The following is a 241284-nucleotide window of genomic DNA, read 5'->3' as shown; positions in this document are numbered from 1 at the left end:
CATGAGCTGTGTATGCTTGTATGGCACTTCCGTCCCTGGCAGCACACACAGAGGAAATCAGCCAGGACTGAGTCCCCAGACACTGATTCCCTGGGTTTATTATCCCCAAATGTTCATTAACCAAAACGAAACGCAGCCGCTCAGTTTCACAGGTAATTTTAGGATACCGTCAATCACAGATTCTGGTAAGGCAATGTCCAAATGTAGATTTGAAAATCACACTTACCAGCTCTGAAGATCTGTTGGCATCCTGCCGACAACGCCAAATTGTAAGGGAAACTTCTGTGTAGCTATGCAGTGGGAGTCACCGACTCAGGAAGGAGACACGGTAGGAGCAGTAGCTTTGATGTCAAAACACTGATGATTTATTGGAGTTTCGGCCGGAGCATTCACATCACAAATCACAGCAGTCCCGGTGAGACTGCACGGGTGGGTTGTCACGTCAATTCTAAAGAACTCTACCTCAGACCCATGTATTTAACTAGTTCCGAGAACATCATCAAACTGCTGCATAACAAGATAACATCATAACACCTCTATCAGCTGACGTCAACAGGCAGGAACATAGAATCATAACACCTCTATCAGCTGACGCCAACAGGCAGGAACAGGGAGACAGAACACTGAGAGCACAGCAGCCAAGGTTACGAGGTGCGTGTGCTCAGTCAGGACAGTTTGAACTGATAAACTGGGTCAAAGTTATGGGCCTTGGAAAATATTTCCACAACAGGGGAAGCAGGGAACTATTGAAAGCTGTGTACAGTAAGGATGTGACACTGTTGACCTCAACTAATGGAGTGTTAGGGCATTGGAAGGAACACTTTGAGGAACTCCTGAACCCGACAACTCCGCCCTCTATGGTAGAGGCAGAGCTGGAGTATGACGGGGGATCAACACCAATCTCCCGGGGGAGGTCACTGAGGTAGTCAAGCAACTCCACAGTGGCAAAGCCCCGGGGGTGGATGAGATCCGCCCAGAAATGCTGAAGGCTCTGGGTGTTGAGGGACTGTCATGGTTGACACGTCTCATCAACGTTGCGTGGAAGTCGGAAACAGTACCGAAGGAGTGGCAGACCGGGGGTGTGGTTCCCCTTTTCAAAAAGGGAGATCAGATGGTGTGTGCCAATTATAGAGGTATCACACTACTCAGCCTCCCCGTGAAAGTTTACTCTAAGGTACTTGAAAGGAGGGTCATGCCGATTGTCGAACCTCAGATTGAGGAGGAACAATGCGGATTCCGTCCTGGTCGTGGAACAACGGATCAGCTTTCTACTCTCGCAAGGACCCTGGAGGGGGCCTGGGAGCACGCTTATCCGGTCTACATGTGTTTTGTAGATTTGGAGAAGGCGTATGACCGGGTTCCCAGGGAGTTACTGTGGGAGGTGCTGCAGGAGTATGGGGGGAGGGGGTCTCTACTCAGGAACATCCAATGTCTGTACTCCCAAAGCGAGAGCTGTGTCCGGGTCCTCGGCAGTAAGTCGGACCCATTTCCGGTGAGGGTTGGCCTCCGCCAGGGTTGCGCTTTGTCACCAATCCGGTTTGTAATATACATGGATAGGATTTTGAGGCGCAGTCGTGTGGGAGGGGGTCTGCAGTTCGGTGGACTAAGGATTGCACCACTGCTTTTTGCAGATGATGTGGTTCTAATGGCTTCATCGGTCTGCGACCTTCAGCACTCACTGGATCGGTTCGCAACCGAGTGTAAAGCGGCTGGGATGAGGATCAGCACCTCCAAATCTGAGGCCATGGTTCTCAGCAGGAAACCGATGGACTGTCCACTCCATGTAGGGAATGAGTCCTTACCCCAAGTGAAAGAGTTCAAGTATATCGGGGTCTTGTTCTCGAGTGAGGGAACAATGGAGCGTGAGATTGGCCGGAGAATCGGAGCAGCGGGAGCGGTACTGCAGTCGCTTTACCGCACCGTTGTAACGAAAAGGGAGCTGAGCCAGGAGGCAAAGCTCTCTGTCTACCGGGCCATTTTTGTTCCTACCCTTACCTATGGTCATGAAGGATGGGTCATGACTGAAAGAACGAGATCGCGGATACCAGCGGCCGAGATGGGTTTTCTCCGCAGGGTGGCTGGCATTTAGGGATAAGGTGAGATGTTCAGCCATCCGGGAGAGACTCAGAGTTGAACAAATCCTCCTTCACGTCGAAAGGAGCCAGTTGAGGTGGTTCGGGCACCTAGTAAGGGTGCCACCTGGGCGCCTCCCTATGGAAGTGTTCCAGGCACGTCCAGCTGGGAAGAGACCAAGGGGTAGACCTAGGACCAGGTGGAGGGATTATATCTCTTCGCTGGCCTGGGAGCGCCTTGGAATCCCCCAGTCAGAGCTGGTTGATGTGGACAGGGAAAATAAGGTTTGGGGCTCTCTGCTGGAACTGCTACCTCCGCGACCCTACCACGGATAAGCGGGAGAAGATGGATGGATGGATGGATGGATGGATGGACAACATGCCTTCAATAAAACCAACATATAGTTCTACTTTAATCAAGGTACTGTATCATTAAATACATTATTTCTATATGGTGGAAGAAGTTAGATCATCTACTTCAATAGAAATAACAATACCAAAATGTAAAAATACTATAATACATGTACATGTACTTATATACTTCACTTTAATTTCAGCTATTTGAAGTAGGGTTCATTTTAATTGCTTTATAAACTGCTGGGCAGCTTGTGAATTCCCCCTGGGGATCAACAGTCTTGTCTTTCCATGTTTTGTTATTGACATTTATGAAAATACTCAAGTAAAGTAGGCCTATAGGACTGCAGCATAGCATAGGCCTTCTTACATCTAGGAATACTTAGTATAATTTACTTAGTTACTTTTCTTCTATGTTGACTCTAGTTTGTGAAGGAAATAATTGTTTTTTAAAAAAAAGAGAGAGATGAGATTAGATGAAAGGAATTTCATCAACAATTGATTTAAACTCTAAACTCACGTGCCAGTGCCAGCAGATCTTGCATCAAAGGCATGCGTGGGTTTGAGTGTGCCCAAGACATTTACCGGGTCTTTGTTTTGAAACATTTTGAAGTACAATATGTATTTATCTTGTTTTATTTGATTCGAAAGTTCACTGTGATTATTGAGTAATGTTTTAAAGTCTGACTAGCGCCATTGGAGTAAAAAAGCCATTGGGATACATAAGGAAATAATGACAGAAAAATGATTAATAAATAAACAACATTTAAATCATATCCCTCGGAAATATTTAGAGAACTATAAGAATAACATTAACAAACTAGAGAATGCAATTCCTGAAGAAATTGCTAGTGGGAATGCTTTATGCTGAAAAGCTGACGCTAAACTGCTATGCTGAAATGTAACGTGTAAGAAGAAAGTGAAGAATTTAGATTGAAATGATATATGAATCAATCAATCAATCAATGTTTATTTATATAGCCCAATATCACAAATGTTACATTTGTCTCAGTGGACTTTACAGTTTGTACAAAATATCAGTATGACAATACGACACCCTCTGTCCTTAGACCCTCACATCGTACAAGGAAAAACTTCCGGAGAAAACCCACAGTTTAAAGGGAAAAATGGGAGAAACCTCAGGGAGAGCAACAGAGGAGGGATCCCTCTCCCAGGACGGACAGACGTGCAATAGATGCCGTGTGTAAATTGAAAAGATAATACATTTGCAACATAGGGAGTCCAAATGTTTGGAAATGCATGTGTGTATAATAGGAAGATGAATCCACGAGGATATCCATCCAGGACCTATGATCCAGGACCACAGCCACGACTCAAGATCCAGGGCTCACGATCCAGGACAGAGGAGCGCAGGATCATCCATGACTCCGGATCCCGGCGTATATAGACACCAAAAAGAAAGACATTTGGGGAAGCTGGGTTAATCGGAACATGAGAGTACACAGGTATAGACAGAGAGAAGGAAGAAGTAAGATGTCCCCCGACAAACTAAGCCTATATCAGCAAAACTAGGGGCTGGATCTAATCAGCCCTAACTATAAGCTTTATCAAAAAGGAAGGTCTTAAGCGCACTCTTAAAAACGGATAGGGTGTCTGCCGCCCGAACACAAACTGGAAGCTGATTCCACAAATGTGGAGCTTGATAAGAAAAGGCTCTGGCTCCCATTGTACTTTTAGAGACTCTAGGAACAACCAACAACCCTGCATTCTTGGAACGCAATGCCCTAGTAGGACAGTAGGGTATAATGAGTTCTTTAAGGTAAGATGGCGCCTGCCCATTAAGGGCTTTGTAGGCGAGAAGAAGAATTTTAAATTCTATCCTGTGTTCTATAGGGAGCCAGTGTAAGGCAGCCAGAACAGGAGTAATGTGGTCCCTTTTCCTAACTCTGGTTAGTACACGAGCCGCAGCATTTTGAATCAGCTGAAGCGACTTGACTGACTTCTTGGTACACCCTGATAATAAAGAGTTACAATAATCCAGCCTTGAAGTAACAAATGCATGGACTAGTTTCTCTGCATCGTTTTGAGGCAAGATATGCCTGATTTTTGCAATATTACGTAGATGGAAGTAGGCGGTCCTTGAAATTGATTTTATGTGGGCGTTAAAGGATAAATCCTGATCAAATATAACACCAAGATTCCTTACAGTCTCACTGGAGGCCAAATTAATGCCATCCATAGTTAGTATATCCTTAGATAATTTGTTTCGTAGATTCTTCGGGCCAAGTACAATAACTTCAGTTTTGGTCGTGTTTAACATCAAAAAGTTTAAGGTCATCCACGTTTTTAAGTCCTTAAGGCAGTCTTGAATTGTATTTAGATGATTAATTTCATCAGGCTTGATTGATAAATATAGTTGAGTATCATCCGCATAACAATGAAAGTTTACAGAATGATTCCTTATAATATTGCCTAACGGAAGCATATATAATGTGAACAAAATAGGTCCGAGCACTGAGCCCTGTGGCACTCCATGGCTAACTTTGGTTTGCGTGGAAGATTCATCATTGACACGTACAAACTGAGAGCGTTCAGATAGATAGGACCTAAACCAGTCTAAAGCAGTTCCCTGTATGCCAACTAAGTGCTCTAGTCTTTGCAATAAGATATCATGGTCGATAGTATCAAATGCAGCACTGAGATCGAGCAAAACAAGAATAGAGACACGTCCCTTGTCAGAGGCTATTAGAATGTCATTTGTGACTTTAACCAGAGCTGTCTCTGTGCTATGATGTGTTCTAAAGCCAGACTGAAAAGCTTCAAATAAATCATTGTTTTTTAAGTAATCACACAACTGTTTTGCGACCGCTTTCTCAAGAATTTTTGAGAGGAACGGAAGATTAGAAATAGGTCTATAGTTGGCTAAAACCTCTGGATCGAGGTTGTGCTTTTTAAGAAGCGGTTTTATCACTGCTACTTTGAATGATTGTGGAACATAGCCTGATAATAAAGACATATTCATAATATTTAATAAATAAGTGCTAATTAATGGAAAAACTTCCTTCAACAGCTTAGTTGGAATTGGGTCTAACATGCACGTTGATGGTTTAGAAGAGAGAATCATTGAATTTAATTGTTCAAGGTTTATGGCTGAAAAGCATTCTAGTTTACTATCTAGTGTAATATTAGAACTTACGTTTCCGGGAGCTGTTGATAACACTATACTGGTCAAAGGCAAGAGGTCATTAATTTTGTTTCTAAGAGTAACAATTTTATCGTTAAAAAAGCACATAAAATCATTACTACTGAGTGCTATGGGAATAGAAGGCTCAATAGAGCTGTGGCTCTCTGTCAGCCTGGCTACAGTGCTGAAAAGAAATCTTGCATTATTCTTATTCTCATCTATTAATGAAGAGTAGTAAGCTGCTCTCGCTTTACGCAATGCTTTCTTATATTCATTGAGAGTAATATGCCAAATTAAACGAGATTCTTCAAGTTTAGTAGAACGCCATATCCTTTCAAGTTGTCTCGACTTTTGCTTTATTTTGCGGGTTTCGGCATTATGCCATGGAGCTAGTCTATGTTGTTTTATTTTCTTCTTTTTCAAAGGAGCAACAGAGTCTAATTTTATTCGCAGCGCATCTGTAGCACTATCAACAACATGATCAATTTGGGGTGGTGTACATTTTGTATAAGTTTCCTCCCTTACATGCAGACATGCTATCGAGTTAAGTATTGGTGGAATCTCTTCCTTAAATTTGGCTATAGCACTAACAGATAGGTTTCTGCTGCAGGAGCTTTTGAATAATGCTTTGTAGTCTCGTAACAGTACTTCAAAAGTTACTAAGAAATGGTCGGATAAAGCAGGATTATGCGGTTCGACTAATAGTTGCTCAATTTCAATACCATAAGTCAGAACAAGGTCGAGAGTGTGATTATAGCAGTGGGTTGGTTTATTTACACTCTGACAAAAACCAACAGAATCTAATATAGAGTTAAATGCAACAGTAAGGCTATTTTTATCATCGTCAACATGAATATTAAAGTCACCTACGATAATTACTTTATCTGTTTTAAGAACCAAAGTTGATAAAAACTCAGAGAATTCAGATAAGAATTCTGAATAAGGACCTGGTGCACGGTACACTGTAACAAATAAGATTGGCTGCAAAGTTTTCCAGGTCGGATGCGTAAGACTAAAAACGAGACTTTCAAAGGAGGTATAATTTAATTTTGGTTTAGTATTGATAAGTAAACTTGAGTCAAAGATGGCTGCAACTCCACCTCCTCGGCCCGTGCCTCGGGCAATATGAGTATTGATATGGCTGGGTGGAGTGGCCTCATTTATGCTGACATATTCTTCATGTCTCAACCAAGTTTCAGTGAGACAGCATATATCAATATTATAATCTGATATTAAATCACTTACCAATATTGCTTTAGATGCTAGAGATCTTATGTTTAAGAGACCACATTTAATATTCCTGTTTTGTTGCACTGTAGTAGTTGTTACATTTACTTTTATTAGGTTATTATGTATGACACCTCTATTAGGTTTTACATTAACTTGTCCTTGGGCAGACACACACACCGCTAATATTGGGTATTTTATTGGGTTCGGGATTCCTATGGATGACTGCCTAGGAGAGAGCGCAGAGAAGCGTGTAAGACTGCGACTCCGCCTCCTGGTCTCAACTCCAGTTTGTCATGGATTAAGTCCACAAAGCCCTGAAATGTTTGCCGAAATGAGATCGGCACCTTCCAAAGTAGGATGAATGCCGTCTCTCTTAATCAGACCAGGTTTTCCCCAGAAGGCTGTCCAATTATTTACGAAGCCCACATTGTTTGCTGGGCACCACCAAGACAACCAGCGCTGAAATGATGACATGCGGCTATACATGTCATCATTGATCAGATTGGGGAGGGGACCAGAGAAGATTACGGTGTCCGACATTGTTTTAGCATAACTACACACCGACTCCACATTAAGTTTGGTGCATTCTGATCGGCGTATACGAACATCATTACCACCGACGTGAATAACAATCCTACTGTATTTACGTTTATTTTTAGCCAGCAGTTTAAGATGCGCCTCAACGTCGCCCGCTCTGGCCCCCGGAATGCATGTGACTGTGGAGGCTTCGGTCTCTAATTTCACGTGTCTCATAATAGAGCTACCAATAACCAGAGTTGGCTTCTCAGCGGGTGTCTCGCTGAGTGGGGAATATCTGTTAGATACGTGAACGGGTTGGTGGGGACCTGCGGGTTTCGCGTTATGCCCCTTCTGAACAGTCACCCAGTCTCCCTGCTGCTCGGGAGTTGCCGGGGGACGGCTAATAGGAGCTACCTTTTGCCGGTCCGCACCGGCTAACATGGGCTTTACTGTAACTGAGTTTCTTTCTAAGATGCGGAGCCGGGCTTCTATGGCTATGATTCCCGCCTCCAACCTAACAACTATACTACATTTAACACATGTACCGGTACCAGTAAAGGAGGTAGGGAAGTAACCAAACATGAGACAGTTAGAGCAGGAAATAGCACCCGAGGGTGGGGAAAGAGCCATGGCTAGCTATCAAGCTAAAGTAGCTACCGTTAGCAAACCCGAAAAGAGTGTAGGCAACTGTGGAGTTACAGTCGCTAAGAGAAGGAGAGTTGTGAGAGCTTAAGTTATAGTAACGTGTGATTACAACGTCAGGCAGTTGCCGTGATCAAGAGTTTTAAAACGATCGATTAAGTTAAGATAATAAGCTATCAGCAACAGAACGGGCACACGGGATACCCGGAGATGACAACAACCGGAAGTTACAACATGCTTACCGCAATAGTGGTCCGTGTAGAAAACAGTCCAGCGACCCAGCATGCCTGAGAAGTACCCGTGAACACTGGGGGCTTGAATGTGTGATGAGAGAGGAAAAGAAAGTAAAAAGGCTTGGAAAAGCAGCAGAATATTTGAACCGCAAACTTCTGAACTAAGTTGATGGCGAATGATCTGTCGCCATGGCAACAGCATTTGATGACACCCCATAATACGCTTAGATGCGTTGATGGCTGCATCATTACCAAACCTGTGAAGTCTTGGGCTGTTTGGAGTATTTTCACTGAAGTTATGAGAAAACCGTGTTTCCAGGCGAGCATTTTGTTGCCATGGTAACGGCAATTGAAGAAATCTCAAAACTGTCCCGTAGATGTCTTCAAGGATTGACTGTTAGCACACTTGAGCACTTTTTGAACATTTTCATAGGAGTTATAGCGACATCATGTTTTATGGCGAGGGATGTGTTTCCATGGAAACGGCATATGGTGAGATCTCAGATTTGGCGTAGAGCTCTTGAGGCATGGACCGGTGATATACAAGTGAAGATTGGGGGACGATTGGACCGTGTCCATTGGACTTACAGCGACATCCTGTTTCATGGCAAGTGATCTGTCGCCATGGCAACGGCATTTGATGACACCCCATAATACGATTAGATGCGTTGATGGCTGCATCGTTACCAGACCTGGGAAGTTTTGGGCTGTTTGGAGTATTTTCACTGAAGTTATGAGAAAACCGTGTTTCATGGCGAGCATTGTGTTGCCATGCCAACGGCATTTGAAGAATTCTCAAAACTGTCACGTAGATGTCTTCACGGCTGGACTGTTAGCACACATGTGAAGTTTGAGCACTCTTTGAACATTTGCATAGGAGTTATAGTGACATCATATTTTATGGCGAGGGATGGAAACGGCATATGGTGAGATCTCAGATTTGGCGTAGAGCTGTTGAGGCATGGACCGGTGATATACAAGTGAAGATTGGGGGACGATTGGACCGTGTCCATTGGACTTATAGCGACATCATGTTTTATGGTGAGGGATGCGTTTCCATGGAAACGGCATATGGTGAGATCTCAGATTTGGCGTAGAGCTGTTGAGGCAAGGACCGGTGATATACAAGTGAAGATTGGGGGAAGATTGGACCGTGTCCATTGGACTTATAGCGACATCATGTTTTATGGCAAGGGATGCGTTTCCATGGAAACGGCATATGGTGAGATCTCAGATTTGGCGTAGAGCTGTTGAAGCATGGACCAGTGATATACAAGTGAAGATTGGGGGACGATTGGACCGTGTCGATTGGACTTACAGCCACATCGTGTTTCATGGCGAGTGGTCTGTCGCCATGGCAACGACATTTGATGACACCCCATAATACCCTTAGATGTGTTGATGGCTGCATCGTTACCAAACCTGTGAAGTTCTGGGCTGTTTCAGTATTTTCACTGAAGCTATGAGAAAACCGTGTTTCAAGGCGAGCATTGTGTTGCCATGACAACGGCATTTGAAGAAATCTCAAAACTGTCCCGTAGATGTCTTCACGGCTGGACTGTTGGCACACTGCTATCTGAAGTCTGCTGCTCTGAGCATGTCAGTTGGAGTGATGACATCATCGTGTTCCATTACACAGGTGTTTATAGTTGAGCTAACGAGCTCTGTAGAGATCACAGGTTTCCATTGTTCTGAATGAGAGATAAACCTCTTACATGTGAACGTTTTGTGGAAGAACCGTAACAGATATCTGTGAAATTTCAAAAGGTGAAGCATGTCAAGGAAGTTGAGTATCTGAAGTGTAATTTGTGTGTAGTTTCGGGTTAATAATGTGGCCTTTTTGGCAGTTTAACTAAAGGTGTGCGGCTGCACAAAAGGAAAAGGAAATATCTGCCTGCAATTACAATGGGCTTCAATGGAGGAATGTTGAACGTTTTTGACACTTCATGCCCTCAAGAGGCATTTTGTTGAATTATTTTTGCTTAATTATTTGGCCTTTTTCAAGCTACGAGATGTTTTCCTACGTTTATCATGAAAAAGTATGTCTCAGGAATGTAGAGTTTGGGAATTTTTAAAAAAAAATATGAAGGCACATTTCAAGATTTCTTACCCTCTAGCTGTGACATCACGCACTCTAGTTAATGTTCAAATGTGAAGAAAACCTCTAAACCAAGGTCTGAACAAATGTTAATATCTCTAAAAGCAAGAATCAGATTTAAAAGTTGTTTTACACGAATAATGTCAGAAAGATTTGTAACATTTTAAAGTTGGAATGAGGTTTCTGAGTGAAAGTATGAATGAACAGTTAGCAGTTGAAGTCGCATGAAGATTTGTTGAAGTCTGAAGATTTCCTCCATTGACTTCAATGTTAAAAATGTGATGTATTATTGGATGTATCTCTGGAATTATGAAAGTTATGAATGAGAAAAGTAATAGCCATCGATTCCCGACCGAGCTGAACGTTTTGATGTTTGAACAGAGTTTCTGCGATGTTCAATGCGGGAGGAGAAGAGGGCCAAAATACCGGTGGAATAATAATAATAAAAATTCGTCCGTAGAAGAACAGTTAGTTGGAATGCTGTTAACAGCATTGAATATATCATGTGGGGCTTTTCAATACAAGGCTAATTGGACAAAAGCAATATTTGGTGTCGTAAAATAAATTTCAGTCATTTTTAAGGGCTTTAATTGTTAATGAGGATCCTGTGGAGCAGAAGTATTCACAGAGAGTGTAGAGAGATACAGGTTTAGTAAGTTTACATTAAAGCCTATACCTAGTGGAACTGTTTAGATCCTCCCTCTCCGTTAAGGCTACACCCCTTTGTCCTCACACCCATTCATGTGGTACCATTCACATTCACTCTGCGACTCACAAAGTGGAAAGGATGCAGGAGAAGTAGAGTGGAAGCAGTCAGAGTGGTTTTCCCACGGAGAGAGTGAGTATGAAGGAATTTAACAAAGCAGTGCAATTTATGGTGAGTCTCTTTTGATTTGGTAGATTCTGCAGATGCTTTAATAACACCGGTATGATTAAATTCCTGAATTCTTTTCATTCTTTGGGATTTTGTGCCCTTGATGCAAAAGATTAAAAAGATTAAACTTTTTTTATTGTAAACATTTTAGCCATTTGTTATTTAATTGTTCAAGATCACAACTTGGTATTGACACCATTCACTCTTTGCTAGTTAAACATCATAAACACAGCAAACTGAATGCAAAGAAAAAAGCAATAAATATAGGAAAACAAATCAAAAGGCAGCCTGAATACCCAACTGCTGCACCTTTGTACCTTTTAGAAGCTTACAGGAAAATAATGGGGTAAACGGGACTATATCAAATGATAAACTCCAAGTCAGTTGAAAAAGAAATACATTTTTACAACACTGAATACAATTAAAAGAAAGGTATAAAAACAAAGCACTAGATGTGGGTTTTTGGATGCAGATGGTTGAAATGATTTTAGTTCACGTTGTATTGAGAACTGTTAAGGGGTTTCTGATGTGTGAAATAGATACTAAAGAGGGAAGTTGATTAGTAAAAATGAAAATAAAAACATTGGCAAAACATTTTCTGTTCATAAGGAAAGTCACCACAAAGCAGTACATTTCTTCTTTCAAGAGGAAGTTCAGCTGCATGATGGTATGCATAAGGAAGAGTGACAGTGACTATTGATGGGTTTTATCTTATACTTTGTTTTATAAACATAAATCATGTAAACAAATCTGTTTGGACATGTAATCTCTCATCAGTCTTTATTGCTTTGATTAACGCCCTAGATTTTTGTGACTAATTACAGTTAACATTGCCAACCAGAGTAAAGTGGCAGAGTAGATTAAGAAGGTGTGTCTCCTTGTTATAGTTTAATCTGCTTCACAATGCAGGTACCACAATGTGCTGTTTCTGTAGATTTATCCATTGTATTAACATATAGACTCATCATTTGAAGCATGTATTAAGTGTGCTTATGTATGAGTTGGTTAATAAGAGTGATAATTAATATAGTGAAATATTAAACAGTGATGGCTTCCAGCTAGTGTCTTTAGCAGGGTCATGAAAACATGTTGTAAGGAACTCAACTGTAAAGAAGAATTTCATGGTGCTTTGATTCTAAGTGGGACATTTGTATTTCAGTTTCTTTCGTCACAGTGGGCTTGATCTCAAATACTACAGTTTTACTCAACATTGAGCTCAGGTTTAATAACTTCCTTGTACTGTAAATTAAGTCTGCTTTAGAAAAGGTGTTTTATGTTTCATGCCAGCAGCATTTACACCTGTGGATCTGTCCAAACATGCACAAATTAGATTTGAATCTCCTATTTATTTAGCAGAAGCTCATTCCTCAATAGATAGACCTCGTTTACCTGCTTTTTCTATATATGCCCTAGCTTTCACTTGCTCAATACCCTGAAGGCTTTGACTGTGGGAAAAACCCACTCCTAAAATCAAGTCCAACAAGAAACAGTTGGTCGTGTGAAACCTTATCTCAACAGAAACTTTTATTGCTCAATATGCCTGTATTGTTGTGACAAATAACATCACCCACGTAAGGTCTAAAAGGGGGAACGAAACCGGGCACAACTGTGAAATGATCTGCCCCAACAAGTTGAAGTATCTTGGCTATTGCATCTTAGCATGGCATCATCCAAATCTACCCCTTCTAAAATCATTATCCAGTTCCAAATAGGTTTCTCTTCACTTTGTCCGTTAAAAACCAGTTTGTTCTTTACTTGCACTGTTTGTTTCCTCCGCCCACTCTCTGTGTGCATGGATGTGCCTGTCACTGTGGTTGTTTGTGCTGCACAGCCTCCAATAGTGTGACTTCACTCACTGGCCAGTCTTTGCACTACTCAATACCCCATGGTGTTGGCTATTGTAAGTGCTGCCAGTGGTGATACCCCATTTTGCACACTGGTTCTATTGTGAGGGTTATTGAGCAGGGATCGCCTTATTACCCCCTCCCCTCATTTGCTTTCTGTCACAGTCGTCTTTTTCTCCCTCCTTTACACTTCATAGGTTCGGAGAAGTGAATGAGTTCGGGCCTCTTCTCGGTATCCACAGAAAGCGCTATCTGGGCCCCTCCATCCTTCTTCAGGCTGCATGTAGCAGGTGTCCAGAGTGAACAGGATCTGTACCTCCTACACTGTGAATGAGGAGGAGACGTGATGACTCAAAACGATAGCTGTAGCAAAGTGTGCTGCAGGGTCGTATATAGCTGCCACTGGAAAAGTAACTTAAGTAAGGTCAAAAAAGTGAGTATTTCTAGCCATATTTATGTTTATATTTAAGTTATTAAATTACCTGGAAGTTTGAATCATAGATGTTCATCATTCCTTTGCCACTGCCTTATACTGTCTGTATGTGATGGTTATAAAATAATTGACCAAAATCACTTTACCTTTTTCCTTCTTCAGGTTTTTTTGTTCTTTCATTGGGCGTAACTCCAAACAAATCCCTGTAATCAGGGATTAACATTCCACCAGACTGAATTCAGAAATATTGCTGTTTGTTTACAGAAAGCTTACAAAAGATGGACTTTGTAAAATAATAATAATAATAGTAATAATAATAATATTTTGTATTTGTAAAGCACCTCTCTAAATTCTCCAAGACACTTTATGATAGCATACAAACAAGCATACAAACTACATGAACAAACCAAATGAAATGAAATGATAAGAAATATCTGACGGTTAACCAGTGGAGACTTGAGATAGAAGGAACTTGGTGCAGCCTACAGGAGATAGGAATGTCATGAGGGTAAGGAAACATATGTGCCAACAAAAAGAAGAAAACTAGCAGGCCCAAACATGTTTTGTTTTAAAAAAAATCTGGAACAGGATTAAAAGGGGGAGGAGGATGTTGGGGACTTTAATTTACAAGAATGAGAGGGTAGAGGTGTGTTGTTGATGGCGAAGGAGCATAAAGGACCTGTTTGTGTGAAGTTGTCACGTGATTGAAGGGCGAGAGAGCAATCATTAAAAAATGTTGACATTGTTCCATTGTCTTCTCAGATCAAATTCCCTTTGGTATCCATTCCCACATACTTTATTCTGATCACAAACAGAATACAAAAGATGTTATTATATTAACGACCAAATAGCTTAGAAGTGTGAAAATGAATAATATTTCACCTGTTCTTTTCATGTTAGCATGCATGCTGTTGGCTATCATATGTGGCTCTGGTGTCCCTGCTCTGCCTGTGCTGGATGTACATCTGTCTGGTTACTTATAATGACCGAGAAGATGTGAACTGGTGAGTGATCACCAACATACAAACAAATAGCCCACATGGAATCTAGCTCAAAAGCCCAGAGTCCTCTCTTTTCTTTTCTTTTCTTTTCTTTATTGGTGACCTTTATCCTGTTAACCCTGCGCTGCTCTCTTTTGTTCTCAGGCAGGGCTTCAAAAAGCTGAAACTATGGGTGAACTGGTTCATGGTGCTCATCATCATTTCCGCAGTGATGACCAGCTACTGTGTTCTGCTGCTGGTGAGAATATAGAATAAAGCTGTGATGTTGCAGAATAATACAGAGTGCTGGTAAATACTGGTATGAGATGATATGATTATAAAAGCTAAATAGGAAACATTAAATAGCTATTGCCTTGTATCAGATGTAATAAAAGCATACAAAAGGGATTTGGTGGGTTGAGTAAGAAGCTTTGTAGAGTGTCTCTACTGATGATTGGAGAGGAAAGGTACCATAAACTGTTTTCATAAACAATTTTATAATCTAATATATTTTATTACAGCTATTTGCGCTCTTCCAAGTTGCCATAAGAGAACCACTCAACTTACACTGGCTGCACAAGGTATCAACAACATGTAAATCTCCATTTTTTTAAAAACAATTATGCTTTGGTTGGTGAGATTGTTTATTATGCTTTTTTTTTTTTTCTGTTCTCAGATATTGTTATTTCTTGGTGTGATTTTCGTGGCGTTGGGATTGACAGGAATTTCTTTGCAGTGGCCACAAGAATGGCCAACTGTTCCTCTTTCACTACAGGTACAGAAAGTGTGTAAGGGAATAATATAATGTCAAAGTGTAAATGTCTGTTGTTGTTTTTAACGTAATTGTCATTGTACAGCAAGTTTTTGATGTGCATGTCGGCCTCTCTGCAGGCCACAGCTCCTTTCTTGCAGTTTGGTGCTGTTGGGGCGCTGACGCTGCTGTCCTCGTTCGTCTTCAAGGGCATTCACGCAGCCACAGAAAAATGTATGTCTCAGACGTTACATAAAATAACAAGAATCACAGCAATGTGTTCCTTCATCAACACAAAAATGGCCAAACACACATATTATAAAAGAGTCCATTTTGAGATACATTATAGGTTGATAGAAAGAGTGAATCAAAATGTATTATATAAAGGACAGAGGACACAGATATACATATCTGTATCACAACTGGCAACACCCTTAATTATGGAATTGTGACCCCAAATCTTACCCATTCATTTTCATGAAACTCAGCGAGTGAAATTGTGAGATTTCAACAAAGCTGTCACTACTAATTTCTCTTCTTAAGGTGTTTTTGTAAAATATGTACCGAAACATTCATGTGTCAATACATGCAAGGACAAATAGGAAACACAGACTGGAACAGCACGATATTCATTACACTCCCAGAGAACAAACATTGCTTGTTATTTACTCACACTTTCAAAGGGATTTTGTAAACAACTCAAAATGAAAGCCTTATTGTTTTACTTTTGTTCTCACCAGGGTCCAAGTTCCTGATTGGAGCAGTATTTATGGTGCTGTCAGCAGCCATCTTCCTGTGTCCCCTGATCATCCAGTCTCCTTGTCTGATAGAGTTGGCTAAATTACCTGAAAAACCAAAGCTAATTGGTCACCGCGGAGCACCGATGGTGAGCATCCTGTTTTACTTGACAACACCCAAAACGTACACATGATCACATTGTGTCCAATTCTTTTCAACTTGTTTTTCAACTCTAAATGTATTGTCCTTCAGGGGAAATGTGTCTCGCAGCCAGGTAAAACAAATAACACAAACATGAATACTTCAAGTAACCTATAGAATCATCCATCAACAGTTATTTTGGAAACTATTCATCAGCTAAATCCTCATGAGTATTTACCCGTTTGGTGGACGAGGGAAAAAACAATTGATTACCCCGTTTTATCTGACCTTTGATCTTCTAAATCCCTGAAGAGGATATGGAGGACTGTCAAAATATCTTGAGCCTTTGAAATTGCTCTCTTACAATAAATGTGGACGGATCAGGCAGTTTAGCAACAATAATCTTGTTGGAACGAGCTGCCATCCCAGTTATACATATTGTGTGTGTAGTCAGAGGAGAGCAGTTTAGTGATAATTTAAAGGAATAATTTGACATTCAGAGAAATATGCTTCTCACTTTCTTGCTTAGAGAGAAAGTCAAGGCTCCAAGCCAAAACATATCTGCTACATAACACCCATAGAACATCAATTTGTCATTTATTATCCAACTATAACTATATTATATTGAGTTTACATTACAATATTGTCAGGGAATAATTTGCCCTGCATGTCCTCCCTCGCCCTCTGACGCAGATGCCCAGCCTTAAGGAGGGGCTGCCCTAGCATTTTGTTGTTGTTACCAGTTTACGACCGGGCAACTCTCGGTCAGAGATAGTAATTGTTGTGGGACACCTGGAACACATCCTTCTCGGGGTGTAGATGACCCCTAGCCATACGCGACAACAAATGTGATTCAGTGTCCTCAGCTGTTTAGTCTATTGAAGAATGTTGATTATTACACTCTGAACTAGTTAAAACCTTGAGCTACAGAAGAGTTCTTCAGAATTGATTTGGCATCTCTACCGTGTGGTCAGATCGTGGCCCGTGACATGTCTTGTCAATTCTCTGGCCGAAGCTCCAAATAAATCCTCAGTGTTTGACATCAAAGCTCCAGCTCTCCTCGTGTCTCTCTGAGTCCTGACTCCAATTGCTTCAGAAGTTTCCCCCACAAATATATGTCATTTAGCTGACGCTTTTATTCAAAGTGACTTACAAAAAGTGCAATAAACCATAAAGATATAACAAGAAAAATGCACACACATTCCCCACGAAAAAGACAATCCATTGAAGTGGTAGTGCATTAGTTTCAAATGGGCTAAATTATTTTACTGACATTTTTGTGTTTGTTAAATGTAATGGCAAAGGTACAAGCAAAACAGGGATTTCAGTTTGTGACGGAAGATATATAGATGTTCTTCTCTCCTGTGGCAATTGGGAGTTCTAGTGTGAGAACTGATATGTTGTGACTTACAAAAAAATGATATGACTGGCTCAGCTGTGAGTACATGTCCAATCATGTGAGAGCCCCATATGCTGTGCAATTCTGTCCCTGTTAGTTTTTGTGCTCTTGTGTCACTGTCAATAAGCTGAATTTAATACTGTGAAAGTGAGGTTAGCTTTAGGGTATTTTTTTAGCTTATGCCCATGAATGTCTCTCACCCATCTGTCCTCCCTGTGTTCAGATGGCCCCAGAGAACACCATCATGTCGTTCAACGAGAGCATCTCGTGCGGCGTCATAGCCTTCGAGACAGACGTACAGCTCAGGTACGATGAATTTCAGTGATTACAGTGATTTCTACAGATCCAAAGCACCACTGAGTGTTCGCTACTGTTAGTTTACCTTTTTTTTCACTGCACAAATACAGTTTTCAATTATAAAGCTGACATATTATGATGGAAAATATTTTTATTTATTTTGAAAATAATGATCGGACAAAAGTATAGCAGGCTTCTCTTTGCTGAAATAAATACTGGCTTTACAGTATTTTATCATAGCTATGTTGTCCAGTTTGGATGTCCCTCGTTAACTTTTATGAAATGTAATTCTAACATTTCAGTTGCCTGAAAAAGTCTTGTTCAGTGTATAATTGTACTTAGCTGAACCCTATTGTGTTGTATTTGGTTAAAAATAAAAAGATGGAGATGGCCAAAATTCAAATATAGAGGCTTAAAAACCATAGAGCATAAACCAATTGGGGATGTTACTTGACTAGTGGTGTCCACCTCCCCACAATAGATGCTAATGTTACATATTATAGTAGCATGACATGTATCATTTGATCAGCTTCTATCTGGTTGTTGATCAATTCAAATGACTGATCTATGTTGCTTTGTGTTGCTCAATCAATGTTTTTCCTTTCAAGAGTGTCTTAGTTGCCCACAGAGGTCAAAGAGGGTCATGAATTACTCAATGTACCTTTAAAATTGGGATCGTTCCGGCCTCACAGATGCTTTTTTAAATTTGTTTTTATACAATAGTAAAGATAGAATTCCATTCTTGATGCATGACAATAATCAGTCTGGGTTCCTGCGGAGAACAACAAATGTAAAAGACAAGTTCCCCAACAAGGACTTCAACCAGAGCGCAGACTTGACCTGGGAGGAACTGCAGAGTCTGAATGCAGGCGAATGGTTCATAAAGGTAAGGGCTGGCCGTGCTGTGACACATGCTTGTCCTCACACTCACTTTTAAAGGTTGATGTGGTATCATGCAACAGTTACAGGAAGTGCGCTCTAACTTTCCAGACAGATCCTTTCGAGTCAGTGTCCAAGCTGTCAGAAGAGGAGAGGGAAACGGCGAGGAATCAGACCATACCCTCCTTACGTCAGCTCCTCAACCTCGCCAAGCAGCACAACATCTCAGTGATATTTGACCTTTACAGTCCAAACCAGGAAAATGACACAGTAGCCACAGTCGACACCATCTTGAGATCTGGCATTGACCCAAGCCTGGTAGGTCTAATTCTGATGCATCTGATGGAATTTGAAATATTTAATGATAATGCATATTTTGTTAAGTTGTTGTGTATTTCTTTTTATAGATCCTCTGGCTTCCTCCAGTTGGAAGAGAATATGTAAATAAGATTGCTCCAGGCTTCATTCAGTTCTATAACAACGAAAGTGAGATGGTTAACGAAGAGGGGAACCACCTTAATTTGAAATACAGCAAGTTCAGTACAAATAAAATCAGGTAAAGAAATACATATGGAACTACATACACGCATATCGTCTATGTGCTAATGCCAGGACTACACAGTGTGTTATTAACAGTATGTGTAGCAGGCCGCGACACGGTGCTGGCACTCAATAAAAAGACACAGGAATGGCTTCCAGGGAAAATGATAACAAAAATATGTCTATGGATGAGAAAACAATCCTTGAAAAAATTGCTAAGGAATGCAATGCCTTTCAAGTGCTGAAATAACTTACTGTACATGTAACGTAATGTGACAGGCTTCATGTCTTCTACATAAAACGAATCCATGTGAATTAAGTTTGAAAGTGTACAGAACTTTTTGTAGTTGTCTCGCCTTTTATGCAAGAATAAAAACTATTTAATGTTGATTTCTATTTGCTATTGATATTTGTATTTATAGAAATGCAAACATGATGTTATAAGAACACTTTGACAGCGAATACATTGACCAAAAAGGAAGTAAAGACAAGGGCCACAGGAGCGTAATAAATAGCCTACATTTGCATGCACATACATGCACCCATACATTATACTGCACAGAGACAAACATACATATACAGACCTGCAAACACATGCTGTCCTGCTTTTCCTGTCTTCCAATATATTTATCTTTTCATTTACTTACACTGTAATCGGAGCGAAGTTCTACATTTCAAGCGCTGTGTTTATATCTGACAGGGAGACTCGGGGCAGGAACATTACGGTGAACCTGTGGGTGGTTAATGAGCGTTGGCTGTTCTCTCTGCTGTGGTGTGCGGGGGCCAGTTCTGTTACCACCAACTCCTGCCACCTCCTAAAAGACATGAAGAAGCCAAACTGGGTCATGGTGAGTAGGCCTAATACATAATAATACACGTACAGTAGCACAGGATTCACTTAACTACCTTTCGGTTTATTTCACTATTTTGTTTTAGATCCAACAAGTTTATTCAAATGTTTTCCAAAACATGTAATGGGCCTTGATGTTATGGGCTTGTTTGTGTGTTTCAGGCACCTCTTAAGTACACAATAATATGGATTACAGTGGACATTGTATCTATTTTTATAATGATTGGACTCTACATCTTACAATGGTAAGTGGAACAGATGTTTGTGGGTCTGCTATATGAAAGATGTCAATAATAGATTAACTTATCCACCTCACTGTTTCTACCAGGAAAACAAACTGTTTCAGTCACAGACAAGGTAAAGTATGATTAGATTTTAAAAGAATATTAACATTAGGGCTGTAATCAATGATTGTTTTCATTATTCATCAATCACCAGATTTTTTTCAAAATTAAGTTCTTAATGTTTATCAACCTTTTTAGAAAACCCTGAGCAACATCTTCAATGTTGTAGTCCAAAACTCAAATATTTTCACTTCATTATTATGTCAAATTAAAAAAATCTGGTGATGGACGAACTTATTAACCAACTAACTGTTTCAGCTCTATTCTATCTATCTATCTAGTTGAGAGAACATTGAAACATGTGGGCCTTCCCCAAATACCATTGCTATCCATGAATCAATATTGCTATTACTCTTTTTTTTTTAAAAGGTACAACATATTACAACTTTTTTCTTAAAGCTTTTGATTTGGTTTTGACGTCAAATTTTTTAAGTAAGGTATAGAGGACAGGTGTGACATTGACTCAATTAAATGTATAAATTATATACTGAAGCTTAATAGATCTGTAAGGCGATCATTACACATTTTGGATTGCCAGGTTGTTAAAAAAAAAATGTTTTACCTAATTGCACATTCTTAACATTAACAGTATCATTTACAAACATTTACAATTGCAGAGTTAATGGATAAAAAATCGAAATTGAAAAAAATTGATGGACTTAGTTTTGTAAGTGTAACGACTGAATGAACACAAGTGGAGGACTCAATAGCACGACTCAGAGACAGGCTTAGGATGCAAAAAAGGTCTTTATAGCCAAGGTTCGGTACACGGGAGATCAGTCAATAAGGCTACCAAAACAGACGAGGAGTAGACAGGGACCGGGTCAGGACACGAAGCTGGGTCAGGTACACGTGGAATCAGATACTAGGAAAAAAACACTGCTGGAACGCTAGGAATAACTAAGACGAACTGGCACTGAAGGGAATGTGGATGCAGACTAAGTAGACAGAGGGAGAGATGATAATGGGGCACAGGTGAGGCTAATTAAGGATAGGAAGCAGGTGGAGTTCAATCAAGGGCAGGAAAGCTGAGACTGAAATGAGAGAAACAAAAATGGGAACAATAACAAAAACATCAACATGCTGGCTAGGCCCTTACAGTAAGAACTGCAACAAATTAAAATGGATAATGGAAACTACGTAACATTACATTATCACTACCAAATATAAATGTGGTACTTAAAATATTAGAAAATGGGGCCAGCTACTTCACTGAAATGGATGTGTTTAAAACTGTATTTTTGTGACCCCTCACAGGAGCAGAGAAGCAGGGTCCCAATACTTTGGCCTGGAACGAGAAAGAACTGTCGCCCTTCTTGCCCGCCAGGTAGATCCCTGACGCCAGCAGGAGATTCAGCCCCAAAACTGACCTACATCCTGGCCTGCACCACCAGCATAGTTTAGTCCTATATCAGAAAGAAAGGATGGCGGTTTTAGTTTTTAGTTTCTAACTCTAGCGGGTCAACTGGGTTTTGAAGATTATTCTGTTCTACTCAAAATATAACGTTTCTTTCAGATTGTATGACTGTAATTGCACTGAAGATCTGCACTTGATTTCCTATTGGCACTTTATGTCAAGACGTTTTTTTCTGTTGTTGCTGTTCCATTTTCTTACAAAATGTATTTCATGTTGTCACAACTGAATGAATTGTATGTACTGTACATCGCTTTTTAAAATGTTGTTTCCATTTCATGCAGTGTAACTAAAAGCACCACAAAAATCCTCAACAACATGAATATATTATTTTTAAACACCAAGTACATTTTTATTTTGTTACTGTAAGGTTATGGTATACATTAAAAGTGTTGCATCATGACAAACATATGGCTGCTTGTTTCTTTCAGAAATAATTCAGTAATTTAGTTTCTCTAATTTCATTTGTTGTTTTTGTTTGTGAAAGGATGGGCGTGACATCTTCTGCACTTTTCCTTATACACTTAAGTATTACAATCTATATTTGCTTAAATGTATCATGTTAAGGTGTCAGTTAAATCATTCCAAAACTATATAAAAATGTAAGACTGCTTGCACCTTGCTTGCACAATGAATATTATTCATTTTATACATGATAGTTTTAACTGGCTACATATTGTAAGCACAGCTTTTACCTGTAACGGAGTATTTTTACATAGCGTCATTTCTACTTTACATTTTTCTAAAACTGAGATGATAAATAGCAAAGCAAAAATGCAACATTATACACCTCAGCTTTTCATGATCCATCTGAAACATTGTCAACATATTACAATGTGCACAGGTAAAAAAAAAGACTCTCTGTTGCCTCAGGGAGTGAAATTATGACTATTAAAAATCATAGATATCATCTTATAGATTCCACTCATTTTCTTCCATGTCAAAACTTGGTGCCTACATTACCCATGATGCAACTCGACCGTTAAGAGTCGGTTCTGTTATGCTAGCTAGTAGGTAGCAGCTAAACTATAATCAAACTGACAGCCTCCAGCAGGGATGAGAAACGGGCTACAAAGGTCTGTTTAACTCATTTAATTATCACTCCACACCCCCAGAGTTTGTTTTGTTTCATTTTTTAAACTTGTAGTCGTGAATCCCAATCAGGCTTCCTCTGCTTTGTATGCGAATATAACTTTGTTCAAGAGGATTAGGGCCACATATAAGAAACATTTAAAAAAAGGAATGATACATTTTGAGTTCTGACTTTAATGTCAGAATCCTGAAAGAAAAATAATTTGTTTTATTATCTCTTAATATTTATTACTTAATATCTTTTTTCAGAAAATCTGAGAATAGTCAAACATTTTTTTTAATACACATCCCAGTTGTTTTTTTTAGGATTAGTCATTAGTAAATAAGTTATCATTTACCTGTGATTTCGTAGCAACACTTTCACACACCGCTAGATGGCACACAATGCTAACGTTTAAACAAGAGTAATGGAGAAGAGGCGATTTTGGGCTGAAGAGAGAAAAATATAACCCGAAGATATTTTTTTTTTATATTTCATTAACTAATTAATCACCCATAATGTAATGGGAAGTCCATCAAAGCTAATTATATGCAGCTAGTTTAAATACTCACACTACACTGTCCATATGAAGCGAAACCACAGGGCCGTGATCCATGAAGGCGAGGCATGTGTGTGAGGGGAGGAGAAACATGTCACGCACTGGGACCGTTTTCTGCCCAAAAACTTTGGAAAGTTGACATGAAGTAAACAGTCTCCTCTTGTCACATTTCAACCCCTGCCTGTGGGTGTGGACCTCTGCTGCAGAAACACTTCAGACAGACGGGGAGTGTCCAGGCTGGATTTTAAACTCAACCTCTCACTTGTTGTGAAGGAGGCGACCGTTATGGTTGTATAATTATCCGGGACTAATACTGTAATTATTTTTCTTCCTAAAAAAAAACCCCGAAACTGTAATTTACATGACTTTTTGCGGAGTTGACCACACCATGGTGCATAAATATGGTGAGTACCGTTAACATCACGTTACATCTACATCACGTGTCTACGTTTTGTAGTAAGTCTCGGTTAAGTTTTAGTGTAATGCCAGCTCAGGAGTTTATGAAAGTTTGTGTACGGGTTTTCATTGTTCCTCTTACCTCAGTTATAGTCCATAGAGGAAAACGGGAATGTTCTTTTCCTTAGGGAATGATACAAGTGAAATACTGTAACTGGGAATTGAGCAACTTCCGGCCAGGAGTGAACTGTTCTGCCAGTTCTTTCGCTCAGATGTTCAGAAACTGTGAAGTTGTTGATTTACCTCCGTGCATGAGCATCATCTCTGCTGAGTTCCTCACCAACCACCGGGTTCAACAACCAGCTGTACAGTCGTGTTGCAAGAGAAAAATACCTTTTTAATGTGCTCTGCAGGGGAATGTAACACACAACAGTCAAGTCAAATATAAAACATTATAATAGATTTTCTAAAAAGGACAATCTCACATTTAGAGTTAACCATCTGTCTGAGAGAGTATAACATGAAGTTGTTGCTTCCTGTGTATAGCTACTTCATCATGTTACAACATCACTTTTTACAGCTCCTTTTCTATCTTACACTTAAAATGTTTTTGTAACTATAAGGATCATATATTAAAGAATGTCTGAAATGGCTTCTCTTTCTCCCCATGTTCTTCCTTTTTTAACAATCATAAAACATTTCTGTATCGTATGTGATTATAGAAAATAATCACAAGTTGCAGACCTAACCGATTTAAAGGGGTATCCTGTTGCTTTTCATATTCTATTGCTTTAAAAAAACAATACCATACATATTTAATGTAACCAAATTCACCCTCAACCCTGTCACGAATGACTGCCAGCATAGGCTCTTTTCAGCTGTTGTCCTAAGAAATGCATTTATTTTGTTTGGCAGACACACAGCGAGCAGTGGGGCTGCTCAGACACTACCAGGCCAACCTGACCAACCCAGAGGAGCAGGCCCTGAAGACCAGCGTGGGCAAAGTCTCCTCAATACTGGGCAGCCAGCTGTTCCATGCCCTTCTTGGTAAGAGAAAAACTTGTTTTGTAGAAGGGACACTTTTCCCTTTAGCTTAAATGACATCAGAGTTTTTGCCGTGTGAACTTTCTAAATAACTTTTCCTGTTCATCCCCCTTCCTTCTAACCCCCAAAACACACCAGGAGCGTCTGCGTCGCGTTACGGCCGCGCCGCGGCGGTCGTAAGGATCGCGGCCACTCTAGTCAATGGGTGCTATTACACCACACGCGCCGCGTTACGGCTCGCGTCCCAGAAGCGGCTCGGCGCAGCGCTTCTCTAAAATTAGGATGAATCCTATTTTTGCCGCGGCGCAGCCGTAAGATAAACTCCTCCCCCCACCCCCCCCCCGTAGTCTTTCAAGTAGGAGAATACATGCCAGCGTTCTCTTTACAGGCACTGTAAATGATATATATATAGAATAATTATGATGATGAATGCATATTTTTTTACCACTAAAATACAGCAACACATCTTTGATTCATGTCGTTTATAACTGGAATATTACAATTATTATTAACTGTGTCTGTAGTCTACAACACAACAAAATAGGAAATAACAACAATAAACACGATTTAAACAGACACAAACATAAACCATTTAACTACGTATAGCCTACTTACTTGTAGAAGTACAAATGTCCAGGAAATATTCCAAAATCAACAACAACTGCGAGGCTGCACACACGACGCTCCGCTTCCGCAACGTTTTGAAACGCGTCTGGTGTGTGTTGACGCAGGAGGAGGTCGCAGCGTGGCGCAGCCGCAACGTAACGCGGCGCAGACGCTCCTGGTGTGTTTTGGGGGTTAATGAGCTATTTTTTATGGTTTACTACACTCGGTTGTTGAAAGTGATTTAGTGTAGCTTCCATACTCTGATATTTGTTGTCATGTTGGCTGCAGGCAGGAAAGGATACCGACATGGTCAGGTTGTATTAATTTGTATGAGAAGTTAACTTGGTCTAAATGTTTCCCAATTAAGTCTTATGAAAGAGGCCTTTCAGTTTGCCTCACAAAGGTTTCCTCTGTAACATACTAGCATTGTAATGAAAAACCCAATAAAGCCAACCACAACACAGTCTATCTATAGACCGAGTTGTTGTACATTCATAGTTACACTGTAAGAGCACATTTATTTCCTTGACTTGATTTTTTTATGTACCATAACCATAACTTACATCAACAAATTGTAGGTCATTGAAAAACTCACCATTTCCAGAAGGCTATAAACTGCTTCTTAATGAAAACACCCTTAAGTGTGCATAGCTTCTGCTACAGCCACTATATTTACCAGCTTCACTTCTTCACAACGTTGGTGTTTTCGAAAGAGGCTCAGGGAAGCCAATGTGAATCTGAGTTCTTTTTAGAGCAGATGAGGCACATTACTTCAGCTTAACCGATGGTTGAGTGGTCTTTCTAATTACCACAGCCATTTTATAACAACGCCTGCCCTCGGCTCTGCTGTTGCTACTGCTGACCCACTGCTAGGGAGCTGAGGGGGAGGGGAGGCCCAGGCAGCAGTAAAAGAAATATAACATGACATTTACTAGTGATTTATCTAAAGCAATAGTGAACCAACATTATTCCATGTTGTTTGGCAGATAGGCCGATCCCCATTTTAACAAAGAATACTCAATGATACAAATGATAGTACCTAGTTCGTACTGCAATGAAAACGGGATGGGTTACTGGTTTTGCATGTGGGGTCGGACGGGTGTCTTTTTTTGTATCCCATAATTCAAAGTCAATATTTGAAAAGCAAATGTGGCTAAACAGGTTAGGAAGTCTCATCTCAAAGCCTTTTGATATGCATCCTTTTTTTGACGGATCAGAAGACACAACTGGTGCTTCTTTTATTGCTTAACAATCCCATAATGCATTTATCCGACCTTCCTTATCAACATGTACAGTTAAGAAATATCAAGAGACCATAAAGTATTTGGCTCAAGGTAGTAAGTAGCTACTAGTAAATTCATCGCATGGAATTGTAAAAAAAAGCCTCTACAGGGCGTAAATGATGGAAGCTTGAAGAGTTCTTGTTAGCAGGCTTGCAACAGTAACCCATTATTGTTACAGATGTAATCTACCTTGCTATTTATTTTGGACATTTTATGCTCATGTTCAGGTTCATATTTGTATTATGTGCCTCTACTGCGACATGTCTCCATGCTTTAATGTTCAAAAAAGTATTTATCTTTCTCATACTGCCTGTGCTGCAGCACCTCTTTTCACCCTCTGTCTGAAACCAGAGCCCAGTCTGATCTGATTGGTTAGCTGGCTGGCTCTGTAGTGATTGGTCCCGTTCGTTGGCCTATCATCATGTACAATGTATTGGAGCACTAGCCAATAGAAGCGCAAGTGTTACATAGTGATGTCATTCTGTTACAAAGTAAACAAAGGAGTCCGATTAGGCGCGTTCACACCGGAGTACTGTTCCCCGTACTTTTCCCGTTTAGTTCCGTTAGTACCCCTTATGTCACGTTCACACCAAAAAGAGTACTTAGTGCCGGGAACTTTTACCCCCATTTTTAATGCCTGGTAAAGAGGTAATACCAAAAAAGTACCAATTTCTATTGGCTGGGCGAATTGCAAACCACGCCCCGTAAAACAAAAAAGTTTTTTGAAGCCGCCATTGTATTTGCTGGCATTAGCATTATTAGCATTAGCATTAGCCCCACGCACCAACGGAGAGAGAATAAATTATGGCAACACAAAAAAAAACATGAGAGTGGTGGAGTGATGAGGAGGTGTCGGCGTTCTGGCGATTTACTCGGAAGGCAACTCCGGGGACTTCCGTCCGGGGACTTCGGGTGGCAGTATACGCCGTGAAGTTGTTTGCAGCCTGCCAGTAAACCCAAAGCAGAAGAAGACGAAGTGACGTCAGCGGCTCATTTACGTAATCTTCCCTCAGGGAAAAGTACTCCGGTGTGAACGTGATTGGTACTTAGTGCCCTGGGGTACTAAGTGCCGGGGCACTAAGTACGGCAAAGTGCTTGGTGTGAAAGCGGCTATTGATGCGTTTCCGGCAGGGGGGAGTGTGTGGGAGAGAAACTGCAAATGGAGCAAACTTTGGAAAGCCTTTGCAAACTATTTACATGCACAAAAACCTATATAACACACCCAAAAAGCACAATGAGACTTAAGATTTAAGTTAATGAGACTTGGAGAGGATTTCACTTCCCAAATCAGGATGCCAAACATTCCTTACACAGTATATTCAATCAGGGCAGAGCCAGAGGCAGGCGGCAAAATAAACTGCTCCTGGCCATCATGCCAAGCCTCTTCAACAACTCTCCTGGCTCTCTGGTGATAATCTGTGCAGAGTGTGAAGGTAGAGGAAGAGGAGGCCTCTGGCCGCGGTGTCTCAGGTGCAGGCCTTCGTTCAACATGTGGTTCTCATCAGGGAAGGCAGAGCGGAGGAGCAGCCGGTTCACTGCACTAATAAGAATACAGTGCTGTATAAACATTACTCATCCTCTCTTGTTGTGTTTGCCTTCACATGCTCAGGGCCATGTGAACCCGTTCAGTTCGGCACATTTTGTGTTTCTTTTTACGGAACAACAGCAGACAGATAATTAACAAGAGAATAATGTTTCAGATTGAGAAGATCAGAAGACAGCTCTCTGCTGATATTAAAGTACAGTTAGTTTATGCCTTATATGTTTCTCTGTCTCTGCACTGTGGGAAGTAGAAAGGTGTTTGATGCAGTGTGGGAAGGTTCAGTACAGGCCGCTTGATTGGATGTCTGCATGGTTGCACATTCACGAACAAAGGTTGCCTTAACTGTGCGTCCACCCTTTTGTTCCTACGTACAAACATGCAGTGGGAGGCTAGGGGGGCTGCAGGGAGTTAGGGCACACATACTGACAGACATGTTAAATTGCGGAAGACCCTAAATGCCTGGGGAGTGGTTATCGAGGCAGTGACAAGGGGGTGAATTGTTTCCTATGCCTTGAAATCGTGACCTAGTTTTCTGTGAATGTGTTATTCTAGTGAGCTATGTCTTGCTCACCATCATGTAAGAATCCAGTTGCATTCTCTTTCTGTATGATTCACCCAGGCAGACAATACAGAGATGACTCCGTCTAATTGAATAGGTACATGACAAAAAGGAGAGGCCTAACTCACACAAATACTTTTCTTGCATGGAAACCCCCTATCACTGTGACAAAAAGGCTTAGAGCTCAGATCAGGCTATCCTAAAATACACCCAACATCAAAAAGTCCTCTGAAAGAGACTTCTGGCTTGCATTATGTATTTCTTTCCATAGTCAGGAATTTATGTGGTCCGTGAGGGTTGGAACGGTTTGGTTTTCTTTTGGAAAGTCATAGTTAAACAAAAACTCTCTGTACTTTGTGTGACTGTGAATCTCGAGCTCAAAACACTTCAAGACCTGATTGAGCACCTTTCTCTGTTTTGTTACCTCTGCCAGGAATAGCTGAACAATATTTAATTAGAAGTGTTAGTAATGTGAAAGCAAGCCAGGTGTGCGCAATGCAGCTGCAGAGCAAAACCCTGTAAGACTTAGCAGATGCAACATTTTCAAAGCCTATTTAAAAGATGAGTTAACTACTGTAGATTATCTCATATGAACAATGGGTCAAATGACTCAATATATGTGTAGATCGTTCCAACAACATGTCTCCTTTTATAGCCAATACATAACTATATTGATACGTTTAGGCAAGAAATGTATCTAACTCCATTTTAATATCTAGATGTTTGTCTTGGAGTTAAGTCGCATACTCATTATACTCCCGTTGCTCAAAAGAATGTAGTAATTTCTAACTTTATGCTGCATCTAAATTATGTTCTAGCGTCATTGTAGGTATTTGTGTTGGTGCCTGTATGCAGGTAGGCCCTACAGCTTGTGTGTGTGTTTGTGTGTGTGCATATATTGCCAATAAGAGTTTGTGTTAGTGAGATTGCTCTTTAGTCAGCTGGGCAACCAACTCCTCTTCCCACACATGACTTCACTCCTCCACATTCAGACACAGGGATGAGTCACATGCTCCATTCTTACACTTTTGTTCTTGCAGTGTTTTGTGGGACATACTGACTCTTATCTCTCTCTCTCTCTCTCTCTCTATCTCTCTCTCTCTCTCTCTCTCACACACACACACATACCGTGTATACATCACTTCAAGGTACATTACATTGACTTACATGCATTTCCTGGAGACTTATCCTAACCTTAACATAACCAACACATGCCTAACCCTAACCCTTACCCTTACCCTTACCCTAACCCTAAACCTAACTAAGTCTTCACCCTAAAATTAATGATTCCCCTCATGGGGACCTCCAATTTGTCCCCATAAGGGAGGCGAGTCCCCACACGTGACTGTGTAAACAGATTTAAGTCCCCACAAGTATAGTAATGCTAGGCCACACACACACACACACACACACACACACACACACACACACACACACACACACACACACACACACACACACACACACACACACACACACACACACACACACACGCATGCATACAGAGAGAACTTTATTAGACTGTTTCAACAAAGAGGTCACATTGTTTATTGAAAAAGACATGTTTTAATATGTGTATTTTAAATGTCAGATCCTGTACATGTGTCCTTGAGCAGGGAGTGATGTCCTGACTTTGGGAAGTTTATGAACTCTCCAGCAACCTCTTGATGTCAACAGTGCGGTAACAAAGGTATGCGTGTGACATCAGCAAAATTGTCCCAGCTCATTCTCATCAAACGGCTGCCACTCAATAGGTGACCACAGGACATGGGCGTGTCATGAGCCGCAGGGTCATGAGTGGAGACCAGAAGAGAAGGGAGGACAACAGTAGAGTCATCTGAAAAAGAAAAAACTTCAAAAGAGATGCTGAAATGTGTCGCGAAGATGCTAATAATGCTAATCTCATATAGTATTTTGTGGTGTTTGAGAAAGTGTTCGTATGTTAATCACTAGGATAGTGAACATGGTAAACATTATACTGAAAAGACGCCAGCACATTAGCATTGTATTTGTGAGTGTGATAGCATTTAGCTCAAAGCCTTACAGCACAGCCTCTCACATTTACTGGCATGTTCTTTTTTGCTTTCACAAGCTTATATTCACAATATGGCTTGTTAACAAATATGTGAAGTCAATTCCTCACATAAAGTATGAAACATACCTTGTGAAAATGTGAAATATAATACCAACTTCCCTTTCTACAGCACTCAAATCAAGGCATGTTACATGGTATGGATTGCCCACTACTCAACTAGGGGGCAGTGTCTTCATGTATTCATCATGCGTAAGCGCTCATGTACCCTTACTCTAAAATGGAGCTTCAAAGCAACAACAATGGATAGACCTACAGTGTAACTGATCCATGGTGATGTTGAACTGAAAAGAATAAAAAGTAGAGAAATGACTGAGGCATGTTGTTCAGGTAATAGGAAATATATGTACGTGGGCCTCTTAGACTGGCTGAGCTGATGATTTACTCAGTCAGTACCTGAGTCATGTAGTTCTGCAGCAAGATAAGAAGAGCATTTGCAAATGTGGAGACATAACTTCCATGTCAACAGACGACTCCCACCCCCATGTTTTCACCCTGTGCACCACTGAGGAAAAACAATTCCCAACGTATCCATGATTGATCGCTGGACTCTTTTACTTAAACAAAGTTGCTCACTTTCGTTGGCTGAGAAGTTGTGAGCAGGAAATAAAATGAAGTTTAAAAAAAACACAAACATCTGTTTATGATGATCCAAGTTACGCAAAAAAACACGCTCAATTTTTTTCTTTTTTCTCACAGATATTCAAGAGTGTTACGAGGTGACCTTGCAACTGAACACAGAACAAACTGTTGTGAAAGAAGACAGCAGGCAAGATGCGTGGGAGGTAATTTTCCTTCTTCACATTATAGATTGGAGAAAATATGCTTAATGTTTACATTGTATCTGGTGTCACACATGCTGCCGTGTGCCGTGCTCTCGCCTGCGCAGAAAGGTTACTCCAGCCAACACAAGGTGTCACTCCCTGGGTCCCTCGCACTTCTACATGCAGAAAATGTGGCTTTGACTCCAACCTGGAGATTGAGTGTCAGCCGGGGGGGAAAACAGGAGGGAGGGATCACATGGGTTGACAGGAGAAGAGGAAATTAGGCAGAGTCAAAAGAACGCTGATTACCATTTGCTCATCATCAGTGGGCCGCTCTCATGAAGTCAGCCAAGTGTTTGCAGTCACGTGGTTATTTTGAATATTTTTACTGTAGGACACAAAATACAGCAACTGCTTTGAGAGGAGAAAAGCTCCCTCTGATTTAAACCATATTCAGCAGTTAACTGAGGAGCATCACAGAGTCCACACAAGGGTTAAAAATAAGGGTAATTTGGTTTGAAGTTCCACTGAATCCTTTACAGCCGCTGACTTCATGTCACTCGCATGATTTAATATTGCATCTTCTTCAGTTATGCCAAAATGTTAATGTAATTGATCTTTGCCTGACTTCTAAAGCCTGTTTACTATTGATCCCTGGCCTGTTTTTGAAATTAGAAAGAAACAAAAAAAAAGATAACTGCTGCTTATTGTGTGTATCTCTGTTTATTTGTCATGCAACATTTGTCTACATGCAGTGCACGGGGGTTTAGTTCATTGTGATGCCACAAACAAAAAACTGATTTCATTTTCAGTTTTCAAATTTCATTTTTTAACTGAATTTAAGGCACAATTGGCAGCTTTGATCCCTTTTAACGACAAAAAGGGTTCCTCCACTGAAACCTCAGACTAATTAAATTAAATTATTAAAGTCTTAAAGAAGCCGTATTTCATTAAAGGAAAAGCAGCAGGCCATTTCCTACGTGTACTGTTACTGTTGCACAATTATTATCCATGAGATGCCAAGTGTCACTTGTTCATTTATTTAATAAAACTAAATACATTTTTCTGTGTTGAATTCATTTAGAGGCATGCTAGTATGCAACAGTGTATTGATTCATAGAAATATGATATTAGTAGTTCTTTTTCAAATAACTAACACAACAGAAATGGGAACAGAGTCTACTCAAAAATACTTTAGAAGTGAAAAGAGCCCACTAGAAATATTTTGAAACCCTTTTCTGAGTTTAAATGTGTAACAAAAGCACTTCAGTTACATGCAGCAGGCTTATCAAGTCTCAAAATTACCAGCACAAAAAACGGACATATCTCTCACACTATTAGGAACCACTTTAAATGACTGTAACCATAGTGAAACAGACGGGACACATATGCAGTAAGAAAGCAAATTAGATATAACCCTGACCCCAATAGTCCATTGAGTGTTGTGAATGTATTATTCTACTTAGATGTGAGTTAGGGTTAGGGTTGGGTTAGGGTTGCGGTATACACAATGCCCTATTTATTATTGTTAAGGACACAACTTTAATCAGAAATGAAAGTCCACATTTTCAAGTGAATTTCATTACAATACTGTCATGCCCGTATCTGACTTAAACTCATTTAGTGGGTATGTTCAAAATGTTCGGTCTCTTCATTAGGAAATTCCCTGGTGCTTGACAGTTGCCTCTGACCGTCCCACTGAACCTCCTTGTCCATTTCCTGTTTGGACATTTGGGACTTTCTGATTGGTCACTTATTGACCCAGTGAATGTGATGTCAAACATTAGTCAAAAGGGCCTTACCTCTCTGATCCAGTTTTTTAAACAGGACAGGTGGCTCTGGGTTTGAATTAGCCACCGTGCGTTTGGTAGATGGGATCTTTACAAGATGTCACAATTATTGAATGCATGTTTCTAAATATGTATGTGCAAACCCTCGTTCAGGTTTTTTTTTTGTTATAAAGGGGATAGTGAAATTATGTAATTCAGTCCTGACATGAGATAAGAGCTTTAATCTAACATTGTTCCTTTGTGCTTAACAGCCCCTCCCTCCACTCAATCACTTAATGGCAATGTGTTTTTGAAATTCATGTGCTAAGTCTGAACTGGATTATGTAAGGTCCTTTGCACAGGGGAACGATCAAAAAGTTGTCATTTAGTCGACTTTATTAAATGGAGGTTTAAAAGCAGAAGATTGTTGTCCAGTGTATGACTTCGCAAAAAGCTCTGCTAAGGGACAGCATTTTCAACAGAAAGGAATCTCATGCATTTTTGACATTGAGTAAAGGATATAGTAGGCACCATATTGACATTATAAGTTCTGATATTTAAGAATTTGAAAGCATTATGACCTAACATGTAGGATTAGTCCAGTGGCTCTCTTTTTTGTGTCTGTAGAACAACAGCCATATTGGCTTAAGTACACGTTTATCATGAGCACCCATGATGTTCTAAAAAGTGATTTTTAGTTTGGATGTTATTTAAAACTGTTTCTAATATAAAATCCAATATTTGAAGATTATTTAGTACTGTTATATATATCATGTAGAACACTGGCTCCAATACTTTTACAGAAAGGAATCATCAATATTAAGGGAATTTTGCATTTATGCTAATACTATGAATTGTAGAAGCAGATTCTTTCAAACATTTACCTATTACCTTAAGCATTTTAAAAGGTTCATCAATTACTTTTAGGATAGCTATAACTATTTACCATGTAATTAGAACAACAAAATAACTTTAAGCCATCTGTTTCAGTCAGTTTTCCATTTATTTGGTTAATTATTTTAAGTTAACCATTTATCAGTTTGTATTACTATATATATGTACAGTACACTACTATTACTTAATGAAACTTGCCATTCAATTAATAAAGTACAGATAAAGCAGCAAATGTCAATCTACACAATGTGACATACTTCTTCTCCCTGTTTAGACAGAAAGTCAAAAATACAAAATATTGGACTTTCTTATAGGTGAAACACATTAGATCAGTTGCAGTGTCACATCTGTGACACCTATCGAAAGACCCCACAAACTCTGACTGTAGTCTGAACTTTCCTCTGCCATCCTGAGCTGCTCTCGGTGTGTTCTGTGATCCGCCCTGTCAAGCTTCTAATTCAGTGCAGCTTGGCTCCAGATCCTTCCCCACATCGCTCCCTCTCTGGATCCCAGCTGCTTGTGGGGCCAGGCACCGTCCTGTAGAGAGAGAGAGAGAGAGAGGGGGAAGTTTGAGAGGGAGAGAGCTGCTTAATGGACACCCAGTGAGGGGCTCATCAGTATTCCAGCCATGTTGTCACCTGAGTGGAGGATGGGAGGGAAACTAAATGAGTCTGCAAATTCCCTGATTTGGTGCAGAGTAGCAGGTGAGAGTGGAGAAATGAAAGAAAGAAGAAGGGTGTAGAGGAAAACCGTTTTTAGTGATGTTGTTGATGTTATACCTACAAAGATGTTGGTGTTTGATTGCAAATACCTTTATTATTGTGTGATAGTCCGGGAATAACTCAGAAAGTAATACCAATGAAGAAACTGAAACATTTCATACATTTAAATATTGTATGACTTGAATTATTAATTGATGGACTCATTTCAAATGTGACTGTCTACACATTTCTTTTTAAGTGCATGTTTGTATGTGAGTGTGTATGTGTGTGTGCATAGTGCACACTGGGTTGCATGTATTAGACAGAGCGGGCAGCTCGGGCTGTGACAGTTGACCTCCCTGTCAGCTCAGCCACTTGGGAATGAAGTGGTCATGAAAAACTCACTTAGCATCTCAGGACGCAGAGTACAGGATTCATACCAGTGCAACGACTGAGGAAAATATGTTGTGTCTTTGCAAGTCGGTGCCAGTTAGTTGCAGAAATGCCAGGCACTGCCACCTGACCTGTATGCTTAGAGATGTGTATTTATACAAACAATCGTCTTTTTAACTTGAGCAGCTTTCATTTTAATTTGTAATATTGCCTACGGCATCACTCCTTGTTTGGATAATCGTTGGGGCTGTTTTGATATAACTTTTTTTCCAACTTTGAACATGTAATGCCTTCTCGGAAAGCTGCCCTCTGCTGTCAGTTAAGGTTCTGTGTGGTCTAAACTTTGGGAGTGGTGTGACTGGTATCAATGAATTGCAAAAAAAATTGCAATTGTGGACTTATTGTATCCCCATCTTCATTCAGTACAATGTGTTATTTCGTTAAGTTTGATAAGGGACAAGTTTGCAATTATTTTGTATTGAACTTGATTTGTGATAAATATGAGAGGGAGTGAACCGTCCACTTCTGTGCTGCTCAGCAGGTGACTGTTTCCACAACAAATAGCCCTGTGTTGATGTGTTATTCTGCCCTATAATTTCCACATTTTAGATTTTGCAAAGGCTCTCTCCTTTTACTACACTAATGTCTGTGTGCTGAATATGAAGCTAAAGCCAGCAGCCTTTTGGCTTAGCTTAGCATACAGACTGGAAGCAGCTAGCATGGCGCTGTTTACTGACTTACTAAAGTCTTGGCAAGGCTGTGTTTTTAAACTATTATCTAAACATTTTTACAATGTTTACTGGGGAGTTTTGGGGCTGCAGATTTTAGACGTTCAGACAGTCATGCGTGCTGTTTTTAACTGCGTCCAGTCTTTTTGCTAAGCTGAGCTAACCAGCTGCTAGCTGTAGGTTCATATGTAGCGCTCAGAAATGAGTGGTATCAATCTTCTCACTGAAAATATACTCACAATCCTACAGATGTGCAAGTAGTATCAATGTTCTTATTTGACTCTCAGCTGAAGAGCAAATGAGAAATTACATTTTGTTGAACTATACCGTTAATCTTATTTGCGATGATTGTCATTTTTGGTATCCACAAGTTTTTTCTTTTATAAATTCCCTTTGTATTCACTCTTGTCCCACAGGAGGATGATGATGGAGAAGAGGAAGAGCAGGAGGAGGGTGTGTCTCGGGTGCGAGTGACCAGCAGGAGGAGCCCTCACAAAGTGGAGCGAGTTTCTGGCTTGGTGACTTTATCTCATGTCGACATACCAAAAGTGAGTAAAGCAAAGCAAAAAGGAGTTTCCTAGGGCGATCTGAAAAGACACAAGAAAAGGCAGCTGCTGCTAATAGAAGCAGATACTAATGAACCTCATGATGTGACGATTACGCATTCACCATGACAGTTTAGTGAGGCATCCCAGAAGTGCCCCAGCAAAATCATCATGAAACATTTTTGTTCACGAAGGTTGATGATCTTTTAAACATTTTATGATGTTGAGGCATGACTGGTAAACAACACACAAAGCAGTCTAAGGCCCCGGCCACACGAGGACGAAAACGGTCGTTTGCGTTACTGTTTAGTGTCATATAGACCGTTCGGCCACACGAGGACGACAGAATACGGCACTAAACGACTGCGGAAACGATAACGGGTCCCAAGGTGGATAGAACGGCATACGCCACGTTCTGGGGGGTCCAACGGCTCCGTGTGTGCGCCCTATACGATCATTTTCTGATAATGATGAGGCAATAGCCCCGCCTCTCCCCACTTCTGCTGCTCACCCCCGCGTCAAAGTAAACTGCACACTGAATTTGGATTATTTATCTTTCTCTCGATATGGACATAAACGCGAGTGAAGTATAATCTGACAGGACGGAGACACCTCTAAAACTATCTAAACTAGTTATAAATATGTTTATTTTTACTGTCGGCGGGTCACTCAGAGTCATTACTGGATCAGCTGCTGCATGAGACAGACACTCACGCTGCCGAAGAGAGGGAGGAAAAAGAGAGGCTCCATGTATTTTATTATTATATTATATAGATTCGTTATTCATTTGTTTTAAAGCTCAATAAATAACAAAGAAGACCTTTGACCGGCACTTTTGTAATTTTGTCCGGAAGATTTAAACTTTAATACACGTTGACTGGCGAAAAACTCTGCCCGGTTCCCTCGGCCCCCACCGCGGAGAATAAACAGAAGGGCAACCATGACAACCATGCTTCTTCGCTGCTTTTGTGGAGGAAGTTACAGCGCCACGTACAGGCTCCTGCATAATGTACTGCAGCTTCTCCAGCGGTTGGAGCTAAACGGAGCTGTCCCGTGTGGACAGACACTATCCGGTGAATATTGCGTGTGGACGGAAGCTTTTTTGCGATTGCGTTAATCCTATGCGTTTAGCCGTTTTCGTCCTCGTGTGGCCGGGGCCTAAGTAGTCCACAAATAGATGTTGTGTTAATTGTTTTGATGTTAATGTTTCATTCTTTAAAACGATTTAATTAACTTTCTCTTCAGCATTCAACACCTACAATGATAATTTGCATCTATTATGCTTGTACAGATCATAGTAATTAATAGTTTTTAAGCTTTAATCATATAGCAATTATGTGAAAGCCATTTTGTAAATATTTTGTCATCACTATTCACCTGCAGCTGCAAAACACTTACATTCTTAAGTATTAGTTTATGTTTTAGGCTCTCCTTGTTGCTCTGCGCTAATAACACAGATTAAAAGGAATATATAGTTTTAGGGAAACACATGTATTTGCTTGCTGACATTTTGATCGATACCTCTCCTATGTGTCTGTTAAATATATACCTAGAGCTAGCAGGCAGTTAGCTTAGCATACAGACTAGAAACAGGGGAAAACAGCTCTGCATTAGAAACAAAATCTGACTACATTCACCTTTTAAGCTCAATAATACCTGCTTTACATCTCATTACTTCATCTGCATATACAAAAGATCGGAAATCTTTAAGGTTAATGTGGTTAATGTGCCATTTCTTATTTTTACACTTGAGACATGAGATCTGTATTGATCATTTAATATAAATCTTGGCAGGAAGGTGAATAAGTGTATCTCCCAAAATAATTTCTCTACGATTTGTGGTCAACCTGCTGCTTACACGAGCAACGGTCCTCGTATGTCCTGATAGAGATTTATCTGATACAATATAGCTGTGTTCCTCAGTATTGTTAAAAGCCCTTGTGTTCACATGCCTTCCCCATTACAACACGGCCAGTGGCACATGGCAGCACAGTGGCCGCAGGCGTTGGCTTTTCAGCTGAGCCCAGAACTAGTGCAGTGGGTGGAGGCGTGAGGGGGTGAGGGGGTGAGGGGGTGAGAGAGGGGGAGAAGCAGGCTGTGAGCACATGGATTCAATGTGCTCGCATGATAATGTCTGCATAAAGATACGGTGACAGTACAGGTTGACTGTGAATTATACGGTGTGTGTTAGTGTGTGTGTGTGACTCCCTCCATCACATGAAGGAGGGAGGTGAGGGAGCTGAGGAGGCGCAGGGAACAGGAAGGAGGGAAAGAAAGGGAGAGAAATGGGGGGGGGGGTGTAGAGAGGAAGATATAGTGGGGGAGGCTGAGAGAGAGAGAGCAAGGCGGCTGAGAGGCGAGGGCCGGTGCAGTGCAGAGCTGGAACGGACACCCAGAGCTCAGCCTTTCCTCGGGTTGCCATGGAAACCACATTCCTCCCCCGCCTGCATCCCTACAGACTGCTCCGACTCTCTCTATCTATCTCTCCTCGCTTCTCTGTTTTTCATCCCGTCTTTTTCATTCCTCTTTTAATTTGTGTCTTTGTTTTGTTTTTTTCTCTCGCTTTCTGTTTCTGCTCTGCTTTTTACACCGTGCACGCATATGAGCACAATCGTGATGATGCACACTCAGCAAGCACACTGATTTCACAATGCTCTCTGTGACAAGGTGAATGGGTAATTGCACAGGGTTTATTTTGCATTCCTATGCACTCATGGACACATAAGCACTTTGTTTTTTTCTCGGCATCTCTCTCTATTTTATTTTCTCTATTTTTACTCCCCCTTCTGTTCAGCACCATGCTTCAGTAATGCCCCCTCTAGTCATTGCATTTCTGCCCACACATAGGGCACCTAGTTTGGTTTCTCCTCGGTTATTGCGTCTGTCGTGGACCTACAACACCTTTATCATATTTTATCAGCTACCTTCACCTTTCTGTCAGCTCATCTCTTAACCTCCTACTAGTACTCCATTTCATAGCTCTCGTTCTTTGTGGGCCTGCAAAAAAATAACGCTTTCCGTTAGCCATGCGGCTCTGAAACAATCTTCCACTCTTGTCATCTTGTATATCCCTCCACTTCTCATTTTGCTTCATGTGTATGTTTTACTCTCATTATTCCATCAGTTTGAGGTGCTGTGTTTTGTGTGTGTTTGTGTGTGTGGAGCAGCTGTTCTCTGCCACTGAGGCCTATTAATAGGAGTCTTATCCATCTAGCTTTTGTTTTCAGCGTCTGCATTGCTAGGAGAGCATCGTGGATGCTCTTTGGCAGGTTACATTAGCTTTTAGTACATAACTGATGAGTATCTTTTCTTCTCTGGGTCTGACTGGCTTCCTGTCTTGGGGTCTCTCTTGCTTTACCATGTACCCCCCTCCCTCCACATTCACAACGCTATGATTCATTGAGCAGTGGAAGCATTCACTGTAAAGATTCTGCTAAAGATTTACAGATTCTGCAAAGATGCAATGATGCCTGAGAGAGAATTTTGCTCCCCTCTCTTGCAGTTAGTTAAGGCTACAGTAGAGCGGCTCAGTACGTGTTGATATGGAGCTGCCTCTTTAAGACTGCCTCAGTACCGACTGTCCTTTTATGGTGCTGCATCCGGTCAGGTGACACAGGAGTAGTCTTCTCTGAGAAATGCCTAGAAATTACTGAAAAGCTCAGTACATGGTGTGTGCTGTGGTTGGGGGTTGTAATGCTCATTATGATAGTACGTGTGTGTGTATTTGTGTGTGTGTGTTTGTTACAGGGTGTCCAGGTGGGTTTATGTAATAAGGGCCGTGCAGGCTGAGGCTGAGCTCATAGTGTTGGGGGAGCTGCAAGCTGGGATGCGGGAAGCATCTCCGTTCAAAAGCACTGGATAATTTCCCCGTTTATGCCATAAATCAAAGGTCCCTCTTTTTCATTTGTCAACAGAAGGTCAGAGGTTAGCGCTTTCATTTCACAAGATAAATCACCTAATGCTGTTGCTCCACTCCTTTCCAGTCAAAGCTGTTTAATTGGTCACAATATTTATCAAGGACTGCACACTAATACTCACACCACTCACTCATGTATGTATACACATATGTGCATACGTGATGTTTATTATATATTATAGAGCCATGAGTCCAAGGAGTACAATATTGCTATTCTTTGGGGTCTTCTAAAGTCAAGTGGTTCTTATTGTATTTTCTACAGGATAGTTATTACATTTGAGTCAGAGTGTAATTACGAGCTAACAGTTCAATCATACCCAAGTGCGCGGTGTTCTTCCCGTGTTTGTAACAATATGTTGTTTCAGAAATTATGATAAAAGTTGTGTCACTATTATTTGAAAGGGAAACATTTTGTCCACATGTTATCTAAAAAAACATAAAGATAAACATTACATTTTTTACATTTCTAATATTTATGTATTCCCATTAAGGATATGCCAGTAACTGATTATTCCTTGGCAATGTCCTACAAACGGAAAAATAATCTTGTATAGGTGACAGTTTTATAACGTTATAAACTGCAGATTACATTTGAAAATGTCATGTAATCTAATACAAGGACACTGAAAACGACAACATGAAAAAATGAGTTTAATTGAGTCGAATCAAAACTGAGGCTACACAACCGCAACAAAAATGTAACATGTGCAAGGATTGTATTTATTGCATTGCTATGGGATATGATTACACAATATTGTACTGATGTGGAATTGATTCCACGTGAATAGGGCTGCAGTTTGCATTTCACACTATCACCTCTCTACTGAAATGTTTACTCTTAAAGAAGCTGAAAAAGCTATGAAGAAATACATTTTCTTAGAAATTACAGCGTGAAGGAAATATAAAAAATTACAAAAGGTTATAAATATCTAAAGCAACATGTACAACAACATTACCCTTTAAGACCTTTACTGTAATAACTCTAAGGGGATTAGTGCGTCCTGTATTCCTCTTACTGGAATCCTTCTGATACACAGAACCAGCAATTTATTGACGCTAAAAATACCTACCAAATTCTTTAAATATATTATATTATGTAATATTTAAAGGTAGCAGTTGTGTTTCTCCTAGTCACTTAATATGTCTCAATACACATTGTGTGTGTGTGTGTGTGTGTGTGGCATCCATAAAGATGTCATGTGTGTATTCATCACAGGGGATGTTTTTCCTCTCCTCTCCATATGATGTGTATCCTCCTGCCTGCCATTTCCTCACTGTGTGCGTCGTACAGTATGTTGTTATTTTACTGCAAACCCTCTGTAAGTCAAATACTATGTGGATAGTTTTTAGGAGAGACAGCGCGAGGACAGGGAAGGATGGTTGCAACATGTGCTCGGTCATCATGTGTGCTGTGATCGATATGCTTACATCGTCCTTTCAAGCCGCTGCTTCTAAGCCCCGCCCCTCTGCTCTGATTGGCTTCTGCAGGGTTTGTGGCTGCATCCGACATGCAACTTGAAGCATTCACTGGTTAAGTGGTCTATTTAAAAATGTTGCTCCTGCTTTTTGCTCTCTGATGGCAATTCTCTGTAGGTTGCATTGAAATAATATCATTACAATGAAGTGAGTTAGTGTTGCATGTCATTTAGTGTCAGTGCGTCTGCTGTGTGTGCCTCCTGGTACGACTGCAACACAATGCAGTGTCGCCTGAAAATCCAGCTCAATTCAGCAGGAAGGATGCATAGATGCACGTTATTATAATTATAATTTACAGGCACTGTGTCTTATGTGCTGACACAAAAAGCTTTCATGTATGAGCAGTGTAACATGCAGACTATGTACAAATACTCTCTCCCCCATGCAGACACACCCAGCTCTGTTCCCCGTCACATTCCATTAATAATGCATATATGCAGTGCTTTAATGGCGACACTGTAACATTCCCTCTTAGGTCTCTAAAAAAATAAACCTTCAGTGTCAGGATGTTTTATATCTAGCTGTGATCAACCCACAAATTCATAACCATGCAAAATGGTTCACAGGCAGTCCAATCGCATTACTGAAAATATAACTGCCACAGATACATAAAAGCCATATAGTCTCTCCTTCTCTCTTTTTACCCCTCACACATTCTCACTCTCAATCTCTTCCTCCACCCACTCGAAGCCCAAGCGTGTAATCTTGTTGGTTTCGTACACATGTGTTGATGTCATCATTGTGAACATAAAATATTTCCCCTATGGTTGTTAAGCGAGGCTTCAGAAGTGCAGTTTTCTCTCGCTGTGCTTATTTTGACCCAATCCTGCTGCACATGGGCAGGACTTAACAGTAACATGAATTAAACAGTAGTGCTGCTTTGCCAGTAGTAATGCTAAAAAAGGAAGAGGGGTAAAGAGTGATGGAAAGTAATGCAGCGCCTTTCAAAGGCATCTCTGCTGAGAGGCAGGTCTAGTTATATTCAGGAGAAAAAGGGATTTCATCTGCTGCACATGCTTATATTGTGAGATAATTTGCAGCTGTGTGCTGTGACACAGAGCCCCAGGTTGCCATCACTTTCAAGAAAGCTGTTGAGTCTGCAGCTGAACTAGGGATGACCGTGGAGGTGAACAGTGACCAGTCAGAGCGACAGGGTGCTCACTGTAAGTTGGATTTTGGCTGCATTGGTCTGATGAAAAAGATGGATTAGACTCACAATTAGTGGATTGGGGTCGAGCTTTAGCAATGACATGCAGCACACTACGACTTTCTGACCTTTTTAATTGAGGAAATGAATAAATACAATGTTTTCATTGTGCCTTTTATATCTGTGAAGCAGTACCTTTTCACCCAAGGCAGGCAGCAGTGTGCTTTAGCGGTTGTGGCCCCTTTAAGAGCAGCTAGTGAAGCGCTCAGTCCTGTTGGTGCTGCTGCTGCTGATGGCAGCGCTGCCAGTTGATTGGCTGTGGCTGTCAGGGCTGAGGTGCTGGAGGGATGCTGCTACGTATCTCTCTCCCCCTCCCTCCCTGCCGCTCTCTCTCTCTCTCTTTCTCTCTGTGTCTCTCGCTCTCCATCTCCCTCTTGCTTGCTCGCACCCATCTGAATAATCCACATCTAGGGCAAGCTGGCTGAGAGGCGATCCAGTGCTCAGCTCCTCTCTGCAGGCTGAGAAAAGAAACAGAGAGAGAAAGACAACGTTTTTCAACGCAGGAGGAAAACCGTGAGATTTTGACAGAACGGGAAGATACCAAGAATTACCAGAGGAAGATTTCATCTGCGGATATCATTTATTTATACATATTGTTTATATATCTATATATATATTTGTACACACACATATAGATATTTATATATATATACATTTATCCCTGTACATAACTGTATTTGTGCTTGTCTGTTTATATTAATATTTTTATATGTAATTGTGTGTGTAAATATATATGATATATAAACAAAAGAATATATATATATATATCTATGAATTTATATGCGTATCACTGTGAACCAAGAGAAGCAAGAGGAAATTTCTACCATCGGGGCTGGTCTCTGATTGTGTGGTCGTATACAATATTTTGAATATTTCCTTTGATCTTCTACGTCAAGAGGACAAAGACTACGTGCCCATTTTGTATTTTTGTTTTCCTGTTGCTGCTTACCGTCCCTCTTGATCTTTTTTTTTCTACATCCGAGAGGAATAAAGAGGAGAGTGACAGGATTTGACGAAAAGGGAAAATCTGTAGAAATTCCTGTGATTAGTATTATTTCTGTCGGCATTAGCGCTCTGTGAGCCGATCACAGCGTGCTGTGTGAGATCTGAGGAGGCAGCAGAGACAGAGTGCCACGCCGCTCAGCGTCAGCCCAGCCAGCGCAGCCAGCATGCACAAACACCACCACTGCTGCAAGTGCCCCGAATGTTATGAGGTGACCCGTATGTCTGCCCTGCGTAGGATGGACGCCCCGTCGTATGGAGGAGAGTGGCAGGCCGAGCCCTATGGATACCCACCTGGGTACGGAGGAGGCCAGACCTTACCCCCTCCGGCCTCAGGGGGAGGTGGAAGCATGGGAGGAGGATCGGGCACTTTGGGGAGAAGTAAGGGCAAGATTATGTCTGGTGGGGGCCCTGGAGGCCCCAACCCAAAGGGCCAATCCAAGTGTGGCGCCAAAGTAAACGGCAACCACCCCAGTGGACAAGCAGGATGGTGGCCCGAGTGCACCTGTACCAACCGGGAGTGGTATGACCAGGTAACTCATCTTCTTCTTGTTCCTCACTCTGTTAGATAGTGGGGCCTGGCAGGAAGGACTGGGATCCGATGAGCTGCTGCTGTAGTAAAACAGAGACCATCATGTATCAGCTGTCGCTTTATGGGAGAGAATTCATATTTAGTATTCATCTCAAGCCCTCAGTTTCCCATTTGTTGACTGTGCTTCCTCTGATGGTGGCAGAGTGAGGAGAACAGAACAGGACTGATCCAGTTCCCCTGCACACATGGAGATGATCTTCATGTTTGGATTTGAGGCAGATGACTAATGCTTATACATTTAACACACCAAGTGTATGTCGTCAAAGGCTTACGCTGATGCAGCTACCGTAGGCCAAAAAATGGTGCATTTTCATTCATTGAAACAGCACTGAGAGGCAGTTTGGAATCATTTTGAATTGATCTCTATAGTCGGTTACTTTGACATTACTGTCTTCGAACATTAGATGAATTAAATAGATTTCTCAGAGATAAATTAATTCTAGGATTGTGGCTCATATGGCTCAGAGTAGAGGAAGAGATGATGAAATCGATCTCTGATACCAGTTCCATTTCCTGTTTAGCCTTCGTTTTTTTCCTATTTAGTCATTCTGCTGAGGAGAATCGCAATATAATAAATGTGTTGTCAGGGAAAAAAGGAGTATCAGCAGTAATCTGTGTTTCATACATGCCGCACAGTGTGAATGAAACTGCCTCTTCACATGCACTCCATTTTGTTTATATTATCTCCATTTATTTACATGTATTTATAAATCACAGTTGATAAAAGGTCACAACGGCTTCAGAAGCACAGTCTTTAATTAAGGAAGGTATGCGAGCATTAGAGTGAGCATGGGTGGGGGAAGGGTAGCTTGGTGAGCAAGAGATTCAAGGAATGGTTCTTGCTGTGCATGAGTATGTGTCTATGTAGACTCGTATTTGCGGCTAGCCGCTGCATCGTTTGTAGTCCCTCCGTTTGTGTCTGATCTCGTTTTTAGCTAGAAATGGGAGGCATTGGGAGGAAGATAGGTGAGAAGAAGTACAGGGGTAAAATGGAGGCTGAAATTTGGAAGTGGAGGAGATCCCCCTGAGCTGAGCCCATATATCAGCCGTAACCTGGCTGATATTAGCAGATTACTACAACCAAGGAGAGGTTTGAGGAGGCAGGAGGAGATTGGCACGTTCTATCGGTTCCTGTTAAATTTATTGCCAACCTTTTCCTTCTAGACCAATCAGGCTTATTTCATGTTTCACACATTTGAAAGCTCACAGCAGATGTGATTATGTAAGCATTTATTGCTTACAGGGAGATCTTACTCTCCATCAGTATTACCACCTAATCTATATTCTGCTCGTTTCCAGTATCTCTATTCCATACTTACATTGAAGCAAATGAATATCTAAATATGCATTGTGATTTATGTAAAGATCATATGAAGTTCAATCGTATGTTGTCACCGTTAATGGATTAACCGCTCTGTACAATACTATATGGTCCTCTCCTTTCCAAGGATCCTTGCTCACTTGCTGTATCATGCGAATGTGCACCAAACAAAAACTCTGTAGAGATAATATCCAACATGGCATTCATGTATCCAGTCCAGGAGTATGTACATTGTGACAAAGAGAGCTGGACATACAGAGAAGCATTCAGTGAGGAAGGATGTTGGGGGGAAAAGCAGCAGTCAGTGGGGTGAAAATGAAAAGGTTGAAAACGAGATAAATAAGCCAATAAAGGCCAGCAGTGGGCCTGGAGAGGGGGAGGGGGTTATGTAAGAGGAGGGAGTTGGTGGTGCTGTCAGAGAGGGAGAGCAAGCGAAGCCCTGACACTGGACAAGCATCTGTCCCTCCATCTCTGAAACCAGGCATGCTAACGGCCAGTATGTGCGCCTCCTTCCTATGAATGGGCCATAGCACACGGTATGGATAAAGATGCTAAAAACCCACCATCACCCCCACCCTGCCCAGTCACCAACTCTCATCCTTGGGTGGGAAATGTGAATGCGACCCCTCCCCCACTACCTATACACAGAGAGCAGGGCAGCAATCACACACGCCCCAACCACGCACGGCTATTATCTTAAAGCTTTCATAACAACGCGTGTTTTTGGATGCTAGCACGATGAAAAGTAATAACCTTGCACAGTCATTCAAAATGATCCGAGCTGGCTTTTTATAGATGGACCATTGACATTTCCAAATGGCTCCCGTAGCCATGAACATTTCATGTATGTGTGAGGAAATAATTTGACGACCCACGACATAATGATGCCATATTAATTTCTCCCCCTCTGTCGTCTATGTAGTAAACGATTGTGCTTGCCAGGTTAATTATGGATGATTCCAGTTGGGATTATGAGAGCATTCTTTAAAACAAGAGCTTTGAATTTAAATCTGAGGAAAGTAGAGACCTCAGTCTTCGGGGAGTTTCAGTCAGAAAGCTCACTCTTCCCCCTGCGGGCTCCAATATGTCTTTGTGTGTTCTCCAGCTCTGTGGCTATGATTAGCTTGAATTATTAATTAGATTTTACTTTATTTATTAGCATCAAGATTCAGGCCAAAATACTTTGCCAGACCCAATGTTTATGACTGGTCTCTGTAGTGTTTTAAATTAATGCACAGGCACGGTGGGTGTTCCATGTCTAACACTCCCATAGGTGATTGCATCTCAAAAACCTTCAAGCCTTGATCAGAACTGTTTGTGCAGATTGTGTGTGTGTGTGTTTGTGTGTGTGTCTTACAGTCAAATTGATGTATAGGTGTCGTTGGTCTATACATCTGTCTGATGTGATTTTGTTCGGGCCGAATTTGATTTGCCATTCTTGTAACTGCAACCCAGAGTGTATTAACGGATAAGATTTACATGTGCTCCATGTCCAAATGTCTTGAGCTGGATCCCCTACTGTGATCTTGAAAGGCTCTGTCTAAAACCTGGAATATTCTCATCAGATCAAGAGAGATGTATCTATGAGCTTGTCTTGGGGGATAAAAAAGTCAAGAAATATGTGATCTGAATAAAAGTGCACTCTGCATATCCGAACGAATGATAAGGCCAAGATGGACATTTTCATTATACCCGCAGCTGTTGTTTCTGTCAATACATTCATTTCAATGTGACACATAATTGCTGCGTTGTTCTTTAATCTCAAATAAGAGAAGTACATTTGCATACATCGGGTGCAACATTACATGTCAGTATTTCTGTTCTCTAACAGATAAGTCAGGAAGACAGCAGATTTCCTTTTTGGGGTAAGCCTTATGCCCATTACTAAAGTAGGAATAAAGGGGAAAACGTTAGACTGAAAACACATTTCAGAATCTGAACCTGTACAACCTTTTAATGATATTGAGGATGCTAAACTAGAGGTGGCTTATAGCCGTGAGAATGGCCCGACCCAGAATATGATCCATTTTGATTTCTCTCAAGCGTGACTTCGTCTTCGCTGACTCTTAGTACTCATGAAAGGAGGACTCCTCATAAGGCCAGGCAACCCTGACCTCGAAAAATATTGTAAGGACGTCGTGAAAGCAGTGCTTTGTTGTGAGGTTTATATTAGTATTACACTAACAATAAGTGTTATCCTTTGCAATTTTGGCTTTGGATCTCCTTTACGTCATACGCAGTGGTGTGACGTTGGCCACTATATGATCATCTTTTTGGAGTCAAGACAAGTTGTCCCCTTGCAGATAAGGACAACATACCTAGTATAGTAAAGTTGGTAGTCATTTTTAACCTCACATTTCCATCCACTTGGGGCTTTTTTTGCATTTTCAATAATTCTGAAAGAATATCACACCAAAAACACAGCCTCACCAGCTGTGTAATAATACTAGTGATTAAATATTGATAGATATCATTTTTGTTATAGTTCCTGGTGTGGCTGGCCCTCTTCACTGGCAGCAGATTACATTTATCCGAGGACCCTATTTCCCTGTGCTTTCCCTCCCGCTCGCTTTTTTTTTAAATTCAAAAGAAGACAACATTTGGCTGAAACAGTGTAATTACTCTTCAAATCTGTCTATGTTGTAGCTTAAACTTGTTATTCAATCAGAAAATATGACATGTTTTCAAACCTGTTAAAGACAAGAGCTCCAAATGTTGTATAATTGTGTTTTGCTGCCACAAACTTAATTTCTACTATCATCAAGGTGAAAAATGAGTTTGATTTCAGCACAAAGAAAACATGTGATGTGATATCAGTAAACTGTGCACAGCATGATGAGCAATGTATTGCTTCAGACCAACGGATACCAAATATCTAGGGTTGTTACCTCCACATTTCTAAAGATAATTTCAAAGACAGTTTGTTGTGAGTTCTCGCATAAAATGTACTCAACCAACCACACCATTTCATTTTGGGCAAACAGGGCAGATCTTACTTAGGTGGTAGGAGGTGTCTGTCTTCTAAAGTGTTGGTGTATTTCATATAAAACATTCAACTTTATGCAGCTTTAAACCTCTGTGCTCAAACCTAAAGCAAGATATGATGACAGCTTTTTACCATTTCTTGTAAATGTCGATTCAAACGGTGAAACTACTGTACATTATTATATATAACCACATTGATCTGTGAAGGTAACTAAATGAGTTGCTCCACAGTAGTTTTATGAACCTAAGTCGGTTCTCCATGATTTGTTATGAGCGTTAACATTTTCAGGCAAGTTGAAGAGCCTCAAGGATTTGTACTAGGAACCCCATGATATCAGCAAATGCTGTTTAACTGAATAGTTTCAAATGTACTGCTGAATGTTATGAAAATAAGTCAACTTGGCATTCCAAATTCAAATTGGTTGCACAAAGATTTTTAGTTTTTGCCACATTTAGTTACAAGGACTGCATGGAGCAGCAACTACTGTAATTTGTTCAAGGTTTTGTCTATTAAGATGTCACCCAACCTTGCTACATGAATATATGAGAAGGCCAAAAGATACACTTGTTGTTGGCCATTTAATATGTTTTGATAAACATGTGGAAGAAAAGGTAATCTGTTGCAGCGTAGATGTTTTGTTAATCCAAGTCTCTTTGCATTCAATGCTTTGGTCTTTGTAAAATTGTGCTGCATATCAACTACATTTATGTACTTCTGTATTATACAGAAACAGATATTTGCTACAGGAATTGAACTATGATTGAAATGCCAAAATTCCCTTTTACTGATCTCATACAAATTCATAGCACATAATTTAATTGTAGTTGTCTGCTAGCAAACCTCCTACAACATATCTTTCCTTCTGCACCTGCCTGTCTCTCTCCCACACACATACACACTCAAGCTAAAGCACACAAACCAATGCCCAACACAGAAGCTTTACCCAAAACCAAAGTGTTTTTTACCCATAAAAAAAATTGGGGGGTTAAGGGACTGTGGTGAATCATGGGAAATGCACTACGAAACAAGCGAGACAAGGTGTGCTGCAATATTTATGTGCACTTTGACAAAAGTTTGCTTTTTACACGCTGTAAGATGGGGTAGGGAGGGAGCGCCTGAGAACATGCAAGCCTGTCGTTGACATGAGTGTGCGAGGAAGCCAAACGAGCCACCTTTACGAGAGCTGAAGCTGTTGGTCTGAATCTGTGACCGCTGACCTCAGCTGTGTTGAATCACACCTCCTACACTTCTCTTAAAAGCCTCCAACAATGTTGTTTCTTCCACTTTACATGGAGGTCCTATGTGAAATACGGGACTCACAGGAATGCATTGTGTCCTCTGTCGAAGCAGATTTAAGACTCATCAAGTGGTTTACTCATTACTGCGGTTTGGCTACAGCTATGTGACGCATATACATATAAGGTTTTGTTTACAGGTGCAGTGGCCTGAAGCTGCAGATTGTGTGTGTGGAGGTGTGTGTCCTCCTGGAAGCTAAGGCTACCAAGCCCCAGTGATCCATATGGTCGTTGTCAGAGGCCCTGCCAGGGCTCAGCCCCATATCAGCTCGTCTGTTCGCCTCTCTGCCTCTCGCTGCCAGCCAGGGGAGGAGAGGAGAGAGGAGAGGAGAGGAGAGGAGAGGAGAGGAGAGGAGAGGAGAGGAGAGGAGAGGAGAGGAGAGGAGAGGAGAGGAGAGGAGAGGAGAGGAGAGGAGAGGAGAGGAGAGGAGAGGAGAGGAGAGGAGAAGGAGGGAGGGGGGAGGGGAACGCTGTTTGTTTGTTTGCTTGCCTGCTTTGTTTTATTTAGGGGATTTTGCTGATCACAGTAGCGACTGGCCTAGAAATGTGACTGTGCTGCGCAGGGCAGAGTGGACTCCTGATTCAGCGATGGAAGCATCAGATTCTCTGTGAGAGAGAGCAGCGAGGGACACGGGGCTTTGATGGAATGAGATGGAAGTGTTTAACACTATACCACCGGTGCTGTTAATTAAAATAATCAGACATCAGTCTGTGATAAATTGTATGCGCAGATATGAAAGCTTTTTTTCCCCTGCCATGCTAGACTTGTGTTAGCGTTCTCAGCGAAGTACAGCAGCTCCATCACCCACTTGCTGCCGTGGAATATGTGTATATCCAATCAATACCAGAGGAGAGCTCGTCCCTCAGCCTTCTGACTCCTCTTCATATTTGTGGGGGTGTGTGGGTGCTTTCAACAGCGCTTGTGCTTTCATTGCTTTTACCATCATATCAGGCTGTTATTTTGGTAACACTTAACAATAAGGTACACAAACTCGAGTAGTTACAGTACTATAGAAACAGGAGCCATCTGCTGAATTATTAATACAAATAACTTCATTATTAATTCATATTATAAATATTACAACAAACTCATTTAATATCAGTGATTATATAGTAGATGATTATAAAGTACCTGATGATTGAGAAGTATGTAATTGATTTGTTTATACATACCTTCGTGTTTTACGATCTGTTCCTGTTTAAACTTAAAATAATTACATTTTGAAGAGATTTAAAGCTTCCTGCATCTCTTCCTGTTCAGCATTACGTAGATTTCCACAGCACTAATTCCATCTGTACAACAAAATAAACATGTCGCACTCACCCTTCATATCTTACAGAAATAGTTATATTTCACTAATTACCTCCAATCACTTCCACTTTGCAGTTTTGAGATGCCTTTTAAAGATTCTGTGAATGAAACACTTCCTGTTCAGATGTTTCACATTAAGAGCGTTCTGTAGGCTTTTACATCTGCAGGAAGTTTAATTCTATAACCATGGCTTGATAAGAGATGACATAGATTTGAATGCATAATTCAAAAAAAGCATTTATTTGGTTAAGTTATTGTCATAACTACTTGTTCACTACACTAAGCTGAAACCATTATTTTAATTACACACACAATTGTACTCTGTGCTCTCTTAGCCTGCATGTATACATGACATAAATTAATTGATTGATGGATTTATTTGATGGTTGCAAAGCCCTTCAGATCTTCAATGTTCACAGTAAACTGTCTCATTTTTCATTAATTATAGCACTGACAGTTAAAGCACAGGTGGAAACAAATCTTGCCATACACTAAGATGTACAAGGAATTAGTGTTAGCTGAAATTAGAAAAACAGCATTGAATTTTTTTAATCTGTACACAAAAAACTGAATGGTTGTTCTTTCTTCCATTTTATGGGAGTGTGTGTGTGTGTGTGTGTGTGTGTGTGTGTGTGTGTGTATGTGTGTGTGTGTGTGTGTGTGTGTGTGTGTGTGTATGTGTGTGTGTGTGTGTGTGTGTGTGTGTGTGTGTGTGTGTGTGTGTGTGTGTGTGTGTATGTGTGTGTGTGTGTGTGTGTGTGTGTGTGTGTGTGTGTGTGTGTGTGTGTGTGTGTGTGTGTGTGTGTGTGTGTGTGACATTTGGCGAAGCAGTGCATTTCTTACCATGTGTAGCTGCTCTGAGTGCCATCTCTGTCTAATGCATTATCCAAGCAGCCATTTGGTCTGGCCTCTCATTTTGTGTGTGTGTGTTGTTTTTCAGCGTTCTTCATTTCTATCATCCCCCTCCTGTCTTCCACTGCCCTTCTACTCCTCCGCTCTTTCTTTTTTCATACATAGTACATATCTAAAGCTTCATTTCCGGGTGCAGAACAGTATTCAGAGAGGATGCTGCAGCAGACCTGTGCTTCAGGATGAATACACATTGTTTAAAGCTAACAGAGTTTTGTCATAAAACAGCAGAATGTTCCCTGGTGCATATTTGATTTAAAGATCATTTCAATTAATATGTAATGGAAAATACATGCCAAGATCTTGTCTAATTCTTAACCATCAACCTTTGGAAAGCTCATATCACATGTTCAATGTATAGCCAACTCTATCTTCAATTCAAAGCTTTTTTTGAAACTACTGAGCATTATTTGATTACAGATTCATTTAGATATGCTGGGGGTTGTTGGGAGTCTTTCTTTTTTTAAATTCTCTTAGGGTTACTCAGATTATCAAATCATTTTTTTTAATATTTAGTGAAAACAAAGATGCACACATCAACAGCTTGTTCAGTCTTGTTTTGATTGATGATCCAGTTTGCTCAGTATAAGTTCATTTCAACAATCCTTTCGAATTCTGTCAAATCTTGACTGATTTGTACATACTGTACATGAACTGGATAGATGACATTCATTGTGTCTTGTTTTAAGATATTCTCAGGAAAAACAATAAGAAATATATCTGTAGATAAGCTTGACGTTATTATATTAAACCTCTCCTCTAAAACCACTGCTAGTTTGTGGTTACCGTCATAACATGTAATTCTATATATATTTGGAATAAAGTATCAACTATTTTGAGCAGTTATCTGTTAATACAAATATTTTAAAAGTTTTATTTTATGTTAAAATCAATCTTTTTCTTCTGCCACTCGAACCTATAAAAGGCATTTTATTTGTAGCTTCTTGTAACTTGAACAGTATAGATTCACAGTATATTGAGACAGCATATATTTGGCTCACTTGGACTTCCTGTTTTCCTGAGTTGACAAGGAGAGAGGACAGCAAACATTTTCCAGACATACGTCTGTTGTGAGTCCACAGAACAACAGATGATCCTTTAACATGTCCCTCTGCTCATTATGACATTATCAGTCATTATTTGCTATTAGTGAGAATCCACGTCATCTACGCGCTGTGTTTGGAAAGCAGAAACAAACATCTAAAGCTCAGAGAGAGAGAGATAAAGAGAGAGCATGCCCTCACCCTGTCACAGATATAAACAATACAAGCAATCCCAGCTTAATATCATACATCTTATTACACTGTTGATAGGTCATCTCTGCCTTGAAATTGCTTTTATGGATTTATTACTTTTTGTTGTGATCTGTGTGTCTGTGCATTTTTTGTTATATTTTAACACAACATTTCAAGCCAAATTCTTCTTCAGATCATCGCCTTTACTTGTGTTTGTAGATTACAATTTTAAATGGTTTTATGTCCCTTAAACCACGGAGCAATATTTCTATGTTGTGTGTAATGTCACCTATCGCGTTTGAATGGATATTTCAGGGCAGAAATGTGTGTTTATGGTTTTCTGCAATCTGGCCAGTGGTTTTGAAAGCAGTGACCATCTCGGCTGAGTGTGATTGGCAATCTTAGCTGACAATCAAACAAACACAGAGGGTTTTAGTACATTGTTGCTGTACAAGTTCAGTTCAATACAAGCATTATCCATTAGAGGAAATTAAACATGTGTAGAGTTTATTTCTGGTGACTTATTTAGTCTGCAATTTTCCTGCTTAGCTTCATCGTTTATCCGAAGAGCTCCAAATCAACTCAAAACACTAGTTTCCATGTTAATTTGATCCTACCAAGCCTGATTCCTACCTACAATGACAACAATTTGAACAATACATATCCATGTCTGCAGCATTGAGGGTCAAAGTAAATGCAGTTTGCTGTATAAACATGTTATGAGAAAAGTTTCAGTGCGACACAGCATTTGTTTAGCAGGCAGTGGTCCAACCTCTCCGCTGGCAGCCATATTCTTACTCTGTACAGTAACAACAGCTTCATTCATGGCTGATTATCTTTATGTTTTAGTGTATTAGCGTTATGTGTTGGCTTTTGTGATTGTCTCGGCTCGCAGTGTAAAATGTTTTGCATAATTGAGTTTGTTTTATCACTAAATGAAGGCTGATACTATAAAGTAGTAATCCACAGCCCGTGCATTAATGGTGGATATTTTGTTGAATGTATAATTATGTGGATCTGCATTATAATGATCTCTTCTGAGAATCTTTTAATGTATGAAGTGGTTAGCCTTTAATATAGATACACCCTTATATATCACTGTCAGTTTTGATATTAATACTCTCAAATAGGAATTTTGCGTTGGGCCCTTTACAATTAAAATGTGCCTAAATGTTTATTGAGTATATGTACGTATGTTCTGATGTGCTTTCCATTGAAGCCAGTAATAAATCAGCACACGTTATTGTGAAATGCCAATGGCACGTCTGCCTCAGCATATACAATGATTTTAAAGCTGCAAGATGTCAGATGCCATTGTGCTATTCAGAGATCTGACCATCCATAGGACCGAATTGTATCGATATATTGAAGACAGATAATATAGTCAGTTGTATTGTACAGTTTATGAGCTTGAGAACTTTTCCAATCTGATACTCAGGATAAGTCTTTAGTGAAGGAATAGATGCAGCATCCTCACAGAAGTAAAGGTTAATGCACTTACTACAGTATTTATTTGTGCAAATTGCTAAATGCTTTGGAGCTTATTTTTTTAAACTTTTGGTTGTTATTTCCAATCCGGGAAATGTAATCTCCTACACAAAGGTCTAAGAGAGAATTTAGGATAAACATTGAGCATACTTTGACTTTTCCCAGAATGCGTGTTCTGCAGCCCACCTATTGTAATGTTTAGGCAACTGGAAACAGCTGTTTTGGGTTAAGCCCGCGTCGCACTGTCCCGAAATTGACACCCGATGGACACGCGATAAAGAAAATGTTCAAATTCGACTCTGATCGTAACAACATCGGGCCATTCGTGAGGGCATCTTAAGCCATCGTATGACCGCCGGTGGAGTTTCTCAGGCTCCGGCAGCAACTTCGTGAGCGGCAACTTCGTAAGGCACTCGTGAGGACATCTTGTCAAATCGTGTCATCTTCGTGTTATCATCGGGGCCATCGGGCATTCGCCCTCACTCTGATCGGGGCGAATGCCCGATGGCACCGATGATAACAAGATGCCCTCACAATGGCCTTACGAAGGGCAAAATTGACACACAAATTCAACACAAAAATGAACCTTCGCAAGGTCCTTCGGCAATTTTTTGGCATGCCAAAGATTTTGCCACCGCTCACGAAGTTGCTGCCGGAGCCTGAGAAACTCCACCGGCAATTTCGGGACAGTGTGACGCGGGCTTAAAGAAAACATTGCCATTTTAGTTCAAAATATTTTCCTACCCTTAACCAAGTGCTAACCTAAACATAACTCAAATAATAGAACAATATATCATATATGTATATAATAAGCTTGTTTAATCTGTGATGGATTGCTGATGGTTTTTAGTTTTTTTTTTTTTTCTAGGCTAGGCAAGCTGTTTCAAGTCAAGTGTTTTAAGCTTAGTGGATATTTTAGTGCCTTTAGCTTCATATTTAGCTATTTAAGAGTGGGCATTATCTGGGCAAACAGTAAGGAATACAGTTTGCAGATTGTCCGTTCTTTCCATTTTGCATAGGCTGTGGAGAGGTAACAGATGCGTTATATAAAATACCCGTCTGTTTTTATGTTAAAAAAAAAGATGTTATCCAACTACCAATCGGTTTCTTAAATTCATATTGATATCGATTGCCATATGTCATATCAATGCTCAGTCCTGTGTTGAGATAAGTAGCAACGTGGAGCGCTCCTCAAAATGTGAAGCAGTGAGTGTCTTTACTGTTGTCAGTTTGGGCTGTGATGATGCAACAGAGGAGGGGTTTGCAGGGGGGTTAGGGTGGCAGAAAGGGAGAGATGGCAAGGGGGAGAAAGAGGTGAAGATATGACAGGCGTGGCATAAAGAAAGGGATGAGAGGGCTAGATGCCAGTAAGGAAGGGGGGGGGCAGCAGCATGTGCTCAAACACAGCCCTGTGTGTTGCCATGGTGCAGCTCAGTCAGAGCTGCACAGTAGCTTTGCTGCTCAGCTAGCTAATTACCCACAGACTGCACCGCTGATACGCAGCCGACCGGAGCCTTACGGATTTCCAAGAGCTTTTCTTTTGATTGCCGCATTGACACACGAGAAAAGTAAAGGAACCATCTATTTATATGAAGTTTAATGAATTCCTATATGACGACACCATCTAAAATGTGCTGTGGGTATGTGGTGCGCAGCGTTATTGAACAGTGTAGTGGTGCTCTGCTCTGTCAGCCATGCCACTTGTGTAATATAAAGAGCTCTTCCAGCGCTTCATTGTCTGTAGACGGCCGCTGCTTACTGAGAGCCTGCAGATCCTGATCAGCCTGCTTATAAAACCCAATATGGGCCATTGTGGATTAATATTCACCATTACAATTTCCAATTATGTAATCAGCCAAATCCAAGCCCTGCATATGCTCACTAGAATATCTCAACAGGCAGGACTGAGGGAGGGGAGGAGGAGGTCTGAAAGAGAGGAATGATGCAACATCAGCCCATGCATCTAGAATTTAAGGGAAATTGTGGTTTAGTTTGAACAGACATCTTACGAGGTTAAAGAAAATAGGCCTTTTGTTTTGACCACAGTATCGTTTAGTGTAAACAGGTTCAAGGTAGATTTATTTGATTAATCAGAAGTAAGGTATTTCTTTAGGTTGATGCAAATACCATAATGCAGTATTTTTAATGTAAATATTTGACATGCCTTGTCTGAGCATCTGTTGTGTTTGAGATTTTTTTTTTTTTTTTCTCTCTTTATCCTGTAGAATATTTGTCTGAATAATCAGTAAGTTGTTAAGGGTTTATCAAAGTTGTTGCTCATCATTTTCATTATAATCAACAAATTGAGTAATTCACTTATTGTTTAAGCACTTCAACTCTATCAGGACCAACATTTATGTTTCAGTTTCTGCGAGGAATTCCAGGTTAACAAAATGTGCATTTTAAATTGAAACCTGAAACTGGAAATAGTATTACTTACGGTTTGTTTTTATGGCTGCAGTCCATACATTTTGACTGCGTATTCTGTCCAACACAGCAGGTTTGTCTTGTTTTGACAGCCAGCTGGTGTCAAGTTCCTCATCACATAAACTCCTGTTAAAAGTGCTTAGCCTCGACGATTAGTGTGTTTTCAGATCAGTGCTTGTGTCCTTTTTTATGTCCAGTAACGCAGCCACTATAATGTTGGCCGAGACTCGTTCTTTAGGGGACAGTGTGTCATGCCCGTCGTGCCTGAACACAACCCGAGGTGGGTGGAGAAGAAGGGAAAATCTGGACCCTCGACAGGAGGCAGATTGATTTGGCAATCGCCAAAGTGCTACAAACGTTTAAAACAATGCCCCGTTTATTTTCCCTCTGCTGTTTGGCGCTAAATACTTCAGCATATGGATAAATGTGCTCATATATTCATAACTATAACAGGGAAACTAGAGGCACGGCTCTTGTTTCTGTTGCCTCGCCCGTTGTCCTACTTACTGGAATTCTTCATCACTTTTAACACCTACACTTATTGTCAGCCAAAACTCAGGCAAGGGTAGTGAATGGAGATATGGGAATGTGTGGGCGTTCACGAGTGGAGCTTATAGAACAGTGTGAAATCTCAACCATGACAGGATGGTCTCTTCTGTTATATGTGGAGACCGACTGAGCCCCCTGGGAGGAGGGGACGAATGGTTTTCATTGGGCTATATGTCATGTGTACGTTAGCCTTATTTTCACAATATAATTTTTACAGTGATGCTTTAAGTGCTCTGTTTTTACTGTCAGATAGTTTTATTACTGTCTCATGATTTTCATTTGTGAACCAATATCAGCTGAGGAACCTTAGTTTCCATTTATTCTATATTACACACATTTAAAGAAAAGAAAATTCAACATGTGAGTGAACCGTTGTTGTGTAAAAGGCCGTAAAAGCAAATGAGGGGAAAATCTCCTCATGTTTTTGCACTGAAATGCATCAGATGCATGTAAGGACCATTGTGGCCTCAGGGCAGTGTTTGTTACATCGTAGGGTTCATTAAGCAGAATCACAGTCCAATGTTCCCAATTAAAAGAATCGCAAAAAGGCTCAAATTGGAAGGGACTAATTGCAGCTCAGAAGATTGTGTTCTGGGGTGCTCAGGAAAGAAATGAGAGAATTGAAGGTGACACAAGTGAATCAGAGCAGAGAGCTCTCTTTGTACAGAGTATCATGTACCATCAGGTGCGTTTTCTGGTAGTAAATTGTTTCAGCTTGTTAATTTGTATGTGCATCCCTTTTAGCTGCATTGAGATGCTTTTCTGAGTGCTTCTGTAGTTGGCAAGGCAAAATGAGGATGCAAAGATAGAGTTAAGATGGATGGAGGCAGCTTAACGGCTTTTTAAAGGAATAGTTCGTTATTTTGTGAAATCTGCTTTCTGGCACATGCAGTAGCTAGAAAAGAAGATTGATACCAATAAATATGAAGCCACGGTAACAGAAGTATGTTAGCTTAGTTTAGCTTAGCTTAGCACAAACACTGGAAATAATCGGCCATCCTCTGTTCACCAATCAAATCTGCATATACCAGCATTTCTAAAACAAATTGATCATAACATTATGTATTTTTTGTTAAATTTTTACAAAAACAAAGTGTACATTTTACAATTACAGGTTACAAGGCACTATGAATGAATGGTCTATTTTGTACAAAGCCAGTCTAGCTGTTTCCACTTGTTTGCAGTCTTTATGCTAAGCTAAGGTAGATGTCTGCTGGCCATGATTCCTCCAAAATAACTCCCTAAAACATTGTGATCCATAATGTCCAAATATTATTTTAATACAGCAATGTTTGCTTTGTTGTAGTGTTGTTGATGCAGTGCAGTGTGTTGATAGATACATTGGATGCTGGATGCGTTTGTAACCTGTTAGTTGCTGGTTGGACAGTGACATGTCTCACCTAGTCATGTCTAAGACTAATTAAGACTGCTACATCAGCATCTTCACCCCGTCTCACAGACAACACACACACTGAAACATTTAGATGAATTTAAATGATACATTTTAACCACTCACTTTCTCCATATTAACACCACAGCAGCCGAATGATTCTGTACACCCTTTGCTGAGGCGACGTGACAGTGGTGAAAGCATCAAAATGGCAGCACTCACAGTTGTGTGTGGTTGTGCGCTGTCACCGGTACTCAGCGCAGGATCCAAAACACCAGAGAGGAACAAGCTTAGCAGCTCTCTCAGCTTAGCAACAAGGGGTAGCAACTAGTCAAGAGCTGTGAGGTAACATGCTGCAGTGACCTCTGATGTAGAGGAAGCAGTGGGGGCGGGATTATGTGAAGCATACTGATGACACTCACACATGTCAGGCTTTCTTCACTACGGAGCATCGTCACAGAACAATGGGTACCTTTTCACTACGGCTTTTACTTTGTGATTGAGCCTCCTGGTTAACTGGGCGATGTGAGACCAGCAACGGATTTAAATTATACAGTAGAAAAAGAGTTGTCATGATCGATGACGAGGGAATCATTGTAGTTCTGTCGCCCACTCATTAGCAGCTCCATTGGAAAGGCAGGGATGACTCAATCAGAGAAATAACACTGAGACATCACTCACAGTGTCGCTTTACATACATGAGCACTACTCCGTAACGAAGAATTATACTGGTATTCGATCGTTTTTTGGGGGAATTCATATTTAGATTCATCTGCAACAAATGTTATTTAGTACACCATCCCATATACTGTACGTCCATCATGAATCACACACATGTACACACACTGCCATGATCAATTGTCAGCAGACTTGTAGAAGGCCTTCTCCAGCAACACTGTTATGAATATTCATTACACTAAGTACTTTTCCCTCTGTGGCTGCACTTGTGAAGGTCAAACTAGCCAGCTCTCATTTGGAGCTGCTCAGCATGACAGAGAGGTAAGCCAGAGCATGCTTTTGTAATATTACATAAAGATGAGGAGGGAGCGCTGCTGACAGCTGTGACGGGCTATTAATTATGGTTTCACGAATGTGCGTCTGTGGTGCGTGTTGGGAGGGGTGCAACACAGTCACAATGCTCAATCAAAGCCATCAAATCAGAAAACTTTGAGCTTTAATGGGGCCATTTAATGGGTGAACTAATTAATTTCCTTGTGGCTGCCTTATTGAAATAAATGCCTGAATTCAGCTGGCGTTGTAGCAGGAGAGAAGAAGCAGTTGACCTTTACCGCTATGGGATTTTCTTTACTACATCTCGTTATTCCGCCTTTCTCCCTGACAAAGAAGGCAACGTTGAGTTTCGACGGGCGTCCGCGAGTAAGACATCTCTCGCTGTCATGTGTTCATCCTTCTCAGCTCCGTTCATCTGTCACTTTGTCTCTCACCTTGCTTCTCTCCTTCCCTCTTCCCTCCGGCACGGGGGCCACAGCGTGAATGAGATGTTGGGTGCATGGTAATTGAGTAGGTATTGATTGGAATGCAGCGTGGCCTACGAGAGGCCAATGAGAGCCGGGGGATCAGAGCAGCACCACTGACTGCGTCTCTCATCCCACATTCTGCAGGAAAACATAAACGCAGTACTGCTAAAGGCACCACAAAACAAAGGAACATTACATTTTTAGATAACACAGGCACGCCTTGTTCTCCTACATGAATCTGCTGTTAGCTCTGACTCAAGACCCAGGAAGAGCGTCCTTCAGCATTGGCTGTATCATTTGACTAACTGCGTGCATCATCTGAGCGAGGCTGACTGTCATATTTCACTGCGATGTCACCACTGGAGACTGAGCTGCCATGTCGGTGAGCCTGGCCAGAGAGGAACTGATGTGGAAATGTTTGCTACGGTGGAAGGGGGGGGGGGGGGGGTGGGGTGTTATTGCTCTGTCAGCATGCCGTCGCTGTGCACATGCTGAACCCTCTTGTTCTTCCCCTCCGTTCTACCTGCAATGACTTGGAGGCTTTTGAAAAAACAAGTAATGCTGACAACAAGTGAAGAAGAAAGGGTTCCGAGGGCGGGACATTATTGTCATAAACAGCATGTGTGCACATCGTGCTTTTAAAATTAGATCAATCATTTGAAATGATGTTTTATGTATAAGTGTTTAGTTGCTTTTATGAGCAATTGTTGCATAGTTTGCACTGGTGTCTTGCCATTTGTTTAGTGCATGATATCAATAGTAACATACATAAAGACAGGCAAGCTTAGTCAGCCCTCTATCTTGTATTGTCAATTGAATTAAAACAATTACTTATTTGCTTTTTTTGCTGAGACTTAGATAAGGAAATTGATAGCAATCACATGTCTGTACAGTAAATACCAAGCTACTCCCAGCTGTCAGCTAGCTTAGCATAAAGACTGGAACAAGGGGAAACAGCTGACTCTGTCCAATGGAAACTTAATTCTACTGTAGCTTCTTTTTTTATGCTGTTTTAAAAAAAAATATCAATCAAAAAATCTAAATATAGAGTGTTCATTTGTGAGCTATACAGATTCTGGTAGGTGGATTTGCTATATTCAGACTGAGCCAAGCTAGGTTTTACACCCTCAATACAATTATGATTCTTAGCTTATTTAGTCAACTGCTGGAGGCCTTATTTATCAGATATGAGCACTATCCTCCTTCTCGTCTAACTCTCATTTTCTATTTTACCTAGATGATGTACAGTAAATCTGCCTGACAAACCATCAGCTATTAAATACAGTATCAGCTGATTGATTTGTATGTCAAATAGATCAAATAGAGCTGTTTGGTATATATTCAAATCGCTCATCCTGACTCCACTGCAGCCACAACATTATTTTTGAACACAGCTTTTCTACATTTAACTCGTGACGCATGGATTTCAGAGGGAGAGAGTGTGTGTGTGATGTGTACAGGCAGCTCTGAAGGCATCCAGGCACATCCAGCCCATGGCATGTGTGAGCACAGAGCTGCATAAACTGCAGTGAGAGCCCTGAGAGGTGAAGCAGGGGGGAGGTGGCTAAGCGGGCTTCCCGGCCAATACCGAGCAAGCACTGGTTACCATGGGAACACATTGATTATTTAACAATTTGGACGAAGCCTGTGCCCTGCACTTGCCAAGCTTCAGTGGGAGTCTGTGTGGCTTTACTGTCCCGAGGGTCTGCAGCCAAGTGTTGTGTGGTGCAATGCCATCGGGACGTGATCCACCGTGATGCTGAGAGACAAGAGACAGACACACACCATCTCAACTGACAGAAGAGCAAGATGATAGATTGACGAATAAGAAGCTATTATGAACAGATGGGTGGATGAGACGAGGGAGTGAAAGAAAAAAAAAAGCACTTCAGTGAATTTTCTTCACTCCTGGTGGTCAGTTGGGACTTGTTGTAATGGTCTCATGCTGGCAAAGCAGTCTGGACTCATTGTGTGTACATGAGGTCTTTTGTTTCCAGTATGCTCACTTGCCTACATGTACAGGGGTCATCATAGCAAAAGCTCCTGTATAACCCTGAACGCTGCATTGCAGGTGGTTCAGAAGTTAATAACAACAACTGCAAACAGCCATTAGGGATTGGATTAAATGGAAATATAAGGGTTTTATGGTGTTCATATACCTGCCATATCCATCTACGACAAATTAGCATAGCTGCTTTCAAATATTTTAGGGCAAGTCTCTTTATAACCCCATTTAAACCTGGCATTGACATGCGATCTGTATTTGGATAAGGACAGACATTTGTTATAGTAGGGTGTCATTGTTTGCAGAAAGCATTGTGGGATTAGTTCGACTAGCTTGCATTGTGCTCGGATCCCAGCCAGTTTGAAATACATCCATCCAGCGTGACCACAAATACAAAGAAAAATGTTGAAAGGTCACCTCACTACTCCTGTCCCTGCTTTAGGCAAATCAGATGAAAGCTACAAGTATTAACAATATCTAACAAGTCTTCCTTTTTATAAAGTGATGAAACTCGGTGACGCCGGTCTATTGAATTGCTGTCTTTGATCTGGTACACCAAACACAGATCATATGTTATCACTAGGTGTAAATGAGCCTGTATTGACCCAATCGCAGGTCTCAAGGGCTAGTCAAAGTCAATGACACGTCTTTATAGGCAGCTATCAAGTCTTTCAGGTGTCTGATTCCTGTGAAAGCTGATGATGGTGTTTTTACTCAGTAGAGAAAGAGATCTTTAGCCTTTCAATACAGAGGCATAATGATTTCAATTTCCCGCTGTGTGGCTCTTAAATCTTTTTTTTTTTTTTTTTACTTAAAGGGGACCTATCATGCAAAATGCACTTTGTGATGTCTTTTATACATAAATATGTGTCCCCGGTGTGTCGGGGAACTCACGCAGCGTCAGAAAATAAAACCCTCTCTCTTTTCTTCCGTACCCAAATCTTTTTTTAAAAACGGGTGTACAACGAGCGGATACAGATATCCATCCGGTGTGACGTCGGCGGACCCACAGAAAGTTGCTATCAGAAACAATGCCTGGCGTGTTTTGGACATAATCTCGTCTTTGTTTACATTAGCAAGCCTCACTAACACTCAGAGCTAACCTGTACTGAAGAGCACATGTGTTTTAAAAAGCAGGAAATAAAAAAGAACTCACCTTGTGATAAACCTGCAAGAGAAAAAGCATTTGAGCTCCATACTATTTCAGAAATAATCCTTGACGTGGTTTAAACGTTTTATCACGTTTTATCACAACCGAATTTCACTTTATCTCCGGTAGAATTCTGATCAGGCATTAGCTCTGCCTCCTCTTCTTTCTTTTTTTTCAAGCTAAGGACCGAAGATCCGCATTTCTCTAACAGGGCTGCAAAAGAGGGGTTTGAGGCATGGCTACAATGGGTAATCTGTTTGGTATTGTGAAAAAAAAATTCACACATGTTTTATATAGGTATGGCCCTACAATATATTTTTCAAATATAGCATGATAGGTCCACTTTAAGTCTGACTCAATCCTCCAGGCTCAAATCTGCAGTTATGGCACTGAACCACATCTGTAACATTTCTCCTGCTTCACCTATTACATCTCTCAAGTTATCTGACCCACATTCACCTGCAACACACTGACAGACATTCCCATCCCCTTATGGGTTGACAACAATCTATAAGAGTCTTCTTTTGTCTTCACAGCTGTGATCTACAACCAACATACACATGTACGTTAATGCTGGTCGCTTGCACATACTCTAAGGACTTGCCATAGCACAGACAGATCCTAGTGCAGGTTTACATCATAAACATCCATAGTGGTCACATTTTTAATTGGCCGTCTTCCTCCTCTGGGCAGCAGGATAGCGTCGAGGTAAAAGCAGGCTACCACCAATCCCAAGGAGGGAGGGTTAATCCATTTTAATCCGAGTTACCTGAGTAAATTACAAAATGTTAAACAAACTCATGTTGAGATTACTTATGTTGAGATTATCTTCCATTATTCCTTCCTGTTTGCTTGTTATGCGAGATTCAGATAGAGGGATTACGCAGCAATCCCAGGACGGGATAATACTGCTGTTTTCTCCGACTGATGGGTTTATTGTATTTCAGATGGACTCGTAGGTTCAGTGATCCCATTGGGCCGCATTGGTCCACCATGATACTTATGTTAAGCGCTGCTGGCATTATACTGTAACAGGTGTGTTTTGTCATATGTGGTCTCAGAGGCGGATTCAGTAGCTTTGTCTGTCCGTCACCGAGGGACAGTAGTAGCCGATGTATTCCCCTGTGTGGCCCTCAGGCTGTGTTTCATCATATTTAGCTGTATTTACTTTGGTTTTTATCCACAATAGACAGTCACTAAAATGGCTGCTGTGGACCTCACACTCATAATACAGATGTTTCTACTATTAAACCCTCGACAGGATTTAGGGGATATGTAATGCGGAGGGGTCTAAGATGAAGAAGGGCAACAACAACAAAAAGCGCAAAGCATTCATGAGAAATGTGCAACACAAGCACACAGACATGAGCATCTGTTAGTCCTTATGCAGATTACAATGGAGGGCTGATTTTGCTGACTGGGAGGAGGGAGGGAGGGGGGGGGACAGCTGTCCAGAGTCATAGCACATCACCACGAGTGGAGCGGGTCAAATCTGGAGCTCCCATTTATCTGGAGAGTAACCTTCATTACCAGGGAACTCACTCAATGAGAAGTGTGAAGAATAGGAGAAATGAATTGACACCTGCACACAGCTTGTGAGGCGATGAGTGACTTTGATCAAAGGATCAGATCTTTTGTAGAGTGTGTTTCAAGATATGTCTTGTGTTGCAGTCTCGTGCAATATGATTGGAAAGTGCTTTTTAAATACTGCTCAGGTAGTATAATCTTAGATGTGATAAGATATTAATTTAATATCTCAGGATTCAGTAAAATACGCCGTTTACTGAGCAGGATTTTTATATGATCAATGTAAGAAAATAGCTTGATTTTGCCCAAAAAAAGCCATTAAATGTCATCAATTTTATTTGAACCACAAACGGTATTTGAATTAATAAAAACAGGATATCAGTATCACAATATGAAATGATGAATATGATTATAGAGTATTATGTCTATAGTGCTCATTATACAATAATTGTAATTTTTGTGATATTTTAAAACAAATACCATAATGTCCTTATAAAACAATATATTCATTGAGTGGTTCATTGAGCTTAAGAAACACTTTCAAATGATATGCATGTGATCAAGCACCTTAATTCTTTCTTTATTATATTGAGATAGAACACATACCTTCTTACACCAAGTTATAATGAAGCTTTTATGCTCGTAAAATCTAACATAGATTGTGAAATTCCCATAACTGAATCCCACATAATATTGAATCTTACACAGTATATGTGTCAAAATATACATTTTTGGCTAGCTCTACATCTGCGTATATATTATATTGTATACGTGCCACTGTCAACTCTTTACAGATATAATGGCAGAACAGCGCAGTTAATAAGTGGTTTCCAGTGTGTGATGAATCAGGAGGAAGATCACAATCAGCTGCTTGGACACAGTATCTGCATTTATTAAGACAGAGCTGAGAGGGTGAGATTAGGGGAGGTGGGGGAGGGTATGGGTAAGATAGGCAGCTAGTGATTTTCTCTTCAGTGTCTGACCTGAGGAAGTGTAAGATCCCCAAGCAGCTCTGTCAGCATCCCCTCACCCACGCAGCTCAATCAAATCAATAAAAAGTAGACAGCCAGTGTGCTGAACTAGAAGATGGCCATCAAGCTGCTCCTAAACCACCCAGCGTCTCCTCTTCACTCCTCTCTGTTTCCACTTTCCAGCTCCTCCGCTTCTTCTTCTTCTTCTGGCCTCAAACTGAATAAGAGACACCAGGTGGCACAATGGAGCAGAGCTGGAGAGTTAATTGAACTGTGAAACTTAATATGCAGCACTTGTCGTTGGGTTCAACTGGATTTTAAGAAGCTGATAATGTTTCACATCAATATTGCTAATAGGTCCTCAGCATTTTACTCTTTTCAGGGACCCAAAGAATAGACAAAGAGTATTTAGTGTTTTCCATTAAAAAAGTGCCAAAGAGGGGGTCATTAACAAAAGCAAAAAGGACAAGAAAACGTTTATTTAAACTTTTACTGAAACACAATAGAACACGCTTTCCCAAAAATCATTATGATGTTTTTGAACCAACATTCAAAAATCATGTTTAATTTGCAACGATATAACATTGAGAACATAACAAATCTTTACATTTCAGAAGTTAAAACACCACGTTTCGCATTTTTCATTTATTGGATGTATTGATTATTATTGTATCTTTTTTTTTTTTATTGAACAAACAATTTGTATGCATTTAAGGCTTGATGATTATGTGTTAACTGGTTAGGCTACAAATTAGAAAACCGAGAATAGTGAATAATTTCCAACGAAAATTGTCCAGCCAATGTTCCAAACATAAACAGTATTTAATCTACAATATGTTGATCATTAACTTGTACTTTTTTTGCCTGATAAATGGCTTAAATAACTAATGGATTATCACATAATGTCAAAATTGTTGTTGAATAAGCCTCTGTCTAGTATCTAATCAATAAATCAACTAATCATTTCAGCTTCACTTATATGAAATAACCCCCTTAATTATAGAATAGAAAAAGAACATTTGCACATTCCTTTGGTAGTATTCCTACAGTATTACATGTAGCCTGTGATGCTAAATGAATGGTTACCGAGCCATGAATTCATGCATGTTGTATGTGATACTCAGTGTTGTGCTAGTTACTGAAAACCAGTAACTAGTTGCCATTACTAGTTACTTCATTTCAAAAGTAACTCCGTTACTTTACTGATTACACCAAAAAGTAATGCGTTACTGTGAAAAGTAACGTTTTTGTTACTTGAAAAAATGTCTCCCATTAATGCCCTTATAGCCTTCATTTCAGTACTGTTATTGCATTGGAGAATAATACAATCTGTATTATATTATATGCAATCTGGATTGCATCGATATTAGCTGGCTTTCCATTTTTGTATATTCTTTCTCCAGGTAGTTGGAAAAAGTTTTCCGTCAAATATGCCGTGTGCCGCCCGGACATGGTATCATGCTAACTAGCTCCCTGAAAGCGGGTGACTCCACTGTAGCAATAGCCTGCATGTGTTCTACAACATACCGTGCAATGGCTTTATCGACTTTTCCCTGGCTAGCAGTCCCTTGGTTAAAATCCAGCCGCTGTTGCTTAGGTGGAGGTGGAGTGGCGTCGGCTGAGTCTCTGTGGTCTTAGCTACTAGCTTCGTCCCAGCATGTTGTTTTTGCAGATGTTTTAAGAGATTTGAATGACTGGTTTGGGCAGTAGATAGGATCTTTGACCCGCCAAGACACAACTTACATTTAACTAAAACGTTCTTTTCTTTGTGCTCGACAAAAGTGAAATAGTGAGAATATCTCCAGGTGGAGAAACTAGACTTGAGCTCCGCCGCCGCCGCCATGATAGTCTTGTTAGTAAACAACACAAACACGCCCACAGCGCGTCTCCGCATGTGACACAGGAAGTATCTAAGTACATTTACTCAAGTACTGTACTTAAGTACAGTTCTCATCTCTGTTCGCCTGGCTGTTGACTATATAAAAAAACTAACGGAGTAACGCACCATGTAGTAACGGTAACCGAGTTACTGAATGTAAAATGTAATGCGTTAGAGCACTAGTTACCGGCAAAAATAACGGCGTTAGTCTCAACACTGGTGATACTACATGCAGTGGCGTAGCGGAGGCCCCCGCACCCCCCGTGGTGCGGGGGAGCCCCGGAGCTTAGGGGGCCCCGCCCCCACTGTAGGCTATCCTCTTAGATTTCGTAACGCGGGAACAGGGCGCAGAGGGCGGGCCCCCCCCCCTCCCTGCTATGTTGCTACGTCATGTGTACGCTGCCTGTAGTAGTACAACAGTGTATCATTATAATTATTTGCTCACCTGCGATAGGGCTAGCCGGCTGATAACTAATGTTCATTGGCAGGCTGGGCAGCGTTCAAAACAAAGCGGGAAGCATTGCTCATATAAATAACGTTCATTAGTTGCGTTGCCGGTAAACATGAAAAATGAAGCGCCACTACCCAAGCGGTGCTCAGAAAAGCAAAATGAGAGCGAAAGCCGAACAGGAGAGGGCAAAACTACCTAAAATAACGTCATTGTTCCGGCAGGCAGCAAAGGTAGACGTAGACTCTAACGTTACTGCAGATAGACCGCTAGCAACCCCCCCCCGGCCGTCAGCTCCGAGTCCAGGCAGACAGCCCAGCAGCCCCGTTACAGCCGAGCCAGCTAGTCGTGCCTCGCGCTTCGAGACAGGTTAGACATTAGAATAATAGAAAGTTTTATTCGCCATAACCAGTAAGAGTATGCTACAGGTTACATTGGAATTGGAATCTAATCCGTTCATTTTTGCAGGTCAGCAAGAAGTCAGCCCCTCCGAGGCCAGTTCAGACATAGCCAAGGTTGCCCAGCCAGCTAGCCGTGCCCCGACAGTGACAGCAGCTCCCACCCACCCCAGGGACACGTTGGCCAGCGACAACTCTGTGACTGAATACCCTACTGATAGGGGGAAATTCCCTGTAGATTTAGAAGACGATGATGTTAAACGGTACATTCTGAATAACGGGCCATGCAAGCCTGAAGGGCCATTCAAAAGGGATGGGAAGGGAAGGTGCTTTTCAAAAGAGTTCTATAACAAAACATCCAAAATTGGATGTAGAATTCCGCGCAAGTGGCTATGTTACTCGCCATCTATGGACCGGGTGTACTGTGAGCAGTGCTGGCTGTTCGGTGACAGACCATCTGCCCATCACCTCCACCAAGCGTGGAGAATAGGAATAAATGATTGGCAGGGTCTCTCTAAAAAGATTAAGGAACACGAATTCTCTCACTCTCATTTGGCAGCATGTGTCGTGTATGATACGTGGAAAAATAATCTGACCATTGACGCGCAAATATCATCTGAGTTTAAGAGAGAGGTGGGGTTTTGAACCGAGGTCCTAACCAGAATAACTGATGTTACACTAACACTGGCCTCTCGCAACTCTGCTTTCCGGGGTCACAGAGAGAAAATAGGTGATATAGATAATGGTAATTTCTTATCTACCATAGAACTTATGGCGCGTTATGATCCAGTTCTGCAAAGGCTTATTGAAAGCAAAAAGAAGGTGCACTACCTAAGTCCTCAAACTCAAAACGAAATAATTTCATTGCTATCAAAAAAAGTGCAGGACACAATCATTACAGACATACAGAATTCAGAATTATATTCGATTATAATGGATACTACCCAGGACATTTCAAAAGTAGACCAACTGAGTCAAGTGTTCAGATATGTTACTATAGCAAATGATGAAAATGGAAACCCTACAGAGGTGAAAATAAACAAAAGTTTTTTGGGCTTCCATGCAGTCACAGACCAAACTGCTGCAGGTCTAGAGAGAGAAATTCTCGAATCGATGGAGAGAAAGGGGATACTACTTGGGAAGTGCTGCGGACAAGGATATGACGGGGCTAGCAATATGAGTGGCATCTACTCCGGTGTACAAAAACGCATAAGGGATAAAGAGCCCAACGCAGTGTACATTCATTGTGCTGCGCACAATTGAAACCTTGTACTCAATGACGCATGCCAAAATATACCTGAGATAAAAGACTTCTACGACACTGTTGAAAGGCTATATGTATTCTTTAGTGGAAGCATCAAACGATGGGAGCTTTTGGAAACACACCTCTCAGTGCCCAAGGCTGGCCAGCCTACACTGAAGAGACTATGCCCGACACGATGGACATCAAGACAAGACGCCGTCCAATCATTGCGGTTCTGTTATGCTGACATTATGCAAGCGCTAACTAAGATAGACTTGCTCTCCAAAAAAAGCGAGGAACGTGCCGAGGCGACTGGCTTGAAAAAGGCCATGGAGAGCTTTGAGTTTGTTGTAATGACTGTAATACAGGGCAAGGTCCTTGAAACAGTCAACATTGTGTCCCAAGCTCTCCAGCGTAAAGACGTGGACCTCTTACAGGCGACAGCAATGCTTGGTAACGCAACCGATACACTTGCCCAACTCCGAGGAGAGTTTGATGGCTTAAAAGCGCACGCGCTAGTGTTAATTTCGTCAGCTATTTTTTAATTTAGTTTTAGTCTTAGTCCTGTGTTAAATTTTCTTTTTAGTTTTAGTCATATTTAGTCACCTTCATCCTGTTTTTAATTAGTCAAGTTTTAGTCGACTAAAAGTCTGAGCATTTTAGTCTTATTTTAGTCGACTAAAACAGTAAACATTTTAGTCAAGATTTAGTCGACTAAAAGTCTGAGCATTTTAGTCATATTTTAGTCAAAGAAAACTAATTATTTTAGTCTACTTTTTGTCAATGAAAACTGTTGAGTCTTTTTTAGTCATCAGATTATATAGAACATTTCAGTCAAACTAGTCTAGCCAAAACCAATAATTTGTCATTTTAGTATATATAAATAAATAAGATTATATCTTGTCCTTATTTGATGAAAAACACAGGTTGAATGATTAAAAGAATGCAGCTTTGCAGAGAGGATCTGCTCAGGTTTGTGGTGTTTTCACCAGCTGTGTTATGGCCACATTGCTTCCCTTCTGATAAAACAATGCATTCGCTTTTTTTCTCCGCCTCATTGTAGCGAAAATGGGCCCAAATATCACATCGTTTCTTTCGCCCAAGCAGTGGTGGCTTTAGACTTTTTCGTTGTCAGTCATTTTGATGGACAGGATCGTAACATTTCCGTCATAATCCATTATTATCCGTCGAGTGCACAATTTGTCTCTCACTCGCGCTGACGGGGGGGGGGGGGGGTCTTCGGTTAACGCGAGTGCGACCACTGCTCCCAAGCCCTGTTGTTGCCATTTTATTTTCTGTTAAATAAGGTTAGTTAGACCATGAGTTAGATCCGAGTCTTCCTGACAGTTCACAGTGTGCCGCTGCCCGGTGTAATTCAAATATACCGCCGCGCGCAGCACGGACACACAGCTGCTGCCCTGCCGCAGCGCCGGAAATGGAACTGCTGGGAGAAAAACCGACTATCAGAGATGTAACGTTATCTTTGATAATATTTCGTCTCCTCATTTTTCGTCAACGAAAGTAAAGAGAGATTTTGGCATAGTTTTTATTTTGTAAACTACATTTTCGTCTCGTCACTTTTCGTCAACGATATTGCATGATGATTTCGTTACAGTTATTGTTTACTGCCGTCGGTGCCGTCTCGTCATCGTCTCGTTTTCGTCATGGAAAAAAAGGTCGTTGACGAACATATTTCGTCATAGTTTTAGTCAACGAAATTAACACTAGCACGCGCAAGACCTGGCATCCTCATGGGGTGTCCACAGTCTCTTCAAAGACAGACACGCAAGGCGCACAAAGAGGCACTTTTCAGAGCTTTGCGAGGACCAGCGGCTCCAAGACCCAGGGGAGCATTTTAGAGTGGCGGTATTTTACGCAAATATCGATATTGTCGTTGCCCAACTCAAAAATCGATTTGTTGGAATGAGCGAAGTTGCACAGTGATTTTCTTTTCTGCTTCCCCGCAAACTTTTGCGTGCAACAGACAAGGATCTGTCTGAGTCCGCAAGTGCTTTATCAGGCCAGTATAAAGACGACCTGTCAGCCGAGTTTCCTTTCCAGATCCTGTCCCTCCGTAATGCTCTTAGGCCTACTATAAAGAAAATTGAGCGTGTAACAATCAAAGACCTTGCACAAACCCTGCTCATTGAAAATCAGTCCATTTGGCCAAGTATCCCTGATGTTGCCACAGCACTGAAATTGTTTTTAACTATACCCGTGACTGTTGCCAGTGCTGAGAGATCTTTCTCAAAACTTAAATTAATAAAGACATATTTGAGGAGCACAATGTCACAAGAGAGACTGTCTGGGTTAGCAGTCTTTAGTATTGAGAGCCGACGCGCGCGCAGTATAGATTTAAAGACTGTTATACAGGACTTTGCGCAGAAGAATGCCAGGAGATGCGCTCGTATAAAATAATAGGCCTACAAAGCAGCTTCACCTTAGCATGTGTTCTTTGCAGGTGTTTGTTGAGGTTTGACGTGGTGTTTCCAGCAGTGGATAATAGCTTCTGGCCTGGACACAGTTTGCACCTCACCGTCACATTCCTGTCTATTCTTCGGACGAACTCAAAGTAATGGGCATACCTCCACCCCTCGAGAGTTATCGCTGACTCAGCCATGTTTATGCAGCACTGCACGTGGAGATGTGGACGCGCAAGTCGCGCAGATTACGTACATATAAACCTACAAAGTACTTATATAGTAAATTAAAAAATAATTATTTTTGTGTAGTTGTATATTGCAATAATAATGTATGATTGTCACAAAATCCCACGGCACACCCGGACTTGCCTCACGGCACACCAGTGTGCCGCGGCACACCGTTTGGGAACCACTGGCCTATAGGATGTGTTTTATTTGTTTGTTTTTTGTAGGCTACTTTTATTTTATACAGAATGTTATATATATGTGAACCGTTCCGTTGTGTGAACTCCAATGATGATAGGCTATAACGTTCTACAATATACCTTCATGTTACAAAAAATACACAGCCACTTGTTTGTATTTGTCAATGATGTTTAAATCAGATGTATATTATTATACAGTTCCTACTGACCTTACTGTTTAAATCAGATGTATATTATACAGAAAGTTCCTACTGACCCTATACTGTTTAAATCAGATGTATCTTTATACAGAAAGTTCCTACTGACCTATAGGCCTACTGTTTACAAAAGATGCCTGAAAAAATAAACATTTAAAAAAGTGGCCGCGATGTCTATCCCATGTCACTCTATTATTGATTTAGGGCCCCATGGTCCGACCTGCGGGGGAGCCCCGAAATATTGCGCAACGCCACTGACTACATGGTGATATTTGTGTGTGTGAAAAGGGAAGAGGATGTGGGATAAACGTATTGTCCCACCGGCTGAAACCACAAGCTGGTTTCTTTTAGCAGGTGACCGCAGGACGTCCGGCTGTGTCGGTTAATAAGCAGCGGTCTCTCTGCCCCAGTCCTCATTCTCAGTCCTCACACCTTTCCAACATCCACACACACACACACACACACACACACACACACACACACACACACATACACACACACACACACACACACTCTCCTCCCCAAGGAAATTCACCGACTGTTCCCATGGCATCCGTTCACTTTGCTCCCCAGTAATGGTGTGTGTACCGCATTACGTCTGTGTGCTTCCAGCCTCACACACTGAGATAATATGTATCTCTTCATATTCACAGGCCAACCCTCCCCCCATCATCGTCAACGCAGACTCACTAGATGCAGGCCCTTATGTAAGTATATGTTCTCTCTCTCTGTACAGTATATATCTGGCTCATTCACACTCCCTCTGTGTCAGCGCATGAGCGTGTGTATTTGTATATAATAATAATAATATATACATTTTATATAGCGCTTTTCTGGACCCAAAGACGCTTTACATTTGGGAGGGGGGTATACAAACAAAACAAAAAACAGAGACAAAGCCAAAAAGAAACAAAACACAACAGAAAAGCAGTCAGGAGGAAGTTGATTAAGAGGGGGGGGGCTTATAGATAAAGAGTTGAAGAGGTGGGTTTTGAGGTGGGACTGGAACAGGGTGAGGGACTCAGACTCACGGAGGTCTTGGGGGAGTGAGTTCCAGAGCTTCGGGGCTGCCACAGAGAATATAGTATATGTGAAAAGCCATCCTCCTGCTAGCAACATGCTGTTTGCCATGTGGACTGTCATCCATTATCCTATTGACCCCGCCTGTTTGTGGTGAATGTGCACTCTGCAGCTGCACATGTACATGTAGTATCACACTGCAGGTGTATTTTAGGAAATAAAGCCACATTTGAATGCAGCATATCAGGAATTGAAACGTGCTATTTTTAGTAAGTGATATAATCTAGTGAATGTATCTTCAGTATATTTTGATCACAACCCTATTCTCCAGGGATTATAGTGTGAAGGATTTAGCTGAAACATTTGCATGCTTCTCTTTTTTTGTTAATCTATTTTTAAAATATGCCATAATTCAGTCTCACGTAACAAACCATTGTGCTTTTTGTTTTGACAGGTAAATGGCAGTGATGGGATGTACAAATACGAAGAGATAATTTTAGAGCGGGTGAGTTTTACCAGTTGCTTTTTACATTTCGTTCCACAATACACACTCTCCTCTATAATGTATTCCCTGCATGATGGATGGATATCTCCCCACTAGGTGGTAGTAAGAACCTCAGTCTTCAAATATTGGGCTTGAAGAACATGAAAACCATAGAAAACTCTTAATTACTGTACATTTATGAGAATCATATGTGATATTATGTGTTAGTGAACTAATGGCTGTTACATCAGTGCAGTTATAGCGCCTCATGTGAGTATGAGCACAGACTAATGGCAGTGAGGCATAGCTTTTTACATAATCCTGATGCACATGTCATAAACAGACGCCAGAAATGTAAAGTGCTCTCCTGTTCAATTGTTCAGCAGGCACCACTGCACTTGTCAGCGGCGGTTCAGCTTGTAGTGGCAGAGCTATATGTTTCTACTCTCATTACTCAACCCACATATAGATGCACCTCCGATCCCATGATAGATGCACACTGTCTCTCTGCCCCTTCCTCTCTAAGTGGCATTTCTGCATGCGGCGGGCTTAAATAAGCTATGCAAAGTCACACTTTAAAAGGTCTGTGGGTGTGTAACATTGGTTGGTAAGGCCCGGTGTACTCTTCCCGAGCAGCACACTGGGAGGCCTCAGCTTCCCTCTGTCCTAATTTGTTGCGATCGTTGCTCATTAATTATAGAAAAAAAGAAAGTGAAGTCTTTTCTCAGCTGTCTTGTTTGCTGCCTGTCTCTGTGGCCAGGGCTGTCAGAAGCAGCAGTGCGCCCGGACCCACTGGATCCAAATGGGTCCTCTGTCATTTCAGGATCAGGGAAGACATGGAGGCTGTGGTTTCTGCCTCCTGCAGTGAGTGAGACGCTCTGTATCACGCTTCTCAGCTCATCTTTACGTTACATCATAAATCCACTTTTCTGTGGACACAGGGCATTCGTAACACTGATGCCTCTCTGTGGGTTGACAGAGTAAGCGTGACATTTTGAATGAAGAGTCCTCTTCTAATGAAATACATGGCATTATCATTTGTCACGTGCAAGGACAAACACACACACACACACACACACACACACACACACACACACACACACACACACACACACACACACACACACACACGTGTTCAAGAACATGGACATCAGAAATGCCTTGTGAGATCCCTGGAGCAGTTTACATCGATCACGTGTTCCTCGGAGATACTAATACACTTAAGAGCCACATTGCACTGACCCTGAGCCCGCATTGAGTCCATCACTTACATCTAAGTGTATGTGTGTTTGTCGTTTATGGTACCATACTGAAAATGCCAATCATAACCTGTGTGCAGGGGAACTCTGGCCTGGGCTTCAGCATTGCTGGAGGAATAGACAATCCCCACATTCCTGATGATCCGGGGATCTTCATCACTAAGATTATCCCTGGAGGAGCAGCTGCTATGGATGGAAGGCTGGGGTGAGTTCCCTTCCTCTCTTCCTCCCTTCCTCCACCTCACCTCCTTTCCTTGTTTTCAATCTCCTCTGCAGCAGAGCTGTGGGGGGAGGAAGACTTTCTACAGCCCTCTGCCCCCAGGCTCTTTGTGTTTCCTCAAAGTTATGATTCACAAACTGAAGCCTAAAACATGCAAAAATAATGATATGGAGTGCTTTTTTATGTGCGTTGGAGGTTTTTGATTACATTGGCCATACTAGGGTCCCTCCTATCTTCTGTTGACTGACAGGGTAGGTGTGTGGGATTCATATTAAAAGGTTTCCCTCCACAGGGTGAATGACTGCGTGCTGCGTGTGAACGACGTGGACGTGTCCGAGGTGGTTCACAGCCGGGCGGTGGAGGCCTTGAAGGAGGCGGGGCCAGTGGTGAGGCTGCTGGTCCGACGGAGGCAGGCTCCACCCGAAACGATCCTGGAGGTCAACCTGCTGAAAGGGCCCAAAGGTCGGGTTTCACATCGCACTACACACACTACAATAGAAATGGAGATTAAATCTGAAAAAAAAAAAAAAAAAAGGGTTAAATCAGAGGTTTTTCATTGTACATGTATTGACTTTCTGATTGTGTTTATTACTCAACAGGGCTTGGATTCAGCATCGCTGGAGGGATTGGAAACCAACATATCCCGGGAGATAACAGCATCTATATTACCAAGATCATAGAAGGAGGAGCTGCCCAAAAAGATGGACGACTGCAGACTGGAGACCGCCTGCTAGCTGTAAGAGCCTTCCTCTGACACAGACACATACTGAGGGTTCAAATCTAAATCTGCCCATTTTAGATACTCATGTAGTTCTGTGCGACTTAGAAAGGAAAGCAGCTATTGTTGTTAGTAGTGATAACAAACATTTATTGCTTTAGCCGGGCATGTTTGATGACTGAATGTCTATGGGACATAAGAACTTTACATTTACTAGTACAACCCACATGAGCTTTTATGATTTTGTGCATAATCAATAATCTACCATTTGGGCAATAAGGTGGGACAATAAAAGGCAATTAGCTACGACTGTATCACTTTCATATTAAGGTGAAAAAATTAAACATCCAATGCTCAGTTAACACATGCTGCACTGTGAGTAATTTACAAAGAGCACATCACTTTTTTGTCATTGAATATTTAACAAAAAATTGATGTAATATATGAAGTGTTAAAAAAATACTTTTGACTGACAGTATGTTTGCAGAGAATTGGATCTGAAAAGAGAAACTGGTGAAATTCAGCACATCTTAAGAACCCCTACCTACTGCTTTGACCTCTGTTAACGCCGCGCGGCACACCAACCTTCCTCTCTGCCGTTTGAATGCACCGAAATCTCACAATACCTCACAGCTATGATTCATTATTGTGTTGGCTGGTGTGATGGCTGCTGTGATGCATGATGTTGTCACACTAAAGCAAAGACACGAGGTGTTCAAGTGTTGATACAAGGAATTTTGTTCACCCCTCTTCTCTTTTCTTGACAAACTCAGGTGAACAACATCGTGCTACAAGACGTGCGTCATGAGGAGGCCGTGGCTGCGCTGAAGAACACCTCCGACATGGTTTACCTCAAGGTGGCTAAGCCGGGACCTGTGCACCTCAACGACATGTACGCCCCCCCAGACTACTCAAGCAGTACGTATCTACCTCTTCCTGTTGCTCCAGTCAGGATGCAAACAGAGTTAACACAGTCCAAATGCAAAAACTATATTTTATAAGCAGCCAGCTCCAAAACTAGAACAGGTTTATTTATATAAAGTATTTGATTGAAAGTAAAGGGTGATTTCTAAGTCAAGGTACAGTAGGAGCGTTTTGCACTAGGAATCTTTTTTATCTTTATCGGAGATGTTGAATTTTAGAGTTGGATCACTGTTCTCTCCCCAATACTGCTATGCCCAGACACCCACATGGTCACACACACACACACACACACACACACACACACACACACACACACACACACACACACACACACACACACACACACACACACACACACACACACACACACACACACACACACACACACACACACACACACACACACACAATCCTACCCACAGCAACAACGAGCGCAGCTCTCTGCCTCCCACTGAGTGAGGATAGTTTCTCACATCCCACCTGCTCATGAGAGCCCACGATCTTGAGCTGCAGCTTCTCAAATGTTCTCAGAACAGCGATTTAGTATAAGAGCGGGCTATTGAATGCTTTTTGTATGTTCTGAATGTTTGCAGGGTTTAAGCCAACCTCTAATGCAGACTTAACCCCGCTCTGACAGTATAACCCGTGGTCAGCTGATCTGGATTTGAAGCCCTTGTTGTTAACATGCTCAGCTGCCTCCATCTAAAACGTAGATTCAGGGGAAAAGAGTGTTTAAATGCTTGTGATCTGTCTTTGTGTGCATGCCGAAAGACTACACTTTTTTTTTAGAAAAGAGGCTAAGGAGATTTAAAACAACATCAAGTCTAGATTACTGAATAAGCTCTGCTGCGGGAATAAAAGGCCATTTCCTAAACGTCATTTTGGTTCTTTAAAGGGAAATTCTGGCTTTGTACAAGCTGGGTCCTATTTTTGTAGTTTTGGCCACGATTCCTCTTGCTAATAATAATCATTGTTCCAACCAACTCAATTGTGAAGATTTGGAAACAAACAAACCCACAGATTGGGCAAACTTATTTGGAAGAGAAACTCAAGGCAAGTGTTAAAATGATCGCTCGAACTGTTTGATCATGTACAGTAGAGCTTACAGAGAGACTTTGACCTTTAATCTGCTGTAACTGCCATAGTTGTGTGCAAACTATTTTCTTGTGCACTATCAATAAATGCTGATAAAGGCCTCAGGACAGATGTATGTATGTGGCGTTTTATAAAGCTATATCCAACATCAATAATAGGATATTTTGGTTCAATTGTTGTCAATCAATCAGATCAGAAAACATAATCAAGATCCCACAGGCGTCCAAGAATTTAATGAAGCTAAGCAAGGGGAGAGGAGGGGAGTATTTTGATTGAAATCTTGCTTTACAGTTGCTCAGTGTGCAGTGCTCGGTGTTGCGTGTGTTGTACTCACTCTGTCTTTCTCTCTACTGGCATGGCCCTCCCTCCAGCCTTCCCCACCATGGTAGACAACCACGTCGGCCACAACTACATGGGGGCCATGGAGCCCAAGCCAGTGTACCCCGCCGCCCCAGGTCACCCCGTCCAGGTACTCGCCTGTTCCCCGCCACATGCTGGGGGAGGAAGACTTCACAAGGTATGTTACAGACCGGTTCCTCCATGAATGACTCTCCTCTCTTATGTGACCCTCACACAGGCTCCACGAGTGTACATATGAACGATTGTAATGCATAAACTTGCATTGGTGGTGGATATCAACTCAATGCCATTATGCGGTTGTAGTCAGTAGTGTAAATCATTTCTGTGGAACTGAATTGCACATCACTACATTACATATGTATATTATTTGTAGGTTTGCATGGGTTTCTCTTTTCCTCCGTTTTGTTGCTTTTTATAGAGGTGTTGTGTAAGGTGATGTGGTTAATTTTGAACAATACATGAACGTACAGCAATTTAAAACGCTCTTGTGAAGTGTTTCATGGACAAAATAGGTTTTAGCTTATAAGGGTTCTGGCGGTGCATACTGTATTTTAGCTGGGACAGTGTGTGGTGGCTGTGTGCTGACCAAATACTTTGCAGAGAGGCTTCTTGTCACTTCTTGTACTTGTTATGACTGTGTTTTAACCTTTGACCTCCTATCCAAGTACTGGATCAGAAGTAGCATTCATAGAGGCTTGATTGGAGTGCCCCACAAGGCCTTGAGTCATCTTAACCCACAGCTTGGGGCAGGGGGCTGTATTCCCCCCTGTGTGTGCGTGACTGCATGCAGGCGTTTATGCGTGTCTGCGTGTTGTGGAGTGAACGTGTTACCCGATGAGTGTCCGTTACGTGGCCCTGTAATGTCCTTGTACAAGCTGTCTACATGACTTGTATGTGCATTTGTCGCCTGTTTGTTGGTATGTGTGCTTTATATGTGTCCTACACTTGTTCCGTTCACTGTGATTCCTGTACCCCACAGCAGGGCTGAACCTATTTACAGTGTCATCCACAAACCTGGGGACATCAAGGTGCCCCAGGCCCTCTACAGAGGCTTCTGTCCTTCCCCTGCTCCCTTGTGCCAAGGTCCACTCCCCTTCTCTGGCAGGTACTAACCTAGACCATCACGCCTTGCTTAGCTAACCCTCCTCTGTATAGCTTAGCAACTGGATCTGGCAACAGACCGGAGTAGAGCCAGACAGGGACTACTGCCTTACTTTGTGTACAAACTACACAAGAAGAAGAGGAGGAGGAGGAGGAGAAAGATGGCAATGGACTTCTTTTAGCTTTCTGTTTGTGTGTTTGCATGTACATGTTTCCTCACCTTATGTCTACCTTACTGCTTTGTATGTTGTCACTTTTAGTATGTTGCCGCTTTTTATGTTTCCAATGAAAAACTAAATACTACAAAAGCAAATTGTGTAGTATTTAAAAGCAAGCGTTTTATAAAAATTAGCTTATTATTTCTCACCCTTTGTGTGTTTGTTTTTTTGCTCTACTTAATTTCACAGTCATTATTTGTCCATACATTTTGCTACTAACCTGCTCACATGTATGATTCTAAACCATTACGGCCCTGTTTAAAGCAGTTTAAAATGGAGCTGTACCTGCTCCTCACAAACACATCTCCACAGGAGTGCAGCTGAAAGGGCTTCACGCTCCCACAAGCTGCTCGATTCCATCTGTCAGGAGGCTTCGACAAAACCAAGCCTCCATCTCGGGCCAAGCTACTTTCATGAGGACAATAATATACGTGATACTTATGGCAATGTGTTTGGAATAACCAAATGTGCAAAAGGCCTCGCTTTAGTTTCATTTATTTGTTTTCCTTTGTATTCACCGTCTTCCTACCCTGCTTCACCTCATGGATGAATGCTCTGGTGTTTCAGTGTGTGAACCATTGCTTTCTATGTTATGTGTTTGTGTTGAATGTAGCTTATATTGTGTGCCATAAATGCCGTGTGTGTGTGTGAGAGAGAGAGAGAGAGAGAGATGAGGAGAGAACGATTGTGAGAGAGAGAGAGAGGAGAGAGAGAGAGAGAGAGAGAGGATGGGAGAGAGAACGAGAGAGATGAGAGAGGAGAGAGAGAGAGAGAGAGGAGAGAGAGAGAGAGAGAGAGAGAAGGAGAGAGAGAGGGGAGAGGAGAAGGAGAGAGAGAGAGAAGAGAGAGAGAGAGAGGAGAGAGAGGAGAGAGAGAGGGAGGAGAGAGAGAGAGAGAGAGGAGAGAGAGAGAGAGAGAGAGAGATGTTGGTGTGGTTGTAGCTCAAGTCAGGTTGTTGTTCTGTATAAGAAAGGGCAGTACAGGAGGATGGGAGGGCTGACCGGGGCCACCCAACATAAATATTCTTCTTTGCAGCGTTGGAATGTTTTGCCTGCTGCTCTACAGTATGAATGTAAATATAAACACAGAGTCGTGCTGTTACCATAAATGTAATGGGGGAGTAAGAGCCTGATCCGGTGCGAGCCAGCGGACCAGTAGCAGCAGACTGTCCTGCAGCTGTCATGATTCATCTGCACACTGGGAAAACCAGGCCATGCACTCAGGTCTTACCCGTCTCATCACCAGTGCTGCCAGCGCCGATCACACACACATACTGTGTACACCGAGACATTTGCTCACGATGTGCTGAGTGACACATGCGAGCCCACACGCAGATACATACAATCTGAGTAGGGTATTCTGATCCGACTTTTTTAGTCTGGATCAATACCTGTGTGTCTTGTATTGCTCAAGACCTGGCCGATCACAGTGTCTAATTCATAAGCTGCATGCTTCACTGTGTAAATAACTGAAATACTTGATATGTAACACGACATCAGGCTTGGCTTTTTGACATTGCTTTCCTATCTTTGTAAAACAAAATTGACACATAATTACATGGATATAAATGTGCTTCCTATATATATTATTAAAAATGATAAATGGAACACGAGCAACTTGGTAAACAATCTCAAAATAAAAACAAGAATTGTAATTCGAATGTAAACCTTAACAATATAGCAACAAATGAGTCAATTTTAATTCCAGTAAATAAAATATAAACTGAATCAAATCAAGAATCAAATTAACACCTGATCCATCTATTTTAATATCGGTATCGCCGCATCCTTAGCTTTAATTGAACCCACAATTATGACACTGACACATACATGCTGGTATTCTTCCTGCAATGAGAGCGGCTCACATACTGTGGCCATGTATTCACCTATTTGTCTTATGTCCGCTGCATAATCAGAAAAAAGTGTCCCGAAGAACATCATGGCTAGCAATCAGCTGGATCACAATCAAATCAGACAGACAAATAGCAGACCCCTCCCTCCCGCCCCTGCAGCTTCCCCATTGGCTCCAGCCAGTAGGGGTTATTTTCGTTGGAAGCTGTAGTAAGCGCAGGCTTCCGCAGAAGTGGAGCAGGCTGGTTGTGAGGAATGAGTCAGAGCTTGTATCGGCCCTCTGCCCATCTGCACATCCCCCTCAGTGGTGTCATCGCAGACACATCCTCCCCCTTCTCCATCTGATATTGCCCCTTTCTTCTGGAGATAAGTCAGTACTGTACATCCTTGTCTCTGTCCACAGTGGACTTTATACGAGATACAACCTCTGTTTAAATATGCATGCGTAGTGTAAACATACTGTGTGCCGTGGTGACAGTGTGCACCATCACAGCCTTACGTACACACAACAATGCTTCTAAGGCTGCTTTGTTCATGCACAGCTTACGTAAATGCAGAAGCCTGTGGACTGCAGCAGCAGGTGAGCTAATCAGTAACTATGTGTGTCTCATGCAAAAACACAAGACCTTTGACTGATCTGCTCAATAATTCAAGCATCAATAATTAGAAATGCTAAGAGCTTCTTAAAAGCTGCAAAAGCAAAAAAGGGGAGTTTGAAATAAAAATAAATCACAGCGGGATTCAGCCGAGTACTCGTCTTAGGTGTTAATCATTCATCCCTCCAGTTTTATTCTTAGTCACAGTGAGAGGCATGAAAATCTTTGACTGTCTATCACCTTAGCAGTGAATACATTTTTCCCTGTCAAAGGAGAAGAAAATAGCCGGCCATGACGAAGAGGCAGTGACCAAAAATCTATGGGGGAAATTTCAGCAGTGAAAAGGAAGACAGTGACAAAGCAGTATTTAAATGTTAACAGTATACACCTCTATACATAAGCTGATGTAATCCATTTGTGGGGGAAAGGGAGGGATAAAATGCTGCGAGAGGTAGTGTCTGTCTGTGGAAAATGGCGTCCATCTGCAGTGTCCACCATTAATCAGCCAAGCAGAGCCAATTACTGTGCTGAGTCCCGGGCAGCGTGACCCGCTGAACCCCGCAGCCCAGATCTCCATTCACAGCTTTAGGATCGAGCTGCAACCGCCTCGGCCAAAACCCTGAAGCAGACAGGGAAAATATAGCGGTGGGAGGGGGAGTAGGTTTTGAATTAGAGAAAAGAGTCGCAGGAGAAATGGCTGGGCATAGAGAAAGGGCTTTTACCGCTCAGTAACTGTTTACATTCCTGGCAAGGATGAAAAGGCAAAGGGGGAAAGGAGGGGGAGGAAGGTCTTGTGATAGGGAGCGAGGACATTAAAACTGTAGGAATTCACTCCCATTTTGCATGAGATTATCCAGGCGATTCACATCCTATGGACTGACTGTACACGCAGAAACACACTCATGCATGCTGCACCAACTGTACAAATGGAGGTTGCTGGCCTAACGCTTTTAAAATATTCCACAGCAGTCTGCACAATATTTCCCATGAGGGAATCATGCTTCCAGCGTGCAGCCAGGTCACAGATTATGGGGGCGTCAAATTAAAGGCCAGAACATCGTGAAAGTCAGTTCATGTTTGTTTACACTCTGACAAATGAGCTGAGCGCTTCTGGGAATCTTTCTGCCTATTCTCCAGAGGGCCGAGGCTGACACACTGGAATGCTGGTGTACTGTATTGGAGGATTTTGGAGGGGACATTATAGTGTGACAGGAGATGAAACTTGGATAACCTCCAGTTCGACACATCCAATGCTCTTGTTGTTATGCAGTCCTGGTTATTCCAGATGTGAGGGAGGGGGGGGTTGGCCTCTTCTTGAAGAAAATTGAACAAAGATGATTTTTGTGGGAGCGTTAGGGTTAAGCGTTAGGTCTCGCCTTGCTGGTGATGATGGGGGGAGAGCGTTTGTGACAGCCAAAAGAGGAGCTGCTTCCCATCACAGCACACAAGATAGGGAACACGAGGCCCCGAACACAAGAGCTTCTAAAACTGGAGCCCCTCTCTCAGTGGAGGGTCAGACAGGCAGAGGGGGCCAGGAGTAAGAGCGATGTGCCATAGCCACCATGTTCACAGTCAACATCTCATCCTCCATGTCGCTGGTGAGGAGCCTGCCCCAATGCACTGTTAGGAAATGCTCTTTCAGAAGCAAGCACCGTTTCCGGATCATAAGGTAACCATGGAGATCTGTGTGCCTCATCGAGACGGGATGAAAAGCTGTGGATGGGGAGCGTGGTTATTTTCAGACTTTTTTGAAGGAAAGGCAGTTGTTTTAGCACATTTAAAGGCATTTGATACTTGACAGGTTTCTTTTTTCAGCTTTTCATCTCAGGTACAAAAAGATCTAAAAGGCTTTAGAAAAAGCAGGCATGTTTAAGAATTGTGAATACAATCTGATAGAATATTTCCCTGACTCTGCCTTGTGAAACACTACATTTAGAAATCATGCAGACCAAGATAGATCTTATTCATTGGTTGTACAAAATACCATCTGCATCTTCAGGAAATGACAAATAAATACACTTAAACAGTCTGGTTAAACTTCCTGAAGTGGGCACAACTTTCCGATAATCTTAATTACTATTAGCGGGGTAATCAACGCTCTTTCCAGTCATTCAAGGGTCTGATTCAGAGAATCTGGAATGCTGCCATCGAAAAAGGTCTTAACAGCGAGTCAAAGCGCAGCCATTAGGGATCGAGTAGGAATTGTTCCTGCAGACCGCAGGCTGAGTACTGCGAGAGAAGACCACTAATGGGAACCATGCAGTGTTTTCTGTTGAGAGTGGAAACACTGTGCGACTCTGTGTGTGCATATACCTTTGTACGTGCATGTATGTTTATGTGTGTATTTGTACTGTATGTGAGAGGCCAACGATGGGCTTCCTAGAGTGTGTGTGTTTGCTTTGGTGCGGAGTGTGTCCTCAGAGGGCTTTTGCTGCACCATAGCAACGGTTGGGCCTCTCTAGCATCTTTAAACTGAGGCAGTCTCCTGGAGGATCAGTGGCTAAAGCAGAGGGGCCTGTTGAGCAGGAGGGGGCTCATTGTGTTTGGCACGTTATTATGAGTGACTGTTTAAAAGTGTACACCTGTGTACATTTCCATGAGATCTACATGCAAAGCAGAAAGTTCTATACAGCCAGCGGGTAATGTGCATTTGGAGCCTAATGTGTTGCTGCTTGTTTTATTGCATCATTGTATCTATTGCAGAACTGTTATCAGTGTAATCCACATCATCTTATTAGTGATACGATTATTATATGACTGTTTAATGGTTTCATAATTGTGTGAGTGGTACTGCTACTGATTAATCATTTAAATGTTGTATTGGAAGCACTGACTTCCAAATATACAGAGCATCACAGACAATAGAAGATGGCTGTTGTTTGGAACAGCCTCTGTGTATCTGTAATTTTATGCTTTTGCGGTTTCTGTTTTGGTCATACATATATATATATATATATCGTTTTATCTCCCACTGCTCATTTCTTCATTGCTCTGGGTGCTGCCCTTCACCCTGACCCTGTCCCTCTGTCTGGCAGGGAGCCGAGGAAGGTGTTGCTGCACAAAGGCTCCACAGGGCTAGGCTTCAACATCGTTGGCGGGGAGGATGGTGAAGGCATCTTTGTGTCCTTCATCCTGGCTGGAGGGCCGGCTGACCTGAGCGGCGAGCTGAGGAGGGGCGACCGGATTCTCTCGGTCAGTATCTCAACAGCAAGCTTTGTTTGTCCACATCAACAACTGTTACATATTTTAAGCAGTTCAGCCAAATCCTGTTGCCTGAATAATGATATTAAATTAATTTGGCCTTGTGTTTAGAAAGCCAGCAAACACCTGGCCTGCTGAAATGTCCTTGAGCAAAACATAACATTCATAGAAACTCAGAGGGAGCTTACCTGTGCTCTGCATGACAAGAACATTTAGTGAATCATTGAATTGAAGTAACCAATAAATAACATCATGTGATCATAGCTGTTAACCATTTCACACAGTGTTGCTCTAAACGTAGCTGCTTGTAGTCTGAAAATACATCGCCACAAATTATTTTAAAAAACGAATCAATCTATGCTTGAATACATTTCTTTAATGCAGCATTGATTGTGTGTGATAGTGAAGGTTATCCAAACAAATAAAGCAATCTTATCTTTCAGTAAAATGTAAATGTATTTATTTACATACTTTTAATCCTGTCACATTCAACAATATCACTCAAAATGACCACAGGCTGAAATGTCAAACATCTAGCTTGATAAGCTCTGCTCCATCTAGTTAGACCTCTTCTCTTTTCAATCATCCATGAGCTCGACTTCTCTACAGATCTCCACAATAACACAAGCGGCACACCTTTAGGATCTACACTGGATTGTTTTGCTAAAAGATTTCTTGTCTGTTTTTTGTAGGTGAATGGAGTGAACCTAAGGAATGCCACACATGAGCAGGCGGCCGCAGCGCTGAAGAGAGCTGGACAGACTGTCACCATCATAGCTCAGTACAGGCCTGAAGGTGAGGGCCGTCTCATATCACACATGAATATCTATTTCACACAATCCCCTGTAAAACCAGACATGAGGATTTATACACTACAGATGTTGTGTGGATTAAACAAAAACGTTATTATGTGTTAAATGTAGAGGTGCTAATAGGGAAATATTTGTTGTATCTTTGAAAAGAGCTGTGCTTGCTCTTGCTCCTTGTTTCCAGTGTTTGTGTTTGCTAGGCTATCCTACTACAGATGGGTGCTTTGTTTACCAAAGAGTGACATAAATCTGCTCTCATACAGAAAGAAAGAAAAAAACATTACCCAAAATCTGTAACTATTGCTTTAAAGGACAGGCATTTTTTCCAAGTTAGTTGTTAGTCAAATTAAAAGAAAAACAGTATCATATAAAAAATCACATTTAAAAAAACAAAAACTGGGAACAAAGTGTAGGGTAATTCAGTTATGATAAAAAAAATCTGCCTGAGTGAGGACTGCAGATGGAAATTAGCTATTGGCTATAATCTGGCATAATTAATATCTTCTCTTTTCTGAGATTAATGTGTTTGTATGCATGGTCCTTGTTGAAATAAATACATATATACAAATATATATTGAGCATCAGGGATTGTGCAAGAAGCATTTTACATTCAACAAAGAACAAAATAATACATAGAAGCAACATTAGTCAATACTTTTGTAAGTTTTAAATATTGTTTGGGTTTTTGTTGCCTTCTTTTTTTATTTACCTTTACAAAGACTGCCAATAGCGTTTACCTATGGCATTTACCAGGCGGTGAATTTCAGAGGAAAGGCGCTGTCAAGTTGCATTGTGGGAAATGTAAGATATCTTGGCTTCTGCTGCTTTAAGAGAACCCATTTCTTTAATCTGTCACTCAAACGTCCCCCACCTTTAATAAAAAGCAGCATTCAAACCACAGTTATACCCCTTTAACGTTGCAAAGAAACACCTGATTTGGCGGTGGATACAGCGTGATCAAATGAGGGCAGCGCTCCTGAAAGCTGCAGGAAGTATTCAGGTTCAGGGGCGGCTCTAGTGTTAGCAGCAGGCTGAGAGTTGATCCACAGCAAGGCGGGCAAACGAGCCGCTGTTGTCCTTCTGTTCAAACTCCCCGCTGCTGGTGGACACAACCCGGGACAGCGATGGAAAGCGGACACTAAGCGGGAAGTACGAGCTAACGACACCAAAGGACAGTACAATAGGAGTTCAAACTAAAAGCTGGAACACGGAAAAACTTCCCACTTGTATCTGTCTACCAGCCTGTGTGAATGGGGGATGGGCTCGACTACAACAGCAGAGCAGAAGCCGCATGAAGTCCCCAATGACTGGATGAAGAAACCGGCGAAATAATAGTCACAGTTGCATTACATTAAGGTGGAAAGAAGGGGAAACACTACGGTGGATGTTGGATTACTGAAACAGGAACAAACCGAGTGAGGTAACGGGTCTATTTTTGACTGCTACTGTACCGAGGAAGTGTCGCTCTTCCTATCTGTAACCTGTAGTTTTACTCCTGTTGTCAGTTTAACAAGTTACTCCCTTTATGTCTGCGTTGTGTTTTCAAAGTCTTGAAATGAATACCTTAGCTTGAAGGACATGTGATAGCCTCAGCCCTACTGTGCCCAACACAACCACTTCTACAGCTGACATTACCTGGAATCAGCAGTTGTCTGGTTTTATGACTTGCTTTTCGTTATTTCTCTATTTCATTTCGTATTTGAGGCTAGTTGTAGTCGCTTAATGTTGTGATTTACATGCAGCAGGATTTATTTGGGTACATTTAACAGTTGCTCTACAGTTCTTATGCAACCTAAAGCTTTAGGTGGGGACTCAGAGGTGTGTTCAAACAGGTGTTTGTCAGCTTGGTGGTGTTAAACTGTGACCTCACCTCTTCACTTTGACATTACATTTGTATGATTCACAACACTTTGGACTCTCTAACCACAAGTCCATTTTCATGCTGACTAAAGCAGAATGTGTGTGTTTGCTAGCCTCAGGGTTGTTTGTTACTTAAAGAGATGATTTTACACAGTGGCACTATTCATTCTTTGTAATAGTACTAGAGATTTGCTGTACATTACAGATTTTTTTTGCTGCTGAATTCTTCTCAGTGTTTTTGTAATTCATTGCATGTGTGTACTCGAGCATACTGGGTTATGCTATAACAACAATGGAAAGGATATTGTGAGCTTTAGATCTAAGGCTGAGTTCTCAGGTTGGACTATGACAGGAATGTGAAGAGGCATAAGTTGTGGCATGCTCAAACTCCATATAACTTTCTATTTCAATAAAACACAAGCCTTGAATGTCCAATAACTCTCCAAGGTCATAATGATTGAGGTGGAACAGGATCGGTGAAATGGCGCGGGCTAAGTTAAAGAAAGACAAAGACTGAGATCAAAACTGACAGAACGGCCTTGTAGTCTTTTTTTCTGCCTCAAAATACTGAATATAATGCTTCATTCTTGTCCATGTGAGTTCATGTTGTCTCGCATGCCTGACCAATCAGGCAGCATCTTGCGTGGTTAGTTGAAGGGAACCTTTGTTTTCCAAACCAAATCAAGCTTTCAGCTCTGCGCCCCCTTTGTAACCCAGTGAAGGACTCTTATCTATTTGTGGACAATGCCTAACTACTCAAACTGGCAAATGATTGACTTCCTGTCACGCCACTGGTGAACTGAGATCTGTCGCCAGTATACCTGCTGCCGTCCTAAAGCGGTGTGTGACATGTCGTTCATTTGAGTTTGGAGCAGGAGGAACCCCCAGTGAGATGTACAAGGACAGTGAGTAAGGGGGAGGAAGTGGAGGGTGGATGCTGGTTTACACAGGGCAAAATGCCTGGAAAGTATTCTCAGAGGCCGGGGCCCGGGCATCCACAGACCTCTGATAGTAGGCCAGCTCTGAAGACGACAAGAAGCCCCGGTGGAGCACACAGGCTGCAGCAGGACGCCGCGCTGACTCGAGTGGCTTCCTGGAGCATCACCAAGTCTTTAACTCGCATTCAGCTGGGAGGAATGGAAGTGAGGGGTGTGTATCCACACGCTGCCTTGCCCCACTATCAAGGAGCGTAATTACACACAAATCTGCATGTAGGAAATGAGAGGAGGGTTGTGGAGGAAATGCTGAACTCAAAGGCCTCTCAGCTAGGGCTGCACAATTAGTCACATATTGATCATGATCATGAATTTGGCTTCAACAATTGATTGGCTGCCATATTGTCATTCAAAACGTGTGCTGTGACAACTTTCCGAAATTTTGTGGCTGCAGCTTTGAGTACAAGAGTTATATGCCGCAGATGAGCAAAGAGGAAATGCACTGAATTGAAGTGCAGACGAAACTTATTTTGAGTCTTGCTTTTGATGCAATGATGTGTTAATTGGCAGAAATATAACACAGCATGAAAGTGAAAGCAGTGCTCTTAATTAGATTTTGGTGAATGTTTTTTGTTAGGATTCTATTTATATTGTACTCATACCGGTCTGCATTTCAGACGTTTGTAGAAATAGCTAAGCCAGGGTCTACATGTTCATCGTGCTGAGGTTTATTATTGGGGAGGGCGTGTGTGTCTGCCCTGGCTGGACTATCCCTGAGAACATAACACACTCTCACATTACAAGTACATGCCTGCTGTGTTGCATAACTGGATCAAAAGAGAAGCGACCGCCCCCCAAAATAAAAAGCTGTACGCCTAATGAGGACGCGCAGGGGGAGTGAGAGATACAGAATAGTCCCAGTTTCTATTAGCTGTCGTTTCTTCCTGTGGGTCACCCCTAAAAATATAAGCTAGCTCTTGTGTATTAAGTGTTTTAATAGACGGAGCATTAACGTTTATAATATTGGTACCCAGCATTCAGCATCGTGTTTGTGGGTAGTGGATGAATAATGAAGCTGGATTGATCACTGGATTAGTCATTAATGAACTAATAGACATTACAATTATGACTCAGTCTGTAACCAGGTACAGATGATTATGTTATTAGTGTATCATTTAGACTTTATATTTGCAGCTGCTGTAGATTACAGCCTTGTACATTTTGATGCAATAAGAGGTTAACATCTGAGTGCCAGGCATGTTTTACGATGTACAAATGGCGAGTTTTGAAGAATAAATGTGCCTTTTCAGTCTTGTTCGGACATTTGTTAAGAAAATGTCAGGGACAGTGAGAGCTGTGATTTGGATTGATGGCATTTCCTTTTGTTGAACATATTCATTGCATAGCTAAAAATGCAGCTTTATTTGGATTCAGTTGTATTGGAAAATGAGACGGCGTCAATTGAAATTGCATGAAGCTTTTATTTTTCCACTTGGTAACTCACAGTAAATAGATGACAGGAGATGAAGAATGACCTGCACCAAGGTCCCAGGCTGGATGCATAGATCAATCTCTGATCATCAGTGTAGCCTGAAATCAGTTCAATTTGCATCCGTTGGGTCTAAACGTTTCCGTTACAGTTGTGACTTCTGTTTGTGTTTTGTTGCTATCGAACATCTGATTTCCTCACAATCCGGAAAGATTTCCATCACGACTTCTCCATGTCCTCCATGTGTGAGGAACAAATAGTCGATTTAGGTTTCAGTATAAGGTGTCTTCTTCCTCTGGCTCTGTTGTGATCCTCCTTCTCCAGTATCACTGTGCTTTCTTTATAATCGCTGGGAGTATCCTTACATTCCCTTTAGTGTTTCATATCATGTGACTCTCAAAATGATTTGAAAATGAAAGCACTCTTATCAAGAAAGTAATTTAAAATACATTTAGTATGGTGTGTTCCCCTACAAACGCTGCCACTAATGATTTATATTGTATTGCCCATTTATGCTCTTGTTTATTGATTGTAGATTGATCTATAAAGAAGTCCCATAGTCCAAGATGACGTCTTCAAATCTGTTTTGTCTAAAGCTAAAATATTGTGAAGTGAAGAAACCATTTCATTTTCAGATTTCAGAAGCTGGTAGCCGATCATTTTTGACTTTTGTCTTCAAAAAATACTGTAATGGTTGACCACTTATCGATGACTTATTGTGGCTCAACTTCCTGCTCTGTTCCACAGATATTGTGATTTACTGTACACAGATGATGTGTGCTGATATCATTAACAACGAGGTGTGGCAGCAGTTTATGGTTTAGCTTATGGTTCCCACCCTAACTCCCAACAGAGGCTTAAGGCAGCACTCTAACGTCCACAGTGTAAGGTGAATCATCTGGATGTTGGGAACGTGACCACAGCATTCTGCTCCTCCACCTGTAGTGCTGTCTCTGCGGCGCAGCCCTTCAGGTTGGTGTTATCGTGAAGCAGGGCGTTAGGAGTGCTTCTAGTTACTCTTTGTCTTGTCCCTAAAACCCCTCCTCTCCCCAGCTGCCTGAGAGACAAGTGGACGAGTCTGAATGGCTGCTTCTGCGTTTGTTGTCCCTGTGCGAGGAGTGCTAGCTAGGACGTTGCTCCTGGTTACAGGCATTCAGGCGGTGTCTGGTTTCCTCACCTTGCAGCGTCACCCTGTTGTATTGTTAACCCTTCGAGCAGAGACCAGGGCGGAGGGCTGGCACCGGGCCCGGGGCACGATGTGTGTTTGCTTTGGATCCCCTTTAGGTATCGGCAGGGGGTGAGAGTTCAGCGACCTGAAGCTTGTCTTTGCACCTGCCCAGACATTTTCTACCAGGAGCTTGGACTAACTTGGGCTGAATCCCCTTTTTGAAGGCATGGATGTTTGTTTTTCAAAGCTTCTTGGTGGCTTGTTGGACTGAATCTGGACTTTGGTCTCGTGTTGTTCACGTTACAGGAAGTGTTGCCAGCTATGACGATGATTAAGCTGTAAGGTAGGAATTTACCAGCATAAGATATGTGGAATAAATGTAGACGGTTTTCTCTTGCCCTGGTTTTATTTATAGGCTAATTATGATGAAGACATAGATGTGTTGTGCCGTTAGAGAAATAGCATATGTTATCGTATGCCTTTTAATAATGATGGGATTCTATCTTATACTAGACAGCAACATGAATCATTAACACATCATTTTAACTGTGATTACTGTTCTTTTGTCAGCTTTGACAAATATACTTCTCAAAACATTCAGATTTACTTATCTTTATTGATCTATTTAAGTTGATTGCTCACTATACAGCTTTTTTTTGTGGTCCCAACGCCTCCTTTGTGTGATCACATGAGCGCCCGGCCTACTTGTTTTTCTAGCTGCATCTGCCGGTCTGTTGATCTAGCGGTGCGCTGTGTGCTGAGGTGGCCTGGCTTGTTCCAGCTAGGCTCGGAGCGCTCAGCGGCTAATGAGAGCGTTGTTAATGAGGAGGTCCAGGTGGATTCATTCATCATCCCCCTGCTCCCGAGCAGCAACTGGATTTACGCACCTATGACAAATGGTCATGCATTTGAAATTGTTGGAGGCCTTTCCTTGTTTTAACCACACTAAAGAGCCCATGTTGAACTTAATTAATCTGTGTAATGAATTACCTGACATGAGACATTACTGGATGTGTAAGGCAGATCTGTGATAAACCATCTGTTCCCGGGGTCATTAATCAGCCTAAGGATTCGCTGAACCTTTCCTCGATTCACTGCAGAGCAACTGAGACTCACAGATCTAGAACAAGAGAGCACAATTTAGGTCTGAACACTGTAAATACCACCATAACCTTTAGTTTAGCTAGTTTAAAGTCCAAGGGGGTCGTCAAGGAATGAGATGTGTTTTTTTGGATATTATCGCAACAACAACACTATCATTTTCAAAATGCTCACATGAGTGACGAGTGAAAAAAGCTGTGGAGCCAAATTAGTATGTATGTAATTTAAAATAGTTTTAATTGTTTGTTTTTTCTGTCATATCTGTAATGCGATACAATATGTGTTTCATAGCCTGCCTTGGTGGTTAAAGGGCTAGTAACAGGAATAACAATAGCTTTGGCCAGGCCGATTTATAAAATGACATTTCTTCCAATGCCTGGGTACGTATTTATGCTCGAGGACCTATTTTTGAAACAGTTTGTTTTGTCCGTTTCTTCAACGCAGAGTACAGTCGCTTTGAGTCCAAGATCCACGACCTGAGGGAGCAGATGATGAACAGCAGCATGAGCTCAGGGTCAGGATCCCTGCGCACCAGCGAGAAACGCTCCCTCTATGTCAGGTAAGGCTGGAGCACACACACACACACACGCACACGCACACACACAGTCATGCTTGAACTCACAACATAATCTTTTAAGATCTGTATTCAAAATAGTAACTGTTATGTAATCAACCTGTGCTCTGCGGGGGAGAACACAGCTGAAGAAGCACGTGTTTCAAAAAGCAGCCACTCTGTCAGGGATGAAACTCCACACTGAGCTTTTTACAGGATAAGATTTTATTTAGGGCACGAAGTTGAAACAATTCATCACTATCATATAGTCGACGGACGGGCATCCCCTGTTGTTGTCTTCATGCCACAGGAAACCGACTCTCCTCTGTGTAATGGTGATTGACAGCGGGGGCTTGTCCAAGTGACCCGAGATATGACACTTTGGGCCAAACTGTATGGATGCTCGTTCAGGTGGCATCCTCCCAGGGTCAAGGTGAGAGCGCTGGGTGATGTAACGTCCAAGTGCTCCACCGTATCTCCACTAAAGCGCTTCACTTAACCTAAACCTAATATCTACATCACTAGATTGATTAGGTTTGGAACTCACTGGGATACATCAAAAGTGTATAGGTGTTATCTGGTTGGACGCCCACTACAGAGAGGAGTGTCTCCTATAGATTCCTGTGAGGCATGTAGAGCCTCGCCTGCTCCTGTGCGGTGACTCAGCTCTCAGTTATGTTGGGAAAGCTGTCTAGCTAGCCGGCTGATGCAGGAGCCGCCATGTCCTCGCAGCCCCGCCTCAGGAATGTGGAGGAGCTGAGCCTTTTTGAAGTGTTTTTGAAAGAACAAAAAACAGTGTCACATGTGCTCCCACTCTCTCTGTTGGTGTGTCACGGTGCTATGGAGTGGTTCAGACTAAGAATTTGAATATGACTTATCAACCTGTGTTAGAAACTGCACTTGTTTCCTTGTTAGGCGCTCCAGCTGATAATCTTCCTCTGGATTGCGTCATGACAGTTTCAGCCGCACTGTTAATTTACTGCCAGTTGCAGTTTCAGTTGGCAGCTTCGGAAAAATCCCTGGCAATATAACCTGTATATAAAATCTTGTAGGTCAAGTAAAGTTAATACCAGTAGAGCCGGTATTAATACCTTTTTAATAAATGAAATGTGGGTTTACCTGTCTGACGAGATTGTGAGGCACTCTGGCAGACAATAAACAGTGGTTGTCCACAGTGGAAAGTATGTGGCAACAACAGGTGGGCATTTTCAGAGGAAATTCATGAATGAATGAATACGTGTGTTGGCAGAAGTTGGATTTGACTTTTCACCTTTATGTTTACAAAACCAACCCTTGGCAGTGGTTTCAATGTATTTCCTCATTTTAAACAGGACTGTAAATTAACCTGAGGCTGTCAATGATTTTTTAAATGTGCTGTAATGAATGAAAAGACCCAAAATGAACAGCGGGGGCTACGGGCTTGTTTTTCACGAAACTGTGTCTCAGGGCTTCTTAACATTGAACAAACTATGAATGTGTCATACCCACTTAACGGGAAGAAACTCAGCTACCTGACGACATGAACCATTTTTACCGAAACAAAACACAAGTCTAACGCAGAGCCTCTGAATTAGCACTAAGCGAAAGAGTGCTAGCGCACTTAGAACATAACTCACGGTAGAAATATGTTATACTTCATCGGATCTTCACAAACTATATATCATATGAAAGATTCCACTGGTATAAGTATCATCACTGTGCGACCAAAACTCAGGGTAAATACGTCTTGCCTTTGCTGTTTTCTGATCAAAAGTTGTGTTCAAGGGCTTTAAAACGATAAAAACGCTGCTGAAGGTTAATCCAATGTCTCTGTGTCACTTTGAAATGATTACTGATCCATCATAACATTTGTGTCAATAAACGGAGTTTTCATATAGAGTGTATGAGAGCTGTAACCCAGCTTCCGGTTTTGGGCGTGCTGGCTGCGCATCACTCATTTACCAATGGTAATGTTTAGATGGATTTAGGAACCCCCCCCTCGATTCCATTGGCTCTAACGGTTAAAAAGAGGTGTCAATCACCAAAATCGACCGATGGGTTCCAGAGATATGGAAAATTCACCCAAATGACCCCAGAAGTGGGTTTTTTCTAAATCTCTCTAAAAAGGTCAAATTTAACTTGTGTTGCATCAATCTTGATACAGGGTACTTATTATATGTTATAGTTTGGATTCCTAAAGCTTTTAGTCTACTATCCCATCATTCGGGTGGTTTTCACTAGAAGTAATGTTTTTCTTTTGGACAGACACAATCATTTAATTTTTTTTACTGTGTTCAATCTGAATTTACTTTAAAATAAAAACATCTATATTGATTCTGACTTTTCTACACCCAACTCACAGGTTTATCATTGCTTTGAGAAAAAAGATTATGAATGTACCCCTTTTTAGAAGTGAAGTTATGGTCATTTGTTCTGGGCATGTCATTTTCGAGTCTGAGCCCTGAAAAACAGGCTTGGGGCTTAACAGGTTAAACAGCATTTGTATAGGACTCAAATTGTCCCAAGCTTTTCAATTTGTATCAATGCAACCGTAATCACAATTGCAGTTTTCACTGTAAAAGAAATTGAAAATATAATGCATGAAATTCATCGCTGCCATGTGTGGGTAATTCAATCTTAGTGAAGTGGAATCACAGCACACAAACTCAAGATAAAAGGAAGGAAGGAGTGTAACCAAAGCCTTGTTTTCTCAGAGCTTTGTTTGACTATGATCGAACGAGGGACAGCTGCCTGCCCAGCCAAGGCCTGAGCTTCTCTTACGGAGACATCCTGCACGTCATAAACGCCTCTGATGACGAGTGGTGGCAGGCGAGGCTCGTCACCCCGCATGGAGAGAGCGAGCAGATCGGGGTCATCCCCAGCAAGAAAAGGTACGCATCCTCTGCTAACGAAACACACAGCTAATGTGGCTACTACCGTTCATCGCCAGCCTTTAACTTGTGTTCCCATTTCATTTAACAAACTGTTATCCATCATCGATAGCCCCGCCCACCTGTCACAAGGACAGATACAGGAAGTCATTTCTTGCTATTACACTATAACAACTCTAACCTTTTATGCTCTTAACTTTTTTTATATTACTATATTTTATTCAATATGCTCCTTAGATAACTTTTTATTGTTATTATTTTCTCCTCATAGCATTGTGAAGCACCTTGAGGTGACGTTGTTTTTAAAGTGTGCTATATAAATGAAATGTATTATTATATTAACTAAGAACTCACATCCATAGTTTCTCTTTTGATAACTGCACTAATAACTAGGGATGCTCCGATCGTTATCGGCCGATATTCACTCTTAATAGTGTGGTCGGTTTTCTCTATAAATGCCGATCAGGAGAGACGATCAGATGACGCAAAATACATGAGACTTTTCTCGGTGCGCTGCAAAAGAAGCTCGCCAAAATGGCTTCACCAGTCTGGCAGTTTTTTGAAGGTGTCCGAAAAAGACAATAAAATAGCGGTATGCAATGTGTGTGAAGCAGAGAGAGAGAGAGAGATCAGGATCAGCTGCTGCTGACGGAGACACGCTGCTCTACCGGATCACAGCTCCGCCCGCTGTGACAGACCGGTGGGCAAAACACACACTAAGAGTTAGACCTAACACACTTAGCTATTTGATCTACCTCTGGAACTAGCTAAACTAGTTATAAATATATTTATTCTTCACTGTTGGGTCACTCATTACTGGATCAGTGAGCTGCATGAGACGATACTGACGGGCTGTCAGGAGGGAGAGAGAGGAAAAGAGCGCTTCCTCTAATTTCTCTGTGTTATTATCCAAAGTTAATGTAAACTTGAATAATGTACATCATTTGAATGTAATAATTATGTTGTTTGTGGAATGTATTGAAAAATGTATCTGAACTTTTTGATCCGTTACGATTATAAACTGAAGCAATATAAAAATGAGCCCTATTAACTGAGTTTCTAAACATCAGCATATATTACCGGTCATAGTCCGGTAATTACCGGCTAACGGAAACTCTGCTACACAATTCACAATACAACACTTGGATGGAAGATCCCCATAGCCCCCACCCACCCTATGATCGGCGATCGGTATCGGCCGATTCTGATTCTGGTGATCGTGATCGGCGATCAGCCCCAAAAACCCTGATCGGAGCATCCCTACTAATAACTTTTATTCATTTAATTCACACTGTTCATTTAATTTAACATGCGATTCCTTGCAAAATGTATGTAAATAATATCCTACTTTTAAATGGAGCCCTTCCTTATGTTAATTTAATTAGTAATTAGTCTACAGATTTTGTATGTCGGCACTGTCGGCATCCTTTTTTATTTTCACCTTATGTGCATGCTATGACAAAAACAAATGATTTTGTATTTCCTCCCCAGAGTTGAGAAGAAGGAGCGGGCCAGGTTAAAAACGGTCAAGTTCCACGCCAGGACAGGCATGATTGAGTCCAACAGGGTAAGTGTAGAGGGGCAGCTGCCCCCCCCCCCCCCGCCCCGCCGCAGCGAGGCTCCAGAGCTACTGCTGGGCTACCAGGGAGACGGCCTGCCTCCCCCTGTGTGTGGGAGAGAGACCAGCACCTGCTCTGTGGAGCGAGCACAAACAAAAGCTCGTATTACTGTATAGATTACAGAAGCTCCGTGGAGAGGAGAGGAGAGCTCCCCGTAACCTCGGCGGCTCCTTCATATTAAGCAATGGGCTCCCCCTAAATGTCTATCAGAGGCGGACCTGTCAGATGTAATTTGCAGGAGTGTAAATCAGCTGTTGTGTCTGTATCATCTATAATGCACACAGATCCAGCCTAATGAGAATGTTTTAAGTGGGTAAACAGCAGCCTGTTTACTTCACATTGATATGCCATTCATTTCCACCCATTACCTGCTTCTCATATCTCATTTGATGTGTATTGTTTGTTTTGCATTTCATTTGTGTTTTTTTTTTTTTTTTTGCATGGGTGTCGAGTACCCTCAATGAAACCCATTCTGTTTTTGTTTTCACCCTCTCGTCGCCCCCCCCTCCCTCCTGCCCGTCTCTGACCCACACATCGACAAGCAGCCAGTCAAAGTAAAGCGCAAAAAAAGCTTCAACCTGACACGCAAGTTCCCGTTTTACAAGAGCAAGGAGAATATTGTGCAGGAGTTGGTGGAGTCCGAACGTGAGTACCCCCGCTGTGTGATGGAGGGGGGGCGGGGTGGTGTTGTGGCTTTTTTTTCTTCTCGTCCTATCCCCTTCATGCTTCAGTTCTGTCTCTCAACTCTCATCTTTCCGCTCACCTCCAAGGGATGGTTTGTGTGACGGCACCACTCTCATCCCTTTTTCTCACTGTCCCGGAGAGATCCCCCACACACACACATCGAGCTGTGTGGGGGGAGGGGGGTCTCTCCGGTGTGTCTGCATCTGTCTACGGGCTCCAGAGGAGTGTGTGCTGCCAGCCGGGTGTGTGTGCGTGGCTGTGTTAACACACAGGCCCTCCCAACACGGCCATGCTGCTCCTTGTATAAGTCCTGATCAGTCCTGCAGTCACTGACCCACAACAAGAGGAATCTCATTAACTGGACGGAAGCTTTAACACTTAACAGGTCAAAATCCCACTTTAATGGGATTGGGCCTGTGTCATTGAAAGGCCGTGGCTTACTATGAACAAAGTGGGGCTCAGGCGTAATGAGTACAGCGGCGTGTGTCAGCGGGCCTGGCGAGCAGCACTCCTCTTCCTCTCCGCCCCGACTCTCACTAACCTCTTCTTCTTCCTGTCTGCTCTCTTCTCTTGGTTTCTGCTCTCACCTGTCGGGACACCTAGGACTTCCCAGGGTTAAGCGATGACTTTTATGGATCAAAGAGTTTGAGTAAGTGTGTGGTTGTACTGTGTCAAGCAGCTGTCCCCTGAGCCCAGAGAAAAAAGTGCTTTGTCACTACAGACCCAGCTGGGAATGCTAAACCACACACACACACACACACACACAAAAAACACTACTTCACAAAAAGATGCATTCACAAGTGAGGCTGAGTGAGCGTTACACTTATTCTGGATGTCTCATGGGGACTTTATAATAATTTGTTAGCAGAGTTTTGTCAGATAAGGTCACACGGAGCTGAGTGTAACTGTCAGTGTTTCTCTCCGTGTTGGAAACACGTTTTCCCCCTCGCCCGCTCCCCCGAGTCAGCCTGCCTCCCTCCTGTGGACGGCCGAACGCCTCCATGTTTTCTTTGTCTTTTCCCTGAAATGAGATCCGGCACAGATCTAGCAATAGGAAGCGTTGGCCAGGGGATTGTTGGTCATTTGGGATACTGTCACAGGAAACACTTAATTTCCTATTGCTTGCACCTAAAACCACTTCCCTAATATTACGAGAGCATGGCTTCCGCACCAAGCAAGACTCCTGCTTTCTTTATTCCCCCCCTTTTTAATGGCCTACATGTCGAGAAGCAAGGTGCTTTTTTTTCTTGTTGAGTCTGGTGAAAAATTATTTTCACCGATGAGAGAATAAGTTGTAATTTCACTGTGGCTCTACTGTTTTAATCTAATTTTTTTTTTTTTTTATTAAATGATCTGCAACTCGCTCTCTTGTGCTTTTGCAGAATGCCTGACATCCAACACAAGTGACAGTGAAAGCAGTTCGAGTGAGTCACCTTCATTTCTCATGGTTTCTTTCACACTGCCCACACGGATGAATAACATTTTACCTGTGAAATGACAACTGTAAATTAATATTCCTCCCGGTGTTTTATCAGCCATGCCAGTTTGATTGTTCTTTTTTTAAATGAGGTGTAAACTTTTTGATTTTGTTTTTACAGAGGGACAGGAGGACACGATTCTCTCCTACGAGCCGGTCATTCGACAGGAAAGTGAGTAAATCCCTTCTCTACAGTTGTAACTAAAAGTACGAGTGATTGTTTCTTTATGCACCCTCACCTCCCTTATTCCTCTCCGTGCAGTCCACTACACGAGGCCTGTCATCATCCTGGGCCCGATGAAGGACAGAGTAAATGATGACCTCATCTCTGAGTTCCCCCACAAGTTTGGCTCCTGCGTACCTCGTGAGTCCACAGCAACAATCGTACCCAAACAGAACCACTGAGCAAAACAGCGGGGATGAAAATAACCTCGCTCTTCCTCCCTCCGCAGATACGACTCGTCCGAGGCGAGAGAACGAGATGGACGGACAGGACTACCACTTTGTGGGCTCGCGGGAGCAAATGGAGAAAGACATTCAGGATAATAAATTCATCGAGGCCGGCCAGTTCAACGAGAACCTGTACGGGACGAGCATACTGTCGGTCCGGACTGTGGCTGAGCGGGTGAGCACAGTGGATTCATGGAGGATCCGAGCTTGTAACTCATCTAGAAAATATTCACTATTTCCTCAAATCTGTGTTTTTTTTTTTTTTTAAACAAAAGAACCTAGATATCACAAATGATTGGCACTTAATCTACAAGTGAACATGGTTTCATTATTTTTGTTGAAATGTTACAACAAATAAAAGTATTACTGTTATAAATGTTGAACGTTTCTGAGAAATTCAAAAGAAATCAATCCTAGAAGATTTGAACATTTTCCCCGATCGTCCCTTCCAGCAGGGGAAGCACTGCATCCTGGATGTGTCCGGGAACGCCATCAAACGACTGCAGCAAGCACAACTTTATCCGATTGCCATCTTTATTAAACCAAAATCCATTGAAGCCCTAATGTAAGTTTGAGCTTTTTCCCCTCCTGTAGTGTGTGTGTGTGTGTGTTGGGATCAGGGGGTCACAGGTTCAAACCCTACTGCAGTCAGCATGTCGTTGTGTCCCTGAGACACTTCACCCCAAATTGCTCCTGTGGGGATTGCCCACAGTATTGAGTATGTAAGTCGCTTTGGATAAAAGCGTCTAACATGTAATGTGTGTGTGGCGCTCACCTTCGCTTTTCTCCTTTCAGGGAGATGAATAAGAGGCAGACGTACGAGCAGGCCAATAAAGTCTTTGACAAGGCGGTGAAGCTGGAGCAAGACTTTGGAGAGTTTTTCACAGGTCAGTCTCACTGCCCCTCTCTGGGTCACACATTCAGATTTGGACCGATTTTTTTTTTTGAATGATATTTTATCTGTAAATGCTATTCTACATTTAAAATGTAAGACTCAAACATGTTCAGTTCAGCTGTCTGTCCATCACACAAGACGAGCCGTAGAAGAGTTATACAGATCTTTGGCACTTTAGCTAAAGAAATGACTGAAAAACAATTAGTGAGAAAGATTGCAGACTCATTGTCTGTCAAACAACTACTTGATTAATCAATCAACGTTTCAGATCCTCCAGGTATAATGTACTTTATGAAACATCCAAATAAACAAAAAAAACAGGAATTAAACTCTTTTTTGCATGAAAAACTACTTAAAAATAAATGTTTAACTTTTTTTCTTGCGAACAACAACCTGGTTAATACTGTAGCTTAACGGTCCAGACCCTATTGATTATTATTTTTATTAGTAAAGATAATCCTTTCCTATAAGATGTCAACATTTTATTTATTTTATTCTGAGAGCCATGTTTGCCTGAAAAGCTACTAATTGTGTGTGTGTGTGTGTGTGTGTGTGTGTGTGTGTGTGTGTGTGTGTGTGTGTGTGTGTGTGTGTGTGTGTGTGTGTGTGTGTGTGTGTGTGTGTGTGTGTGTGTGTGTGTGTGTGTGTGTGTGTGTGTGTGTGTGTGTGTGTGTGTGTGTGTGTGTGTGTGTGTGTGTGTGTGTGTGTGTGTGTGTGTGTGTGTGTCCAGCTATCGTACAGGGTGACTCACTAGAGGAGATCTACAACAAAATCAAGCTAATCATCGAGGAGCAGTCCGGGCCCTACATCTGGATCCCCTCCTCAGAGAAGCTCTGAGCTCCCTGCCCCCCCCTCCTCTCTGCGGCGCTGCAGAGCTCCCCTCCTGCCTCCAAGAGACCCCCCCCCCCCCCCCCAAGCCCAAATAGCCCCCTCACCTCCTTTTTGCAGATATGTTTCATATCAAGTTTTAGTGTCATCATTATGTTACTCTCTAAATGAAAAAGAAGTCTTATCACCATTACTGTGACTGTGCACACCCCTGCATGAGTTTCTCAACAAATCCATTCAAGACTGGAAATGCCATTCCAAAGGAATATGTCAAATGAAAACAAAAGGGAAAAGGAATAAATCCTTTTGTGAACTGGGACTGACTGAAGATCAGAATGTTACAGGAGTCGGGATTCAAAAAGAAAAGTTGCAGTGAACCAGAGACAAATCATACCGAGTCGGAACACTTTGTAAATGTTCATCAAATCACATTTAAAAAGACACGCAAGACGAGAAGTAAAGACCAATAAAGGTTTGTTTTTTCTTTTTCTAAAAAGACTGGATAAGATCGAGCCCTGATGATGGTACTGTTCAAGGAGTCGTCTCTTGTTTATAATGACTGAGGAAATTAGTGGAGCCGACAAACTGGTGATCTATTTATCACGAAGCAGCTTGCTGATTGGTCGCCTGCCAGCCGCCTGCGCTGCGGCTGATAAAGACATCTCGCGAGGCAGATCAAGAGGAAGAAATGCGTTGTGAATCTCTACATTTATATTATGAAATCACAAGATAAATGATAAAATCCCACTGAGATTTTACTACATATTAAAAACTACACATTTTACACTTCACTAGAATTGTCAATTTGGAGGGCTGTTAGATTTCATTTTTCTTTTTTTCTCTTTCTTTCTTTGTGGGATTTTTTTTTGCTTGTGGTTTTTAGCTGCTCTGTGTAAAGGATGGGGGTAGAGAAGTGTAACTGGGCTCTCTGCAAAACACCAAACTGCCTTACATCGAATACAAATTCTGTTTTGTGACTACCTGTTGTCTGTGAGGGAGGCCGCACACAATTTAGGAAAAGAGAGGAAATACCCTCCTCTTTTCTCCATTTTCTTTGTGTCCTCCAACTGCCAGGAGGCCTGACTTGAGTGCAATAGTTAAAACAAAGTCTCACCTCTGCAATAGATGAAAGTCTCACCCGCGTGGGTGCCTTTTCTCCCCCGTATTTCAACCTTTCTTCCTATTTAATGAAATAATTTGGCCATTGGATTACAATTTGACCAGCCAGCGCCTCCTTTCTCATGTTGAGCAGCAGACCGCCCGATTACACTCTCTGCCTTCCAAGAGGATTCTCTTCTGATTGAATGGTCACATGGTACTGTCCTATCTGCCGCCATGACGGTGGCCTTAAAACGGGTAGAACAAGACAATAATTGTATTGGATGTCCTAACGATTAAAGAGTCAATATAACCTGTTTTTTGAATTGTCCCCCTGTCCCCTTACCAAAAAATAACACTAAAGTCGGGTTTGATTAAAAAGAAAAACCTACATGCTTTGTGTAGCCTATCTATACATGTATGAGTCCTTGTTGGCAGGTGCTGAACCTCTGTATCGAGCTCTTAGTGCGTCAGGAATCTCTCACGTACAGATACCATTTCCCCCCCCGACTGAAAGGCCACGTTAGGGCGGAGGGTTCAGAGCTGTCAGGTGTGAAGTGCTGATGGTGGTTCTGTCGCTAAGCTAAAGGCAACCTAACGGCGTAATCAGGCTGTATTTGGTGTCTTCGCTCGCTTCGTGAGCTTGTTGAAGGCCGTCGGCGTGGTAACCTTTGAGTCGGCTGCATCACCAGGATTGAAACTGCCCCCCCCCCCCATGCAGATGTTTGTTAACGTGTGCATGTGAGCGAGTAAGTCTGAAGAAAAGTGGAACGCCCCCCAATCCTGTGAACTTTTTCCTCCTCAGCTTCTTGACGAGTGCAACAGAAGTTTTTTTTCCTTGTTTTTCGAGAGCCAGACCCAACAGGAAGTGGTAACCGAGACCTCTGGGTCCCCTGCTCTCTCCCACCCACAGAGCACCTGTACCTGCAGGCATTTTCTGAACAGGTGTGCCCCCCTGCCAGGCACCACTGCTAAACCAGCTGTCATTACCTGTGTCAAAACCAGAGTTCAGGGAATAACCGAAGGGAACAGAGCCATTTATAAACTGCTTGCAGACTGTTTCAAAGGGTGTGGTAGCTGTACAATGTAAATAAGCCCCCAGCAGATCCCCCTCACCTGTGCTTCATGCATGTGTGAATCAAACTGGGACAAAAACATGTTTTATAGACCACAAATGTCAGGTAAGTAAAGTTTGAGCTACTCTTGAGATATAATTTCCATACAAATGTGCTGTATTGTTGGTATTTCTCTTCAAATGCCTATTGGAAAACTTAACTAGTCAGTTGGGAATTCAATTCCCTCGAGTAGAGCCTGTCTACATGTGATTTCTTGTGGAACGTGTCTGGGTGTATAGATTGAAAAAATATATATATTGTAAAATAATGAAAGAGATGCAGTCAGAAACCTACACAATATCACAGAAACCAGGAGCATTGATCAATACATCATTAGAAGTTTAGCATTGGTCCTCTCTGGTGTTTAGTTGAAATACAGCTGACTGTTAACAATGTGCGTGGTATTCATACCTCAGTCAGCCATGTCAAAGCCCAAAGAACTTGATTTCATTTGAACTCTTTCCATTGAGGATGTGGTATATAACGAACCTGAATGCCTCTGTGTGTGTATAATTGATGAGGGTCTTTGTTCTGATGAGAGAAATGATGACATATGCTTTTATTTTTTGGGTGGGGGGGGGGGGGTCAGGGTTCTTGTTTGTACTTTTGGGTGATGATGTTTATGTTATAGCACATCTGTGCAGTAAGTGCTTGCAAACATGAACCCTTTGATTGTACAGTAGTTTCCTTCCTGTCACTGCAGGTGGTACAGCCTATCAGGACACTCGGCCTCATGGTCTTCCTTGTCCTAGTCATGAGGGAACAGTCCTGCAACTTTTGTTTGGGTTTTATTTTGGGACTTGACAAGAGTTTATTTGTTTGAAAATAAAATATGTGACTCAGTTATGATATTGATCCGCTTGTTATTGCACTTTAAACCCCCCCCCCCCCCCCCGTGGATTTGAAAATAAGGGTACCAATTATTCACATTTGTTTTGTCTTTATTGACGGAAGACAGTAGAAAAAGGTAGGAAGCATGAGGGAACGAAAGACCCAGGCTGCAGACAAACTGGACTGGATGTGGTGTGTGTCAGAAGACATAAACACTGAGGAAACTGATGAACATTTGAACAGAAACATTGATAACATTTAGCTGGAACGAGCTGCTGTAACTGATCAAGTTCAGACACAGTTAACACGGGGCTGACAGCAGGTCAGTTATTCCTCCATGATGAGGTTCTTCTTGGCTCGGTCCAGCCGGTCCAGGATTTCAGTGTAGAGTCCAGACATCTGTGGGTTCACCAGAAACAACCGTTGAGCTCTTAAAAGTCCACAGTGAGGTTTCTGCACTTTATAACCAGTAGGTGTGTAAATCACCACCATGAGATATATTGGTTCTTAGGGAAACTACATGATATCAGCTGATGTTACAAAGTCTGCCACCATTTCAAACAAATCCAGGGCCCTGCCATCAATATAAGACAATATTAAATACTCATTTAGCAACATTAATTACATTTATATCAACTAACAACTCAAACTAAACGGAACTTAAATATCAGTTCAACATTTTATTTCTGGCTCCTTCAGACATTTCATGTATGCCACATTGAGTGAAAATACTTTTTCTGAATTTCAAAAATAAGGGCGTGTTTTGAGATCATGTGTATCAATGTTTTCTTTTAGGATCAGTGATCAATGAACAGACCCCTACTAACATGCAGGACTATTCCTCCTCTATAATGCTCCACAGCTACACCCTCTCCCCCGTCCTGTACCTTTGTCTCGTAGCTCTCCTGCAGGGACCCCAGGTGGCGGATGAAGCTCATGGCGAGGCCGCACCACCTCTCAGCCTCGGGGTACTGGGCCAGGCTGTACAGCAGGACCCCCGTGTTCCAGGCCCGCGTCAGCAGCCACAGCGTCTCCATCTCCGGGAAGTCGTCCGGCTGCAGAGGAGAGGAGCAGGAAGACGTTCAAAAGGACATCTGGGTGACTCACTGAAGCCAAACTTATGCAAGGAAATCTGCTTTTTATTTTTAAAGTGGGGAGTCACTTTCCCCAAATCCTGTTTGTTAACCTTTACTAATCCTTTGCAGTCTCAAACAGACCGTAAACAAACTGGAAGGTTTTTTAACATTTCTAAAGTTTCATTCCTTCTTCTACACACTCCTTTAATCTCGGGCTTTCACTTTGATCCAAAGAGTTCCAAAGCTTTCCAGTGATAACTCCATCTGAGAAGGGGAAATAGTCTCTGCCTGTTCAGCAGGGTAATGTCTCCATCATTTGATGCCTCTTTCAGAGCGGCGGCTCACCGGCAGCACGATGACTTGTACAGCACATTAACATTCAAATTGGCAGGAAGGGGGTGGTGAATGGAAGCATCTGCTAATTGAAGTGCTGCTGAAAGCCCATTGATAAAAAAGAGGCTTCTAGAACAGCAGGCGGCCATGGAGTGGAGGAGAGGGGGTTAATTATATAGCGGGGAGCCGGTCTGTTGGAGGGAGCAGGAGGTGGGTGCCAGGGGAAGGCGCTGTGTGATTGGTCCTGACTCACTGCGGCTGCGATGACGGACAGGGCCTCCTCGTAGTAGTCCCACACCTCCTCCAGCACCCGGGCCTCCACCTCCGACACGCCGCTCGGGAGGGACAGCTTGATCAGGCTGTGGACACACTTCCTGAGCGGGGACACAGAGACAGGCTCACAGTCAGAAACACGTTCATCCTAATAAGCACTTTGGGGGGACGCATCGCTAATGAAATGTCAAGGGTATTTTCATGCAGAGCGGTGATTGGCTTGCCTGCAGCGGGCCAGGTCGGCCTGAGGTTGCTTCCTGTGCAGCGAGAGAGCCACCCTCAAGGCCTTCTTGCACAGCAGAGGGTAGTGGGCAGGGGGCTCCATGGCCAAGGCTGCATGGAGAGAGGGAAGATGTTACTGCAGACCCTCAAACGTGTGTTTCTTTAGGCGTCAGCAGGCAAGAGATGACAGTGAAGGGTTTTAAAGGCAAGGGTTGTTTTTCCTTTTTACCTGCAATGGTTTCTAGCACCTTGGTTTCGACGTGTTCCAGCTCCAACACGGACTCCAGGACTGTTTCCACCTTGGGGTCGTTCAGCTTCGCCCGGGCTTCAAACTCGTAGAGCAGCAGCAGCGTGTCGGTCGGGTCCTTTGGGAAACTCCCTGCAAGAACACGGTGGGAATACTTTATTTAGCTCCATTTTGATTCACAGAAGACGTGCTAATAACAAACATGGCTTTTATTCAGATAGTAAAGCTACCTAAATGAATATGTCAACTGGAAAATGACCATTTGTAAATAAATAGCTCACACAAGAAAATGTGTTTTTCTCAAACATCGAACAAAGCATCTTAAATTAAGAACATCCTTGATTCATTTAAGGAAAAATGGGTCACAAATCTTGACACAACTCTTGCGAAATGATTTAAGTCTTGGTAGCAAAATATATATTTTTGCATGAACAGTTATGTGCCTGCCCAAGTGTAAGAAGTCCCCCCACTCTTCTTTATTGTTCATGGAGGCATATCGGTAAATCAAAGGTTTTTAAGTTACCACAGGGTAAGTCATTGATTAAAAAAAGCATCATTTAGGTGGTAAATTATTCCTTTGAGGTACCTGAAGCTTTCAGGGTTTTCCAGACCTCCCAGCAGATCTGAATGTGCTCCAGAGCCTGAGTGAGATCCTCAGTCTGTGGACAGAGACAGAACAATCACTCTGGATTCATCGTCGCCATCTAGTGTTCACTTTGTCTCCAAAGGCAGAGGGACCAAAATGAAACACCAACACCAGCACCAGTGATGTGGTACATTTCCATTCATGTGCATGGAGAACGTGCTAAATGTGGGAGAGGGGCAGAGGGGGTGGGAGGCACACCTGGCCAGAGTGAGGGGATTTCCTGCAGAGCTCCAGAGAGGCGGCGGCGGCCATTAGCAGACACGTCTTCTGGCCCATGAGCAGAGTGCGATCAGGAGGGCACAGCTGGGAGAGCTGCGGGTTCAGGCACATGACATATTAACATTTAGCTACACGCCATTCACTGGCTGTTTCAGAGAGAGAGTAAGGCAGCGGCTTGTGGTCTGAAGGCGGGTTTGAATGCAAGATAAACTGGAAAATGTGTGGTAGGAAAGACTTGGAAAGATTATTCATTATTCATTCAACAATAACTTCTGAATATTACCCCTAAAATATAATCCAACACCCCAATTTCCCACAGCAGAAGCTTCTGAGTGTAGGGCTGTTCTCAGATACCATCTCATGGAGAAATACAGAGTAAGGTGTTCTGCTGACGGTGAAGACAGAGGACAAAGGGATCGTTACGATTCTTTATCTCAAACTGATATGTTTATCTTTCTAAAACAATATGTGAACTCCCTGTTCTGCTGTTATTGATTCACACACGTACTGTAGATACTGATTGATCACCCTGACAGAGCTCGTAAAAGGGAACTTGCCTGGTATGAGAGCACGAAGAAATCCCTCATTCTGTCAGGGCAGCTCTCGCACTGCAGAGCCGAGTTCCACGCTGTGACACACACACAGACACACAGACAAAGTGAAGGTGATGCAACATTTTAAGCGAAAGCATTCCATGTCAGATTGAAGTGACAAGGAGGGGGTCTGTACCAATTTTCCTGAACCAGTTAGCTTCCTCTGTGCGTTTCTCAGCAGTCAGGCGACTCTGGTGTGAAACTTTCTGCAGAGCTGCAGAAAGGGCAAAATAAATATGTAATTTATATTGACGAACAGCAAGAAATGTCTTCACAGAAAGGCGATTCAACCCAAGATTCATATGTACTCACCCATCTTTAGATATGGCAGCAGGACTTCCATATCCACATTCCTACATAGAGAAATGTAAGCCAGTAAATGGACAGTAAATACGCGTATTTAAATAAAGCTGCATCAATATTGCTGTATAATCAGACTGTGTTAGGTAATTCCCCTTGCCCTTGCCTCATCTCCTCTCTCGATTTCTCAATTGTGGAGAGCACAAGTCGAACCAAACACCTGTGAAAAGATGAATGGAGAAACTGCTGTTGACCTCCTTTCTTTCACCTACTAACTGTATTATACAGAGACACACTTTGAGTGGAGAAGCAGGGAATATAGGTCAGTGGATCATAGAGGCGTACGGAAAACTAACAGACTCGCTACAATCTCTCGGCAGCACCTAAGCCTTCTATACTAAATGTTGTCACTTTACGTGTGAAATTCTGCCATTATGTTTTGTTTACAGCCTCAACACATGACACTGCATACTTAAAAATATAAGCAAAACAAAGAAACGTATTATTTCTGTTCTTAAAGCCGCAGTGAAAACAAAGGGTAGCTAAGTGTCAGAAAGGGAGAGGAAACCAACCTAAAACTGCTTGCTAGCTTAAACACATTGCTGATCTAAAAGGAAGTCCACATGTGTCTGTGTCTTTAATGCCTGTCTGGCTAGGGCTGTGCGATTATGGCAAAAATCATAATCACGATTATGTTGGTGAATAATTGATATCACGATTATTAAAAACGATTATCCATTTACTTTGAAAACATCCATTTATTGAAAAATCAAATGTGAACAGTATGTTTTTAACAGTTGATTACCCTGAACTTTAAATATAATTCAACTGACAAACCAATTATAAAAATGTTTTTATTTTTAAATAAAAATAATAATCGTTTTATTTCGATTACGTTGTTTTCGTAATCGTTGCAAGCCAAAATCGAGATTAATATACGATTAATTGCACAGCCCTAGTTCTGGCTTTCTATTCCTTTGAAGCTTCCATGTGATACAATGATTGACTAAATGGATCATGCAGGCACATTTCTTAACTCTGAATGTTGCAGTTCACAGACCTGAGAGCAGTGAGGACCTGAGATTCATCCTTGGAGTTTTCACACAAGCTCCCCAGAGCCTTCATGGCCGTTTCCTGCTGTCCGTTCTGTCACAGGAGAACCAGGACCCCCCTCATTAATACCACCAATCATAATGTTTACAATCATATAGTAACTAGGGATGCACGATAATTATCGGCCCGATATTAGGAATTATGACGTCATCGCGATAAACCCGATACCAGTATTAATAGCCCCGATAATATACAATATATTTTTTGGGTAAAAAAAAAGAAAAAAATACTGCGGTGTGGGTGGATTGGGATGAGGGACGCTTGTTTTTCACTCGGCTCCTCCCGTTTTGCCAGTACTGTGGTATTAGTGGTTTAGGAAGAGGGGAGTTCTTCACAAATCCAGCGCTCCCTAACTCGTGAAGCCAGGGCAGTAAACAAACATGTCGTCGGTGGTATGGGCGTTGGAGCTATGTGCAACTCAAGGCATATGCTCGAACCGGAGCTGCCTGGACGCTGCAATCATGTTGCGCACTATCCGTGCTGAGTGTGCTGACTTTTCGTACAATGTCCCACTGTCTGGCTTCCTGCATAAAGTCAAGTGCTCGGCGCAGTTGTGGCGAAATGTCGCTCCTCTGTTTTCATTTAAACAGCTCCTTATATCCGTTAGCGCAGCTAGCTAGCACCAGATGCTAACAACAACAATGCACGTAAGGTCTCTCTCTCGCTCGGGCCACACATACACACACCCTCCCGGTCCTCCGGATGGCCAGTCGGTGCCTGCCGGTGAGCGTGGAAGTGTGGTCTGCCACAAGCGGGCGGCAGGAGCGGGGCTGTCAGCATTAGCTTGTAGATGGTATTTTAAACTCGATGCGCTCTGAAACTACGGGGCGGCCAAGGAAAAAAAATACACATGCGTTAATCGCGTTAAAATAATTAGTGGCGTACACATTTTTTTATTATCGGTTATCGGTATCGGTCTTGAGAAGCAGGAAGTTATCGGTATCAAAAAAACAATATCGTGCATCCCTAATAGTAACTAAAATACTTTTTATATAATAGTTAATACATGCAGTTTTGAGCTATTTGTTCAACAATATGAAACCAATCAAAACGGAATACTAACATGTATCAGTACTTGTGTATGTTTTAGTGTGATAAACTGGAGACGTGTCATTCAGTGATGTTTTATCTTGAATTGATTGTTGTTATTGATTGTTTTTACCCAGCAGTGAGGAGCTTAACCAGAAAGGTGTGCCCAAAAAATACAACCCGCCACTCGCCAAATGCAAGTAAAGATCTATGATGGGGATAATAATACTGAGGTCAGTTACCATACACAAGTAGCTACTTTAATCCAATCTCTTGACAACAAGTGAAATGACCCCATTTTGTTTTGCTTCAACTCTTCACACAGGTGGTGGCATGCAACGTATGACTATCAACTGTCCCTACACTCACGCTTTCTTTATCTTGCTAAATGACGAGTAGTATTGTACAGAGAATGTTGCCAGTATGCAAGTGGTGGGGTCACATTGTCGATTTGGATAAACCTAAAATAAAAATGAAGGGCATGGTGGAAGTATGTTTAAAAGATTTACAGATTGTATCTGTTTTATTTGTTCTATGTCCTATATATATGTTGCACTGTTGAAGGAGCCTGTGACCTACGTTTTTCATTGCCATACACTATCTACTACACTGTAGCTAATGTGCTAATGACATTAAAGCCTTGAAACTTGATAAGCGGCTGGGTGGGTAAATACAATGACTGTTTCCAATGACATTGACTCTTTTGCGGTGTAATGGCCGGTTGAATCATATTTTAGCCAGTAATGTTTTTTGTTTACGAGCCACAGATTGACTAAAAAGTCAATTTTGGACCCTGGGTGCAACATGCTCCGACATCTGCTATCAGGACATTTCACAGGTTAGTGCTGTGACAAGGACATCCTCCTCTTCAGCTTCCCACCCACACACTGCACACACTGCACACACTGCACCACTGTGGAACTAAGTCCACCAAAGCAAACACATTAGTTTCCCATTAAATCCTATTTTTACGACTTGTGTAGAGTCCTGTGATGAGTCTTACCTCCAAAGCAATCTGAGCAGCCAGACTGAGCAGGTTGGAGGCAGCGTTCTCAGAAACCAGCAGCCCGTCCTCACTGGCAGAAGGACTCTTGGACAGACGTCCCATCGCATTCACTGCCTCTACAGCTGGTACACATCAACATCCTCACCACGGAGAATATGCTGAACATGTGGCAGTAATGACATTATAACACTACTACCATAACAGCTTGTATGACACGACTAATGTTTGCAGATACCTTTCTCCACATTGTTCTCCTGCACTGCAATCTTGTAAACACTGAACTGGGTGAAAATGCTGCCAGGATCACATCTTTCTGCTTCTTTAATTGCTTCTTTGGCCTGAAAACACAAGTTTTCATGTACATGCAAACATACATCACACACATAAAGTGTTCAAAAGAGCATTTGCCAATGTGGCTGGTGACCTTTGACCCCCAACTGCACCACACATTCACTTCCCTGACCTGCTGCTGTGATCAAGTTGTCTTACCTTTTCCAGTTGTTTGAGCATCAGGAAACAGGAAGCTCTGTTCCTCTGCAGTTTGGCTGAATTGGGCTCCGTTTGACCCGCCTTGAAAAAACTCAACGAGTAGTTATACCACTGAAGAGCCTCAGAATAGTTTTTGGCCTAGGAAGAAAGATAGAGCATTACGTTTCCTTTATTTATCCTTGTGTGGAAATGAAACCTCATGCATTGAACCTATCCAAACTGTTTTGGCCCAGCAGCCTCCTACCATGCTGATAACTATACATGTGTATATATACCTTCTGAATTAAGGATAAACAAGGCTATGTTTAGCCTACCTCAAAGTGTTTGGACGCTTTATCCCACAGCATGACGTGAAGTCTTGTGAGGGCCTGTGGAGTCAGCTGTTTTCCCGTATAGTGGCCTGTGTGGGTGTAATAGATGGTTATACTAATACAGAGGTACATCTACAGCGTATTACCTACATAATTATAAAATTAACAATGTTTAATCAAGCCTGTGAAAAATCTGATATTCTTCAAATAAAATGTAAACATAAACAAACATCCATGCACTTATCCAAGCATGAGGCAGAGTTTTATGTCACTGGGTAAAGTAAAGGATGTTGTCTCTGGATGGATATATATATATATATCAAATCCCTTTCACATTTTATTTGATAGAATATCAGCTTTCGCAATCACGCAAAAGAGTCCCTTAGGCTCGAGTGAACAGGTTGAGGAACTCTTTTTTCAAAGTCAAACCTCTAAATCAGAGTTTGGGCTCTAAGTAGGCCTCAGGGTACCCGGGTCGAACACTGAATGTAAAATGGAGCAATTCAATTGTTTGCATTGCACTGTTTGCATTGTTTGGTTCACTCTGATGCGATATACGTCTCTAGTATAGTTTTGTATTTTTACATTTATATAAAATAGAATAAAATATATTTGTTTGATTCTAAGACTTGTTACCAGTGATGATATCTTCTATCTTCTGTTTGGCCAACAGCTCCCTGCCTTTTTGCAGCAGCAGCTCAATGTGCAGAACGAGAGCTGTTCCCAGGTCAGGGGACGACTCAAAGTGCTGACACACACGTTTCAAATAGTCCAATGCAAGCACTTCTCTGGAAAAATCAAAGCAAATATCATTCAGAGTAGAATAGCAAGTGGGCATTCCTTAAAAGAAGCAAATGTGATTGTGTGCACATGTTCGTCTTCAGCAATGTGAGTTTCTGCCAAGTGAGAGTGCTAGCAAAGATGATTTTACCTGTCTTCAGACATGAGTAGCTTCACTGTGCTCAGACACACTTCAAGAGAAACCTTAGATTCCAGCATCTCATTAAGTCCTGAAATAAGATGGATATAACCTGCTTTTAATTGTGCATTTAACTCATACTTAGGAATGTCTCAGTGCTAGCACAATATGAGACTGAGCAGCTCTACTACAACGTCTGACTTGTAAAAGCTAGTAGTTACATTACTGTAGACACTTATTCTAGAGTAATTCAACTCTTCAGTAGCCATATTGAGTTTTCACAAATCTACTTTTCTTCCCAGTAGCCTCAGAGAATCTGACAAACTAGCAACATTTCCTTCATGATGTACTTCCCTAAACTCTCAGCCACTGACGCCCCACTGCTGTCGATGAAAATGAAGTTCTGTATAAATAATTCAAAGACGTATGGGTGATAACTAACCTGCTCTGATATGATCGTCGGAGGCCCCGCATCTCACGAGTATTCTGATCTTTAAGTACAGCCCAGAGGCGCTCGTAAATTCCTGTCAAATTGCACAGCGCAAAGCATTTAGAGAATCTTTCAGCAAGTGTCTGCTTCAAATGCAAACATATAATGTAATTAGAGAAATATATATGATATCCCACCTTGTTGGCTAAGCTGACAGCATTTAGAGCCTTCTCCTGAAACCTCTGACAGTCCCACTCCAAATAAACAGAAGCAAGGAGCCTCAAGACCTTGGCCTATTGTGATGAAAATGTACAGTTACATTTTTGAAATTTTTAACGGCTGATTTTACAAAATGCTGTTTTGCATTATCTTACCTGGACTTCAGATCCAGGTGCGTACTTCACATTCATTTTCCCAATTTCATAGCTTTGGCTGAAAACGGAAAATAACAAATTGCTCTCAATCTGCATTGTGTCCAAGCATTTTCTGTTGAAATGTAGCATTATATTTACCTCAGCCAAAATGTACTTTCCTCAAACTTTTTCAGATTGTAAGTGTCTATTCCAAAGTTGTAGCACATAATGGAGAGATAGGCAGTCTGTATGGAAACAAATAATGAATTGTTACTGTCCCCTATACTTTCAACACGTGTGTCACAATAAAAGATGTTGACATAGTTATAACAGAGAGTTTTTATACATCCTTTGGTAGCCGCTGCAGCATGTCTTTACAGCGCTGCATATAGACCACAGCATCATGGTTATTCCCTTGAATAAAGGCCTGCAAAAAAGAGACTTGAACTTAATGTTAAATGTCAGCAAACAATTTAACATTTTCTATCAGCACAAATGAGATTTCCCCCTCTCATTGTTCAGTTAACATTTTAACTGTCTCACACTTCACACTGCAAGTCTGTCAGAATAGCACTTCCTCAGCTGCCAAATATCACAAGAACAAATATTCACATTGAAGGTGTTGAACATCACATGTGCCGCAGCTCACCGATTCTGCCTGGCAAGAGAGAATTCGAAGCAGATCCTTTTCTACATCTCCCTTGGATGAAGTGATGTCAGCTGCTCCATCCCCTCTGGATGTTAGTTGGGCATAGAGAGTTTCCAGGCTCTGGAGATATTGGATGTGGTAGATTTTGTAAGGAAAACTGTATTGGTGTTTGTTCTAAACTAATCTCTCTCAGTTTCTTTCTTTACCTTCACAGCAAGCCGTAAGAAGTTATCTGCCATCTGGGGATTTTTGCAGTCCAGCCAGGTTCTTCCTGTCTTGCTGGCCATCTGTAAAGATTAGACACTGAGAAACAGACCTCGTCCTCCTGAAAAATGGAGCACTCATAGAAGGAGCCTACAGTATTGCTTACCAGGATCTGCTTGCGAATAACGCCCTCTGTTGGATGTTCAGGCTCACAGCAGTACAGCAGGCTGCATGCTACATGACGCACTGTGAGGAATGGATGGTGAAAACATTTCATTGTGACGTAACATGTCTGTGGTTTCTCCTCTTGCATTTGGCACACATTTCAGACGGTGTGTCTGGGTATTTCAGATGCAATGATCATCAGTAAAATGTTCATGTAAATATATAATGCAACTGGAATTGTACCTTTAGCTTTCAGATTTTTACTTATAGTGGTGCCAACATTCTTGGTAACTGCCCAGTTCCACAGCTGGATGGCACACTCCTCCAGCTGTAAAATGAGTACGAAAAAGAAATATCAACTACAAACTTATGGCAATATAAAGGAGTGAAAATGCTATAAGTCAAACACAAACCAAGTTTATAGATCTGACTTTACATTGTTCAACTTAGTTTAGAAGTAAATAGTGGTTTGAGTTACATTAACAGTCAATCTATAGTCATAATCTCTTCTACCAACAATCCTACCTGTGGATTTGGTATTTTGGGGAAATCCTCCAGGCCAGAGACTTCAGAGAAGAGTTTCTCTATCACCTGATCATAATCTGTTGTCTGTTTCTGCAGCAGATTCTCTGTGAGACCTGTGATAATGTTAACCAAATAAAAAACGTCAAATGTGTCTCCAAGTGTTGCAATAGAAAAAAAACATCACTTGTAATGTTTGTATTGTGGCAATTAAAAAAAGAATTAAATTACAAAATGAGGCTAATCTTGTGTTGCTGACCATTGATTGTTAGATACATTATTGTTAAATCCCATACACTTCACAAGTTGTGGAAGTATTCAAAGATGTGAAATAACTAGAAGCTAACACCTCTTCATAAATTGAGAAGCCATGACCATTACATATTTGGTGTTTTTATTGAGTTCAGAAATATATATATGTAATTCTCCTTGACTAGCACAATGTCTGTCCAAAGATTCGCAGACCTGTTTTCTAGGTTATCTGATTGCACCATCATTATAATTATTCAACGTCATTGTTAATACTCATGTAGTTACTGTTAGCTTGCCATATTGTATCGTATGCTCTATAATGCTGTATTGAAATCTTAAATCCACTTATATTGATTTTGGTCATGACTAAGGTAGCAAAGACAAGGACATAAATCAAAAGAAGTCAAGCATAGGTGACTGTTAACATTAGCACACAAGCTAACCTAGCTAGTTAGCCTTAGCTCGTCGCAGTTAAACCTAGCCAAAAGTTAGAAACTAGCTAGGTTGATAAACAATGATAGTAATAGTAATAAATATAGTAAACTATAATAGTAATAGTAGTTTTACCAGAACACCTTAAACAGGACCGTCACTTACCTTTCACAGTTGAAACAATAAGCTCCATTTTTTTTTAAAGCTTCAGCACTGATATTAAGGCTAATGTTAGCTCCTCACCAGAGCGCCATCATGTTTGATTGACAGAAGTAAAAAATGCCCGGGAATTTTTTCGAGGAGAGGGAGAAGAGCCAGGGGGAAACAACATAGTGAGAAGTGAACGTGGATATGTCTAATTTTAACACAGATAGTGGTTTAATATTGTAAAGCTAATAGCATGACTTGGTTATGGCAGTTAACATTATCTGACATTTTAGAAATGTTTCGAAGCAAGCTAATTTAACTATTATCTTAACTAGTATTTAGTGATAACAATAACTTCATACCATAACAGTAGAGAGGAATTGTACTTTGTGACAGTGAGGTAAGATGACCATATTTCTGTAATGAACAAATAAAGAAAGGTTCAGTTTGGCATGCAATCAATATTAAACTATCAAATATTGTTTACTATGAAATTGAGTTTCAGTTATTTTGCCCATAGTTACTGTTTGTATGGACACAACATGCTGCAGGTTGGTACTAACTAGGCTACTAAGTAATGTTGTTAACAGTTTGTAGAGTTCTATGCCCAGGGACTGTTAATTACATGAATTAATCTAGCTATCTGTGTACAGTAGGTAACACTTGCTCGCTACTGTCCACGTTTACACCATAGCAAGTTTACACCGCACTTTTCTCAGAAACTACCGTCAGAAAGTAGATCGTTAGTTACAAACGGGAACATTCCCGGGTCAAGCCACCAACAAGGGAGACCGAAAGGACGCCGGACCTTAACCTCCACCGCTGGTAGGTTATATTGTTAATTTGTTACTGTGTAAATAATAATGAATGTATCACAATTAAGTAATACATTCAGTAATTATATTGTTATTTCTCATGTTAAGTAACTACGCTGCGCTCAAATGTCAAGTTTCGTGTGGGAAAACAACGAAGCTGATTTCCGGTTACCTCCAAACAATGAATACGTAAGTAGCCTACTAGTGTGACTGTCTCATCATGTGCTTGTTAGCACATGATGTTGTATTTTGTATAGATCAACTGGTCACAATTGGCTATGTGGATTGGCTATGTGGATTATCTTGCTGCGGGATATTGTAAACAAATCAAAAGTGTGAAGAGTGGTTGTGCAGGAGAAATAGCTAGCTTTTCATAGTAGACCCCGTTTTTGCGAAATCGCAACCGATGTCAAGCATCTTTCTGAGAGGATTGCAAAACATGAGAGCAGCAGGAGAACGCGAAAAACGGGCAAACTTAGCTAGTAACAACCCAGGTTTACAGTACACACAAATGAAGAATTGAACAATGACATTACATGGCCGCAAATCGAAAACACAGTAGGCCTATGGGTGTGCTCATTTGAATTATTACATTAGTCAAAGTAGGGGAATTGTGGGACAGTGTATTTTGGTATTTTATCAAATTGCATAAGTGTTTGTTTTAGCAACTTTCAAAAGTATGTTTGCCCCACTATTGCTCACCTCTCTATTTCCCTGTTGTAGAAATCTAGCCTGCCCATTTTTCATTGGACATGTTGCCTTGGTAAACACAGATGCAGGAAATAATATGTATTAAGGGTGCAATACATGTAATAGTTTACCTGCTGGCATGGTAAACCATTAGTGTGACCATTAGCTGCAGGCACTTAGTAATACCCTTTGTTTGCCTTTTCTGTTGGAACAAATACAACATTACAATCTGATCATGACTTGTCAACATTGAGATATCTTTATCCTCAAGATACCAACATTTCTCTCTTAAACTGGAGCTAGTCTCACCTTGTCTAACATATTTAATACGGCTTGAAACAAATCAGAACTGAATGTCTAATGTTTTTATTCCTCATGCAACCTCTTTGGCATATGGAACTTAAGTACATTTCATTGCAGGTCTACATTTGTTCCAGTAAGCTACTTTAGGAAATGAACACCGTCATTTATTCAGCCATAATAGGCCTATTTACCAAAAGTAACCAGATATTTTGGTCAACGTGACTAAACCTGAGACCTTTCCATTTTTAAAATGGCCCGAGTAATCAGAGCAGGCATTTACTCAGTTAAGAAAGAGCTCTGTTGTTCTAAAGCAGGATTGTCAGTGCCTTGAAAATGAAAGCTAATTCTGTAAAAAAAATTATTTAATTTCCAAATCACTATCATTTACTGGATTAATTTGAGCCTTTTCCATATATATGATTGTATATGTTAATTGGATGGATGGATGGATATATGTTAATTATCATTTGATCCATTAGTGAGGATAATGAACTCAAATAAGAAACAGAGAGCTGGGGTCTTGAACCATTAGCCAGCTACAGTTATTGCATGTCAATGTGATGCATGATTGGTTTTATGAAATGTTAATGATGTCTAACTAGTGCATACTTCTGTCCATGACCCTGGCTTGTAAATAGAGAAATGGGTTTGGTTAATATTATAGGCAATAAATCTTACTTTTCCCACTACCATTTATTTCTTCAAATGATATTCCTTGCTTCCAAAGCTGCAGAATGAGTTAAGTCTGAGACTGTGGCTTTGTTTCCACTCAAGACTATCTGCAGCCATCTGATCAGCAGGGCAGGCAGCGAGACCCCTCACCCCTCTGCTAGAGAAAGACTTTCTGCTGGTTCATTTACCCAAGAGGTCTTTGCTGTCGGGGCAAAAGGAAGAGTGCATGTCGTGTGTGTAGAACAAGTTGGTCCCCCATAGTGTGTTTTGAACTCCAGAATCTAAAATAAAACACTTTAACCCCCCTCCCGTCAGCTAGCTACTTCCAGCTATTGTTCATCAGGAGACGTTTCTGCTGCCCTCTTGGTCCAGTAGGAATGTCTCCTTTACTGAAGACGTCTTATGTGAACACATGTAAGACATTTTCAGCTCCTTGTAAACTTCACCCCTTCCTTTTGTATTTTGTGAGCTATCATATGGTTTGCATTAGTGAGCTTGTTTAATCTATATCATAATGTGTCACCATTCAGATTTGTAGATATTTTCTTAAGACTATTCATAATTAAGTTTATGTACCTCCTTTTATTTATATATGTTACTTTCTATATTTATCTGTACTTGTTTCTGTCCTTGCACTGCTGCAACCGCCTTTCTTGTCATTGTTAAGAGGCAATTCCGAAGTCCACAAGGCTGTGACATTGAGGGTCCAGTGTCAGAACAAAGTCCTCCACTTCATAAATTCTCACGTTTTGGATTAAATTATGCAGAAGAGAGCTAGCTTTTTTGTACCCTTTTTCCAGCCACCCTTATAAGAACAATTATTTTTAAATGTCCTCAAGTGATTTGACGCAAAAGCAAACATTTGAATGCTTGATTTGTGACTCTTTTGTCTCAGAATCTCAGAAATGACTCCAACCCGGGATGTTTTAAATTGTTTCCCAGGTATTCATGTGTCATTTCACTCCTTTCCTGCTACAGGAATGGGAGAGTGATGATCGACATTTCACCACTTGTGCTGCTGTGCATCACCCACAACCCCACCCAAGATCCAGTCCCCAAATTGTTGGCTGTTGAGTCTTGACGTGGGCGGAAAGGTGAGGGCAGGATGTTCTTATTTACAATGCCGCGGCAGCAGAGTAATTGTTGTAGTGATAAAAGAAAACAGTCTGCGGCACATCCACACACTGCAGGGTACTGCTGGACAAAAGAGGCTTATTTACATTGATATAAAAAGCAGCATATCCTGTTTCTGTAGTTAAAAATACATCCAGCAAATATTTATTTTAAACACCTTGTGATGCCACAGATTGTTTAAATGTTACTCCATTTCCTCTTGAGACAAGATTACTGCTGTAACCTTTAACCTAAGCACACAGAGGGTTGATGTTATCAAAGGTAGCTTTACAAACAAAGGTCAGTGAAACATTTAGTTTAATTATCTACTTCAACTAACTAACTGTCATTTCGAAACAAGTCTGACAACATCAATAAGGTGACATTGATATTCATGCAATCACAATTGAAACAATGTTGTAATAAATCCCATTGAGGTTCATTTTGGAGTGGAGTTTTCTACTATGAACATATATAATCACTGTCATTTTAATGATTACATATTTGTTATGGTTTTAATATTACATAGTTATCCATCATGTAGGCTATAGGTCTGCCACGTTGTGTTGCAGGATTGCTATAGATAATCATGACTTCTCATGAACTGATCTCCTTCTCAGTAGCCTGAAGAAGGGAGTGTGTCCCCCCCCAAATGTGTGACGTTGCGTCCTTCCTCTGTGTCTCCATAAAACGTGCCTCACGCATGGACTGCAAGTGGTGCACGGAGGCGAGAGGGAGGATAACTTGTCTGAGGCGCGAGAGAGGCAGGAGCTGATTGATTTGGTTGTGTGGGCTCTATCAGACAGCAGTAACAAGCAGATAAACCACTCACTCGACTTTTATTTTTCAACAAACATTGAAATACATCAATTTAACTTTTGGGGGAATTCGAGAGCACCTGCACGGAGCATCCAGCGCGGTTCCTCCGTCTCCTCTCTGCCGGGTCTGGAGTCCCCAGCTGCGCAGGAGAGCTCCCCTGCGAACCGCGTCATGGGATACAGCTGAACCACCGCCGCTTTTCGCGTGTACACCTGAAGCTTTTTGTGGATTTACAACACGTTTAAGAAAAAGAAAAACAGACTCGTTTATTTACTCGCTTTAAGAAAAACTTCATTCAGTCACTCGGGATTATAAGCCTTTGCCACGGACTCTTATCACTTTATTTCTAACGCACGGTTGGGGTTTTGGTGGAGAGTTGCAGGATGGGCTCATCCGACTGCTTCAGATGGGCCGTTGTCATCTTGTGTTGTTCATCACTCACACATGGTAAGATGTCATTCATACATATAGAGATTGATTATTTATGCTTATATTGTTTTATACAAGAGATAACAGCGCTGTTTGATTCGTTTCAATGAATTGCATAATATTTGACGCGGTCAGTCATTTGGAGGAAAAATAAAGAGAGTGGCTTATATTTTATTTATCTTAATCATTGTCTTAATACATTTAACTGAGCTATTGAGTTCAATTATCTGTCGGTTTTTTCTATTCTAACATTTGATCAATATGTTTTATTGTTTATGGATATACGTACAATACTACAATTGTCATGCTAGGAACATTAAATGACCACTGTTAATGCTGTTAATAGACGGAGCTGCAGTCCTCAAACACACCGCTAGAGGTAGTCTCAGCCCATTGTAACAGGAGCATTTCAAACGTTCATAAAAATGTGTTGATGTGACAGGTAGGCTAATTGGTGGCCTGATTTTTACATTTTTATATTAGACTGGTTTAATTTTGACATTTGATTTGGTTGTTTTGACTTGTTTCTCAGATATTCTGAGTCAGCCTTTAGTTCAATATTATGAAAAACGTTTTTCCAGCAATTGTTATCTGAGTGAACAGGATTAAACAGTTTGGGAGGAATGTGCCTGTTGATTCAGACATTTTAATCAGCTTCATTGTCTGTATTGTCACTCCACAAAAACAAGGTGGATGTTCCTCCACCTTGTGGCAGGTTGAGTGTGCTACTGAGATAGCCTTCCTCACCATTCCCAAATAAACAGCCCATCTAAACAAAGGAAATACCATTCACCTAACCCCCCCTACCCCCCATACACTTTTAGCCTATGAATCTTTGTCCGAGATGTTTCCTTCACTGTCCACTCACAAAGCGTGGGAAAGACACAAGGAGGAAGCGGATGTAGGGGCAAAAGGCAGCCTTGAATTGTTCTGGCTCGTAAAGGTCACGGAAATGTGACACGCTACCTGGGCAAAGATTTCTTCCCGGTACTCCTTGTGCCCATATTGAGCTATGTAAAATGCATCCAGAAGACAATGGCAGGGTGGAAAGGAGAGTGTTGTTTGTGCAGAAGCTCTACTGACTGGAAGAGCCATTAGTTATTGATGGGGCATCACCTTTTTTATTTTCATGTTGGGCTGTGTATCAGTCAAAGTTGGCAAATAAAGCACAGGGCTGAGCAGAAGCACAGAAATCATGGTTAGCCGCCAACATTAGATGTAATGTTGCAGCCTGTCACGAGTGGCACAAAGTCATTATATTACAGATATTGACCATTCTACTAAGAGACATTTTACCAACCCTTATATATTTTTAAAACTGCAATCATATGATGTTAGTTGATGTGTTTTATAGAAATCGGTAACACTCTGTTTTAAAGATGGTCTGCCCTATGGTGTTTTGCTAGGATTTCACTTGTTGCTGTTTCTTTTTGAAAAGTGACCACAGGTCAAGTGTTTTGTTTCGTGACCTTTTGACACCCTTTTAAATGAAGCATAACGGCTCAGACTGAGAGAGATACACTTTTTACTGCTCTTTACGACATGATTATTGCCTTTCAGATTTATTTTAGTTTGTCTTTCTAATGGTCAATCTCTCTTGGCTTTGTGCGTATCATTTGTTGTGTGATGCATTACTATTGATTCAGTGAACTGTGTCTGTGTCCTTGTAGTTTCCGTCAATTATTTATTGTGTTGTCGTGGTGAATTTTTCAGCCACATTTTAAATTTAAACCTGAAAGCGTGCTTGTCCATGAGTCCACATTAGTCAACCCTTTTTCTTTTGTGTTTTGAAGCCGAATTAGGTGATGTTGTGTCTATTTTTCCCCCCGAGTAATTTGTTTCTTTCCTGCTCGGACACTTGAGATGGAGTGAAAAATGGGAGTGACGAGAGGTCAACCAAGTGCGGTGGGAACTCATTGCTCACTGGCGGTATGTCTGGGTTCATGGAGGTAGCGTAAGAAAAACAACCGTACACTCACACTCACCTGGATTTACCAGCAGAGCAGAAAAGGTCATTCCCTTACAGAGGGATATAACTTAACAAATTGCTTTGCGTGGCTGTTCTTATAGGATAATTGCCGCATCTGGTCCATACCAGGCATATCCATCCTGAGCCAGCAATATATTTTCTTTAAATCGGCATGAGATTTCAATTTCAAGGAGCTTCTCTCTGCCTACAAGTCTTAATCATGCGTTATGGAACAGGATTCCTCTGGGTTAACCATTTTGGACTCATGCAGGCGATTCCTGTTTGTTGGCTCAACTCAACTTTATATAACCTAGAATGGCCACCCAACATGGCCAGATGTTCCTTTATTTTGCTTTTTTAAGAGGAGTCTGGGGCATTAATGCCTCCAAATCTCCAATGGCTAATATACGGCTAATAAAAAAGGCACTCTCCCAAACTGTTGTCTTAACCTTGCAGTAAGCAAAGTGGTGGGGTTTCAGGAAGGCGGTGTGTGAGAGACACTCCAACACACAGCCAGAGCAGTGCTAGCTTCTCCTTATTCTGGCAGGTGATCCTAAGTCTTGTCAAGTTTTTATCTTTGTGTCGTAAAATGTTGTTTGTCTTGAAAATATTATTGTCTCTTATTTTCTTAATCTTATTGTGTATTGGCTCTCTCTGCATTTATTTGTCTGCTTTTATTTACTGTGTCTATTTCTGTGACTGCAGTGAGAGATGCCAACGAAATTCCGGTATACCGATGTATGAAAATAAGATATTCTGATTCAGACCAGTTTCTTAACAGGTGGTGGAGTTGTTGCATATCTCCATTCAAACCATTACCCTTGAACTATTGAGAGATTATTTGATCATTGGTTTCCAATTCCTATGATTTAAGGCTAACAGATTGCGTGCTATCCATTTGCTATTTACTATATAGGACAGGAAGCTCACCTTGACACAGATTGGCCACTCTTCACTACTATTTTGCTCCTATCGCCATGGACACAATACAACCAACATGACTCACCAAGAGTGACCCTGCACTCTTTTGTTAAATTGTAATTCGTTCTCCACCCTTTCTATGCCTTTTGTTGTCACCGAGTGCAAGGAATACATCGGCAAGGTTAAACCTGGGAATCATCATGCTGTATTGTTACTTTTGCCTTGAACATGCCCAAAAAAGATCTTCTCTTTTGAGACTTGTGCTGTTTAACAACGGCACAGGAAGTACAGATTAAGTGTACTCTCTGCTACAAAGAAGGGAATTTGCACAGTATGGAGAATAATGTTCCTTTTTTGTATGTTCCTGTCTATTTCAGTGACAGGACAGTCATCTCGTACAGTAATAGTGGTTTTTATTACCCAACATCAGGCATGTGATTTTGTTGGCATGCAACAACGGAACGAAGGATTATGACATATTGCCAACAGTTACTCCAGATCATACTGTCCTTTCTTCTTGTATTTATTTATTGCAGTTTTTGTAATGTTTTTATTTCACTGAGTTTTAGTATCCTCAACCTTTAATTCAATAAAGTTATCGTAATAGTAACTCTGTGCATTTATTGGATTAAAGTACTAAAACAATTGGATGTTAGTTTTCCAAATATTGTTAGAAGTTAATGCTTAGTTAGTGCTCCCTCTAAGCACGCGGTTTGATTGGATAGAGTTTGTACTGGCATATGATTTGATTGGCTGGCGCTTCCGTCGAAGCTGAAGTTGAACTTTTCTCAACTTTCGAAGCGAGCAACGGAGGCAAAGCGACACGACAGAACCACAATGCAGTTCGGCAAAGCGTGACATCACCCCATTCAAAGTTAATGGGAAGCGTCTCTGTTGAAGCACGCGACGCTGCCGTTTGGACAGGCCGTAACAGCTATCAAGTGCACCTCACTTTGTTCATCTTACCATAGTTGTGTTCAAAATCAAAACGTCATCATACTAAATCATAATACGTCAAAATCAAGCTTTTTTGTAATTATACATTTTTAAAAAGTTGTCCTAACCCTATAAACGTAATTTGCAATGATGAACCCCTGGCTTAGATTGAATGAAAACACTTTTTTCAATGTCTTTTCATTGTTATGATGCTTTCAGACTAAACATTTAAATGGTGTTTTTCAGGGCGACAAACATTTCAGAACATTTTGGAGTCCTGCAATCCAATACTGTTTGAATTGTTTCTATATTTCCTGACTGGTAGTGAACCCACCACAAGTGTTTTCCAAACACTGTGTCCTGTGCCACTTCCTCTCAATGCCAAGTGAGGACAAGGACGTATAAATGTGATCCTGTTCTAATCTGAGTTAACCTAGCCCTGTCTCAATAATCACTTTGATGCTGTGTGACTGGCAAAAGACCCCATCATCAGTTGAGACTGGCCACCCTTTCTCTCTCCCTCAATCTGTTTGTTCCATGCCTGTCCTCTTCTTAATGGCTCTTAATGAGAACCAGCTTCGGGGCTCTTTGAACAACACAGTAAGCACAATTTCTGGCATTTTTCAGGCTGGAGGAATGCAGCACACAGCTGTTGGGGGGGGGGTTAGGGTTGTCAGGACGCTTGCTAAGGTCAGCATTGGGCAGGCAATGGGGCAGGTTAGAGATTTGAGGGTGTTAATGTAGAGAGACAACCGCAGGATACCTTCTTAACTCTTTCAATGGGGCCCCTGCTGATTCATCCATCTGTAGTTTGTTACTGAGGAGAATCGGGGAAATATTGGCCATTTTAAGAGATGAGCTACCTGCCAGTGCAATTCAAGGTCAGGACGATGTTTTCAGTTGTTGTTACATCACAAGTCAAACAACTGACTTGTTGAACGTGCAGAAATTAGTGTTGCAGACAGCACATGATACATTGTGCTTTTTGTTTTGTGTTTAACTGGCCCCAGGGGTCAGTTTGATTTACTCTTTGCAAAGTTCTCAATTCCAGCATTTCAATTACATGACTTGCTGCCAATTTGCCGATGTGAGGCAATAACACTGCAGTTAAAATAATTCTCAAGGACATGCATGCGTCATTTCTCCATAAAACAATAAAAGATAAGTATTAACTTGTGAATTGCAGATTCTGGGATTGTTTATAAGGTCAGGAACTTTGTTTTATCGTAATCTAATACACAGCTGAAAATGCGTGTTATCACAGCATGAAACAGTATGAGCAACACCCCTTCCCCTCTGTATAACCTTGGACAATAAAACAATGATGTTCAAATATTTTAGAGGAAGTCGATATTGAGTGCCACTGCCAACACTGGCACCGCTGACTCGTTCTTAACACAACAGCTGTTCTGAATAAATGAGAATGACTGTGTGTGTGCATGTGCGCGCATTCTTAAATGCAGGTGTGCTTGTGTATGTGTGTGTGGTTTCCCAGTTTCGTGTGCATATACCATGTTTGATGTCTTATAGTAAGCTGTTGTGCAACTCTATTGTCTTTCTTGATTCTGTGCAACAAATAAAGGTTTCCCAAAAGGCCGTCATTGGGACATTGGGAGGGTCGACTTACTAAACTTGTTTTCCGACCACATTGACAAGCTGTTTAGGGAGCTTGGTGAAAAGAAGGAAATCACATATGGAACTGTGACAGCTCCTGGACAGCAGTGAAGTTTCCTATGTTGATCTCTGGTAGAGAGAGCTGGCTAGGGGCCACCTTTAAAATCAAACATTTCAACCTTGGATTTTCCCTTGTGATAATGTGATAATAGATTTAAAGTGCAAGGTCGTTGATGAATAAAAAAAAGACTTGTTCCTTAGAGAGGAAGGGTGCAACCACTAGAGCAGAGTGAGCGGTTAATTAGAGGAAACACATGCAGAGTCACACATCAGGATCTGAGCTGCTCCCAATACCCTCCCCTGTCTCCCTCTTTTCCACCTTTTTTCCTTCTTTCTTACTGTCTGCTCATCCCAGACTGCCTTTTATTCATTACCCTGCGATCCCTGCCTTGTAAACATCCCCAGAGCTCTCACAGCGGACCATCACCATTTGCACAAGATTCATGCACATTTCCTATTGTGTTTTTCATTTCGTTTTTGTTTGTGTTTGTGTTCAACAGGACATTTGGAGAGAGAGCACTCACCTATGATTCTGCCCTCTGACAACACCCTCATTCTTCATAAGGATGGTTTGTTACATCTCACATGCAGGTATGCCACACACCAATTTATATCAATGCTAAGTGAACAGCATTTAAATCAATGGTAAATGTAGCTTTTACCTTGTAGTGTAACGTAACTTAGTATTTGTATTTATGTATAGAAGGACCATGCATACACAAACATTAATCTCAGCAAAGAGAAGAGATGCAATATGCCAGATTATAGATAATAGCTCATTTCCATCTGTGGTCTTCAGGCAGGTTCATAACAATCAATAAACAAATAATAACATTGCATGATCTCTATCAGTCAAACAATTTTAAAACAAACCATTTTAGTACATGTACTTAAGAAATATATTGTAGTTTTTACTCCACAACATTCTTTTGAAAGTTGTAGTCAAGAGTTATTACTCTAATATTTTAGATGCAAAACATGATAAGCTTACAAAATAAAATTCTCACTCTTAAAATTATGTGAAATATTTGAATCAGCTCTACCTCAACCAGCTATAACATTACAATTCTCAGTAGATGTTATTGCATCAGGAAGAAATCTCTTATTACATCATACAGTATTAATACAAAATGAATGGGAGATTTGTCCACATTAGGTAGTATTTTGTTTGATCATTTTGATAATATCATACTTTATTTAAAGTGTCTCGATCTAAAGTAAAGGATCTGAGTACTTGTTCCATTACTGAATGCATCCATTGATGAGTATGTCAATTCCTGATTTGAGCTTTAGTGGGACCATTTGTTAAGCATTTTTACAGCCTTGCATCATTCTGTAGGCCTGGGAGGAATGTTCAGGAAGTCGTGTCTATCTAATGTAATGCTTCCCTACAAGGCCATGTGCTAAAACGCCTGGCCCATACGGTACTGTGTTGTTTTTCTGTCACTGGATCAGAGCTTGAGGTTGCTTGACCCAAGATTCTGCAGTCGAACGCAGTGGTATGCAAGACATGTTTGATGTTCCTCTGGGATCCCTTTAATGACTGTTTTAAAATGGATGCTGTCTGGAAAGAATGTGTTAGCTGAGCACATCATTCAAGAGAAGCATGTTCCCATGTGAAAGTTCAAGTTACTGGATGACTCAAGATTAACTCAAAATAAACTTAAAATGAACATCAAGTCAAAAAGTCCCAATGGGAGAAGCAGCCACTGCCATCCTAAACCAAAAAGCTGACTTAATTCCCAGCTGTGACACTTTTCATAATATATCTGAATGCAGTGCTTGTTTTCCAGAGAACAAATCAGCATTAATGTAACGTGTGAAATCCCCAAATAACATATTAGATGGTACATTTATTTTACAAAAAAGTGTGAGAATACCTTTTTTCTTTTCACAAATCATCAACTGTAAGTCAACTGAGGACTATTTGTTCTTATTGTTCATCTAATTCTGTCTCTCTGTGTCTTCCTCAGAGGCCATGGCCCACTGCAGTGGAAACTTGTTGACTCCAATCGATCGCTCTCATCCGAGGAGGTGAAGGTGGAGTCGTGTGATTCCCGACATCACTCTCACTCACACTGCAGCAAACTGACCATCACAAGTTTAATAGCTAATGACACAGGAAGGTACAACTGTGAATACTCCAAAAATGGTTCAGCCCACTTCACCTCGATCTACGTGTATGTCCAAGGTGAGACCTGCAAAAACGCTTTGTCCACTTCATATTAAAGGTCTTTTTTTATCAATTACAGTCACAGTCAACCAGTGGGAATAAGAGAGCAGGAACATGTGGAGCTCAGAATTTAAGTCATTTTCCAGCATGAGAATAACAAAGTAATGTTTAGAAATGAAGGAATTGGTATATGAATTAAAACACAGATAAGACACACACTTCTTTCCTTTTTGAATTGAGTTGTTTTCCTTCCATCTAGGACTGACGGGGTTTGTTTTTGTGAAAGTCAAGACTCCTGATAAAAGAGGTTTTCACAGGGTGATTATCATCTGTTGACGCCATTGGAGTGGTGCGGTGCTGAACTGAAACAGTGGCACATGAGGAAATAGCTAATGAGCAAATCTGATATTTCCTGAAACATAGAAGAGCTCGGAGAAAACCCACACTGAATTAGTCAGCGAGAACAGAAGAAATAGCGAAAGAATGTAAAAAAAAAGAGGAAGGAAGTCTCAAAGAAGATGCAAGGAAAGAAAAAAGATTGTGTTTGGCAATTGTATGACTGTTTAGTGATTTAATGCAGAAAACTGGTTTTAGTCTTTATGCGAAGACTCAAGAGAGAGAGGAAGTGGTTTCTTAGGTACTAGGGTTTCTTCTGAAAGTGGAGGGTTGAGCGTGATTGCACGGGAAGCCCTGGTCATTGACTGATTTCCTGCTCTGGCTACTGTTCTCCAAAGTCTCCCCTAAAGCGTCACATGGCACCAGTTACAGCTACAGTGCCATTTAAATGAGGATTGTGCTGACATCTTAAGGAGAGCTGTTCTGGAGGGCTTTTTTTACACTAAAACTGTTGGTATGAAGGCATTAAATATAGTGCAATCATAACATTAGTCTAAGGATCTGAAATATTTATAGCCAATGCAGGCTGAACTAAATACTGGATGCACTTTGTTACCTCTCTTTGAATGTGGTTCCCAGTTATTCCCTAGTTGGCCTGCTGTGCCTGTGTTTAGTCTAACCCTTTCTTTTCAAAGGCGTTCAGCTGTTTATTGCATAATTTCCCGGCTTACTTGTTAAATAATAGTTCCTTTATCAAACCACTACTGCTTGACCTCACACCAATCGCAGACTATCTGTGTGGTCTTGAAGTTCCCACAGCGGGCCTGTGATGGCTGGCTGTACAGCAGGAACACCACTAGACTGATTACCTCTATCTGTGCTCTGCTGCCTTATCCGGTTAGATAGAGCTGATGCGAGACTTGATTTCTTTGTTGGATGCCCGGACAATGCCCTGATTTCATTGCAATGCTAAATTCAGCTCTAGCATAACAGGTTTTTTTCAGAGTTCAGAATTTGCTACAAAACATGATTATACCAAAAGACAAATATAACAGTTCTCACTTTTTTTGGGGCATATTTTTGTTCCTCAGATCCCGAGCAACCATTTGTGGAGCCCCATCCCTCAACACCTCTTGTCTTGGAAAGCTACAGGCACGAGACCAGCCTCATACTCCCCTGCAGGACCACCTATCCCGATATTGAAGTAACACTCACAGGGGTAAGGCTTCACAAAGACATTCATTTCACAGCTTCTGCTCATGACTGCTGCAGGTTAAGTTGTTTTACTGTGCTGTATGTATTCAAACACTCTATGTGTTCCTTAGACCTTGTTGGACTTTGTAGTAAATCACACAGTACATCTTCTGACAAAGCAAGATTGCTATAAATACCACAGCAAGGAATCCTTGCTTCTTATCCTTGGAAAACAAATGTGTTCCCACTCTGTGCTTAAGGCGTCTCATAGGTTCTCACACCCTGTGTGTGTTAAATCACTCTTGCACACAGAAACAGACAAGGGACAGTGGCTTGTCTGAGGAAAGCTCAAGGGCGGCGAAAGGAGTCTATCGGTCTGCTTCCTGTAAAAGCAGGAAGGTGCTCCAAGAGTGCTTTTCTCAGAATAGACCCTTAGACTAAATTTAGTCCTCCTTCTCTTACAAACATCAGGAAATGCAGTAGAATAGCAGTAAACACGGTGTCAAGCACAGGAGACAACAGGTAACTCATCAGGAGGATGGCAACCCTTAATACCAGAGAGAATTGAAGGGTACTTCCTCAGTGATCTTGTTGGCACAATGCTTATCATCTTTCTGTCAAACTTAAAGGAATACTCTTCCCACAAAAGGACATTTCTACCTTATGTTGCCTAGTATCATTGAGGGAAAATCTTGCATGTCTCCTAGCCAGGTGAATCAACAATCCAAAAACGGAAAGCCAATTGAAGTAATTGTTCATCCAAGGCTGACTGATTATTTATATACATACAATCATGGGACATAGTGCCTGCCCTACCGTAGACAAACACATCTGACTCAGATGGCACAGATAGTGATGGCACGACCTTCCTGCTTTTGGTAAATCTATGGCACTCGTCCTTCCAGCTCCCTTTCCTTCCTTCCTTCCCTTCCCTTGCCTCCTCTCTCAGCCCAAAATCTGGCATGAGAACAAACAGCAGCAGGCACGCACATCCTTTATCCGGGTCCACGATGTTTGTGTTCCATTGCATAAGTGATTGCAGAGGTTCCACTCCACAACGCAATAAAACCTAATTAGACCTTCACTCTAACATACTTCTGTCCCCAGCTGAGTCCAGTAGAGCATGAGCTACATTTTAAATTAAGTGCATTACACTAACAGTCCGTATGGCTCAGTGATTTGTAATGAATATAATAAGTGTCACAAAATAACACATGACAAACCTCCTCTGCTCTACTCTCTGGAAAGCAGCTCCCGCCTTTACCAGAGAAGGTCGTTAATGAACAAATATGGGATCCGAAGGTTGGATTCAAGATTCCCTACGATCCCTACAGAGAGATCAGCATGGTCACCTGTAAAACCAAGGTCAATGGTCGTGACTTTGAGTCAATATACTTCCCTATAAGAATAAGTGAGTCTGTTGTCTTGCTAAATGAAAAAAAATACATTTTCTTTATTTCTGTTTCTCGAGGATTTATTCTTAAATTTGCCTCGATTTTGCAGCTCATGTTCTTCAAAATGTGAAGATCACCCCAGAGCGTGTCAAAGTGTTGGTTGGAGACACCCTCATTCTCAACTGTACTGGCAAGACCACTCATAATGGAAGAATCAAATTCACGTGGGATTTCCCAAAGAGTAAAGTAAGTTCAGGATTTACCTTTGACACATTCCTATTGTATGTAAAAGGAACCCTCTCAGGTTGTAGCAGTAACGTTTATGATACCTTCTTTATCTTCAGGAAAATAGACATGACACACAATTCACCATGGACCTGTCTACCAAGGTGTATGTGATGAGCAAGTCTTTATTCTTGCCAAACATTACCATGGAGGATAAAGGAGTGTACCGCTGCAGGGCTGAGCTCAACCCTACGATTTATATGAATGTCACCGCTAAAGTCATCGTCATTGGTAAGTATGCTTTAAATGGATTTGAAGACTTCCAGAAACGTTCAAGTTTCACAATTTACACATTCAATGATTGTCACTGTGTTGATTCTAAAACAATACCAAATATTTCTGCTTTTGGATCGCTTCCAATGTCTTTCCTTAATGTTTTGTTCCAGAGCATCCATACCTCAATATCTCCTATAAACATGAGCGGCACAGTACGATAAGGGTCAAAGAAGGCAGGAAGAGGCTTGTGTTTGATCCCAAGGTCCAAGCTCTGCCACCGCCAGACATGGTAGCATGGTAAGTAATGGTTTGCAGTCAGAATAAAAACTGCTGCTTGTGTGTTGAATCCATGTGATGATTTAATATGCGGTGGCCCACCCTGAATGATAGCATCACAAGGTTTCCATGGTCATGAAAAACCTGGATGAGTCATAGATTTTCAAAATCTTTAAAAATAATGAAATCTTTGAAATCCGTGATGGTTGTAATGACATGAATTGGGACTGTTATGTTCTGTAGATAACCTTCAACATTTCATAAAATAACTTTAATTGTATTTCTATTGTTTTATATAATGAGGTGTATATAATCATTAAGAATACAATAGTACATTGCTTTGATTTCCCCTCATGCTTGAAAGTCAGTGCCAGACTCAGCTTAAAAAACGTATAGTACTATTAAAGATTAAACACGATTGCTGTTTAATAACCATACACTAATTAACATTCAAATAAAAGTTAAGGTTCTGAATGGTGATGGTGTTTTTATTATGGGTCATGGAGAAGGCTCATGACTCCCTTTCCATTCCCTTTTTTTCCAGTGATGATTATTCTTCCATGGTTGAATTAAAACTTTTCATGCATTCAATTCTTAGGTTTAAGGATGGGGTCCCTATCAACAGGAGTTCCACCTGTTACAAGATGTCTGGTTTCACCTTGATCATCGTTAATGTGCAGCAGCAGAATGCCGGGGTCTTCACCGTCAGTCTGGGCAACCAAGCGAGGGGCTTGCACAGGAATCTGAGCTTCACACTGATAGTGGAGGGTAAGCTGTTGCTATAAACTTGATAATCCTAAAGGAAAATGAAGCAGTGGCTCTGCGCTGGCTGCTTTCAGTGCAGTTCACTAGACGGCAGGTAGCAGCTCTAGTATGAGAGGAATTTGGGGGCTTGTTGATTCCAGAGCTGGATTGACGTAGCAAGGGCAGCTGTTGTTGATTATTGGGGCTCTTTTGAAGGGGCTTGGCGCAGTGTGTAAATGGCCCGGGCTCTACTCTGCACTCAGACTCCAGCCGCTCCAGACCCCCCTTAGTCCACAGCATTTATTTGCATCCTCACCATGTGTATATACAGTGCAGCTCATATCAACACCATGTTCCATACTGTATGTGTACAGCTTGAGGAAAACAAAGACTGAGCATGTCATTCTGTGTTTTGATGATTTTGCAAAGACTAATGATAACTGTTAACACTGGAGGTTATAAATGTTTTAACATGTTAGGTGGAGGTCTGCTTGCTAGAGAGTGTGTATTTCTTCAAGCTTACCATGGGGGGGCAGAGCTATTTTTATTGCATTCTTTAAACATTTTTTAGGAATCCCGATAGCGTGCCAAAAAGTGTAAAAATCAGCCCCCTCTGGCTTGTTTAACTTTATTTATGGCCCTTGACTGTCCCGCTCAACAAGACTTTAATTTATTGGAACAACAAAAAATGAAACGCACAGAAACAAACAAAGTGAAGAGAGAGTCATGGTTTCAATTATGGAAATACTTAGGACTTTTTCATCATATGTTTAGAACTGTAGCATTGTTCCAGATTTCGCTGCGAGGGGGACCCAAGTTCCCATCAGCAAAAACACGTGGGTTTGCTATCCTGGCTCCAAGATGGTGGAATGAGCTCCCCATTGACATCAGGACAGCAGATAGCTTGCACATCTTCCGGCGCAGACTGAAAACTCATCTCTTTCGACTCCACTTCGAGCGATAGAACTATTAACAAAGCACTTATATACTAATAAAGGGCTGGCTTACCTAAAGCCAGTTGAGTAGCACTTGAAATATTTGGCTCTATGAAACCTGATGTACTTATATGATTCTGTTTTCTTCAAGGTTGTGTCTTCCTGGTCGAATGTACTTATTGTAAGTCGCTTTGGATAAAAGCGTCAGCTAAATGTAATTTAAGTGTGTGTGTGTGTTTTTTGATTTTTTGAGTTGCCAAACTATGTCAAAGTGTGTAGTCAGCAGTGATTGAGGAAGTATTCACATCCATCACTTAACTAAAAGTGTTTACATCACACAGTATGTAAGTATAACCAGGAAAATGTATTGAAGTAATACGTTCTCAATGGAAAAAAATACCTAACCCTAAGTAAATAAAGCTGTAAGATACATTTTAAGGTAACAGTACAAATGTTCCCTATGAAATGTGTTGGAATAGAAGTAGATGGTGACAAGGAAAGGAAAGACAAGTACCCCAAAATTGTCCTAAAGTAAAATACTGGATTAAGTGTATTTATTAACATTCGTCCACTGGTAGTCTGAGTATCCTCCTGAGGTGGCACAAGGTCTGTTTGTTGAAGGTGCGTTCACTGACCTGGGCATGGGCCACAGGGAGGTTGTTCTTTGACCTTCAGCCCTGGCCTATCCAATCCTCCTGCCATTCTTCTCCTACACAGCATCTAAAGGACAACTGATGTCAATGGCAACTGTTTCATGGCTATCCATCATGACTGTCGGCCCCCATTATAAAGACATATGCGATTCCACCGTGGCATGGGATAGAAGGGTTGATCTAACTTGTTGTTACCTTAACTTTCTCTCTCTATCTCATGAATTGTTGTGTGTCTGTGTACTTATTTGTGTTTATGTGTACTCCTCTCTTACAGTGAAGCCAATTATTTCCGAGGCCGAGCTTGCCACTGTGGACGTGCAGCCGTACATGATCAGCAGACAGCACCAGTTAACCTGCACTGCTTACGGGGTGCCGTTGCCAAACATCACATGGTTTTGGCAACCGTGTCAACTAAACACCACGCTTATAAAGTGAGTCGCCGTCTCGCTTTGTTCCAAGCTTTGAAGTGTTTAAACTAGATTTTCTGTTAGCTTCCTCCAATCTTGAAGAAGTGTATAGCATATCAAAGGGGAAGTCTTCCTGTTTGAAGCGCACATTTCATCAGTTATAAATGCCAAACATAATCTGATTCAAAATCAATTGCATGCTTCCTTCTACTTTAAAGCAGTCCTAGCAGAATATATATGCATTTAAATAAAAAGGATAAATTGGCATGCAGAGGAATCGGATGTGTTTGACGTTTATGTTCAGGTCACAGTGTCTCTGGATGTGAGACTTTGAGAGCATTGTGACTTTAAAGTGGCAGTGCAGTAAGGAATGTATCTTCGTCAACACATCTCTTATACCGTTTGTAGGTTCTTTATCTGTTATTTGTCAATCTAGTATATATAGTATAAATACTGAGTCATGTTAAGCACAGCATTTGCACAAATTGCAAAGCCGCGTTGGAGGAAATAAACGTAGGTACATTTACGCTACTGGAGTTGTATTCACAAACACACAGGCTAACAGCATAACAGATTTAACAGAGAGTTATCGAAGCGTCCAGAGCCACCAGCCCAGCCCGGGGAACCCACTCTGAACAGATCTGCATTGACTGGATTGTCTCCGGCCCGGAAAATGACACATTAATCAAAGAAACGCAGCCCTCGAGAGCTGCCCTCTGGCTTGTGGTCAGTGGTTCTGTAAGTTGAAGGGGAAACTCGGGAGAGATAAATTAATCTCAGGCCCCAGAGCTGTTTCACAGCTCAACAGAACTGAGTGTATGAGTGACTGTGCACGAATACCGGCCTGGTAGTGAACCCACAAACAAGAAGAACATTCCCTGAGATCCGGGCTCGTTGATGACACAGGAGACCTGCGAGGCGTAAGATCAGTTAAACAATGGGCCATTACCCTTGGGTTATCAGGCCTCAACACCATTAACAAAAACAACACTTTGAACCGCTGCACAAGAAAAATACGAAGTCACGTTACACACCCGATGGTGTTAAGCCACCAGTGCCTCCATTATTTTATCTACCAAATTATCCCCAAACCCACTTGAATTTGCCAGATTACTGATTAACTAGAATGTCACTCGAGAGCACAGACCACTGCCAAGTTCAATAGTGCATTCATTTGCTACAAAGAACATTTTATGTTTTTAATTTCTCAGAACATTCAAAACAATCCTTTGATAGCTGTTTCCAAACTGTGTTCCATCTTGAGGGGACTGTGAATTATATTAGTGAACCCTTTTTACTGATTACCCCGACATCACATGAATGCAGCACAAAGGTGAAAGTGAAACATAATTCCTCTATCCACCCTGTAATTCATATCCACTCCAAAATGTAATTGGTTCTTCCTTCGCCCATACTACACCCTTCCACCAATTTATTGAAAATCTGGCCAGTCGTTTTTCCGTAATCCTGCCGACACACAGACAAACCAAGCCGAAAACATAACCTCGTTGGTGAAGATAACAATAGCAGAGCGTTAGTTGGGTCAAAGCTACTCTTTCTGCAGGCCTAAAGATAATCAGGACTGGCACTAGGAACAGTGGCAGGCAGCTAATGAGACAAAGGAACAGCTATCGCCTGGTGGGAGGCCAATTGTGCAAAATGTTTGTTTTATACAGCCCTGACCCTGTAAAGTACCTGTCACTGTAAATCCAGCGTGTAGCCCTTCAAGATCATATCTCATCTAAATCTTTGGGAGTTTGGAGAAGAGGGAAAACTCGTAGTGTGGGCAGGGTTACGAGATGAAGGAAGCTTCCTACTTTGGATTTGGAATGGGGCTGATAGTGTAGTGTAGAAATATGGGGGTGTCTTTATCACCAGGTTGAGGAGCAGTGCCTTGTTGACCGCCAAGGTCTTAGGATCAACCTTATCTCCTCTGGCCAGAACGTGTGGGGGGGGGGGTTTCCTGTACGAGTTGACGCATAGAACAGCCCTTCCTGTCGCTGTTGCTGTTTCCTCCTCTGCTTCTCCTCTCATCAGGATGATTGTTCCCCACCACGGGCGGTGAGGGGTTTGGGGGTGGGGGTCAAATCAATGCTTTCTGTTGGTTTTATAACCCAGACATGCTGGTCTAGACTTGGACTCTTCTCATATGTGTCTCAGTGGTGCTTTAAAACACATCAGCCTTTCAGAGTGGCTGCTTTTTCCAAAGGACAGCAAGTTGTATGTTTATTGGTTGATCTAAACAGCATTACACCAAGGTTCCCAATTCAGAAAATCTGTTGTTTTTATTCTGTTGTATTGCTAAGGTCCAACACATGTGCATCTGTCTCTACACATACTGACAGCATGACTACATGATCTCATTAAATACTTTATGTTCCTCAGATCCCCGGTCCACATTGATGACAGGGGGAATTACTCCCACAACTGGATTAAGAGCATAAACGTCAAGCGTGAACTGGTAAAAGGAAAAATCAAGGTATGTGGTTTAACTTTATCTGTAGTGTTTCCACTTCTTTTGAACAACTGTTGCACTTGTAGCATACTTTGTTTACTGTGAAATGTAAACTTCACAGTACGATTTGTGGATCATAAATATGCCTTACATTTTGAGAATATGTAATAGTTCGCGTCGAAAGGAGCCAGTTGAGGTGGTTCGGGCACCTAGTTAGGATGCCTCCCTAGGGAGGTGTTCCAGGCACGTCCAGCTGGGAAGAGACCAAGGGGTAGACCTAGGACCAGGTGGAGGGATTATATCTCTTCGCTGGCCTGGGAGCGCCTTGGGATCCCCCAGTCAGAGCTGGTTGATGTCGTCAGGGAAAAGAAAGTTTGGGGCTCTCTGCTGGAACTGCTACCCCCGCGACCCGACCACGGATAAGCGGGAGAAGATGGATGGATGGATGGATGGATGGAATAGTTCAGATTCAAGTGGAAACCTTCTGTTATTGGGACTTGAAAGTCAGAAGCAACATCTAAGATGTATGAATCCTCATAATTGTCCCGCTATTGGCAGTAAATCTTTGCATCTCTTGCCTGCTTTTTTTTGCCCACATTAGTTTTAACTTTGACCAAACCTCATTAAAAAGCCCTTAGCACTCTCTTAAGAAGAAACTTGTTTTTCAGTGCTGTTCTCAATAAAGCTGGAATTATTATTAGAATAAGCAACCAGGAAAATAAGGGGTGATGACATGATGTGCTGCATCAGGAGAGGAAGATGCCATAATGATAAATACTCATCAGATTGCATCTAACAACTTGGTTAACTGCACTGGTATTTACAAAGGCCTTCCTATAACGAGCCAGATCTCTACCAGACTGGTCCTGTCATTTGAAATGTTGCACCCATAACTAAGAGACTCAGTTCATTTCCCTCTACTGGGGGGAAACACATCCTCGTTTTCACAGTTTCTTTAGATGAATAAGGCCTGTAAATGAAGCAGCTGCAGATTCAACCTGGGTCCTGCCTTTTATTCTGACATCAGTTAATCTTTTGGCTGTTGAGACCTGGTTGAGACTCATGAAGCTAAGCCTTATAAACAGTAGAAAAGCTATATGGCTTAAGCCATGCGTGTGCCAAGAGCTGACTTTTATAGATTCTACCCTACACAATTACCTACGAACATGACACTGTGCTTTTGTTAGTGAGCATATACTACTGTTACTTTACATCATGTAATTTGAGAGGCAACATTTGGAAACAATACATTTAAGCAGATAGAATAGTTTTTCACACATATTAATTTAAGCATATTTGATTGTTTTACACTGCAAAATATTGTTTTCCGCGACATCAACACTTAAGTATCATTAAGGGATCTATTAGTATGCCAGCTTTCCTTCGAAAACATCTTACACATGTTGCCATGCAAACCAAAACATGCCGCTCAATGTGGAAACTATATACATTGCTGCAAATGTCCTGTTGGAGCCTGTTACTAAAACTGTTCACCTCGAACATAATTAAGAGCAGGCCTACGCTGCCTTTGTGAGAGTTTGTCTATAGGATTAGGTAAAAGACACCCATTACAGCAAGCTGGGTCAAATTAGGGCACAGGTTCAACGGCATAAAGGTTTTCAGATGGAGAAAAGATAAGTGATCATTTTAAATTCTTAAATACTAGAGCATTTCTGAAAGGATTCAGAAACATGAGCACATGTATAGATATATATGCAATTAGATAGCAATATGTTCTTTTATTTTTCATATCTCGAATATATAAAATAACTAACTTCAAAATGCATAAAAAAGGAAGAAAAGAGTAAGTTAATGATAGGTGGTGACCAACCGTTTCAAAATATGCCCTGTCCATAAAGGTGTATATTAATCTTTCTAAATCTAAATCTTTGTATTGGATAATTGAATAAGCTCTGAAAGAAACTCACAATCATATCAATTATTTGCTTATCAAGTAATCGGAAATCTGGCCATTTTCACAGGACATAATTTAAAATGTGTCTTTGACATAAATAGGGAGGCACCGTTTATTTACAAGTACTTGTGGCCAAACGCTGCTTCTTTATGAGGGTTAGCACTATGGGTCAATGATAACAAGCAGCAGTTTAAAAGAAGAGGGATTTGTTGGAAGTGAATTCCTCTCTGTCACCCCACATAAATCGTGTTGGCCCGTGAATAAGAACGTATTCAGGGCCGGGCCTCTGAGCACCTCCCCAGAAGACCGAGTATAGAGGGAGACTGGCCCGGGTCACAGTATAAGGAAAACACTGGGGGAAGTGGGCACAGAGGTCACGGTGCGTATGGTCAGGTGACCTCTAGGGACTGCGCACAATTGTTTAAATGGCTGTTTTTGAGCTTGGGTTACATCATGGTGAGTAATAGCCGTAACGTAATACCATAAGACCACTCCATCATTGTTTTGACAAGTGTCAGAGCCGCATGAAATGGACAATATGGTATCACTTTTTATTTTTGTACTGCCTGGATGTTTGTATGGTGAGAATTGTAAGCTCAGGGATGCTGAAATTGTTTCATGGCTGCAGCTGTGAGTCTTGAGAGTCAGCACAATAGCTCCTGCAAGCCCAGGAAGTTTAGGCCAGCGAACACCCAGACAATACACCCACATCATTCACTCTCTTTGATGTAGCCGACTCGCCCCGAAAAAACAGATGTCACTGTGAACACTAAACAGAGTCCCACACAGTCTGGCCCTCAACCAAGTTTCGCTTATTAACATTGGCATTAATTAGACATTAATTTGTCTATTTATGCCATTAAAATATTGTAGTAGTGCAATGACAGAATTGAGTGTGGCATTAGAAGTGCTTTCCAGGAAATGAACATAAAGCCCAGGCACTAGATCTATAACCCAGGTCTGATGGAGACTCAGTGGGGTTTAAACTCCAGATGTATCCTTTCATTAATGTGAAGCACTGGAGAGTATAAAGCAGGCTCCGGACCTCTCACCCGCCTGCTCACAGCCACTCACTTCTCTGATGGGGATTGAGATCTGTAACGATATGTTTCACTATTAGAGAAATACTTCACCCCCAAAAGTATCATTTGATATTTATATGATTTAGCCCATGTTACTTTGAATTTGTGAAGGCTTCACGCGAATGAAGAACATGGACTTTTCCTTACGGGGGAAGAGTTTAACAACAGCAGAACTATATCAAAACATCCATTAACACTTTTCAATATGTCCCGTTGTTAACAGATGCCCAATCTTTCATTATGCATTTGCATGTCCGTATGCATTTTACATTTTGTATTCATGCTATCAATTGGTTTTAAACAATGAATTACTCGATGAAAGAATAGTGGAAAAATGTGGCTTGTATTTCTGGTTTGGTTTGATCACCATTCTTCTTTTTAAGGGGTTCATTGTCTTTTTGCAATTTAGTATTAGTATCTTTACATCTTTAAGGTCAGAATACTCGTTCTGCCACTCCCCACCACTGTAAGTGATTCATATTCACATATTTAATTGTTTATCTCAACATGTTTTATCTGCTTCAGTCAGCAGAACATCAGTAACATTTCCCCTTCCTATCTTTAATTAGATTGTGAGTACCCTGGTGATCGGAAACGCCAGCATGTCAGGAAAATACTCCTGCGTGGCCAGGAATGAAGAGGGCCATAGCTCAGTGACGATCCCTTTCTACGTTGATGGTAAGTGGGTCACTAGAATCTGAAACAATAACAATAACATCTTAACTGTTCAGCTCAAGGTGCACAGAGAGATTATTTTCCTATCTGCACTATACTGGGAACTGGATTCCTTCAATTGATCTACACGTGAAAAATGCGCTGTAATGAATTTGCAAGATCATGGAAGGAATGTGCAGAATGTATTGTGCAATAAAGAAACCGGAGGGGGGCATTAATTGAAACCATCTTCCACTGTAGCTGAGCGGCTTCAGAGCGGAAGAGAGGCGAACATGTCCTGAGCCATATGGACGCTATAATGGCACGCGTTTAAAAACAGCTATGAATAACTGCATTCCTACTCCGGAGCCAGCAGGTCATTCCTCTCTCTCTGTGAGCCTTCTGCTTTGAGAATTCACTTTTCTCTGTGCATTTGAGGATTTCCAAATGTTCCCCAAATGAATATCCATAGAAACAGATATGTAATATGAGTGGAGATAATGTTCACAAGCACAGTTCACTTTGCAACAATGTGAGTCCCCTAAAAGCTAAGTGAATCATATCTCTTGGAGGGTGAAGGATTGCTTTTGGAAAGGGGTAGACGTAGGTAACCCCTAATGGAGGGTGCCAGAAGGGAGCCTCTCAGAGTGGGAGAGTTTCTAAGAGGAATCCGGCTCTCTTCCAGAGGTGAGGAAGAAAGAGAAAGATGGAATGCTGCTTTAAAAAAAGGACAACACAATTGTAATAACAGCTGTCTTCTCTTACTGAACACACAATGCTTTCCAGCAATCTGAATAAACAAGCACAGTCTGGTTCCCCTGAGGCCCAGACTCAGCTTCTCTCCAATTGGACGAATGCAGCAGTGCCATCAGCAATGCTGTCCAACGGCAACGTGCTTCCAATTAGCAATGATGAAACAGGAAATAACTGGAAACTTGACATTCCTGGCATTGCAAGAGCAGCTTTGTGTCCAGAACTAATGTCCAACAGAGGATCCCGGGCCAGCAGGACTCGTGTCTCTGTCCATCTTTGTAGAATAAATCCTAATATCCACGTAAATCAGATCATGTTGTGCCTTATTTCTGTCAAACTAGATAACCCTGAGGAAATTGCCATTGAACCTCGGGCGGTCGTCGAGGGGGACAACGTCAATCTGACCTGTCGGGCAACACGTTACCTCTACACAGACCTGCAGTGGTTAGATTCCAGAAATGAAACGATCACTACCAACGTGTCCAGTATTCAGATCGGCAACTACTCCATCTCTCTTTCTCTCCGTCTGCACAATGTGTCCCAAATGAGCACTGCAGGCTACAGGTGCCAAGCACACAAGCTCTACAAGGGGGTTCAACTCAGGGACGCTGCACTGACTGTGGATGGTGAGTTTAAAAAGATGTTATTACTAAATAGTCAGCTGATGAACGTAGAAACTATTCGTCATGCTGTAGAAATATCATCATGTGATAATTGGTCCTGTTACTCTTACCTTTCCATACACAGGAACGCAGAAATCTATTTGCAACACACAGTAGGAGTAATTCTTATTATCTTGTGTCGTTATGTTTAGTGAGAAAACGCCCCTGGCTGAGTCAGAATCTGACTAATCAGGATGTGAACAGTAGCAGCACCCTGATGCTGCCGTGCCTTGCGATGGGAGTTCCTCGTCCGTACATCTTGTGGTACAAAAATGACCTTCTCGTGGAAAAAGGCCCAGGTAACATGAGGAAACTATTCTATGTGTTATTCCCTTTGAATGTTGCTTCACATGTTTAGAATTATAGTTTCCCAATGTGTCCAAGGACGGTGTTTCTTAACGAACTCTTCTTTAGTAGGCGTATATGCTCAAGGAACCAATAAAGACAATGCATTGTTCACAGTGAAGAGGATGCCCCTTCTTTATTGATTTTCCTGTCTATGCATAGTGAAGACATTTGTGCACTTGACTTAATGCCTCTACTCCGTATACTGTGAGAAATAAGCATGCTAAATCCTTTCATATAATATCCTAACCTGAGCTCTCACAGAAATGATCAGTTTTGGCAAAAACATGCTAAATAAAATATCTAAAACAACCTTGGTGTTTGTTTTCAGTCACAATTTTTACAAGCTCAAGTGCCTGAAGATAAAGCATTTAATTTGCTTTTGCACCTGCAAACTAAAGTGTTAAATACCACACCAATTAAAGAGTTTTTCTGTTGCAGGAATCACTCTGGGAGACGATGGGACTCTGACCATCGAGAGGGTGAAGAAAGATGACGAGGGTCGCTACGAGTGTGTGGCCACCAATGACGAGGGGTCTGCCAATACAAGTGCTGTTGTTACTGTGTTCGGTAAGTCATTCAGACAGAGTTAATAAATACCAAACCACTAACAAAAACAACACTCACCAACAACTTCTGCATTAACAATAATGGTCTCTTTGTTTGAAGTGGTGTGCTGCAGTCAGTCTTTCTAGAGATAACATACACTCATCATCTATCTAAACAGTGGAGTCGTTGCATATTATGCAATCAAGTTGTCTCAGAGTTCCTCCTGGTCTGATGATTTCTTCTCAGAACAACAAATATCTCTGGTCTGACTTCAGAGTGAAGAGTTTCCCCTGACAGAAAACGTGTGGCTGCCAGGAATGCCAAGTGAATTCCTTCTAGGGTTTTATGATCTAGGCTCCGGCGGAGGGTCCTTACTTGAGGACATGACCTCTATGAAGTGTTAAGAGGTCCACTAATGAGTGCAAAGAGATTGACTGCTACAACAGCCAAGGGACTGGAAACACACAGTCCATAATTGGAGTAGCATGTCTGTTAATGTGTGAGCGTGCCTGTGTAGCTTTAGATGTAAGAGGAATTGCATCTTGGCTTGGGAAGATGGAGGTGTCAGTATAGGTGAGATATCATGCATGTAGTTTATTCCACGTCAAGCCACTTAATTAGATGCATTTATGCTGACACTTGAATTTATCTAGATCTATAACAATTGTTTTATTCCACCCTCCCAACAAGTTGTTTCAGCAACAAGCGGCATTCATGTTCAGCTTTTGCTGTTGAGTCTAATATTGCATGACATAAGACCTGGATTCAAAGGATATGAGGTTTCAGCGTTGAGACATGGATAGTTGAAAAACAGGGTTTTATAGGAAAAAGTGAGGTATGCATGTCCTAAACATCCCAGTAATAAACACCAAGTGCTTTTCCACTTCATTGTTGTATACAATCTCTCAGTGAAGAATTAGGAAGAAACAAATAAACAGAAGAATGAGTCAAATACAAGTTTCAGCGTCTCCAGTCAAATAACAGATTCCAAACTTTGTTACAGACTGTTCTTTTACACTCCTCTACAAATCCCTGTCAATAATACATGATCATTGATGAGATCATGAAAGCACAGTGTTTTGTTGCCAAGACGCCTGGTAGTTGGTGACAGTTCTTCTCATTCCAGGAGATGAAGGGAAGCCAAACGTTGAGGTAATCATTCTGGTGTGTACGGGAGCTGCCGCCACGTTCCTCTGGCTCATGCTCATCCTCTTCATCCGCAAGCTGAGGAAGGTAAGATGTGACATTACTTCTTTATATTAGAAACCGTGAGATTAGATTTTGGACAAGATGTGAAAAATGCAAGTTAAGTCAATCTTCAGTTATATAGCACAATATCACACATTGACCTCAGTGTGCTAAAGGCTGCACATTAGGGCTGTGCGATTATGGCAAAAATCATAATCACAATTATTTGGGTCAATAATTGATATCACGATTATTTTGACGATTATTCATTGACCATTTATTGAACTTTAAAACAAATAATATTTTACCAATAAACAAGATCAAATATGTTGGAGCGCACTTCCAAAACCATACTAAACATATATTATTAATATGATAAATACAAATAAATAGGATCAAAATAAATGAAATCAAATATGATGCAGTGCACTGTCACAACCTACTGAAAACTCCTTAACATATAGCCAACATTTTGGTAAAACATATTCAACATATTCCACTCAGTTAAACGTTGAAGGCTGGCCAACCGTCATGGTCCAGAAGTAACAGGAAATAAATGTTGAACTACAATTTAAGACCAAATAAAAATGTTTAGGCCACCATGGCAAATGCTGGTAGGGCTGCTCATGTCATCTCTTAAAGATTGTTCGCAAGAAACACCAGCCTGTTTACATGGTCTGGTTTCAGAGATGAGCGCAGGTAGGTGACGATATTGCCACCTGTACTGAAGACCCTCAGCCACGCTCCGACACATGTGACGCCGGCCAATCACAAAGCTTTGATGCGTTCAAGTGCATTATTCTGGCACAGGAAGATTATGTTACAGGACATTAACGATAAAACAGAATATTGTTGTTCTATTTTTAGACACATCTCGCGATCGACTGGTTGGGCACCCCTGGGCTAGACCATAGGTCTGTTGTGGTAGCAAAGTAGAAGCCACATCTCTCTCAACTTCCCCATGGCATTTTTCATATAGTGCAGGCAGCGCAGACCTGCTGAAATAATACCGAGACGGCATCGCGTAACGCTTGTCCAACGTGTTGACAAGTTGCTTAAAGCCCTGGTTGCTAACAGTGCTAACTGGGCACATATCTTTAGCGATGTGAAATGTAATGGCAAGTACTTGCAAATAGTGGAAATAGTTTTACCCTTCTTTTTAACGAGTTGTTGCTCTTGTTCTGACATCTTCGCTTGCGCTGAACACTCACAACACGTCACTCCCACGTGGCCGAGTGGGCTTTTAGGGAGGGGCGAAAGCGCACCAGCAAAATAATCGTATTTTGTCAATTATGCTGTTTTCATAATCGTCGCAAGCCATAATCGTGATTAAAATACGATTAATTGCACAGCCCTACTGCACATCATACAACACTATCTGTCCTTAGATCCTTGCAGCACACAAGAGAAAACTCTGCAATAAATAAACTGGCGAATAAAAGTGTTCCACATTTTCTGAGTAATCTGGCAGTGAATCATCTTTCTTTTTTCATGCTTCTTATGAAATGCAGTTAAAAGGAAGGACACATTTAGCCAGTGTTTAGGATTTCATGTCATTTTGAAAGTGCTTTGCTAATAAAAATAGGAAGGAAACATAGCTCACAGTGCCTTTGACCTCGTCAAGTACACTGAACAAAAATATAAATGCAACACTTTTGTTTTTGCTCCCATTTTTCATGAGATGAACTCAAAGATCTAAAACATTTTCTATATACACAAAATAACCATTTATCTCAAATATTGTTCACAAATCTGAAAGAATCTGTGATAGTGAGCACTTCTCCTTTGCCGAGATAATCCATCCCACCTCACAGGTGTGGCATATCAAGATGCTGATTAGACAGCATGATTATTGCACAGGTGTGCCTTAGGCTGGCCACAATAAAAGGCCACTCTAAAAATGTTCAGTTTTATCACACAGCACAATGCCACAGATGTCGCAAGTTTTGAGGGAGCGTGCAATTGGCATGCTGACAGCAGGAATGTCCACCAGAGCTGTTGCCCGTGAATTGAATGTTCATTTCTCTACCATAAGCCGTCTCCAAAGGCGCTTCAGAGAATTTGGCAGTACATCCAACCGGCCTCACAACCGCAGACCCAACCCAGTCTCACGGCATTTCGTGTTCACCAACACGATTTTTAATCTATTGATTCGTGTTCACCAACACGATTTGTCCCTTTTTTTCGTGTTGCACAGCACGATTTTAAAAGCAATGTATTTCTACTGCCTGCAGCACGTCTTTTTCTCCGGTCGGGTCGAGGAAGACCGGAAGCTGTGTGGTTCATAAAAACATGTTCTTACTCAATATCAAGCCACAGTTATTGCTTTTATTTGAAATCGTATAATTTCGGACTTTTGTTGCCGTCTGTGAGGAAAATAAATGGGGCTCAGAGCCTCAGGATACTGAAATCTGTATTTTTTAAATCTTTTTTTCCTTCTAATTTGTTATTCTTTTCAAAATAACACACTGTTATTTACTCACCAATAACACACAATTATCCTTGCTTTTATTTATTGGTTTAATTCCATAATCTCGGGCTTTTTTGGCTTCCGTCAGGAACTACATTTCAAAATAAAAATAACCGGAAACAGACGTAGGCATTTTGAGCGATTACCCAAGATCCTCAGCTATGGTTTTAAGCTCGTTTATTGGATGTTTTAGCCGCAATGCATGCTGGGATTTGGTGTTTATATGATATGAAATCCGGAAAACATTTAAAAAGAATAAAATAATACTTAATTCCGAGCGCTCTTGCTTTTCTCTTTGAAAGTCATCACATAACGGCATTGTAATACACGGTTCGGCTGCATTAAATATTACAGATCTGCCGTAGTTCTTTATTTATAGAGCCCTGATGAGAAGACCTTTGGAAAAACTGAGAAAATGCCGCCGAAACTGAATACTTGACGTGGATCATAAATATATTCAACAATTAAACAACATCTTCAATTTCTCTTCACACAATACGTCTCCTTGCAGTATCAACACTAATTCGGCTGACTTTTACATTTGATCTAATTCACAGATAGGTTATATTTACACCATAACGGTGCACAGCTGATATAAAAGGACTGTAGTTTTTAAAGATATTATTGATTTTCTTTGAATGTAAGAATGTAAATACTGAGTCTGAAATAGTATAGCAATATGCTGTAAAATTATGTGAAAGCATGCATAAAACTACACATCTTCAGATGTTGTACGAAAACATAAGTGTCCTACACTAAGTTATTATGGCTGTGTGTACCTTGTGTGCACCTCCTAGTGGTTAAAGCACGTTATTGAATTATTGTGTTTTATTTGATAAAAAAAATATTTAGAGTACATACTTTCATAGGAGGAAAGTATAAATATAGAATATAAAAAATCAAGAAGATACTATAAGTGATCTCTACAATAAAACAGTTTAGTGCAGAATGTACAAAGATATTAATAGGAGGAGGTGCAAAACAGAAAAACGAATTAACCTTTATTTAAACATTAAATAACAGATTATGGTCTTCTTTTAAATAAGAAAAAAACTTTGGGGGTATCTATCTACAGATAAATATTAAGCCTGACAAAGTACTTAACGTCTAATATATTGCTTTCCTGCAATGTTAACTATGTTGAAGCACTTATTTTAACTGATATTATACATATGAATTATACTCTTATGTATGTAGATAGAATAAGAAATGTGCAGAATATGACAGTTTAATGGTGGAGGTACACACATATTGATGTCTTGTAATGCACTGTTGAGGAACCTGTGACCCAAGTGTTTCATTCATTGCATAACTACACCGTAGTTGTGTATATGATATGTCAATAAACCTTTGAAAATCTTGAAAGGGATGTGCAAAATAGCCATAATATACAGTCTTTAATGAACTATTAGTAGAGAATAATGAGTAATGAATATACTTTATTACTCGTTTCCATTCATGTCAATTGCAGATACATGTTTAGTCTTCTCAAGCACCAACTATCAAATATCTCTCCTGATTGTTGGCACTTGACAATCACCTTACCTGCATTTTACTCAGGTGTAACTAAAGTCTGATTTAAGGGTTGTTTATATTTCACATAATTAATCAGAATCTGCAAAGTAACTCAAATAAATGCAGTGGAGTAAAAATACCAGGTTAACCTCTGAATTGTAGTGGAGTAGAATTACAAAGTAACAATGAGCTGTTATGTGGGTATTAATGCTGCGCATTATGGACACAAGCGATTTTCACCCATTTATTAATTATATGTTTTACATTTGATAACACCAATGTGTTTAATACTGGCAACTTCTAATTGTGGGGAAAACGAAAACGTTCAGTAGAGACGTCCCATAGAACATTTTGCGAAACACAATAGCCAGCATGTGTAGTTCTGGGGGGGGCGTTCGATTCCAGTTTTCGATAGTCTGGCGTGGTTTCGTTCCATTTCACACAGCTGTTTGACGCTCTGCGTAACCTTACGGGGACTGTAGTCCTAAACGATAGCTGGGGATTATGGGTAGTGTAGTGTCTTCGGCCATCCTAAACTCAGAAATGTTGACAATCGCAATGATGCTCGAAATGTCCCTTATAGGCCTACGTCTGTTTCCGGTTATTTTTATTTTGAAATTCAGTCCCTGACAGACGCCAAAAAAGCCCGATATTATGTAATTAAACCAATAAATAAAAGCAAGGATAATTGTGTGTTATTGGTGAGTAAATAACAGTGTGTTATTTTGAAAAGAATAACGAATTAGAAGGAAAAAAATATTTAAAAATACAGATTTCCGTATTCTGAGGCTCTGAGCCCCATTTATTTTCCTCACAGACGGCAACAAAAGTCCGAAATTATACGATTTAAAATAAAAGCAATAACTGTGGCTTGATATTGAGTAAGAACATGTTTTTATGAACCACAGAGCTTCCGGTCTTCCACGACCCGACCGGAGAAAAAGACGTGCTGCAGGCAGTAGAAATACATTGCTTTTAAAATCGTGCTGTGCAACACGAAAAAAAGGGGCAAATCGTGTTGGTGAACACGAATCAATAGATTAAAAATCGTGTTGGTGAACACGAAATGCCATGAGACTGGGTTGGCAGACCACGTGTAACCACACCAGCCCAGGACCTCCACATCCAGCATGTTCACCTCCAAGATCGTCTGAGACCAGCCACTTGGACAGCTGCTGCAACAATCGGTTTGCATAACCAAAGAATTTCTGCACAAACTGTCAGAAACCGTCTCAGGGAAGCTCATCTGCATGCTCGTCGTCCTCATCGGGGTCTCGACCTGACTCCGGTTCGTCGTCGTAACCGACTTGAGTGGGCAAATGCTCACATTCGATGGCGTCTGGCACATTGGAGAGGTGTTCTCTTCACGGATGAATCCCGGTTTTCACTGTTCAGGGCAGATGGCAGACAGCGTGTATGGCGTCGTGTGGGTGATCGGTTTTCTGATGTCAATGTTGTGAATCGAGTGTCTCGTGGTGGTGGGGTTATGGTATGGGCAGGCGTATGTTATGGACGACGAACACAGGTGCATTTTATTGATGGCATTGTGAATGCACAGAGATACCGTGACGAGATCCTGAGGCCCATTGTTGTGCCATTCATCCACGACCATCACCTCATGTTGCAGCATGATAATGTCCCATGTTGCAAGGATCTGTACACAATTCCTGGAGGCTGAAAACATCCCAGTTCTTGCATGGCCAGCATACTCACCGGACATGTCACCCATTGAGCATGTTTGGGATGCTCTGGATCGGCGTATACGACAGCGTGTTCCAGTTCCTGCCAATATCCAGCAACTTGGCACAGCCATTGAAGAGGAGTGGACCAACATTCCACAGGCCACAATCAACAACCTGATCAACTCTATGCGAAGGAGATGTGTTGCACTGCGTGAGGCAAATGGTGGTCACACCAGATACTGACTGGTTTTCAGACCCCCCCAATAAAGCAAAACTGCACGTTTCAGAGTGGCCTTTTATTGTGGCCAGCCTAAGGCACACCTGTGCAATAATCATGCTGTCTAATCAGCATCTTGATATGCCACACCTGTGAGGTGGGATGGATTATCTCGGCAAAGGAGAAGTGCTCACTATCACAGATTCTTTCAGATTTGTGAGCAATATTTGAGAGAAATGGTTATTTGTGTATATAGAAAATGTTTTAGATCTTTGAGTTCATCTCATGAAAAATGGGAGCAAAAACAAAAGTGTTGCGTTTATATTTTTGTTCAGTGTATGTGTGTAGAGCAAAAACTTTGAAAGTCACGTGAACATATTTCATTGCCTACAGATGATTTAGTATTACGTTCAAAAATCCTGAAATTCTTGTGTGTCCTCTAACACCATCAGCAACCACAGTATAAGATGGGTCCGTCCATCATCATCGACCCTGACGAGTGTCCCCTGGAGGAGCAGAACGATCTTCTTCAGTACGACAGCAGCAAATGGGAGTTTCCCCGCGACCGACTGCGACTAGGTGAGAATCCAATGTGCGGGAAAATGTTTCGTATTCGAAAAGTGCCATAAATGAAAGGCAACGTCAAGGCTGCAGCCTAAGACTCAGTTAGTTTACTCCCTTTTTATTTTAAATTAACGTTTACAGAAGTTGAAATCCAAAGCTTTACTCATGCAGTTGTTGAAGTAATGTTTAAACAATAACAGAATAGAACAGAGTTACAATATTAGTGTTTGTAAATGATGGCTAGCTGGATAAATACAGAACTATATGCAACCCAGCAGGTCATTTCCTGAATGATTTGTTATTTGTAGTGATAGATGGAATGATTTAGATATCTAAAAAATATATATATTCTACTGTAACTTTATTTTACATCACTGTGTCTCTCTCTGCTTTGAGCATATTTAATTGGCATATAAAAACACCTGGTACCACCCAGAGCAATGCGCCTGTATATCAGTACTTTCAGACACTGACTACAACATGATTTCTGTAAGAAAAGGTTAAAAGTTCATTTGAAAAGTGGTTCATGGTGAGAATCTACACAGCCACATTAAGGTACATGCAATAGGTGTGACCTCTCTGCAGCTGTTGTGTAGGGTCATAACTTATCAGTGACCTGCGCTGTCATCCAGTCTTAAGTGAGCCATAAATTCTGGAGAGAGACTGCCTGTTGTTTTAATTAACGGCTCACAGCCTGACTGACGGGGGAATTAGTCCGATTTTTCTGCCCGAAGAACAGTAAACTCTAATGTCGTCCCACTTAGCAAATACCTTCTTCCTTTGCCAGGCAAAACTCTTGGCCACGGAGCATTTGGAAAAGTTGTGGAAGCTTCTGCCTTTGGGATCGACAAGCTCTCCACCTGCAAGACTGTGGCTGTCAAAATGTTGAAAGGTAGGTGTCATGATTTCTGTTTTATACTCTTCCTTCAGCATTTTTATAAATCCAATCCACTTTATTTCTATAGCACATTTCAAAACAACAGAGTTGAACAAAGTGCTGTACATCAACAACTGTATAAAAACATAGCATAAATACATAGAAAACAGACAGGACATGAGACAAATGTAAAACACGAGACAATGAAACCAGATCAGAAGCCACAGACTGAATAACTCTCCTACATGACGTAATAACAATAACAATAGACAGTAACAATACAACAATACAAACAATACAATACAAAACACTAGTAAGATAAAAACCCACATTTAACAGCACAAGTGTCACCTGGCCTGTAAATGCAAGGGAAAGAAATGGGTTTTTAATGATTAGGCCTTCGTGTTGTTGTTTTCACATGGATGTTTGACCATGTGGAACGTCTTGTTCTTGTTCCTAGAGATGCACCCGCTCATGAGGCCTGCATTAATGCCACAGCATCTCGTGTTGTATGGGCAGCAGATGAATATAAGCTGAAGCAGAAGATTTTTTTTCTTGTGCACGTTGCAGACTCATGATCTGCAGCGCCACATGTGCCTGCAGCTAATGTTTGTACGGCGTATCGGTTCAAAGCAAAGCATGCAATGTCTGCTCCTTGTAAAGTGCAGTTGGAGCTCAAGGCTAAGACCTCTAACCCTCGCCTGATGAAGAGATTGAGTGTATGCAGATTTGACTGCTCAGATCAGAAGGTCCAAAATCTGCAGATGAGTTCAAAAGTTGAACATACAAGTACGTTTGTTTTTTGGCACGTTTTAGAGATTCCAACATTTGGAAACTATCCGCTGTCCCTGTTTTTAAGAGGAAATACTTACGATTCCTTTCCAACGTCTTTCCAAGTATGCTTGATTGTTGGATCAAAAATGAAAACCACCAAGCTGAAGAGAGTTTTGACTACATGCTTAGCATTTCATTCAGCCCAGCTTTATACACTGAATGAAGTCAAATTACAGGAAAGATCCAGCTTTGTTTTTGCATTACTAGACATGAAGCTGTCAGTAATTGGTTATATTGGGGTTATGTGTCATGAAGAATAAGACTGATGTGTGAGATATCTTGGTCACTGGCATTAATCATGTGTCAGCATAAATCACAGACTCTCCGAGAGGAACAGACTGGCTGCTGCTAACCGTCGGTCAAACGTAATGGAAAGCAGCAGGTCTCCCCACTTTGACCGTGCTTCAGCTTCTAACTCATAAATATCTGGTTGGTCAAAGTAACATAAAATAGAATTATTCAAAGTTATGTCTTTAGATCACTGTTTTCACTTATCATATTACAATCAATCTGTTTTGTAATGTGAGCACCTCTTGTTTTATTTCTCTATTTTGTTTGGAATTTATCTTTGAGCATATCTTCTATCAAAAGCTGCTTCATATCACTGGGCCTAAAGTAATATTATTATATTTCCTTAATATTTAATGAACTCTCAAAATTAAATTCCCCAGTAAGCTACCAGGGTTCATGTTTTTTGTTCCACTTTCTCACTATACTTGCAAACTTCTGAGACAGAATGTATTCTTTAACTGCAAGGCGGGACAAAAATATTGGCATTTGAATTTTCAGATTTGATATGTACACATTTTGATCTAAACAGGTCATATATCAACATGATCAAAAACAAGATGTGTTCCCATTAATGGACTGGGAAAACAAAAAATACGCAAAAATGAAATTAGATCTCTAAGTTCAAGGTTCTTTATTTGTCAAACGAACATAGCTACAGAGTAGTTATGGCGATGAAGATCTTGTGTCACAGGCTTCTCCAACAGTGCAACACAAAAGACAGATAAACAGAAAAATATAGTGCAAGTAAATAGTAATTAGTAAATACAAGAAGAAAATATTCAAATTCATTAACTTGGTGTTTCACTGTTTTCACTGTCCTTTTTAAAATTACATTTTCACTGAAGTTGCAGTTTTTTTAAATATGTTTCTTACTCATTTTTGGGTTTGGATTCCAGGTGTTCGTATTGTTGACCATAACAATTTTGAAGTCATCTTAAAAAAAAAAAGACAATTAAACAAAATGGAATCTAAATGTGTTTTATTACAGGAGGCGCTACGTCAAATGAGCGGAAAGCTCTGATGTCAGAGTTAAAAATCCTGATCCACATCGGCCATCACCTGAACGTGGTCAACCTGCTGGGAGCCTGCACCAAGCCCGGAGGTGAGCTTCATCCTGGGGAACTATTACTGTTTTGATATTTGGGTTTAAATGTATATAAACTAAATATATGGAAGAAAGGGTTGTTGAATTATCGGTTTAACCTTTGAGTTTAAATCTCATCTCTGAACCATCACATGATGTTGGAATAATGACATGTACGATCTGAAACAGGCCCGCTGATGATGATAGTGGAGTACTGCAAATATGGCAACTTGTCCAACTATTTGAGAGGCAAGAGAGAGGACTTCCTCGTCTACAAGGTGAGCTGCGTGATTTGCATTTCCTGTCTCTTAGGTTTCTCCACATTCTGTCTACACGCATGAAATCCGTGTGAGCTGTTAGGGACCTTTTTGTCAACTATAGTAGGTCATTTATTTGTACCCATAGGTAGATTTGGGTTTGCAGATAAATAGACAAGGGATCCATTACTACGCACATTTTGAACAACACAAACAACCGGCAACAGGCAAAACTTTTTTTAAATGTAAATGAAATCAGCCCGTACTCGATCACATTTAAAAACATATGAAAAAGCACTAGTACAAACATGGATAACCCAGCAAGTCAATACATAAATAATATAACTATAAACTGTAGGAATGCCCCATGCATGTCAGCAGAAGCACTTCCCTCGTCTTTTGCCGATCCCCCCTCAAATTATAATACATTTTTGTAGTAGTATTTTGAAATAGCAACTTACATGTTTCGTATAATTGTTCTACTCCTTATTTATGTTCTTGACCTTCTTGTACTTTCAATACATTTTAGTTTTCTCCTTATATGTTTAATGTATGCGATACAAGGCAAATTCCTTGTTATTGAACCCCTATAAACCTGATTCTGTGGTTAAACATTGCGTGTGTGTGTGTGTGTGTGTGTGTGTGTGTGTGTGTGTGTGTGTGTGTGTGTGTGTGTGTGTGTGTGTGTGTGTGTGTGTGTGTGTGTGTGTGTGTGTGTGTGTGTCTCAGAGGCAGGACGGTAAGGTGGTGCCGCCAGGTTCAGGCTGCGAGCTGAGCGAGATGATGAAGCGCCGCCTGGAGAGCGTGGCCAGCACCGGAAGCTCGGCTAGCTCTGGCTTCATCGAAGATAAGAGCTACTGCGACTCGGAGGAAGAGGAAGAAGGTAAAGGCCAAGCACGTCTTGCTTCCCTTCCACCACCCCCACCCCCCCCCTCTGTTTGTCCCTACTGCTGTCTCCCTCCTCTCCCCCTCCCTTCACCTCTGCTCCACCCCTCCTGCCCAGGAACGTAGGCTCCTCTCGGATTGTTTTCTGATGGGACGTTTCCTCCTCCTGTTCAGCAGTACAATCGCTGCAGCAGGAGCCTCTGTCACCCCACTGGGTCTGGGGAGGCGTCGGTTTGTTTCCTGTCCTGACCCGAGTGTTGCTCCGCGGCTCCAGCTCTGACACGGCACGTCGGCCATGTTGTCCCCGATGTGTTATTTCTGGTTTGATTAGCTGTTTACTCAGGTGGGCCAGTGGAAGGCCTCCTCGTGAGTTCCTCTCTCAGACCCCCCAGCAGCACTCGGCCCGTAACCACACATTTCACCTGCATTTGGAGGAAACTGTAATTTGTTTTCATGTGTAAAGGATGTTTTGAGTGTGTAGGAGGACGGATTGTTAAGCGATGTGTTTTTGTCAGGGACTTTAAAATTGCAGTTTCCCCATGTGAACAATTAATAGATGAGTAGGATTAAGCGTCCTAAACTGAAAGACAGCATCATAATTTAAAAATCATTCTCACTGGGAATACTTTGTTGTTTTGTTTTACAGAATCTGAGGATTTGTATAAGAGAGTCCTGACGTTGGAAGATTTAATTTGCTACAGTTTCCAAGTTGCAAAAGGCATGGAGTTCTTGGCTTCACGAAAGGTACACTCTTCTCCACACTCCTCTCAGAAATCTCTCTTAAGACACTTTTTAATTTCAAACAGCTGCATCTACATTTTGACAGATCTTTTTAGTTGGATTTGGATTTAAATGTTGACACATTTTACCCAGTAACTCATTCACTCTTGTCTAACTGGTGTGTTTAAACCATTAAAGCCAACTGAGTCCAAGTAGAATTACACTTTTTCACTGTAAACATAAAATATAAGCAAAAAGCAATGTTTTTACTTAAAGGTCCCATGTCATGGCCATTTCTACTGATCATAATTCTATTGTTGAGGTATACTAGAATAGATTTATATTGTGCAATTCCCCCCCCCCCCCCCCCCCTGTGAGCCCACTGTGCCCTGATTGGTCAGCTTGCCCACTCTGTTCTGATTAGTCCACCACCGTTACAGCGGAACATCAGAGATTATGTGTTACAATGGCGTTAGCAACCAGGAAATGACACCAGCAATGACAAACAGATGAGAATGCTGCGTGGGGTCTGGGTGCCGTGTTGGCGGGACGTTGCGGGGCTCGCTGCTGGAGCAGACAGTGTTAGCTGGCTTGCTGGTGTTGTTTCCTGGTTGCTGTGTGGGGTTTGCGGGACACGGCGAGGCCCGGCCCGAGCTCGGCCGGAGCACACACACACCCGCAGCCTGGCTGTGGGTCTGTGTGTGCTCGGACCGGGCCCGTCACTTGGTTCCCAGAAGACAAAAATGGAAAAAGAAAATCTCCAACGAGGCGTTCTGGGGCATAGACAGGTCTTTTCTGTGTTAGTGTTTTACTCGCTGCAGGGTGTACTTTGAGGGTTTGTGACTTTGCAGACCGTTTACATGCAGAAAAAGCTACATAACACACAAGGAGACGGGTAATAACCAGAAAAGCATGACATGGGACCTTTAAGTCGAATGTGAGGGTTAGGGTTACTATGACACACTGTTACTCCAGTGTTTCTAAAGGATGTCAGTGTATAGTTCATTCATTTTACAAGTCATTCATAATTCTGGGGAGACCGGATGGGACTGATTAGGCAACGAAGCCATTGTTTTAAATCAGTCGTTACGGACCGTTTCTTAGCCTGGATATGGAACACATCATCTCCTATTGAAATATCACTGATGACTTGACCATGTGTTGCTCTGCCAGCATCGATGTTTTTTAGCACGCAGAATGCCTTTGTGAAGTCAATTGCAAGCAGAAAACCTAAACTTATAAATGTAAATCACGCTGAATACAGTTTTTTTTCCTTCCTTTCTTTCCTCAGTGCATCCATCGTGATCTGGCTGCTCGAAACATCCTGCTTTCTGAGAATAATGTTGTAAAGATTTGTGATTTTGGACTTGCCAGAGACATATACAAAGACCCGGATTATGTTCGCAAAGGAGATGTAAGTTTATTCAAGTCTAGTCAAACTTTTTCCAGTTGTCTTACAGATGAAATGTTTAAAGCACTTTCATTAATAGATAACATGCAAAACAGTAAGCTATCACTGGCAGAAAACAGGAGGACTGAGTTAATACAGCAGTGCTAGAACCGGCCTAGGAGAATAGCTCTTCAGAATTAGCACCTGCTCACACAGTTTAAACTAATTGATGCTCCACAGATGTCATAGTTTAAGTAGTGAGATGTTCACAGCTCTGAGATAAGGGAGTTTTAAACAAAATGTTATCTCAATATCTGCACAGGCCAGACTGCCGCTCAAGTGGATGGCACCTGAGGCCATTTTTGACAAGATCTACACGACTCAGAGTGACGTCTGGTCCTTTGGTGTTCTCATGTGGGAGATCTTCTCTCTGGGTAAGTGTCGTGGCTCAGCAGTGAACACTTGTTACTAACATGCTATCATACAGCGAGGCCAAAGAAGCCTGCCTTTGCATAAAACACACAAATGTTAGGAGACGTAAAACAAACCGTTTATAAAAGAAAACTAATATTTATAGTATACTACATACCAGTTCATATATTTTATTAGGCATATGTATGTTTACAAAGGGTTGTAAAGTACGAGAGAACAGGTTAGCCACTCGCAATATGTGCAGTAGTCTTATTAAAGTCAAGGAGGAAAAAAAGGACAATAAGTTGTAGGATAAGATGAGAGAACATACACGATGAAACATAAAATTATATAAAAACACTGGATTGTGAAAAGTGTATCCAACAGTAACAGTAGTGCACAATTGTAATGAAAAAAGAGAAGACTGTTACAATGATTCAAGGACTTAAATGTTGAAATATCAAGCTCCAGTGTTCACTGTCTGGATTTCCATTCCTCAAAGTTATATTTACAATCATTTGCACACTTCCCATGATTTCCTTGTGACATGAAAATCATACAATACATTTACATTCCATGTAGTCCCGGCTAACATTAAGCCTAGCTGCTCAGTCAACCTCTCTGTTATCAGAGGTGATCAGTGAGAATAGAGCTCTACAGAGACTCACCAGATGCAAGAGAAATAACGGTCTTTTTCTTCTGTGTAATTCTGTCTTTGGGGACAAAGGGCCTTAGCTTTCATTGTCAACCTGAGAAATATGTTGTGCCACTCCACTTAGTGAGGTTAGACTTTGATTTTTAGTACAGGCATGGGACATTAAAACCAGCGAACACCTCCTATTTAAGCTGTCCGTTCGGTCCCAGCTGGAAACACAAACTGTAACCAGGCAGCCGGATCGGTGTAAAAGTGCTTCCCTGCTGTGAAACCACTGCAGCCTTTAAGGCAGCATTGTGTGTGAGTCCATGATTGCCTGCGCACCGAGGCACAGAGCTCACCACACGTTTCTATAGCGAGACTCAACATGAAATAATGTATGTTTAAATGTCACCATGGGAAGCAGTGGAAACATAAGAGAAAGTGTAACTGAAGTTGGATGTATTACTATTCTGTACGTTTTGCTGTTTTTGAATCTCCGCCATACGGTGCCGCCACCCGCTGCAGTTGAAAAAAAGTGTGTCAAATTGCATATTCTTTCAAATGTAAAGCACACTGATGTCATTATGACACTTTCCCTTTTGTCTTTCCTTCCTTTTTTATGGTCTCTTTCTCCCTCTTCTTCACTCTTGACACATTCTCACCACATTTTTTCCGTTAAAGAAACACTTACACATCTGGGTAGTGTTAGCGGGGCCTCAGAAAAATAAATCAGGAAACAATGATACAAAATGTCCAAGACAAATGGCAAAAGAAGTGAGCTTCGCAACCTGATCACGTCTGAGGTCAAAAGTTTCAGGGTAACCCAAGCCTGTTTTTCACATCGCTCTTTGAACCAAAAGTGTGTCTGTTCCGTTTTGGGGTTTTAAATATCCAAAGCTTGTTTATTTAGGGTTTATTCCAAAAAATAAAGCATGTGTTTATCATTCTGAATATTCACAACAAGGGGAGATTACCTTAAGGAAATGAGAGTATATTATGTTTCATTATTATATAAGTAATATCTTCGGACTGGAGAGGAACACCATACCATAGAATATGATAGAATTAGATAAGATGATGTTTACACATTTGAGCTGCACCAAAGTTAATGGAAAGTCAATTGTAGGCAAATTAAATGTTTCGAAAAACTAAATATTTGAGTAAAAGCTATGTATCTATACATTTTGTTGGAAATGTCAGTTTGCTTTTGGACTTCGATGCAGAAAAATAACAAGACATTTTGTCATATATTTTGTTGAGTGTTTTACATTACATTACATTAAGTTTTTCAATTTATTTTCAAACCTATAGAAATCATTATTTTAATCAAGATACCCGTCCGTTTCATATACCCTCTGTGCATGTGTCTGCAATGTGGTTGTCCGTCAGAGATAACATTAGCTCAGTTTTTATTCAGCTCTAAGCCACATTGTTACCGTTTACTCTTGGAAGACATCTGGACCTTTACTGATCAGAGGAAAGGGTTGAGCAAAAGGTTAGCTGGTCGACATAGCTGTGGTTTAGGCAGGCGTTGTGAGGCAGAACTAACGTCACACTTATGGTCGTGTTGCCTTTGACTCATAGCGTTATCAGTGGTGTCCGTAGGAAACGTACAGTATTTGCGGGATTTGGGATGGATCTGCCCTTGACGACCATGACGAAGATGGTGTCGGCGAAACATTTGGAAAACCTTGGGCATTAGTTTGCTACACTGCTACAACTGAGTGCATAGAGAGGCACTGCACCACAGGGGTGTCTAAAGGATCCATACTTCAGAACTTTTCATATTGTACGTTTAATAGCACTTGTTTAAAAAAGTAAACTACTTTGGGTTTTTGTCTGCGGTAACTAGCAATATAAACCGTGTGATCACAGATTTAGTTTTTTCCTTCTACAGTAAGCTTTTTGTCTTTGGAGCTGTTTGGTCGCTTTGCCAAGCTAGACTGTGGTTCATCCCAAAACTTGTATCGCCACAAAAATGTTGTTTTATATTGCATGTGGGGGTTCAAGCAAACAAAATCCTTATTTATGACTCAAGAAATGGTATTAGTAACATAGAATGGGCTTTATTTTCCCCCAAGAAAACAATTGGATATTGGATACAAGTTGTTTTGGTGTATGACTGCATGTTTTCACAGGGGGCCGAGCGAGAAGTAGGCTTCAAATTCAAATGTTATTACCAACAGAATGGTTGGAATTAGATGAAATTAGTAATGGTTTTGGTTTGCGAGTCATTTATTTGACAGACTCATGACTCAGCAAATATGACAACATTGCACATTATGTTAAGTCATGATTGGATCATGTTGCATCAGCCAAGCAATTATAATCAATAATCCTACATAGTTGATGTTTTTCTAGCAAGTAAATGTAACACAATCTCAAGGAGTTTCTAAGAAAATGTGTGTTCATGTAGAACATCAGAGTTGGAAAGCTGCAGTGAACGCTCGCACCAGTAAAGGGAATAGACAGGTACAAAATGGCCGTGTTTCATTCCCTAAGAGCCTGTTGATCATATTGATATCATCCTAATAACACAAATTGTTTGAATATCAGGTCAAAACCAAGTCTAGGGACATGAGTAGAAAACAGTCATCAGATTTTCCACATTAATCTATTGTAATAAAACAGTCATGCAATAAATCTTAGTCAGTCTGTCAGTTTGTGTTGAAACAGATTCAGAAAGGTGTTGATTCAACTTAATGATGATTTATGAGGCTGTAGCTCGTGGTGCGGTTACACTAAATATCATTATGCGGAGATCTATTTCTGCTATACAGCCTTCCCTACATAGCACCTGTCGTACTTACATAAGGGCTACTGAGTGTGATACTCTGTCAATGGATTTTTCAATGCACAACCAATCATGATGTGATAATGTGATGAACCTCTCCCCCTCCTTCCTCTCTCAGGTGCCTCCCCGTACCCCGGCGTCCAAATAGACGAAGAATTTTGCTGCAGGCTGAAAGACGGGACCAGGATGAGAGCGCCCGAATACTCTTCCTCTGAAATGTGAGAATCTCTATTTACTATTTTCTTTAGTAAAGAACAAACAGAAGTCAAACTGACACAGGGAAGAGGACGGTGTTTGGGAGCAATAACGTCTCTATCCTATCCTTCTTCTTTAAAAAGCAGGATTGCAAAATAATGTCATCATACAATTCAAATCTATATCACTTTTCTATAGTCCTAAAGAACTATGGTGTGTCCCAGCAAACTAGCTCCATATTCCCAGCTGTATGATCTCCTCAAAAAGGCCATGGTAAAGTTTGCAGCCATTAAAAGCTTCCCATATCAATACAAAGCTTTGTATGTGCGTTACTCCCTCTTTGTGGTTGCAGCTGCAGGTCAGGGGTGCCTGATAAGAATCATGGGTAATCCTGCCCTGAAAGCTGCAGGAGGAAACATTAGCGACTGATTAGCTCTGATGCGGTGAGCTTGGAGCTCTGAAGCCCTTTCTGAGTGACAGCTCTGCAGATGTAACTGAGCACTGCATTTAAATGTGATGTTCCCCCAAGTGAGGAGAGCGAGAGACTGGAGATGTTTGAGCAGGGGCTGGTGGGTAGTGCTGGACATAAATATCTGTGGGAGAACACAGAGTGCTCTTCTTTGGTATCAGTGCTGTCCGTCAGGGATGCAGCTAGACAAACTTTTGTTGTAACAAGAACACTTTGACTCATGTCTAATGTACAGCCGATGCAGAGCCAGCGAACACAGTCTGAACCCTGAGTCTCCCTGAAACATGTGTGCATACTTTGTGTCTGGTTTTAATTTAAAATGACTCATATAGTCCACAAAACGTATTTGTTTTGAAAGCATAATACTGCACTTTTGCCTAATAATTATGTGATATCAAAAGGTCTAGAGCTTATAGCAGCTTGTGCCAAGTAAAGCTAACTGAATTAATTATTCAGCTTTGCAAGGCATACAGAGATTGGAAATGATGGACAAAATCCAATCCAGACTGTTAGTGTTCAGTCAGAACAGAAGATCTGTAGATGCAGACCGGCTGGTGCCAAGAATCTCTCCTACTTTCCATCTAAAAGAAAAAAATAGACCCACAAGATTATATGTTCTGCAGGCTTATAGCTGTGAGGCCTGCTGCTAATTTAGAGCTAAGATAAAACTGTTGATATCAGTGTAACTGGGATGCACAGCAATGCACTCAGTCAGTGGGGGGAACACAGCTGATCCCCTGGACGCTGCTGCAGTGGATCAAATGTGTCTGTAAGCCCAGGGTTTGACACCTTGACCCTAACTCGTAACAGACAGTATAATGTGGAAAGCACATAAGGTTGCAGGAAGGGTTGAGCAAGTGCCCCTGTGGCTCTGATTTGTCGGAAATGTTTCTTCCGTCTGTTAATAAGATCCCACCATCCTGATTCATTGCAGAGGAATTTAGCGGATGCTGCTCAGAGAGTGGGAGGACAATAAAAAGGATGCTCACTTCCCATCCCACAACACTTGCCCAACCGGACAAAATAGCTAATTTCTACAGAACTCCCCCAACTCATCTCAGAAACACCACATTCCCTCAAACATGCAGGAGCTATTTATTCTCAGTATGCACCAGGCAGGAAATGTGGTTTAAATTGTGCAATCATACAATGTGTCTGCTCCCCCCGCCCCCTTGAATGATATGCATTAGGCTGTGATCAAGCTCTCCACATCCTGTCCCCCTTAGGAGGGCTTCCACCTGGATGACTTCATTAACGTGGGAATCACAGCATCTCAATGTAGAGCGGTTAAGATGCCCTGCACACAAACACAGATGATGAAGAAGAAGAGGAGGGGTGGGGGTTTGTCAAAAGACCATCTGCTTTTCCAAGTCCTCAAACTTGAGATTGACTAAATATGATGCCATAACGGAATCATAATAGTTATATTTACTTAAAACCTAAGATATCTGCAGGGAAAAACCTGGGTGCTGCAACTGAAACAAGAGAGGGATCTATCTCCCCCATCAATCCCAATCAGTAACATGCTGAGTGTAACAGCCGTGGTGCTCTGTTTCTAAATTCCTCCACAAAACGAAACAAGCCACTGCGATGGAAACTCACATTAAGGCTCAGAGTCTTCCCACATGGGCAAAGATGCTGACAGCCTGTCAGAGACCCGAGCGAGGCCGTGTGCTCTCACACCCGAGACCGAGAGAGAATCAAACCACCAGAGATTAGAAGGCAGGATATGTAGGAATATTCTAGATGACAGTCGATTTAGAGGTGCGCCAGATGTGGTCCCTCAATGCCGAGAGCTTTGTTTATTGGACTACCAATCCGGCTTTTTCACAGTTTATATAATGCATCAACCCAAATATACTGAATGTTGTTCTTGGCACTAAGCATGTCCATCCAGCACACTGCAGGCTTCACGAGTCTATCTAGAGTTTTTGCTGAGTGATTTATTCTTTGCTCTTAGATATCAGACCATGTTGGACTGCTGGCAGGGAGAACCACAGGAGAGACCGAACTTCACTGAGCTGGTGGAGCAGCTGGGAGATCTGCTGCAGGCCAGCGTGCAACAGGTACGGAAGACAAGATAGTGTGTACTGTTTGAAAACTACATGTGATGTGTCAATGGCTTGCTTCCACTGTAGCAAGAGTGAAGAGTTTATGCTCAGCATCTGTTTGGCTCTGGTGTGAACTTACATTTACAGTAGAGGTCATATACACTTGTACGGAAGTGTTTTCTCAGAAAATAACAAATAAAACAAACAAAAAATCAAGTTTAAATCCAAACATACCTCATACTTCAAACATATTGTAATTCAAGTGGTCTGACAGTCAACTTCTTCTCCCCCTGGCTCTGTTTTCAGACTTTAGAAAATCTAGCATGTTGGCAACCCTAGCAGAGGGGTATAGGGCATTTCCTGTCCTTCTCCAATTAAAGGGATAAAATGCCCCCCCAACAAAATGTTAAAATAAAACAAATGTTGCCTGCTACAGGTCATTTTTCATGTGCACAACTCTTTAGGTGATGGAAGCCTGATTTAACGGTTGAATATACAGGAGATTTTTCTATCCGAACATGAGCAAAAAAGTAAACTCTGCAAAGCAACCCAAAAAGGTAAGGATGGACATTATCAGCAAAGCATTCCAGAAAATATGAGTGGATTTTAATAGTTAACCATTTTGGTTATCAGAGCTAAATGCTCACAGCTGCGGGTGAGGATAAGTCGCTGATAGGCCCATTAGTTTGAAAAGATAACAGGACAGTCATTCTCATTCTCATCGTTAAAACTATGTACTGCATCACAGTTATAGTCGGGATCATTTTTTTAAATAAATGACTTGCCCACTAATGCTCATCAAACGGGAGGGGCTAAGGCCAGAGAGGTTTTCACGCCTCTTCCAGAAAACTGCCCTCAAGTACCATTGAATTACAATCGGTCATGATGGAATTGTTTACCAAAGGACCAAAAAAAAAGCCTTCCCCGTTTTGACAATATTACAATATAATACAGCTTTATTTATAGAGCACTTTAAACCTCCAGACCAAAGTGCTGTACAGTCAAATAAACAAAACATACAAAACATAACACGGCACAGCTCACACACCATAAAACAAGTACAAGTAAAAACAATTGACAATTTAAAAGCAATAAAAGCAACGCTCTAAGAGATGTTTATACGCTAAGGAGAAGAGGTGGGTTTTAAGAAGCGATTTAAAAACAGGCAGTGTGGAGGCCTGTCTGATATGCATGATCGTTCCACAGTGTGGGAGCTGCTACAGAGAAGCAACGGCCCCCTCTTGGTTCTGGGCACGTTCAGGAGCAGTTGATCAGCTGACCTGAGAGGGCGGTTGGGCGTGTAAGGGTGTAGCAGCTCAGAAAGATATGGTGGGGTCATGCCATTTAGGGATTTAAAAGTAAATAAAAGGATTTTGAAATGAATCCTAAAATGTATTGGCAGCCAGTGGAGCGAAGACAAAATGGGGGAAATGTGGTCATATTTCCGTTAGTCACTAGTTATGCTTTATGAGCCACAAACGCTGTGAATATTCAGAAAGCAGTGTTGCTGATCAGAGTCTGCAGCCTAAAGGAGACCCAAAGCGGCGTCTCGCCCTGGGGGGGGCTCAGAGTCACTGAGAGGGGAAGTCACACTCAACACAAACACTTGAAACCCTTTGAAATGGAAACATTGGTCTTGTAAGGGGAACTGCACTTCAAAACACATGGAAAAACATTGTTATTATTAGTGTGACGCAAGATGACATTGTCTGCTATGAATGGTGTGAAATGTCACCAACTGTTGGAGGTTGTTTAGCTTTAATAAGGCTTAGAAACAAATATGAACTAGAGCAGGGGTGGCCAACCCGCGGCTCTCGAGCCGCATGCGGCTCTTTGCCTAGTTTCATGCGGCTCTTCAGTTCATATCGAATTGTATATGTGTGAGTTTGGGGGAGAGACACTAACTCCTGACTAGTGTTGCACGGACCGGTGTACCGATACTTGAAAGGTATACCGCGATACCCTGCCGTTAAAAACGTTACGATTCCTCCGTTTCATTAGTATCGGTACTTTAAGAATGACGGGGAAAAGTACTCCGGTGAGAAAGCGCCGTTTTAATAAGAGCCGTGTGTGTTCAGCGCTCTGCTTCCACTCCCTGCACTGCAGCCGTGCCTGCAGTCCCTCCCCTCTCAAGCAGTGCTTGATGACAAAAAAGACGCCAGAAGCAACATTTTGATGTATTTTAGCTATATCTCTGACAGTGAGGGCAAGCCTACGGACACCACGAGGCCTGTCTGTAAGACATGTATTCATTTTATTAATTAATTTATTGTTCTCATTGTTTAAAAGTGTGTGTTATGGTTCTGGTGTGAAATAAAGCACAATAATTACATTTAAGACTGTTTCCTTTTTTTTAAGAAAAGTATCGAAAAATAATCGGAATCGCAATTCTTGACTTGGTATCAAAACCAAAATGTTGGTATCGTGACAACACTAGCTACTCCTGACAGTTAAACCTGATATTTAGTAGGTCTGTTAAGTATTGAATGCTGATAATTCTGACGTAATTTGGCCGGTCAAAGTTGTTTGGGCTCGGATAAAATCGGCTCTCCCTACGTGTGTATGTGTGGTGTCAGGTGTCAGTATGAGAGGATGACAGCTCGTCTAATTTTGATGTGGCCCAAGAGCCAATCACAATAATACCTGTGATGCAGTGAACCAATCACCTTTGAGGGGGGGGAAACCTATCGTTGATTAAACACTATCCAGTGTTTCCCCTACCATTGTCAAGGTGTTTAAAAAATATATATAATTTTTTTTTTTTTGTAATATATACATAGCACCAAATTGCAAATAATCTATAACTACTGTCACTTTTCACATTGAACATGTGCTCTTTTATTAAATAAACTAAACGTTTTCATTTTAAGTTGTGGGTTTAGTGTTTTTGACCCTAAGAAACACTGATGCATTAATCAATAACAATAATCCACAGCTCCTCTCTCTGCTCCAGAGGATTTAAAAAATATATATCCCAATGCCACAAAAATGCATCAGTGACGTGGTTGAAATCTTGTCTCCAGAAAACAAAAAACTGATAGCGGTATCAGTGACTGTGTGTTTGATGTGGCTCTTTGCAGTAACATAGAAAACATTTGGCTCTTAACCTCTGACTGGTTGGCCAGCCCTGAACTAGAGGAACATCTGTATTATTATGCAAACATATTATACTGTAGGGAAATGACACATTGTACCAATATGCTTTTTTTTACAGTTTGACTTGTCAAAGTAGAAAAAAGTGTTACAAATCAACACCAGGACTCTGAGACTGAAGAAGCTGCAATAGATGGAATCAAGCAATCAATTCAGCAATTAATTTTATTGATTACACATGTATTTATTGGGAGGCGTGTGGCGCAGTGGGTTAGTGCGCTGATCTTCGAATCAGAGGATAGCAAGTTTGAGTCCCAGCAGTCAGCATGTCGTTGTGTCCCTGGGCAAGACACTGACTTCACCCCAAATTGCTCCTGTGGGGATTGTCCACAGTATTGAGTATGTAAGTCACTTTGGATAAAAGCGTCTAACAAGTAACATGTAATGTAATGTAATTTATGTAGCAAAAACTATATAATATAGATTTGGTTGCTCTCTTCCGGATCATGTGAAGAAGAAGATACATTGAAGAGCTTCACACCGATTCTCATCTCAAATGAATATGAAAAATGTATTTGAATCCCTCAGCATTATCTTCCTAAAGCACAAACAGAATGATTTACAGCGTTACCCAATGAGCAACTGACATTTTAAACAAAATGGTAAAAAAATAATAATTCATAAGATGGATGAAAATTAAAGAAAGTTGAGCACTGACTGACGACAGGAAACTGGCCAGAGCCCTAACAAGATTGAGATTAGTTTTATGTTCACAAGACGCACCTAGTCATGTTTGCCACTAAGGAGAACAGGCGTCTCGTCCAGATGGTACATTACAGCAGAGATATACACACACAATGAGCAGGAATTACATTACACTTCTTCTGCATAGACTACACAGCACTGTAGATTGTACCATGGAGTAATACAAGATAAAGACAACATGAAAACTGAAACACGCCACACTACTAATGAGCCCGTGAACGCTTCCCTCATGAGAACACGTTCAGTCGGGACAGAGAGAGCAATGCAGGGGTTTGAATCTTATTAATAAAGGTATTGTTACAGTGCAGGAAGGCTGGTCACGGACTTTGCCGTCTCCACCGACTTCATGAACATTGTGTTGGATTTATGAGGCATGACCTCAGTTTCTTTGGCTGCTCGCCACGACCTGTGCATGTGTGTGTTTGTATAGCCTGCACACAGCATCGGCCCCCAAGCCTCTTGCCTCGTTATACTTTGCATCATTGAAGCATAAGGCTGCCCTCTTATATATTCTGTCTCTGTTTGGTTGATTTAGGAGGGCAAGCACTACATACCCATCAACACAGTCCTGCTGGGGAAGCTGGGAGACCCCTCCTCCACAGCGGTGTCAGAGGAGACGACCACACGACCCATCTCCCTCCGAGACTCGGGGAGCACCTGGTGAGCACATGGGGCTCTTATTAGCTGGCTAGTTTACATAAATCAGACTCCTGAAACTCTTATGTACTTGACCAGATGTTGTTATTCTATCCATTTGTTCATAGTGCTCAGTCCACCACCTTGTTTCTCACTACTGCAGGGTGTGCCATGAAAATGTGTACAGACATTCACTAAATCCTACTTATTGTGGTGATGTCCTGACTTTTTTTAGAGCCAGCAGCCGATTTACATTTGTAGTTTTGAGTCAAATATCTCAACCTCCAATTTTTTTTTAAAGACCTAATACCTGCACAACTGCTATCATTCCCATCAGCCTCAGCTGCACTTTGGGGTTAGATCCAATTAGAAAAGGTTTGCATGCTAACAGGCTAAACTAAGATAAGACACCTCAGCATTGTCACTGTAATAATGTTAAAATGCCACAGTTAGCATTTAACTCAAAGCATTGCAGTGCCTTAGCACAGCCTCACAAAAATATTAGCACGACTGTAGGCTTTGTGTGTGTTGGTTCAAATGTGTTACACTTGCCTATGGATTTGTTAACACTTTCAAAGGAAATAAATCTCTATATCATAACGACATGTACACCTATGCTCAGATTGTAAAAGGCGCTGGGTCTGTTTTGCAAAGGAAATGCCTACATAATATTCCCACTTTTCAGTGAATAATATTCCAAATAGTTATTGTTCCTGGCGCGCTCAAGCTAAGCTCTACCGGGAGAACATTAAGATCTGACCTGAGAACAATGAGAGCGGACTGGAACATGATAAGAAATGTACGCACGGCAGCTTGATGGCCAGAGAACTCTCACTATAGTGGCTCCTGTGAGGAATTTCCCCAAAAAACGTAGAGCCAGCTTCTAGATTTATGTCCACTTAAAATAATATGTATTGAGCTCTTGGGTTTTCACAGCTCCTCCAAGTGTGTTTATTGAAGAGGTGTTGAAAAGCATTAATGACAGTTAGCCTTAAAGCTAAATTAAGCAATCCTTTTAGCCTGTGAGTGTTGAAAGTAAACAGGGCGTGTTTTCAGAGTACAACGTCATAGATGCTGTTGATTTAGTTGATTAAGTTCTTGTGGCTTTGATGTTGATCTTTTCCTCTCCTTGGCTCCAATATAATCAAAGGATTCTTAAAGCAGAATGAGAACATGTCAGAGTACTTTGGAGACTTAACATGGAAATATTTTCTCGCCAGGAACATCAAGATCCGTCCTGCCAGTGTGAAAACCTTCGACGAGGTCACCATGGAGGACGGGACAAATGAAAACCATGAGGTGAGTTATTCATTCTGGACGTCAACCAGAAACAGATGCGCAATCTGCGCTTTAACTTATCCTAAACTGCGCAATTAGTTAGATGCCAGACATTTGACAGTTAGCTGGAAACTTCACCCTGCGAGATGAATGTCATTTTTTACTTTAATTACTCTGATTAACTTTAGTAGAGGATAAAACAAGGACACATTTAGGGAGGCGTGTGGCGCAGTGGGTTAATGCGCTGATCTTCGAATCAGAGGATGGCAAGTTTGAGTCCCACTGCAGTCAGCATGTCGTGGTGTCCCTGAGACACTTCACCCCAAATCGCTCCGGTGGGGATTGCCCACAGTATTGAGTATGTAAGTCACTTTGGATAAAAGCGTCTAACAAGTAACATGTAATGTAATGTAATTTATGTAGCAAAAACTATATAATATAGATTTGGTTGCTCTCTTCCGGATCATGTGAAGAAGAAGATACATTGAAGAGCTTCACACCGATTCTCATCTCAAATGAATATGAAAAATGTATTTGAATCCCTCAGCATTATCTTCCTAAAGCACAAACAGAATGATTTACAGCGTTACAGTATTGAGTATGTAAGTCGCTTTGGATAAAAGCGTCTAACGAGTAACATGTAATGTAATGTATTCTATCTGAAACAGTGTGCTTAAAGTATACGTTTCGAAGTTGATTAGTTCAACTTTTACATTTCTGCCAGCATTTGACCATATTATTCAATACCTCACATTACATTTTATTTTGATTCCCTGCACTGATGCCTCACTGCCATAACAAGCTGGATGGTTTCAAAGCGTTTGCAACTTGATAGTGATAAAAAGTCATTGTGCAACACTGGGTTGAAGTTGTAGCTCAGTGCATAATGCTAAACGCAAGAATCCTGACAAAACAAAACAGAACAAAGAATATGGCAAGCGTGTTTAACATTAATACAATCAGTGTTGTTTAATCTTGCTATCTACAAATCAGAAATATTGCATGCAAGTCTTTGATGCAGCAATTGTTGCAAAATGTAGCAGCAAGGCTTCAAACTAACACAGGACTTCACTCGTGACTGAAGTACTTTGACTCCATACACGTTTCAAATTAAGATTTTGTTGATTGCTTTTAAAGCCCTCTGTGGTTTGGCTTCAGTATTTACTTCTGATCCTTTAAGGGCTTGTTCTGCACGAAGACCTTAACGGGCGTCATGATAGCTAAAAGTGTCAAATAAAGATAAAAGTAATCCTACAAAAAATGGAATAGGCTTCCGTATCCCTGGTTTTATGATATCTATGTTTGACTATGTATTTCATACCTTTATATGTTGTGTGAAGCACTTTTCTAAAAGGTTCTATAAAATAAAGTTTACTTTCTATATTTAAGTTGACAAATACATTTATGGTCTTAATTATTCTCCCTCTCTCTGTCTCTGCATCTTCATCATCAGGGCGGTCAGACGGACAGCGGGATGGGCCTGTCGTCAGACAACATGGAGACTCTGAAGCGCCTCGAATCGTTGGCAGGCCGACCTCTGAGCATCATGGCTCTGGCGTACGTACACTACACCACACTGCACCCCCTCCACATGTCCTGCAAGCAACAAATCAGCACACACTAGAAGGGACTGCAGAATACCTGCTTGGAAACCTCCCTGCTGTGCTGGAATGCAGACGCTATAACTGTCACACACACACACGTTTCTGCTGCTTTAAAAAGAAGTCATATGCTAGTTTTCCCTTTTGTCTGGAGAAAGCATGCAGCGACACAAAGGAGAAGTAGGAGGGAAAAGCTTGAAGGTGACAAAGTGAAGGACTGAGCACAAAGCAGAGTGGCTGCGTCACATGAGGTTTGGCTGTTTTAAGAGCGCTCACTAAAACCCCTTTTGTTTTCTCTAAAAGAGTCCTGAATGAGATACCTCCCAGTCTGATTTAACTTGTGAGTCATGGCTGTTTGGTTTAAAGCAACGCTACGTAACTAACACACATAATGTCAAAGTAGTGACATAGGCTTACCTACTGTACTCTAAAATCCTGCAGATCGTTTGATGACTTTAAGATGTGGATCCTGCAGGGGCAAGTATATAAAACTGTCGTGAAGGGGGGAGAAAGAGAGAGAGTGTTTTTACTTTATGGGTTATTTGAGGATTAAGTCAAATCTGAGTCAAATTTCTGTACATCTTTTTCTAATGAGGGTCTCTGTAGGTGACTAAAGGCTTACACGTGAAGTTTACAGCAGCTCAGTGGCAGGGTTCATTTCGAGGCCCAACCTCTGAACTCAGTAATTACACTTTAAACCTTGTGGTATTATTCTGCTCCTCGCACAGTAGCAACAAGTAATGCCACTTCAAAGCATCGTGGCTTGCACTTAAAGGATTTAAAAGTGAAACGGCGGTAAAGTATATTGTCATAAAGCTAGTTTATGAGAAAAGAGTGTACAGCATTAAAGTGCTTATAAAATATTAGGAAGGAGCGTGTAAACAACTGCCGGGAAAGTCACTTATGAGACGCACTTAGCAGTTAATGACACTCTGAAGCAGTGTTATTAATTTACAGCTCAACAAACTCATTTTTTCAAAACAACCACACAAAGTGTTTTTAAAGAATCTACCGAGCCTCATTACAGGCCTCTTTGTGTCATCAGGGCAGAAAGAATCAGGCCAGGCATGCAGAGAATGATCCACATTTTGAGGGAGGACTTCCTTGCTGGGCGACCGCTCAATCACTGCCACCTTTGAACTTAGGAGGGCCTCCCCTGTTAGCTATAGCGCTCCTTTTGTTAAGCTGAAGTCCACCTGTTGCTCTCTTGGCCTTCACCACTCCTCGAGCCGGACTTCTCTTAATGAAGAGCACACAACAAAACGGTCTTTGGTTATTTGGAAAGGGCTTGTGACTGAATGTAACTCTTCACAAGCGATCCCTGTATGATAGAAGACTTCAACAATATGTGCTAATGCATTCAGCTCAGAGAGAAGGGGAAATTCACCCTGACTCTTTTTGTTTCCTGTTGCTCAATTGCCAGTATCCCCCCCCACCTTCTTCTTGGTATTGGCAAGGACAAACTGTACTATTGTTAATTTTCTTTTTGATGGCTGGTTCATCAGGTAGTTATTCATAAGGGCAGCATTCCAGTATGACAGCGTCACTTTACCCCCGCTGGGCGCTGACCCTTTGGCCTCGAGCGAGGAACCCTGGAACCCTTAGCAACCTCCAAAGACAATAAGAGGCAATTACTCATATTCTGAGCATCAAATGAAGCAGAAGGACTCAGGATGATTGATTATATCATATGAATAAGGAGAGGGTAGTATGATTGTACAGCTTCACAAAGAGCTTTAAATTCTTTAATCAAAGAATATAAAAAACAGACCTCTGCTGTGGCAAAGAACTTGATATATATATATTTAAAATAAGTGCTCAACTGGTTGTTCACTCATTTTCTGCAACAATTTCAACCCCAATTGCCAAATGTTTTTGCAATTACAAGTGTTTATTGTTCAGAAAACAAATAAATCTATTGTTTCTAACGTCATATGACTTTTGGATTTACCACAGATTAACTGAAAATGTTGTGCTCTGTCCAACCAGCCCATAGACTATTCAATAAACACTAATACAAAACAGAGATAATCATTAAATCATTATGTTTCAGATGCTGAGACCAGAGAATACACATTTTCTATAGCTGTGACCATGTTCCAGCATTGATTGTCGCATTAAGGCATACACACTCACAACCTTTCAGACACTTGGCCTCTATTTCAAATGTCTGCCTCCAAGTGCAATATCAGTGGCAAGACATTTTTGTTTTGCTGTGTTGTTAATAAATAAGGAGAAGCATCCCTCTGATTCCACTTTCTGTCATTCCAGTGACATTTTATCTGGTATTTATATGTTGTTTTCAAGCATGTGTTTATGCCTTATTTGCTTGAACATGATGCATTTGTTATCGTAGAGATATTTCTGTCTCATTAATGCCGCATCTCTCTGTGTTTCCAGGATGAAGGCAGTGAGCAAGAGCAAAGAGTCTGTGCTGTGTGACTCGGAGAAGGAGAAGTTCCCGATTGGGGTCACCTCTCTGGACTTCGGTCTGGACGACTCGGCCCTGGATGTGGGTCTGGAGTGTCACAGCCCTCCGCCCGACTACAACTATGTGGTGCGCTACTCCACCCCGCCTGTGTAGCCTCATGCTCTGTCCCTGGAGAATCTGATGAACAGCCTCGAGGCATTTGCTTTGTTCTCCTCTGTTTTGACTCTTATCTCTGGACTGTAGCAAAGTTTGAGAGGAAAACACATAAAGTAAAGTGTTTTGAAAGGTCACTCTGAAATGAAACATGAACCTACTCGACTCTTACTTCCAACGTTCAGGGCGCCTGCTGAGCAACAAAAGGAAACCTGTAGACTGTTGATTTCATTCCAGTTTTCAGACACAGGCTGACATTAATGCTGCTGGTCCCTTCCACATTCACTGTGATATGTCAAACAGCTGGAAACAGCCTCAGGTATTTCTTTCATCTACTGTGAAAACCAGCTACAATCACTCCCACTTTACTGCAGATCACATTAAACTACCACCTTTGATGATTAGGAATAAATCCAGAAAAGAAAAGCAGAGAGAATAGCTGAGGTTTATGAAGTTTTTTATATCTGTTTCCATTTTATTCAAAAATAAAAACTGGATTTGTAATTTTTGATAACGGTTAAAGAGAAAATATTTTTAAGATGTGGATACATCTGCTCATATGAAGGTTAAAAAAAGTTCAGACTTGCTCAAAGCAAAATCAGTCTTAACTTGTATTATTAATTGTGAAAAGGATTGTGTTTTGGGTGTCGTTGCTCCTTAAATCCAATTAAAATCAGCTCAACTAACTCAGGATGGCCAATAGTGACTGTTTCATGTTTATAAGCTCTTGGTTATGGGAAATCACAAGTTAGCGGAGGTAAAGGGAGGAAACAGGGTAGAGCTGAGAGTAAAAGCAGACGGCTTCAGGATTAGCATAACAGCTTGACCATGAAATCACTTAAATCAAGAGTTACTGTAAATGCAGATTCATCCTCCTGCCCCTATCAGGTGCTGAAGAAACTAAAAAAGGTTGTTACTGTTTGGTCGAACTAAAATAAAGTGAAGAAAATTAGATTTGTTTATTTAGCTTGTGTACAGATTGGGTTAGAAAATGCAATATTAGAACAAGTGTTCATGGTAAAATGTATTTATTTAGATTGTGTACACTGTCACTTAGTTATTTAGTTCTGTTTCTTTATTTAGATTTATAATTCAAGAGTCAACCAAAGGATTTTTTTAAAGCCCAGTTTTCCTCATATCAACATGTAATATCCCAACACTTCACTCCAGATGTATATGTTGTTTGTGCTGCTGTATTCACTTAAAGTAAAGCTAAGGGAAACATGTAAGTGTATTTTATCCGTCCTTTGTTTTGTGCTACGTGTTAGTAAAGCTTGCAGGGCAGGCTACACAAACTCTACATGTATTTGAAGTGAGCACCAGTTTGCTCGGATTCACAGCTATTGTTTGTTATCATGTAAAATCGAGTGTTTTGTTTGTATTACCTGATGTGTTGAAAGTACTGTGGACCAAACTTAGCTTACACACCCTGTAGAAATGTGGCTAGCTTGTGCTTGTTGACCACAAAATAAACTGTATTTGCCCGTAAGTAAACTGAAGTATAAATTGGATATTTTGAACCCCTGTGTACTTCAAAATTATAATTAGTTTGTCTATATGGAGAGGAAGTAATTATGCACTGATACTTTATATCAAGTATAATTTTTGTATTCTTAAAGTATATTATTATGAAACAGTATTGAGGGTCATGTTACAAAGATTTCCGATTTATTTTGTTTTTATTTAACTCTAAACTCTAGTAGGAAATTAACATTTGCAGTATTTGTTATATTATGTTTGCATTTAATGTCATCCTAAAATGTCAAGCCTCTTTCTATTATTTTAGTTTCTGCTATCACAATAACATTCAATAGATTATATTGCATTTCTTTATACATATCCATGAGTAAGAAGACCTCCTAGCTTTGTCTGTTTTGTTCATGTAGTCTCACAAGTTGTTTTTGTGAAAGTAATGCTTCCCAACACTGTTATCTGAGCATATGAATAAAGATTATATATTTATACATTACTTGCAGTCTTGACTCACATTTCTTAAACAACTATTGAGAAAAACGATATATTTACTTGTGTACTGGGCTAAGACTAATGTCCTCAAAGTATAAATACTCTGTTTGTATTGGTGTAAAGTAGCTACGTACATTTACTCAGGTACTCTACTTAAGTACAATTTTGCAATACTTGTACTTTACTTGAGTATTTAAATGTGTTGCTACTTTGAACTTCTACACCACTGCAATTTAGAGGTTAATGGTATACCTCAACTCCACTACATGTATTGTATACCTTTAGTTTCTAAACAGATTTGGATTAATTATATGTGATATGATGCATTAAAGTGTTATCAAAACTGGTAAAGGTGCAGCTAGTTTTAACTAGAGAATGCAAGTCCTGAAGAAATTGCTAGTGGGAATGCTTTATGCTGGAAAGCTGACGCTAAATTGCTATGCTGAAATGTAAAGAAAGTGAAACATTTAGATTGAAATGATACATGAACACTGGGGGCTTGAATGTGGTATGATGAGAGAAGAAAAGAAAGTAAAAAGGCTTGGAAAAGCAGCAGAATATTTTAACTGCAAACTTTTGAACTAACTTGATGGTGAATGATCTGTCGCCATGCCAACGGCATTTGATGGCATCCCATAATACGCTTAGATGCGTTGATGGCTGCATCGTTACCAAACCTGTGAAATGTTGGGCCGTTTGGAGCATTTTCACAGAAGTTATGAGAAAACCGTGTTTCATGGCGAGCCATGGCAACGGCATTTGAAGAAATCTCAAAACTGTCCCGTAGATGTCTTCATGGCTGGACTGTTAGCACACATGTGAAGTTTGAGCACTTTTTGAACATTTTCATAGGAGTTATAGCGACATCGTCTTTTATGGCGAAGGATGCGTTTCCATGGAAACGGCATATGATGAAACCCCATAATTGACGTAGAGCTGTTGAGGGCTGGACCGTTAACCATTATCTGAAGTGTGGTGCTGTTTTGACCCTTTTCATAGGCGTTATGACAACATCGTGTTTTATGGCGAGGGACGCGTTTCCATGGAAACGGCATATGGTGAGATGTCAGATTTGACGTAGAGCTGTTGAGGCATGGAGAGGTGATATACAGGTGAAGATTGTGGGACGACCGGACTGTGTCCATTGGAGCTACAGCGACATCGTGTTTTATGGCGAGGGATGCGTTTCCATGGCAACAGCCTATGGTGAGATCTCAGATTTGGCGTAGAGCTGTTGAGGCATGGACCGGTGATATACAAGCGAAGTTTGGGGGACGATCGGACCGTGTCCATTGGAGTTACAGCGACATCGTGTTTTACGGCGAGGGATCCATGGAAACGGCATATATAATTGACGTTTATGTTTATGTTTATGTTTATTAAGGATCCCCATTAGCTATTGCTCTTGACAAAAGCTACTCTTCCTGGGGTCCGACACTTAAAACAATACAACAACATTCAAGACATAATTCCTGACATCATTAACAACATCACCAATATCATCAATAATTTCCAACATCATCAACAATCTCATCCACTTTCAATATCAATCTCAGCCAAGGATGAGTGCACTAGACCAGTGGTTCCCAAACGGTGTGCCGCGGCACACTGGTGTGCTGTGAGGCAAGTCCGGGTGTGCCGTGGAATTTTGAGACAACCATACGTTATTATTGCAATATACAACTACACAAAAATAATGTTTTTTTTATTTACTATATCAGTACTTTGTAGGTTTATATGTACGTAATCTGCGCGACTTGCGCGTCCACATCTCCACGTGCAGTGCTGCATAAACATGGCTGAGTCAGCGATAACTTTCGAGGGGTGGAGGTATGCCCATTATTTTGAGTTCGTCCGAAGAATAGACAGGAATGTGACGGTGAGGTGCAAACTGTGTCCAGGCCAGAAGCTGTTATCCACTGCTAGAAACACTACGTCAAACCTCAACAAACACCTGCAAAGAACACATGCTAAGGTTAAGCTACCGCACAGCTATTTGTTGTTTGTTTATATCACGCAGTCTGTTCTTCTTCTCTGTCTTCCGGTTGTTGCCTGTTTTGAATGACAAATACACACTACCGCCGCCTGATGGTAAGGAAAGTTATTGCCACTCAGGCATGTGCAAGTTCGTACGTGCTCGGCGAGTAAAGTAACGAGTTACTTTATGTAGATAGTAACGAAGTAGTGTAATATATTACTTTTTTTTTAAAGTAATATGTAATATATTTAAAAAAATTAGTAACGACCCCATCTCTGGAGTTGGCGTTCTCTACTCTGATTGACATGAAGAACAACAGGAGGTCACGGGACTCACGGCTCTCTGTTGAACAGGACTTGCTAGTGGCTGTCACTACCCGATCTGCAGCTCTGCCCGATCTGCTGTGCGCATGTGCGAGATGGTCCGCCATATTGGACAACGCCGGACGGCAACCCAAGTAGGACAAAATTGACATCTAGACCGTCTGAACCATTCGCAAGTTTTTACATGTGACAAAATATGCATTGCGCATTCGCGAGTTTTTACATGTGACAAACGGTGATTTGCAGAGTTTTTACATGTGACAAAATATGCATTGCGCATTCGCGAGTTTTTACATGTGACAAACGGTGATTTGCAGAGTTTTTACATGTGACAAACGGTGATTTGCATTGCATCTGACCAGTGGCGAGCCGTCAGGGCCCTCTAGGCCCTCTCTGAGGGCCTAAGATATTCTAAAAAATAATATTTAAAAACATTTAAAAAATATATTATTTTTTTTAAATATATATTTTTAAAATATTATTTTTGTTATATTTTTACCGAAAAAACTTGATTTAATTGTATTTAAAATAAAATTTCCAAAGAAATAAATCCTTCGAATCTGCCTGTTCAGTTTCTGTTTGAATGTGAAGGGTTACATGAAAAAAGCTCGTCTGGCCCTCTATGCGATTCACAGAGGGACCGCTATAGTAAAACAACGAGAGAGTAATGTCAAGTGACAGTACAATTGACCAATCATATCTTCCCTCTAAATGGGAGGGCTTTATTATCGCGGACTTTATGACAAGTTCCGCCCGCTGCGCTGCCAAGTTTATGCATGTGATATATCAACGGGTCAAGCTAGGCGGAATTAGCATACGTTCATTCACGATGGCTCACGTTAGTGATAGTGATGACATCGTTGCGAAACTACTAACCGAGTCTTTTTCAAGAATGAGTTACACGGATAAATTGGAGTTAATTACCAAAGGGCGACCAACACCACAGCTTAATTTGGTTCAAAAAACCAAACGGTTCGAGAGGCATTTTAATATCGGCAATTACGCCAGATACAACTGGATGACCGGATCAACCAGGGAACAAAAGCTGTACTGCTGGGATTGCTTGCTTTTTGGAGCGGACAGTGGGTCATGGGCCAGAGATGGATATTCTGATTTAGGAAGTTTATCCAAATCAGCACATCGCCATCAGAATGCTTCAGGTCACCTCAGAGCTACTATTCGGCTTAAAACATTTGGGGACACCAGGATAGAGCTCCAGCTGGATGAGCAACAACGCCGGGGTGTCATCCTTCATAATGAAAAGGTGAAGAGGAACCGAGGAATTTTGAAACGCCTGATAAATTGTGTGGTGTACTTGGGCAAGCAGGAGTTGCCGTTCCGAGGTCACGATGAGAGTGTAACTTCATCAAACAAGGGGAATTACATAGAGTTGCTGGATTTAGTGGCAGAATATGACAGCGACCTGCACACACACCTCGCCACATCAACAGTATTTACCGGCACATCTTCAAGGATTCCGAATGACCTGATCAGCGCTGTCGCTAGTGTAATGACGGATAGCATGAAAGAGGAGCTGAGGAAGGCACCTTTTGTCGCGGTCATGTTGGATGAAACGACAGACATTAGCAACGTGGCGCAGATGTCATATGTGCTTCGATATGTCACTGACGATGGGATAAAAGAGCGTTTCTTCAAGTACGAAGATGTGACAGAGGACAAACGAGCAGAGGCCATAGCTACACGGCTGCTGGAGTTCCTGAGGGAGAGTGGCTGTATTGACAAGTGGTCGCGCAGTGCTACGATGGAGCAGCTGTTATGGCCTCTGGATTGAATGGGGTGCAAGCGAAAGTTAAGGAAACAATTCCACAGGCCCTTTTCATTCACTGCTATGCTCACATCTTAAATCTCGTTTTGTCAAATGGAGCTTCCAAGATAAGAGAGTGTAAGGTCTTCTTCTCCCACCTCTCTGGCTTGGCCACCTTTTTCAGCCGCTCAGCAAAGCGCACCAAGCTACTGGATGATATTTGCCAGCATAGGCTTCCACGGGCAGCTCCTACTCGCTGGTGCTTTCATTCTCGCTTGGTGTGCACAGTGGCAGAGAAGACCAGGGAATTGAGAGAGGTAAGATAATAATAACAATGAACGTAATGGAAATATTAACAATAATAAAGAAATGATTTAGTGTTGGAAACTACCCACTCATAAAAACATGAAGGTAAAGAACTTCTCTAGTATTACATTAAATGAAAAGCTAATCTTAGTGTTTACTGGAGGTCTATAAGTTGTTTTTTCTAAACTAAGCATTACTCTCGTAGGTGTTCGAGCACATCGTAGACCATCACACAGAGTTTGATGACGAAACTGTTCATTGCTCTGATGGATACATCACCCTCCTTACCAGCTTCGATTTCAGCTTTTGGTTGAAAACCTTCCACGCTATCTTCTCCTACTCGGATGTTGTTTTTGAAATACTTCAGAACAAAGGTTTTGATATGCAGTTCTGCCTGGCCAGAGTGGATCAGCTACAGCGACAAATTGAACAGGAGAAGGGGAACTTTGACAGCGTCTACGATGAAACCCAGGCTTTGGTTGGTCCTCCGCGCGGCCGTGGAGCTCAAGGAGACGTTCGTGCACGGTACAGGGAGCTCCACTGCAGCGTAATTGACAGCCTGCTAACCCAGATTTCCAACCGCTTCAGTGACCACAAAAAGCTGGAATTCCTGGCCCTTCTGGACCCGCAACAGTTCGGGCATTACTGTAACTATTTCCCAACTGCTGCCTTGAACAGTTTGATGGAGAGCTATGGCGGATATTTCGACCAGCCTCGACTGCACACGGAACTCGCCGTGATGTACGGCATGTCTGACATTTTGGGGAAAAGCCCAGCCGACATTCATCAGTTTCTCCTCAAAAAAGGACTGAGTGAAAGCATGAAACAGGTGTACACCCTCTCATGCATCATCCTGACAATACCTGTGTCCACTGCCTCTGTGGAGAGGTCCTTCTCTGCGCTGAAGCGCATAAAAAGCTACTCGAGGTCCACGACTGGGCAAGTCCGACTGTCAGACTTGGCCTTAATTTCGATCGAGAAGGAATTGCTGATTGCTTTAAAAGCAAAGGATCACCTGCATGACGACGCCATCAAGTTCTTCATCCAAAAAGACAGGAGGATGGACTTTGTGTTTAGGTGATTTGATCATCAAAGGTAAGTCAAAGTGATTTTCAATGTGGGCCGCCGTGCCGACTTAATTCATTTGTAATTGTTACTTGGCTGTGGGTGCCCTGTCATGATAGGTGTTTATATAAATGGTGTTGTTTTGTGTGGTAGAGGGTCGCTGTCATTGATGCGTGTTGCACCCCGGGCCGCTGTTTTGATATTCCGCTGAAGTCTACTATAGGCTGTGACGTAAAAACTTTTTCTTTTTTTTTTCGAGGGAAGAGGGGGGTGGGGTCAGAGGGCCTAGGTAGAAAAGTCACGGCTCGCCACTGCATCTGACAGAATGAAGACTTTAGTGTTTTACAACAATTTGAGAGAATACATGTCTGAAGGTGAATTTCACACAGACCTCTCTAAAAATAAGCGAGATCAAATGCGCCTTGGTGTGCCTTGGGCACAAAAAGTTTGGGAACCACTGCACTAGACACCCACCAGTGTGCTGTTGAGGGCAGGACCATTAACCATTATCTGAAGTCTGCAGCTCTGAGCATGTCAGTTGGAGTTATGACATCATCGTGTTCCATGACACAGGTGTTGATATTTGAGCTAACGACGTGTCCAGAGATCAAAGGTTTCCATGGTGATCAGTGAGAGGAGAGCATTTTCATTGTTCTGAATGAGACATAAACCTCTTACATGTGAAAGTTTTGTTGAAGAACCGTAACAGATATCGGGGACATTTCAAAGCGTGAAGCATGTCAAGGAACTTGAGCATCTGAAGTGTACTTTTTGTGTACTTTCGGGTTTTGTCACTTCATGCCCTCAAGAGGCATTTTGTTTAATTGTTGTTGTAGAGGTAAAAGGTAGGTAAAAGTAGAAAGTAGAAAACAAATTGAAATACGAGTAGCCACAAGTGCCTCCAAATTGTACTTAAGTAGGCTACAGTAATTGAGTAAATGTACTTAGTTACTTTACACAAATGCTTGTAATAGAGTATTCCTATACTGTGGTATTTCTACTTTTACTTGAGTACAAGAAATTAGTAGGCCTACTTCTTCTCCCCCGGTTTTTACGCCACCTAGAGGTTACATTTTAATTCAACATGATTATCGTCTTATATTAATGGCAGTTGGCCTCCACAATGAGTCTCGGTGGTCTGTTGACATTAACGGTTGGCCAAGAATCAAACGTCTCCATGCTCTGTTCAGGCTGTGAAAACATGCATAGAAACTGAAACGAGTCAGAACAGAAGTGAGTAAGAAAATGTAAAACATAATGAATTACTAATCAGTTTGCTGGCTGCTAGCTAGGCTAATTTATGCTAGCTAAAATACTATAGCTAACATGATTTGTTTGTTTGGGTGACTAGCTAATGGCAATTGTTTTGTTTGTGAACCTTGTGAGTTAAAATAGAGCACAATGTTTTCCTTTGTTACAAGATGTTTTTAGTTTATGTGTGTTAGTTGAATCAATTAACGTAAACTTAGCGACACTTTATCACCCGCAGTGACTTCCGCATATAGTGACGTCACATGCATAGTGGCGAAGTCACGCCCATCTACTTCCGGTCCATGGGACATTATTTCGGAAAAATAATGTATTGAAGTCAATGGAGAGAGAAAACGTATCTTTCGATCCCGTTTGAATTGTGCCATGAATTACACATGATGTTTGTCAATCTTAAAAAATAATTTCCATGTCAAAAGTCAGTTTGTCGTAAAACTGTTCAAATATAAGACTATGAAAAATACGCAACTAGAAAGACTACAAATCACAGTAAGTGATGTCACAATTGTTTTCCTCCACTAAAAGATAGCTAAGATCAGCGCCATATATATATAATCTATCTATATGGCACTGGCTAAGATAAGATAACTTTAACAAGATGCCTGTGTGCTTAGTACCAGGTTGTTATCATTCCAGCAATGGGTCTTGCTCGTTCTTTTGCTTCCCGTCTGATGAAAGGACCAGGAGTGGCTGGATCAAGTTAGTTACCTAGCTAGTAGCTAGTAGTGATGGTGAGATGAAGCCTTATGAAGCTTTCCAGCCAATTGGTTCGCAAAAGGGTTCATCTCATGAGACTTCATCATGTGCTTCATTTGAACACAAACCCCCTGTTGGTCAAAGTGTGTAAAACAGGCAGATTGGACATCTCAACAGTGTGCTCTATCTCATACCGAGTTCCCAATGAGTAAAGCCTTAGAATAACTCTAAACAACGAACATAAAATCATATTTTCATGTTAATAATATTGTATTTATTCCAGTTTAATGATTGTGATTGAAAAGCCTAAAGAGGCTGGTAAACATTGCAAAGAGGGATTTGTATTCCTTAATAATATTCGTAAACTTAACCATGTTGTAGCCTGAGAAAGGCTAAACCATATCAAAGAATACATTTATTAACTACATTATCACATTTAGCTGTAACTTTTATAAATAAAAAAAGACGTATTGACCAGTCGTTGAACCAGGGACCCTGCGGTTGTGAGTCAACTGCTTTCCAGCTGAGCCACAGCACACACACTGATTATGACTGAAAACACTATATTCAACTTATTCCTGTATTTATTCATTTATTGATGTTTTTATTCCTACTTTTATTTATGCTTTTATTTATTTATACTTATGACATGTTCCGACCTCTATATAAGTGAGGGTCTGAGCTCTCTTAATTCCATCGTGTCCCCGCCGGCCCGGGTACAGGAGGGGTTCTTATTATACATCCATGGGTAATAGGAGCGTTGTGGTTCAACCGATCTGAATCGCTTTCTGAAGCAGTCACGTGGTATTGACAGGCAGCGAGGCTTCGTTTGTCATCGGTGACGTCACTGGCCCAAAACGATACAAGCCTCGATACCAGCTTCACAAAAAGCTTCGGGGATTACTCGACACACGCTCCGAAGCCTCGGCGCAATACGTAACATCACTAGTAGCTAGCACGTTAGTTAGCATTACAGCCTTGTCATTTGTATTAGCCTTAATATGAAGTAACATTAAGTAACCCAAAAATGTTAAACAGTAACGGAGCGTCCACACTACAGCTTCAAAAAAAGCTTGGAGCTGGGCGTGTCTGAAGCTTGGGGATGTTATTCAAGCAACGCGACCAACAACCAATCACATGAATCTCCCGCCCCCGACATACAAAGCAAAAACCCCCGGGGATTTTATGGGAGCAATATATATATAAACTCCCCAAACAGGCGAAAACCTACCAGTTTCACCCACTGTCTCTGCCACCTCCCTCCATGCTTGGTTCCTCCGGTTTGTATCCGGGTAGGTGAAGAGGGTCTGGTCATACAAAACCGGGTGATTGTCTACGGCGATAACTAGTTTCTCCTCCATCTTTTTTTGAAATATAGAAATGAACGGCGGGATATCTCTCCCAGCTTAGACGCGGTTTGATTGGCTACGGCTTGAGCTGTCAGATTTTCCGAAACGGGATTTGATTGGCTGGCGCTGGCTACTCCGGCGTCTCCGGCGGAGACGGACCGCTATGCTACCCACAATTCAGTTCGGCGAAAAAAAGCGGCAACGTGACGTCACCCCATTCAAAGCGAATGAGCAGATTGAAGCTGTCGACGCTGTAGTGTGGACGGGCCGTAAGAGTAGTAGTCATATTTCGTGAACCCTTTAAAGTTTGAAGAGTACTGTCACCGGTGTGATCATTCTATAATACACAATTTAAGCCCGGGGGAGAAATGCTAACGCTAGCATCGGCGATCGCCGATCTTTTCTACTTCATGCTATCTGGACAAATGGTTGACATTAAACATTAGAAAGACCAGGCAGTTCAGAGAGAATCAAAGGAAGGCAGGCAGGCAGCTTTGCATGACATTCTTCTGGACGTGTTTCATTGTGGTGATAGTGAGGGTAGTTAATCGTTTTTGTTGACAAGACAGTAGTGACGGCCATCTTGGTGACGTGTGTTGTTCTGCAAGACCAGAGATGTAGTTCATTGAGCGTTTCACACAAACAAATGTGTTACTTCACAGTTTTACGACACATTTCTTTTAAATTGACAAACATCATATGTGTAATTCGTGGCACAATTCAAACGGGATCGAAAGATAATCTTTCTCTCTCCATTGACTTATACATACTTTTTTCGAAATAAGGTCCCATGGAGATCCACCGGAAAGGGAGGGACTTCGCCACTCTATAAACGTTTGACTCTCATGTTATGCTATTTATTAATGTTGATTGTGTTGGTTTGAGCTGCCAGTGTTAGAAATATCATGCATATCATGTCTGCCTCTTAAATACAATGGAACTAGATGGCACCAGACCTGTAGTGTTTGAAGTGGAAAAGTAGTTAATACAAGTTGTTAATAATTTAACAACCAGCTAATATATATTCAACACTCTGCAACTCACACCACAAAAATCGAGATAAATAAATATCACTGCAGGTATTTTTTGGGGTGAACTGTCTTTTTAATCAAAGGTAATGCTAAAAACTACTACAATTTAACTGAAAGTCTCACAGAATTGTGCAATGTTTCTGAATAACAGAAACATTATTGAATTGAATGATCCACTTAATTTAGATATGGCTTTATGTGGTAAACTGATCCAATAGTTCACTACTAATAAAGGCTTTAAATAAAAGTTTCAAAATAAAATCTTGCAGAAACATTTCTCATGACCCTTCACATTTCTCCTGCCTCTCCCCTAAAAGGATCCCACCCTGTTGGGAACCTCTGGCACAAACAAACAGGACCAGGGGCTTTGGACTATTTTTAAATCTAACCAAGTTGATTCACAGAATCAAAATAAGACTTTATTAATCCCAAATGAATGATTAAACCTTAATGAAGAGGTGTGCAATTGGTCCTTGCTGCTCCTTGTACTGAGGGACTCACTTCCTTCTGCAGGACAAGGTGTCGGCAGCCTGTCTGCTCAGCAGGACAATGCACCTCCGAAACGGAAAGGAAGGAACTCTTAATCATCCTCGTCACGACCGGAGGACGCCACACACGGGGCTTCCTGTGGGGGTGCAGGGCGCAGGGTTACCGGCACTGGGTGTGTCCGATGGGAGCACACTGTCCGACTGTCTCCACTTGTCCTGACAGGATTTACTACTGTTGACTGTAAGGTAAGAGCACAACATTACACCAGAAACATTATCAACAACCTCGTACTGTTTCCAGAATATGACTAACAAACAAACAAGGGAAGGATGTTGAAGGGGGGGGGGGGTGTTCTTGACTGTCAGATTTGAGAATCTGCATCTACGCAGTGTTTTTCCATACAAGCATCCGTAAGAGGGCTGCTCTTATCCTCTTCTGAGGGGCCACTCCGCCCAGGGGCAACACTGCCGCTGTTTATTAAACTTCTTTGTTGCCCCCTTTAGTCAATTAGTGGAGTGGTGTATGTATGGGATTAGTCAACTATATAAAAAATACAAGCCAGTGAAAAACAGAATTTCCCCCTAGTGGGATTAATAAAGGTTCATCTTCTTCTAAGCGGTCTTTAGTCAGTTAGTCATTTTTTTCGTGCTGATTTTACATTTTCCAAGAAGCTTATGAGGACATCACCGGTAAATACAAAATCTTAAGTGGTGCTTTTCCATTATTGGAGACACAGATCTTATCATTAAGTCAACTGATTGATTAGTTGGTGAAAATGCTTAGGAGTTTTAGTCAACTAAGAATTTTTTTGGCGAAGAAAGCCATAATTGTTTGTATTAATCAAAAGGATATAAGTACAAGGAAAGGTTACTTATGCAGATTCAAGTTCAGTTCACAATTCACATTTTTTAAACATACTTAAAGAGTGATACTTTGGAAGATGTCAACTCAACTTGTCTAACTCAGACTCATGAATCGTATTTACTTACAAGAGTATTATTGAACAAACTATACTCTTATTGTGTCTTTGCAATAAACAAGTTACAAGAAAGGATATTACACACTATTGAGCAACACAATGTCAGTGCCATGACCTTGATAACTTCTCTTTATTGTTCTATGATCAGAAGTATTACTAATATAACCTGTGGGAGCGTAAATCTGTCACCAGAGCAGGATATTAGTCGAGGCGTTTTGGCTCTAACTGCAACCTTATATTAAGTCCAAAGTGAAGTCAGTTGTTATTAATATAGGCCACAAGTCCAATTTCACACATTTACTACAGGGGGCTTTACAGTCTGCATCTCTCTTTAGGGTCTCGATAGAATTTATTTATTTTTTTGACATAATGTATGGCATTTGTAATAATTATAAGTTGAAGTAATTCATTATAACAATACCAGCGAATAAGTAAAAAACCCCGTAATAATGAATTCAATTCATTGGAAGGAGAGATAAGGAAATGTAAATGAATAGAGGCCGATGGAAGAATGGATGGCAGCACATCTGAGAATATGAAATGGTTTCCAAACCAGGAAAACATTTTTGTTGGAAAAATAAACTTTAACAGAAAGAAAAAGGAGCACACCTCAGAAAACAGAGATGAGGAACCCCCTCCTCAGGATCTAAGCATTCTGTCCAAGTATTTAGTTACGGAAAGCAAACATATTTCATAATAATCAGAAATGTTCTGATCGTATCAGATACCACACCCACTGCAGTCTGTCTTTGACACAAAAAAACCCACCCAGGATACATCTGATCTGTGCAGCTTAAAATCCTATCATTCACTACAACCCTTCTATATATAAACGGTGCACAATGTTTTTCCCAGACCCCTGCCCAAGAAGGTGAATGGAGGGTAGCAACATCCGCGCCTCTCACCTCAATGCAAAACAATGAGCCGGATACTACCCAACATCATTGCACCTTTCACAAGCAGAGGACAACAAAACAACACGTAAAGCTAAATAAAGACTCTTCTATAACGGGCTTCAGCACCACTGTAGTTCAAAGGGGGAAAAACAACAACAGGTTAATATAATGTTGTGTGTAGAATCTATTTTAATTTGAATTAAAAGAACAAACAACAAAACCTTTATCAAGGCAAAAACAGCTTTGAACCCTAAACTAATGGATCTTGAAAATGCATTCTACAAGAACAGAAAGCTTGTATAGTCTGCTTATCAAAAAGTTGTACATATTGCACCATTTTTCCTTTATTCATAGCATGTATTCCCCTTCTGTCCGTCCCTGTTTGTTTACTGATGACAAACAGAGACCAGATTTATAGTAATTTTATTTATTTATTGTAAGTCGCTTTGGATAAAAGCGTCAGCTAAATGCAATGTAATGTAATGTAATAGATTCCAGATAAGACAGAGTTTCTGGGCCACTCCTGCTATAATATATATTTTTTGTAAAATCAGAAGCTGCCCATTAATCTGACTTCTGATAGTTTCCAGGCAACTACAACTCAAACTATGTGCGCCCTGCACAATTTGTTTCATCCATGCACAATCAAAGGCAAGCGTCCAGTTAAACCAGCTCACTCTTGCCCCCATTGTGTACCTCTCTGGGGTGGACGAGCAGTGTGTGGAGTACTAATGCACCAGGGGGTTCTGGGAAAAACGCTGCTCACAGTGGCATAATTAATGTGAACATGGTGGGGTTATTCCGGAGCTCAGATGCATGTTTTTTTGGGTTTATCTCGTGTTTTGGTGACTGGAAATTTATTTTGATGAGTCTAAGAATATAACATTTTAACTTCCTGTTTGCGGTGGCATTTTGTGGCTTAGGTTACCAAACGTCACAGGCTTCACGAAGGACTTTAAGATCCCAGATATTTCTTTTGCTTTCTGTTTTGCTTTTTATTTTTTATCTTATCTCTCTTGTGAAATACGTAACACAACATTGTAAATCTGTCGGTCACCTGGGTAACAGCTTTGGTCCAGACTGACACATCTAAACAACTATTGGATGGATTGCTGTGAAATCCTAGATTCCCAGAGGATGAGGACTTCGGTGACCTCCTGACCTTTTCCTCTGGCGCCACCATGAGGTAAACATTCACAGTTTTCTTTTGGTGAAACGTCACTACAACTATTGCATAGGCTGAACAGATTGCCATGAAAGTAGACACACACATTCATGTTGCTCTCAAAATGAATTGTAATGTCTCTGGTGAACCCATTATGAGCATTATAGCATGCTAATGTTAGCATTTAGCTCAAATCACAGCTGTGCCGCAGTTTAGCCTGAGCTGCTGGCATGTCTATAACTAAAAGCAAACCTCCTGAGTGAATGTTTATATGTTTTTTTTTATTTTTGTTCTGGGAATCAAATGATTCAAATTCTCTGATTTTTATTGAATAATATATCAAAGGCATTTTTTTAAGTTGAGTTAATTGACAGGCCGGCCCCCAGGACGTAGAAAATGTTCTTTCACCCTTGAAAACAAAATAAAACAACTCATAAACAGAAACATTTTTCACATTCTCGCCAACATCTATTTCTGTCCTATCCTGAATGAATCAATTAGAACACTTGTACATGATTTGTGTTTGCTGTAACCCACATGTGTTTTGCATTTAAGAGGACAAACGTAGGATCGTGCCTCGGTGTCAGCCATGCAGTCAGATTCTCTAAAAATAGTAACAGATGGTCCTGTTTTACCTCTTTCCTGCAGAGAAACGCTGTGGCCACTTGAAAAACATCAATGGAGTTATGCAACAAACTGAATTCCTGGGCTGACTGTCACTGATCCACTCCGTGTTCACTCTGCTGAGCTCAGGGAAAGAAGAGACTTTAGTTCATCTGTACTTCAAGAAGACATTTTTGTGAGAAAAACACACACATGGATATCCATTATAACATTTCAGTCAGACAACTCATGTGTTTCTTTGATATGTTTATTAGAAGCAGCATATAGTTTGAGTTTGGCATCTAGGCTCGGGCCTCATCACTCCACAGATTGACATAGAACATTGAGTGATGATTAGATAATGTATTATTTTTTAAGTCACACATATTGAAGTTTACCGATCTGGTTAAATTTAAAACGGCACAAATCATGTAGCAAGACATAATCTACTTCCTAGGAAATTAAAAACATTGTTCATAGACAGAGAGGGTGGGTATAATTTGAGAGGAAATCTACATTTTAAACAACTCAAGGTCAGAACAACTCTGAGAAGTATGAGTATAACAATCTGTGGGGTGATTTTATGGAATGGTTTAGAGCAGGAGTTAAAACAAAGCACAAGCATAATTCAGTTTAAAAGGATGTACAGACACACTTTTTTGGAAAACTATGAGGATGAAGAGAGGTGATTGAAGATGAGAAATTATTGTATATGTATGTATAAATGTAAGTAGGAATAACTTGCATAATGATTTAAAGGACAATCATTGATCAAGTAAGGGGTGGGAATTAATAAGCATTTGCTTCCTCCTACTCCGTTTCGGACACATGTGATTTTTTTATTATTATTAATATGAAGACTTTTTTGTATCATGAATGTGGATAAATACTGTATTTTAACAATACGGTATTCTGTTTTTCACATTTGTTATTTTTTTTTTTTTTTTTTTTAATCTGTTCGAAATAAAGATTGAAATTAAATTGAAATTAAATGAAATAACTATCGCCCCCGAGCCTACAGGTGGATGGTGGGGGGGTGGGCGAGCAACAGAAAAGTGGAAGTAGCAGTAGCATTAGCGATGCAGAGGCAGGCGAATCTGAGGCTTAAGTAGAGCGGCAGGTTTAGGAGGATGTGTTTGGTTGGTTGTAAGAGGGGAAAGGCGTTACATGCAAATGGCCGCCCAGGACTAATCGAAGGATATATGAGTTATACACTTATGGAAATATGGACATTGTGGTGAGACATACAGTCTATGGGTGAGACCTAATTCATTTTAAAACCGCAGCTTTTAAGAACAACCAGATAGGAGGTCCTTATTTTTTGTAATGGATATTTAAACAGAAGTGCATATTTGATCACATTTAACTTGTATCAGTTGTTGAGTCTGAAACAGAAAACCCAGAATGACCCTGGAACATATCCTGGATACTCTCACAGTCACCTTATCAATCTCTTGCAATGCACTCTGTAAGCTATACATACATCAAGCTGTACATCTGTGCATCCTTACATACTCTGAGGACAAAGAAACTGCTGGCCAAACACGTACTTGACATACTTTTTTGACACATAATCATTTATTTGATTTTGTTTCATGGGATTTATCCCTCTCACTTAGCATATATGTGTTGCGTTGTCTGTCCTTCCATGCATCCATCTACTCAATTGACTGAATACTGTATTTTGTCCTTCGGTTCCAAGCAGTGGTGGAAGAAGTACTCAGATGTGTTACTAAACTAAAAGTAGCAATACTACAATTTAAAAGTACTTTGTTACAAGTAAAAGTCCTGCATTCAAAATTGTACAAAAGTAAATGTACAAAAGTATTGGCAGCAAAATGTATACTCAAAGTACCGAAAGTAAAAGTACTCCTTATGCGTAATGTCCCATTTCAGAATTGTACATTTATTGAGTTATTGGGTTAATTTTATGAATATTTATGTGTTTTATCTAGGGCTGTCAAGTTAACTAACGCGTTAATAACGCGTTAACGCAAAAAAAAACGCGATTAACGCATGTGTATTTTTTTTTACATCGGGAGGACCGGGTATGTGTGGCGCGAGCATCTGGTGCTAGCTAGCTGCGCTAACGGTAAGGAGCTGTTTCAATGAAAACAGAGGAGCGACATTTCGCCGACAACTGCGCCGAGCACTTGACTTTATGCAGGAAGCCAGACAGTGGGACATTGTACGAAAAGTCAGCACACTCAGCACGGATAGCGCGCGCAACATGATGGCAGCGTCCCGGCAGCTCCCGTTCGAGCATATGCCTTGAGTTGCACATAGCTCCAACGATCCATCACACACACGCACACACACACACACACACACACTTTGTATTGTATTATTGTATGAAAGAGGTTCCAGGTTGAATTGAGGCGAATATTTTTATGTTCTGAGGTTGTTGTGTTTGTGTTGTGTTTTACAGTACCGAAGGAGTGGCAGACCGGGGTGGTGGTTCCCCTTTTCAAAAAGGGGGATCAGAGGGTGTGTGCCAATTATAGAGGCATCACACTACTCAGCCTCCCCGGGAAAGTTTACTCTAAGGTACTCGAAAGGAGGGTCAGGCCGATTGTCGAACCTTAGATTGAGGAGGAACAATGCGGATTCCGTCCTGGTCGTGGAACGACGGATCAGCTTTTTACTCTCGCAAGGATCCTGGAGGGGTCCTGGGAGTACGCTTATCCGGTCTACAGTTTTGTAGACTTGGAGAAGGCGTATGACCGGGTTCCCAGGGAGGTGCTGCGGGAGTATGGGGTGAGGGGATCTCTACTCAGGGCCATCCAATCTCTGTACTCCCAAAGCGAGAGCTGTGTCCGGGTCCTCAGCAGTAAGTCGGACCCATTTCCGGTGAGGGTTGGTCTCCGCCAGAGCTGCGCTTTGTCACCAATCCTGTTTGTAATATACATGTATCGGATTTCGAGGCGTAGTCGTGGGGGAGGGGGTCTGCAGTTCGGTGGACTAAGGATTGCACCACTGCTTTTTGCAGATGATGTGGTTCTAATGGCTTCATCGGTCTGCGACCTTCAGCACTCACTGGATCGGTTCGCAACCGAGTGTGAAGCGGCTGGGATGAGGATCAGCACCTCCAAATCTGAGGCCATGGTTCTCAGCAGGAAACCGATGGACTGTCCACTCCAAGTAGGGAATTAATCCTTACCCCAAGTGAAAGAGTTCAAGTATCTCGGGGTCTTGTTCTCGAATGAGGGAACAATGGAGCGTGAGATGGGCCGGAGAATCGGAGCAGCGGGAGCGGTACTGCAGTCGCTTTACTGCACCGTTGTGACGAAAAGGGAGCTGAGCCAGAAGGCAAAGCTCTCTGTCTACTGGGCCATTTTCGTTCCTACCCTCACCTAGGTCATGAAGGATGGGTCATGACCGAAAGAACGAGATCGTGGATACAAGCGGCCGAGATGGGTTTTCTCCGCAGGGTGGCTGGTGTCTCCCTTAGGGATAAGGTGAGAAGTTCAGTCATCCGGGAGGGACTCGGAGTTGAACCGCTCCTCCTTCGTGTCGAAAGGAGCCAGTTGAGGTGGTTCGGGCACTTACACTGAACAAAAATATAAACGCAACACTTTTGTTTTTGCTCCCATTTTTCATGAGATGAACTCAAAGATCTAAAATATTTTCTATATACACAAAAGAACCATTTCTCTCAAATATTGTTCACAAATCTGAAAAAATCTGTGATAGTGAGCACTTCTCCTTTGCCGAGATAATCCATCCCACCTCACAGGTGTGGCATATCAAGATGCTGATTAGACAGCATGATTATTGCACAGGTGTGCCTTAGGCTGGCCACAATAAAAGGCCACTCTGAAACGTGCAGTTTTGCTTTATTGGGGGGGTCCGCAAACCAGTCAGTATCTGGTGTGAGGATTAGGGTTAGGGGTAGGGTTAGGGTTAGGGTAATGTTGTGAATCGAGTGGCCCATGGTGGTGGTGGGGTTATGGTATGGGCAGGCGTATGTTATGGACGACGAACACAGGCCACTCGATTCACAACATTACCCTAACCCTACCCCTAACCCTAATCCTACCCCTCACACCAGATACTGACTGGTTTTCGGACCCCCCCAGACCCCCCCAATAAAGCAAAACTGCACGTTTCAGAGTGGCCTTTTATTGTGGCCAGCCTAAGGCACACCTGTGCAATAATCATGCTGTCTAATCAGCATCTTGATATGCCACACCTGTGAGGTGGGATGGATTATCTCAGCAAAGGAGAAGTGCTCACCATCACAGATTTTTTCAGATTTGTGAACAATATTTGAGAGAAATGGTTATTTTGTGTATATAGAAAATGTTTTAGATCTTTGAGTTCATCTCATGAAAAATGGGAGCAAAAACAAAAGTGTTGCGTTTATATTTTTGTTCAGTGTAGTTAGGATGCCACCTGGGCGCCTCCCTAGTTCCAGGCACGTCCAGCTGGGAAGAGACCCAGGGGTAGACCTAGGACCAGGTAGAGGGATTATATCTCTTCGCTGGGAGCGCCTTGGGATCCCCCAGTCAGAGCTGGTTGATGTGGCCAGGGAAAAGAAAGTTTGGGGCTCTCTGCTGGAACTGCTATCCCCGCGACCCGACCACGGATAAGCGGGAGAAGATGGATGGATGGATGGTTGTTGTGTTTAATATTCATGAGAATATTTGTCATTGTTCAAATGATAATAAACATTTGCATAAAGCATATTTGTCCACTCATATGTTGATAAGAGTATTAAAAACTTGAAAAATATTCCTCTAAGGTACATTTAGAACAGATAAAAAATGTGCGATTAATTTGCGATTAATCGCGATTAACTATGGACAATCATGCGATTAATCGCGATTAAATATTGTAATCGACTGACAGCCCTAGTTTTATCCCAACTGGTAATTGTAGAGCTAATTTGAATAACTTTATAAACTGCTGCTGGATATCTGAACCTATACATGTATGCCAAAGTTTATTTAATAATTGATTTCTATTATGAATGATCTATTATTCTAAACCTAAAAAGTAGCGAGTAACAAAAGCTGTCAAATACATGTAGTGGAGTAAAAAGTACAATATTGGCTCCTAAAATGTACTGGAGTAGAAGTATAAAGTAGTATGAGAATACTCAGGTAAAGTAAAAGTACCTCAAAAGTGTACAGTACTTGAGTAAATGTACTTTGTTACTATCCATCACAGGTTCCAAGCAGTAATGAATTGTTTCCTCCACATTCATCAGAGAACCTGAGACAGTGCATAACTAACTCAATTGCGCCATCTAGTGAACACATGCAGTTTTTTTCATGGAGGGAATTGACTGCTTCATCCAAACTAAGGCACCACAAACCTGATTTGCCACATTATTTAGTGGGAATGCTGATAGAGCATTCCAACTATCTGTTATGCTACGCACGAAATTCTTTATTATTCCGCCGGGTTATTTTGCACCTCTTCTTCTCCCACATTCCACATCGCAGAAACTCCGTTCAAACATCAAAACGTTCAGCTCGGTCGGGAATCGATGGCTATTACTTTTCTCATTCATAACTTTCATAATTCCAGAGATACATCCCATAATTCATCACATTTTTAACATGGAAGTCAATGGAGAAACTCTTCAGACTTAAACAATCTTCATGCAACTTCAACTGCTCAGAAACCTCATTCCAACTTTAAAATGTTACACATCTTTCTGACATTATTCGTGTAACACAACTTTTAAATCTGATTCGTACTTTTAGAGATATTAAACATTGTTCAGACCTTGGTAAAGAGGCTTTCTTCAGATTTTAGAGTGCGTGATGTCACAGTGGAGGACAGATTTAATTTTGCCTTCATATATTCTTTTAAACCTGCCATAATTCCCAAACCCTACATTACTGAGACATAATTTTTCATGAGAAACGTAGGAAAACATCTCGTAGCTTGAAAAATAAAAATAAATTAAGCAAAAAATAATTAAACAAAATGCCTCGTGAGGGCATGAAGTGACAAAAACTTTCAACATGTCTCCATTAAACCCCATTGTAAGTTCAGCCTCATCTTTCCCCACCACAGCAGCCGCACACCTTTAGTTAATCTGCCAAAAAGCCACATTATTAACCCGAAAGTACACAAAAAGTACACTTCAGATGCTCAAGTTCCTTGACATGCTTCACGCTTTGAAATTTCCCCGATATCTGTTACGGTTCTTCAACAAAACGTTCACATGTAAGAGGTTTATCTCTCATTCAGAACAATGAAAATGCTCTCCTCTCACTGATCACCATGGAAACCTTTGATCTCTGGACACTCATTAGCTCAAATATAAACACCTGTGTCACGGAACACGATGATGTCATAACTCCAACTGACATGCTCAGAGCAGCAGACTTCAGATAATGGGTAATGGTCCTGCCCTCAACAGCTCTACGTCAATTATGGGGTGTCATCATATGCCGTTTCCATGGAAACGCATCCCTCGCCATGAAAGACGATGTCGCTATATCTCCTTTGAAAATGTTCAAAAAGTGCTCAAACTTCACGTGTGCAAACAGTCCAGCCGTGAAGACATCTACGGGACAGCACTTCAGTGAAAATGATCCAAATGGCCCAAAACTTCACAGGTTTGGTAACGATGCAGCCATCAACGCATCTAAGCGTATTATGGGATGTCATCAAATGCCGTTGGCATGGCGACAGATCATTCACCATCAAGTTAGTTCAAAAGTTTGCAGTTCAAATATTCTGCTGCTTTTCCAAGCCTTTTTACTTTATTTTCTTCTCTCATCACACATTCAAGCCCCCAGTGTTCATGTATAATTGCAATCTAAATTATTCACTTTCTTCTACACATTACATTTCAGCATAGCAGTTTAGCGTCAGCTTTTCAGTATAAAGCATTCCCACTAGCAATTTCTTCAGGAATAGCATTCTCTAGTTTGAATTTGGATGTGATTTGATATAGACAACACATTTTACACCCTGATAAGAAAGGTTTTAACATTAAAAGGCGTGTCTGTAATATCAGAATTTATATGAATTGCACCTTACACACCAGAATCTAAATAAAATGTGATCGAGCCAGTTTGCTGTTGAGATTATAATTTACATTTCCTGACACTCCTGAGTCTCATTGAGATTCAAATCTCTTTTTCAAGAGTGACCTGACCAAAAAAGGGCACCATGAACAAAGTTACAACAGATAAAACACAGACAATACAGGCAGACGAATACAGCTTTCGTTAAACACAAATTAAATGGCACAGGGAATGCAGAACTTTTATATGAAACACAATGTGGAATTGCTTATTTAACCAAAGCAGGAGATCTGAGTAATTCTTCCACCACCGATGTGCGTAATTGTATCTGTAACTCTGAATCTGTCTCTTCTTGTTGAACATTTGACTAAAACGGATGTAGTCATTAATGGGAACAGATGTGAATCTGAGTAACAGGGGAACATGACAGCAGCCATGTTTATACAGGAGCATTATGTTTCTCAATCACCACTGTGTTCATGCAATCATGTGGTTTGAGATATCCTACAGTTAAATGCCATGTGATTATATTATGAATAATCACACTTCCTCTCATTACTCATTAGGTTGACTGTTTCCTATTTCCTAATCACATTCTCATATTTAATCAAGATAGGTCTGTCAGATGGTTTCTCTTTCAATGTGTTGCTTCATTTCTTGTAAGTCAAATTAAAGGTGTACTCGAAATGCCTCTGAGGATAAATAAATATACTTTAAATTATGACAATGTTAGGGCTTTAATCTAATGGAATTTTAGAAGAGTGGTTTTAATATATTTCCTAGAAGCAGTCAGACTGCAGCATGTGGATTTAACATGTTATTATCACAGTAACTTGTTATGCAGAATGCAGTTTCTGTAGTTATCTAAATGGGATGTACATTATGGTAGAAATCTTTAAATATTTGTGTTGGTGGTGACCGTCCTCTAGAGGTGAGCAGTGATGGAAGAGGTACCCATATTTTTTATTTAAGTAAAGCTAATACTACCGTTTGAAATACTTTTTAAACAAATGATTTATGTCACAAAATACTTCAAATACAGATTTTCCCATTTCACAAGTAAGAAATACATTATTAGATTATAATTATTGATGCATTAATGTGTACATTAATTTAATATTGCAGCAGCCCATTCTAATAACTTTGTAACACTTTAAAACAAAAAATGTAAACCTAATTTGTTGAATATGTTTGGTGTTATTAACATTAAGATATCTGATATTTGCCTCTGAATGGTAGAAGTATAAAGTTGCAGAAGAGGGAAATACTCAATTAAAGTACAATTATCTGAAACGTATACTTAAGTACAGCACTTGAGTACGTGTATTTAGTAAGTATGTAAGTGAGTTAGTTAGAAACTTATTTAGTTATTTAGTTTCCACCACTAATGCAATCAGACTGATCACAACGATCAGGACAGCAGCGGTAGTTCTACATACATCCACAAGAGGGCAGCAATTAATCTGAACAAGCCACACACTGTGTGTGTGAAAGTCTCTGCATGAAACCCCTTAATGGGAGCCGTTTAAGAAGAAAAAAACGCTCAAGATTTATAATGCGAAACACAGGTCAATTGTTCCAAAGATCTTTGTGCATAAAGTGTTATACATCACCCTGAGGCCTGAGAAGAAACTCTTGTACGTTGAGCACACAAGTAGTTTCCTTTTAGTGTATGCTCCTCTGAGAGACACATTATGTGTTGTTATTGTGGAAGCTTTACATTGCTCATTGTAAAAAAAGTCTCTGTTAAAGCCTCCCAAAAAGACTGTGTCATACTTGATATGTCTTTAAACAGACAGCTGACTCACAGTCACACATACACATCAGACTGTGGCAGAGCAAATCGAATAGACTGTCTCTCCCACATTTTGTCGTTAATAAAAAGTTGTCAGGGATGTCAGGGACAACCATCAGCATGTATGACTTAGACACGCCAGCTCTGCTAAATCAGACACCTGCCAAATAAATCATAAACATATAAAGAAATAAGAAGTAGAAGAAGTGTTTGCTCCTTAAATGTTGCGAGCAGGCTATAATGATGAATAGGTGCACAAGAGTAAAGCTTAGACTAAGGCCTCAAATTGAGTTTTTTTTTTTTTAAAAAGCATTGTTTTAAGCATTTTGTTTTATATCTTGCATTTCAGAACAATGCTCAGTGATTTTGTGGTTTCATAAACTGAATGTGACCTGAATTAATTTAGTTTTTAGTGCATGCTTGCAGCGAGAAAGTGGCATGTACAAACTTCAAAGGAACTGAGTGACTGTGTCCAAAAGCGTATTTTAGATTTTTAACGGCCCTGAGCCGCCTGACACGTATTAGACACGATACACAGTAAACATAAATTCACTGTAACTTCAGGAGACGGCGGTGACTGATGTGTCGAGGCCGCTGTTTGTCACAGAGGGGGTTGTTGGAGTTTCCTTGTAACCGGAATTAGCTGTGAAGTGCGACCTTGAGGTGTGAACACGGAATACGAAAGGTCCGGCTTGCTTCAAGAAAAAGGTCTCTCATACTTTGCACCTCGTTTGCAAGTGAATCTCTTAACAAATAAAAACGGGATTTGGGCGTGAAGCGTGGATGGAAACGGTTGAATAAGAGTTTTTTTACGCATAAGCAATTATAGGCTACTTGTTGTTTTTTTAATATAGAAAGATACAACTTTATGACATAACGTGCAAAATCACGTGTGGTGTATATATCATCTGTTATAATATAACAGGCTCTGACACCATTATTTTTTTTTCTAAAAAAGGAATGCTTCCAATGTAATACAAATAAATCTGTGCGCAATTACGCACAGGCCTTTTTTTGCTTGGTGCGTTTGTGGACGTGTTGCCTCGGTTTATTGCGGGTCTGTGCAGCATGTGCAGCTGATAGGCCGTGGTGTTAATGTATTCACGGAGTGCAGAGCTCCTGCTCGGGATAGGCCCACTGTCAGGTGATGACGCGCTACAGGACAGGCGCAAGGGGACAGCTGAGCCAGCAGCACCGGTCACTTTCATTTGAATGCAAATCGCCAAGAGTTGAGGGGTTGGCTGACGTCAGGCCGGCCTTAGTAATACCTTTACCATCTTGTCAACAGAGACACATCATGTGAGACTGGAGACAGACTGGAACTATACGTCGCATTTCACACTGGGAACCCATTTGGACTATAAAAACAGCAGACGGATTGTTTTTAACAGTTTTCAGGGCTACAATGTTGCCTTGAAATCGGTTGCATCTTCCCTGTTGCTGTTGTGATCATATTTAATTCTTTTTTGTACAAATCATGTATGTGGGATACATTTTGGATAAAGAAACTGGCATGTATCACCAAGGGCCAGTAAGAAGATCGAGCATCAATATGCCTCCACAGAACTTTGTTTCGACACCTCAGTACCCAGACTTTACTGGATACCATCATGTGCCAAACATGGAAACGCACGCACAGTCTGCGGGGAGTTGGGGAGCCACTTATGGAGCTCCACGGGAAGACTGGGGTGCATACAGCCTGGGACCACCTAATACTATCCCTGCACCCATGAACAACTCCTCTCCCGTACAAGTTCCCTACTGCTCATCCGAGTACAGTCACATGCACCCTCCGGGATCTGCGGTGTTACAGCCGCCGCCGGAAAACGTTAATGTTGCACAGCTTTCTCCTGATAGAGAAAGACGCAATTCATTCCAGTGGATGAGTAAAACTGCGCAATCATCATCTACAGGTCAGTAATTGTAACATTGTGCCACACTTGGTTTATGCGATTGTCTTGGTTTTTGCAACAGTAACCTTTTACGCACTCAAGTTTTGTGTTTCTGTTCGAGTTGTTTGACTTTGCCTTGTCTTTTTTAATACATTTTCCTATCGAATGTATTACTTTAAAACAAAAACTAAGCATCAGTTGAACGAAGTGATTATATTTGGAAGGAAATGCCAAAAGGAGACGGTGCGTAAAAACTCGGCAGAAATGGAAGGCAGGAAAGCCTGGTCTTTTGACACTTGCATAATGCTGGTTACTTAAATTTAACAGAATACCCAGAATGAGAATATTTAAAGTTTTGATTGAATATGCAATATAATAATGCATTTGCATGAGACACGCAGCAGACAGATTTTCCATATCTAATAATTCTGAAAAGTATAAATGCCAGCAGCTCACTCATGAAAACATGTTTGCTGCTCTGTGGTGGAAATAAAAAGGTGTGAGGAATCGGCGCCAGGCCCAGTTGTGATGTTAATGTCATTATTCCTGGAGATGTGAGGTCGACTTCCCTGTCACATTGTTTGGTGTTTGGAGTGTTATCCGTCATATCCAGGCGGTGGCCTTTGCTTTTAACACCTCTTCACTTTGATATGCACCAACCTCCCTTCCTCTCCAAGAGTTATATTACCGGAAAGAGTGACGTTTTTTCACAGCCTGCGTCTGAAACATGGAGTAGTAGCTACAAACTGTAGGCCTTTAAAGTGGCGTGAATTACAGATTGAATATTCGTTCATTTTGAAGGCCTAGAATAAAACAGACCAGCTTATTTAAATCCATTAAATGAATTTGGCCCATAGTCTATTGTGGAATATAGATGTCCATCTTTTTTTCGAATTTGAAATCGTCAGCCATTTTGTTTAACTTGCTTACATACAAAAGTTGACAGTGCTTTAATAGGCCTGTAAAACAAATCCACCAATGCACTATTTATGAAGTTGCTTCAGATATTTGTCTTATCTCCTGTGTAGTGCGTTTCTTTTTAACTTGTCAGCAGAAGATCTGATCGCTGGGGGTTTGAAATGCACTGTACTACAGTTGTCATCAAAGCAAGATGAAAAGGCTCAATTTGCGTATCTGAAGAGAAAGCAGAGAGATGTGGATTTAAGAGGCAGCTAATAAAGATGCTATGTGCAGATAGGCCGGTCCTGGCATGCAGCCTCCTCTGTGTAAATCGTCCAGTTTAACAGCCTGGCTGCTAAAAAAAAAAAGGAAAACAACCAAATGTTAACGCTGTTTTGTTTTGGTCCCCTTTGCAGGTAAAACAAGAACGAAGGAGAAATACAGGGTGGTTTACACAGACCATCAGAGGCTGGAGCTGGAGAAGGAGTTTCATTTCAACAGATACATCACCATCAGGAGGAAATCTGAGCTGGCTGTCAACCTCGGTCTATCGGAAAGACAGGTATGTTTATATCAGAATTAAATATATCTGCATGCTTTATTTGACTGCAATTGTTGTTAAAATGTGTAAATGGCATATGAAATCTGTATGAGCATTAATGGACAGCACATCAAAATGTAGGCTTGTTTTTACCTTAAAAAGTGAGGCCTAAAGTCAATATTATCATTAACATATTGGATACCTTATTTACATTATTAGACCAAAATACATTTGCTTTGAATATTTAAGATACCATAATGCCGGATAAATTGGCGTTTGTTATATAACATATATTTCTAATTATTTCATATTTCATGATATAATCGAATCCTTAATTACAACATTGTATTGATCTTTATTTTTGAAATTCACAGTTTTTAAGAATGTTAAGAGAAAATAATGACAAATGGAATGTGAAATATAAGCCTTTTCATTATAGCCTAGGCATATGTACTATATTTAGATGTCATATCCATCTGTCATTTGGCATTTTATTACTTTATTTTGATTAGTAATAAATGGCATGTATATTTAACGAGTTAATATATGTTTTGATCAGTTCATTATTGGTATTTTCTGCTTTTAAAGGTAGGGGATGTAATTAACTTCAGAAACACTTTTTGTTATATTCCATTGAATGCTCTTAACATCCCGATAGCAATGAATATGCTTTGACAATAAATATATACAAATATTTCATCTGTGGAAGCCGTGGGGCTGTAAAAAGAAGGTCCAATTATCTTCCTCGGCCCGCGGCAGATAATTGGATGACCTACCTGCCTTCCATCTCGTGCACAAACTTATCTCGTGCCCTCATAGGTCATGTGCGCGTTCGTGTGTGTTGGAGGAGGGGATCTGTAAGGAAGTCTGAAGGAAGGGGCAGATTTTTTTCGATTCATTCATCCATTCTTACCTACCATACCTTTAAGTTCTGCATACAAAATTGACCTTAAAATATATAGGCTATTCAATGTTCATTATTCTAAGTCATTATACAAATACATACTTTTTTTTACCAGGAATAACCATTTGTGTATTTCGTTAGCTCTTTTTGAATATTTGTTAATGGGTTTTGGAATTTCTTGGAGAGTAAACGAAGTTGCCCACGCCCATGTAAACTAAATATTTACGCCTATTTTCAGGTGAAAATCTGGTTTCAGAACCGCAGAGCCAAGGAGAGGAAAATGATCAAGAAGAAGCTGGGTCAGTCTGACGGCAGCGGGGGGTCTGTGCACAGTGACCCGGGATCAGTGAGCCCTCTGCCGGTGCCGGGCTCGCTCAGTCCCTCTGACATCCACAACTCTATGTACCCTCCTCCGGGAATGAACATGTCATCTATCAGGAATATACAGCAAGTGACTGTGAATCTGTAACAGTTCACTCCGGACCATGTAACAAAACTGAGCACTCCGACACGCTGACAGGACACTTGGATCTGAACTCACGTCCTGAAGCACCAAGCTGTGGATAAAGATTTCATTTATAGCAACGAAATACTGGAGGCTCTTGAAATATTGCTTTTTTAAAATATAGAATAGTTCTAATAACGTGGGGATTTAAAAGAAAAACAAAAAAATCGACGTGTTTCAAACTTAAAAGCTTTAAATTTGTTTGTGAGTTAATAAGATATAAATATCGTTTTTTGTATGTGAAGAAGTGTATGTGAATAAAATGAGAATTCAGGGACATTATAATGAAGTTTTTAAACTGGATTGTATGTAGCTCGCCATGCAAACGGCTTTGACTTGACAAATCATTTACACGTTTTCAGCACAATATTATCCGCTTTAGTAAAGCAGGGAACAGCTGTTAATGATACGGGTAGAACGGTCGTTTCATGGCGAAATGTAAATAAAATGTTGTTTTACAGTACACCTGTCATTTCTATTATTTCTGAATATTGCTAACTTTTTTAACCATTGCATTACGTTTTTTTATTTTACATTTTTCTTGAGTAGCCTAGTATTTTACAGATCTACAGCATGCAAGCCATTTTCCTCCATCGGCTTATACACTTCATATTGTTGCAAGTTACAAATTCAGATACAGAACAAGTTAAGCCTCAAAATAGCTGTAAGCAAGATGTAATTTATTACTTTGCCTATTTGAAAATGTGGTGTAATTGTGCAAAAGAAAATTGCAACAATTGGCTATCTCTTTCCAAAACTGTATTTACAACCGTGAGCAAATGCATATGTCAACTCAACGCATTTATTTTTAATTTGGCTATTATGCAAAGCCTGAATAGACTGTAATCCAAGGTAAAGCGCAATACCAGACTTTCTAATTACCCTTCTTTACCAAACACCTTTAATGCTGGTTCATAGTCTGCAAAATGGCCCACATGTTACTCCCCAAACAGTAAAAGTGTCCACAAACGAATAAAGCAATCAACATTATGGTGGTTAATGGTAAGCCTACCTGTTTTATTAAATCTAACTCTAAATATAATATACATGTCTAAAACACCTAAAAAAAGGCATTATGTCATCAGTGGGTGGACTTTCATTTAGCATTCAATGACAGGGAATTGAAATCTAATTATAGACTAAAACATTTTAACATAGCCTACATTCGGATAGGTGTGTTTTTGGCTGCTTAAAGTGAGGCTGGCTCAGAGTTATTAGTTTAAAGTGTGCAATTAGTACAAGTGACATGTTAATTGGAAGGTGGCTAGACTGACTTTCTTGACTTTGACTGTCCACGTCTTTAAGAAGTGTATTCCCTGATGATAATAAACAAGTTAACACGTTTAATATATGCCCTTTATTATTTCCATTATGTTACAAACAGTTACTATTTTATGGGAATAGACTCCACTACCATCTATTATATATGCAAGCCATGTGTCACAGATGTCATGTTAGTTTTGGTGATAAATCATCTCTGGTCCCTCTGAGGGGCGATCATTACTTTCCATAAACTCCGGCTCAGCGCGCAGGCTCGTACGTCAGCGCGCTGCCCCTCCGCCGCAGACGTCATGAGCGTCTTACTACCCAACATGGCGGACTTTGATACCATTTATGAGTTGGAAGACGAAGAGGATGAGCAGGTAGTGAGTGAGGAACACTTGCCCAGATACTGTCTGGAGCCCGTGGTGATGCGGGGGGCCGGACACATCACAGTGTAAGCAGAGCCTTGTTCGTCGCTCCGGTCTGTCCGCGGGGACGCTTTGTTGTTTTGGTTTCTTCATCCTTTAGCCTGGTTAGCTCATGCTAGCCTGCTAGCTAACGCCAAACACAACAACTGTTAGCAAAGGGCTTGTTCAAGGAGACCGTTGGTTTTAACAATATTCACACGTAAACCAACGGTAACAGTCATATATCCCCATGGCAACCAACCATGCATGTGTTAGACTAGCAACCGATTTTGATGAGTTAAACTGAGATGAGTTAGGAAGTTTACATGTGGGGAACCGTTAGCTACAAATCTGTGGATGTAATGTGTATTTCACCGAGACTAAAACATCATTACTGGACATAATAGTTTATTTTTAAAGTCAACACAAAATCACCGTCTGAAGTATTGTCTAAAGTGGCCTTTGTTGCAGGTTTCATCATTGTTTACGTGGGTATTTTAGCTAATTGACCAACATTTAAACTTCTACAGGGTGAAAAGTAAAGCTAGTCGTCCAATATGTTGTATTAAGTCAGTTGTATTCATAACAAAAGTCCACAAGCCAAAAAAGGTTCATTACTGTCACTGTCAGCCACAGCTTTAACCTGACTAGCAGATGCTGAGTCCCAGCTTGCAACATGTCTTTAAGTTGGATTTTTAGACATGAAGTGGGGATATACATTTTAAAACTCAACACTATCTGTTACCTTTCACGAAGTTATAGTTGAGCTTTGACTTTTCCAGGAAAGACCAACATGAGGAAATATTCTGGCAAAGTTAAATACAATATACTACAATATATCCAACAGACCAACAGAGATTATCCCGGCCATTGTTGTTGTTTCAATATATATATTATATACTTTTTTTTTTTTAAATATAAATATGTGTATAGTATGCCCACTTATTTATTAATAAGTTAGAGTCTGACATCTTATAGAAAGCTTGAAAGCCTATCCTCCTAGTTATAAATTGTAAATGTTTTTGGGGAAGGTTGTAAGTCCTTGCTTACTCATCTGGACTCTGCCAGCCATGTGTATGTGTGGGGGATTTAATGTACCACTCCTCATAATGCTAACTATTACTGTATAGTTTGTGAATAAGCACGTTAAGTCTCTTCGTGTGTCAAACTAAATGTATTTTTCTCTGGACTATGTTTGTTCTTATGTTCCTTTTTAATAGCATATTGTGTTCTTATTTTAAGGTACATTTTAATTTGTATATCAATGCTCACATTTTGTTTGTCTGTTTCCAGGTTTGGACTGAGCAACAGATTTGACACAGAGTTTCCCTCTGTTCTCACGGGAAAGGTACAGTTGCTTTTTCAGGTTCTTGCACTTAATTCCTGCAGGCTGCTTTGTTTTCAATTCCAAGTAGAAAGAATTTGAAAAGCAATTAAAGCCACAGTGATCCAATTGTTCTGTTGGGCCTTTAACTGCCCCAACTTCCCCAAACTGCCCCATTCAAACCTCCCAGAGTGGTTTTGATCTGACCGAGCTGCATTTCAAGTAACGCACCACAGTGTATAGAAAAGAGCCTGAATGTGCTGCTGTCCAGCTCTGTAAATGAGTAAGCCGTCTATGGGGATCAGTTGGCGGGGACCCCAGTGTTTTGGAGGGTCCAGCTCCCGGTGATAAAATAATGAAATGAAGACTCGGCCGTAGACAAGAAAGGAAAGCTTCCTGGGTCGGACGCAGAAACACAAAAAGGCTGCAGGGGTAAGAGCAGGCCGAGGGAAGTGTGGTGCAATAAAAAGTACCTTCAGTATTGTGACCCAGGGTGACATGTGATGGATGAGGTCACAATTATGATGATTGAAGGTTGCAGATCAGGCCCTGCTGGGCTTTATTCTGAGGTCTTTGGCTGTTTGCAAAGAGACCTTTGCATCCTGTCATAAAAGATTACGACCCCTGTTTTATGGCGTACAGACTCTGCGAGGAATGAGCATCCATTCAAGTTGTTTGACCGGCGCAGCCACAGGCACTGAGCTTATCTCTCCTTTGAGTCCCTCCTTGCCTTGAACAGTCTGGAGCTAGGTTAGCAAACCAGAGGCATAGTCTTTAGAGATCTCATCTCTGAACAACATCTGCAAATATCTACCTGTTGGTTTTTCTAAAGCTCTTTGATCTTTGTGCACAGATTTTCTTTTGAGCAATTAGGGATCTTTTCATGTCAGCACCACCTACAAACACTTCTCTCCCCCTCTTGCACTTACTAATTAGGTTATTGCTTCAATTGTCTGATAAACCCCCCAACTACATAGAGCCTCTAGGAGTATATTTTGTATGCACACATACAATCTTTCTTCTTCTTTTTTTAGGTTGCGCCAGAGGAATTCAAAACCAGCATCACCAGGGTGAACGCCTGCTTGAAGAAGAACTTGCCTGTGAATGTGAAGTGGCTTCTCTGCGGCTGCCTGTGCTGCTGCTGTACAGTAGGCTGCAGTCTGTGGCCTGTTATCTGCCTCAACAAGAGAGTGAGTCCCAGACCTCCTGTGACACCAGTCGGACAGTTTAACTCTCCCTTACATCAGCGCTGATTACTCAGGGGCTGTTATAGCAATTCAGCCGCATTGGTCCGAGTGTAGAGGGTAATAACAACTCCTGTTCAATTAGTGGCTCTGTGTAGAAATGACACATTGCACTGCACAGCTCCTCTCCTGCTCTGTTCAAGGGTGTGTCATTTAAAGGTGGAGTTACCACTCACATTTAATGGCAACAAAGTGGAAATTACTAGCTGGTAAATCAGGAGTGTAGTCCATAAATCCTGACACTGTATTGTTTTACTGATACCTGTAAAGTATTACATTTGCTAGCATTAACATACACATATTTGTTCTCTTTTCCTACAGACAAGACGATCCATTCATAAGTTGCTAGAGTGGGAAAATAACCGGTTATACCACAAGGTGAGGATGACAGATTGCACTTTAGCACCTGTGTGAAAGTGCTTAAGTGTCCGTGTCCGTGTCAGTGAGTTGAGTATCATCGTGACGGATAATGACCATTAATCTGTTTTGGAAACTCTAACCTGCCACGCGAGTCTCTCAGAGCTGCGTCAGATCTGGAGCTGGAGGTCTGAGAGGGCCGTGAGGTCAGCAGTAAAATGCCGTGTTAATTTTGTTTTGTCTCGCAGCAACAAATTACTGCTAGTAGCTGTGCAGAGGCATAAAGGAAGCTCTTCAGGGTGTCTGGCCACAGTTTGACCCCGGCCAGGCCAGACAGCCCTGATCCCAAATGCCCCCGACACTGAAGGGGAGATTTCAGACAGATTTTCTTTTGTTTGTGTGTGTGTGTGTCTTTGTGTCTGTTTGAGAAGGAGAGGGATGGTCACTCATTGTGTCTGTGTCTTTTCTTCTCTCATCAGCTGGGGCTGCACTGGAAACTCAGTAAAAGAAAATGTGAAAGCAGCAATATGATGGAATATGTAAGTAGGCTGACCGAACAAACTGTCTATGAATTATTAGACGGTTACTGTATTATTTATATTAGTGATTAAGCAGCAACTGTTTTTTATTGATTTATTGATAAATAATGCTATAAAATATCCTTAAAATTCTCAAAAAAAGTGAATGGCATAATTCCTAGGTCTAGGAGATAGGATTACTCAATCTGCAACATGTCTCATTTATTCTTGTAATCAGTCCAAAATGACATGGTGTATTCTGGCGTCCTACGAAATGACAGGCCCAATTAGAAAAGCATTCCCGTTATGTATAAACATCTTGCCATTGTTCAAAAATAATGATGTGTCTTGTATTTCTCTCTCTGTAGGTGATTCTTATAGAATTCTTACCCAAATATCCTATATTCAGACCGGACTGAGGAGCCGTTGACAGACTGGACGTGTGGCCCTTGAATCTTCTCCTTAGTGCCTTGTATATACAGTATGTTGGAAAAGGGTCTGCACCGCTGTCCCTCCTGACGGCCCCCTACATCTCCCAGTACCTTGTACATTAGAATTTGCAACACTGTCACTTTGCTTTAGAGCAGATTTTGCACTTTTTCCCGACAGATCCAGACATGTCCCCTTCGTTGCACTCAGATGTGTTTTTTGTTACATGTGACAAATAAGTGAAACTCTCCAAAAGTGCATTTACCCCAAAGAACCATCAGCTCATCCCATCCATCATATCAGTAATCCCTTGCAAAGAATGTGACGCCTCCACCTTCCCAAACTGTCCTTGCCTTATGTATGACCTTTTCTTTTTAAATAACATGTAAGAAGAGGAGGAGGAGGAGGAGGAAGGCCCTGGGTTCCTCAACAAGTCAGTCCATTAAAATGCTGGTTGTTGGGTTTGAATCCAGTTCTTTGCAAGAAGATGGGATGGCTGACATTGCCTAGCGTACAGTGTACGTCCTCACCTTGTGTTCTCTCTTTATATTTGACCCTCTGTACCTGGGAGCTAGCTAGTATAAAACTTGACCTGTAAATATAATGTTAGAATAAGATGTACAGTTGTATACTATTGTTTACATAAAGTTACTTAGCTCTTTAGTTTTTCTGCCAATATATTGCTGTACCATAGTTTGGATGAATGAAAGATGTCTACGTACCTCTCTAGTTTATATGGACCCGTTTACCTGTAAGCCATATAGTTGTTATGTTTGATGCCAGAGTTTAGGACTGTTTATTGCACTTGAGCCCTGTAGAAAATCCGGATTTCAGACTGTAATGTCCCCCCCCCCCCCGCAGCAGTGCATGTTACCATGTGTTTTTTTGCCAATAAAGATGACACTAAACGAGTTGTCATCCAATAAACGAGATGGTTGCAGCGCTGTTGGAAGAAAATGATTTCAACTTAGCTCTTCCACTCATCAAACTCAATTTTTATGATTTTTTAAAAGTTTTATACTTTTCCCTGTGCTGTGTTTGCTCCTCCCGATGTGGGGTAAGACATCTTCAGTTCATGGCGTATCGAGCAGATGTTTCAGTCCTTCTGTCCAGTGTTAGTATTATTTTCCTGAACCAACAGATTGCTGCATTGCGTCGTATTAGAGTGCCTCTGGAGTAGTTGGTGAACCACAGAGAAGACAGGGTGGAATCTGTTCTCTTGTACAAAGGAGATTTAAAACCCTCCTTCCAGTATTGTCCCTGTTACAGCTCCTGTAAATGTTTGTCATGGTGACATAATCCCTACGGAGAGAGAGAATAAACTGTTGATTTTGACTTTTCTTTGCTTCCTTATTTCATTTGAAACCATTTTGTTGTGTGTTGCCATCTTACTGAATTAACGATGTGTCATCTCTGTAAAAAACAGATCATTATGGACCGAGGCGTGCTGCCCCACAACAGAAATGTGGCTATTTGTCATGTTTAACAAGGTGTGGAATCGTTAACTTTAACAAGACAGTCTGCAATTAGCCGAGACATTTATAAAACTCAGGGATGCTGTTACAATAACACGCTGCTACTTTCTAACGTTAGGCCTCAGTGGTCAGAGGAAACTGGACTGTGTCTTCACTTTATCTCTCCACATCCCCCGAACTCCTCCGTCTGGATGGTTTTATGGTCCTTTGTTTTTTTGTTTTCACATTCACAGCCTTTCCCTGTTTGGACAGAAGTTTTACTGCCCGACTGCTCCAAAGGTCTGAAGCTGCCACCACTACTTCGATTCAGCCAAGCAGTTTAATATGTTACTCAATAAGGATTTTATCTTAAAGGGATTCAAACAATAACATCTTAGAAACTTGTGAAGACAGTCACATGATGCTTTATTTCTACTAATGGTGTACTTTTACCACACTTACGTTTTAGGTTTGATCAAATTGGTCCTACAACCAGAAGTATATTTTTTCTCTGGGTGTTTTAGTTACATTTTGTTTCTAATACTTAATTATTTTAACTCGTGTAGTTTTAAACGCCGGTCATTTACTTTTAACAAATGATTTGCACATTGAGTGTGTGACTTTTATTGGAGGAGAGGTTGTAAATGTTGTGTTTGCACATGCAGGTTTCACAAACCGGACACTACATTATTCTCATCAGTCTTTCTCAACAACCAATATCTTGTGTAATCCAGTTTGTCTTTAACTACAAGTGGAGTGCAAACTTTCTAAAATAAGTTTGATCATCTTTAAATTGACTAAATGACTGCAGAGCGAATGTCTCTTTTTGTGCACGTGTTTAAAGAGTCAGTTTGTGTCCACTAGATGTCAGACTGAGCCATGAACAGACTGCACATGTATTGGACATTTCTGACTGGGTCTGTGATTTAAACCATTTTCACTCATGCTGTAAACAAATATATACTTTGATCTCCATACCTATTATGGAATTGGCACAAACATCAGCTCTTTGCAACATTGATGAGTTTTCTGTTGACTGCTTAGCCTTCACACAATGACACAAGCCAGAATGAACGGAAAAACAAAAGCTGATTTGTTATGATTTTATTGAACATAAAGAAATTGTGTACAATCTAATACATATATTTCCTACTCTATATACATATATATCTTTATATCGCAGCCACTCTGACTTGAAAAACAAATTCTGAAATGATATTCTGAGTTATTTAATAAGTCTTGTCTCAATTTAGACACAAGAAAGGCCACTGGGAATGTGTTGACATAAAAATAGAAATGAGGTAACACAGATGTATCTCACAAGGCCGTTTTCTCCTTTGAAATTCCTATTTACAGTTTATAATGAGGAAATAATGACACATTTTTGTTCAGTGGGAATTTAAGGCAGGTTCACATTCTGGTTTGTCTTTCAATGTCTAAAAAGGCTCCCGCTTATCAATGCCATTCAGTCTTATATCATTGCAAGACTAAAACTCTTGATTTAGACCAAACATTCAGCACATAAAGATCTGCTTCTATAGACCAGCTCTCAGCTTTAAAGCAATACGAATGTTTATTTCCTGTTTCAGAATTTGCTAATATCCACTGCGAACAGGAAATAAACTTGGGCCCAAGCCATTTCCTACCGATGTCATTCTGATTGAATGGTGTATTCAGGGTTCTGTTTACATATAGGACTGCGTAGGATTTGACTGATGACTGATTTGGATTAAAGAGCCTCTGTATATCTGTATAAGCTGTCAAACCAAATTGACTGTAGGTCTATTCTTTGGCTTTACAACACCCTCCCTGTTAAAACCAAAGTTCTGTTTCCTAGTTGCAGCTGTTTATTTAATCCTAAACGTCACTTTGACTGAGTTTACTTACATTTACATCAGGGTTTCCCCATTCTGTTGCCCGATTTGAAAGAGCATTGTAGTAAGTTACAATCTATAAAAGCTACAGGACAGGATACTGTTTCTGTCTTTGGCATGAGTCTTTACAGTCAGCAGCCATCTTGTTTTGTGTAGTTACCTATAATTCGTCATCACAACTCTCTACTCATATCGTAAAAACGACATTTCTTATTTGAAAGAAGTCATGTAATGATAACATTATTTAACAAGAAAGGAACAACATGGATAAAGTATTCAGGAAAGGATCAACAAGGTGTTCAAAGTTCCAGTTTCCCTTAGCATATCATTCACTGATTGTCATCACTTTCTTACCCTAAACCTAGTTTGTGCAATCATCTGCTCGGTGTGAGAGGACTCTGTTCACTACTGAAAGTCATCTCCATTGTACACACGATGGTTCCTAAGCACACACACATTACATAACTATGAGTTACATATTGAAGGGACAGTGAGTCAAGAATGCAGCTGAGCAGGGCGAGGATCTCTGCGTGTGTGTGTGTGTGTGTGTGTGTGTGTGGAACAATAAAGAGATGACAGAGAGGAAAGAGTGAATGGTCAGGTGTGTGTGTGTGTGTGTGTGTTTCTACACCAGGCTGCCGGGCCAGGACACCACCGTCAGAGTGACTTTGTTCTTCTGCAGCTTCAGCATGGGGATGAGAGAGGAGTTGTTCATTCCCACCGTGGTGGCGCCGTTCACCGCCACGATCTCATCGCCGCACCTGGAGGGAACAGCAGACCAGTCATGTTCCATTAGTTCAGGCATTTGCAGCGTAAACACATCATAAGTCATTGCTTTTGAAAGACTCACAAACCAAAGCATAGTGAAATTAAAAGAAAGAACCAAATCAATGAACAGTATGTTTATTATATATACCCAAATGTTCCAAACTAAAAGTCATATATACACACCAGTGTTCATACCTCATATACTGTATGTTACCCTTTTTTTATTTAAAATCTATTATTGGCATTACCAAATTTCATTTCCTTTTTCATTTTTTTTTTGCATTTGTTGTGATTCTTTTTGTAAAGGATGAATCCTCTTTGACAAGTCATTTGAAAAAGACGTCTTGATACAGTACGGAAGTATGTTATTTTTAAATTTATACATGAATTGTTCTATTTTAAGTCCACCAAATCTATAAATAGTGAGCATGTGAGTTTATAAATACTATCTTTGTGGTTTGATGATAGTCTGCTCTGTTTACACTTCTTACAGCTTCTGTATGTATCTTCTGTAGCATTAAAATGACATCTGTGATTATTTGGTATGTAATGTACCTCCACACTATCAAGTCATGAAGCAGCTATATTGAGCTGAACTCACTTGAGGCGTCCGTCGAAGTGAGCAGGGGTCCCAGGCACGATGGTTTTGATGAAGAAAGGCTGCTGGCCGTGGCTCTCCTCGTAACCCCCGACGATACTGAAGCCCCAGCTCTCGTTGTTGGTCTTCTGCAAGACGATGTCCCGGCACCAGTGCATGGGACTGAAACAACAAGGGCAGAGTTGGAGTTAACTTTTACACCAAAAAAGGAACATAATATGTTTGTTCCGCATTAAAAAAAAGCAGTATCTACCTCGGTAATCCCAGCCAGCGAGTCCACAGCGGCGTCCAGTTGAGGGCGTCGTCTCGCGGGTCTTCCATAGTGTCCATGTCGCCCTTGTTCGCCTCACTGTCCTCGTCGGGGTTCTCGGAGAGGGTCTGGATGACGCGCAGGGCCACCTGGGACTGAGCAGTCTGAGCCTTCAGCACAGAGACCGCCTCGTTGTAGGTCAGCTGGGTCAGATCCACACCGTTAATGCTCAGCAGAACGTCGCCTGAGGAGACACGTGATGTGGTGAAAATTGAGACATTTTAGTTCAAAAGAAGATACATTTTAATTAAGGGAGAACTTTTTGGCTGTCAATTTAACCAGATGGATAAGACTGGATATCAACAAAGCTAGATGCAGTTTAAGTGCATACTGAGGGCTGACCGAGAGAAAAGCCTGCATTAGCACATTTAAACAGCCTAATTTGGACGTTCTCTAAGGCGGGCACCTCTCCTAAACTAGTGAGGGTCAGGCCTCTGTTTTAGCACACATCCTCTCCGTTTAAGTGTCCACATTGTATCCCTGAAAAGAAGTATGTGAAAAGAGAATTGCTCTTTTCCTATTCAGTCAGTCGTCACATTGTGATGGATTTTCAAACAGAACTGTAAATGGTTTCCCATAAACGGTTTCCTGCTGATGCCGAGTCCAGTGTCATTATTCAAATATTCCCACACAATTACTTTTCTGTTTCAAAGTTTAAACTGACTGAACGGCCCCCCACTCTTTTCAAAGACTACTTCCTCTGACATTAACATTAGAGTCAAGTTATTGATTATCTGATCGACAGGAAATAACTATTTTGATAATCATTTGTTTCAGTTGTTTTTTTAAACCAAAATGCTACAGATCTGCCTCTACCAGCTTCTGAAAAGTAAAAAATATAGTGGAGAGCTGCGTGGAGAGCTCGGCATGATTAATAACATTCCCAGATAAAATTGGGCCTAAAGCTTTTACTAAAAAGTCTCAGATTCACACCTCTTTGGATGGTGCCATCTCGGTGAAGACAGCCGACCGGCTGCACGCTGGTGATGTAAACGGGCAGACGGCTCCGACAGTCCCTCCCCCCGGCGATGGTGATGCCGAGGGAAAGCCGAGGCTCCTTCTTCATGCTCACCGTCTTCTCCTGGCTGGAAAACCCTCCTGGAGGATCCTATAGGAACAATAGAACAATCAGATACAAAGCAATGAATACCACATTGGTCAACATCACCGTATAGAGTTTCTTTAGTAATGCTGGCCTTGTTTAGGATGCCATGTTTCCTAATTATGGTTTTATCTTAATTTGCATGACAAAACACAAACACACACACTTCAGACTCTCCGGGACCCTTTGACTTAATTGATTCCTCTCACAAAACCACTCGTAGAAACAAATGTGAAGCATTTGAGAAGGAGCTGAGAGGTGAGGGTCGAGGGGACGTGTGAGGATCAACACTCGGCTCTCGTAGTGGGTAAGATGTGTGGAAAGTGACAGCTTCAACCAGTTTCCCTCTGGAGTCTGTTAACCATCAGAAGGGAAGCCGGGGGGAGGATGGGGCTCTTCCTCCCCCCAGCAGGGAGCCCATCCCCCCCCCCATCAAGACGAAAAGGCTCGACTCTGCAGGCGAAAGCTAACTGTTACCAGCTTTGATCCTCTGCTGCCCAAAGAAACAACCAAACAACAACAAGAGCGTGGCCCCGCAGCAGAGGGAGCACACCGAGGCCTTTTGATCCGGACAGAGGGAGGCCCCTCGCTTTCATCTCCTCCACCGACGCAGGTGTCTGCGCTCAAAGCTTCTCACCCCTCGGCTGGGGGGGTTGCCATTCTTTCTACTGACAGTGTATGGCACACATGAGTGTGACTGACAGAGGAGCAATCACAACTACACTGTGCGAACTGAAACATGACAAGTTTGGAAAATACAGAGAAAAACATTGTGCTAAGTTGTGGAAAAGAAAGTTCAGGGGCCAACAGCTGGCAAGGGCCGAGATTACATTATAAAGTGGTATTTGGCCGACGTTTTTATCCAACGCTTCAGCAACCTAAACATGTAAACAGGGGAATTTGTGGTTGAGTTTCTTGCCTAAGGACACTTAGACATGTTGACTACCACAGTAATCAATGGTTGCTGATCAGTATTGTACTATTACAAAATATTAAAAAATGTATATAAAAAGCAGCTGACGCATTATGTTGTGTAAATGTTCTGTATACCTTTATGTATGTGGAGCGGCGTCTGAAGTACTGTGGCTCCGGGACCCTCCTGGCTGCTCGGCTGTGCCCCTCTCTGCTGCCCCCCCCCTCCTCCTGAGGCTCTGCAGGCCTCATCACCACAAAGTTCACACGCACCTCACTCGCCTGAATGCACACATTCAAAAAACAATTAATGACAAAGCAAATACATAATCAACACTATTAGGTAGACTGTGATCACTTCTTGTCACTTTACTTTTGCAATACTACCACACATTTGTGTCACTTTATTTTTTAATAATGTTAATATTTTATACCCTTTTTTCTAATTAATAAAATGTTCAGTCATAAAGTTGTCATTTTGCTCTTATGTGCCTTTCTTTGAAAAAATAAAAACATGTTTAATTAAACTAACATCAACTTTTAAAAAATGTTTTTCCCTTTGAATCCCTTTTCTCAGCGTCCATGTTTGCATATTGTCAACTTTTTTTGGGCCTTGATTTGATAAAAAACTAAAAACAGTGAATTTGTATAAACAAAGCGGTCTGTACTTGCTGAAATGCAGCGACAGAAGGGAGTTCAAACTATAACTCAATAACTAAATAAATACTGAAATCAACTCAGCCTGAGAGTCTTTAAAGTTATGGCACATTAAAAGAATGGTCTGTGATAATGTTGTGTGTCTTTGTAGTAAATGGGCTAAAGTCAACCAAATGCTATCTCTGGGGCTGTATAACCCACCTGAATGATCTGGGCAGCACTCTCAGGTGTGCCGTGCCTCAGGTCGTGTCCGTTGATAGCGAGCACTTTGTCGTTGTTCCTCAGTTTCCCGTCTTTGGCTGCGAGACCCCCGGACAGCAGGTCCAGGATGAAGACCCCGCTCTCGTCAGACTTGCGGATGAGTTTGATGCCGAGCGGTTCGCTGCGCTGACTCTTCACGAGCGTCACCTGCAGGACGGAGCCGGGGTTGTGATTGGAGTTAGCGTTGCCATGGGGACTGTGAGAGGGTTGGGAGGCAGTGGGGGCGGGGCCAGACGAAGGGAGATGATCCGACCGCGGATCCCGTGTTTTGAAACCTTTCTCCTGCATCACAGTGAGCCGGAGGACGGAGGGCTGCCGCAGCACCGCGATGGCCCGGGAGTGAGGGACTGAGGCCAGACTGACGTCATTCACCTGAAGACACCACAGAGAGAGCAAACAAGGGTCAGGGCTCATCAGCCAACACACACATTTCAGTACGCGCTGTACGTGGAGGCTGCCACTATAGAAAGTTACGAGACATTATCTATTGAGAGCAGAAAGACTCATTCTGCTGCTTCTCCTTCAAGAGAACTGTGCTAACGTCAGCCAAAAAGTGGAACTGTGACTTGTTCTGCCATCCAGGCACGGGACCGTATGAAAATGTCATGCCATGATTATCTTGGCCAAAATAAATGCAACTCAAGGTGTTATGATATTATCCTAATAATCAGCAAAAAGTGATTAAAGCTCCTAAAATGGCACTAAAGCTTTCTGGAATCACTCTTTCAAAAAAAAAGTGGTATAATATATATATCCTATATAAGGTGATAATAAATCACAAGGTTTATCTACAAAAGATACATAAATAGAAGAATAGCAACGTTGTTTTAGTCTGTTCTCTTAATTCCTGTAATTTTAAAACAAGGTTCTTCTTTTCACTTCTCTACCATAATAGCTATAGCGCTTTTTCTAATTCACTCATGTGAGCATATTGACCATTATCCTGATAATGAAATAAATAGTAACTTCCCTAACATCAGTATTTAAGATCTGAACTGTATTTTCTTTATCAGAAAAATAAGAACCAGGAAAATGATAGTAACAAGTTATCATCAGTCTCCTCTGTTCACAGCCTTTGTATCTGTTTTTAGAGAAATCAATGCATCAACTCAAGGGGAAAGGCAAAGACTGAGTCACAGTATCTCTTTACATCCACCAGTTTTCCACAAAGCCCAAAAAAAACTGCAGCTAATATTTCACATCCTGAGGCGGCGTGTTGAATGACGGGTTTTTGTTTTCATATCCAGGTTTGGGATTGGTTTTCTTTGGAGGGAAAGCAGCATTTTGGAGGACAGCCTGAAGCAGAGGGCCAGAAGGGAGTTCATGATCTCGGTTTACAGCGGTACCGTGTTTTAGAAGAACGGGGGTAGGAAATAGGAGGAGGAGGATATTGTTGTAAGAGAGGTAACCGCAACTTATTCAATTATAAATTGTGGTTATTATCAATTTTATTATATTTCCGCTTTTCATTCCCCTTTGTGGAAACCCTGAATCATATACAATAAGAAATAAATGACTATGATATTTACAAAGGGTGTTGAGACTGACCTTCAATGTTTAGATAATATAATTTCTATAAATACAATAAAATACAAAATAAAGAGTATTATAGTAGAACTAGAGTTACCATGGTAAGTTGATAATCTTTCAAATAAAATTACTTGATAAAACGATTAAGAGCAAAAACACCAAAAATGTTATGAATCCAGGTTTATAGATAAAAAGAAAGGTTTAAGATTTGTGAATTTGGACTGTTGGATTTGTGTGGAAAATGTTTTCTGATTTCTTATAGACCAAACTGTATGTTCATTCATTAAATAAATATCTAAAATAAAAATAAATATGTTGGTTGCAGCACTAATTAGCATAAAACTAGCGAAATAACTAATCTTATAGTTTCATATTAACAACTGGGGTTTGATAACTTCATCACGACCCTCTCAAACTGAAAGTCAATCAGTGACACCAACAACAACAACCAGGTGAAGCTACACTGACATGATTTTCCCTGTAATCAACCACGCCTTAAACCACGGGGCCAAAACTTGTTTACCTTGAAAATCTTCTTTTTCTTTCCCTGCTTTGAGGCACCTTGTTTACAATACCATGGGAACGCACAAGGGTGTTATGGTGTAAGTGATCCGTGTCATGCTAGGCCACCATGTTAAAATCCCATAATGAAGAGGAGATTAAAACGTTGTATCCTAGACTCCCTCACCTCTAGGATGTGGTCCCCCGGGGCGAGTCTGCCGTCACGAGCTGCCAGCGAGTCCCGCACTATCTCCTGGATGACGATGTTCCCCAGCGGCGTGTCCTTCCCCCCCACGATGCGCAGGCCCAGCTCCTCCTCCGGCTCCTCTCTGAACAGCTCCACCACATTGGCCTCGGCCACCAGACTGGACCGCAGCGGGGTGTTGTCTGGGGAGGAAGACCGAGTGGAGTCAATACAAACGTGTTTCAGGTTTATGGAGCAAATACTTTAATTTCTCACCCCCTTTTGGTTCATTGCCCTTGTAAATACCTGATAAGCATACAGTCAGTGAAACTTAAGTTTAAAGGGGATCTATCATGCAAAATACACTTTTGTACATTTTTTATACATGAATATGTGTCCCCGGTTTGTCAGGGATATCACCAAGTGTCAGAAAACACAACCCTCTCTCTTTTCCTCCATACCCAAATCTCTAAAAACGGGGCTGTAACGGATCTGATACAGACTGATACGGGGTGCTCCGCCTATATGGCCAACTCTCCACCAATCAGGGGAATGAGAGGTTGCGTGGCATGGTAACAGCATGGTAACATGACGCTCGTGTATGGGCATAGATATGTCTCATAATTATTTGTGTGAACATGAAAATAATTTGTGTGTAAATATGTGATTTGTAAATGTAAAACAACATCCACAAATGCATTTAAAAGATTAGCAAACTCACAAATACATTTGCAAGTGTAAAACGGATCTGCAAATACGCTAAATATGTTCACAAATTAAAAAAAGATCTGTGAATATCTCTTTAACATTTACACCTTTCGATCAGGCATTTGTGAATCCATTTTGTATTTGTGGACCAAAAATGCGCGTGCGGATCTCAAATCTCTGTTCACGGATCTCAAATCTCTGTTCGCGGATCGTCTTTTTACACACACGGAATTTTGAGACATATTTTCTGCCGGTCTCGGCTAAAATCTACTCCTGTCACTCGGTTATTTTCGGAAACCACGTGATGGCCCGCTGTTGACGACATTTCTGCATGATTTCAAAGTAAGAGCATGATGGTTTGTTTAATGCTCTGTTTTTGTATTATAATGAACAGCGGAACGTTAGATGCATTCTTTATCACCATAACCCTGACCTAAATACGGTGCTTTTCTACAGATTACTTTATTACTGCACTGGCAGGGGCGGATCTACCGGGGTGGCATGGGGTGGCAACTGCCACCCTAAACAATAGCCTTGCCACCCCAGCTGCCACCCCAGTTGGCATCTTTGTTTTGAAAGAAAAGTTGTGGCTCATCGGACATTTATGAGAGAAAGTCTCTAATGTCCGAGTGCAAGTGAATGCAGCACAAGAAGCACGTCATGTAACCCCTCCCCCGGTCCTGGCGCGAGAGTGGAAATATGATTGGTGGCGAATTCATTTGAACGGGACGGCGCAAAACGAGAAGCCTTTCGGACCCAAGCACTGAAGGAATGAGGTAGTTGCGGTCTACAATGACAGAGAATAGAATGTCAAGTTTGGCTGTACTCAGCATTGAATCAAAACGCACTACAGCTGTTGATCTTAATAAGTTTGTGAGGCGTTTTGCTGAACAAAATAGTAATCGCCGCATTCAGCTGTAATAGACATGCCAACTTGATGCTCTGCTCACGGATGACTCGATGAGAATAACAAACTGTTAAGATGATGACCTTGTATGCGTGTATATATTTTTTTCTTTGAGGGGGTCTGTTTTTAAAAACTGTTTTAAGTCCTTAGAAAGTAAAATAAGACGGTGTGTAAAACTACACTGCCCAGCCAACAGAAAGTAACCACTTTGATTTAACTAGGCCAGTAGGTAAGGACCTTCCACTGGATAATAACTGCAGCGATGTTTTAGCTGAATACACGTTTTTTAACCCTAACTGATGCAGTTAGTCACTTCTTTAATGTTTGTTCTTTCTGATGTAAAGTCAAGGTTGTAACTGTATATCAATAATGATATAATTACTTGTTTTTCAAATTTGAAGGAGGGTGAGTAAGCATCTTGATGAACATTCATCATTAACTCCTCCAAAAAATATAGTTTATTCAATAATAAATGAATATGTGAATCATAACAGTTCTTCACTATATCTGTACAAACAAACAAACAAATTAAAATTAAATCTATTATTATTATTATTTATTAACAGTGATTGACAGCTGATAGGAATAATATGATTGTTAATATTATCATATTCATTCAGACAAACATCGATGAGACAGTTAATTAATGTACTTATTGCAGCAGTCTGTATATATTTGGTACCCCTGCTGGTCTAAGAGTGAAACAAACTCATTCAGTTATTGTTCAGTTAAAATTCATTAAATTACGTCTGCCACCTTATATATAAGGCTTTACTGATGTGCCACAATAATATCACCTATGTGATTGAGTTAAAATATTAATATTGTGGCTTTCCAAGTTAACATTGATTGTAGGGGTGTAACGGTTCACAAACATTTCGGTTCGGTACGTACCTCGTTTTTAGGTCACGGTTCGGTTCGGTACGTTTTCGGTACAGCAGAAAAAATGATCACAAAACATTAAATATTTTTTTTAAATTATTATTAAACTATGACTAATGTATTCAAATAAATACAAAATATAGTAAAATAAACATTAAGGTGCAGCATTTCGATGAACTGAAATAATCTGTATTTGAACTGTACTAATACCTAAGCAGCCAGTTTGACATTAGGACTTGCTTGTCATTGTATTTTCATGTTTTTTTTAAAGATAAATTAACTTGTCCACATTGCTCGCCGAAAGGGCAGATCTGCTGGCACTAACAATGTCTCCTGCTGTGGAGAACACCCTCTCTAGGGACAGAGGTAGCAGACACAGCCAGGTAGCGCTTTGCTAACATGGCAACATAAGGATATTTGGCGTTTGTAATAGCTTTGGCTCGGTCTGAACTCTTTGCGAGTGGTGGAGGCTTACATGCTAGTGGGAGTTGGGTTTGCACTTCAGTCTTTTTTCTTTTGGTACCCGTGATGTTCACGTTCGGGTGATGCCTTTTCAAATGAGTGTGCAAGTTTGATATATTGCCAGCCGCGTAACCAATTTTAGTTGAACAATGGCGACAAACAGCTTTGGTTCGGTCCACCTGTCTTTGTCCGTCATCCTTGTACGTAACTGCGAAACCAAAATGTTCCCAAACCGGAGACTTCAATGATGCTGGAGGATTTTCAGCTCAACTTTATCTGCGTTCGCCATTTCGACAGTTCCTCAAATTACTGACTACATTTGAACGCATCCCTGTGACCAGCTCTCATAGTATGCCTCTCGTCCAATGAAATGACTTGGTCGCTCTATGATATATACCTGAGATTACTTCCAGAAAGTTGTTCTCAATTTTTTACGTTTAACGCTATATTCGTTCGGTACACACGTGTACCGAACCGAAAGGACCGTACCGAATAATTTCAGTACGGGTACGTGTACCGTTACACCCCTAATTGATTGATATGATTGCGATTTCAACCAGCATATACTTCTGTCAGGGGATGCCACCCCTCAAAATCTCCTGCCACCCTCTTGCCACCCCATGAATATTTGTCTAGATCCGCCCCTGTGCACTGGTAAGGTACAATTAGGCCGATTAATAAGATGTGAAGTGCTTTGTAACTTCGACCCGGTTGACTGAATACACAACAAACAATGAAGAAAGAGTTTTATCTGGGCTGTTTCGCTGCCAGCTGCTCCCCCGAGACCCGAAAGTGGCGTATAGCCTGCACTTCAACATCAACGAAAGTGCTGGATATATGCTATATTGAACCAATAACACAAACTAACTGTATCACTATAACATGATGATGATGATGGTGATGGTGATGAAGAATGCATCTAACGTTCCGCTGTTCATTATAATACAAAAACAGAGCATTAAACAAACCATCATGCTCTTACTTTGAAATCATGCGGAAATGTCGTCATCAGCAGGCCATCACGTGGTTTCCGAAAATAACCGAGTGACACGAGTAGATTTTAGCCGAGAACGGCGGAAAATATGTCTCAAAATTCCGTGTGTGTAAAAAGACGATCCGCGAGCAGAGATTTGAGATCCGTGAACAGAGATTTGAGATCCGTGAACAGAGATTTGAGATCCGCAAGCGCATTTTTGGTCCACAAATACAAAATGGATTCACAAATGCCTGATCGAAAGGTGTAAATGTTAAAGAGATATTCACAGATCTTTTTTTATTTGTGAACATATTTAGCGTATTTGCAGATCCGTTTTACACTTGCAAATGTATTTGTGAGTTTGCAAATCTTTTAAATGCATTTGTGGATGTTGTTTTACATTTACAAATCACATATTTACACACAAATTATTTTTATGTTCACACAAATAATTATGAGACATATCTATGCCCATACTCGTGCCTCGCCCCCCTCCTTTGCAGGGGGGCGTGGTCAGCTGCAACTCATTTGCCACAGAATCAGCCGTTGTGAAGACAGGGCTGGAATAGAGCAAATAGAGCGAAATGAGGCATGGCTAAAATGCATAATCTGTTTGGTATTTTGAAAAACAAACTTCACAGACATGTTGTATATAGGTATGGCCCTACAATATATTATTCAAATATAGCATTATAGGTCCACTTTAAATATCAATGAGCTAACCATAATTCCTATCAGAAGTTAAAAAACTGTACTCAAAGATGGTCCAGTAGGGCAAGACACATGATAACTCAGGCAATCAGACACATGTTGAACAAATTACCAGGTTCATTTACTTCATGTGGAAGAGACTGGGAAATCATAATTTCAAAAGTTGGTTTGGAAGTAAGTTATAGGAATATTCTGACATGTAATGTTACTTTGGGCTAAATTAAGTTGATCCTATCTTGCATGTTGCATGTTGAATTTGTTTATTCCGTGCACAGAAAGAAAATGTTTGTATGGCTATTAGATTTTTGAATCATTCAACCCACTTGAATAGAAAAAGAAAATCTCCTTATCTAACTCCCAGCAAACAGAAAAATACGTTATCTACCAAACTCTTGTAGTAGAACTCTACCAGTAGAGACACGCATAAAGTTACACAACTCTGTGACAACCAATAACAACTTTTTGATCTTTATGGGGATTTGAGTTTTTACAGTACAGGTTAGGGCTGCTCAATTAATCGTATTTTAATCGCAATTACGATGTTGGCTTGCAATGATTATGAAAACAACATAATCGGAAAAAAACGATTATTTTGTATTCTTTTTTATTTAAAATATATTTTTTTTGTATTGGTTTTTCAGTTGAATTATACTTAAAGTTCAGGGTAATCAACTGTTAAAATAAATTTCAATAAATGGATGTTATGCCATAATCGAGCAGCCCTAGTACAGGGTGAACAGCAACATTAGACGGGAAACAGAGTGAAGTCAGCTTGTTATAATCCAAACTAATAATTCAAACACACTGACATGCACTGAGGACTTCAACCTTGTAATTGATCTCTGGAAACAAACACATCAGAAAGTAATTACAACTACAGCTGACTCCAGAGCAGTGCTCCCAACGAGTCCCACAAGCATTACAACAGGCATGAATTCAAGATGCTATGCTGTAAAACCATGTATTTAAGGCTTAATACATATTGTTAAAAAGTGTAAGCTCATTGTGTGTCCCTTCTTAAGTGCATTAAACACTCATTTGATTAAAATGGAGATTATAATGACAACCATGCAAACTTCTCCGCGGACACAGACTATCAGTTGCCTGGCAACCATGTTTTTCGTGGAGTTTGGCCCCTGGTTCTGGCTCGCAGACGGCTTTGAGGGTTTTTCCCGGTGTCTGGTTATCAAATCTGTGAGCTGATGATTCACCTGAGACAGACTGGAATCAAACCCTCCAGGCTTAAAACCCTCACCAGATCCCGAATGTGTGTTTACACAACCTCCCAGACCGAAGGGGGAGGGCACCAGGATTTGGGTTTTCTGCAATCCCCCCGAGCAAGGAAACTATTTCTGTTCAACCCAGAAGCTTATATGGAACATTATTAAGTGTCACAGCTTATGACCAGCCTCCTATTACAAATCATTTCCATGGAAGTGTTTTTCTAGTGCCTTCTAGTTTGAGTGTGCTTAGGTAGAAAGAAAAGTCCCTGAACCTTTGATGTTACTTGAACAAGACGATTTATGGGATTACATTGCTGAAATAATGGTGTTTTGTTGTTAGTAAGATAAAATGATCCCATACCATCCTCACTTTCTTCATAGGCAGGATTGATGAGCCCCGGCTCAGGCTGATCTCTGGTGGGGTTTTGGGAAAGTGTTGCTGAATGTTTAGCGTCAGCAGACGAATCCCCGTCACTCTTACGTCCTTTTAGCTCGTTCCACGAGGGCCTCTTCCTCTTCTCTGCTTCCTCCCTCAGTCTTCTAAAAACAGGACATCTGGGGAAGACAGGCGCAAGGAGGAAACAAGTAAAGACAATGATATGGCTGATGATTGACCAGTGGTTTACTCTCTTAGAAACAACACAATCTTTATGAAGATTTGAAGGGTATGTTCTTAAATGTTTGATGTTAACAAGAAGTGGTAGAATGGATTGAACACAGAGAAGAGAGAAAGATCATTATCAAAAGTGTTTTGAGATGACAAAAGACAGGACTATTTATGCACTGGGCTCAGAATAGAAGCACTATGCAGATGAGAAGCCGATTTTACTGCATTGCAGAGAGTCTGTGAGACAGGTTGAGTCTGATTAAGTCAGTCAGAGAGCTGGACTGAACTTTGTCTCCTCATTGTTTGCACAGAGCAGCTGCAGCAAGACTATCTGCCTCCCGCAACTGACCACGTCATGGCTGACCACCAGGATGATAAGCACCACACTGGCCATGTGAAAAACAAGACGACTGACCTGCACTTTGCCTTGAGCTCCATAATTAGAAGTGTGTGTGTTCATAGAGGGACTGAGCTAACAGGAGTTTTGAGAGGGGGAAACACAGCCTTTAAAAAGGACATAAAGAGGAGAAACAAAACAGTGGGGACAGTTATTTTCCATTCCTGAGCAGTAGTAAGCATTCTTTAGGCATGACTTACACTTGTTATACTTTGTGTGGGGATGCTAGCGCGCAGTACATTTATTTGGGTTTAATAGGCCTTACAATAAAATGCATCAAGTTTAAGGAATAGTTTGACATATAGAAAAATACACTGTTTTGGCTGATATCCTAATGCCACGCTGACATTTTGGATTTTATACCTCAATTGTTTACAGTTCAAACCAACAAGACATAAGTCTCAATAAGTGAACTTTGCAGGTAGGCAGGCAATCCAAACTAAGGTGCATGTTTCCCCCACGTTTTAGTCTGTATGCTAAGCTAAGCAGCTGTAGTTGTATGTAATACAACTCTAGAAGGAATTAGGTCGTTGTTAATATGATGAATTATTACTCTGGGCTCACCGTGTTGTTTACATGCCCACAACCTTGCTCTATAATATATATTCTAAATGTAATATACAACTCTTCAGATGTAATCCCTGATACGCCTTGGCCTTCATTTGAACCTGTGCCTCAAATCCCTGCTTAAAGTCTCTCTGTGCTTCATGACATATTTATGAAATCCAGAACCAACTATACTGATGTATTATATACCCCTCTTATCCATGTATTACATTCATGGCGTATAAAACAATATATATTGTATTAAGCGAGTGTATTTTTCCCTTCTGCAGCATACAACACTTTTGCTCATGGCAAGGTGACTATATTGCAGCAAATTGCAGCTATTACAAGGGTTACCGAAGGTTCAAAAGTAGTATTTACAAGCACGATTACATTAAATAGTAGGAATGCTCATGATTGAATGAAAACCCTGTTGTGTTTGACAAAGACAGGGAACACATATTCTTGTGTTTCCGTCTCGCACACTGTGACCATTCAATGAGACGGGTTAAGGCTTCATAATATCCAATAACACTGCTGTCTCGACCCCTCAGCGTCCCGCCCTGGGTCTTACCTGTTGTGCAGGTGCGGCTGCAGCTCGCAGCGCTGCATCTTCAGCTGACACTCTGCAGAGTGGGGACACATCACCGTCAGCTTGTCCAGCAGGTTCCTGACCAGCAGACTGGAGGGACGGCACTGATGTAACTGCAGCCGCTGGCGGTCCACGGGGCAGAAGTCCTGCTCCTTCAAGAAGTTGCTCAGACAGTGAAAGCAGTATGTGTGGCCACAAGGGGTGTCCATAGGTCTGAGGAGGGGCTGCAGGCAGATGTGGCAAACCAGTTCATCGTCCACCTCGTCCTGATACTCATACAGGTGGCAGTCCGAGCCCTCGTGCTGCTGCCCGCACTCCTTACACACTCTCGCCCACGACAGACCTGCAGCGCCACTGCTGCCGGCTACTTTAGCTTCTGTTGTAGCCATTGGCGGAAGAAGATCTGTACCAAGCTCCCTGGAAATGTTGTGCGTCTTTTATCTCCTTAAAAACTGTCCGTGTCCAGTCATAAGTCTGCCTGTCCAGATATACAATCCATTCAAGCGTGATGATGATCCAGAGTCGACAATGTTATCTCCATGTCTTCATTTGGATTTTCTGTAGAGAGAGAAATACTGTCAAGTCTTTTGTAGAAGTTGGATTATTCTTACGTGACCCTGCAAGCTCCACAGGAAATGACAAATCCACAGAGCAGCAGCAATATGTCAGCAAGCCGCAGCTGCTTCCTCTCAGCTAGTTTCCTGAGGGACAAAAATAATTCGCATTTCTCGTGCTCCACAGTGAAAATGGCTAAACTGTGTGAAATGAGGCAAAATAAACCGAACTAAAGTCAAACCCCAGCTAATGGGAAGGAACAAAGGCATGGCACTACACGAGAGTAAGAATTCTGAATGAACTGGGCAGAAATGCAACCCCCATCACTAATGACCCCTTGCACCTGATCGGCAGTGGTCTCCATCCCTTTGTGGAGCTCCTAATCTCCTTTAATTCTCTCATAAGGAGAGGGCTGATTAGGATCGCATTCTTTGGAGAAACTTTAAACCCAGCCCTCCACATAAGAACAAATGTATTCATTAAAAAACTAATTATAACCTCCACCAAATACGTTAAAGTAGATCATATATAATCTACCCTGTATAATACACTGCATCCTTTCAAACAGCATGTGTTGGGATTTTAAATGAAATGAAATTTAAAGAGAAAACTTTTGTTCAACTGCTTGTTAAGATTAGAAGCAAAACGTGCCATTTCAGTTGCTATAAATGGCTTTTCACAGAAAATAACAAAACGGCATCAAATATAAGCTGAAAATGTATCCTAAAAACACAAAAAGGAGTACAGAAAACTGTTCCCATGCACATTACCACATCTACATAAGAGAAAAATAAGCCACCACAATGAACTCACTACCTTTAGTTTCCAAGAGTTCAGGCACAAAAAGGCTCCTTTATCTTCAGTGTTATTGCCTCAGAGCAACTCACCGAGCTGATATCTTGGTTGTCAAGCACCCAGTAGCCGCTGCACGCAAACACAAGACTCTAACCTCCCAGCTGCCTGAAGCCTGAATGAAACCAGAGCCCTGCCTCTCCAGCAGCACACCGTCTGAATAATGTCTGTGTGTATGAGTGTGTGTGCTTGCCTGTGTGTGTCGCCGCATATCTGTGTGCATGAGCATGGATGTGTGTGAGCTCCGGCTGCACCGCTGTAAGGAATGCAGAGGAGAATTGGTGTAACTAGGCAGAGTGAGAGGAGAGTGTTCCTTCGTGAGTGTGTGTGTGTGTGTGGGGATGTGTGTGTGTGTGTGTGTGTGTGTGTGTGTGTGTGTGTGTGTGTGTGTATAGGGGGGTTGGTGGCTCAGACTGCTGATGTTGCACTACTCCAGGTGAAGTACTCTCAATAGCTGACTGACTGATGGCCAACACACGGGACCCATTACTAATATTTGTGCGCACACTTTTCCAAATGCGTGCACTCTGGCTGAGGTCACGCTGGACTTCTTTCTCTCTTTGTCTTCACTTTGCATAAGTGATACCTCGTCCTGTAACCGATAGGGGTCATGGATCCTGTAGCACGGAGAAGGAAGCGCAGTACGAACCAGGCTGTTCTCCAATTATTTTGAAACCACAAGACAGGGCGGCACGCCATGTGGAAAATACGCAAAAACTTTATTGAATATCGCGAAAAAGGATATCATTTGCGATAAAAAAAAAAAAACTGATATTAAAGTGTATTCAGTTCTGCCTTTTTGCTGCTTTCAGTTCAAACACAACAAAGTGCCTGTTTATTTAAAAAAGTAAGGAAATTATGTCCATTATAGATAACTGAACAAATTGAACATTGAACCTAACACAAAAAGCATTTCTAAATGAATGTTAACAAAGAGCAGTTTTACGCTTTACTCTCTCTTTACTCACTTTCAACTATATTTAAAAAAACAAAACTTAGTGCAGTATTTGTGTTTATCGCGCATGCTAATATTGCGTTGTTTTGCGCGATATATCTTGCAGCCTTAGTTCAAGAATGTGAAAAAAGTGATCAAAAGACATCTAATCCACTAACCCCTCGTCCCCCATCCACCTAGCTTGCACATTTTACTTTTGTTGATATGTTTCTTCTTTACTTGCTTGTAAAGCACTTTGAGCACCAGGAAAAGCGCTATATAAATAACATGTATTATTATTATTAATAATACACTTACATTAAACACACAATGCTGCAAATAGTCAAGCTTGTTCTCTTGTCAAAAACACATTCCCATTTGTATATCTCTTCATACCTAAGGTGTATTAGTTGCTTTTGGATTAAGTGTCGTGCACATCTGGCCACAGAGAGCATCCGATGGGTTTCAGCGAGGCATGTCTTCATTAGAGCAGAGGTCATCTCCACAGGAAGACGTACAGCGACCCTGGAGATTACTGGTCCCCTCCTGCTCATTGTATCTGAAGGTGGCGGCCACTGAACCATCTATCACTGTCCACTTATACATCACTGACACAGCAGTAAATATCACCGTGTTCCTCAAGGATACAGCATGACATCAATAAAAGGTGCCCGTCTCTCTTGAGATCCTACATGTGAAACGGAGACTCTGTAAGGATTAGTCAATAACCTGATTAGTCGATTGATTACTCCATTAACTATTAGCAGCATTTAAATGTAAGTCTGGCTAATTTTCTTCATTTTGTATCATAACAAAGTAAATATTTTGGAGTTTGGGACTGTTGGTCAGACACCTTAGACCCTGGCTGTGAATTTTCTAAATGTTTCGTAAATTAGACCGAATGACTAATTTAGAAAATAATTTACAGACAACTTGATCAATCAAGGAACTGTTGCAACTCTAAACTGAATATACTTGTGTTTTTGAGTGTTGTTTAGAGATACCAGGACATCTAATGAGCAAAGACATCACCTTAGGATGTTTGTTTATTAATTTTGACAAGACTGAACAAGTTACTGGTTAATGAAACAAATGAATGTGTTAGCAATAAAGAAAATAATAATTGCTCAGCCCTAGAAGATTGTAAGTGGGTTCCAATCATCTACTATTTTCAATAAAAAATCCTTTAGTCTTCAGTTTCTTTGAGAAAGTTTGCATCAACATCTCCATTAATCAACGTCAACATCACAAGTATGTGTACTTATACTAATCCTGCACTAGAGCTAGGATATTATTTCACAGAAATCCCACACTTAAACATTTTATACTACAGCTAAAGCCCATGTTTGTGGAGCTTAAAACACAAGACAGCTTTACAATAGACACGGTGAAAAATGTTTGTACAGGTTTAGAGCCAACCAAAGCATAGCCAGCCTTAACGAGGGACCTTATCCAAATCAAATGTCTTGTAATCATGTGACAGTGTAAGCTTTTGCGGGGGAAATGTCTGTTCCCCAACAGCGTCCTCCAGTCTCCCACAGGATTACCAGAGGTGGTGTTCCTTTAAAGCTGAGCCGAATCACTCGCTCTGATGGTCGGTGTGAGTGAGTCACACGGGCTGCCACGCCCGCAGTGAACGCAGGTGAAGCCACGCTATAGACAAATAATTTCTCCATGAGTCCATGTGAAAGGAGGTGTGTCGCGTCTACCTGTGCCTTACAACTATGTCTGGTATTTACAATATAATAGAGCACACGTAATGGAAAAAATAGATCTAAGAGGTGAATGACTCTTAATCCTCAATTAGGTATGACATAATGATGGAAAGATCCAACATGTCTGAGATTAAAAAGTTACACAATACTTATCATTAGAGTGTCTATCAGTAATATAATATATACAATTGTTTCATGTGTTTAAGCTTTGTTTGAATATTATGTGACTGCTATGGCAACACCATGCAAAGCTTCCTGCTTTCAACACAATGACAAATATTTGCATTGCATATCTGAAATAATCAACAAAACAAATCATCTGAGTGGCAATAAAAACATCGCTCACCAAATTGTTTCCCAATGCAACTTCGTTCCAGTTTTTTATATAACCGTCCCAGTTGTATTCTCAGCCTCATGCAGATCCACACGTGGTGCCAGTGTCTCCCCGAGATGTCACACATGGAGGTTAAGCTTATACAGGGCGACTGAGCCTCCTACTGTACGACAGCCTGCCTGTACATACCAAACAAACACCACCCATGGCCTTAACTTATCATCAGCATCTGTGTTTCCTTTGTACTCAGTTTGAAGGGCATAAGGTAACAGTTATTCCTCAACAAAAGCCCTCTGAACATTCGTCATTTAGCGCCATTCACTGGACCAACCAATGCAAACAGAAACAAGTGTTATTACTCAGCTGATGATTGAGTTAGCTCAAAATATAAATGGTCAAACCAGGCTGGATTGGATCTTGATGTACCAAACAGGACAACAAGTACATAGTGACCTTCACAACTCGTCTTTAAATCTAGCAACAGCTACTGCAGACATATCACATACACAATAATACTTTAAGTTAAACATTAATACTGTAACTTGATTGAAATATTACAAGAGGTGAAGTTGGTTTACTCTTGTTGAAATCTACTGTAAAGAAAATATTTTGAACTGCGTAGCTGTACATAATCACTAAATATGGACAATATGAATTCTCATATTATCCATAAAAGAATGGGTTATGTAAGATTGCAACATTATGGTTGTCAAGATAATTAGTTGTAACTCTTCCAAATACCACTGCATCTGATTTATAAAATATGTTGATGTAGATGTTGCTATATTACATATTGTATTGCTGTAATATCGTATTTAGTATTCTTCTATACGACTACATTATATTTCCATACAGACAAAAAGTACTAATACTATTACAAAACCAACCATATAATATATCAGTCTGGCGTATACTGTTTTATGTTTACTAAATGTGCTGCTATCAATTGTATATAATATTATATATTATATTTATTATCTCCTAAATGTCCCATCTAGGGATCAATTTATCGGCTTATCAAATCATATTTGATTAACTGACATTTTGTATGTTAAATAATTAACAGTAGCAACTGCCATCAGATAACACTAGTGTTGTGTGTTAGGGTAAAAAGTAGGCTACAGTATTTCACTGACTATAATAAGATTTACATGGAGTGAGGTGCATACAAAAAGCCACTTGAGTAAATGAAGGTTGTGACTTTCCATCACTGATGGTGACGATACCCATTTCAAAATCCATTTACCACTTGATATATGAAAAGCTGCTCAATAACAGCAACAAGGACATGTTCCCTCACTTTCCTGCCCTGCCTGATGTGTGTTGTCACTGGGACCATAAATAACTCACTCCCCCCCCCCCCTGTTGTCAGCCCATGTCTGCTGCTTTGGTCCTAATCACAACAGCACGATGTGACAGATCCAGATGACAGAAGAGGTAATAAAGGTAACCTTCACAGGTATCAGGCAGGTGGACCACATGCAGCCATGGCTTCACCTTCAGCTGCTCAGACACCGCTAACAGCTACACACCTTCAAACTCACTTTCTGAGTGAATACCTGCCCTAATACAACTATATTTAGCCATACAACACAAGGGTGAAGCAGCTTTAGGTGGTGTTAGTTCTCAAAGTAAGACATATTTGGCTCATAAGGAGACCGAAACTCGCCTTACCTGTGTGAAGGTTGTTTTCCGGAAGCAGCTAACGTGTCGCTAGCTGAAACAAAGAGATCCCTGTGAACTCACTGAATTATAAAAAGATACAACTAACAAAATACTGGAACAGCATTTACTCTGTCGAAGTTTTCACTGGCGAAATCTTTCGCTGCATTGTTGTGGAGTGGTTATCCCAGGCTGTCCCCCAGGTGTAGTTCAACCTACAGGCGAGGACTGGGCGACTTTCCCAGTTTCGAGCAAACATACTTCAGAGCAACACACCGAGCAGCAGCAGCACAGGAAGGAGAGCAGCATGCAGGTGGACACACTGTTCGGTTACAGTGTGTTCACTCAGGCAGTGATGCTTTTTTACCCACTTATTACAGCAAATGTTCGCCAGTCCTTTATGCAGTGTTTCCCAACCGGGGGTACGCGTACCCCTAGTGGTACGTGGGTGGTCCCCAGGGGGTAAGTGAAAAGATTTTGAAAAGTAAAAAAAAAAAAAAAAAAATTGATTTTAGATTTTTTTTTATTAAACATTTTACAGGAAAACTGTACCCAAATAATGAATAATGCATAATCTGTAATAATGTAACCAAAATTGGGGGAATTCAAATTAAGTAATAATTTGCTGGCTATATATTATTATTGGCGCGGCGTTCAGCTTCCCGCCGGACTGTCAGGTGTTACATCATCATCATCATTGTAGTGGCGCGCTGGTTTTCTTGCTAGCTAGCAAAATATCAACATCCTATCAAGTGAATGCGCTGGTGTTTATTGAGATCAACATTTCTGTTAACATAATCATTATGGATCAATGGCTGAGTCGAGCTGGTTCATCCAGAAACAACAGCACAGGTGATACTGCTGAATCAGGAGAACCCTTTCTCAAGAAAATGAAAACAGAGAAGGTGAAGAATCGTCAGTTTGGTGAACATTATGTGCTCTCCGGGTTTACGGTCACAACTACAGAGCCACCGCAGCCAATGTGTTTCATCTGTGGCGACGTGCTTTCTAATAATAGCATGAAACCATCCCATTTACATCGGCACCTTAGTACTAGACATCCCGCCTGTGTGGGTAACCCTGCAGAGTTTTTCCACCAAAAGCTGGCTGAATTTAAGGGAAGCCAAGAAAAACTAAAGAAAGCGACATCGGTCTCAACCAAGGCCTTGGTGTCGCTACTCGTTGCTAAATCGAAAAAGCCATTTACCATAGCCGAAGAGCTAATCTTGCCTGCTGCTATATTTCTCGCAGAAACTATGCTCGATAAGAAAGCAGCTGATGTCCTGAAGAAAGTGCCGTTGTCAAATAATACTGTGTGCCATCGGATCGACGACATGGGAATTGACATCATTGACCAAGTGGTGGAAAAATGTAAAGCGTCTGGTACGTTCGCTTTGCAGTTGGACGAATCAACGGATGTCAGTGGGGAAGCACAACTGATTGCGTTTGTGCGTTACAAAGACACTTTGGAGATGAACGAGCACATTCTGTTTTGCAAGAAACTCACGGGGAGAACTACCGGACAGGACGTTTTTAACGTTATTGACAATTTTTTCTCTCAACACAAGCTGGATTGGAAATCCTGCTCTCATGTGTGCACAGACGGCGCTGCGGCGATGACCGGCAGAGTAAATGGATTAATGGCCCACATAAAAAAGGTAAACCCTGACGTTACATGGACGCACTGCATGATTCACCGAGAAGCATTAGCAAGCAAGAGAATGAGTCCAGAGTTAAACGATGTTTTGAATGATGCCGTAAAAGTGATCAACTTCATACAGTCCAGGCCTTTGAATCATAGACTGTTTCAGTCACCTTGTGAAGACGGTGGGTCAGAACATAAACAGCTCCTGCTTCACACTGACGTCCGCTGGTTATCCCGAGGGAAGACGTTACAGCGGCTGTTCGAGCTACGCAATGAAGTGAGGGCATTTCTGTCAGAGCACACACACCCACTTGTGGCTATGTTCGACGACGCTGACTGGGTAGCTCGGCTGGGATACCTCTCTGATATTTTCAGCAAACTCAACCAGCTGAATCTCTCTCTTCAAGGTAAAGACACACATGTTCTTAGCTTGTATGACAAAGTGTGTGGATTCATGGAGAAGATCAAGCTCTGGCAGAGCAAATGTGAAAAAGGGGATACAAGTTGTTTCCTGCAGCTGAACGCATACATTGCTACTGGTGAATTTGACAGAGCTCCAATTGTGAAAATAGTACACACACATTTGTCCAAGCTCAAGAATGAGTTCAACTCCTACTTCCCTGATATTGACAACAAGTCATCCACACTGGACTGGGTGCTAATCCATTTGTGACGTGCATTAAAGCAGCATTCCCGCCAGACTGCAAGAAGACCTCATAGATGTGTCCTCAGATAGGAGCCTGAAGATGAGGTACTCAAGCACACCACTGACACAGTTCTGGTGTGGTGTGGAGAAGGAGTATCCTGAATTGGGGAAACATGCCCTGAATGAACTGTTGCCTTTTGGGTCCACATACCTGTGTGAGGTGACATTCTCCGCCATGATCCACATCAAGACTAAACACAGGAACAGACTCAACTTGGAGAATAACCTGGTCACAGCTGTTGCAACAATCTCCCCCAGACTCACAAAACTGATGAGGGAGAAACAGGCTCAAGTGTCACATTAATTGGTGAGTTACCTTACTTTTTGTTTTAAGTCTTTAAACAATGGCTATTATAATGTATATGATTAGTTATGATTGAATATGATTTAAGTGTCACATCAATTGTCGCATTGGGTCACACAGACAAAAATATCCTCCTCTTCTCTATCTCTCCTCGTCACTTCTCTCCTTCTTCCACTCCCAGGTTTCACCAAACGGCCCGTACACACAGCAGCTTTTGGCGATTTGTCCATCGCTTCCAGCGCGTCTCCGCCCATTGACTTTGAATGGGGATGACGTCACTTTCCCTCGCTTGTCGCCGAATTGCATTGTGGGGGGGCGAGGCGAAGATTTCCAGGATTTCCAGGATGTTCAGGATTCCAAAGTTGAACATTGTTCAACTTTTGAGGCTGAGCTGGAAGCGACAGCCAATCAGATCCGTTTATGCAAATCTGACAGTTCAAGCGCTAGCCAATCAAACCGCGTGCAAGCTGGGAGAACGAGACCCGCAGTTCATTTCTATATTCCACAAAAATGGAGGAGAACTTAGTTATTGCGGTAGCAAATCACCCGGTTCTTTATGACCAGTCCCTATTTACTTACCGGGATACAAACCGGAGGAACCAGGCATGGAGGGAGGTGGCAGAGGCAGTGGGTGAAACTGGTAGGTTTTCGCTCGTTTGGGGATTTTATATCCAGTTTACTTCGTTGCTAGTTTACTTCGTTGCTAGCAAGCATAGACAGTATCATTAGCCAGCATGGAATGTAGCATAAAATAGCACCATAAACATTAATCTCATAAATGTTCAAAATGTTAAAAAAATAAATGTTCATCATAGCCCTTCCTATTTGACAATAGTGTAGAAGAACCGGGTTTTTTTGCTTTGTATGTCGGGGGCGGGATATTCATGTGATATTCATGTGATTGGTTGTTGGTCGCGAAATCCCCAAGCTGTCAGACACGCCCAGCTCCAGGATTTTCAAGATTTGGTCAAAGCTGCTGTGTGGACACACCGTTAGCTACACACAGGGCCGTATCCAGGCCCCGCCCCCCGGCCCGGGTCTGATATGTGCTGCCACTGCACACACACACACACACACACACACACACACACACACACACACACACACACACACACACACACACACAGCCGGTCTGCCACAATATATAGACTATTAATATATCCTGGGGATCACCACGATTGATTGCGTAGTAGGGGGTACTTTAGGTTGGCTTGAAATGCTTTGGGGGTACAGTACTCAAAAAAGGTTGGGAACCACTGCTTTATGAAATAACCTCTAACTGTTATCTTGCATACAGAATTGTGTCTGCTTCATAACGACAACAACGTATCGCCAAGATTATGTTGCATGTTAATAGAGGTGGGAAGTAACTAAGTACATTTACTCAAGTAGACTGTTAAACACCTGCACGTTTGAAAGAACATCCTGTCATCTGTTTGCAACTCATATCAATATTCCAATTACTATAGACTATTCTGCACTTTCTATTATATTCTATTTTATTGTATTAACCTGTACTATTTTATCAGTTTATTGTGTTGCACTGCTGGAGGAGCCTGTGACCTAAGAATGTAATTGTCATAACTACACTGTAGCTAAGCACAAAGGACAATAAAAGCCTTGAAACCATATGTACAGTTTTGAGAGACTTGTACTTTACTTGAGTATTTCCATTTGATGGTACTTTGTATTTCGACTTCACTACAATTCAGATTGTGTACTTTTACTCCAATACATTTATTTTGTACCTTTAGTTTTAAATACTTGGATTAATGGTGTGAAATATAATCACTTTAGTTTCACCTGGATTAACACTCACAAGCAACCCTGCAGTGTACAAAGCAATTACAACTAGCTGCACATTTACCAGCTTTGATAACACTTTAATGCATCAATAATAGAATCAAAACATATTATTCTGAAATGACTACATTTGCATAATGAGTAGTTTTGATACTTATTCTGTTGTACTTTTACTTGAGTAAAATTGTGGATGCACAACCTTTACTTCAATCTGAGTATTCTTACAGTACTTCTACTTTTACACAAGTACAAGATCTGAGTACTTCTACCATCTCTGTATGTTAGTGGTTTGGAAGAGGTATTCTAAAATGCACAACTCAACTAAGTTCTGCATTCAAAATGTTACAATAAAAGTTCAAATCTATTCTAAGCAAAATTCATTTAAAGTATTTAAATGTAGTCTTTTCCAAATGCTGAATATCATTATTAAATTGTACCCTGTTTAATAGTCAAAAGTAACTCAATTTACTAAATTAATGGAAGTGCTGTACAATTTTTACCTATAATTGTACTTGAACCTTATACTTATTTTCCACTTAACGTTTATGAAAATATTTCAATTTTACTTTAAATTTCTTTAAATAAGTAGTAACATTTAACATGTAATATGTTACAATGAAATGATGCAGTACTGTGGTGGCATTTGTATTCATGAAATGTGGATGAAGAATCAAACCATTCAGCTGTCTTTGTCATATTTTATTTCTTGCAAGAAAAGTCAATCAGTCATACAGTGAGCATACAGTCTGCAGAGTGAAGGACGAAGAGTAGAGTTTAGGTTTCATATTGAAACAGAGAGGAGGAAAGGGGAGTCAAGCTTGGCAATAATGAAAGGAGTATTCTTGAAGTTGTGGAGGCAGTATCAGGATGTTCTCAGTTCAACAGAAGTTGAAGGTCATACTGTTGGTGCACTAGCGTGTAACTAACAACATCACCTCAAAAAACGTCTTATTAAGGACTTTTCCCAAGTTTAGCAAAGACGTGAAAGCTAAATAGAGATACATATTAGCAAGTAAGAATCACACAATGATATCATTAAAGTAAGCAAGTCAGCAAAAATACTTACAATGATT

The 241284-nt window shown here is 41.1% G+C and overlaps 8 protein-coding genes across 16 annotated transcripts; 6 read left to right on the top strand and 2 right to left on the bottom strand.

Annotated features, from left to right (window-relative positions):
- Positions 1-11046: 11046 nt before the first annotated feature.
- On the top strand, positions 11047-22184 carry gdpd2 (glycerophosphodiester phosphodiesterase domain containing 2). 3 transcript variants are annotated; one of them, XM_034202934.1, is made up of 16 exons: positions 11047-11170; positions 13209-13444; positions 14345-14448; positions 14590-14683; positions 14946-15005; positions 15101-15199; positions 15316-15409; positions 15916-16061; positions 17677-17759; positions 18474-18636; positions 18741-18947; positions 19037-19185; positions 19870-20017; positions 20182-20264; positions 20348-20376; positions 21621-22184. In XM_034202934.1, the coding sequence occupies exons 2-16, from the start codon at positions 13358-13360 to the stop codon at positions 21692-21694; spliced, it is 1620 nt and encodes a 539-aa protein (XP_034058825.1). In that variant the 5' UTR covers positions 11047-11170; positions 13209-13357; the 3' UTR covers positions 21695-22184. The 3 variants fall into 3 exon arrangements, with proteins under 3 accessions (XP_034058825.1, XP_034058826.1, XP_034058827.1); XM_034202935.1 differs by having other exon boundaries at positions 11057-11131; XM_034202936.1 differs by lacking the exons at positions 11047-11170; positions 14345-14448.
- Positions 22185-23583: 1399 nt separating this feature from the next.
- Positions 23584-106817, top strand: dlg3 (discs, large homolog 3 (Drosophila)). Its single transcript, XM_034202827.1, is given in 25 exon segments — positions 23584-23812; positions 24720-24851; positions 31631-31716; positions 36597-36728; positions 74628-74681; positions 75449-75499; positions 76818-76942; positions 77250-77419; positions 77557-77693; positions 78449-78593; positions 80066-80133; positions 80135-80211; positions 86855-87011; positions 87713-87815; positions 94827-94941; positions 97629-97805; positions 99297-99372; positions 99970-100069; positions 101491-101532; positions 101707-101757; positions 101848-101949; positions 102038-102210; positions 102488-102600; positions 102831-102922; positions 103661-106817. Coding segments are annotated over 25 exon segments (2628 nt in total). The 5' UTR covers positions 23584-23769; the 3' UTR covers positions 103768-106817.
- Positions 106818-106894: 77 nt separating this feature from the next.
- Positions 106895-123317, bottom strand: tex11 (testis expressed 11). Its single transcript, XM_034202890.1, has 29 exons — positions 123224-123317; positions 117905-118017; positions 117623-117707; positions 117381-117460; positions 117217-117297; positions 117011-117130; positions 116708-116788; positions 116521-116606; positions 116383-116440; positions 116206-116301; positions 116021-116102; positions 115591-115669; positions 115296-115447; positions 114663-114748; positions 114349-114486; positions 114095-114197; positions 113857-113981; positions 111772-111857; positions 110878-110931; positions 110724-110764; positions 110548-110625; positions 110376-110446; positions 109798-109911; positions 109540-109612; positions 108936-109085; positions 108709-108817; positions 108465-108585; positions 107690-107857; positions 106895-107201 (listed from the first exon to the last, which is right to left on the bottom strand). The coding sequence occupies exons 1-29, from the start codon at positions 123315-123317 to the stop codon at positions 107130-107132; spliced, it is 2796 nt and encodes a 931-aa protein (XP_034058781.1). The 3' UTR covers positions 106895-107129.
- kdrl (kinase insert domain receptor like) lies at positions 123031-178558 on the top strand. Its single transcript, XM_034202874.1, has 30 exons — positions 123031-123591; positions 129574-129664; positions 131047-131264; positions 132674-132801; positions 134028-134187; positions 134280-134416; positions 134515-134686; positions 134842-134968; positions 135546-135715; positions 137554-137710; positions 140072-140165; positions 143708-143816; positions 144887-145171; positions 145360-145506; positions 145994-146122; positions 147228-147334; positions 153626-153752; positions 154525-154629; positions 156728-156841; positions 157013-157101; positions 157810-157963; positions 158612-158709; positions 159977-160099; positions 160398-160509; positions 164036-164135; positions 166542-166647; positions 171026-171150; positions 172347-172425; positions 173858-173961; positions 176406-178558. The coding sequence occupies exons 1-30, from the start codon at positions 123528-123530 to the stop codon at positions 176587-176589; spliced, it is 3915 nt and encodes a 1304-aa protein (XP_034058765.1). The 5' UTR covers positions 123031-123527; the 3' UTR covers positions 176590-178558.
- Positions 178559-182618: 4060 nt separating this feature from the next.
- LOC117537645 (zinc finger MYM-type protein 1-like) lies at positions 182619-184093 on the top strand. The gene is made up of 2 exons (XM_034202929.1): positions 182619-182937; positions 183132-184093. Exons 1-2 carry the CDS (start codon positions 182632-182634, stop codon positions 184005-184007), a joined length of 1182 nt encoding a protein of 393 aa, XP_034058820.1. The 5' UTR covers positions 182619-182631; the 3' UTR covers positions 184008-184093.
- Positions 184094-202441: 18348 nt separating this feature from the next.
- On the top strand, positions 202442-206460 carry cdx4 (caudal type homeobox 4). The gene is made up of 3 exons (XM_034202907.1): positions 202442-203168; positions 204464-204609; positions 205731-206460. The coding sequence occupies exons 1-3, from the start codon at positions 202733-202735 to the stop codon at positions 205959-205961; spliced, it is 813 nt and encodes a 270-aa protein (XP_034058798.1). The 5' UTR covers positions 202442-202732; the 3' UTR covers positions 205962-206460.
- Positions 206461-207547: 1087 nt separating this feature from the next.
- On the top strand, positions 207548-212879 carry chic1 (cysteine-rich hydrophobic domain 1). Its single transcript, XM_034202906.1, has 6 exons — positions 207548-207714; positions 208961-209015; positions 210026-210181; positions 210557-210613; positions 211072-211131; positions 211479-212879. Exons 1-6 carry the CDS (start codon positions 207569-207571, stop codon positions 211527-211529), a joined length of 525 nt encoding a protein of 174 aa, XP_034058797.1. The 5' UTR covers positions 207548-207568; the 3' UTR covers positions 211530-212879.
- A 1203-nt stretch (positions 212880-214082) lies between these two features.
- lnx2b (ligand of numb-protein X 2b) lies at positions 214083-236184 on the bottom strand. 7 transcript variants are annotated; one of them, XM_034202961.1, is made up of 11 exons: positions 235885-236181; positions 235766-235808; positions 229684-230259; positions 227921-228114; positions 221694-221893; positions 219416-219847; positions 218696-218839; positions 217477-217651; positions 216487-216727; positions 216237-216395; positions 214083-215628 (listed from the first exon to the last, which is right to left on the bottom strand). In XM_034202961.1, exons 3-11 carry the CDS (start codon positions 230088-230090, stop codon positions 215493-215495), a joined length of 2088 nt encoding a protein of 695 aa, XP_034058852.1. In that variant the 5' UTR covers positions 230091-230259; positions 235766-235808; positions 235885-236181; the 3' UTR covers positions 214083-215492. The 7 variants fall into 7 exon arrangements, with proteins under 7 accessions (XP_034058852.1, XP_034058857.1, XP_034058854.1 ...); XM_034202966.1 differs by having other exon boundaries at positions 227930-228114; positions 235766-236184; XM_034202963.1 differs by lacking the exon at positions 235766-235808.
- Positions 236185-241284: the final 5100 nt, after the last annotated feature.

This window comes from Gymnodraco acuticeps, unplaced genomic scaffold (genome assembly GCF_902827175.1).
Source record: "Gymnodraco acuticeps unplaced genomic scaffold, fGymAcu1.1, whole genome shotgun sequence".
In the NCBI taxonomy this organism is placed as follows: domain Eukaryota; kingdom Metazoa; phylum Chordata; class Actinopteri; order Perciformes; family Bathydraconidae; genus Gymnodraco; species Gymnodraco acuticeps.
This window is presented reverse-complemented; position numbering and strand designations above follow the sequence as displayed.

Excerpts from the sequence above, each read along its gene's own strand:
- lnx2b (XM_034202961.1), bottom strand. The coding sequence starts at position 230,090 with ATGGCTACAACAGAAGCTAAAGTAGCCGGCAGCAGTGGCGCTGCAGGT. Across the intron at positions 219,848-221,693 it reads CGGGGGACCACATCCTAGAG|GTGAATGACGTCAGTCTGGC; the intron begins GTGAGGGAGTCT and ends TGGTGTCTTCAG. Across the intron at positions 216,396-216,486 it reads CGCTGGCTGGGATTACCGAG|TCCCATGCACTGGTGCCGGG; the intron begins GTAGATACTGCT and ends TTGTTGTTTCAG.
- kdrl (XM_034202874.1), top strand. The coding sequence starts at position 123,528 with ATGGGCTCATCCGACTGCTTCAGATGGGCCGTTGTCATCTTGTGTTGT. Across the intron at positions 158,710-159,976 it reads AGTTCTTGGCTTCACGAAAG|TGCATCCATCGTGATCTGGC; the intron begins GTACACTCTTCT and ends TTCTTTCCTCAG. Across the intron at positions 164,136-166,541 it reads GAATACTCTTCCTCTGAAAT|ATATCAGACCATGTTGGACT; the intron begins GTGAGAATCTCT and ends CTTTGCTCTTAG.
- tex11 (XM_034202890.1), bottom strand. The coding sequence starts at position 123,317 with ATGACGCGGTTCGCAGGGGAGCTCTCCTGCGCAGCTGGGGACTCCAGA. Across the intron at positions 117,131-117,216 it reads TCTTACGGCTTGCTGTGAAG|AGCCTGGAAACTCTCTATGC; the intron begins GTAAAGAAAGAA and ends CAATATCTCCAG. Across the intron at positions 107,202-107,689 it reads AGGAGAGCTACGAGACAAAG|ATGTCTGGACTCTACACTGA; the intron begins GTACAGGACGGG and ends GTGAACCCACAG.
- cdx4 (XM_034202907.1), top strand. The coding sequence starts at position 202,733 with ATGTATGTGGGATACATTTTGGATAAAGAAACTGGCATGTATCACCAA. Across the intron at positions 203,169-204,463 it reads TGCGCAATCATCATCTACAG|GTAAAACAAGAACGAAGGAG; the intron begins GTCAGTAATTGT and ends TCCCCTTTGCAG. Across the intron at positions 204,610-205,730 it reads TCGGTCTATCGGAAAGACAG|GTGAAAATCTGGTTTCAGAA; the intron begins GTATGTTTATAT and ends GCCTATTTTCAG.
- gdpd2 (XM_034202934.1), top strand. The coding sequence starts at position 13,358 with ATGACTCAAAACGATAGCTGTAGCAAAGTGTGCTGCAGGGTCGTATAT. Across the intron at positions 15,006-15,100 it reads ACTTACACTGGCTGCACAAG|ATATTGTTATTTCTTGGTGT; the intron begins GTATCAACAACA and ends TTCTGTTCTCAG. Across the intron at positions 17,760-18,473 it reads GAGACAGACGTACAGCTCAG|TAAAGATAGAATTCCATTCT; the intron begins GTACGATGAATT and ends TTTATACAATAG.
- LOC117537645 (XM_034202929.1), top strand. The coding sequence starts at position 182,632 with ATGGCCTCTGGATTGAATGGGGTGCAAGCGAAAGTTAAGGAAACAATT. Across the intron at positions 182,938-183,131 it reads AGACCAGGGAATTGAGAGAG|GTGTTCGAGCACATCGTAGA; the intron begins GTAAGATAATAA and ends TTACTCTCGTAG.
- chic1 (XM_034202906.1), top strand. The coding sequence starts at position 207,569 with ATGAGCGTCTTACTACCCAACATGGCGGACTTTGATACCATTTATGAG. Across the intron at positions 210,182-210,556 it reads TTATCTGCCTCAACAAGAGA|ACAAGACGATCCATTCATAA; the intron begins GTGAGTCCCAGA and ends CTTTTCCTACAG. Across the intron at positions 210,614-211,071 it reads ATAACCGGTTATACCACAAG|CTGGGGCTGCACTGGAAACT; the intron begins GTGAGGATGACA and ends TTCTCTCATCAG.